Below are 288,358 nucleotides of genomic sequence, written 5' to 3' on the forward strand. Positions count from 1 at the left end.
GCTGCCACAAGGTGTGGTGATGTTGAATGCTGCTTCCCCCACACCATCCACATCTCCACCCCCTGGTGTGGCTATGCCTCCCTGTGTGGCAGGCCTAACCACTTCGGCACCTGATGTGTCAGTGCAAACAGTGCGGCCAACAATCCACCTCTCTCCTTGAAGTGACAGTGCCACACAGTGTGACAGACTATCCACCTCTGGCACCTGAGGTGATAGTGCCACAAAAGTGTGGCAGACAATCCACCTCAGGCACCTGAAGTGACAGTGCTGCAGCCGGTACAGCAACACCCACAGGTGGGGCAGGGCACATATTCGGGGACGAGGATGTGGAAGGGCCTGTGATCAGAACGGCTCAATAGCATTCACTCCCGCCACCTGGCCAGTTTCTGCCTCGTCCCGCACATGGCCTCATGACCTTCCACTGACCCCCGAATCACTCAGATGCACTCACCTTGGACAGCGACATGGACCACTACATCCTGTTTGATGACCAATGACACGGCAACCAGACTGTGGACTGCACCCCTCCTCGCAGTCCTTTCCTTCCATGGATGGACTCTGGCTGGCCCTTCACGGGCCCATATAGTGTGGTGTATTCGACAGTGCCCTGTACCACTCCAGCTGAGGAACACAGTAAATGTGCAATAAACAGTGACACACTGCTGTGTCATGTATGTATATGTGGACGACTGTAGGGACAGAAATTGCCCTTGCAGCAATGATGCTAATCCTGAGGGATGCCAGTCAGAGGGTGCTACATGTCAAATTGGGTCACGGGTCCTGTGGACACCACAACAGGGACACACGCACCAGCCACTTTCTTGTCTGGACATGGACTGATCCACGGCCAGTGCCCACGAGTCATTTGTGCAAGCCCTGCCCTGTTCCGGGGTATGTCAGGCCAGACCACTCCGCTCACGCTCACAAGGGGGAGGCCTCATTGCTACCCGTCGCAGTTGTACTCGCTGGTGGTGTGCAGGTCACTGGTCTAGTTGTCAGCATGTCACAGCCACTCCCTGAGGGCAGGTTTGCACACACACCACACCCACCTGGCACAGGCATCACAGGCCATGTGACCCACAAATATAAGGGGCCAACAACGTCACATACCCCTCTGCTGCTGGGGACTAAATGATGGACCAGAGGCCTTGAGGCCGGCACGGGCCTACCGCCACATGACGCCTACAAGGTTTGGACAGGGTTTGTGGCAGACACTGCATTGTGGCTGGCACACACACCCTGCCACAGGACGAAGACTTAGGGTGCACTGAGTCATTGGCACCTTGAGCTGCTGAGCGGGTGTTCTGCCAGTGATGATGGCCTGTCCTGGCGGTCCGGACTGCTCAGGATTTGTGTGCCTTGCTGGACCGCAATGTAGGCTGTGCCAGTGGCCTGAGTGGGCGTACCACCATTTGGCAACGCTTCCGGGGTCACAGAGTTAGTGGCACCCATTGGGCTGAGCGGCTGTGCAGGCTGCTATGTTGCCTTTTACCCTGGTATGTCCTATGCCATTGTGTGATCAAGTCCCAGCACCAGACATGTGACCTGGTGGCCTGCGCAACGTGGCTGCATGGTGTGGAGGGTGCCATGTCTGCAGTCCACCTGCTTGTGGCTTGCAGCGGCACATGGTGGGACCTTCAGTCTACACGCCAGCGAGCAGTGTCACCCGGGTGTGCATAGGCGGGCATGCTCCGATGGGCGGCGGGAGGGCCTGGTATGCCTCTGACTGTGTGTGCATGTGTGAGTGAGCGACGTTGCATTGTGCAAGTGTGCGTACTGTGCCAATCATGTCCCTGGACTCTGTTTCAGATGATGGTTCTGTCTCAGATGTGTGACCTGGTGTGCTGCTATATGTACCGGCAAGTGGTTGGAGATACACCAGTAACAGCAGGTGAGCAGTGTGGCCTGGGTGCGCTGGGTCGTCTCTCTTTCTCTCCCCCTCTTTTTCTTCTCTCTCTCTCTCCCCCCTCTCTTCTTCTTTCTCTCTCTCCCCCTCTTCTTCTCTCTCCCCGACCTTCTTCTCCTCTCTCTCTCTCTCCCCACTCTTCTCTCTCTCTCTTCTTCTCTCTCTCTATCTGCCCCTTTCATCTTCTCTCTCTCTCCCCCATTCTTCTCTCTCTCTCTCTCTCTCTCTCCCCCTTTCTTCTCTCTCTCTCTCTCTCCCCCTTTCTTCTTCTCTCTAACTCCTTTGCTCTTTCTCTGTCCTTTGATGTGCGCACGACACACCTCCTCATCACGTTTTTTATTTTGCAGGCAGTGAACTAGGGATTGTTTAAAGGGAAGCCGCCATGTGTCTTAATTTAATTTCTGTGTTGTTTAAATAAACTTTTATTGTTTGCTTCAAAAGTGAATGCGTGATGCTCATTTCTGTGAAGACACATGCATGACACCAGTTGGGATTGTGCAACATCAGGCAGATTATTTCGTACAGGTTTAGGTTTGACTAATGTGGCATGTCTTTGCCTGGGGGGTGGCCCGGGGGTGGTCCTGGGGTGGTGGCAGTGCGTGGTGTGGGCCTCTTGGGTGTCCTGCCTGCATAATCAGTTGCTCCATGGCATCTGTTGCCCTTCCGATGAAGCCCTGGAGTGTGCTTCCTATTGTAGTGCAGGCTGCCGTCCGACTTTATACTAGGTCAGCACAGGTGTAATATTCCTGCTGCTAGCACAGCTTATCGTGTGTTTTGCTTTCTTATCGCGGATCTGTCTGGTCATTGTGAATGTTGAGGTGTGGTGTTGTCACAGCTTTGTGCATAGGAGCCCCTACTCTGCTTCTCATTAGCAATATGTGCAGGGGTCCTCTGTGGCGATGTTTTTTGCGGCTGCTATTGCATGAAAAGTGGTGCTGCGGGCTGTTAGCACCTGATTGTGAATGGTGGGGTAAATTTATCACAACTTTGGCTGCAATAAAGTGCAGTTAATTCCGCGATGGCTCCTAGTAAATATGCCCCCAAATCTACAACCTACAGTTAAAAATAGGTGCTGGTACTCAATACACCGGGGACATTGTTGAAAAGTCTGAAAATATTCTCCCCAACTTGTTAAATACTCTGGGAGAATTCATAGCCCAGCGATCAAAAAATTCTTCACACTGGCAATAATATTTTCATCAATTTTGAGTAAGCAATGCTTTTATAGAATTGAATCTCTAAGGTAGAATGGTTTGCTCTCTGAAGTAACCGCAACACAGCTTCTGCTTTTAAATTCATATTTTACTGATATAATGGTTTGTCCCAACTAAGGTGAGTTAAAAACTAGGGGGCATATTCACAAGGAGCCATTGCAGAATCAACTGCACTTTATCGCAGCCAAAGTTAGGCTAAACTTACCCCACCATTCACAAGGTGGTGCTAACAGCCCACAGCACCACTTTCCTGCGATAGCAGGCGCAAAAAACATCACCACAGAAGACCCCCGCAACTATTACTAATGAGACGCAGAGTAGGCGTTCCCATGTCAAAAGCCACAGCAAATTAGACAAACTGTATGTGCCAATTGGCACATACTCAATGTCAATGTTCCCAAACCAGAGCAGTTACCCAAACCCATTTTTGCATATAAAAAAAATAAAACACTGAAAGATCATATAGTGAGATCAAGATTGACAGCCAAGACTACTACCACACAAAGATCTATAACAAATATGAAACAGGTAGTAGGAAATTACATCTGTTCTAACTGCAAATCCTGTGGGTCAGCAATAGAGGGGGAGAGTCTTACCTTCAATAAGCAATTAATTCAACCATCAGACCTAAATAATTGCAAAACCGCGAATGTAATCTATTTGATAATTTGTCCTTGTGAAAAAGGTTATGTAGGACAAACAGGTAAAACCCTCAATGTCAGGCTGACAGAACATAGATCAGCAATAAGAACAAAAAAATTAACAGCACCCATGGTGAGCCACTATGCAGAACATAATCATACACCAGCGAACATGGCATGGTTCATACTTGAAAGGATACATCCAAGAGTAGGCTTGGAACAAGAGAAGATACGCAAAATGAGAGAAGTATATTGGATATTTCTTTTGGGTACTGCAACTAATGGGCTAAATGCAGAAATTCCATGGGAACAAGCAATCCTTTAATAAGAAGTGTCTGAATAAATAAGATAAGAAAAGGTTGCTATTCAAATGGACAGGAGGGAAGGGAACAAATGATATATAAACAAGTATATATGAAATACTACGCAGATTATATGTTTTATCTGACTATTGCCTGCAGATGGCAGCATACCCTTTGGTCTATCAGAAAAGCTCCATGAGACTCTATGATCGTTACTACATAGAGTAATCCGATCGTAGTAATCCCAAATTCACATTAAATATACATCCGTGGTCGCTTATGACCGTGTTTTCAAGCCTTCCATATATCCCATAAATATAGATTAGGAGATCTTTCCTACTCCAGCTCATCCTTAAAATCGAAGCTGAAATCTAGTCCAGATATACCACTATAAGATGGCGGACCTGTTAACTCCTGATTATAGGAATACAAGTCACACAACCCAAAAACACGCAAGTTTTCGCGAGTCCCGAAAAAACGGTACCAACTGGCGCCAAAATATCAGAGTTTAAATAGAGCGAGATCCAAAGGAATTGAGATGCCCGCTACACCCAGATGAGGAACATGTCGTAATGCCCGATCAAGAACGCTTAAGGTATGTGAATAAATCGATAAGATCCAGGCGCCGTAATTTTCAGGACGCTTACGCTTAAATTATACAAGACAGCTCATGTGCCTTTCATTTTGTAAATATAGCCAAAAGATCAGAAGACGAGAGGCACAAAACGAGTTCACCCAGCCCATATAAAGTGACTGCGACATTAACAGCTTGACGAGAAGAACCCTACTCGGAGCTGACTCTCGCATACAGGTAGATCGTTTCTCTGCCTTATATTTAGTAGAGAAAAGAAGTATGTCTTGAAAGCAAAAGCATTATATATATATATTTCTTACAGAAGTATTACAGAGAGGACGTCCAAAAGTTAACAATTCAAAGGCAATCAGCCCCGAACTTTAGTAGAAAATACCTTGGGCAGCCACACTAAAAATCAGGTACTTCTATCCCGCTAAATCCTTATCATAATATAGATGTAGCCAGTACCAACTAGACAATGCTACATATTGGGTGCATTTCTTATCTATAGGGAGCTGTACACTGGCTTTTGAATCACGCTCGTGCGACATATCACTTGTCCAGACCAATGACATCCAAGTCTGAAAAGTTAAGGTATGAAAAAATACAGACCTTTAAATAAAAATAGCAAGGTATGAATTGCCTACATGGATCAAACTAAATAGACCAAATGATAAGCACGTAAGATCATCCCAGGCAAGCGTTGACTGTCCGAGAATTTCCATTCCCCTAGACCCTTCTTTCCCTGACCCCTGGCCTTTGAACGTAAGTCTACCACACATAAGCTACCATCTGCAAGCAAGAAATCAGGTCCCAAATGTCTGAGTGTATAAAGTGTATAGATAAATTTACTGCAAGTTATGCAAAATGTATATAAAATGTTGTAAAATATGTATATAAATGTACAGTTTTTGTAAATAGATACAGAAGAGTATAGATACGGTAACACCTAACCATGCAGGGCCGACCCAGGGCATTGGGGAAATCATAAATAAGAGTGATAGACAGAATCTATGATACAGATAATAATTAGGGAAGTAAATGTCTAGACGTTGAGAATGATCAGTTTGTTGTAAAAAGAGTAAACACTAAAACATTGTCTTTTTATTACCATAGCTACTGTTGATTTAAATAAGAAAAATGCAGAATTCCTGAGGAAGGCGAACGGCTGAAACGCGTTGAAAGGAATACTCTCTGCGTATCGTTGAATATTTAAAAAAATTCTCTGATGTGTAATAATTACAATGTATTATATGTAAAAAGTGTTTGTACAAAAAAAACAAAGAAGTGTGGATATATGTATAATCAATAGAAATGAAATAAGAAAAAAAAAAGAAAAAAAGGAAAAAAAATATAAAAAGATGAAATATAAATAAACATACTGAACAGAGATGATTTGGTAGAATATTGATTTATCCATAAACAACGTCTAGTTTACTCAAAAAGTATAAATGTATATAACCTGGCCAACTCTTTTCAAAAAAAGTTCTTTACCTTGCTAGGGTTTATCCTTTTAGGCAGGGGCCCCACTCTTCCAAAACAAAAAAAGCCACAGCAAAACCACAGCTCAACATTCATGACGACCATACAGATTGGCGATAAAAACACAAAACATGCGATAGGCTGCGTTAGCAGCAGGAATTTTACACCTGCTCTGACCTGGTGCAAAGTCGGACCACGGTCTGCACTATAAAAGGGAGCACAGCCCACAGCCACACCAGAAGACAAACAGATGCCATGGAGTAACTGAACATGCAGCACTGACACCCAAGTGGGCCACAACACCCACTGACACCACACCCATGCCTTCAACATTCCCCCCTTCCGACCCCCAAACCCGGACCAAGAAACTGCCCACCAACACCATGAATCACAAAACAAATATGTTGCCTGAGGTCGCCCAAGCAGGAAAGTCAACATACATGCCTGGCAAGAAAATGGAGAACTAGTCATACAGCAATGCAATCACCAACACAAAACACCATACAAACAAAAATAACTAACAACCATTCGGAAGAGTACTAGCGGGTCCACACTGTAAAATTCATAGGACACAGCCTGGAAGCCGAAATATAACAGAAAAGGGTGTGCCATGCACCCAACGAAGGAAAGAGAGGGAGAGAGCAAGGGAGAGAGATGGAGTGAGACTGCACAAGCAGAGCACTGCCCTGCAGGGCACCTGGCACCATATGCCAACGTGTGTGTGTGTGTGTATGGCCATACGTATGCCATGAGCCCAAGGCTGTGTCCCAATGGCAGCCACAAAGCCACATCACATTCCGAAACTGCAAGTAGTAGTCAGAAAAGCCTCCGGGATGAAAGCTCCATTGTCCCAATGCAGAAGGCGGGAGGACACCTGCAACTCTTACCTTGGTCCAGAACGCGCCTGGAACACCCTTAGAGAGATGTCATGGCAGATGCGGACAACTCCTACACCACGCATTGCGCAAAAGAACTATCTGACTTATCCACACCCCACACACCGAAGCCACTGCCTGAGGTGCCCCCGCATGGGTGGCCTTGACTCACACAGAAACAGCAACCCATGCTGCCCAACATTGCACATACATACAAACCATTGCTCAAAGGCGTGGCATATCCTCCACACAACTGCCGTAGCACAGAAGAGTGCGCGTTCCACTAGACACACCAAGGCAATTGTAGGCCATACCGGGCACATGCACAACCCCGTCACGTGAGACAATATCGTGCACGCATGCTGCATTGACTGGAGGCAGTGCCACTGGCAGTGCAGCTGATCGCTTACAGGCTCAGATTTCAAATAGCCTACATCACATGCCTGGCCTGGTTCCAGTGCTGAACATGCACATTCAAGTGTCCCATGGAGTCTGCCTATCCAACGCAACCGTAGATTAATTGGACTATGACTTGAGTGTGTGCCCCCTGTTGGAACACAAACAGGAATGCACAGGGTCCACTGACATCCTATGTATGTATTGGCAGTTGTGCATGGGAAATTGCACAATTTCTCATGTGCAGTGAACAGATAGATTCAGAAAAGGGGGTGGTGATGAACAGAGTGTCTGAATTAAGCAGACCCCTCTTACCCAGTCCAAAGATCGGGGCTTGGTCCATCACTGTTATTTAGCTCACTGCACCATCCCAGCTCAGAACCTGGCTATATGCAAATCAGTCTGTCCCTGGCCCAGTGCATCATGGGAACAGGGCAGACTAAACTAACAAGCCAATTCTTCACCAGAAAGGAGACAAGCTACCGGGGATCGGTTTCTGGCATTTCAGCCGTCGTCGGCCCGGCTTGCTTGAATCCTGATGGTGCAGTGAGCAAGGGACTCATGTCTGAGTATACCCTGCCACACCTATAGTGGCCAAAAACGATTCAGAAAAGGGGGTGGTGATGAACAGAGTGTCTGAATTAAGCAGACCACTCTTACCCAGTCCAAAGATCAGGGCTTGATCAATCACCGTTATTTAGCTCACTGCACCATCCCAGCTCAGAACCTGTCTATATGCAAATCAGTCTGTCCCTGGCCCAGTGCATCATGGGAACAGGGCAGACTAAACTACCAAGCCAATTCTTCACCAGAAAGGAGACAAGCTACCGGGGACCAGTTTCTGGCATTTCAGCCGTCGTCGGCCAGGCTTGCTTGAATCCTGATGGTGCAGTGAGCAAGGGACTCATGTCTGAGTATACCCTGCCACACCTATAGTGGCCAAAAACGATACAGAAAGGGGGTGGTGATGAACAGAGTGTCTGAATTAAGCAGACCACTCTTACCCAGTCCAAAGATCAGGGCTTGATCCATCACCGTTATTTAGCTCACTGCACCATCCCAGCTCAGAACCTGGCTATATGCAAATCAGTCTGTCCCTGGCCCAGTGCATCATGGGAACAGGGCAGACTAAACCACCAAGCCAAATCTTCACCAGAAAGGAGACAAGCTACCGGGGACCGGTTTCTGGCATTTCAGCCGTCGTCGGCCCGGCTTGCTCGAATCCTGATGGTGCAGTGAGCAAGGGACTCATGTCTGAGTATACCCTGCCACACCTATAGTGGCCAAAAACGATTCAGAAAAGGGGGTGGTGATGAACAGAGTGTCTGAATTAAGCAGACCACTCTTACCGAGTCCAAAGATCAGGGCTTGATCCATCACAGTTATTTAGCTCACTGCACCATTCCAGCTCAGAACCTGGCTATATGCAAATCAGTCTGTCCCTGGCCCAGTGCATCATGGGAACAGGGCAGACTAAACTACCAAGCCAATTCTTCACCAGAAAGGAGACAAGCTACCGGGGACCGGTTTCTGGCATTTCAGCCGTCGTCGGCCCGGCTTGCTTGAATCCGGATGGTGCAGTGAGCAAGGGACTCATGTCTGAGTATACCCTGACACACCTATAGTGGCCAAAAACGATTCAGAAAAGGGGGTGGTGATGAACAGAGTGTCTGAATTAAGCAGACCACTCTTACCTAGTTCAAAGATCAGGGCTTGATCCATCGCCGTTATCTAGCTCACTGCACCATCCCAGCTCAGAACCTGGCTATATGCAAATTAGTCTGTCCCTGGCCCAGTGCATCATGGGAACAGGGCAGACTAAACTACCAAGCCAATTCTTCACCAGAAAGGAGACAAGCTACCGGGGACCGGTTTCTGGCATTTCAGCCGTCGTCGGCCCGGCTTGCTTGAATCCTGATGGTGCAGTGAGCAAGGGACTCATGTCTGAGTATACCCTGACACACCTATAGTGGCCAAAAACGATTCAGAAAAGGGGGTGGTGATGAACAGAGTGTCTGAATTAAGCAGACCACTCTTACCCAGTCCAAAGATCAGGGCTTGATCCATCACCGTTATTTAGCTCACTGCACCATCCCAGCTCAGAACCTGGCTATATGCAAATCAGTCTGTCCTTGGCCCAGTGCATCATGGGAACAGGGCAGACTAAACTACCAAGCCAATTCTTCACCAGAAAGGAGACAAGCTTCCGGGGACCGGTTTCTGGCATTTCAGCCGTCGTCGGCCCGGCTTGCTTGAATCCTGATGGTGCAGTGAGCAAGGGACTCATGTCTGAGTATACCCTGCCACACCTATAGTGGCCAAAAACGATTCAGAAAAGGGGGTGGTGATGAACAGAGTGTCTGAATTAAGCAGACCACTCTTACCCAGTCCAAAGATCAGGGCTTGATCCATCACCGTTATTTAGCTCACTGCACCATCCCAGCTCAGAACCTGGCTATATGCAAATCAGTCTGTCCCTGGCCCAGTGCATCATGGGAACAGGGCAGACTAAACTACCAAGCCAATTCTTCACCAGAAAGGAGACAAGCTACTGGGGACCGGTTTCTGGCATTTCAGCCATCGTCGGCCGGTTTGCTTGAATCCTGATGGTGCAGTGAGCAAAGGACTCATGTCTGAGTATACCCTGCCACACCTATAGTGGCCAAAAACGATTCAGAAAATGGGGTGGTGATGAACAGAGTGTCTGAATTAAGCAGACCACTCTTACCCAGTCCAAAGATCAGGGCTTGCTCCATCACCGTTATTTAGCTCACTGCACCATCCCAGCTCAGAACCTGGCTATATGCAAATCAGTCTGTTGTTGGCCCAGTGCATCATGGGAACAGGGCAGACTAAACTAACAAGCCAATTCTTCACCAGAAAGGAGACAAGCTACCGGGGACCGGTTTCTGGCATTTCAGCCGTCGTCGGCCCGGCTTGCTTGAATCCTGATGGTGCAGTGAGCAAGGGACTTATGTCTGAGTATACCCTGCCACACCTATAGTGGCCAAAAACGATACAGAAAGGGGGTGGTGATGAACAGAGTGTCTGAATTAAGCAGACCACTCTTACCCAGTCCAAAGATCAGGGCTTGATCCATCACCGTTATTTAGCTCACTGCACCATCCCAGCTCAGAACCTGGCTATATGCAAATCAGTCTGTCCCTGGCCCAGTGCATCATGGGAACAGGGCAGACTAAACCACCAAGCCAAATCTTCACCAGAAAGGAGACAAGCTACCGGGGACCGGTTTCTGGCATTTCAGCCGTTGTCGGCCCGGCTTGCTTGAATCCTGATGGTGCAGTGAGCAAGGGACTCATGTCTGAGTATACCCTGCCACACCTATAGTGGCCAAAAACGATTCAGAAAAGGGGGTGGTGATGAACAGAGTGTCTGAATTAAGCAGACCACTCTTACCCAGTCCAAAGATCAGGGCTTGATCCATCACAGTTATTTAGCTCACTGCACCATTCCAGCTCAGAACCTGGCTATATGCAAATCAGTCTGTCCCTGGCCCAGTGCATCATGGGAACAGGGCAGACTAAACTACCAAGCCAATTCTTCACCAGAAAGGAGACAAGCTACTGGGGACCGGTTTCTGGCATTTCAGCCGTCGTCGGCCCGGCTTGATTGAATCCTGATGGTGCAGTGAGCAAGGGACTCATGTCTGAGTATACCCTGCCACACCTATAGTGGCCAAAAACGATTCAGAAAAGGGGGTGGTGATGAACAGAGTGTCTGAATTAAGCAGACCACTCTTACCCAGTCCAAAGATCAGGGCTTGCTCCATCACCGTTATTTAGCTCACTGCACCATCCCAGCTCAGAACCTGGCTATATGCAAATCAGTCTGTCCCAGGCCCAGTGCATCATGGGAACAGGGCAGACTAAACTAACAAGCCAATTCTTCACCAGAAAGGAGACAAGCTACCGGGGACCGGTTTCTGGCATTTCAGCCGTCGTCGGCCCGGCTTGCTTGAATCCTGATGGTGCAGTGAGCAAGGGACTTATGTCTGAGTATACCCTGCCACACCTATAGTGGCCAAAAACGATTCAGAAAAGGGGGTGGTGATGAACAGAGTGTCTGAATTAAGCAGACCACTCTTACCCAGTCCAAAGATCAGGGCTTGATCCATCACCGTTATTTAGCTCACTGCACCATCCCAGCTCAGAACCTGGCTATATGCAAATCAGTCTGTCCCTGGCCCAGTGCATCATGGGAACAGGGCAGATCAAACTACCAAGCCAATTCTTATACTGGGAAGGAAACAAGCTTCCGGGGACCGGTTTCTGGCATTTCAGCCGTCGTCGGCCCGGCTTGCTTGAATCCTGATGGTGCAGTGAGCAAGGGACTCATGTCTGAGTATACCCTGCCACACCTATAGTGGCCAAAAACGATTCAGAAAAGGGGGTGGTGATGAACAGAGTGTCTGAATTAAGCAGACCACTCTTACCCAGTCCAAAGATCAGGGCTTGATCCATCACCATTATTTAGCTCACTGCACCAGCCCAGCTCAGAACCTGGCTATATGCAAATCAGTCTGTCCCTGGTCCAGTGCATCATGGGACGTAGGTCCATTGTCGTAGCAACACAGCTTTGTTTGGCAATGTTGCCAATTCTGACACACTTCTGGGGGATAGCACACACACAGCACTGTGGCACGACATGTGAACACGTTGGACCCTTTCACCTGAGCACTGTCAGCAGAGCAGACAAAAGGTGAACCCCGTGGAAGAGCACCATGCAGATCCCATGGGAAGTGAATTGTGCCCCCTCACATGGGGCAATGGGCAGACGCCAAACAACACATGAATCATCCAACACGGCAAGGTGGGCTGAGAGCGTTGCCATCTGTGATGATTTATGCCCATTTTTAAAAAACAATGTCTAAACCTCGAGTTTCGTAAGCATGTCCCTGTCTGTAGTGGTCGTTGCCTCATCAGTACTGACATGCACATCCCAATAAAGTACATGTCACCCCACTGGTGTCTAACTGTGTGGTGTGTTGATTTGATTGTCCACTCGTGTGCCACAATGAGCATCTTCCCTACACAGGGAGGAACTGACTGATGCATTTGCAAGGATGGTGTGTCCGTTTTGCAAGTTCAACCTCTGTGAGCCAGACATTGTCATGGGATAGGTGCTGGCCAACATATGCACTTATGCGACTATAACAATGTGAGTATGGTGTGCAACCCCTGACCATGTAGAGCACTGTCATACATCATAACGGAATTGGACCGCACAGATGTGTGCTACTCCTGTTGTTTTCTCTTTGTATATTTTGCTGCCATTATTTGGTTATCCTAATAAACTTTTCTTTGAGCTAAAAGATGTGTGTAAGTGGGTTTTTGACATTCAGTTCTGTTGTCACATGTGATGTAGGGCAGCACTCTGGTCACTCCTACCCACAGACCCATTCAATACATGGATGTGGGGCTATAGTGTGTGAAGTAATGAGATTATTTTTGATGTGCAAAGGGGACACAGCTAGTACTCACCTTCAAAGTCATCTAATTTGCCATGTGCCTCAGGGATACACATGCACATAGACATAAGTTACCATGTTGTACCTATATGTGCAATCCCCACATCCAGCCATACTCCCATACATGAGAGAACATAGTAATGACAACTGTGTGATTCCGAATATTTTATTCACATTCAGGTGATTGACGGAGCTGGTGCTGTACATGGCCATCCAATCCCACATCACATGGAAGCCCAGTGGTAGGCCAAACACAGTCCTTTGAGTATTGAGCAGTGATTATGAAGTGGGAGAGTGCATTCCACACAGGATTGCTGTGAAATTGGTCTGCAGTGATGAAATGGCCATCCGTGTCGGGGTCCGGGTGAATGGTGTTGAGTGTTCCACGGTTCAGTAGGAGGTTTTTCCCAGGGCATGCAGCATAGATCATCACCAGGCAGGGACAGGGCACTTGGCGGTGATGGATGCTACTGCCACCTCCTCACACAGTAATTCCCCTCCCCTTCTTTCTCCCCTGATACCGGTTCTGTGTCCAGTGTGTCCGGTGTGTGTGGCAGGGGAATGGCTGCATCACTGTGTGCCACTGAAATAACAGACTGGGAAGGTGATGGGGCAGTATCACCAAGTGCCACAGACACATCAGGGCTCAGAGCTGTGTGTGTCGGAGTTCCAGGTGCTGTCATCTAGAAACGGCTCAGTGCAGCAATGGCAAAATAAAGAACTGCAGGGCATTGAGGTTCCCAGTTAGTACTTGCTGGTGTCTAGTCGTCTAGCCGTGGCAGACAGACTTTCAGCCTGCATCTGCTCCATGGTCTCCATTGACCACTTCATCTGTGCCAACTCTGTGCTTTGATCGCTGGTGCCTGTCTGACCTCACAGACCTTGTATTATGTTCATTGCCCCAGCAAGGTCAGCCAAGGTCTGTGCTGGAGCATGGTGCAAACAGGATTGTACGTGGACCCTGATGGGACTCAGACACCCACGTATGGCATTGAGTTTGGCTGACACGAGTTCGAAGCCCACCTGCAGCTGGTCAACCAACTCCACCTGGCAATGCCACATATGTTGTTGAAACTCCATGAATTGGTCGGGGGGCTGGGAGTTAGCCGTGGTGGTGTGTGTTTGCTGCAGTGTGGTCTGTGCAGGTGGCGGGCTCACCTCAGGGCAACCAGTGCGGAGGCTATCTACGATCCGTTGGAGGGTGTCGGTGCAAATGACCAGGGTGTCCTCTTCATCATCACTGAAGATGTGTCTGGTCTGCTCTGCAGGAGGTGGTGTTTCTCCCTCTGCAATGTGAAAGGGGAGATGCAGGGTTACAGAGCCGTACATGTACATTGGAGATTTGCTGATGTATACATTCTGATTGTATGCCAATGTACACGGCGGCTGTTTTGGTGTAGCTGGCTATCTGATGGCAGTCAGTGTATTTGTTTGACTACATGACGTATGTGTGGTAGTACCAGCGCTTTGTCATCATACAGTGTCAGGTAATGCCAGATATGAGTGGGTCCCCCACCACTCAGCTTGCCTGCCACCACTTGCCTGCTGTCACTAAGCTACGGAGGACTACAGGAGCCACACTTCCCTGCTGTAATTGCACCCAGCAATGTGTCAGCAAAGAGCACCTGGAGGCACTTTAAAATCCATTGCGGGATCCCTCAGCATGGGTCCCGCTTCACTCAGCTTGCCTGCCGCCACTTGCCTGCCACCACTGGGCTACTGAGGACTACAGGAGCCACACTGCCCTGCTGTAATTGTGTCCAGCATCGCATCGGCAAAGAGCGCCTGGAGCCGCTTTAAAATCCTTTGCTGGATCCCATAGTACGGTCCCGCTTCACTCAGCTTGCCTGCCGCCACTGGGCTACAGAGGGCTATAGGAGCCACACTGCCCTGCTGTAATTGCAGCCAGAACAATGTCAGTAAGAGCTCCTGGAGGCACTTTAAAATCCATCACAGGATCCTGCAACAGGACAAGGCAGGGCTGGGCCATATCCCTTTCGCCTGGTTAAAAGGTTAAAAAGAAACAGTAGGAGACCTTATCCATGTATAATACCAGTTTGGTTCACATTATAAACTTGAAATGGGTAAAATGAAGTTATTACAAGAGGGAAGGGAGAAGTCCGGGAATTCCACTAAGAATGCTCCCATTACAAAATATCTAAAGAGTGCGGTGGGTCTTATTAATAACGAAATTATCCATGTAGAGGAACAATTGGCTGCAACTAAAACAGCTCTTGATGCTGCCATAAAGGAGACAAACTTAGAAGGAGGCAAGGAATCCTTAATCCACAAGAATACCGTACAAGTTAGTGGAAAAGACATCACTGTAGTCAATGATATAAATGGATTGAATAACCGCAAATTTCCAAAATTATGTGTTTTAACCTACCCTCTGGAAATTTCTGAATTATCAGATGATTCTTCCCTGTTATCACGACCATTTAAAAAGCTGAAACAACTGGGACCATCTACAAATAGTGTAGTGGAGAAACACACACCAAAGGCAATATTAAAAGCGAAGCCAATACTCAAGTGGAAAAAAAAAGGAAGGGACTTTGGGGATAACAAGAATGGTGGATGACACTGTAAAAGAGAAACCAACAGATTTTGAAGCGTTATACAAGAAATTACATTGCATTGGATTGTATAGAAAGGCGATTAATGCAGGAAATTAAACAGTTACAGAAGGATTTGATATAGTTGACGGACATGGTCACTCAATTTTCATCCTCCCAAACACAAAATAAAACATCTATCATTTCAAATTCACCTAAGAAAGGGCAATATCAAAATGGAACCACAAAAGAGAAGTCAAGTTTGGTTAAAAGATCAAGTATCGTAATGCAAAGATAGATGAGCAATACAACAATACCAAATGATACTCTATGTCCGACTAAAGAAGTAAACTTAGCCAACTTAGACAAGGAAAATCATGTTATAAAACTGCCCATGATCTTACCTTTAGATAAAAAGATTTGTCCTAGATTTTGCGAAAAAAAATTGGGGGTGGTTTTAAATCTTCCACCTGAATCAACGCCATATGTTATTGTCCTAAATAATGTGCCTAAACCGCTGTAAACCCAAAAGGAAACATATGATAATATGAAAAACCAAGAGGTCCATTGGTTCTCAGCAAATACTAATACTAACATTTTATCTCATGAAATAATAATGCTAAGGAAAACTGAGTGGTTGGGCAAATCAAAGAAATTATGCCAGGGAGATTGTATTGTATTAAACTTTCGAAGCAAAAAATTGGTGGAAATCTTAAAGGATCATGGAAAAGGAGATAAACTGTATAATACAAATTCTATAATGGCTGTGCCTTTGGGTTGTTTCTATAGATCTGGTTATAATAATACTAGTGAAAATATGAGATTGAATTCACCAATGCACATACCCCTATGTAACAGATATGCTCCTTTAAGGAGATGTAGTGAAAAAGATTGACATACAATTGTCAATTATTTTGTTGGAAATATAGTCGAGGTAATCAACTGTAGTTGAATGGATGTTGGAAAAATAGATCATACTGTGAAAACAGATCTACAAGAGACGTCACAAGGAACCTCAGGTTATGATCACCATTGTACTATAAGTATTAATATGGAAAATGGTAATCCTAAAGCAAATGTAGAAAAAACTAATTTAACAGAACTCCGCCATATAGAGATAAAGGATGCATCTCAGCAAGATTATAGTAACAACTCCGATAACTTGCTGATAGCTGAATCTGGAATATCGCTGAGTTACATTTTAAAAATTAAGACATGTAACATAGCTGGTATAAAAAGATAAGATCTCTGGTGTTAACTGGCAACAAATGTTGGAGGGTTCTGGGGTTGTATTACTATAAGAAACTTGCCCTGAACCTTTTTGGGTAAATGGATACCAAAGTATTTGCACCAACACAATACCATCAAGAAAGGGAAGGCTGAAGGGAGGTCTGACTACACTAATCCCAGTTGCTTCCCCTTTGACCATTAGGAAAACTTTAATTGAATCACAAAATTACCAGTTTTTATATCTCCATTCCAATGAAAATCAGACTTTTGTTATAATACATTTTTATAACAATATTTTCGACAATACAAGGAGCCCTGTAATTAACCCATTAGAGGAGAATTTGGACCATTTCGTGAAGGGAATTGTTGGGATTTACGTCTTATTTGGGCAGGGGATTTTAATTGTGCTAATTGTGACATTGAAGCTGGTGAGCCATGTGGGTATTGTGACCATTTTATTGACAAGATCCCACATTTCCTTCACAACAGATATGGAGAACCATCAATAGTGCAATACATAAATATGATCTAATAATTTTGGAACTAACTATACCTGATAGTGAAGAAAATATGTATACCTTTGTGGGAACAAGGTCATCTTCAAATATAGAACATATTATAATATCGACGAATGGCAACGATTTGGTTGAAAATGTTTCGATAAACATTAGTATGTTTAGTCACCATCATTCCCTAAGTTTGAAATCTAAGGTAAACTTGTTAACAAAACAAAAGGGTAAGAATGCAGATGTTTATATTGACACCCAAGGAAATAATGGTGTCTCAATAAAATGGACAGGTGTTATTCCATCCTCGTTCATGGAAACCCTCAAAGGAAAAACACAAAAAGAATTAGAAATCGGTCTGGATGATTCCTCTACGCAAACAGCCATTATATCTGCTTTCGCTTTGTGTGGCCTAACTCCAAGATGGTTTACCAATGAATGTACAAGGTTAAATGATTAGCTGAAACTTGTGCTTAAACAATAACCTAGAGATCCCCAAAAAATAAAGGCTGTAAGGAAAGATTATAAAAAGACATTGGAAATATGAAAAAGGGAGATCGGTGAGGAGGCCTGGGAGAAATTAAACCAGGCAGTAGAGCTGAAAGATTCAGCCCTCTTTTGGAAGATAATTAATCATCCATATTTTAAAGATAATAATGTAGTGAGGATCGATACTGTAGTACCACCGGAAGACTGGGTTTTACATTTCAAGAGCATTTTGAACCCAAAAGGTATAGATATGATTGATTGGAAAAAACAAAACTATATTAAGGTAAATCCAGTTAAAACATCACCAATCACGCCAGAGGAAATAAAATTAGCACTACAAAAAAGTGCAAATGGGAAAGCAGCTGGTTCAGATGGGGTGCCAATAGATGTTTTTAATTATGATATGGATTTTTGGGTAAAAATACTAGTAAAAGTTTTTAATGCTTCTTTGGGAGGAGTATTACCAGCCACATGGGTTGAAAGTATCATTGTACCAATTTTTAAAAAAGGGGACAGGGAAAAGGCAAATTGCTACCGCCCAATATCCCTTCTTGATTCCTCTTCTTATACGCAGGCGACGCTGTCCTTATGTCTAGAAATGCAAATGGCCTGCAATGTCTAATGGAAAATTTTGACCAATACATGATTGATATAGACTTACAGCTGAATTTAAATAAAACAATTGTTTTTATTTTTAAACATATTTTTATTGAGACATCAAAACACAAAAAAAGTATAAATAACATAACAGAAACAGTATAAGAATGACTGTGTCTGATGTCCCTTTTTAATACTTTATCTCCCCACCCCCCACCCCAGTGGATCCACCTTCTAAGAACAAATCTATACATTAAATTTAGACACAAAAAACCAAACCATGATACACTCGGGTTGTAGGCTAATCTTTGCTTAGCCAATTAGTTAGCGACAGCCACAATCTTTCGCCTTTTTCCCTTGCCCGCCTCCCTCTTCTTCTATAAACAGAAATCTCCCATTTATATGTAGATAACAGTTTACTCTACCAAACAAATTCTGATGGAGGGTCTGGATCAAGCCATGCCATAGCCACGCACAAGCCGAATATAACCATTGCAATAAACACAAATTTCAAATCGCCTTCTGCCATGACTTCATTAGAAATCCCCAACAGTATAACCTGAGGGTTCAGAGATACTAAATAGCCCATAATAGATTGTAATTGTCGCTCAATTTTAAGCAGTACTTCCGAGAGACTAGAACAAGTGGCAAACATATGAGTGCTGTCTCCCCCCACCAACCCACACCGTGCACAATGTGTCCCTGAAGTGATTGTATTTACGGTATAATTTTTGCGGAGTGATGGTATGCGGGGTATTTGTATGCCGAAAAACGTCATATATTCGACCCCATGAGTGCTATTTTGGCTATTGGATCCTTATACATGCTCTGAACTGCTTTTAAGAAACACTCCCCAATCCCATAGTGTTTCATGACTGCCCATAAAAAAGGCCAAGAGACCCTATCGAATGCATTTTCAGCATCTAATAAAATTAAGGCCATAGGGTCTCCTGTAACCTTGGTATAATCAAATAATGTAATTGTCCTTCGTATATGGTCTATAGTTTCCCGACCGGGGGCGATGCCATGTTGCTGAGGAGAAACCATTTTCTTGATTACAGCAGATAATCTATTTGCTAGAATCTTAGAGTAGATTTTGACATCATTATTTATTAATGTAATGGGCCAATAGGCCCCCAAATCTATAGCCGGCTTCCATTTCTTTAAGAATACAGCTATCTTTGCATACCTCCAGGATACTGGGGGATATTCCCCATCCTGTATCAACTGAAACATTTCCAGCATGATTGATGCCAGCTGGGTTCAGAAACTTTTATAAAATGTCCTGGGTAAATAGTCCAGCCCCACAGCTTTTCCAGATGGTAACAACTCTATGGCATCATAAATTTCTTCTAATTTTATCGGTGCATCCAACATTCTACATTCCTCAGGTGAGAGATAATCCGACTTAACCACTTCAAGATATCTAGTAATTTCACCCTGTACCCGGGATACATCTCTAACGTCTTCGGAGTATAACTTCTGATAAAATTTCTGAAAAGCGTTACTCACCCCGTTGCTGTTGGGTCAGGTTGTTTCATGCTGTATCCAGGCCCCCAATTACTGCCACAGTCTCCACACTGCTGACTGTGGCCACCAATTCCTTCATCTCATCAGTCACCTCCTGTGTCGCAGGACTACCACCTCCAGACGCTCTTGCTGCCTTCCTGTTGGTGGCGAGCTTGTCCTTGGCACTTCATGCCCGCACCTCTTGACCTCCTCTGGTGTCCTCCTCGCCACTTCGACTGCATTGACGTTGTTGATGATGGCCTGCCATATTTCCGTTTGGGTTTCCAGTGCCGCAGTGGAGGTGCCGAACAGTTGTTGGTAGTGTCCTGTGACCTTCGTGACAATGGTCCGGTTTTCCTGCGGACTGAACCCCGTCTTCCTCTTGTCCTTGCCCTTCCCTGAACACAGGGTTCCTTGCTAGTCCTCCGTGGGGCTTGTGGGGTTCGGCTTGTCCTCTGCACTTGGCCCGCATGCATCCATGGTGTTACGCAGTTTGAATTTTATGTTTTTTTTCTCTTTTATAGTGCATTTTCCCACCTGATGCTTGGGATTAGCAGGCCTGTGGCTGGTTTTCTCAGATTTTTGTACCGCAAATGGCCTCATTGCATGTTTTTGGCGTTCGCGTTTTGCATTTTTGCAGTGCAGTGTAGATTTTCACGCTGATTTTTGCCATGTTGTCTGGTGTCTATCGCATGCTACTGCCTTGTTGTGAATTCCACGTTGGCAAGGGGTATTTTCCAGCAATGGGCTGCGAAGTTGAAAGTTGCATTACGCTACTCTTGTGGTAGTCATCACACGTTCTTGTGAACATACCCCTAGATTAAAAGAAGATGTGCAAATCACCTCAATATGGTGGATTGTAAAGTAGGCAAGAAACCAAGGAAGGCTTCACTGAAGAGGGCCAATTTGACCCTAGGAATAAACATTGCTCTAGATGTCTCTGTGATTATATTTAACAAACTCTCCTCGTTAAAGTCCGTAAATGTACTTCAGAATGGCTGGCCAATCATAGCCTAGTGGTGGCAACATCTTTATTGCTCAAGCAACGGAAATTCTTTCACAAATTTTTCTGATTAACAACTGGTGAGGCAGATGTCTTCCAAGTCTCTTTTTCAGCAGCACATCATTTTTAATTTCTGAATATTGGAACTTTATGAAAGAATTTGGGTTAATTTTCTTCAAATATATTGTTAGCATTTGTACATTTCAATGCACTTTGTCCGATGGTGTTGGTGGTTTAAAACATTTGCCATTGAATTAATATATACTATATGATATATTTTTTGGAGGACAACGTCTCTTTGTGCATGATCACCTCCATTGTTGAGGACTGGTGCGGCTTTTTTTTTTACTTTCTACACTAGGACTCTGCTAATCTTGCCCCAGTGCATATGCTCTGACCATTAAAACATATCAAAATAGGCTCTACACCTAACTGGGATATTTAAGTGTACTCAGGGGCTGTAAGTTAAATGCCTCTATAGGATTGCAACATATACTGTGCCATGACTACAGTTACAAGGTAAAACATGACTGCAGGTCTCCCACCAGTAGACTGACTGTGCAGGTATTGAAAAGCAAAGTCCACAATTCAAAATAGCTCTTTTTGACAGGCCCAGTCACTCATTATAAATATTACCAAATTACCCTTAAGTAGGCCTTAAATGCCCATAAGGCAGTGTGCATAATATTCAAATGTAGGACATGTACTAAAATAATGTTAAACATGTCCTTACAGTGACAGTTCTCTATAGGCTATTTTCACTATACAAGATTAGCTGTTCCATAGGAAACTATTGAAAAACCTTACTAAAAGGGAAAAAGTTATCTACACCTACGAATCAGGTAATAGCTTCCTGTCACTGGCAGATGTAGCTCACACCTGGGCCTGCCCCCTTCTATTGCCTAGACATCCAGGGTCCAATACCAGTGAGAGACCATCTGCTCCCAGACCCACTTTTGAGTTACCACAGAGGAGAGGCTGCTAATTTTCCTGGCCACACCTCTAGGGTGGGCACAGAAGCTCTGCATAGGGGAGAAAAGTTCTGCCATGTTGGATTTTGGTAGATATTGACACTCTGGCATATTGTGCAGTCGGACACAAAGGAAATGTGGCAAAAGTGGAAATGGTTATCTGAGGGAACTTTTTTCTATTGTTCAAGAAGGCACACTGTGTCACTCCCACCCACAAGTGAGCACCCAGCATAAATGTGCCATCCCTGGGCAGCCTTTCCCGAAAAGTATTGGACTTGTGGAAGACAGAAGAAGGACTGCACCTGCGGTTGAGCCCTGTGAGGAAAACCGTAAGGGCTGGAAGTGCTCCCACTTGAACCCAGTCAAAGAAGTGGGCTACAAGGGTCAGTTGGCTGTCCTCCTGTTAAACTAAAGAGCTGACACAAACGCTGCAAGAAGCCCACTTTGTTTAATGAGCCCAGCTGACCAGTTTTAACCGGACCTGCCCTGGACCCTGCTGGTGTATTCTGCCAGAGAGATTGCCCAGACACCGAAGTGCTATTCCTGAGGTCCTGAAACACTTTGCTGGTGCTTCAGGGTGTATCCTCCTGCCTAACGTATCAGCCGATCTACAGTGGGCCATATTTTGTCTCAGCTCCCTCTCTGTTCTTCCCTGCAGCAGCAAATCTGATACAGTGGGTGCTAACCTGGCCGTCTTCCGATGACAATGAACCCTCTAGGTCTCTAGACTGCAGTCTTGCCCCACTGAGGAAATATGACTTTCATAAAAGAGTGAAGTCCGAAGGTAAACACCTTCACTGGGCCGAACTCCAAGCAGTATGCAATTGATGTCCACAGCTTCCTTTTTTAAAGACTTTAATGAGATCTCGTTCTTAATCAACCCAACATCAACTAGCTTGACTTTGCATCTAGTATGCAGGCGTGGCCCACTGGAGACTCTACTTCTTGAAAAAAATGTAAGTTCCAAGGTAACTCTTATACTAGGACAAACCTGATGCTCATATCCCACTCACACTTCATGGCAGTTGACCTCAAACCGTAACCTTGTCCTGGCCTAGCGCGATTAGGTGCCCCCAGTTGGTGCTTTACACTATTTGGCACCATGTTCATTTAAAAAGTAAAACATTCACATCCCTGGTAACATTTATTGGGCTTTTGTTGATTTGTGTATAGATATGTTTATTGGTCTTCAATTTAACAGATTTCCCTTGTAATGCAGTAGGTATACATTTAACAATACAATCAGCATAGATATAATGCATCTATACTGGAAGCATATAATAGACAGTTCTTATTATCAAGCAACAGTAATAGTCATATATAGGTAATACATGTCTTATCCTAATTTAATTCTACCATAATTGTTAAGCAAAAGTAAAAAAAGAGGAGAATGAGAAAAGGGAAGTATATTCATGATACATTCTTCTGAGGGTATATTTGATAACATCATGTGATGTCCAAAAGGAAACATAATGCACGTCTCATTACAGATACACCTCCAAACCTCATCAAATTGTTGCAACTGGTCATTGACTTCATGAATCACACACTTACCCACACTTAAGTCAATTTTGCTTTGACTGTCAATTTGGGCCAAACACAAAACGTAATTTGTGAGATCGAATATTATTTCCTGCTTAGCACTTTATCATGCACTTAACATTCCCTGGCTTGCCGACATTAACGATACATTTAGTCAGCCACATTTCCACCCTGTGATTACATCACCACATAATGTGTTGGCTTTACATAAGAATGAAATAAAAACTATACTCTTAGGAGCAAGGTCATAAAATAGGAGGCTTAGCGAAGATACAAAACCTATGGTTGCACAATATATGTCAAATCCCTTTGAGGAATGTTTTCAGTCATACTTGTCTTTGTCCCATAGCCCCTGCATCGTTTTGTTTTAACAAGGCTGCGGCTAGGAATAATCGTATTTATTTTACTTTTAGGGAGATTTATATTGCGCAAACTAGAACCGAAGGTACCAGAGCGCTTTAAATGAGCACCAGTTGCGATACAGAAGGACACATTAACTTTTGTTAAGTACTGGGAGATTAATTGATTGGCCCACAATACCCCAGCTTCAAGGACGATGCCTTAGGCCATTTCCAGTTATAAAACAACGACCCATTGATAGGATTTAATGTCCATGTGATGGCACTTCACAGCAAAGCCCTAGGCATTTTACGCTTTTCTGCAGGTTTTATGACAGACTGCTGAGATAATATTTGAAGCCTTTCTTTGTTCCAGATAACATTAGGGATCAAAAGGCTGCCCTACAATTTGTATACACTACGACTGATCCTCTGTTATGTTTTAGCATTGCCTCATTTATGGGGCGCAGTTTGTATTAGGAAAAGTATTGTTCTTTAAGCTCTCATAAGGTCACATGCACTTTATGTTTTTTTGCATTGTGTTTTAGAAGGATCTGACTAGATAAATGTATGCCTTTACTAAATTGGATTTGTGCTACTGGAAACTGAGTTATAGAGATCGTGGAGGATTCCAACTTAACATTTGACCTGTTTAATTACCATCTTATTTAGGGGGACAATCTGTATGAGAAAAACCCAATCGTATTAGTCATAATGTGGCCTATCTGTATTTATTAATTATGTGGCCTATTTGCATTTCATGATTTTTTTAATACTGTTTTTAAATATTTGATCAGGTGTGGTTGTTTCCTCTTACTGAAATATATTTAGAAAGGTAGTACGCTGAGGTATGTACTGTATCTATTTTGCTGATGAAGTGCCATTTAATGTTTTCTTATTATGAGCGGATTTTAAATTAATTTTAACCTAGCACTTTTTATGGTCTATTGATATTGAATCAAATAAATATTTTGAATCAGATCAAATCACACATTGATGGAAAGACATTGTTACCATCGTTTAAGCCATTCCGCCACCGTGGTGGGGTGTTGGGGGTCGTAAATGATTCAGTATCCAGAGTTTTGACACTCCTAGAGCAGAATCCAACATTCTTTGCGTCATGAAGAATGGCTAGTTCCGGTGGGAATGGCATGGAATGTTCACTCATGTCATTTAGTCAGTCCCTTATAGCTATTCAGTAAGGCTGAAGTGTACGGCAAGACCATACATTTCGCACTGCCTCCCCATGCATAATGGCAACACCAGCACTGTGCATTTGGAGAGAGTTTAGACCTATAAAGTTTGTAAGCAGACCAGTTCTAAGTTTCAGAAGGTTAGTTTATTAACAGTATGTAAAGTAAAATTAATAAATGCACAATAGCAGGTAGCAAATCATCAAATGTAAAGAGTACAAAACACACTATTAATGGCAAATAAGCAAGTTGTTATACAATAGGAAAAAGGTCTATGGCAGGGGCAATAAAAGAAAAGACCATGGAGAAAAGAAACCAGGGACAAGACTTAATGATTATGCACTTAAAGCAAAGTTAAAATAGAGCAAGTAAAAACTGGAGGTTGAGCAACTTCTTGAATGCATGGTACTGGAGCAAAGGATCTCTTAGCACCATCATCCAGAAACACCATAACAGGAGACCATAAGAGTAATCTTTTATGTTTCAAAGACTTGGGAAATACATAGGTAGTGTCAAGTCCATGATTATGACAAACGGAGTGCCACCAAGCTAAATATGAGAACTTGGAGGCATCCTTCCAGTTTTTTGTTATCTGCTAAAAAGCAGTGGCTAATAATAGGTCAATAATTTGTGTTTGGGTTTTTGGTTTGTTCCAGCTATTAGAGAGACTACCTAGAAAAATGTTAACAAAAGTAAGGGGAATGTTGGTCTAAAAAATAGCAGTAATTTGGATCCAAACTGATTCCCAAAATCGCATAACTTGTGGACATGAAAAAAGTAAGTGGTGAAGATTTGCCTGTGGGGATGAACAGGACCAGCTAGCGTGTGAGGTAAGCAGACCAGTTCTAATCATGCAAAATCTTAAAGAAACTAGATTTCTGTATGACCTACCTCATTCATTTGTCATGATAGTGCATTCATTCAGACCATTCTTCTTCACTGTATGATTTCTGAAGGATTGGCTGTCATCTGTCGAATAATGTCGAATAATGTTTCATATACACAAGAGACATAGGGGCAGATTTATGAGGCCCTTGCGCCACGTTTACGCTGCTGTTGCGTCACGCAAGGCGGCGTAAACGTGGCGCATCGCTACGAACGATTTACAACGTGACGCATCTAGGCAGATGCGTCACGTTGTAAAGCCCTGCGCTGCTTGTGGGCGTTCCGGCGCAGGGTGGGCGTTCCGGGGCAGGTGCGCCTTGCAAAAGTGGCTGAGTGAAATCTATGAGATTTCACTCAGTCACTTTTAAGCCAATGCTGCGTCAAAAGCCTGCGCCTGCTTGAAGCAGGCGTAGGTCTTGACGCAGCATTGTTAAAATGGGGCACCCCGAGCCTTGCTGGAGCTGTGTCGCGCTTGCGACGCAACTCCAGCAATGCGCCACATTTCCGGCACAGATGCGTTACGCACGCATCTGTGCCGTTTTTGCACCATGGTGCGCCACATTATAAATGCGGCGCACCATGGCTGGCGGAGCTGTGGCGCACTGTAGCGCATGTTAACTGGCGCATCCCTGGGGATGCGCCAGTTAACATAAATCTGCCCCTAGCTTCCTAAACGTGCCATTTTTTTATGTAATCAAAAGTAGTGAATTGTTTTTAAGTCTTCTCATTCGTTGGTTGTTTGTTAGACAGACATACCTTCAATTGCATGGAGTCCCAAAAGTGTTTCTGTTCAAGTTGGAATTCTTCACGAAGATCTGAGAAGGCCTAAAGAGACTCCTCCACTATAATGTGTTTTAATTTAGAAATGCCATTTTGCAATATAGTGACTTCCCTCCAACCTGGATCCCTGAGTTGTGCCATTGGGGTGCTTTAGAGTGTATGAAGGGATGCTGATGGAGGGCTTTGTGTCTCATTATCACATCTTAACTGTTCCTTCCATTATGGGATTTTGTTTAGCCCCTCGAGAAAGAGTTTTCATGTGAGCAATTTCGGACCCTGTGATTACACCCTGCAGGAGATTTTCCTACAGTACCCGGTCTGGGGTTTCTAACTCCCGAGAGTACGTCGCAAGCTAGTTCTGGTAAATGTTGAGCTGTCTGGTAGTTTTCTAAATTGGGATTGAGGAGGCCTCTAGACTCTATTGTTGCATGTAGTTTCATTTCAGAGTGTTTCCCCCTGCATATATAGAAATTATTTGGTGGTCAATAGAGAGGAGTTGTGCCCCTGATTTTGAATAGGTAACATACTAAAAATGTAATTAAAGAATTGTGTAACAACCATTTTGATAGTCTGAATTTGCTGCAATATGGATAGTTAAAGTTCACCCCTGATGAAGAATTGTATATGCATTTGTGTTATAGTGCCTTAAAGTTACCCCTCAGCATAAGCTGCAGGTTATTGTTAACAGATACACCCAAGTATTTTATGCCACTGGTGACCCAGTGGAATGGGAGTCCAGTGTGCTTACTTCCAGTGGCAGCCCCACACGCTTTGCCACACTCTTTGCCTAGTTGATTTTATATCTGGAGAATATTGATAATTGAGAGATGGTTTCCATGAACACTGGTAATGAAGTAGCAGGGGAAGTCAGTGTCAATAAAATCTCAATTTGTACAGCACAGGTTTGAAATCTCCAATGGGCGTGTCAACGACATTGATGTTATGTGAACGATGTATGGCACTGACTAAGGGATCAAGAGCTAATAAGAACAGTAGTGGAGATTAGGGTCATCATCCCTCTTTGTATGTTGATTTGGGCTGACAGGTGGCCATCACAATTCATAATTGCGGTTTGTTGGTAGGGCCATTGCACCATGTTCCTGGACATCACTCGAGAAAGTTAGCCCCATTCTATTTGGTCTAACACTTTTTCTGTGTCGATGAATAGGGTCATTCTCTGATGCATGCCAAGATAACCAAATAAGTTGTTAGAGTGTGAGCATTTGGTTACAAGAGAAGCACAAATGAACAAATCCCATCTGGTTATTGTGTACCAGGGATCATATTTCTTTTTGCAATCTGGTTGCCAGTATCTTCCATAAATTCCTAATGTCAGTAATAATCAGAAACATTGGACGGCGTTACTTACAATAAAGTCGTTCAGGGATCTATGAAATAAAATCCTTAATAAATTCTGCTGGAAGTCCTCCAGGGTGGATGGATTTCTTAAATAGCTTACCCAGAGAGGAACAATATGGTGTGTTGTGATTTTGGAGAATTCTATTGGTATCCTGTCCTCTCCTAGTACTGTTTAAGTCTGGGCGCAGTTTTCCGCACTCTGTGTTATACAGAGCTCGCGGAGTTCTGAAAAACTCCACTCCGTGCAGCGGAGCAGAGGTTTTTTTCCTTGCTCGTGTTCGCCAACATCAAGTTGGCGAGCGCAAGCGAGGAAAATCCACCTCCCGGCGACACTTTTACTCGTTTGGGATCGTCAACATCAAGTTGGCGATCGCGAGCGAGGAAACCCAACCTCCCGGCGAGTTTTCTCAACGCGGGCGGTCAGATTTCTCATTGCCAGTGGTTGTGTATGCTCGCGACCGCTCATGTTGAGAAACTGTCCGTTTGCGTTGAGAAAGCTGCAGCTCGAGTAAAAATCTACTTGAGCAGAAAAGGGAGCAGCACCCGCTTGCGCTGTGCATCGTGCCGTTTGTGATAATTGCTCAGTGTGGGCAAGCATCTGGCACTGAAAATCATCACGAACAGCATTTATCTAATGCACTCTGCAGCTCGCAGAGCTTCGCATAGCGCAGCAGAGGTTTTTCTGCACTCTGCGAACTTCACCCAGGCTTAGTACTGTTCCTATTGGCACCTTTTTGATGGCATCTGCAAACTCCTTATCTGAGATCTCTTTGTTAAGGCTTCTCAATGTTTATGTGATAACTTAGGTAGATCGAAGGCATCTAACTATTAATGTCAATTGAATCCCAGTGTAGCCATCTTCCAAATGTTGGACTTAGGTATCTGCGGCTGAAGTTCTAGGGTAATTGGAGCATGTTCTGATATGCTTTGGATTCCTAAGCCGCATGTTGTGATCTTAGAAAGAGTGTCAGCTGTTGCCAGAAAGTAATCAGTCCTAATTTCTGGCCCATACAGACAGTATAAACAAGGGTACTATATCTATTGAATGTTTGAGTCACCATAGGTCTATCAATGAGTGGTCTGTCATAGGATCTTGTAGAATGCCTCTATCTGTGGTCTTATGAAAGTCTGGTCAACCAGAATGCTAGAGGAGTGGATCTATTGGTAATGTCTAGTCTTTGGTTGCCTAGTTTTGGTTAATATTCTATTGATTTTAACCAAGAATTCTGCTTTATCGAAGTTGGGAGCATAGACTGATCTCAATACATATGTTTGGTTTTGGCATGTAAAGTTAACAACACCAAACCTGCCTCAAGAGTCATACCTTGTTTTATGTATTTGCAGTGTTTTGCAGTAGAGAATGGTGAATTCAGCTTTTCTATAGGGGAGGGTCCAGAAACTGCGACCACTGTTCCAACCCAACCTCAAAAATGTTTATCAGCCTCAGTTAGTGACAGATGAGCTTCTTGTGATTATGCGGTGACACTTTAACACATTCGTAGTACTGTACCCTTTGCAGGTATTTTTGCACTTTTTTTATCCAACAGACGATTTAAAGACACTTTTAACACAGTGCTTCAAGATTCATTTATTAGATTGATCGACTTTTACTGAAGTCGCTTTTCTAATTGACTAAGCTGTCTAGTCTTTCTTTAGTGGAGAGAGCGTTCGCGACACTCACTTCCGTTTCGAGTCAGAGTTTGTTTCAGTTATTTTCACAAGTGCTTTTAGATAAGTGAACACAACGAAATTCACTTTTAAAGTTACACAGCCACTTCTTTTGCACGGATACACGGGTATGGTATAGCCTCTTTGAGCACACGCGTAATTTTTCGAACGCATCATTGTTGACTAATTCTCACGAGTAAAAGTATTTCTTTTGGCACAGTTTTGCAATGTGGGCTACTTGGTATGAGCAATTCATTTACAATCTTGCCTGACACCTATTATGGCTGTAATTATTGCTATTAGATTATCTCATATGGACCTAATGTCAATGGGTATATTACTTTTTATTTTGTTATAGGGAGAACCCCCTGAAGAAGGGCTGGACCCGAAATGCATCGGGGAATTGTTTTTGTTACTCATGTGAACCAAATAACGGCTGTTTTTAAATGACAGAACACCTAAATGCATTCTTGAAAGAATTCATATAAAACTGATGGATATTTCACTATTGGAATATGAAGCCAAAGTGAAACAATGGAATGGTGATTGTTTAAAGTGAATTTTTTCGCAACGGAATGCTCAGAGGAGTTTGTCCTTCCAGAGGTGAAGGACTTTATTTCACATTAACCATATACACTTCTTGGATAATAGCCACAACAGTTTTTTTCTTCCCCAAAGAAGTCAACACTTTCTTTCTGCAAATATAACATTAACCACAATGAAAAAGTGTGTGTGGAATACATGGTGTGTATACATACAATTTGATTATCAGAAGGTTGAAGTGGGTACTCTATCTGGAAAGAGATGTTCCAGTCAAAAATTTAAATTAACTTAGTGCTAAAAGAACAAGCTCTAAAAGTATGTAATACTATAATGTGTTAGAGAACAAGAAGTTGCAACTTTTTGTGTGTTCAAGCAGTTTCTACTGTCTGAGTTAGCTCTTTATTAACTTTACACTGGTAAGCAACATCCTGCAGCAGCCATGGACTGCTCCATCAAATTACTCAGTAATATTGGCCATTAATGTTGAATAGTGGTTAAAGGGTGACATTGTCATAGAGTGGACCAATGCTGTATGTTCTATTTCAAGTTAGTAAACTATCACCCTTTTATGTGGTCCCAAATCTAGGACTTAAGGGGGGAGATTTATGCTAGGGTGATGTCCAGCTCTATTATCCAGGGAGTCTGGGGGTTTCAGTATTGATTGGTGAAGGATCTGTCTGGATTGTCAAGTACAGGGTGTCTTCACAACAATTGTATGCCCTCCATTTGAATGTCAGTTAGTGGCTGTAGGATACCTTCCAATGTTTGCTGATCATTGTAATCACAGGTCGTGTCATTGATGGTGATCAGCATAATTACTGTATTGAAGAGACCATATCTGATCCATTTATGCTATAGAAGAGGACAGAGAGAGAGGGACTTTTTTTGAGGATGTGCATATCATAGGAGGAATCATCAGAGAATGAGAGGTTTACCCCTTTACAAGTAAAGGGGCTGAAGTGCTTATCCATGTGATGTACTAGCTTAGCATGTTTGTGCTGTAGAAAACACATGATGCTCATTCTGGTGCGGTCCATGGGAGTTTGCTTTCGTTTTCATATTCTGTCCACTCTTTGGAATTTATTGGTTCAAATGAAGTCAACCCCAAAGTGTTATGTAGGAAGTGCGCCCAAAAAACAATGATGTCTTCCCCTTCTTCAGTTTCGGGCATGCCAAAAAGACAAATATTGTCCCTTCTACACCTATCCTCTAGAATCAGCGCAGCTGGTTATTTACTTTATACATCACATGTTCTTGTGAAGCCATTGTTGCCATTGCTTCAAGGCTTGCCACCACTATGGGGGGGGGGGAGGTTGGGATTTGCAGTGATTCAGTATGCAGAGTTTTACCGTGTCTACAGCAGAATCCTCTACCAGGGACTTTTCTCCAGCGATTCCAGAGTTCTGAACCGAGTCAGGAGTTCCAGTACTTTTATTTCCAGGTTGAAATTATTTTGTCAGATCATTTCATTTGAAGCTGAATCCACTGAAGTAATCAATGATTTAATATCCCTGACTTCTTGCATGAGCATTTACAATGTAATAGGCATGGCTGTATGGTTAAGTGGCTGTGATAGCATTCACCCATCTCCCCCAATACTTTTGAGAACAGGAGTTACTGGAATGCCTTTGAGACAGACAATGAAAGTACTTTTAGGCAGTGTTCATTGCACATGTCTATGGTTTTAGTAACCATGTGAAATCAAGAAGTTTGGGCATGCGGTATACTACAGATTATTTCGGATGGGTCCTTGCTTTTTTTTTTGCTTTATTTTTTCATTGTCCATTTTGTATTGACCACTATCAGCAGTGGAAGGTATTGCCTTGCACTCCAGAGATTTGTCGTAGCCTGTCTGCAATTTGAACACTAGTTCTGCTGTAGACAATGTCTGCAATTATATTAGGGGGAAAACGGGTCATAAATTAAACAGCGAGCAGTCCTCTCTATGAACAAATATATGGCATTTTTGGACCACAAATGTTTACTATGGTGGCAGGCGGGAGGCTGGTGACCAGTGTAGGGTAGGTCTTCATGCTGATTCGGAAAGCAGCTTGCCGATTAGGATGGCAACGGAAGCACCAGAACTGCTCTTCTCAGGAGAAGTTAGGTGATGTGGGCACTGAGTTCTCTTTAAATCTGGAAGGGTTCAATGAGGTTTGTAGTAAGTGTGTCGGGTTGTGTGCAGTGCAGGGCTTCAGACAGGGTGGATTCCTTTGAGTTAAGATAGTCTTTGGAATGATCACACTCAGTTCTTAATTGTAAAAATACTAGTGGCAGGGCCCTCATCAGGAGGCCAATGCAGCATGCACCACCTGTTGCCCCTGCCAGGGCTGTCAATGGTATTACTAACACAACTACTAACCATCACACTCCTACAAGTGTGACAATTCAGACTGTTCCAGACTCCCAAAACTATACTCGGCCGAGACCAGAGCACCTACAATTAGTATTTTTGCCTAGGAATTGTCTAAACTCTATTGGAGCAAATGGTGAGATCGTAGCTCTTGCTGCCCACACTGCTCTCACTGCATGACGCCCTGGAGGCATGACCTCTTCCCCAGGGGTCGCTGAGTAGAGAGTCAGCCTGGATTCAGGACTGTGAACGCGTCTATGTATGTGATTTTGGTGTCTCACTCTGGATCGTGTTTTTGGATCCCATTGGGTTAGGTGGCGAGATCTCCTGGACATGAGAGCTTTTCACCCGCCAGATCCTGCTGACTGCAGCCCACTAACATATGCTGACAGACTAGGCTTATAATTGGGAGACTCGCGCTTACATGGTGGGCACCTCACTTGGGGATTTCCTCTCGGAAAGAGGCTGTAGTTACCCTATGCTCTGCAAAAATGGCTGCCACATCTATACCTATGATCACTGGTCTGCTATCTGCCTGTTACTTAACAGGAAAATACATGGATCCTCCCCAGAAGTATAACACAGAGGAAGTGTAAAAGTGAAAAAGGACAAATTGATCTCATAACATATAGAAACTAAAATAGGTCTACTTCTTTGGTGTCCAGCTGACAGAAAGTGTTATAGGACTACCTCTTCAGGTCTGGATAATCTAATAAAAATGGTGCGGCCATCTTGGTATGACTCCCTCACAATGGATTAGCCCCTGGATGTACTTGACAACAATCCATTTACCGCTCCACAAGTATAAAGGTGAGAATTCTACTGCTGACCTAGCCACACATTTACTACACGCTTTTTATGTTGGCTTTAGCCTTACAGATTTGAGCTATCCCCTTTGCAACCCCTCCTCATTTTATCTTCTCTCAACACAATGCTTGCTTCCCCCCTTCGCTCCAATGACCCAACTTCACCTTACACATCACCTTCAATCCATCCAAGCCCATCGCCTCTGCACAACACTTACCCCCTGTAACTGTCCCAATCCCACAACAATGCATACCCAGCCATACCGCCCAAACCCCACTAATAAGCGCCAACCCCACTATGGAGCACACAGGCCTACATACCCATACCATTATTTACCCCCAACCTCTATAAAAAAATCTGCCAAAAGCTCAAAACACAAATTTGTTAAAATCACACCCCTAATTCTCAACAAACAAAGTACACATTACCACAGACATTATCTTTTACACCAAAAGAAGAGCACAATGGAGGTAAGCCTTTCTTGCCCTGTTTGCAATCTCCTCGACCACAAAAAAGGCGTTTGGTTTCACAATCAACATCTACCCCTCCCTAACCTTCAAAGCTGCAGCTACAATCACCATTTATCACAACGGAATCATCCTCATGCAATAATCGGACCGCAGTTTAAACTTGATGGATAACATCTTTACCCATATCAGGGAAACAGTGGAAAAACCCTATCCCCCCTATCAAGTGGCTCACACTCCCAGCACATGTATTAACTACCCTTCTGATTCCCCTCCTAGACACTCTTCTTACTTGACACTATCAGCATATACACCCAATCCCAGCAATACTCCCAACTCCCCTCCCGACTCTCTCGCTGGAGTCTTCCCCATTAGGACAAAACCAGCTTACGCACCCTTCCCTCACCCACCAGCTACTCCTGGAAATTAATTACATCCCCCTAATTCTTACTCTTCCCCTTGCAACATCTACATCCCCATTATGCCAACCACACCTCACATCCCTACCTCTCATACATGTACGTATCCCACCAACCCACCCCCCACTCCGAATAAGCAATGAGGCAGGATGAAACACAATGACCCTGACTGTGCTTTAACACCACTCAACCCACCTGACACAAGCACACCTCCCTCACCTACAATCCAAGCAGTAAGCATGCTATCACCCACACCAGATCCTAGATTGGATCAGATGTTACTCTCTTTACGACAAATCAAAGATGACCTCCAAGTACTACGTGAAATGAATCTTCTCCAACCCATGACCAAAAGATTGAAACAAGAAACCAGGACAAACTTCCCCACTAACCACTTCAAACGCACCCGACAGCTGCACGCACAACCCCGATACAGCAGCACCCTAGGTGGAGATAAGTTCTCTATAGCAATACCTTATTCTACCCGCCCATTCCGAAGGACAAATCCTTTATCAGATACAGACTTTTTCTCCCTACTACGCTCCTATGATCTCCCACATCCCACTCTTAACATAGGGCTCTCAGACAACTTGCACATAAATACTATCTCTTCCAATACCAACAGACTTACAAGACATGATACCAGAGGTATAGTTGAAAACAACCTCAGACAAGTCCTAATTCTGACCGGAACGTGGTTAAATGAATCTTCTATGCCCACATTTGGCATTCTGCTACCTCAAAACCATGATTAAGCATGGGCAGAAAATCCGTTCCGCTCGCGGATTTTGCGGATTTTCGGTAAATTCGCAATCTGCGAACGCTCGCGAATTTACAAAAAATCCGCAAATTCGCACGCAGCGGATTTTTTTTCTTGGTGATACAATTTTGCGGCGTGCGGCGTTCACTTACCGTCATTCAGCGTTTGCCAAGTTGGTTTTTTTTTTTTTTTTGGAAAACCTTTATTTGTAGAAAAAGTACACCGCTATTCAGCCATACATCCCGGAGGCCAGGCAGCATCATGGCAATACTCACATTTGTGCACAAAACTGTACTCAGGAACATTCAGGTTTAATTTTCAAATAGAATAGCTTAGAACAATAAATAAACCAAATATCAAAAAAAGGAAGAACAGGGAGAAAAGAGAGTAGAGAGAAGACAAGAGCGAAAGAAAAGGGACCTAGGCTGAGGACAGGTAACGTACCCTGGGCTCACATCACGGGGAGAGATCGGGGGTCGCACACCCTATTTTCCTAGTAAGTCAATAAGTGACAGCATTTCAGATGGGGAGTAGTAGAACAGGATACTACGCATGGAACCACGGGAAGGGGGCACTATGGGGACAGACGGGCGTCAGGCGTCACCACCTCGGGGGGTACACAGATGTCACCTCGATACGAATTCCACGCTCCCCACACAGACCTCCACATTCTAGGTTTGCCTCTGGCCACATATACAGTTTTCTCGCGAAGCATGCACCAGTCCATGTTGGTTTCCCACAGGCCAATCGTGGGGGGAGCAGGCGAACCCCACCTCTGGGCAATGTCTCTTTTGGCTATCATGTTGCCCAGGGTGACCCAGCGGGTCTGGGCAACGTTGTAGTCATTCGGGCCCCAAATGTTAAGAAGGCAGCGCCGGGCTTCCGCAGGTAAGGTCACACCAGTCACATCTCTCATCACCTCATGCACCCGGTTCCAGAACCTAGCCACCCCAGGACATTCCCAAATGATGTGCATGAAAGTCGCAAGCATTCCACATCCTCTCCGGCACATACCATCCTGCGAGAACCCCATGTGTATAAGCCTAGAACCCGTGACATAGACCCTGTGTAGAATCTTCAGTTGAACAAGTCGAAGCCTCGCCGAGATGGCCACCTCCCTAGGGGAAGAGACCGCTGACTGCCACTCCTCGTCATCCACCTCAATTCCATCATTCACCCAAAGCTCTCTCAGTTTCACCAGCAAGTCAGACCGCACGTTAATAAGTTTTTTATAAGTCAGGGAGATGGCACTGTCCGGCATGTGTCCGTCCAACACTCTATCCACCAGTGGAGACGATTCAGGCACCACCTCCCCCACCGTTATACAGGACGAGAGGGCGTGGCGAAGCTGTGCGTACCTGAAATACTCCGTTGCACCCAGTTGGAACTCGGCCTGTAATACCTCAAAAGATTTGACCACCCCACCGGCCATCACATCTCCCACCTTAGATATACCAATGACATCCCATCTATCAAACCCTTTAGTATGCCACAGTTTTCCTAACAGGTCGGAGTCATATAGTGGAGTCGCCATGGAAATCCTGCCCTGCCAGCCCAGAGTTTTGGTAACCGCCCTCCACAAACGCACCGCCGTCCTGGTGGGGCCCGTCAACTTCCGATCCAGAGACCTTGAATACAACGCTCTATAGTAGTTCCCGTCCTTCATAAGCCATCGGTCCATGGCATAGCCAGGGCTGACTGCTGGGCCGTAGAGGCCATGATTGATCGCTGCCAGCTGGGATGCCCAGTAGTAGCGACGCATGTCCGGTAAGGCGATGCCGCCGTCGTAACACGGTATGGTCAGTTTCGCCAGGGATAGTCGTGGCCTACCGTCCCACAGTAAAGCGCGCTGCAAGTTCTCGATCTTTACAAAATATTTGGCGGGCACCGGATCCTGAGTGTTCTGCAACGCGTAGAGGAACCGCGGCAAGGACATCATTTTAAACAATGCCGCCCTGCCCAGTAAGGAAATCGGCAACTTCTTCCAACCCTCCACATCGCGACGCAATGCGAAGGTGGCCAGCAGGTCAAACACCACTATAAGGGAACGGCAGGGGGAGGTGAGGTACAAGAGGATATCGTCAGCGTAGAGCGATACCCGGTCCTCAAATCCCGGAGACCACGTTATCCCTTCAACATCGGGATGCACCCGGATCAACGCCGCCAATGGCTCAAGCGCCAAAGCGAATAGGAGAGGTGACAGCGGGCATCCCTGTCTGGTGCCTCTGCGTAACGCGAAAGAGGCAGACACTCGGCCGTTCACGGTCACATTAGCCAACGGGGCAGAGTAAAGGAGCTGGACCCAACCGATGTATGCGGGTCCGAGTCCCAGCTTGGCGAGCACGGCCCACAGGTAGTTCCACTCCAGCGAGTCGAATGCCATGGTAGCGTCAAGCGAAGCAAGTACCGTAGGTTCAGTTAGCAGGTGCGCCCGCGCCATTACTGCATGGAGCCTGCAGAGATTGAGGGCCGTGTTGCGGTGTGGTATAAATCCAGACTGGTCCGGGTGGACCAAGTCCGAAATTACCCCCACCAACCGGTCCGCTAGCAGCTTGGCAAGAATTTTGGGTTTGGCGTTCAGCAGGGAGATGGGCCTATAGGAGCGGCATAAGTCACGTGGCTTCCCCTCCTTGTGTATAACCACTATGGTGGCGAGTCTTTGGTCGAGCGGGAGCTCGCCAGCCTCGCGGGCTTCAAGGAACATATCTAGCAGGGGCGCGGCCACTGTATCGGCCTTGAGCTTGTACAATTCCACGGGAATGCCGTTGGGCCCCGGCGCTTTGCCGGAGCGCAGCGACCGGATCGCCAGCGCCACCTCGTCGACCGTTAAATCTCGGTCCATGTCTTCCCACTCGACATCCGAGAGACAGGGAAGCTCGATATCCTCCAAAAAGGAGGTTGAAGCAGATTCCGGTAGGGAAGCCGCGGATGTATAAACCGCCTCAAAGTATTCCGCAAACGACCCGACAATAGCGGCCGGGTCCGTCAAGACCAAACCATCCTCGCCCAATATCTCCGGGACTACGCAAGACGCAAGTTCTCTCCTATCCAGCCACGCCAAAAGTTTGCCGGCCTTGTCCCCAGAATCGTAAATCCTGCCCTGCTGTTCCCTACTCAACGCCTTCGCCGCGTCGGTGGCAGTGGTCTTAAGCTCAGTTTGTTTCAGGGAGAGGGCATGGAGCAGCTCAGGAGTCGGCCCCGAGGCCAGCTGGGAATTCAAGTCAGAGATTTCAGACTCCAACCGTACCATGTCCTCATCTCGCGCTTCTGCAATCAAGGAAAAGGCCTCGCCGCGGAGCACGGTTTTAAAGGCCTCCCAAAGGGAGACAGCTGAGTCAACCGAGCCGGAGTTCTCGGCGAAGTACCTCTCTACTATTTAGCCAGGAGGTCACGAGTCTTTGGATTACGAAAGTACCAGGGGTTGATAGGGGCCACCATCGATGTCGCGATGACATGAAAATCAAAGGACACCCAAACCGGGGAGTGATCCGAAATGCCCCTGGCCATCAGGCGGGTGGTGGAAACTGACTGCGCCTGGGCCGCGGGGGTCAGGACGTAGTCAATTCGGGACAGGCTACCATGGGCACCCGAAAGGAAAGTGTACTGCCGCAGGGCGGGGTGCAGTAGGCGCCAGCAGTCAATCAGCCCCATGGAGCCAAGGAAGTCCGGGAGCCAGGTCTGTGAGGCGCGTAGGTCTCTGGATGGGAAGCGATCCAAGTCCCCCGATACCACTGAATTGAAGTCCCCTCCCAGGATTAACAGGCCATCAGGAAGATTCAAAATGGCGTTACCCAGGTCTTGAAAAGTAGTCACCTGCAGCCCCGGGGGGACATAGACCGAAACCAAAACTAGGGTGCGTCCCTCCCATTTACCCACCACCGCCACATACCGGCCCCTCTCGTCAACAAGTGTAGACTCCACCTCCAGTGGAAGGGACATGCACACCATGATACCCACGCCCCTGGAGCCCGTAGAGAACCCCGAATGGGCCACCATCTTGAACCCCCTCCTGTTCAATGCCTTACACGTATTTCCCACAAGATGGGTTTCCTGCAGGAGAACAACATCTGGCGAACAACGTTTAAGCAGTTGCAGTACAACACCCCGTTTTATTCGATCCCCCAACCCGTTCACGTTCCAACTCAACAAGTTAAGAGATTTACCCCCCATCATCTAGGACGCTCCACCCCATCAACCCCACCCGCAATGGTGCCCGCAAAGCAAATACAGCAGTCCAAGGAGACCTCAGCCAGAACAAAGAGAGAAACAATAAAGAAAGTAGAAAAAGCACACCCCAACTACCCCCCACCCTGCACCCCTGCATTAGACTAATAGCCACCCCAACTAGCAGTGTGCCTGTCGCCCCTTAACTAATCTACAAGAAGCCCCTCAGAGGAGAAAGGAGGCATCCTATCCCCCCCATCACCCTCCATATAACTAACAGAGATATCCAAAGCAAATGCAACAATGTCCACAGTCGGTGCCACTCGCAGCTGCCCCCCCCAGAAAAGTCAGAAGTCTATTCGTTCATTCCTGGGAACCTGCTCCTCCGGTGGCCTCCTCCGTCTGGTCCGCCGGGTCGGTCCGTTGTTGGGATAGGGTATCAAGCCAGTCCCCTGCTGCATCCGGAAGGTCGAAAAACAAAGTTCGATGATTGTGTTCAATGCGAAGCTTGGCAGGATAGAGCATAGAGTAGCGCAACCCCAACTCTCTAAGCCTCCTCTTTACCCCAGCAAAGCTCTGGCGACGTTTCTGTACTGCCTGAGTAAAGTCGGGGAAGAAGTTTACGTCCGAGTTCTGGAAGTGCAGCGGGCCATCGGTCCTCGATGCCTGTAAAATGGCGTCTCGGTCCCTATAATTAAACAGTCTCGCAATGATGGGGCGAGGGGAAGCGCCCAACTTCGGCGGTCCGCCCGGTATTCTGTGGGCCCTCTCCACCGAGAAAAACTTGCTCAGACCCCCCGGTGCTAGATTTTTAACCACAAGTTCCTCGACAAAAAGTTCAGTTGAGTCCTCCTCGGCTTTTTCCGGCACTCCAGTGATGCGAATGTTCTGGCGTCGCGCACGGCCCTCGAGCTCATCCAGCCGGCGTGCCAGCAGTCCGTTAGCCATTTTCAGGTCGCGGACCTCGGTCTGCATATCAGACATATCGTTGACCAGGCTCGATGTTTTAAGGTCTAGCGATTTCACCCGATCGTTAGTCTTGCCAAGATCAGTCCTGATAAGATTCAGCTCGATCTTCAGGGTGTCCACCTTGCCAGACAGCGCCTCATGAAGAGTGTGCATCTCCGTCTTCACCCCAGCAATCGCACCCATCACGTCCCGAAGCGTGAATTCAGAATCATCTGGGGACTCGTCCCTTATCGGGTCCTTAGTTCGGCCCGCCAGTCCCGGTGATCCCTTGGAGTGGGAGAACCGTTCCGGAATGGTAGATTGGGACTGGTTCGGCTTCCTACTAACTCTCTGAGGCTTGCCTTTGTCCGAGTCCCCTTTGCCCGCCATGTTGGCACACCTGGGCAAAGCAGTCCAGAGGGGTGAAGAAGATGTGAGGCTCGCCCACAGTCAGCACGATAGGGTCTCCGAAGGCCACCAAAGGAGGTACCCAGCTCCGAGCTTAGAATCTAGTTGCAGCAGCCGGGTCAAGGAAGCTGAGGCAAGACGTTCCGTGGAGAGTCACCGCTCGTACCCCTCGACGTCCGCCAGTGACGCAGGCAGGGCCACCAAAGTATAATCGAGCTAACTAAGTCCAGAAATGTCGGATTTTCATTCTGAAAACGGGCGCCGCATCAGCACCGGCTCAGCAATGGTTACCCACTATCGTGGGACAGGATGGGTGGCAGGATAATTGCGGAGAGTCGGGAGGTCTTCGGAGCTCCGAGCTCACGCGGCCATCTTGGTTGCCCGCGAAGCTCCTCCCCCCCAAGTTGTTTTTCTTGATATTTTGCGAGTGCTGCGCCATTTTGGATCCTGCTGTGGGATCCCGCGGGAGTTTGGCGACGCATCGCGAGAGTTTACAATTGTAAACATGTAGGTGCGGCGGGCAACAACAATCTCGCACTCGCGAAATGCAACATTTGCAATTCTGCACAAGAAATCCACTAGCAAGCAGAATAGACATTCTGAAAATGACGATTTTTATCAGAATAACTCCTCAGGTTGACATTTGCCTGCAGTTTTTTGGATTTGAGGCCTAGAAATCAACTTTCAGAAGTAAGTTTGTTTGGGGCATTACAGTTGCTGTTCTGCAGAAAAACAAGTTTTGCAAAACTGAAAGTACTCAGCTGGTGCAACAGTTCACTCATCATTAGTAACCATTCCCTGTAGTACTTCCTGAGGGGCCCCTCCAGAGTTCAGTTACCTATGTTTGTTTGGGGCATTACAGTTGCTGTTCCGCAGAAAAACGAGTTTTGCAACACTGAAAGCACTCAGCAGGTGCAAAAGTTCAAACTCATCATTAGTAATAGTAACCATTCCCTGTAGTGCTTCCTGACTGGGGCCCCTCCAGAGTTCAGTTGCTAGTTGCAACAATTCTATGACCCTGCTCTGACCCTCACAGCAGGCTCAAAGAATAGCTACAAGTAGGCCACAAAGGTCCTGGAAAAAAAAATGGACTGCAACAGAAAGCAAATTACAGATAAGGAAGTAGGTGCCAGACTGGAATTTTAAAATAGTGACACATTAATAAATCAACCCCAAATTAATTCATGTCAGTTGAAGCAGGACAGGTGTGCTTGCTTTTCCCCCCCATAATTTACAGTGATGATGAACCAGAGGGTGGCATTGATGTACCAGAGGGTGGCATGGGTGAAACAGAGGGTGGCAGTAGTGAAACAGAGGGTGCTGGGAACCTGTGATGATGAACCAGGCATAGAAACAACATGGTCGCGATCATTGCGAGCCGACAAGTATGTTCGCAATTGCGAACTGGTACAAAACCCTTGCGAACTGGCAGAAACCCTTGCAAACACACAAAAAGAAAAAAATCCGCAAATTCGCGAGAATTTGCGGATTTTGCGGATTGCGAGTTAGCAAATACGCAAATTCGCGAACGTCAGATTCGCAAAATTCGCCCATGCTTAACCATGATATCATCAGACTAGACACAATCGATAAGCCAGGGGGTGATATTGCCTGCATACTTCGGAACAACCTCTCAGTGAACCGATCCAAATCCCCAGGATTCCCCTCCTGTAAATACCTATATTGAGATATCACTAATAATAACAAACCAGTCTGTTCTTTGCACACTCTCTATCATCCACCAGGCAATAACCTCACCTTCATCGAACATTTCATGGAAATTGTCTCTCCCAATTATGGCCAACAAAACACCCAAATATTTCTTGGAGACCTAAATCTCCACTGGAATGACCCTAAGGGCTCAGCGGTCAATAGCCCCAAAGCCTTCCTCTCGGAACTTGACCTCACCCAAAGCTGTTATAGCACCGCACATGATAAAGGCTCAATCCTTGACTAAGTCATCTCTAAGGCTGAATCCATTCAGATCGATATGATCCTACCATGTGATTGGTCGGACCACCACCTTATAACTTTCTTCATCAATGAAGCAGTAAAATTTATATCTGTCCAACCCAAGAGACCTAAAATATGTAAGAGAAATCTGAAAAATATTGATATTGACCTAATCGCAACCTCCAGTACCAACATTAAGTATGGGCGAAATTTGCGAATTCGAATTCGCAATTCGCAAAATCAGCAAATTTGTGCGAATTTGCAGATTTTTGTTTTTTTGTGTGTTCGCGGGGCTTTTTGCATGTTCGCGGGTTGCTTGCACGGCGAAGTTACTCATGCGGTCGTGTATGGGCGCGGCCATCTTGTTTGCATGACGTGATTCAGTTTCTGGGTGCTAGTTGCATGCTCGCCTCATATGCGGCACCCGGTTACGTGTTCACAGGCGTTTTGCGTGCGGCCATCTTGTTTCTCATTCATTGCTATGGTTCTGTGCATGCTTTCTAATCCTCCTTTCATCTGTGCAAACCTTTGTTTCTTTGGACTTTTTTATCTTTTCTACTCTATATCTATCCCTCTTTTTTTCTAGATATATATTTTGTTTTTTTTTCAACTTTACGTTACTTTTAAAGCTACTTTTTAAACTTTTTTTTCTTTACTTTTTCCCTAGTCTTTCCTTTTTTTTCTTTCTGCTGTACAGGACCATGGCAAAGGGAGCCGGGAAGGAGAAGAAGAAGGGGAAGGGTCCTGCACCCCGTACCCGGCTTTCTTGCGGGCTGTTACGAGGGGAGGAAGTGATGGCCAGGGAGATATTCAGCCCGGTGGAGGTGGCCGCAGAGATTTTTTATGTGCAGCGCCACCTCCCCAAGACCGTGGCAGCAGGGGGCAGGCTCGCGTCAGGGTATGACCTCCGGGAGCGTCACCAGCTGTGGGAAACCAGCAAGCGACGCACGGGTAGTCGGACCTCCTTGACCGCGAGCAGGACCTGCTCCACCTGTTTGGTGTGGAGATCCCTGGCCTTGGTGAGTAGCTATTTAATACCTCCTTTGTTTTCTTCTGCTCTGTATTATATTGCTAATATATGTTTTTCTCGAAGAGCAAGATAGCTGCCAATTTGATTACATTGCAGGTAAATTAACGTTTAAATAGCTTATGTGATTGCAGGTGCTTGCCTGCTCAGTGGCATTGCTACTATGCTTACTTGTTTGCAACTTTGTGCTCATTTGGCCTGAATATGTATGAGTGTAGTACTTTACAGAACTGTGTAATGCTAGAGAGACTAGAGACTCAAGTCTAGTCCTTCCTTTGTAATCCTGCTGCCACTAAGAAGAAGAGATAGGGATGGATTGATAGGTTCAGGTTGAGTATATTATGACTTGTTCTTAGTAGTAGTAGTAGGACATTTTTTAGTGCTCTGTAATCATGATGACGGACTGTGTCTGTCACGTCGCGTGCTGCTGAGTGCTGGCAGTTGTAGTAGAACCTTTTTGTTGTTGGTTTAGTTGGTGATTTACATAACTTTCCAAGTAGACGGTCTGCGAATCCAGCAATACTGTACTAGTATCCTCCTAGTTGACCAGATCAGATAGGTCAATACATGTAGTGCAATTGTTGCTAATTTGTTTTCCCAAGATAATTTAGGATTGTGGACAAAGAAATCAAATATTTCCAAAAAACAATCATCCATGTTTGTGTTTATTTCATGATCATCAGCACCTCCCAGGCGCAAGACGACAGCACCACCCCAGACTCCGGCGGAACAGAGTGGGCAGGAGGAACGGTCCACTGCAGGCTCTTCTGCTGGCCGCAGTAAGTAGTTCTGTTTTCAAGATAATTATACTTCCCTAACTCTATTTTTTACAAAATAGACTTTGATATTCTTGTAGACTGTTTCTACATTCTATCCAATCCAATCCAATCCAAGAAATCTTTATTTCGGCCATTAAGACCATAAAAGATGCATAAAAAGACATACAACATTTAAATCTACATTTGATACATGTTATACAGTATTGGGAATAGGGGTTAAACGAGATAGAAATGGGTAAGAGAGATGCATCACAATTATAATAAGTGCATTAAAATGACATAATATAAAAGACTTTGCCATAAGGGCTAAAATTTAGTTTAAGACAGCGGCCGGAACTCTCGTTCTATGTTGGTAAAACCTTAATCAACTTGGACCTAATACGCCACATGGCGAACAGATATTTGGCAACAGCAAAAACAATGTGAGGGGAGGAATCAGATTTCAGTATTCTGTAAGAAGTTGAACAGTTTCTTATTGCCATGTTTCTGCATAAAGGCACCAACCAATACTTCCTTGGAGACCTATAGATGGAACAGAAAAACAGGACATGGATTTCCTCCTCATCACAGGAATTGCAGCCAGGGCATAGTTTGTCCCCTCCATTGGTCCATTTACTCGTGAAGGATTTAAGGGGGAGGGTTCCAAACCGCCACTGTAAAAATAGCTTCCTAGCTGCAACCGGATAAATAAAATCCAAGAAAGATTCAAATTTATAGGTATTTTTGGATTGGGTAAAACAGTGGGTTAAAATACCGATGCTGGGTGCAGTTAGTTGGGTCACGAGATTTTGTTGCTTGCAGGCTTTCACTAAACTTTTCCGGGGGACCTTGATACAGCCAGTTTCGGGGGCCAACCACAGTTCGTTTAAGCCTAGCCGGAACAGTTCTTTTTTCACAAAAGTCAGCCACGGGATCTTGTCATTGACGTTTAGATTCATAACATGCACAAGATCACTCCTGTAGTGGTTAAGCTCCTTAGTTGACCAGAGTCTATGCCAGAATCTTATGGGGTTGAGTTCGGCCTCCTCCCTGATAGATGATAAGCCCAAGTCAAGACGTAGGGGAAGCAAGGGAGTTGCAACAGGGAGGGCCAAGAGGCGCCTCATAAAATTATTCTCAACACGTACCAACTCGTTTGCAGCTTGGTGTCCCCAGAGTTCGCTGCCATATAATGCAGCAGGTTTTGCTTGAGTATTATACATCTCAACTGCAGGGGCTATAGGTTTATATGTTGAAGTGTTGTTAATCTTCAGGATAGCCCCAGACAGTTGAGATAACCTGATTCGCGAACTTGCAATCTGTGGGCTCCAGGATAAGTTCTCTTGGAGGGTTACGCCCAGGTATTGGAATGTTTTTACCCTCTCTAGAACCGTGGAGTTTAGGGAAGGGTTGGGTCTAGTTGTGGAGGAGGGGTTAAAGATCATATACTTAGTCTTCCCGGCGTTGATCTCGAGGCCAAACTGCCTGCAGAAGAGATCAAAGCCATCCAAGGTTCTCTGAATACCCATAGGCGATTTGGAAAGCAGGAGGGTATCGTCCGCAAACATAATTGCCGGTACCCTCCTGCCTGCCAAGACCGGGGCGTCGTTGTCTCCAACATTGGCTAGGTGCGAGATGACACTGTTCATATAAAGGCAAAAGAGGGTTGGGGCAAGCACACACCCCTGCCTGACCCCCCGGGAGACAGGGAACCTTTGAGACAAAACACCACCCCGCCCACAACGTACCTGGGCGAAATTTCCCTGATGGAGTCTAATGATTGCCTGGAGTAGATTAATGGGGACTCCCATCTCCCTCAGGACCTCCCAAAGTTTTTTCCGTGGTACAAGGTCAAAGGCTGACCTCAGGTCTACGAACACCATGTATAGTCTCCCGCCCTCGATGGTCACTGTTTTCCAATAAAGGAGAACGAGGCGGAAGATTTGGTCCATGGTGGACGTATTTTTCCTGAAGCCAGCCTGGAGGGGACTTAAGATTTCATTTTCCTCCATCCAATCCATGAGTTGGTCCAATAAAAGTCGCGAGTAAATCTTCTGGGGGACATCTATCAGGCTGATCGGCCTGTAGTTGGATGGGAGCAGAGGACAGCCCTTCTTGAAGATAGGGACTATCTCTGCCCCCAGCCAAGTACAGGGGACCGCCATTCCACACGCCAACGAGTTGAAAAGGATGAGAAGATAAGGTGCCCAAATATCTGGATGGGACCTAAAAAGGTCACCAGGTAGTTTGTCAAGGCCAGGGGCCTTACCCATTGCTAAACCATCTATTGCCCTGGCCACTTCCCCTAGCGTAAACTCCAGAGTCTCTCCAGGGAGGGAGAGGAGTGTTGCAATGGTGGCGTCAGTGTTTTCTGAATCATCTGCATAAAGTTTCCCAAAGTGGTCTTCCCATATATGTGCAGCTATATTGGGTTCGACCGCAGCTTTGGGCTCCCCTGAACCTGTGGAGACTATGGACCAAAATCTTCTAGTGTCCTTAGCTATTAATGCTGCTGAGAGATCGTGCCATCTATCCCAGTCCCAGTCTGACCTCGCACGGGCCATAGTGTCCTTGTAGAATTGTCGCAAGGCAGACACGCTATTACGGGGGGCACCCTCTTTGACCGCAGCAATAAGATCAGATTTAGCCTTTCTGCAGTCTGAGTTGTACCATGTGGAAGTTCTGGTTTTATGCTTGGGTTTGGGTACCTCTGGATAGAGAACCTCTCCCAGAATTCCCACTAGGTCCTCGTGTATGGAGGGTAAGGTTTTGAATAAGTCCTGAGCACTGGGGCGACTAATTACTTCTTCCAAGGCCTCAAAACTTGGGAGAACAAGGCTGTATATTTTCCCAATATTCTCTTCCGACTTGGAGAATTTCTGCCATCTCACCCTACGCCTGTTGGAAGCTAATACAAGGTTACCCCGTTCATCTCCTTCCCCCGGAGCGAAGAGTCCGGTGGGCTCAGGAAGATAGTGCAGGGTAAGAGAGAGGGCATTATGGTCACTGTCAGTGCGGGGGATTATAATGAAGTCCTCAACCTTTGGCCACAGACTGGTATCAACAAAGATGTAGTCTAATCTTGACTCCTGGTTTGGTCTATTAAATGTGCATTTTGAAGGGGTGTCTGAGGGTGTGCGACCATTGCATGCTCTCAACGCATAGTTGAGAGTCAGCGACATAATTTGAACCGCAAGTGGCGACCAAGCTCTGGGATGGGGGGATTGGCACGGTGGTATACCCCAGTGATCGTCTTCTGCCATGAGGGCCCCTTCCCTCAGGCCCTCTAAGGGTTCAAAATGACAGTTAAGATCGCCACCCAACACCACCTTAAAATCTGTCGACAACTGACTCAAAAAAGATGCAAGGTCTTCTAGTGTAGTAGACTCTGCCGTAGGTCCTACTGGTCGGGAATAAACATTTATTATTGCCAACCTCGGGGCACCTGTCCAGGTTAGCAAAACACACTGGATGTCACGGGAAAGCGTTTCTATACTTTCCGCTACACACCCAGTGTGAGATGCTATCCACACCGCCAGACCACCCGAGGGCCTCCCCCTTCCATTCCAAGTAGCAGGGATTTCGAATACAGCATAACCAGTCTTGTGGACCGGTTCCCTCGCCCATGTCTCTTGGAAGAGGCATATCTTGTTATTATTAATCAGGGAATCCCATTCTTCAGTCTGCATTTTGTTGGAAATCCCTGCGACATTCCATGAAAGTACCCTCAGGGCTCTAGACTTAGTGTGGAGTGTAGGGCCTAGGCCCTCGGAAATAGTTCCACCACTGTATACATGGAGTTTGGAGAGCCGTGTAGGGGGAGATAAGCTTTGTATGCTTCCCGCTAGATGGGTAGAGGTTATACCATAGTCTTCTCCATGTAGTTGCCGGGGAGGATTGCAAGCTTGAGCAGCAAAATTACCATGATGTTCACCAAAGGCCCCCACAGCAGTAGAGTGACCAGGGGAGCACCCCTCGAGTCAATCACAGCAATCAAGGCCAGAGAATGCTTCAAATCTGTTGCTAACTTCCAATGGTGTGAAGGGAAGCAAATGGTCCATCCCCCCCATTTGGGACGAGTGGTCCAAACTCCTATAGTTGGAACCATAGCCCCTCTGAGGGACAGATCCCCACCTGTGAGCATTCTTTTGGATCAAGGGGTCAAGGTGCACGGGAAGATAGTGATTGTTTTGGTTGGAGCCATTGAGGCCAGTCGAGGGCATAGAAGGCCATGGACATGACAGGGGGGCAACTAGGGCTCTAGGGTAAAAATAGGTGAGATCACACGGCATGATGGATTTGCCGTGATTCCCTGGCATCCAACTCAGGATGTGCCTTACAGCTTCCGGGTCCCTGAAGTTGATCACAATCAGGTCGCCATCTATGTCTTTCACCCGCCCCCCCAACCAGGGGAGTCGGCGCACATGCACTATGTCCCCGTTTACATTCCCAGGAAGTGGTCTGTTCTTGGACAGCCAGTACATGGTCTTATTTTTAAGTTGTTGTGGGCCTTCTCGCTTATCAGGCTCAAGGGTGGGAACACCCGTAAGCACCACTACGTAGGGTAGTGATTCCGGAGGCAATTCAACCTGAGGGATCCTGCGTTTTTGGGCTATACTGGGGGGTTCCCTCTCATCATCCGTCTGGATTGGTCTAGGTAACCTATTATTTCCACCCTTGGGAATGGCACCAGTCAGGTGCATGTCAGGTCTAGAATCATTCTTATCCTGCTTCTCTACCATCTTTCTCTGTGCTACTACTATTAACTATTATTTATGAGTCGGTCTGTGTAGGTAGCTAAGCTTGCCTAGTCGGCAAACGGTGTTAAACAAAACTCTGATCCAGCAATAACTCTAGAGGCACTCAGTGCAGTCCTCTGGGTTGCCCTTGCTGTCTATTCCAGTCTTCTTAATGTTAGTGCTTTGACAATTTCCAACAACAAAATGTCAATGTCCACCAAGAATAAGCTAGTAGTTGTCTTTTTGATTTGATAGTAGCACATACCATACCGCTAGTGTTTCAGGGACTATTCTGCACATACAGAAGTATGGACTAGAGAAATAAGACATTGTTGATGATAGGTGCAGTTCGACTTTCCACATATCTCAGTCAGAAGTAACTGTGCGGGACTCGGGAGCCCTCACCTTGTTGGAACTTCAAGTCCTCCTGGTGGTGATGGGGAGTAGTTGGTTCTGTCTGTAATTATAAAAATGTTGCACGTTAAAGAGCAAGCATTCATCAGTTGTGTCAAAAAGAGTTGCATATTAAGGCTAAGCATATAAGTTAACACCCTCCCCAAAACCGTAACTTCTTTTCAGTCCCAATATTTAAAAATTGTTTAACATTTTCTCTTCCATTACCAGATGAAGTAGGGGGTGGCGCATGGCATCTAAAAATATGACATGTTTTTTCTAGGCGTCACATCTGATGCAGCACTTGCCACTACCAGTGCCGGGGCCAGAAGCGCAGAGGGGTCCACTCAAGCGGCAGCGCCACCAGGAGGAGCTGAGGGGGATGGCTCAGCAGTGGCGGACGGTGTTAAGTTATTATTATACTCCTTACTTATTGACATTTTAGAGTAGGCTCGCAAAGGAGTGTATGATGTACTGTACAGTAGAAAGTACACTACTACAAGTACACTGTACTGTTAAGAACAGTTACTGATTTAGAACTACATTTTTTTTAGCCAATCACAGAGAAGTCAGTCACCCTTGACTTAGCAATAGCATTAGCGGCGGTAGTTCTCGAGTAAGCAATGGCCCCCTCTATGTGACTTCAAATCAGCTGGGAAACTTTTATCGTGAAGCTAAGTCATATCAGATCAACTTGAGGGATGTGATTAACAAAAAGGGAAAGAACTTAGGGTCAATGGAAGGACGAGCGAGTCGTAAAATTTATGAATAAAGATTGATACGTGTTTTTGAATGCAGGCAGAGGTGGCTGATAGGAAGGAATCAGATGCATGGCTGCTTTAAGCAAGGATGGTTGGAGGAGAAAATAAAATGACTGCCTGTGTGGGTCAATCAGAAAATTCATGTGTGGTGTGCATTGCAATATATCATTTGGGTGAAACTCAACTGCAAGTCAAGACGGTGGTTTACCAAATAAAATGAAAAGGGTGTTATTTGGTTGTTGAGAAAAAGTAAAGTTGTTATAGTTGAGACATTAAGAAGAATGATAGACGTTTACTTTGGAAGCCTGGATGGTATCTTCTTCCTCATACATAGCAGAGGTGTATGTAGAGCAGACGCTCAGTGCATGAAGAGTGTTACTTTGTTTGAACAGCATGTCCGTGCTAGAGTATCAAAGCAGGGGAAATCCAAATACTACAAGTTGTGATTGTTCTGAAACTCTCCCTTGCCTAAAGTAACAGTACAGTAGTTTACTTTGCAAGCACAGCATATATTGTGTATGTATTGTATAGTGCACAATGATATCAAGTCAAGTCCCTTCCTCCGGCAATTATGGTTACCACACTCACTCCCTATATTCATAATTTTCTTCCTGCTGTGTTAATCATGGGTGGACTATCGCTGTTGTTCACTCAATCTATCAGAATAAAGCACCTAAAGTCATGCATCACATAAGCAAAGAGATCATGTGATCGGCTGGAGACATGATCAGAAATAAATAATCTTCCTTTTCCTTTTGTAGTACTGAAGGCCTGGGGGGGGAGCAGTGCGAACTATAAATTACATTGAGCAGTAGCCCTTGATGTAACCGAGTATGGCCAGTGCCACCCCTATACAAAAGTAAGAGCTTCCCTATCCCCACCTGCATATACAGCTTAAAGTAATGCATGCAAGTCTGCGTCATCATGGCTTGTGTCTCTTTTTCTTGGGTGCAAGCTGACCGAGCTGGCATTATGCCGGCTACCACAAGTTCACGTACAAGTAATTTCTTTCGCAAAAGTAGAGAAAAAAAGTGGAATACTGGTGTACTCTCTGACTCTCTGACTATGTATTGAGTCCATAGTGCTGCCTGGTAGTAGAATTCCTTAAACTCCCACTGTTACAGGCCTACAAAGACGGGCGAAAGATACATGCCAAAATGTTATACTGTGCTTGCAAATTGCTAGTGTTACTGTGAAACAACTTTCTGTTGAATTATTTTGTGTTATTGTTAAAGAGTATTGGATACATTATTTTTCTTTCTTTCTTTATATAGATGCTCCCAAAAGCTCACCAGAGGGGAGCTTGCTGTCCGGGCCAGGGCCTGGAAGATGGAGGCCATTCGTGTTGAATATTGCCGGCTGTGGGCTCGGGAAAATGAGGAGGGAACATCAACAACCTCTTCCAGCACTGCCCCCATGTCCACCAGCCAGCAGCCTCCATCCCAGACCCGTGCTTGGACAGCACCCCGCCGCCGCTCAGCTGCAAAAAAAACCTCAGCAGCTGGCCCCCTCAGAGCCTGGAAGGCACGCGTGCGCCGCCTAACGTTACGAGTGGACTTCCTGGAGCGCAAGGTGGACGACCTAGAAAAAAAAACTCGGGACCTCCGCAAGGACCGCCTGCCCAAACACCGCCCGAAGTGACTGTGTCCCTTGCCCCTTTTTTAAAGACTGTTGGCGGGGTGGGAATCGGGAGTTGGGGATTATTTATTTTTGGACAAATTAAAATGGACAATTGTTTGTGTTAGGGAGGGGTGGGACTAGTTTATTTTTGTTAGGAGAAATACATCATTATTTATTTTACATACTTCAACATAGTGTATGCTTTGATCTTATTTTGTGGGTTGGTGGGCGGGAGTTGCGGCACGTTTGGTTTTCCTCAAACTTACCAGCATGAATTATCTAAAACGTCCAAAAATGTTCAAAAGTGCCACTGACAGAGTTAGTGAATTCAATTGGCCTACTAGTACTTTACTTGTACTATCTCTCCTCCGCATCCTAGCCCATCTTTCTACCTCCCCAAAATGCTTATCTTACCTGTGATTCGTGTTTGAGAATAGAGTTAGGCACAGCGCTGGCTGCATGGCAAATGGCGATTACTCCATCCCGGACCGAAATTCCGTTGTTGTGGTGTTAGTAGGAGTGGTACCACACTAGCAGTAGCAGCATATGAAAAACAAAGTAAATAAATTAGATATTGAGTGGCCTGAGAGGAGTATTAGAAGGAACAGTAGCCTAAGCAATGCTGAAGATAAGTATGGGGAAAAAAGAATTGCATGGATGATTATGGCTACAACAAGAACAGTCCAAAAAGTGGGGTGTGGAAATCGCACACTTGTTGAATGAGATCGGTAGAAGAGTTTGGTGGTGCTTTGAAGTAAAACCCCCTGTGCTGAGGGTTGTAAATGTGCAAGGTTAGCACTGTTTCCCTCTGGAGCATCGTCCCTTTAATGCACTCCGGAGAACACGTTCTTTGAATTTACTTAATAAAAGTTTTTTTTTAAATTGATTCATGCATACTCTTTTTATTCTTTTTCAATAATACTCATATTTCACATTATTAGCTCATAATGCATAAACATGTATGTTTCCTATCAGCCCAAAGCATTTCGGGCATTCGCCCTTCATCAGGGCCTTATCTCTGAAAGCAACCAAGTAAAGCACACATTTAATATATAATAATACTGATGCAGATGATTATTTACTAACGTCATGCATAAAGTGATGTATGTTGGTTTTTACATGCAACAGACTAATTTCAGGCTGGATTTTAGTAGATATGTGAATCTCAGTAAGAGAAAACGATAAAGAAGACTGTTAAACCGAAGAAAAATAAAGAAAAGGAAAAGGTGGTCGAAGAAAGGGTGAAAATGGTTATCGGGACTGAGTACATCTATAAGTGTGGGAAAATAATGTGCACGGTGATTAACAAGAGCGTGTGACTCATGCGCTTATATGTGTGGATACAAGTTAAGCCATTGAATCTAACCTGTTACCGATGTGTATGGGTACACTCAGTACAGTGTAAAAATCATAGCTACCATCTGTAAAAGGTAAAGGCATGAAGGAATTAATGCGATGTAAACGATCTCATTACAGAGGTCAAATATTTTAGGGCGTGAAACGGCTCTAATGCTTACCACGAGCTCATAAAGAAGTGGTGTGTAGTCCTCTCCACACGGGTGTATAATTCCGAAGTGTTAAGCGGCCGATGCCGTAATGTAAATGGCTTAGGCATGTGTGGGGGATTCCAATTGGACCGGTGCGCGGTCATGTGACCTGTAGAATGCATGCTGTATTCCAATAGGCGGAAAAGAGGTCAGATGGTGTGTGAAGTAAACAGTGACCGTGTTTTTTATTTGAACGAAAACTTTATCATGATGCGGTTAGATAGTGAGAACACCGGTTAGGACTAAATGTGTACTAAAAATGCAGAAGGAGAGGAAGGGTGAAAATGGTAAAGGTGAAAGTGGTAATAAAAGGATATAATAGAAACAATCAAAACAATAAAGACAATAAACTTGATTGTGAACACAAATAAATGGGAACAAATTGCAATGTATTTCAGTGACATCCAACTTCAAAGTTCATTTATAAGTGGCAACTAAATTCCAAACGTTCGTTGAGTCCTTTGGGCTGTACCGAAGACAACCGGTGTATCCAATAGAGTTCTCTTCTGAGTAGGTACTTGGCATTGTCTCTTCCAGGTAATATTGGTACCATTTCTAAGATGCAATATCGTAGTTGACTGGGGTTGTGATTATGTTCGTAAAAAGTGGGTGGCCACTGTGGATTTAGTTGATTTTAACCGAATATTACTCTTGTGTTCCACTATTCTTGTTTATATTTTTCTGGCAGTTTTTCCCACGTATATGAGGCCACAAGGGCATTTTAACATGTAAACCAAATTAGTGCTGTCACACGTTCCATTTGTATTGAGTTTGATTTAGGTCCCATGTAGCGGGTGAGTGATTTCATTGCCTTTAATGATAGAATTGCAGTTCCCACAGTTGTGGCACGGCAACGTTCCTCTGAATTCTTTTGTGGGGACATTGATCCTGTAATTTAGTAATTCCTTAATGTTTTTAGTTCTTTCATAGGCGAATCTTGGGTTTAATGAAAATATACCATTGAAGTCTTCCTCCGATGCTAGTAATAGCCAATGTTTTAGAATTACTCTTTTGATGTTTTGACTTCTGGTGGAATATGTGGATACAAATACAGCCCTCTGTTCGTCCTTTGCATGGGATGATCGTAACAGTTGATCTCTGTTTATTTCCTGTGCTCTGTCAATGTCAGGTGCAACGTGTTTTCAGGATACCCTCAATCTTTAAATTTTTTAATTATGATGATTTTCTGTTGTTCGTCGGTTTCTTGAGAAGAAACAATTCGCTTGATTCGGAGTAATTGGGAAAACGGTTGGTGTTTTTTGAGTGATGGTGGATGGAAACTGTGAAAGTGAAGGAGATTGTTTCTGTCAGTTGGTTTCTGGTGTACCCTGGTTTGTAATGTGCCCTGGTTATTGGTAACCAGGACATCCAAGAAAGTTAACTGTGAGTTATTGATGTTGGATGTAAATTGAATCCGATCATTGACGTTGTTGAGGTTTTGAATTGCTGTTTGTAATTCGATGGTTGATCCCTTCCAAAGGATGAAAATATCATCGATGTAGCGTTTAAATTAAGATGAGAGTGTCTTGCCATTCCGTGTTGGTTAGTATGTGCTCTGTTTCAAATTGGTGCATGAAGATATTGTCGTAAGATGGAGCCGCACAATTTCCCATGGATGTACCTGAACATTGAGCATAAAATTGATTTTCCCATTGAAAATAGCTGTGAAACAGCATGAAGTGCATTAGCTCCATCAATAGTGTTTTCGCCGATCAATGTTGGGGACCAGAAGACACCTTGTCCACTGCCTGCCTGGCGGATACTGAATTGCGGGTCGCTGAGCATTAGGTCACCCTTTTTGCCATTGCACAGGGTAAAAGCCGGCCTGTAATTGTTGTTGGAAATATAGGAAGTGATATTAAAACACCAAGGAGAACAAAATATACGGTACGCTGTGTAGTGCAAAAATAACACTTGCAGTTTCACAGTCGACAGTATTACAAAACATACAAGCATCATTTCGAAAGTGCGTACTCTGAGTCTCCTTTTCAAGGATAAATAAGTGTGGGCGAAATTTGCGGATCTTTCCCCTCAAGCTATGTGTAAAGTGTAAACGGTGATTTTAGAACCCTAACCCCCCTTTGTCACCATGGAGTTTGTCGAAACCACTTGCGCCCAGTATTAGACCTTCCCAGCAATGCCCCCAAACCCGCCAACCCACCCGCAAAAAGTAGAACCCCCCGAAACAGGCAAAAAGGAAAAATGGCAAATCTCACACTTAGAATATTTTTGGCCTTCCTTCGATTTAGTCCAAACGCCCCTTTTCCACCATGGAGTTCCTTAAAAACGAATGCAATCAAAATTAGACTGTACCAGCAGTGCTCCCAGACCCCAAAACCCACCCCCAAAAACCTAGAACTCCCCCAAAGAGCCCCCCGAAAACAAGGAACAAGGAAACCACTTGATTCCGATATTAGACCTTCCCAGCTATGCCCCCAGACCCCTGCAGCCACCCGCAAAAAAGCAGAACACCCCCAAACAGGCAAAATGCAAAAATGCAAAAACGGGGACTTAGAAAAATGTATGCTTAGGTCCCAGATCTCTCTGTGCGCGCTCTGCAGCTAGGCCATAACTCCCCTTTTCCACCATGGAATTCCTTAAAAACAAATGCAATCAAAATTAGACTGTGCCAGCAGTGCTCCCAGACCCCAAAACCCACCCCCAAAAACCTAGAACTCCCCCAAAGAGCCCCCCGAAAACAAGGAACAAGGAAACCACTTGATTCCGATATTAGACCTTCCCAGCTATGTCCCCAGACTCCTGCAGCCACCCGCAAAAAAGCAGCACACCCCCAAACAGGCAAAATGCAAAAATGCAAAAACGGGGACTTGGAAAAATTTAGGCTTAGTTCCCAGATCTCTCTGTGCGCGCTCTGCAGCTAGGCCATAACTTTTTCCAAACCACTTGCAACCAAAATTAGGCATGCCCAGCATTGCTCCAAGACCCCCCAACCCCGTCCCAAACATCAGGATCCCCCCAAACAGCCCCACGAAAACAAGAAAGTGAGCGAAAATTCTGAAAACGGAAAAACTTTTTCGCCATGGATTTTGTCCAAACCACTTGATTCCGATATTAGACCTTCCCAGCTATGCCCCCAGATCCCTGCAGCCACCCGCAAAAAAGCAGAAAACCCCCAAACAGGCAAAAAGCAAAAATGGGCCTACCTTCAATTCAGTCCAAATGCGCTGTGCAGCTCGGCCCTAACTCCCCTTTTCCACCATGGATTTTCTGAATAACAAATGCAATCAAAATTAGACTGTGCCAGAAGTGCTCCCAGACCCCAAAACCCACCCCCAATAATCTAGAAGCCCCCAAACAGCCCCCCAAAAACATGCAATACTGGTGTATTCAAAACATGGCAAATTGCGCTGTACACAAAACATTGCTGTTTTTAGCACTTCCACTACTTCGATCCCCTTGAAACTTACCTGGACAGTCACTTGTTCCAGCGATTCACAAGAATCTTAGCTAGGCAGAACAAAATCGAACCACTGCGCTCTTTGAAGAAGAACAAGAAGAAGGTCTACGACTAGTTTTCACTTAGTTTTCACACAAACACACGCCCCCGCAAAACACCCAAAAAGGCCAAAATTCTGCCAATTCTGGACCGAAGAACACCAAACTCCCCTAAAACCTTGCCAACATCATTATGAATGTGCCTGCATCGGGTCCCGAGCCCTACACTCAGCATGAACCATACCAACTTAAACCCAAAAATCCTAGTAAATCGCACTGAACCCTAAACCCTAGATATGCTTGGTCTGTCTGTGTCAAAGAGCCTTGGTATGCTACATGAGGAGGATGCTTCACTCAGTGGTGCCTGCCTTGACCGTCTGCATGGCCCTGCCGCAAGCATGGGCCAAAAATCTGTTCCGCTCAAGAATTTGCGATTTTTCGGTCATTTCACGAGATTTGCGAAATACCGAAAAAAAGCAAATTTTGCAATCATAACAGATGTTTGGCCCAAGCTTGAGGCAGTGCCATGCAGACAGTCAAGGCAGGCACCACTGAGTGAAGCAACCTGATGTAGCATACCTAGGCTCTTTGTCAGACAGACAAAGCATATCTAATTGTATGCATCAAGCCACGTAGCCCCAATTTTATATGAACTGCTGTCTGGATTGGACTCTGCCTGGCATAACAACAACAGTACACTGTCTCGCCCTCGACCACTACATACCACGAATAGGCAGACATGTAGTTCTGCTGTAGTAGTTGTTGTAGACTGGTTTACCTGTTTGCCACTCATGAATTGGCCGTAGTTCTTCAGTAAACCAACGCTGATGATCCATCCATCCCAGTGAGTGACTGTAAAGAAAAAAGATATATTATTTAATCAATCATCATGGTATATTGGCAAGTAAGTCCGCTCCAAGGACATTTTGCATCTTGTGAAATGCAACATAGTGGCCCCTGAATTTGAAGCAAAATTTGAATTAAACAAGGTAAAAAAACAGAGTAGTTGACATGAGTTACAATTACTGTGTAAAAGATTAAATAATAACTAAGACAAGACATATGATTCATCATTTCATGCACAAAAAACAAACAGCAATTGGTTTCTTCAGATCCAGACTGCCATTGCTGTCCACTACATGCCATCTTCTCAATTATTCATTACCCGTTCTACTTTTTGTCCGCATCTTCTTCGGAAAGTGAGGGCCCACAGGGCAGCCTCTCCTGTCAATATCAGAAGTAACTTTGTCAGCAAACAGCAATGCATGTAGTCAGTCAGTAATTTCAGTCCCACTTGAGGGGACTCGTCGTAATCCATCCATCTGCCTTGAGGGAAATGGATAGGGGGAGTCTGGAGGAGCATGATTGAGTTGTGAACTTGTGAACCTCAGGAATGCAGACTGCGGCACCTTCAAATCAATAAGGAATATAAGATGAACACAATGCTGCTGATGGACTTGTTGTGATTAGGTGATTAGAGTTTTGTTGTGATAAAAGTTGCAAAACAAAGAAAGACACACAGGAATAAAAGTGAATAAGGACGAAAAAAGGAAGTCATTTTCAGGTCTCGGTGTCAGGGAAGTAGAGCTCGTCCTCAAACTCCATGAATTGAGACGGGAGTAGGTCAGCCAACAGAGAAGTACTTCCGTCACCTAAGTCAGTGTCCTCTTCTTTCTGCGTGCATTCACGTACTTTGTAATCTGGTGGTATGAAGTGCTGATTCATCTTGATTAGTGTTAACCTCTCCACATTTTTGGCCGAGAGGCGGGTCCTTTTTGAAGTTACAATGGCACCAGCAGCACTGAAAACACATTCAGAAGAAACACTTGCGAGTGGGCAAGACAAATAATTTAGAGCCAGGTTGGTGATAAGTGGCCATATAGGCATTTTCCTGTACCAATACAGCAATGGGTTCTGATTAACAAAGACCTCTGTTGGGTCATCCAGATAGGCCTGCACCATCGACTCAAGGTTCTCCACGGTTGCTCCACTTGCGTGCCATCTGTGGCCTTTGCAGCACTGGAACGAGCAAACCCTTTATTATGAGTTAGCCAATCCGCTTCCGACAATATTATGGCTGGGCCTGGTGCAGGTGAGGATGATGATACGGTTGCTGCTGGTGTCGTTAACGGCTGTGAGGGAAAGTGACTCCCTTCGCCCACAGATTCAAAAGTGGAACTTGTCGCCGGATGGCCTGCTGATTCAGTTGGACTTCTGCCGGCTCCTTGAATTTTCTGCTGATCTTTTTCGAACCAAGTGTCTGACACAGCTAGCCAATGTTTGGACTTTGAAACATCTGCTTCATCAAAAGGAATGAATGCTTTGCTGGCCACTGCCTTTTTGTACCGCGGATCCAAAATAGTGGCACAAATGTAATGTTTATTTTTTATTTATTTATTTAAGCTTATATCGTGCACAGCTACCCACAATGGGTTTCCCGGCGCCAGGGATAGACTATAGAAGAAAGGAGGGTGTATCACCTGACTTGAGGCCACAGCTGACTATTGGCCACGCTTAATAAAAAGCAGAGTTTCAGAGCCTTACGGAAGCGGAGTAGGTTGGTCTCTGCTTTCAGTGCCAGTGGGAGGGAGTTCCAGTATTTAGGGTCCAAAGTAGAAAAGGAGCGGCCTCCCATTTTTGTCAACTTCCATCTTGGCACTGTGAAGTTACCAGTGTCCGATGTCCTTAGTGAGTGCAGGGGTCTGTAGGGTTTTACCAGCCCTTGAATATAGGCTGGGGCGCTGCCCTGCTTGGCCTTGAACATGTAACAGAGTGCCTTGAATTTAACACGTTCAGGGATGCTCAGCCAGTGAAGGTCACGCAAGGCGGCAGTGGCTGAAGTGCGTCTAGGGACGTTCTTTAGCAGGCGCGCAGCCGCATTCTGCACAACCTGCAGCACATGTATAGTGGCTTTGTCTGCGCCCAGGTAAAGAATGTTGCCATAGTCCAGGCGTGATGTTACAAGTGCCTGGACTACGGTTCTGCGGGAGGAGAGGGGGAGCATCCACAGAATCTTATAAAGCCACCGCAGCGTTGAGAAGCAAATGGCTACAACCTTAGTAGCCTGTTGCCTCATAGTTAGCCTGTCGTCAATAATGACACCCAGGTTACGAACTGCAGTAGATGGTGTTGGCGCACTTCCCAGTTCGACGGGCCAATGGCGGGGATCCCAGAGATGTTTGTTCCGACCCAGAATGACCACCTCGGTCTTCTCCCCATTCAGCTTGAGACAGTTTCTCCACATCCAGTCGGCCACATGAGTGAGGCCCAACTTGAGTGCGGAGATATTGTTCTCGTCTCTACCTGATAGGGAGAAGACAATCTGGGTGTCATCTGCGTAGGAGAACAGGGTTAGCCCAGCCTGTTCAACTATGGTTGCCAAGGGTTTAACATAAATATTAAATAATAAAGGGCTAAGGATTGAGCCTTGGGGAACGCCGCGGGTAGATGGGCAGATGGTGAAAGCTGCTTTAGAAGAAAACACTTGAAAGCTTCGGTCGTTGAGGAAAGACACCAACCAGGCCAAGGCCTGGCCTGCCACACCTAGAGATTTCAGAGAGTCAATGAGGATGGAATGCGACACGGTGTCGAAGGCTGCGCTCAAATCCAGCAGGATGAGCGCCATGGTGTTTCCCTGATCGACACCGTGCCTAAGACTCTCTGTTACCCCCATGAGGGCCGTCTCAGTTGAGTGCCTAGGTCGAAAGCCCGACTGAGAAGGATGGAGAAAAGCAGTGTTTTCGACCAGTTTAGAAAGCTGGGAATTTATATGTCTCTCCAGTATCTTCGAGAAGATTGGCAACAGAGATATAGGGCGAAAATTGGCAGGGTTGGAAGAATCTGCACCCAATTTTTTCAGTAAAGGTACAACCATGGCGTGTTTCCAAGGTTGGGGGACATGGGCCTCACTCAGAGAAGCGTTTAGTAATTTGATAAGAATGGGGTGAGTGAGGGGATCTAATTGTTTTAATATTTTGGCCGGGAGAGCGTCCCGTGGGGAGCCCGATCGCACACTATTTAAACAGGAGACAAAGGAAATGGCATCTAAAGGCTGCCAGGTAGTGATTACTGCATCAGTGGCGGTATTCTCCGGTTCCTGGACCATATCAGGGGCGATGGAAGTAGTTCCTGGGAGTGTAGTAAAATGGTTGATGATAAGATCAACTTTATTTATAAAGTAATCTGCTAAGGACTGACACTGGGTGGCATCAAGTGCCGGAGGATGAGGAGTAGAATTTGCACCAGTCCATTTTTTAACAACGGAGAATAGCATCTTTGGGCAATTTTGTGCATCAGTTACTGTTTTTTAGTGTAATCTGCTTTACCAGTTTTACAGCTATTGTGGTACTTTTTCAAGGCTTCTTTATATATGACTTTGCGTGAAGGAGAATAGCTTTGTCTCCATTTACGCTCCAAGGTCTTACATTGTGAGCGGAGGTTTTTAAGTTGTTCCGAGTACCATGGAGCTGGGGGATGGTGTGAAAGTGCGGACTTTGATGTCATCGGTAGCGCCAAATTGACAGCATTGGTTAGTCAAAGTTCAGTGGCGCAATTGAGTGCAGCAACTGGTAGTTCAGCACACGGGAGTGTTTTGATCAACAGCTTATTGAGTTCTGGCATGTTGATCTTCCCCCAATTCGGTCGTTGAGGAAAGACACCAACCAGGCCAAGGCCTGGCCTGCCACACCTAGAGATTTCAGAGAGTCAATGAGGATGGAATGCGACACGGTGTCGAAGGCTGCGCTCAAATCCAGCAGGATGAGCGCCATGGTGTTTCCCTGATCGACACCGTGCCTAAGACTCTCTGTTACCCCCATGAGGGCCGTCTCAGTTGAGTGCCTAGGTCGAAAGCCCGACTGAGAAGGATGGATAAAAGCAGTGTTTTCGACCAGTTTAGAAAGCTGGGAATTTATATGTCTCTCCAGTATCTTCGAGAAGATTGGCAACAGAGATATAGGGCGAAAATTGGCAGGGTTGGAAGAATCTGCACCCAATTTTTTCAGTAAAGGTACAACCATGGCGTGTTTCCAAGGTTGGGGGACATGGGCCTCACTCAGAGAAGCGTTTAGTAATTTGATAAGAATGGGGTGAGTGAGGGGATCTAATTGTTTTAGTATTTTGGCCGGGAGAGCGTCCCGTGGGGAGCCCGATCGCACACTATTTAAACAGGAGACAAAGGAAATGGCATCTAAAGGCTGCCAGGTAGTGATTACTGCATCAGTGGCGGTATTCTCCGGTTCCTGGACCATATCAGGGGCGATGGAAGTAGTTCCTGGGAGTGTAGTAAAATGGTCGATGATAAGATCAACTTTATTTATAAAGTAATCTGCTAAGGACTGACACTGGGTGGCATCAAGTGCCGGAGGATGAGGAGTAGAATTTGCACCAGTCCATTTTTTAACAACGGAGAATAGCATCTTTGGGCAATTTTGTGCATCAGTTACTGTTTTTTAGTGTAATCTGCTTTAGCAGTTTTACAGCTATTGTGGTACTTTTTCAAGGCTTCTTTGTATATGACTTTGCGTGAAGGAGAATAGCTTTGTCTCCATTTACGCTCCAAGGTCTTACATTGTGAGCGGAGGTTTTTAAGTTGTTCCGAGTACCATGGAGCCGGGGGATGGTGTGAAAGTGCGGACTTTGATGTCATCGGTAGCGCCAAATTGACAGCATTGGTTAGCCAAAGTTCAGTGGCGCAATTGAGTGCAGCAACTGGTAGTTCAGCACACAGGAGTGTTTTGATCAACAGCTTATTGAGTTCTGGCATGTTGATCTTCCCCCAATTCCGAACTGGCCTCGTCGTTTCCACCTCAGGTCTTATTGCTGTTTCAGCCATATCTAAGGAGAAGGGGACAGCTAAGTGGTCGGACCAGGCAATTTGTAGGGCTTCACGAGAACAGTCTAAAGACAGATTGGACAGGATCGGGTCCAGTAAATGACCGGCACAATGTGTGGGATCTGCGTTTTGAAGTTGAAGATTAAAAGCTTCCAGGATGGAGAGAAGCTGATTCCTATTAGGGCACTCGTGGTCGTCTAAATGTATATTTAGGTCCCCTAAGATCGTAAAATTCGACGCTTTAAGCATTACTGGAGCTAAGAAATCCGGTAATGATGTTATCCATGAGCTCGCTGTCCCAGGGGGATGGTATACCAATAATCCTGACAGTGTGAATTGGGGGGTAATGGACAGTTTAAATAGGGCTGATTCACAATCTTTTTGAGTGGCATCTACCAATTTACAAGTATATGCATTCTTGTAAATAATTGCAATTCCACCACCCCTGCCAGAAACTCTATCCTGACGAAGAATGGCATAATTGGGGGGAATGGCATCTGCAATATCCGGACCTGAGCAGTCTCTGAGCCACGTCTCGGTCAGGAATATCGCATCAGGTTGATTATCAACAAGAAAGTCATGGATATTGTATCTATGTTGTGGCAAGGATCTGCAATTTATGCTCCAAAATCTTAAAGGGGGGCGTGTGGAAGCTGTCCTGGAGCATACCTGTCTCTTTCGCCTACCTTGATGTTGAAGGGATCTGCATATGGTAGGAGTTTTTAGAGAGAAGCTGCAGCGAGGACAGCTGAACTTATGAGGCGGGAGAGGGTAGATGGAGCAGTTAATATTGGGAGCACCAATGTTGTTCTGTATGTATGTTTTTAAGCCTTTCATTGTTAACTAGGTGGCTTAATAACCTCTCCACCAACTGATATGCGTCTTGCTTTTCAGCAGCATCTTTGAACGTTGAAGACACCGCCTTCAGTTGGTGCTCTAGCATGACCAACAATGGGATAGCTTTACCCAAAGAACAATCCTCCCTGCTGACTTCACGCGAGAAGACCGCAAAAGGACGAAGCATGTCTGTTAGGCTTTTAACTAGCTTCCATTCCTCCAATTTTAGCCTCATGTCTTACATAGTAGAACCCAGTCGAAAGACATACTCATTGATTACCATGCACTGCTCAGACAGACGCTCAAGCATGTAAAAGGTTGAGTTCCAACGTGTTGCCACCTCCTGGATGAGTCCTTTGACTGGCAGTCTACTTTCATGTTGAATGCCCCTCAGCTGCTTCCGGGCCTTAAAAGAAAGGCTGAAATGTGTTCAGATACTTTGGCAGGTGGTCAGTAACTTCCTGACTGTGTTTTTATTTTTCAAGAAATCTTGTACCAGGATGTTAATACTGTGCACCAAACACGGCACTCTGAAATAGTCACCTTGCTTCATGGCCTTAACTATATTACTGCCATTATCTGTGGAAACATAACCATCTATGCGATTTCTTCAATGCAGCCATTCAGAAACCTTACTGTTAAACTCCTCCAAAATGTTTTTTGTAGTATGAGATTTCTCCACGGCAAACATGGCTAATGTTGCATGTTTACGAGTAGCTTGAAAAAGTGTGTCCGGGTCAACACCTGCACTTGACTTGTCTCTAACCCCTGCAAAAGAGACCCAGTGTGCAGTGATGCACATGTAATCAAGGGCTTGGCAACTGGTCCACATGTCAAGTGGATAGTGTGAACAGCACTCTTCTGCAAAGTTGCCCCAATCACCTCCAGCACATATTGATGTAGTGCTGGAAACGCAACTCTGGCAAAATAGGACCGGCTAGGAACCTTCCATTTAGGGGAGACTGTTGCCACTAATTCTAGAAACCCCACCCCTTCCACGAAAGAAAAAGGGAGAAGGTCCAGCTCTAGCATTTTAGCCAGCTTTGCGTTATACAGACGTACCGTTGGGTGGTTGCGTTCAAATGGCGCCTCCGACCAAAGCATGCTTCTAATGGTGGGCTGGACCATTTTACGTGATGATGATGATGATGATGATGCAGACTTCAAACCAGTTAGGCTCATTGATGTACTTTTTTGCAGAAGACCCGCTAGAGACCCACAAATAAGGTGTCCATAGGGTCGAAACGTCGACAGACTTACATAAAGGACCAGTTAACCATGTCCAGCACACCACAGCTAATTAATATAGCGTGTTGGATTGGAGTACCAGCGAAACAGGAATCGGCTTTCCTAATCTTTGTTCTTCACTCCAACATCCCTTTACTCACGTGTAAATAGATCACTAATTGTTATGTCACTGTGTCACATTTATTTCACACTATATCACTTTGTTCACTGATTTGAATTGTTGCGCCGTATTTTGTAAATTATAATGCATATATCAAGGTGTCAGTTAAAGAGAACAAACAAAATCATGAATGAAAAAATAATCCAATAATTAAAAATCATACTGACCCTTTCTTGTGTTTGGTTTTGCACTCTAATGACCTAACTGAGGTAGCATAATAAGTAGGAATGTTATGCTTTGATTACAGTTGAAGATATGCACAAGATTTAAATCAATTGTGTTCATACCCGACGGAACCATTGTTGAAATTATTATTGTATTGCCCAGGTTCTAGGGATACTGGGTTACCCCATAAGAAGTTTCCCTTCAATTTATTCATGGCACCACTCACTAAAATTCTCAACTCCTCTAACGTACAGAATCATATGTACGCAGATGACGCACAACTATATTTAAAGGTCCAATCACTAGAAGACATCAAATTACCCAACTCAGCCCTAGAAAAAACACAGACCTGGCTGGCCAAAAACAATTTAAAACTAAATACCCTCAAAACCGAATTCCTCCTAATCACCCCTCCCCCCCAAGTAACCATAATCCAGGACTGGCTGAAACATATAACTGCACTCAAATGCCAACCTAATATTATCAACTCAGCGAAATCGCTGGGAATAACTCTGGACAGAAACCTAATTATGCAGAAGAACATTAGCTCCGCAACAAAAAGAGCAAACTTCCAGATGAACACCTTTAGAAAACTTAAACCCTTCCTGCCCGCAAAGGATTTCAAACTGGCAGTTCAAGCACTAGTTATCCCAGGAGTGTAATATGGGAGTGTCTTTCTTTGCGGTCTTCCCAGATCCTCGATGGCCCCTCTAGGAGCTTCAATCAATGCAGCAGCATGACTCATTACTGGCTCCATAAGAAACTCTCACATCTACCTGGACCTCAGATCCCTGAATTGGCTACCTTTCGAAGCCAGAATTCAACTAAAAGTCGCATGTCTGACACATAAAGCCATTCGTCACAACACCCCTAACTATCTGGCGCAAACATTTGTGCCTTCATGTGGCAACAGATCTTCCAGAAGTGCTAGTAACCTTTTACTGAAACCACAATGATTCAACAAGAAGAAAACATACAACTGAGCTTTCTCAAGGATGGCATCCAGGATTTGGTATGCACTACCCCCAGAAACCAGACAGAATCCCTTTTCTGCATCTTTCAAAAAAGAAGTGAAATCTCTTCTCTTGTCCAAATGCACATGAGCCATGTGTATTAGCAGATAGATGATTTTGATGTGTATCCCCTTCTGTGCTGATGACGAGCCCAGGCTCATCATGCAGCACGGTGCTCGTGTGCTGGTGACGAGCCTGGGCTCGTCATGAGCCGTGGAACGCTCACACGCGGGGCTAATTTCCCCGCTGTGCTGAGCGTTCCATTGCGCGGGCGTGGTCATGACGAGCCCAGGCTCGTCACCAGCACACGAGCACTGTGCTGCATGACGAGCCTGGGCTCGTCATGAGCACAGCGGCACCGTGCGCGGCCCCCCTACCCCCCACGCTGTGGGGAAATTAGCCCCGCAGCGAAGGGGGTATGGAGCACTTTGTTTATTGACTATTTGCCTGTTTATCTCCTATGTTTACCTTGTAAAGCGTTCTGATACCCGCAAGGGTCTTTTCCGCGCTACATAAAACCTTTAACATAAATAAATAAATAAATATAAGAATGTTTTCAGCAGTAGTTATTAGTCATTTTAATGTGTATTTAACTAATAAGCAACTGTTGCTATGTGTATCTTTAAATGAGACTAATACTGCCACCATGTGGCCAAATATCAGAAGAGCCAGTGCTGAAAATTAAGTGCAGTTTCAGAGCACTGGAAACCACTGGCTCAAGTTAAGTACTGTTTATATTGGGTCCTAGGATATCGGTGGTCACCCTCCCAGTCTATATTGACAAGGCTGAAGCCATCCAGGACAGTTTATTTTAATTTTGTAGGAACAGTTCAGAGTAGAGCAAGTAAAAAAGTAGCCATCTTTTCTGATGCAAAGATCCACCCCGATTTTTTTGTTTCGGTGACAGTCTGTTTTTGAAATATTGTCTATTTTTATAAATTAGAGTGGGGTTTACTGTAATGTCTGTATGGCTTTTTAACTGTTTTAGTACTTAAAATTGCTTTACACATTTTCTTAACTCAAGCCTGTCTGCTCTGTGCCATAGCTACAAGGGGTTGAGCTCAGTTTTGAATTACTGAAACCTTCACTGGACCAAACATAAATAGTTATATTATTACTTGTGGTCTTCTGTGTGTACTACCATCCATTCCAGCTAATAATCCACTTTCTCACACCTTTTTCTTTTGTTTTCTTCATCGATATATGTTTAATTTGTGCTTCTACTTGTCTATCACATTTATTTAATTAGCAATATCTTTTTTATGCTCCATATCTATCAGATGAGTAAAAGGAGACACAGATTGTTGGAGATCCGGCTGACCTCTGACAAGTCCAATCACATGGTAGTGAATTGTAAAGAAGCCATTAAACTTTAGAAGGCTGAATTGAAAATACACACTAGCATTAAGAATATACACTTTACTAGATGTGTCAGTGAAACGTAACAACTTTTTGTTAATAAATATATTTGAAAAAAGACTTATGGAAGCTGTAGTATTGTCAAACTCTGTATTGTTCAAAAACTGGAAATTCTTATATGTATTGATTGACAGCTATCTGCTTCAAAAGTCTTCCTTATCTTCATTTTGAATCAAAGACAAATTGTAATTTATGGGATCATTTGAGGAGATTTACTTCAGGTAAACTAATAGCTTGTGTTAATTTCAACATTGTTTACTGTAAGGAGATGTTTGCTGCTAAGATATTTTCATGCCATTGATGCGGGGACTTCATTGCTATTGTTTGCCTATTTGATGTCCTTTTGTTTCCGCTTGTGATGTATCACTGTTTTATGTTTAGTTTGTGCTTGCCAACCCTATTTACCTCATTAGCAGTATGTTTCCTGTGATTCATATTTTTCAAGTTTATCCCTTTTGATCTTTGAATGGCTGCTTATTAGAGAAAGCTCGGTTGTATGTTTTCTTCTTTAAAATATTGTGGATTGTATCACATAAAGCAAGCACTGTGATCGCTAAGTTTAGACTCTATTTCTCCCACAGTTTTGGACTTACTGGTGTCTTGAGTAGTTGAAGAGAAGGAGCAATGATATTAAATCACCTCAGACAGTGGTAAATGGTTACTTGCCTAAGGGAACATTAAAGTAATGCTGCTTTTGGATAGATATGTAACATTTGTTGACAATTCTAGGTTAGGATACAAAACATTACATGATAACAAACACAAAGCTCCACATCAAAAGATTTAAAACATAACAAGGAATATTACAACGAAATAGGGCACACATTACTTACAATAATATAAACACATTTTTTGTTAATACATCCAAAAACACAGCAACATAAAAAACACATTACCACAACTACAAAATTCCACACCACAAATATGCATAAATGTTCTTGTCACACATTACAACCTCCAGAATCCTTTTTATCATAACACAGTGGTAAACAGTGCAATAACTCAACTTACTACAAATGATATGAAATAGCCCAAGTCAAAAGGGTTTTGTGTTCTGGCAATTTATGTAGTGCTGCACCTCCCAGAGAGGTTTACATTTTCAATTTATAATCTTTATTCGATCTGTTTTTGACATAGATCATAAAAGAATCATTCCATCAATACATCATGCAAAATTTTAAAAGCTATCTAAAAAAATGAAACCATTTAAAATTGTTTAACTTTTTCACGTTTCAACCAGTGGAGCCTACGCAAAGGGTAGGATTTAAAACCATGTAAAGAAACTGCCACAGACTTCGAGTTATAACAGTAATTTAAACCGACATACCCTGGTTCTTCCTCTTTCGTACACACTCCCATAAGAAACAAGCTACAGAGAAGCAGACAAAGGGATCAAAGAGTGCATTTAAGAAATACAAAGCCACCTTGCATTGAGAAAAATTATGACATCTCAGGATTGGGAAGTAAAAACTTCCCTCTCAGTTTTGTAAAATTTACAAAGTAAGACTGCATGTAAATCAGTTTGGATTGAGTGATTATCACAAGGGCAGGGAGGCAAATCAGAGTGTTTAAACTTCCTTAGTGGTAAAGCCAGCATCAGGGGGATGTCATTAAAACGGAAGCACAATAGTATAAATCTATGGTGTGGATCGTTGATACATGAGAGGTATGAAAATCCTTCCCCTAGTCTAGATGGAATAAGATCATATGCACGTAGTGCCTTCTGTTGATGATTCTTTTCCCTCCGTAGAAAGTTGGCCTGCTGTAAAAATAGATAAATAATTTGCTGTTTAGAGGTCTTCCTACAAAGTAAGGGATCCCTGAACAGCTCTCCCTGTCCGAGTGCCGTCAACTCAGCTTCCACGTATCTAAGCCACCCAATTCTGTTATAGGGGTCCAACTTCAAGCAACTACCAAATATACGTTGAGTTAAATTGACCATGGACCTATGCCAAATCAAAAGCCATAACAGAATTGGAGCAAGTCTGATGGAATCCAACAGGTATGGCAGCCCAAATTCAAGCTGTAAAATGTAGTTCAAATGTAACTGGGGCAATGAGACCTGATTTAAAAAAAAGGTATCTTCTATACTTTGTTGATGGTCCGAAAGTGCCATCCAAACACTCCCGCTCCGTATGTTACCATTGACTTTGTTTTAGCACAATAGATATATATATATTTTTGTTAAATAATTTTTATTAAGAAAATGAACACAAAGTTAAAACATTACATAACTCAGAGGATATGAAGCAAGAGATAAAAAAGGATATTAGAATATATTTGAACAAGAATAATTTTAAAAAAAGCATATCATGCAACTATTATAGTAAAACAATAATATAAGAAGAGAAAAATAATGGGGATAAGACATCATAGCATTGTAATAAAATAATGGGTTCTAGAAGAAAAAAGAAAAGAGTGTGCTGTATGTTTTTTTTATATAGAAAAGAGAAAGATTAAAATATCTCTCTTTTCTATATAACGAAGATACACAATAGATATTTTTAATCGTGTCCATGGGACTGGCTCACAGCTTCCTTGCAACTCCCTTAATAGCTTGTAAACTCCTCTCCATACCTGGAGCCCTTGCTGCCACCAAGTTTTTCCAGGTGTGGAATAGGACCCACAAGTATGGAAAGGAGTCCACCACTTCAATTTTCCCAGAGGCCAGCTGGAAATAGGGAGCTTATGCTCCTCTTTTGGCTCCGGCTATGATAACAAGGAATTTAGTTTCATTGACCTAAGATCTAGTGAAGCCATACATGTAGCATGTAAGGTTATAAGAGATTGCAACGCAACCCCTGTCCTGGCAATTAAAACTGCATCATCAGTGTACGTCAATATTGGAAGGGGGTGTTATTAGATGTAGGCATGTCCAGAGGAGAGCCAGTCAGGGCGTCCTCCACTAGATGGAAAAAAGAAAAGGGGCAAGGACACAACCCTGCCTGACTCCCCTCTTGATCTAAAATCAACGTGTACAATCCCCATGTAAGCCAAATGGCACACAGGTGGTGGCATTGGCGTACAGATGGCGAATAAAGCAGATTATCAAGAGATCAACCTCCATCCCCTCTGGGATTGGCCACAGCTTCTGATGGGACACACAGTCGAAGGCTGCCGAGAGGTCCATAAAAGTCATTTAAACTCTTCCCCCCTTTGCATTGGCATATTTATCTATATAGAGGGATAAGTTAAGACATTGATACACCATCCCCTTCCCATTCTGGAACCCGTACTGAGATTGCATCAATATGTTATTCTCTTCAGCCCAGTCCTCCAGTCTAGATAATAGCCTACTCATCAACTTTGAAGTGGTATACAGAAGGGAACTAGGATGGTAGTACTTAGGAATGCCCATATCCCCCTTCTTATAGATGGGGACAATTACACTCTGGTTCCAGGATGGGGGAAGACCCTCTATCGCTACACTGTTTAAAACATTTGTTAACAGAGGGACCCATATGCCGTACTTATGGTGGAAAAGATCTATTTGGATCCCTGCTGGGCCTTGGGCCTTCCCGGGTGCACAAAACCCCAGCCCTCTTCTGACTTCTGCCAACGAAAATATCAATAGTACCCTGTGACAGTCGACAGTAGTCTGTCAGCGGAGATGCCAGTGGGCATTGGAACCAAAAATGCCTTCAAAATAGCTGACCCAAGTGTCCTCATCAACATGAGAGTCCAAACCAGGGTCCTTGGCATCTTTAATATAGGGGGCATTTATAACTCTCCAGAAATCTCGACTGCTGGTCGAAATGGCTACTTGCTCAAAGTCATCCCAGGCCTTCTCCCTAATGACCTTTTCCTCACCTGCTTGTAATGGCTTCATAAGGATTTTATTACCACTGGATCTCTGTGAGTAAGTTTTATTGATATATTGAGATCCTTCCTTGCAGAAGAGCATTCGTGATCAAACCATCCTCTAGTTGAATTTGGAGTTGCAGACTTAGGGCGTGTAAGTACCACTTTTTATTTCAACAAGAGGAACACAACCTGGGTAACTACATGTAAAGGTGGACCTCCCTCAATCAAACACTTTATAATATCATCCTTTACATGAGCTATAAGTTCATTACCCACATTCTGCTTCACAGCCTGTATCCATTTTAACTGATAACCGTTCTTCCTAGTTAGCAATATATTGTCTACTAGCTATTGGCGTTTTCCACCTTACAGGGATAGTTTAGAGACATAAACAAAATAGCGTGATCGCTATAACATGTAAATATGTTGTCTAAGTGGACCGCTTTTCCCCTTAGCCAAGAGGAGACTATAATAAAGTCAATTGTTGACTCCTGACTGCCACACCTAAATGTTTTCCCTGTTTGGCCTGCAATTGAGTTATTTAATATTCCCAGATTCCTCAAAACTCGAAGATTATTTAAGCTATCGCCATACTCATTCTGTATCAAATGCATTAGATTGTTACCCTGAGGGTCCACTAAGCCACACACCTTACACTCTATCTGTTTACAAAGGTGTGTGTTAAAATCCCCCAACCAGATAATATGGGGAGTACTCTTATTTTTATTTTTCTGCAGTTTATCTAACTCCCTATTTAGGTCCTCTACCACTTTCTTGATGATTCTTCTGAATTCATTATTGTAAAAATTTATCAGAATCCAGGGTCCTTTATTTCTATTTTCAATGTATAAAAGCTAAATCTGGATATTTGCTAGGTCAACCTGTTTTACTAGTAAAGGGACAGTGTTTGAAATCAAAGTCAATAGCCTTCTTTGCTCTACCCGAACTAGATGGCACTGCCGGAGTATGGAATGTACGAAATCCAGGGAAAAACACTGGCTCCTAAGCCCATGATTCCTGGAAACAAATAATCTCCAGGAAATTCCAAAGATTCAGCCAGTGATCGTTACCTACTTTTGCGGCAATTCCTGCTACGTTCCAATAAGCTAAGGGGGTCTTATTTCCTTCTACTATATGTTGCGGGGAAGGGGACAATGATATTGTCTGTGGCACTTGTGATGGATCGTCTGGTGTAGATGTTATCCCTATGGACAATGGTGGTCAATCACATGATTCCAGGTCTGAGAGAGGATAAAATCTATTTTGGAGCCTTATCCCCTGGCAATTATTTGAGACATCCATGTGTCTCATGGACGATTGACCCATCCTTGGCATCATACCCTCCCTTAAGATAATAGCCTGTTTAAAAAAGTGCTCCAATGGTGGAGAAATTATCTGAGTAGACCAGAACTGAGACCAATTGAGATTATCCAAGAGTATATAACCCACCTGTGCGGTATTACAATTTATCACAACACAATCTCCTGCAATAGTCTTTGTCCAACTGCCCACCCACCCCACTCTTCTGGCCATAATGATTTTATTGGCCAGATAGTGGCTTATCAGGCCAGAGTTCTTAAGACTGTTTAAAAGCCAATAGAGGGATTCTTCCTTTAACTGTGATGTTGATTCAGACTGATTGTCCCGAAGCAGTGGTATGTTAGCTAAAACCAATGTCAAAGGAGAAGCTTCTGGTGGAAGATGAAGAGCTGGTAACAAGTAGTTGCCTGTAGGTATAGGGCAAGTGTTCCTTGTTGCTGTTACCTGACAAGGTGCTCTTAGTTCATCTCTCACTAGGGGTGCCTGTTATAATATATCCCTTTTGCCCCTGTCTTGTAGGATTCAAGCCTCCCTTTGTACATTTTCATGATCATTTGTTGTGGGACATAGCCACTAACCCGACTTCCATCATTAGTTATGTGTTCCTGCGCTGATAATAATATTGGCTGAGTTTGGACCTTAATAGGAAGAAATTGAGCTGCCTCTGTGGGTACAGACATTTACTCTATGGGGCACACTCAAAGAGTGAGCAGGTGTATTAAATGCTTCCAGGCTGGCTAAACACTGTTCAATCTGCGTTAGCTCGATCAGAATGGGATCCAGAAGTATTGTCTATCTTCTACTTGCTTCCACCCACATTTCTTCATTGAATGGAACTTTTGAGGATTGTGTATTTGAAATTTGGATCGTTTTGGATATAATGTGGCTCGACGCTGGTACTTTAGGGTGTGTACCGCTCGCTTTGGAAACACAGGCAGGTTTTGAGATTGCGCTCGCCATTCGACCTTTTTGCAAGAGGATTCATTATAGTGTCTTGTGATAAAGTAGTAGGAACTGGAAACACTGTATCACTAACAATTAGGTTGGAGGGAGAAATATTTACAGGTGACCGATCCTGTTGACCCGGTGGTAAGGCTGTGGTTCAATGTCTGCACCATCTCTGGTCACTCTGCACCTCCAGTGGGGTTATGGACTACGGCTACCCGAGAGATGTCAATGCACTTAGCAAGCAACAATGATGGGACTGAAGACATAGAAATGCATTAAACAAAGGAAAGACAGTAAAAGTTCAAGTAAACCTAAAAGCATGCACAACAGCATGACTGGTAGAACGTAGGGGAGGGAAGAGGACCGATGAAGTAAAGGTAGGAAGAGAAAAACTCTGAGGAGAAATATGGAGGGGGTAAAGAAATGTGGTAGGGATGTGGAGTAATGTCCGTATTACCTATTTGGCTCAGCAAGAATGCATGTAACCATAAAATTATTAACACTTGAACGGAAGCAAAGGAAGAGAAGGCACACAAATGCTTGTAATAGAGAACCCACTAAGAAACATAGAGGATGATAGAAACATTATTTCCTTGGGTCTGCAAGAGAACATGTCAATTTAAGAGTATAAAACAAATGGCAAAAATAATTAAATTAATAGTAGTGTAGTGGAAATTCTATCAAGAAATCCAAAAAAATATCTTTAAACTATCCTGAGGAAAGAAAAAAATGATTAAGCATTAAGTTAGGTGAATGCCAAATAGCAAAGTTTTCAATGATACAATGTATTTTTGCCACTTTCTCTTCAAGTAATGATTTACCCAAGGATGGAGCTGCCAAAACTGATTTGATTTTAAATTGAAGAGTTTTGTTTTCTGCTTCTTGGATGTTGGCCATTCCCAAAGTGTTTTGTTTATTATGTAGGTATGTAGCTTGTTGCAGACTGAGGGCTTTGAATCTGAGGTAGGCCAGACAGAATGTAATACTTATTTCCAGACATAGCCAGTGTAAATCTTTCAGTAAAGAAGAAAGTGCATTTTGGGGATTTCCAATGAGAAGGGCATTTCTATAGCCTACGGTAGATAGCAATTGCTTCTCAAAGAAGTCAGCTTGTTGTAATAAATGCTTGAGTTGTTTAATGCACACAATGCTACTCTGACCATTTGATCATGTGTTTAATGTGAATTGTCATGGCAGGCGTTGACTTCTTAGGCCAATTTGGGTGAAAACCTTTTGGTTATTCTTTCCAATCGGTTTGGAATTTTGGCTGGTGTTCTTGGTTAATAAGCCTGAATGCCATCCTTTCAGGATTCACTTTGAGGAATGTTGATGACATCCATTTCAGAATGTGTTTATTAAGTCTTAAAGAGTCATGCTGTTGGCAAACAAGGTAATTCATATATGCGGTTGTGACTTTTCGGTATGTAGATGGATGAATCCTCCAAAATCCTTCTTGACACTCCATATAAAAGCTGAACATGGTAGAAATGTGAGGTAGTGGGTTTTGGCCCACCCACTCTCCCAAATGTTTTTAATTAGAATCTCCTGGGGGCATATTACCAACAACTAGCGATAATTATCGCTATGTTGATTTAGCGGCGATATTTTTTTCGCTGAGCTGCGGTGATTTGTATCGCTTAGGAACCTTGCTATTATCAAGGTTTATCTCCTCAGCGATAAAAATCGGCCGAAATGCATGAATATCGCTGAAAAGTCAGCGATATTCATGCATTACCGAGCTAATACTCTTAGCCATGTTATCCACCTACAATTGGATAACATGGCTAAGAACTGCTCAGGGGCAGGTGTTAGCTTTTGGAGATATTCGCGCTTAGCGAGAATATCTCCAAAAGTTGGTAATAGGAGATAACGATGTTAGCGACTGTTTCCAGTCGCTAACATCTTGGCACGCCCACTTTGCATGTCAGGTTCAGGTTTTAAAGTCTTTATTGCGATTTTTACATCATAAAAGACAGCTTATGGCAAAAGAGTATAAAACATCATTAAAAAGTAATACATTAAGACCATCGTGATTACATAGAACATTTCATCGTTAATAAATAATTAAACAATATAATAAAGACCTCATATTTTAAAAATCCATTTAAAAAAAAAAAAACAGTTAGGATCAAGATGCCTGCAAATGTCTGGCTCTGATAACCCATGCCCACCCCAGGTATTTGGCAACACCTACGACTACCGCCTCTGAGGTGGTGGTACGTAGCGCCCACAAAGCCTTAGCACTCCCTTGAACTTTAAGGTGGCGGCAAATAGGCCTAATCCATTTGTTTCTTGGTGCGTGATAGGCAGGGTATGCAAATAAAAAATGACCAGCACTCTCCTTGTGAAGAGTACACCATGGGCAGGAATCAGTTAAAAGGGGGGACCACTTCTTGGTAAAAGACCTTAAAGGCAGAGACCCAACTCGAAACTGATGGTACAGTTTTTTATCAAGTGGCTTGGTTATAACGTCCCAATAATTCTCATAAGAGGGTTCCAGTTTGCGAGACAGGAATCTACCTGTTAAGCTAGTAGCATCTGAACTAATAACAGACTCTTGTCGAACAAAGGCCCAATATAGTGCTTTGAAGTCTTGCTTGGAGGGAAAGATAGTGGACCCTGGGGAGGCCCACAGCTGGTTACAACCCATGTCTTCCAAAATTAGTTTAACTTCGCTCAGCCAGGGTATACTGCTGGACCTCCAAACTGATCATACTTCCTCTAATTCCCTGGCAAAGAGGCTTGAATCTGGGGACGTCCAAATTTTGCATGTCATTAGTGATAAATATCACTGACATGCAAAGCGGGGCCCAAGATGGTCGCTATCTCGTAATTGCTGTCGCTAACTGGTGTTAGCGACAGCTAGGTAATAGGGAGATAAATCCCCTTGATAATATGCCCCCTGGTTTTTTTAATCTCTCCCATGAGTGATACAACAATAGTGAGTCTCACCCACCATATTCTTCTGCTGAAATGGGTTTGACTGATAGCTACTAGTGCCTGCATGTAAAATATGGCCCTCTGTGTTGCCGGTGCAAAAGGTTTTCTGCTGGGCACAGAAGAACATGTATGCACACATGTTGGACTTGGCCTTCTCTACAGTTTCACCCCCAAACGTATTGCCTTCATTCCCCTCCTCCTGTTTTCTGAATGTCATTTGTGTTGGCACTAGGCATGTGAACTTTACCACTGCCAATCGGTTTTATGACTTAACAACTACCGCCTAAACCACGACTTCCTCAACAGCAATATCTAAACAACAAACTGTCCTTAACCACTGCTTTTTAACAACTACCTTCTAAGCTACGATTTTAATCAGATTAAAATGCATATTACCAATTAATGCCATTATCTTTTTTTCAATAAACACGTAACGAGCTCTATTCTTCATGAGCACAATAAAGCAGAGTGAAGCACAATTTTAATCTTTGTATGTAAAAGTAAGGATTACGTAATTGTATTTTTTTTTTATTTGAAAGACATACCTCAAAATACTTAGAAAGACTAGTAATAATATATATTTTTTACGTTTGTCCTACCTGAAAATGCAATTAAATTCCAAAATAAGCAATTCCCACGTCATGCAAGCAAACTCGAAAAATGGAAACGGCATCGAAACACTCTTTTTAACTCCAGTTAAATTGTTTTCAGGAATGACTTTCAAAAGGCATGGATTGCGGAAATTTAATTTTATTTTAAAAATATTGTCATGTCCAAATAATGTGAGGCATTATCAGTTTCTATTTTGTTCAGTTCCGAGAAGAGATGGGGCGGTGAAAAGTGATGTCATGCTCCTTCACTGGCAAATCAAACAGCATAAAATGTGTAGTGAGGTGGGGAGAAGAGACGTGCATAACAATCTTTCTTGTTCCAAAACAAGACGTCAGCCTTCAAAACAACGTGGGTCCAGTTCCGGTCCTCAGTGAAGAGTCGTGGTTCCGTACTGCGTGGTTCCGTACTTCGTGGTTCAGGTCATCGTTGAAGTGTCATGGTTCGTTGTTAAGACTTTGTGGATAAAGTAAGTCGTTGTTAAAAATTCGTTGTAGACAATGTTTCCCCTGCCAGTCAGTGCTAAAATGCACTCTCCTTTAAACATGGTAAAATTGGCTTACACTCAATTAGCACATTTAATTTACTTACACGTTCCCAGTAAAGTGGTACTGCATCTATCCAGGGCCTGTAACTTAAATGCTACTAGTGGATTAAATGCTACTAGTGGACCTGCAGAATGCATTTTGCAAACCATTTAAGTATCCTTAATAAGTGCTAACTTTAGATTAGATCCTCTTTAACGGCAAGGCAGGATTTTAAACCACAATTGTGAAAATGCCACTTTTAAAAAGTTGACATTTACTTGTCTTAACCATGGTGCCTGCAGCCTGTGTCCTGGCTTATATATTGCTGTGTGTATTTGGCAGTTGGCCCTTGTGCATTCCTCCCAGACAGTGAGGCAAAGAGGACTAGATATTGGCAGGGTGGCCCATCCTGCCAGAATGGATGCGGTGGAGGTGTTACCACTCATACACTTAAATTTCGAAGAGCTGCCTCCAGTACACTCACAAAAGAACTTAAAACTAGCCTATTGTCACCTTAAACCACTTGGGGCCTTTGCAGGTGAAGAAAGGGAATTTCCAGAACCAGATGGGGTGATAGCCTAGTTAAGGCCTGCAACATTGGGCTAGCCACTGCTCCCCTGCCTTCAAGCAGGACCGCCCACCTGCCCGCTCCCAACCAAACCCTTCTTCTGCTTCTTCACAGTGAAAGAAGCAGAACCATAAAATGGTATGTTATGCTTCTTGCACTGTGAGACAGCAGTGGGGAGATGCTCCTACAGCCACATGAAGGGGTCGCCCATGTCTATAATACATTACTCAACAGCTCTATCGCAGCTAATTTGCTTGGCTTGGTGGCTATCCTTTCTACTCAGTGGGAAAGAGATGTATTGACTGTTCTGGAAAGGTAACAAAATATCCAGGAATCTTTTGTGATGATTATTAAGATAGTAGAAATGTAATTCCTTACCTCTTCCTGTGGGAGCGGGATGAAATAACTTTTCTAAAAATAAAGACACAGTAGCGAGAATGTGCACCATATCCACCTGATGCCCCATTTACTCAGTTTTCTCTTTAAGTGATGGGTGGTGCAATGTACTGTGTTTGTTGACAGTTTTGTCATATCAGGAAGAATGTATCCATTCGGCATTTTTCAAGAAGGAATCATGAGAGCCTCCCATTGTACGGTTGCATTATACCCCTTCCAGCTGGTATGGTCTCTTCCACAGCACAGTGCTTTGTTGCCAGGTTGTGGTATCTGCCTTTTCTTTTTTCTACCTTGTCAAACCTCGGAAAATCAGTGGTTCCAGACGAGAGCTCAATTTCTTTTCAACAGGTGAAAGGAAAGGGATAGAGGGGTACAGTGGCTATAAGTGTAATTTCTCCCAATAACTTCACTTTTGAAATATTACTCTCCTGAGACTCCCATTTGGCTCCTCCACAGGTCTTGTCTGATCCTTACCTGTGCCTTCTAGAATTACTCCTATGTTGCTATTCCATCTCTCAGATGTGCTGTCTGTTCACTACTTCTGTTGATGTTGTGTTGCAGGGCTCATACTCCTACTTCAATAGGTATGCATGCAAGGTCGGACTGGGATGGAAAAGTGTCCCAGGCATCAAAATAAAAGTGCCCCCATTAGTGAATTAGATGACTAAAAAAGCAGTCAGTCAATATTTGCACATTTGTGCAGTTTTGAACTTGTAAAGACACACTATATAAACGTTTTGCAAGTTATGGAAGACCAGATGGATGGATGCTTGTTGTAGGCAATATTTGTTTTAGTATCAGGGAAATCAGAAGTAAAAGCCTGCCCAGCAAACCATTCAACAAGCCTACAAACAGCCTAAAAACTGTCTCACACACTGACTTGTAATACCAGTCCATCAGGCTGTGTCAGATTGCCCTACAGCCATTCCCACCCAGCCTGCAAACAGCTGGAAGATAAAATAGTGGCCTATATGATGCGGAAGCAGTGAGCAAAATTGATTTCTGTCCACTGCCTCCCCACAACATTGCATCGTAATATTTTAGCTCGTCCATTCCACGATTATTTGTACAGCTAATTATACATTCTCAGACTTACGCCGAACCTCTTTCTGGGGAGTTTGAGTTGAGGGTCTACAATTCTAGAAAAGTTATGGAAAAAAATATGTGAAACAGGTTGCATTGTTATTTGGCAAAAACATATTGCTTATTCGACTACATTCTGCCCAAACAGTTTTCAAACGCTTGATTTTTCACAATTACAGGACCAGGTCATTCCTACACGTGCATTTTCATTCACATAAATGTTTTGCCAGCAGCTTTTGAATTGGCTGTTGTTTTGGACACATGTTTTTTAAAGAACAGATAAAGGTCCAAACTTTGGAAATGTTGTGTGTGTACATTGTTTTCAGGAATATTTAAGCTTGTCAAAATAGCTTTCATTCTTTTTGTCACCTCATTTTAAACAGAGATTTTAAAACATATACATCTTACTTTTGTGCACCTTTTGAATAAAAGACACACTCATCTGTACATCTAGAGTTTACAAATGTATTATTCAAATCTGCCAATAAACAAAGTGCAAGCACACTGCTTTTCTTAAATTGTTTACCCAATTGAGCTATAAATAGAAATACAAAGTAGCAACATTAAAGCAATTGGGAAACATATGATGGACTTCTTTTGTCTAAATATTCAAAATGTCATTTTTTTTCATTTTTGTAACATTTATGGATGACAAAGGTTTTGCGCTTGCGAATTACAAGTATGTATGCTCATCCACAACTGGTGCATATTTCAACACCTGACATTATATTAGTCTTTGCTGCCAACGTAGGGAAGACATGAAACGTCTGAAATATACATATGCCACAGTTAAAAGGTCCTGCCATTCATTGACGCACATTGTCACATCACACACGCTGATTTCTTAATAACTGTCATAGAAACCAGCATATAAAAACCTCTGGCAAATCAATGGATGTTGCATACAAATCAAAGATATAAGTTTCTTAGACGTCAAACCAAGTCGATCTTCTTTTACTTTAGTATTTTCAGCTACAATTCAAAGTGTGAATAGTTCCCATCTCCTTGGGGGAAGGCACTAAAGCACAAGAACACAATGAGAGGATGATTTTCGTTGGAATGGACAAAATGAGTTGTTGCAGAGTACAGCACAATATGATTGTGAACTAGAAGGCACCGAGTGTATCCTTGAGGCGCTGTCGTCAAGTTCTTAGATAAAAGTTCTTTGGAAAAACACTGCACTTTTTGTTTACAGCTCTGAATGATCGCACTGAGTCTGGTCGGTATTTTCTGTGTGCTAACTATCTTTAAATAATTATATTGCTCCAAAAACAATTGTCGTGGAGCAAGAGGGGCGCAGTTTGGTGATTATGGAAAGTGGTCACACTTGAAAAGCTCCATCTTTGACCAAGGGGCAAAAAAAGTTGCTAAATTGCTGTGAATTTGATAGTTATGTTAGAGCACCATTGGCCACATCACAGTAAGTGCCTTATGGAGCAATGGGCTTTTCTGCCGCCATGGACATTGGTATTGCAGAGGCTTGTGTGTGTCATTTAAATGATACGGAAAGTGCTTGCCCACTTTTTGCACCAATGCAATCACAGGGGAGCATCCCTCATTTTCCTGGAGGTGTGAAACCAATCAAATAGGGAAATGCTTTGTCTCTGTATCCCTGCATATTACAGATGTGGGCGCAGAGGCAAAGGAGCTATTGAGAGGCACACTGTCTACATGCCTCCTAGAGGTTGTGCAGTCAGAGAGCCTCAGTGCCCACCGGGCACACCTCAGTAGAGTGGAAAGTGATCCCAGCTTCGGCCTAGTTATCCCCCTGCATGCAGATACAATGATACAGTATGTCTGCATGCAGGGAATCTCTGCCACCCTTCAAATGGAAATGCAAAAACAACAGTTGATGGACAGAATCCAGAACAATGTCATACATTCACCCCAGTACAGAGATCTGGGCTTAAATCCATCGTTTTTTTGCTCACCATGCCATTCCAATTTGAACCCAGCCATATGCAAATCAGTCTTGACCCTTTACCCAATGGGAACAGTCCAGTCCGAACCGCCAAGCCAGGTCCTCCCTGGACTGGAAACAAGCATCCTAGGACCGGTTTCGGGCTTTCAGCCCTCATCAGCCAGGATATATTGATTCCAGTGGCATGAAGAGCACGGGACTCACGTCTGAGCATACCCGTCCCACTTGGGGTGACAAATGCAAAAACAACAGTTGATGGACAGAATGCAGAACAATGTCATACATTCACCCCAGTACAGAAATCTGGGCTTAAATCCATCATTTTTTTCCTCACCATGCCATTCCAGTTTGAACCCAGGCATATGCAAATCAGTCTGTACCCCATGGGAACAGTCCAGTCTGTACTGCCAAGCCAGGTCCTCCCTGGACTGGAAACAAGCATCATAGGACCGGTTTCGGGCTTTCAGCCCTCATCAGCCAGGATAACATGATTCCAGTGGCATGGAGAGCACAGAACTCACTTCTGAGCATACCCGTCCCACTCGGGGTGACAGATGCAAAAACAACATTTGATGGACAGAAAGCAGAACAATGTCATACATTCACCCCAGTACAGAGCTCTGGGCCTAAATCCATTGGTGTTTTGCTCACCATTCCATTCCAGTTTGAACCCAGCCATATGCAAATCAGTCTTGACCCTGTACCCCTTGGGAACAGTCCAGTCCGAACTGCCAAGCCTGGTCCTCCCTGGACTGGAAACAAGCATCCTAGGACCGGTTTCGGGCTTTCAGCCCTCATCAGCCAGGATAGCTTGATTCCAGTAGCATGGATAACTCTTTGCTACTGGATTCAAGATAGCCTGGCTGATGAGGGTTACGAATCCAAAACCGGTCCCAGGATGCTTGTTTCCGGTCCAGGGAAGACATGGCTTTCCAGTTCGGGCTGGACTGTTCCCATGAGGCCCAGGGTCAGACAGATTTGCATATGGACATGTCTGAACTGGGGTGGTGGAGTAAGCTAAAGAATGATGATGGATTAAACCCAGATCAGTTGACTGGGGCGAGTGTTTTATTTGCTCTAGCGCTTCGTCCATCATTCCCTTTGGCATCACCTTTTAAATGCAGGCTGGATTGCATCTTGCACAGGGAAATTCAGACCTGCCGCTCTAAACACCCGGTCTGCCTTTCCCTAATGTGCTGCCCCAGGGGCAGGTGCAAGTTCAACAGTGCACTGAGGGCAGCTCATTTACTGTACCAGGGAGCACTTTCTCCATCTATACTAGGTGTACCCAGATAAAGGTGTGCTGCAGAACAAACTGTGACAGTTCACCCTATATGTAAAGTGGGGCAAGAAACAATGAGAAATTCTGTGATTGCATTAGTTACCTTTTTTCACATTTTCATTACTGTCCTAGGAGGTGGCCATTGTGCATCTTCAATTTGTTACACTGTCAGTTGAACACTTCTTTCTATTTTGGTGATCATTAAAGATGGCTCTGTTCTTTTTTTAAAGGGACTAATTTGGAAGTTGAGCCTTGTGACCATTGGCTGTTTGCTGAATGCATCCCTAGTTTACTGTCAGAGTATTTTTATAAAACAGAAAATGAATGCCTATTTCAGACAAGCTTATGTTAGCATGACTAGGCCATAGCCAACTTGCAACAACATGTACTCCTATTTGCAGTAAGACATGTCCAATTTTATATTATGTTAACAAGCTTTTCTATGTCTATGTGTACGTGTTTGGACCTGACCCTTTTTGCATGGTTATCCCCAGGCACTTTTTGCCTTCTTTCGCCTATTTTTTCTGACCTGCTTTGTTGGTTTCAGGACACTGGGCAGTTTACCACTGCTAAGCAGTGCTAAAGTGTAAATGCTCTGTGCCTAAAAAGTATTGGTGATAGGTTTATCCATGATTGGCATCATTTGATTTACTAATAAATTTCGAGTACAGTGCACCAGGTGTACCCTGGGCCTGTAAATCAAATGCTACTAGTGGGTCTGCAACACTGATTGTGCCACGCACTTGAGTGGCTCTGCAAACATGACACAGGCCTGCCATTGTAGTGTCTGTGAGTGCAGTTTTAAACTGCCATTTTGACCTGGCAAGTGCAGCCGCTTGCCAGGTCCACACCTTCGGGTGCTCCATTGCCCACCTTCTAGACTCCAGTTGTAGACCTTTGATGGGAGGCCCCACTGCAGACAGTGTCTGAAGCCTGAATGTAGGTAGCAGGTGCCTCCCCCATACAGTGACCACTCTTGTGGTTCCTGGATCAAACAACTCCCTAGTGTGCATGTGTACTGTGTAGCACACTAGATCATAATGGCATTAGCTGATTCTGCTGCCGTTGGAATCATTGAGTTGCACATGCACATGAGCACCAGAAAGAAAAGTTGTGGATCTTCAGTTCCCGAAACTTGGTGCTGCAGGGTTGCTCTGCAGCGATTGGACATGTCTCTCATCGCCATCCTTTCTGTACTGTAGTTGGATGTAGCAGAGCCTTCTGCCAAGCTCTGTGGTGGGTGCAGAGCCGGAGTCTGAGGGAACCCTGGTTCATGGGCACGCAGCTGGTGGTAGTGCTGGTCACCAGGTCTCTACCCTGGCAAAAGAAGTGGTGGGCAGTGCCCACAGCACCCCTGTTGTATAGTCGCCCGCCTCACTGTGACTAGCAGCCCAGGCACGTGTGGAGGAGGAGGGCAGGCAGTGGATGTTCCCCATGGTGCACACAGAGGCTAGCGCTGAGGATCCAGAGCATGTACAGCAGTCCAAGGAACCCACTGTCTGCTGAGAGAGTAGTAAGATGTGCCCCTGTCAGGCAGAGGGGGCCCGTGGCCCACCCTGCTCACACAGCTCCACTGGACCTTGCCACAGCAGTGCTGAGAGGTTGGCAGCTAACATCCTTTCCCTTGGCATCTTTTGCCAGTATGTAATATATGTGCATATGTGCACCTCAGCATCCTTCATCTTCCTGAGCCCATCTGTGAACTCCACGCTCCCCTGCCCATGGGGTAAGGATTGCATTGAAATATCTTTTAAGTGTAATTTCCCATTGGGAGTAGAAAGAGATTTGGAGTTTGGGGTCTCTGAACTCACAATTAAAAAATACATCTTTTGGTGAAGTTTGGTTTTTAAAATGCGTTTTTGAAAATGTCACTTTTAGAAATAGGGTATTTTCTTGCTTAAAGAAACTGTGGCTCTGTCTGTCTGTCTGTCTGTAGAATACATGTCTGGATTTGGCTGACAGTTGGGCTTTTGTGCATTCCCTCCAGACAGTCACACAAAGGAAGCAGAGGTGAGATTTTCATTTCCTGATGGCCCATCACCTTAGTGATGGGCCTTCCTGAGCTAGAGTGGTGGGAGGAGTTATCACTGACACCTGAATAGGGATGTGCCTGGCCTCACACAAAGCTATCTCCTCCCCCGTGTAGTGTGTCTGGAGCCAGGTTAGGTTAAAAAGCAGGGTCTTGTGCACTACAAAGACTTTCCTTTGAAGTTTGCCTACTTCAAAGTCAGAAAGGGGTATACGTATTGGGCCTCTAACACCCCTAAAGCAGAACACTTCTGAACTGAGGTCATTCTATCAGGAGGAATAGCTGGAGGCTGTAAGAAGGAATACCACTATGCCTGTTGTTTTTGCTGTGCTGGCCTGCTGCTTCCCACTTCTGTCCTGGGTGTGAAAGGAATAGACTTTGCTTTCTGTATCCTGCTTCCAAGGTTCTCCAAGGGCTTGAGTTGAGCTTGCCTCCTGTTAAGAAGTCTCAGGGTCTTCAAGGACTTTCTGCTGAGAGTTCTGACTTACCAAGTCTAGTTCATGGGTCCTTGGAAGTGTAACCTAGTGAGCTTAAGGAGAAAATCCATGAATCAACTCCCAGTGCCTGTTTTATCAATGCATCACTGCAAAGAATGGACAGCACTGCCTTCCCCAAAGCGTGCTTACCCTTAATGGATCAACCACTGCTTTTCCCTGCAGGCGCTAGCTTACAATCAATGTGTCAGAAAAATCACTACAGTGTGAGTTTTGAGCACCTTGTCGCAAACATCTGTGCCCCCCCCAACTCTGATGCAGCAGCTGCTGTGCGGCTGTGAAATTGATGCAGCACCTACTTGCAGCTGTGGAATTGATCCAACCCAGCTTCACCACTGTTGAATGTATGAACCAGGGAGAAGGTTCAATGTCTTGTTTGTGTTACAGGATTTCTCATATTTTTACTTTGTTACATTGGGAATTTACTCGCAACCAAGAATTAACTGTGCCAAAATCAGGGGGAAGACTCTCAATAGATCACTAGCTGAGACCAGGGAGCAGGCAGGACTTGGTGGGGATATTATTAGGTTCTATGCCATAACTGAGGTCTCCATCTTACCCTAGATTATGGTTCTCATGACATTAACATGGAATGTATGGGGGCTTAATTGCCCCACCAAGAGACAAAAATTAAGGAAAAACATTATCGATCAAAGACACAATGTGGTAGCACTCCAAGAAACCCATCTTAAATGCCCAGATGAACACAGCTTGAAACATAAACATTAAGCAATGATATATAAAGCAGCATGATCTAAACACAAAGGGATGACGCTTTTTTCTTTCATCTTTGTGTTTTACATGAGAGGGCTGCAAAACGGATAGGGTGGATTGATATGTCATGGTAAAAGGTCACATACTCGGTCGTCGTTGTACTGTTGCTACTCTATATGTACCCAACACTAATCAAGCCTTGTTCTTGTCACACATTTCTCTCTACTCTGGGGGACTTCACTGAAGGGGTGATAATCGTCCTTGGAAACTTTAATCTTACCTGGGACTCGGGGATGGATAGTACACACACACACAATGGTTTATCACTGGCAGCTTCCCTAAATCATTGAAAAAGGCTTTTGGAGAACTGGGCCTACTGGATACTTGGCGTACACTGCATCTGAATGACCGAGATTATAACTTCTTCTCACACTCTCACAGAAGCTACTCACACCTAGAGTGTGTATTTGGAAGAAATACGTTATGCCAGGCCTTCAAAATGGCCACATTTTACCCCATAGCACTCTCTGATAATGCACTGGTGTTCTTAAGCTTTGACTGGGAGGCCCACCTGCGAAATATAGGATGTGTTTTTTCCTACGGTCTTTAATTCATGATAGACTACTGCGGGACACTCTGTGAAAGACCATAAATGATTATTTCCAGGATAACAATACAAATAATTCCTCTCTAGTGAATAATGGGGACACTTTTAAGGCGATGATCCAGCAGCATTGCATAGCTCTAGACTCTTCCCAGAGAGACACTGTAGGCAGAGCTTCAGACTGCAGAGCCTTAACAAGGACATCCCTACCTTTCCCCATCAGAAAAAGGTCACAACACTTAGGGGGAACTGAACATGATCTATATTACCCTGGCAGGGCTTACCATTCATCACCACCAATGAACGACAAACTGTGAAAGACAACTAAGGGTGAAGAATGAAAAGGAATGTATAGGAGACATTTGTGGAGAGGGACAAAATTATCACATGTGACACAAAGAATGCCCAGGTCTTGGTAAAGTATTAACAATCCTTATACACTGCGAATAACACAAAGGTGACTAAGCAGTTAGATTATTTACATAGCATGACCCTTCCCAGAAACTCAGATGCTCAAAACACTAGGGAGCCCCATTGCAGTGGAGGATGTACACCACGTGATAGCAAACCTCAAATGTCACAATTCACCCGGGCCAGATGGGCTAACAACTCACTATTACAAAACATACTTGACAGAACTAGTCCTCCATTTAGTTTTGCTGTTCAACTACATGGCCGATACAGACGCGGTCATCGCCTCCATGAGTGTGGTACTGGTATCTCTCATACTCAAACAGGGCAAGGACCAGAGGCAGCGCTGTTCCTATCACCCAATCACCCTGCTGAACCTAGACTCTAAATTGTATTCCAAATTCCTGGCCACCCGACTGGACGATCTACTCTCAGACTTGATTCACCCTGATCAATCTGGATTTATTAAGGCCAGGCAAACACATGACAGCATCAGAAGAGTGTTCCACCTGATCGAAAAAATCTCTAAATGGTCGGTACCAGGCATTCTCTTAGTACTAGACGCTGAGAAGGCCTTCGATTGGGTGGATTGGCCCTTTCTCTTCCACACTCTGAGAGAGTTTGACTTTTGTAAAAAATTCCTGACTCTAAATAAAGCCAACTATTCAGTTCCCACTGCAAGGGTTCTGGACATGGGGTTAGTTCCATGGTGTTTTCCCTTGGTAGGGGAACGCGGCAGAGGTGCCCCATTTCCCCACTGTTGTTTGCCTTAAGCCTAGAGCCACTGGCAGCTATGATATGCCAGAATCTGCAGATCCAGGAAATCCAATTTGTGACTGAGGTGCATAAAATTTCACTCTTTGCAGATTCCATTCTGCTATCCCTAGCAACACCTCTGGTTGCTACCCTAGAGGAACTGTACAGGTTTAAAGGAGTGGCTTGGTTTCACATTAACCTGTCAAAATCACACTTGCTCAACTTAACGGTTTATCTCTCACAGACACAGAAAGGCTAGACAGGTCAATATCTTTCAAATGGGAAACCCACAACATCACTTATTTAGGAATTAAGAATATTCAAAGGCTGACAGATTTATTCTGAACCTAGCACCTGTGGATGATAGGGTGGTGCTCTCGTCCCACCCTAGCACCCACAGGTTAGTTTGCTTTTAGTTTATTTTATTAAAGGGAAGCAAGAGGACCTCTCTCCTACACATGGAACTATCTTTCTGGTTTCCCTCCCACTTGTTCTCCACCTTCAGCAGGTGGGGAGAGCCATTTTTAGTATCTCCCTCACCTGTGTGGAGAACAGGCAGGTGATGCAGTTGCAGGCCATTCACCCTCCATCACCCCCCAGACACAGGGGTGGGAGAAAACAGTCTTCATTACTCCTGGGACTCTGGCATCCCCAGGAGCTGAATCAAGAGCACCATGGCACTTTAACACTTGCCTTCTTTGTCATAGAAGAATGGGGTCCCCAGGACTCCATAAAATTGTGCCAGGTCCTAGGGAATGGAGCCTCAGGGGCTACAAGAGACATTTGCGAGGGGTCCTACGGATGCCCCTTCACCATTGAGTATTGAAAAAGAAATGCTGCACCACTGCTACATTTGTTTTCCATTAAACGGGACAAACATTTTAACCTGCATATCTCTAGCCCAGGTGGGATGGTTTTCCTTATCTTTGGCTTCTTGTGCACCAGGTGGCAGACCCCCAAACACCAGGAGCCTTTTCTTCAGGCCTTCTGGCCTCTATGGAGTACTTTGCATCGTGAGCTGGATTTGTACTGCTACCTGAATCAGACCTTTACTGTGCTTGGCTCCTGGTGCCATTCTCCTGTGCCGTGTAGTTCCTATATACTCTGTACAGGATCTGCACGTTTGGATAACATAAATTGTGGGATTGGTGGCAGACTGTTTCCGTGCACCCCATCAGATATTTTAGACTGTCTGTATCAGCTAGCTCACAGTGCCACTAGAATCTCTGCTTATCCAAGAGAGAATAGTTTTTTGGCAACCTCAGAACATGACAACCCCGATCCCTCAGAATTGTGGAAACAATATACTACTTTTCACTCAGTCACTCGTGCTCACTTAGGGCCTCATTAGGATTGCAGTTAATCCGCATCCTCCGGGCCGGCGGAAGCCACCGCCGGGCCGGAGGATGCGGATTAATCGCTGCGGACAGAACCCCCCCCCCCCCCGCCAGATTAGGATGGCTGGGGGATCTTTTTTCTGTCCGGCGCTTTTCCGCCGCGGTCGCCTTCCAACTGCGACGGAAAAGCTGTACCATGGCAGGCGGTGTCTATCAGACACCGCCAGCCATATTAGGATGGCGGCGGTGCTATGCCTTTCCACTGCGGCATTTCCGCCAATGAAAGGCATACAGACTTTTCTTTGGGGGCCCCCAGGGGTGAAGGGGGGTGGGGGTGCACATGGGGGGTACCTATGGTACCCCCCTGCCTTTGCGTGCACGAAGCGCCAGGCACCACGCGGTGCCTGCAGCTTCGTGCACGCAAAGGTATACATGTTTATTTAACATTGCGGCGTGTGCTGCTTCAAGCACCACCTGCCGCAAGGTTAAATATACAGGATGTGACCGCCAGGGTGGTGGTCACATCCTAATCTGCACGGAGGGACCGCCGCTGCCCCTGCGGAGGGTCCCTCCTACTCTGCGGTGGCGGATGGATGCTGGTCCGTCTGCCATCCTAATGAGGTCCTTAGTTGGTCTCAGAGATACACAGAATAAACATACTGTGAATTTTGTCAATAACAATTTATTGAACAGTTGTTATTCTAGTGTAGAATAGATGAGCTGTAACAACCATTAGACAGTCGCAGAAATACATGATTAGAAGTACTACGAAAGTAAAGGGATAGTACAGTTCTACCATTTTGCAGTAATCTTGAATATATACAAGTACATAAAATACATGATAAAAAGTGCATACTCCTACGAAGCCTCCCTAACTAGATGTACCTAAATTACCTAGCATCTAGTCGGTGTTATGCCAAGAATCCCTCTAGGGTCTAGTCAACCCTATTGCCTAAGAATGAGAGAATATGGGACCTAGACCTGGCCTCGAGTTGGACACCCAATGAGGCATGTTAGACCACTGCAAGCTGATGTGTTTGCAAGCAGGAACCTCAGCGTCTCTGGTCAGTGTCTGCTGGGAAGTCACTGTCTCCTCTATCTTTCTAAGCAAGATGTGATGTATATATACCCATAGGTCTCCCCAGGGGTCCTACGTTGCTGTGTCGGCCTAAAGGATGACTTTGGGCTGAACTTTATACAGAGATATTAAACAGGAGATGGTAGTACTGCTGTGCTTCCAAGAAACCTCATGCATAATGTATGAGATTCAAACTAGGGAAAAACCAGCGTTCTGAAAGTAGTGTCGTATCTAGGTAAAAGGTCAGTTCCTAAGAACCGTCATGTATGTAATGTAGGGAAGAATATAGGTGATAGGTTGCAATGTTTCCTGCGCCTATATGGGGTACCTATATGGAATATAACGTGGGAGCAGCTTACCCAGACTCTCCACAAACAGTGAGACACACTCTACAGGTCCCAGAGCCTCCAGGCATCGTAAAGGGCACCCATTTGACAGCAGAGTGCAGGGAAATTTCATAGAAAACGTCTGGGAGCCATTCAGGGTCTCCAGGCAGGTCATTTCACCCAACTGTTCCTTATGGGGTATAAGGAGGCTAGCACCACTGGCGGTGGAGAGACACATTCTCGTCCAGGGGATCAGCTGGGTCAAAAGTCCTTAGTCCATCCTTGCATGGTTCTAAATCCGGCGGAGCATCCTTTTGTGGTTGTTGCTCCCAGTCCAGGGTCTTCTCAACTAACTCTCTTACTGATGCAGGGTAGTTTTTAAGTGGGGATAGAAAGTTGTATGGGCAAGGCACCACTGGCCAGTCATAAGATGCCACATTACCCTTACTTAAACTCCATATCACCCCAGTCCCAACCCTCCTGTACAGCATTCTGGGGCAATTCAAAATGATGACTTCAAGTTATCACTGGTAAAAGCTCTTATGAGAGCCTAAACTCCTCTTATAGCGGACACAGTTGACTGATCGATTCCCACCAAAACTCCAAAAGCTAGCCCCTCCTGCGTTGGCTCCAGATGTCAGGGCTTCGACCTTTGCTCGAGTGGGCCTGGGCTGTACCAGCCGAAGTGCAATGTGACAACATAATTAACAGATGCAGATTTCCTCCCCATCCCTTTCCTTTCCCAGGAACATTTCCAAGCACTGGCAATTACTATTTTGTGTGCAGAGGTATTTAATCCCTCTGCTGATGATCAGAGTAATTCACTTGGCTCAATAGAGTGGGCGGGGGCAAAAGCCTGTAATCTGATAATGAACTGGGACTGAGAAATATGTCAAATCTTAAATTCTTTGAAGTGTGAATGCGGGTTATTGAGGACTGCAAATGCCACTTTTGGGTGCAATTTTATTCCTAGATTGAGACTTTGCTAGACTCTAAGTGGAGCGGAACTGCTGGTAAAGCAGATTTCTCCTATAATGTATAATACAGTAAAGCACCACAGAGTTTCCAGTAAGCGCGAAAGACTTACACCATAAATGCCTACTGATTATATAAGAAATACCTCCGGTCAGCATCAATATCTGAAGTGTCCCTTCTGTGACAGGCTTCCTGAGTGCAAATAATGGTTTGCGTAGAATGGTAGTCTCATACATGCAGCCGACACACGTGTGCACATGCATGTGCTCACATAAGCACATGTAACCAACCGAGTCCCCTTATCCAAGTTGCACAACAGCGACCGTAGTTTAAAAGGTGAGCCTGGTAGTTAGCATGCTTGGTCCAATTACCATGAATTTACTTTGAGTGAGACTCAAAATCTAAGACTCCCAAAGTAAATAATTTTTTTTAATGGGTGGGAAATTATGAAAATTCTTGGTCATATATATGGGTGGGACCTATTTGCTGCAGGCAGTGTTAGACCTGACATCATTGGCTTGAGTCTCTCCTCCATTTTTTCTGTTTGCCTCCTCTGTTTACGATGTTTTTGCTGGTATATCGCTCTGGGCACTGTGCCACTGCTGATCAGTGCCGCGGTGCAAGTGCTCCCTATGTTAAATTACTGTATCGATTGAATTCCACGTTTGGCTTATTTGGTTTACTGTCAGTCCCTAGTCTAGTGCACGCGGAGTTCCGGGGCTTGTAAATACAAATGCCGCTAGTGGGCTTGCAGCACGTGTTGTGCCACCCACACGAGCGGCCTAGTAAAAGTATGTCTACAGGTCTGTCATTGTTATGTTATGTTATGTTAAAAAAATTAGTAGGGCGCAGCTAACACCATTAGGTTTCTTGGCGCCAGAATGAAGAGAGCAGATGAAGAAGCAACAGAGGACGTTTTATTGGTAGGATTCGGTAAAAAGAAAAGTTTTGAGAGAAGATCTAAATTTGGGGTACAGAGTGGACAGTCTGAGGGGCAGAGGGAGAGAATTCCAAAGAGTGGGGGCCAGATAGGAGAACTTAAGCCCACCGTGTTTCTTCCTCTTGTATCTGGGAATGGATAACAGGGCCAGTTGGGAAGACCGGAGAGTGCGAGGGGGAACATAGGGTTGGAGGAGGGTAGAAATGAAGTGAGGGCCCTGACCAGCAAGGGCTTTGAAAATGGTGCAGCCCAGCTTGAACCTGCAGCGGGCGGCCACCGGGAGCCAATGGAGGCTCTTCAGAAGGGGACGAACATGCTGATATCTTGGGAGAGAGTGTGTCAGGCGGGCAGCCTGATTCTGAATGAGCTGGAGCCGCCTAAGCTGGTAGGCTGGAATGCCAACGTAAAGTGCGTTGGCATAATCAAGCCTCGATATTACTAACGCTAGCAAAGCTAGGGTAAGGGCCTCGAAAGTAAGTAGCCGGGAGATTTTCCTAATTTTCCTCAGTTGGAAATGGCTGGAGGAGACTACCGCGCTGATCTGGGGCGTCATAGAAAGGTCGATGCTGATGACGACTCCCAGACTTTTGGCACAGTTGGCGGGGCGAGGTGGGCTGCCGAGGCTGACCGGCCAGAAGGAGGAGTCCCAGGGGTTGGAAGGGCCCCCGACAAGAACCAGCTCGGTCTTGTCGGGGTTGAGCTTCAGATGGTTTGAGCTCATCCAATTGCTGATAAAGCAGAGGGTGTTTTGGAAGGTAGAAATGGAGTCAGCAGAGGAATCGATGTTAAAAATAAGTTGTATGTCATCAGCGTAGTTGAACGCTGTGACATTGAACTGCCGGAGGGCACGGATGAGTGGGGAGAGATACAAATTAAAAAGGAGGGGGGACAGGGAAGAACCCTGCGGGACACCACAGGTAAGTTTGACCTGGGAAGCAGAGAACTGGGATAGTCTGACAGCTTGATGGCGTTGAGTCAGAAAGGAGCGGACCCAGTCCAGGGCGGTATCCTGGATGCCAGCCTCCCTGACACGGTCGACCAAAATATCATGGTCGACTGTGTCAAAGGCGGCCGACAGATCCAGGAGAACCAGGGCCTGACAGATGTTTCCGTCCGCTCCCCTGCGCAGTTCCTCCATAACAGAAAGAATGACGGCTTCTGTTGAGTGCGCGGGTCTAAATCCAGCCTGCTGGGGGTCCAAGACACCGGAGTCTTCCACAAAGGAACTGAGAATCTGAGTGACGTGCGATTCTAGAACTTTGCTAAGGAAGGGGAGAAGGGAGATTGGGCGATAGTTGCTCATGATGGAGGGGTCTGTCGAGGGTTTCTTCAAAATGGCGACCACCTCAGCCTGTTTAAAGGGACCAGGAACCTCCCCCCTGGTCAACGAGTTGTTCAAAAGAGCGAGGGGGGGGTCCGGGCAAGAGGTGAAGGCTTCTCGGAGGACCGGGGGAGGGCAACAATCGCTGGGAGAGCCAGAGGAAACTTTATGTAGGAGTGACAAAAAGTTATCCTTTGAAATGAGAGGGATGTGAGTGAGAGTGTGGGTGTGAGAGTGACTAGTAACACAAAAGGATGTGGGAGCCGGTGGAGAAGTGGAAATGCTGGTTTTAATTTTGATAATTTTCTCGACAAAAAATAGGTTAAGGGAGTCGCACAGGGATTGGGAAGGGAGGGGGGCTAGGGCAACTCTTTCCGGGTTAGATAGTTCGTCCACTATGGAAAAGATATCTTTAGATTTGTTGGAGGAGTTCATAATTTTGCTAGAAAAGTAGCAGGATTTGGCCGCAGTGATTGATTTCTTGTACTCCTTCAGCCGAAGTGAAAAAAGCTCTTTAGATGCAGGAGAATAATCCCGACGCCAGTGTCTCTCTGCTTGGCGAAGACTAAGTTTAAGTGCGCTAAGCTCAGCGGTAAACCACTTTTGGGCATCATGTCTACGCCTAGTCTTGATGAGTTTTAAAGGTGCCACAGAGTCGGCCGCATTAGTAAGCCAAAGTGTGAGGGTTTTGGACTGGAGGTCGGTGGGAGTGTTGGGTCCAGTGATGGGTGGGGACGAGGAGCTGAGAAGAGCAGTAAATTTGTTGAGGTCATTGCTAGACCTACGTGCAGTCTTGTACTGTCACGATGACTGCGCGAGTACGTCTACTTGCCAGTCCCCCAAACCTTCCCTTAACTTCATATTAGTCACCCCTATGGTAGGCCCGAGGGCAGGGTGCATTGTAAGTATAAGGTAGGACAAGCCTGACGAAGTTGGCATGTCCTAATAGTGAACTACCGCCATATTCGTACTTCACTATCGTAAGGTCGCCTGCTCTCCATTAGTTAGAATGGGCTGCCAGGAATATTAATGGTATGATCCTAGCTGGCTCGGGGAGCATGGTGCAATATCGAGTTTGGTATCCCTAAACTCGGGGTTTGATAACGCATCCGTTTGGGTGGATGGTTTTTGGACTCTGGGTTTGAAAACAGCACTTTTAGAAAGTGACTATTTTCTTGCCTAACTATTTCTGGTTTCTGCTGGTTTGGTGTGTGTGTGACAGGGGCTGGGTGGCTCCAGAGTTCTGAATGAGTCAGTGTGGCGTGAGTGGTACATCTGCATTGAGAGTAGGAGAAGAGTAGCTCTTGATAGCCGGCCCTGCCCGATACAATGCTGGCTCCACCTCCTGCCGAGCGACGGATAGCTCCGCTCCTGCCAGTGACAATACTGGCTCCACCTCCTGCTGGGCATCTGAGGACCCAGCCCTGCACCGTGAATCGGCCAGGTGTCACCACCTGGCTACACCCACCACAGACCCGGAATGAGGGGGAGTTCCCCTGCATGGACAAAGGGATCAAAGCCGAAAAGGGGTATGAGAGAAGGACCCCTGAACCAAGACTTTAGATCAATTTTGACAAGGTACCCTGAACCAAGGACAAGAAGCCAGCTGATCCAAGGACTTGCCTACCCCTTCTGCCAGAGTGCTGTTTGCTGGGGGGAATCCTGCAGTTGCTTCTTTATTTTTGCCAAGGAACCAGGAGAGAGGAGCTGAGTGTGTACTCTCGAACTTTGCCAAGGAAATCTCCAAGGGCTGGAAGAGTGCCAGCCTCCTGTTGAAGTCACAGGGCTAAAGGACTTCACCGTTTGCTAAAGTGCTTGTTGCTGGAACCTGAAAATCCAGCACCTCGGAAAGAATCATGCAATCTCGACGCCGACGGACGCCGCCGAATCCAGCTCGACATCGTGAGTAATGGCTCCAGTGTCCCGCTTCCTCGACGCCGGCCGCGGGGCCCGATCGACGCTAGCAGCGAAGCTGCTGCCGACGCCTCGACCCCGAGCCCTCTCGACGCCGTGAGCGCTGCTCACTCTTGCAACATCATCATCGACATCGACGACTACTGAGGCCTGATCGACACCGAAGACGCGACGCCGGATTGCTCGACGCCGCTGATCATCGTGTGCTTCACTTTTCCAAGGTACTGTGTTGTGGGGGGTCCGTGTGACTCCGTGCTCGACGTAGAACTCCTCGCGGTCGACGCCGAACCTTTAGATTAACTTTCCCTCGACGTTGTGTGACTCCCGTGTGGGTTACATTGTTGCCAAGAACTGTGATCTAAAGAAGAAGACTTGCCTTTTGTCACTAAAGACTTTGTGCTAAGAAGAAACTACGCTTGAACTATTATTTTTCCTTCCAAGAGTATTTATTAAGATTGTGGTATATTTATGTCGTTATTTGATCTTGTGCTAAGCCTTATATAAACCTTTGTATTTTTATAATACTACTGTGTCGTGTCCATTTGTAGTGTCTTCACTTTATTACTGTATGTGGTCGTAAATGCTTAACGCACTGCCTCTGAGATAAGCCTATCTGCTTTGCCAAGCTACCGAGGGGGTGAGCAGGGGTTATCTAAGTGTGTGATCCCCTTGCCCTGACTAGAGGAGGTGAGTCCCTATTTGTTTGAAGTGTATACCTCTGCCAACTTGAGACAGCCAAGTCTTACAGGCAGCATGAACGCATCTACATGGAATGAATAAACACCGATAGTAATATACAAATCATGCGTTGGTTCTCAGCCTAAAAGTACTAGATATCAGTAGGAAACATTTGTTTTGAACCCAGACTGTGTGTTCCCTTCCAACCTGATATTACTCAGCTTCCTGCCCTCAGTGTCCTACTTACACAACTAAACTACCACCTAAACCAACTCAGGGACATTTATCCTTTCTTGCATAAGGAACCTCTATCAACAATAATATAATACTTGTGCTGTATGTGAATGCTGTACATTTTGCATACTCTTCGCTTAATTTCTTAATACTTGTTTTCCTTATTTGTGCATTGCTTAGCTACTTTGGAAATAATGATCTCAATAATGCGAATGCAGGTCCCGAGATCTTTAACTACACAACACGACTATTAGATCCAGCTTTACTTGCAATTGTCCAATTATTTTCACCAAACGTTGAGTTTCCATAGTGTAAGGTTTGTAAAGAGTGCACCGATTGCTTGAGTATCAGCTTCCCCTTCTACTGATCCCTGCTATCAATCATATTTTTGGCAGCGTTTTACTGATTTGAGGAATAGAATATAAATACAACAGTCAAGGCTGAGGTCAATATTGTATCTCCTTCTAACGGTGTGTATTACAATTACAACAGTAAAGTCTAGCACAAAAATGCAGGTAACTATGAATATAATGGTATAATGTGTGTCACCCTCATTTGTTCCAAACATGCTGTTGACAAGCCATAGCAGAGAGCGCACCCTAATAATTTTTTGCCTAGCTCACACAAATCACAGAATATCATTGTCCATAGGGGAATCATTAAACAACATTTATCATTTGGAATATTGTCACAATAGTGATCATCAATACATCCATACAGGGAGATCCTTCATAAGCACAAGGGTATACAAATGGTTATTTTATTCCAAAGATTTTTCAATTTAAATCACACAACTGGCAACAGACATACTACTGGTATTTTTCATTCATTTGCCTGTAGTATACAGAACACCTTTTGCTTACAAATCATATGGAAACCAAAACACCATATTAAGCGAGATCAAACAAAACATTTCATCTGGTTTATGTTCTGTATTATCAGTATATATATATATATATAAGCAAAACGATAGTCTTTCATCGACGTTTCGGTCCCATGTCGGTCTACAAGATCCCCGAGACCATCATCAGGATGATATTTGTTGCACATCCAAATCTAATATAATTCACAATTTACATGCTAAACATCCCTGTATATACAAGAGGTTTTGTCTGCTCCACACTTAAGACAACAATAGTGATCCACTCCCACAGTGTAGTCCCGACATAACTTATAACCTGAAACATGCCACCTCACGTGTGCAAAAAACCCTGTGAATAAACACACAAAAAACAAAAAACACAGAAATACCAATACTTTATCTACACAGATAGTCAATAAAAGGACCCACTCGCTTTTTCAAAATACTTCCAATGAATGTTACACAAGAGACTACCCCTCTAGTCTCTTCAATCCAAAGAGTCTGATAAAAACATGAAATGTCCATATATTAGTGCTCTATATAGCAGACTCCATTCATAGACCAAATAGTGTGTGGGTCATATCCGATACTTACATGTCTTCAATATAAATTAGACATACATTCACCTACATAACAGGAAGCAAAAAAATGTATCTAGTTAGCCCCGTGCCATTGTGAAATAACTCTCAACGCTACTACTTGAAACACCACAAAGTGCTGGTATGTATCATAATAATCACAATCCTCCGACTTTAGCAAAGCGTATATTCACCTATAACATAACATGAAGCCTCATGTTAGTAAAAAACAGGTATAAAGTACAAACCGTAAGACAAACTGTTTAATATAACCTTGCGTAAAGCCATGAAACTTACTTTTACCACAGAACCAGCCGCGCTTGGTCCTCACACGACCGGCTCAAATGACCGAATACGGAGCGTAATTCTCAGCGTGTACATAAAGGAACCACGTGATGACATCACTGTGTTCCGACTGTAGCGGCCAACTTAGAATGTCTAAACCTGCTCTGTAACATATTTGTGAGATATAAATATGGCCGGGATGCCCGTCACCCCCTCCCAACACAATCCCCAAGGATGGGAAGTCGGACGCAGTCTTGAACTTTTGGAAGGCGGGAGGGAGTCACCCTCCCGGCCGTATTTATTAAAATATGAAACAAAATTTTAAACATTAAATAAAAGTTTCATAATCATGTACAATTTTACATTTATTACATTTCGATGAAGACATGTTCTTTGGCTAACCTTAACAGATCTCTAATACAAAGGTTTCCTAGCCGAGTCTAACATCCTGCAAATGCATACATTCTAAATTAAAATTGTACATCCTAGCATTAAGGGCCAACGGCAAGGTCTTAACCGGTGTCAGATCCCTACTACCAAAACTTCCCGCCCTCACGGTGTGAGTGGCGCATGCGCAGAGGACTGTACCCTCATTGCCAACTGTAATTTCCCTTGTCTTGTTGGGGGCCCCCCTTTCCGCTCGACGCCATCTTAAAGGTCATCCGAGCTCCCGTGTGAGGTATCTGTAGGAAGGACAGCGTGGACTCCCCCCCATCGCCACACTCTCTATCCGCCGTCGCGGATATCCGGCCCCCGGGAAATTAGTAGGAGGGGCATATAGCCGCCTCCTCCCCTGGAAGGGGCCTGATTATTTTCTTTATACAATTGGATTCAGTTACAAAGGTCATTACACAAGTTACTGGTTGTACTGTATTCTCACTCTGTCATTGTTGCTCATCTTTATGAAGCAGTGCCGGATAGTCATAATACCAGGCCCTCTTCATTGCATGTTTTACAAGTCTATATGGGTAACTTCTCATAATCAGTTTAGACTGTAAAATCTTAGCTTCTTTAAAATAATCTTCCCTCTTGGTAAAGTTACGTTTGATACGTAAAAACTGCCCAAAAGGGAGATTATCCCTCAAGTTACGAGGATAATGGCTATTATATTTCATTAGCGTGTTCCTAGATGTAGGTTTTGTATATAGACTTATAGACAACATGCCCTCATCATTCTTAATTGTGAGATCCAGAAAGGTAATTGAGCCTTCATTACTTTCTAATGAAAACTGAAAATTCTGATCCTATTGGTTTAACCATTAGTGAAAGCTCTGTAGTTCTTCTTGTGATCCTTCTTAAACTATACAAACATTGTCAATGTAACGTAAATACTTCTTAGGTGAGAGCTAAAAGGATTGTTATTATAGATGACCCTTTCTTCAAAGTCGGCCGCGAAAATATTGGCAGCAAACATAAACTGGAGGTTTAAGATTTATACATCAAGCGAAGACACATTAATGAGAAGAAAAAAACATAAAAACAATAATTACAAAAGAGGAGAAGTTATAGAAGACACAAGTTATTTCATGTAATACGAACAATAACTAAATTATTCCATCCAAAGCCATAGGTCTCCATAGCACTTCTAACTTGGCTAAGGAGTGAATACCCCTTGCCTCTAGGCCATAAGTTTCAAATGTTTGACCATCATTCCTCAACCGAGGGCAGTGCCGCAGAGACCCATGCCCTGGCAATGGCCAGTCTAGCAGAAGCCATCAGGATTGAAAAGAGGCGTGTGACAGCTGAGTTATCCTCTTGTACCCCAACATGATTTTGATATCAATGAGTGAATGGTCCAGCCCTAGTTTAGACTGGAGTAGCTGTTCAACTTTCTGCCAGTAACCCCTCAATTCTGGGCATGCAATAAACATTTGTACCAGATTAGTAGCATATAATCCACATTTAGGACATTTTATCTTATCCCCCGTTATATGGCCCAGAGCCCATTTAGCTTTTTTAGCCGGGGTACAGTACAACGTACAGGTAATGCGTAGTTGCTGAAGTTGCACACTAACAGAATCAACTGAGTCCTTGACATGACCTAAAGCTTGTTTAAACATTCTAAATGAAAATGCTATACCCAGAGTTTGACTCCAGCGCTCGGCTAATTTCTCGCTGCCATCTGATCTGAAACTGTGTAAATGTTCGTACATTAGCCCTATCAAAGATTTAGTTTTCCCTCCATATAAACAGTCCCAAATGCTTGAATGCATTATTTCTGTTACAACAAAATCAGGACCTAGATAATCTCTAATGTGTAGATATTTAAAGAAAAAATGAGCAGGAAGTTTGTAAACTAGACGTACATTTTCAAATGGTTTAATTCCTCTCTCATTATACATTTCACCCAAGCAAGTAATGCAAAACTTCGCTCAAGATTTGCCTGCTTGATCCTGAAACACCTCAGGGAACAGAGGATTTCCCCCCAATGGAACTTTTTCATGGCATGTTGGTAATTTACACCTACCAGACATATCTCTCCAAATATATACAGTATCTCTAGGAGTCTTGAACTTTACTCGTTTGAAGTAGTGTGGGTCCCTTATTTCATATAAGAACATGTCCCTCTGGTTTCCTAAAATGAACTCGAACACTGAGTCCATCTGATCCAAACCAAGCAGGCTACGGAAACTACACGTAAAGGAAGTTCCCAAAAAATTTTAAGATCTGGAAAGTCGAGTCCGCCTTGTTCAAATGGAGATTTCAGCAGCTCGATTGCTCTCCTAGATTTCTTATAACCCCAAATAAAGCTACTAAAATCCCCTTAAGTTTTAAATAAATATATTTGGGACTTTTAAAGGAATAGACTGAAACAAATGTAAAAACTTAGGGGGTATTTAGTTTTGATTAAGTTACATCTGCCTAGCAATCCTTTTTATTTTTTTAAGTATACTTATTAAGGTTTTTTTTTCGCCTATTAAGGGTAAAGAGCACAACACTACAAGCAATACGTTTAAATTCATACAGAAAAAAGAAAACATCAGCAATAAAAAAAAACATACCAGTATATAATACATCTCAATATAGATTCATATTACCCTGCTATGATTCAAGTATACAATATTTCTCCTTAGGTCTAACACGCCCAAAAGAGAGAGAGAAAACTACATGTCCTTGTTCTCATCCTTCCACCTAGTTATTGGTTCCCATATTTTTAATCCCAGCTTCCTCCCGTTCTTTCCTTTTATTGCATAAATTGCTTTTTCCAGATTGTATATCCTCAGTATCCTGGCTAGCCACTGTTGATATGTCGGTGGCAATGGGTCGAGCCATGCTAAAGCAATACATAATCTTAATACGGCCATTGCCACAAAAATAAAATAGCCTCTTTCCCTCTGAGCACCATCCGCATTCACACCCTACATTATTACTGAGGGCGTTAGATTAACTGATATTCTTAATGCACTTTGTGCAAAAGCCTCATTCCCTTTCAATATCGTGGATAGGTGGGGGCATGTTGCAAATACATGTATAATATCAGCATGAAAACTCCCACATCTTGGGCAGTTAATACCCGTTACACCCTCCCATTGCGCAATGTTTGCCGGGGTGTAATATAACCAATACAGTGTTTTATAGTGTTGCGCCTGGAGGGCTGCAGAGCAAAGAACGTTCTGGCCCAACTCTAATGACATTTTAAAACAATCCCTTTCTACCTCCAACTTGTTTTCCCAACTGCCCCCCCATTTCTCCATATCATCCTGTTTCGTTTCTATTAATTCATAGTAAAACCTCTTAACAGTACAGCTAACTCTTCCTGTACCACCTCCATTATGGCATTTTTTTCAAACCCCGCAGGCCACCCCCGTTTTATTTATTAAGAAACTTCTTACTTGGAGATACTTGAAAAAATGTCTTGTATCTACACCATACTTTGCCTCAATCTTGGAAAACTGCAGCAGACCCTAGGTCCCCATGAGGTCTCCAATCTTCGTAATTCCCTTTCTCACCCATACATTAAAGACCGCATCCGAAAAAATATCTTGAGGGAAGGCTGAATTATTTATCATCCTTGTGCATCTATTATTTTTACCTAGACCATATCTCTTGCTGAAAGCCTTCCAAATATTGTATACTGCCATAATCGTCTTAAAACAAGTCCTCTTGAAGTAGCTTGAGTCGAGATGTCTAAGCAAAGCATTTTTTGCCTCTCCACCCAGCAGCAGACCATATATTGCTATGGTTCCTAATTCGTCCTCCCCCTCTGCCTCCGCTCCACCTATCAGACCCACCATATATTGTAAAGCAGCGGCCCAGAAGTAGAGTTTCAAATCTGGTAATGCCCAACCACCTCGTTCTCTTGGGAGTGCCATGAACCGTAATGCTCTCCTAGTCTTTCCTTTGGACCAGATAAATCTGTTAATCATAACTTCTAGATTCTTAAACCAAGTATTATAAAAAAACAACGGGATTGCCCTAAATATATACCAACATTTTGGTAAAACCAGCATCTTTATGATATTGGTTCGACCAACTATCGATAAGTGCAAGTTATGGAGCCTATCTAAATCCCTTCTAACTTTAGTTATGATGGGGGTTATATTTAATTCCACTACCTTATCTAACTCTGAAGTGACTGTAATCCCAAGATATACACCTGCCTGCACCACGCCATGATCCTGACACACTACGTTTTTATTCTTAATTATTTGCGTCTTAGTGGTATTTAAGGAGTACCCTGACACCCTACCAAAATGTTTTGCCTCCAATTCCACATGTCTAATAGCCTCCGTGGGGTTAGATGTAAGCACTGCCACATCATCAGCATATGAGAGTATCTTACACTCCCCCTATGCGTAATTAATGGAGCAATATTCTCATTCATTGCCATCCTCCAAATCAAGGAATCCAAATACATAGCAAACAACAGGGGGGAGTACGGGCACCCGTGCCTTGTTCCCCTCTTGATTTGGACTGGCAGAGTTACTTCTGCTTTTAACCTAACAGATGCTACTGGGTCCCTATACAATGCTCTTATTGCCTTAACGAAACTCTCCCCAAACCCTGCCCTAGTTAAAACACACCATAGATAGTCCCAGGAGACCCGATCGAACGCCTTCTCAGCATCTAAAAGCAATGCCGCCATCGAGCCCCCTGTGACTTCCATGGTGTCAAATAAAGTAATAAGTTTCCGGGTGTGGTGAGTAGTTCCACGCCCTGGTATAAAACCATGTTGATTACTAGCAACTAATGCCCCTTTAACGCTTGCGAATCTTATTGCAAGTGCCTTTGAATAGATCTTTGTGTCGGCATTCATCAGGGTCATAGGTCTGTAAGAGCCGGGCTCGTTAGGTGGCTTCCCCTTCTTTAATATAATACCGATTTCTGCGCCGGCCCAGGAGCCTGGCACAGATGCCTCCGTCTGTGCCGGTTGTATTGTATTTACCATGTCCTTACCCAATACATTTCAGAACACCTTAAAAAACTCCAGTGATATCTGATCTGGTCCCAATGCCTTTCCAGATGGGAGACTCGTGAGAGCCACTTTTATCTGCTCTGAGTCTAAGGGGGTATCCAGTCTTTGTCGTTCTTGCTCTCCTAAACCCACCCTTGGAATATTCTGTAGATAGAGCGCTATTTCCCCTAAGTCCTTCCCTAGCAGCTCATCGTATAACTCCATGTAAAATTGTCTAAGCACTTCCCTAAACCCCTGCGTGTCTGTAACTAAGTTGCCTGAGCTGTCCCTGAGCTGTCCTCTCCCATAGCGGCCTTTTGCCTTGCCCGTACCGCTAACGTTCCCCCCACCGTTTCACTAGCCTCATGGCATTTTTCTCTATTTGCCATATATATTTTGGCCGCTCTATTTGCTATATCCTCTTCTGCTTCCATTCTTTTTTTTGTTTGTTTCAGGGGAGTCATAGTTGGGGCCATATGTATTAACAACTAGCAGGTCCATCCCCAGACCCCTACAGGACGCTATCACATACCTGCCTTCTGTGTCCGCACTGAGCGTCTGTATTTGAATGTTCGTTTTCGGGTTTACCCATGTAATAACTCCCCTTGCATTAGTGGTAAATCCAGCTACTGCTACATGTCCTTCTAGGCCTCTACTGTGTAACATTCTACTCGTGAATGGTAAGTGCGTTTCCTGCAAAAGTGCTATATCTATATTGTCGTCTGAGGTAGCTTAACACCTTTCTAAGCTTTCTGAAGTCGTTCAACCCTCTGACATTCCAGGTAAGGGCGCTCAGCGAGAAAGGCTGTACATTTGACTGTACTCTTGTTACGTCAGCCATAGGGGCGTGTCGTGCAGTGTGGGAGTGTGGCCAGGTTTACAAAAGGTAGCTGTGGCAGCGTGGCACACCCGCGAGTTGGGTGCAACTTGGGCCTGAAGAAGTTTATGGCAAGCACTTTGAGATCTCTGGGGAACAGTACACCATAAATCAACATCAAAACAATAACATTCCCCGTTTCCCTTTAATCCCCCTCCCTCCACCCACAGCAGACCAGCCCCAACACGGCCTAGCATGAGAAAACTGTCCCCCCTCCACCCCCAATGACCCAAGATTTCCCAAGCGGGACTCATTTGTGCGAACAGCGCGAGGGCAGAGGTCGCCAAAATCAGTACAGGTAGCAGTTCCATACTCCATCTCGGCATTGAGAGCCTCTTAGCTCCGTCACCCCTTCAGTGTCTTTGCACACAAGCCCCAGACCGCGAGCCATCGTGCACCGCCCAGGAAATCCCCAACAACATCAATGTGGCACCCCCCTCCCCCCACCCCAGGTTCAATACGTATTTGCCGCTCACGACCAGAGGCCGCGAGCCGTCACATCATCCAAACATTTCAGTGTGCATTTGCATTAAGACAGAAAAATAACTTGGAAAGATCTCACCAGGTCTCGGTGGCACCGCAGCCCCCATATTCCTTCAGGGAGCAGGCTCCATCTGGATCCCTAAGTGCTGGGGGCCTCATCCGACACAGTTCTATTCTCCCTCAGGAGCCGGCTCCCGGCTGATTTCAGGATTCAGCTGGGCTATATCAACGTTTCAAAGGCTCTATTCCTGATCTTCCAAACCGCTGGTTGGTTCTTGTTCTCCATCCCGGCTTTTAGGACCGTTCCTCCATTCCTTAGACCATGTTTTCAGATCCTTCTGCAGTTCCTTTGGGTCGGTGAAAAAATTAGAATGCCCCTGTCGGTTGATGCGTAGCTTTGCCGGATACAGTATAGCGTAGTCCAGCCCTAGGTCTCGGATTTGCTGTTTGTATGGGGCAAAATGACGTCGTTCTTCCTGTACCTTCACCGTGAAGTCAGGGTATAATGAGATTGATGATCCCTCATACTGCAGTTTCCCCTTTTCTCTGGCCAGTCGTAGTGCAGTGTCTCTGTCTCTGTAATTCAGAAGCTTTGCAATGATTGGTCTCGGGGGGCGCCCGGGTGTGGTCGTGGGCCCAGGGTGTGATGCGCCCTTTCCACTATACACATGGGTGAAAAAACATCGTCTCCTAGTAGCGTGATGAGTAATTTCTCTACGAACAGCTCAATTTTTCCAACTTGCGTCGTTTCCGATACGCCCGTAATACGTATATTAGAGCACCGAGAGCGGGCCTCCAAATCTTCTGATTTATCTTGTATGACCTGGAGGAGCTTTCCAATCTGTTTACGATCTTTATCTAGGTCCATTTGGGCCTCTTCCACTTCAGTCAGGCACCTCTCAGACATGTCTAGTCTCTCCGCATGTTTGTCTACTCGCTCAAACATCCGGTCCATGTGATACGTGAGGGAGTCAATTTTCGTACTTATTGCCGCCATGCTGTCCTGATGGCCCTTCTCCATGGTGACTCGGAGCCCCTTGATGTCAGCATAAAACGAGCTCTCCGGGCCTTTGCCCTGCTGTGTAGGTGAGGATTCCTGCGTTTCTGGGGGCCTCGCTCTGCGCTGCTCAAACACAAGCTTGGACTGCGTCTTATCTCCTTTGCCCGTGTTGTCATTTTTAGTGTCTACGATGCAGGTTTCCGCTGTGAGCCTTCTAGTTGCGTTGACCGGCCCAGGTTTTCCGTAGCAGGTCTCCCGTTTGCACACTATTTCTTCATCAACTGGATTCCTTCACTACCCGGCCAGCCGAGTCACTCACGCGTCCCATGAGTCCTGGGCCAATGACCACTGTCTCCTGAAAATCAGGGCTCCCGATCGAGGGTATCGGAGCAACCCCTCCAGGTCGCAGGTCTAGTCGGTGGATGGGGGGGTGGCACGAGCCAGGTCCCCTCCAATTTTGCAGATTGTGCTCAGCTCCTGCGTGGGCCTCAGAGCCGGATCCCGGGGATTAGAAGGGACACCTGCACCTCTGCGCCTCCTGCTCTGTGCAGCTGCCCGTCTACTCAGAGGAGCCCAGCGTGGTGTCGCCCCCTGGAGCTCTCCCGCGACCTCTGCGCCGGCATTCAACTCCCACAGTGATGCTCCCCGGTAGTCCCTGGGCTCACCCGATCTCACAGGTGCATCCCGCAGATGAGCGCAACGCCTGCTCGCAGTTGTGACTCAGCTTCACCAACTGTCAGGTCCGGGCCACGGGTATGTAGGATACGCTGCTGTGCCCCTCACCACGCGCATGTATGGTTCCGGATCTCCCCAGCCGCACCAGGCCTCGTCACATAGTCTGGCGCTATGCGGCACCCCCCTGCGCTATAAAGATCAAGATTTACTCCAGATGGGCCCAGGTCGACCGTGATCCTCAGTGTAGTATCTCCCAAGTGAAGGACGGAGTGGCGCCGCGCTGTAACCGGTCGCTTCTCCCCTTGAGCTTGTTCAGCGCAGCGGGAGCAGGCAGGCGTCGGCAGTCCCCACCACACTTGTGGGGGGGTAGTGTTAGCGGCACCTACTTTGTTTTGCCTTCTCTCTCGGTCCAAACTGAATGTCCGGACCCTCCACGGCGCCGGCCGCCCAGCAGACCGCACGTCGGGTGACGTTCTCTGGGGCGGGTACTAGGCAAGGGCCCAGCTTAGTGGCCTAGACCGCCTCAGCCGCCGCCCGCATTCGTTCCTCCCTCTGGCGGCCCGGAATTGTTCTGCGGCTCTGTTCTCACAGTCAGGTGTTCCCGGGGGCCGGGCAACAGCGTCGCTGCCCTTGATGCTCGGCAGGATCAGGATGAATTAAGGATTATTGGGAGTGACGGCGCGGAGCTCTCTCTTTAGGAGTCCGCCATCGTTGCCGGCAAGCTCCTCCCCCCTTCTGCTTCCATTCTTATCTTCCCTAATTTAATAAGTGCCTGCTCCACTGAAGTACACGTTGCTGCATATTCACTCAACTCCCCCTTAGCTTGGAGTATTGCTCCACGTGTAAATCGCTGCCTTCGTGATGGTGCGCGGTCCATCACGAAGGCAGCGATTTACACGGAAGCACGGAGGAGCAGGGAGGCCGGAATTTCTAAAACAGAGCCCCATTCTGCCTCTTCAATCATAAAGAAGAGTATCCTAAATCGGTAATCATCAAGAACCGAGAATAACATTATGATGAACCTGAAATGAATACAGGATTCTCTCATTTTTGCATCTTCGGTGGCCCCTCCGTGCACATCGAATATTGGTGTATCTACACTTAAGCTCCAGTGAGAGCAGAATCGCTTAGAAATCCTTATAAACCTGCTGAAAGGAATTGATAGATCCAACTGATAAATACTGAAGATATCAAGTCTAGTGTTGTGAATGTCCTGAAGAAGGTGTGAAGAATAACAAAGCACCGAAACGCCGCGTCGACTCTGTTCACTTCTGACCATATTGACTGTTTTATTTTTATTGTATAATGATGTATGAATTGACCACTGAAGGTGGCTTATATTAATTGTTTTTAACAGTTTTTAGATTGTAACCCGCTCGGGAGGTAATACATTTTATGTTTGACCTTTAAAACATTTTCCTCATTTAGTGTTATTAACCCTCAGTAACTTTATCGTCCCTTGTCTACTTTGCCCTGCCTTGCTTTTGATATTATTTCTATATTCTCCTGGTCCTCAGGTTAGATAAAATCCATACTGCATTTCCGTCAGAGATAGGTTTAGGACATCCAACCTATCAATACAAAGACAGGGTTTGCTAACTCCGTTCTGAACCATAGATTGAGCCAAAGGTTATCCATTCCCACCAACCAAACACTCTACCAGAGCCCACCTCCCCCATGCATCTTCCAATTTCTTCCTAGTGGGGGTATCCCTACGTCTTGATAATATTGCCACCCCACTATTTCTAGAACCCTGCTTTGAAAAGGCTAAAACTGAGAACCCCAACTGCTCCAGAAGGTGTATTTGGGATGTCATAATATGCGTCTCCTGTAAAAGTAAAAAATCAACCCTCATATTTTTAAACAAGATGCAGACCTCTTGTCTCTTCTGCTAGCATTCAAACCACGCACATTCCAAGACATTATCCGGGTACCCATCAAAATACGTCTGGTGACTGACCCAACCACTTCCACCTATACATTTTGTTAAAAAAATGTACACTCTGAGGTTGCTTGCTACTAACCACCCATTGCTTTCTTTGTATTTTTCTGTAGTGATCCCTTGTGTTGTGCCCTGTACCTTCCCCTTTACCCCATACCCTCCACTGAAAACCCACCCTGACGTGCCCGCCCCCCTACTGGCAAATAGGTCCATGAAGACCTATGTGTGACAGCTGTGACCCCTGGAAATGCCACCCCCTACTCCTCTCCCTTACCCCCATACCTTCCTCCTTAAAAATACAGACACACCATTTTTCCCCCTTCCCTTATTATTTATTTATTTTTATTTTTTTCCACCTCCCCTTAAATCCTAGAACTGGCCTAATCTTTTTGGGACATCTATTGCTGTGGCTTTCGATTTCGTTGCAACACCAAAGCCACCGTGCCAGCCTGAGCTCTGTTCTCTTTTAGCCATACCAAAAATTCTTGGGCCTTAATCTCGGAGTAGAAAACCTAAACTGACCATTCCTAACCACTTTAAGTAGACTGGGAAACATTAAGTATGCCTCGCATCCTACATTTTGAAATGGAGTTATTAACTCCCTCATCCTCCATCTCCTTTCCACTGTCGTGTGGCAGAAGTCGGGCCTTGCGAAAAATTCTACATCCTTGTAACAATATTTGGCCTGAGGTTTCGTGTTCGCCATAATTTTTTCTCTCAAGAGGTAATTCCCTACATATATCAGTATTGCTCTTGGTTTAGCTGTCATACTACCCTTACTTTGTGCGAAGGGGAATATATGCGCCCGCTGTACTTCAGCTTCCCAATTCCAGCCTGTTATCTCTGGCAGTGCTTCTCTCAGTAACTCAATTACATAAGCCCGCACATCCTGCCCTTCCTTCCCCTCTGCCACACCCAAAAGTCTTATGTTGTTCCTCCATTGTCTGTTCTCAAAATCCTCGAGTTTCCATAATACATCTCATGTAGTCCTCTCTTGATCCTGCTTAAAGTCCTGCCATTTGCTGACTTCATCCTCCAAGTTACTGGTTCTTTCCTCCACCTCTGTAAACCTTCCCGCTAAGTCTGCATATAGCTTGTTCACTTTCAGCAAGGACCCCTGTATCTTCTTACTTTCTTGCCTTGCTCTGAGTCTCTCCGTTCTAGCCTCCACCTGCATCTGTTTCAACATTGAAACATCAGGTCAAACCCCGAGGAATCCTGAAGGAAACCTATGCCAAGTTTTAAGCAGTTTGATAGTTTCATTTTAGAAGTGGTGCGTAATTTAAGTCTATGATACTATTGGCTGTTATCTTTACCCCCAAGTAGGTCACAGTAGTACAAGCCCCGATGACAGAATTTTGAATCCCAGCGGTAGTGAGCACTTGAGTCTTGTTAGCATTCAGTTTGTAACCTGAAACGTTACCATATGTCTCTGCTTCTTCCTTAATACTTATCACGGTCTTGCCTGGAATAATTGCATAGACCGCAATATCATCAGCGTATGCCGTGATCTTAAGTTTGGAAATCCCAGATTCTAGTTGCTTGATATGCATGCAGGATTGCAAAGTACGTAAAAATGGCTCTTTATAGAGGGCAAAACGCAATGGGGACAGGGGAAATCCCTGCCTGGTCCCACACAAGATCCAAAATGGAATAGTTGGCGTGCAGCGGAAGTTGTGTTAATATTTAAAAAGGGGAATAGACTGACACCTTCTAATTATAGACCAATTAGTCTTATGGACACGCTGCAAAAATTATATGCCAAACATCTGCTATTTCGGATCAACGACTGGCTGGACGATTCCAATATAATCTCCAAATTCCAAGCTGGGTTTAGGAGCAAGACCAGCACCATAGACCAAATATTTCGATTCTGTTGTTTGATCTGGAAGTATGTGCATATTAGGAAAGGTCACCTGTACGTAGCTTTCGTTGACCTGAGAGCTGCATTCGATCTTGTCCCGCGCAGCTTGCTCTGGAAAACGTTAAGTGAAGTAGGCCTACCTGGATGCCTCCTGGCTCAAATAGTTGAGTTGCACGCTGGAAACTTTGCAAACATTAGGTGGGGTCCAAATGGTGAGCTGACGCGCAACATTCCTATTGAACGCGGAGTTCGCCAGGGGTGCGTCTTGGCCCCTACCTTGTTCTCTCTGTTTGTTAATGATGTCCCTGATTATCTGAATGGTTGTATTAATGATTCCCCGCAGCTTAATGGAGAAAGGGTGCCTGCGTTGCTCTTCGCAGATGATACCATTCTCATATCAAGAAGGGACTCCAGGCACTCCTTAACTCCTTTAGCTGTTACTGCATGACAAAGGGTTTGGAAATTAATACAGATAAAACTAAATGTATGTCATTAAATCCCAGCAAACCAGACAGAGGGTTCTTGACCTTGAATAGTCAGAAATTAGGTACTGTGGAAAACTTTTCTTATCTGGGTGTTGCACTTGATTCGAAACTAAGTTGGAAAGCCCAAATTGAGAAAAGTAAGATATCATATGCCCACAATGTTAAACCGATTATATGCAAACTGAATGCCAGCACAAGTAAAAGTGTAACCCCTGTTTTAGAATTTTTTAAATTCAAAATTCAATCTGCTGTGTTATATGGAGCAGAGATATGGGGACCTTGGGCAAAAGATAGTTTTCAGAGCCTGGACAACAAATTTATGCGTGCCATCGTAAGGGTCCCAAATAGCACACCTTTAATACCCCTTCAACTTGACCTGAATTTTAGAAGAACAGATTATTTTGCCATTCTAAGACCACTATTATTTTGGGTTAGGTTATGGACCACCCCAGAATTGATAGAATATAGAAATGGCCTACAAGAACTGTTGAATCTTGATTCTTTTATTTCTATCCAGTGGCTTGTGCATATTAAAAAATGGTTTACCCTCTTGGGCTTATATTCAATGTGGGAGACGCCTGAGAACTTGCCGACCTCTTCTAAATTAATAGTCAAGCGAGCCTTCTGGACTCACATGAGTGATAAACCAGTAGATGGAAGTAGAGTTGGGTCCGCAGTTCAGGATTTCCTATCATTCAAGGATGAGTTTTGTTTTGAATCATTCTTGGACGAGATAGAGCCACCCATCGCAAAGTCCCTCTATTTAAAGTTCAGATATGGGATACTTATGCTGAACCATAATACAGAACGATGGTCACAGAAAAAAATTGGGAGAATCGAATGTTAAAAGCGGGTGTTGCCCTATGTGTTTCAATGCCTGTATGGAAAATGAGGTTCATATGTTTTTTATATGTAGTGCGTACATGAATGCTAGAAAGAAATGGCTAAAACCAATGTGTAACCTTCTAGGAACCAGATCCTGTTCTATAGCCTATAGGATCATGAAAAGCAATTCAACCCAGTACATTGTATTTAGCATAAGTAGGTTCCTCTACTCTGTTTACATTATCCGTAAGAAACATGGTCAGGTACTCTGAGCAGGACCCGTGTATATGTTTACAAAACCCTGCCAAAATGAAATATAACTTAAATGGAGATCGTAAAAATCACTTTTAGCAATACTTTTTAATTAATTGTTGTTATGTATGTTGTTACGATTGTTTATTTTTTAAAGTGTATATGTGTCTTTTATGGCCAGACTGGCCGAAATAAAGAAATAAATAACAAATAACAAAATGGAATGGATCGAGACCAAATATAAGACAATTTAGCCTGAGGGTTACAATATAGAGCCTGCACCCAGGACTGAAACTGTGACCCTAAACCAATCTTAACCAATACAGCCCATAGAAATTCCCACCTGACCCGGTCAAAGGCCTTTTCGGCGTCTAGGAGAATCGTTCCAAAGTCAATTTTTTTCCCCTGCGAAATCGAATGCTCCAATAGCCATATTAAAGTGGGCAGTGGTGTCCCTTTCCATAATAAACCCATGCTGTCTTTCGGAAACTAATCCCGGCATAAGTGGAGCCAGACGGCTCGACAAGATTTTTGAAAATATCTTGGCAACCTTATTGATAAGAGAAATTGGCCGATATGATCCTCATTCTGTTGGTGGTTTGTCCTTTTTTTTAAAAAAAAAACACAATCTGTGTTGTATTCCATGACTCCGGTACCTGCCCACTAATAGCCACATATTGTATGACCCTACTAAGGGACAGAAGCAAAATCCTTTTAAAAGATTTATACAATTCTAACGGCAATGAGTCATCTCCAGTCGCCTTCCCCATTGGTAATGCTGATAATGCCAACTCCACTACTTCTATTGAGACTGTCTCATCTGATATAGTAGCTTCCTCAGCATCTGATACTGAAAGACAGCTGTTATCAATATAATATAGTATCTCATCTCGGTTCGGTGCTCACGTAAGTGAATAAAGCTGTTGATAAAACAGCAGAAATTGTTTTAAAATGGCTGAAGTTTCAGAATGCAGAAGCCCATCTGAGCCCTTTATAGTGCTTATCCTGGTTTTAGCCTTCGCCTCTGCTGTCTGAGAAGCCAATATATGTCCTATATGCTCCCCATATTCGTATTTTCTAACCGATGTTTACTATAGCTAACCGCCATTTTATCCCTAAAAAACTTTTTCACTAAGATTTTTGCATCTATTCGTGACAGAAGCAGAGTATCTTTCTTTACTGACTCCACATGCTGTTTCTCGGTGTTACGTAGAATATGTACCAGTGTCTTCATTTCATTTTTACGCTTTTTATTCTGCAGAAATATATATTTTTGTGTAATTCCATGGACATACGCTTTCATTGTGTCCCAAACAATTAATGAGGATGCTGACCCTGTATTTACTCTAAAGAATTCCTCCAGATGCTGAGCCATATTAACCGTCAGCAGGTACCTAGGAAAGGAGAATGGCCAGACTTCCCTCTTCTCAACTTCAGTTCAAAAAGAAAAAATTATGGGGGTTGTGGTGTAAAGTTACCCAAGGTCATATTTCCATATCTGATGTTGTAATTAGACCGTCTGAAACCCAGGCCATGTCTATCCTTTAATAAGACTTATGGGGGGATGAGTAAAATGTATAGCCCGGCATTGTTGGATATATGTGTCTCCATGCATCCTTAACAGATGAAGCCTTGCCATTTGAAATATCGCGGCACAGGTCTAGATTTAAGGCATTTTCCAGTAGAGTCTATACCATAATCTATGATGCAATTAAAATTCCCCATCGTCAATTTTTTCACCCTCCCAATTTAACAATTCTAAATTAAGCTATTCGAAAATAGCAGGATCGTCCGCATCAGGACCATATATTGCGCAGGCCACAAATTTCTTACCCCACAACTTAAGCTGAGCCGATGCCAGGCGCCCCGTTGATCAGACTGACTTTTGATCACTCTGCAATTAAGCCTCTTATCTTTTAAAATGGCCACTCCTTTTATAGATACTGATTGAATGGTACAAATAATAGTATCATACCCTAAGTGCTTTAACATGTTTAGATCTTTATAAGCAAGATGTGTTTCTGTTAGAAAAAACAATTGAGGCTAATACATTTATAGCTCTTCACGGACCAACTGTTGCTTAGTTGCGCTATTGAGACCAGCCACATTCCAGGCCATATATTTACCCCAATTCATGATGGAATTTTTGGCTTTTAAATAGGTCCCCTTTATTACCTCCAGTTTCCCTAGAAGGTAGTAATTATTAGTATTCCGCCTTCTGATCCAAAAAAAGAAAACTGTAAACCTTCCATTTGCCCTAAACCAACAGTGCCCTAATGATGGCTTTTTTTGCCCCATTTTCCCACCCTTTCCACTCCACGCAAAACTCTGACACCTACCCACCACCCTGTCCCAGGGAAAGGACTCCCCCCTTTTACCAGCTGCCGCTGACTGGGCAGCCCTACAGAGCCACAGCCATGGTGGTCATCCCCACACATCTTCATTCTAAATCAGCAATTTTTGAGATAGCGCTTAATTTAGATTATTGCTAATGAAATATATAATGATAATAAAAAAATAGAAACAAAAAACATGATAAGCAGGGCTCATAGACACCATTGAAAGAAAAGAGAAGATAAAAAAAGAGAAATTGGACAATAACAAACCCACTTGGTTAGGAAAAACCCCACACATCGATTAGACTTTTAGTCCATGTCCGAAAATATCGTAAGCCCCTATTCTACACCTTCTCCGCAGCTTCTGCTTGCCACTTGCCCACTGCCTGCCCAATTTTCTTTTCTTCCCTAAAAAGATAGGTATGGCCACCTTTAAGAACTTTTATATGTGCTGGTTCTTGCAGAATGGCCTGAGCACCAAGGGCTTTGATCGGATCTATGAATTGATAAACTTCCAACGCCTATCCATTGTAGCCTTGCTTAGGTCTGATCTTAGAAAGAAAGTAACTGATTCCGCTGAAACTGGAGAGTTAGGTCGGGCTTTCAATGCGACTGCCTGTCTCAGTAAGAAATTTCCTAGATAAATAAAAAATGGACGATGATATTGACCCCCTGTTGTTCCTCTGGACTAATGGTAATCTGTGAGCCCTTTGCAGCTGATCCCAATCCCATTCGGAGTGGTCGGGAAAGGCCTTCTGGAATAGTTGGACTATATAAGCCCTCGGATCCGCCCCTTCCACCCCTTCTGGAATACCAAAAAGCCTAAGATTTTGTTGGCGCTGACGATTTTCCATGTCCTCCAGCTTAGTCTGTAGGCCTGAGATCTGAAACTCATGCTTCTTAGCAAGAACATCTGTAAGTGCCAACAGTTCTTCAGTGTTCGCAACTCTATGCTGCAGCTCTGAAATATCTTGAGTTAGCCTTCCAAGTTTATCTGTCATCTCCTGCAGAGACTGTTGCATTCTGCTATTATCTTCTCAAACCTGCATGTAATGCTGTTGAGCTTCCTGTCTTTGTATATTTAAAGAATGTAATATAAAACAAAGTGATGGTGTCATAGCTTCTTGGCTACCTGTTGCACCATCCCTTAGTTGGGACCCACCTGACTTCCTTCTACAGTATAAACAGCTCCAGAGACTGGAAGTGTAGGTTGCATCCCATCCGGGGACTCCAGCTTGGAGCTATCCGGTACTACTATAGGCAAGGGGTGAGCCTTCATTGGGTTACCCTTGGTAGGGCTAGTGCCCGATAGCTGTAATGCCATGGTCTTGACGCCTCCCTTTGCTTGCACCCATTTCAGTAGAGGGCTATTATCTGAAATGGCTTTCCGGCGTGGAGTTGTCATACTCTGTCCAGCAAGTAATATTTTTGTTTTTATTTTGACCTTCCCTTTCTCTTTCTTACCCATAGGTGATTTACCCATATCAGTAGGAGCCTGTGTGGAGAGTTCTGTTAGTTCTTCAAAATCATTAAATGAGCCCGACTCATTGCCTTCACCTTCTTCCTCTGGAATGCCATCCATAGCAGCAAAAACCTTTGCGCCTAATTCCGCCACCTCATCAACTCTCAGTATATCAGTGGGGTAGTCTCCCAGATTTGTCTGGCTTATATTACCAGATGCATTAAGTGTATTGGAAGACTTAAGTGTATTGGATGGGCTCCTGCCAGATACCTCAGTCATGCACACAGGCTGAGCTAGCGTGAGAGCTGAGGACTCCATCTCCACTCCCATCTCCTGTGTCTATATTGCCATTGTTTAAAGTTCCGACTGCCACTGGGACAGTACCAGCAGTAAAAGTATCGATCGGTAGCGACACTGTCGCAGTCTGGAATCGCTGCAAGACAAACCACAGCAATTTTATTGTCAGTAAAATCTTATCCCGAATTATCAGCAAGGAGCTCCGCTACTGATTGCAGCAAGCGTGATAACGGCTTACCGATGCCCATGCCCGACTTCTCCACCATGCTCGCGCTGTCAGATGTGCCTGCTTCCCCTTCAACGGCATTTCTAACGGCACGGGGGTTCCTCGGGCGGTTTTAGGTGGCGCCATCCTTCTCTTAGCCTCCGGCATTGGAGACACTGCCGGAGCCACTGAGAAGAACAGACACGACCAGTCAAGTGCCGAACGGCCAGCCAGTCTCCCGGAAGGCAGCCGAGACGTCCACAGTAAGCGCCCGATCCTAGCTGTGAAAGGCCGCCACATTAGTTTGTATACCCAATTGAAAAAAGTCTTGAGATTTTAAGTTTCAGCTAGCAATACGTCTATTGTCTGGAATCACTTTAGACGCTTAGAAGCTTATCTCCATTTCTGTCGTAGGTGCAGGGAGAACCTTCAATCGGCTGTGCTCTGCGGCAGCTTCAATCCGCCATCTTGCTCTTCCCCCAGGATGTGGTTTTCGATTCTGGTAAACCTGCTTAATAATATTTTTGATTGTGACCACTCTAATTGATGATACGGCGAACACCTTAGTCAACCTCCTGGACAGTTACAACAAGGAGATATTAATATTGTTGGCAGGGGACTTTAATATGAGGTTGTGCAGAAATAGAGGTCTTTGGCTACTGTGGAATGAAAGAAATGGAGGGGGAAGATTGCTTACATTTCCAGCACTCCTCTTTTGGGGAGGCTGTAACAGGTTGTTGGCTTACAGATGCCTGGCATTTGCCAAAGAATACCTGGCAACATGAGCTTCTTTCTGCCCCACTTATAACAGGGTAATTAATGGAAGTGAGTTTACTTATTTGCTTTGTCCCAGAATTTAGGTAAATTAATACTAGATAATAATGCAACTGCTACCTGTATAAGTGGTCATAGACCTCTTGCTATAGTCTTGAATCTCCAATCTGTCAAGGGTTATTTATTTCTTTATTTGAAAAGTTTTTTAAAGTGCGAACATGACCCGAACCGGGTTCAAAGCACTGTACATTAGAAAAGAGATGATATGGTTAGTCACTAGGCAAGTAAACATCCTAAACAGTTGTAGTGAACAAACCCCAATACAATAAGAGCAAAAACAAACAAGAGGAAACATGTAGCTAGAACATAAGTTGCATCCAGAAAATGTCTCAAACAAAGGAGATAGCCATGATTTCTCTAGGGTATAAACATTAGTTATATGGAGTTCGGGAGGATTGTTCCAGCTGGTTATTGAAGAAAACCTCTTTGACTTTTGAAAGAGGAGGTTGAAGGGTTTGAACAGATATCAGGAGGGAGAGTATTCCGAATTCTTGGGGCCAGACCCAAGAAAGCGCAGTTGTATTTCTTTTCTTTATGAATTTGTGTGGCTTCAGCAGTGCTGGGGCTTCTTATGGACCGAGACATATCAGAAAGTTTGAGCTTATTTGCCAAGTAAGAGGGAGTATTATTGTGGAGCGCTTTGTGCATCAGGCAAGCAATCCTGAACCCAATCCAATCATTGAGCGATAGCCAGTTGAGCTGAATTAAGTTAGGTGTGATGTGATCATGTTTACGCAAACCTGTGACAAGTCTAGCAGCAGAGTTCAGAGTGGCCCTTAGGGGGGTCAGACTAGCTTTGGGCAGCCCAGCCAAGTTCACAATTCCATATTCCACATGGGAGATCACTAGGGACTGGACTGCAAGTTGCAGGCCCACAGGAGGTAGGAACGGCTTGATTTTCCTATGCGTGTTGAGATGGTAGTTGGCTCCCCTAGTTGTTGCGCTGATATGTTATTGCATATTGAGGTGTTTGTCTAGCATGTCTAGCACTGCATGAGGATTGCAGTTGAGGGCCCATCCATTTTTCCAGAACATCACTCAGTTTTCATTTTTGACTGTGTCAAACCCTGAGGATAGATCAAGAAGGACAAGTAGACATGGCACATTTTGGTTGAGTAGACTCTAGGCGTCATCAACAATGTGGATTAGAGCCGTTTCCATACTATGTCCCCTTCTGAAATTAAATTGCATTGCTCAAGCAGCTGGAACTCTTTGATGTGCAGAGTTGCAGGTTTACGCATTTCTCAAGAAGTTTAGCTACAGTCATAATGTTGGAAATTGGGCAGAAATTGTTGGGATCAGATAAGTCTACATTGGGCTTTGGAAAGGGTATGACCTGACCTATCTTTAGGCAATCAGGAATCCTACCCTGTGCGAGAGACTCATGGATAATCATGCGTTAAGTGGCAGATGAGGAATTTGGTACTATCACATTCGAGTGATAAGGGCATCAGGATTAAATGGGACAAACTTTATAAGGTGCACTTTTTTTATAAACCTGGAAGAGAGAACAGCCAAGATGTTTTAGTACTGACCTAAAAGGAGGAGCCCCCAGTGAATATCTCTGATGTTTTCAGTGCTATATGCACAGCTGTGGATAAGGCACTCAGGCTCAAAAAAGCATCTACAAATCCAACACCTGTAGGTATGTTTAACCATACCTGCATATTGGCCCATAAGAATCTGAAATTGATTCTTTCCACTTTAACATGCTCAGGGTGATACACTGAGTGCAAAAAGAATTATAAAGCTACTCTAGTGGCTAGCTGAACGGAGCTAAGGACGGCAGTGTGGGAGGAGCTGGGAAGGGCTGCTAGACTGACAGACTTTGCAGTTTTCTGGAATGTTGTTAATCAGCCCATCTTCTCTAGGTATGAGAAACTATAACTGGATACTGCTATTCCTGTGCAAGCCTGGGTAGACTATTATAGCAGTATTTCTAATCCAGGGAATAGGGAGATCAACACAAATAGTGGAGAGGTAGTAACTGTACTCCAAGCTTAGTGAAACTATTGAAATTCGGGATGTAATTGCTGCTATTAGCCAGAGCCCTGCGGGAAGAGCTCCTGAATCTAATAGACCTGCCCTTTTCAATGTTAATATAGAACTTTGGGCTCCTATTTTAAAAACAAATTTAAACCTTCCATTAAAGGGGAACTCATTCCATCCTGGAGGGAAGCCATAGTTTAAAAAAGGGGACAGACATTCTCCATTCTGTTACCACACATTCTCCCTTCTTAATACCTCTCTTAAAATACTTGGTAGAATCATTGTTGCAAAACCTGGGGAATGGTTGGAGGAAAACCAGGCCATGTCAAGAGTTCAATATGGGTTTCACCCCAGAGTGGGCATAGTCGAGCAATGCCCGAATATCCAGCTGATTATTAGCAAAAAGGTCAAGGATAGGAAGGGTTCCTTTCACCTAGAATTTATGGACCTCTCCTTTGCCTTTGACATGGTTATGAAGCTGATGAAGCGCCGGGACACTCCTTTGGAGTAGCTGAGCGCTATATTAAGACAAACTTTAACATAACATAACATAACAATAATATAGCAAGGCTCTGGGACATCATGCTGAGATGGGAATTGACCATAATTGGTTTAGTTAAAAAGGATGCACACTGGGATTGTCTGGTTAGGGTTAGATATGGAACTGAGGGTGAACTTTTTCCTTTAAATAAATCTTCTTTTAGTGTCAGACAAGGTGTGTGATGGCCACCAAGGCTCATTATATATATATTAATGATTTAGAGTTACATTTGAACAAAGCAGGGAAAAATATGCCCAAAATTAAGTATAGTGTTTTACTGGTTTTTCTGTATGCAGATGATGCTGTTCTAATCTCAAGAGCCACAAACACATTACAACTCCACTTAGATACCAAAAGATCAATGGGGGAATGGATCACTTGTCCTGAGTAACCAGGGTTTGAAAATTTTCATTTAATGTACTGATAAAAAAACTCTCATTCACTTACAGAGGATTGGGGGGGGCGGTATATCTTGATTCTCCGCCTATCTCTTAAAAACGTGACAGCATCATCATAGGGTTAGTCCTTATGCTTCCTCCACCCGGAGGTAAACCACTGGTTAGTGCAGTAGTGATCAGTGATGGTGGATAACAGTGTAGATGAAAGAAATTGGTTAAAAAGCTAGTATACCCAATAAAGAAGAATTTTTAATGATTCTGGGTTCGGGCTTCAATAAAATTTGTTTGGTGCATGGGAAGGGTAATTTTGAGTCTTCCGCACTATGAAATGTCCATAAAAAGGTCGACATGTTTCAGCCCTATTAAATGCCCAAGCGGGTCAGGTAGGCTTTCTTCAGGACCTAGAGAAACTAGTGAAAGAGACCATGTGTTGTCAGGGTCTATTTAGGTCAAGGTGTGTTCACCCGACTCTTTTAAAATCAGATAGTACCTGTAGATTGAAGGAAGGAAACACGACAAACAAACATACAGAGAGAATGTCAGTTGTGCATTCTCCAGAAATTGGTGCTGTGCACGTAAATGGATAGGGAAGTAACAAAAAATTGGCAATTCTTTTACAAATGACAAAATTCTCAATCAGTCCAATTTTAGCAAAGGATCTCTCTTTGTTCTTTAGTGGTTAAGTCACATTTCCTAAGTTGATAAAATAAACTATTTTTAAAGCGATCTAGGTTTATTTGTCTTATCAAGCCTCACTCATGAATGGATACCATCTTATTTAATCCATGGATTATTCCCTGAGTACTGCGAAATATTAGTGTAACTCTAGGACTTGTGCTTATTGATAACAACTTTACTCATAATATATATTCTTGGCGCTGTGCCTCTTTAGGCCCCGACTAAGCTATGCATCTGCGTGTTTTCTGCTTTTAATCTATTATAGTCATGTGTTGAAGGGAAGAACAATAAAACAGCACGCTTGAGTTAAATAGTTGTCGGTACTCGGTGCTTGTCTCTGACCTCATTATTTTCTACCTACGCCCCTTCTCAATTATTAGGCTCATTTGTTTTATGTGCCTTTCTTGCAGCGCATGTCTTATTCAGCTCGTGTTTGCCCCGCGTTAAGCTTGTTAGCTAAGACACTCGGCATGCCGTGCACTTGCCTGCATGTCTTGTCTCCAAACCGCACGTCATGTTGTAGTGTAGAAGCGTATTTAGGGAAATACATATCGTTCCATACATTGCCACAAAATCAAATATGCCTTCATCAATGATTCCTATTTGAAGCAATCTATGGCCCTTTTTATATGCAAATAGCGTTTCTGCCCACATCGCGCACATGTCGAACCCCTCCCCACAAAGCCCCGTTTGGCGTATCTTTTTCATTTAGTATTTGTGCAGCATCGGGCGGCCAGGGGATTTGGTTCCAGCGAAATAATCAACATTGTGCAAAATAATTACAATTAGCTCTTGCAATACGTGACGTTTTTTTGTCCTGTCCTCTCATTGTGATTTTTCTTCTACCTGTTGCGCAGACGTAGCACAACTTGTGCTGACTCTACCTCTGGGGGCCAGGTTGGAGTTAGTTTTTGTTCCCATGGAATGCATTAACATTTTGCGAATCGCTAATTGAAATTTGCAAAATGTCAATGCCTTCCTATTGATTCCTATGGGCCTTTTGGCCCATAGGAATCAATGGGAAATGCGGAATCGTAAATTAGAATTCGCATAATATTTGCGATTCGGTAAAAATTGAAATTTTTACCGAATCGTAAAAATTATACGATTTTCATCATGCATCCCGTTTTGCGATTCCTTATTTGCGATTCCCTAAAAATCAAATAAGGAATCGCAAAACGAGACTTTGATGCATGTGGCCCGATTACTTTTAAAATTGCGAATTCGCAATTAGGGGGTGCAAATTATCACGAGGGTGAACCTCGTGGTAATTTGCGAAAATGTATTAACATGCTAGAAATGGCATTTTAAAACACTGTCATGTTACAGACACACATGTCCTTAGGACATGTGTCTCTGTAACATGCACTTAAAAATGCTTTTCAGGGGTGTAGGGGGGGGTCCTTTGGACCGCCTCCTGCACCCATGGAATGCATTAACATTTTGCGAAACGCTAATTGAAATTCGCAAAATGTCAATGCCTTCCCATTGATTCCTATGGGCCTTTTGGCCCATAGGAATCAATGGGAATTGCGAAATCGCAAATTAGAATTCGCATATTATTTGCGATTCGGTAAAAATTGCGATTTTTACAGAATCGCAAAAATTATGCGATTTACATCATGCATCCCGTTTTGCGATTCCTTATTTGCGATTCCCTAAAAATCGCAAATAAGGAATCGCAAAACCGGACTTTGATGCATGTGGCCCATGGTGTTTAACGTTTATTTTAAATGAAGAATTTAAATATTTAATCCTCGTTTGTGTTGGTTCTATTTATGGTGGGGAAATGATTTATAGGAGTGGAGATGATCAGCTCAACTGATGCAGGTAGTAGCTCAGACTGTGTTCCACATTTTGTTTCAGATATACGGTCACATTCAGACACTGTGGGTAGTCTTTGTAATAATTCTGACATCCCAGATGGGGCTTTATGGTAGTGGGGTGTTGACGTGGCTCTGTGATTATCTGTATGGCATAGGTTGCATAGATGCTTTTACTTGCTTTTTCAGAAAGACTCTTTTTACCGATTGAGGCTTAGCCATGGAATGTTGTCATTGAGCCCAAGGTCATTAGTTCGTAAGCGATGGACCAATCTCTGTTCTTTTACAAATAGTACCTTTTCTGCATTGTTGTTTTTTGTAGCAAGGGTTTCAGGAATGACCCATTTTCAGTCATTTACTGTATGTTTGGCTTCTATGTAGTGATTTCTCCTTTTTGTTGTGTTTCTTTGGCATTTGACATTGCTCTTGTGTTCAACTATTCTTTGTTTGACTTTACCACACGTCATTCCAATGTAACGTAAGTTACATGGGCAGGTCATCATGTAGATTGCGTGGGTTGTATTGCAATTTGTGTGGTACCTAATAGTCCATTTGAAATCTGGAAGGAGTTTTAAGGTTTTAGTTGCTTTGGTCAAATTGCATACAGAACAAGAGCTGCATGGGTAGTGTCCCAACACTGAGGGGTTATTCCATAGTTGAGATGTTGCTTCTCCTTGTTTTGGTGGCGGCGGTCTGGTATGTACCAGGATGTCTTTGAGGTTCCTAGTTCTTTTGTTAGCAAACCTCGGTTTGGGCCAGCTGAGTGATCCTGTTGTAAGGATTCCTCAATTTCTGTTTATTATTTTCTTCACATTATTTGATGCTGCGCTGTAGGTGGTTACGCAAGTTATTAAATCCTTTTCTGGTACCTTTGGGGTTGTGTCTAGAAGGCTTTCTCTGGGTTGATTTATGGTCCTCTTTTTACATTTACTGATAGTCCTCTCCGGGTACTCGCGTTGCCTCAGTTTGGTACACAAGTCTTCCGGTTGTCTCTTGTAGTCTTGTGTGTTGTTACAGTTACGCCTGAGACATAAAAATTGGCTGCAAGGGAGGTTCTCCCTTAATGGTCTGGGGTGAAAGCTCTTGTAGGAGAGCAGACTGTTCTTTGCTGTTGACTTGAAGAATGTCTTGGTCTGTAAGGTTCCATTCTCAGCATAGATGGCTATTTTTTGCGGTGTAGGTGAATCTTAGCCACTCATCCCTGGTATTCAACCATCTGTGGAATTCTTTCAGGCTTGTTATGTCTCCTTCCCATATTACAATGATATCATCAATACATCTTTTTTCAAAACAAGATCCTGTGTTGGTAGGGATTCATAATGGTTTGATATATGGGTCTCTTTGAAGTCACTTATGTATAGCCCAGCATTGCTAGGGGCAAATGTGCTGCCCAAGGAAGTCTAGTGGCATTGCTGGCACATGGTGTTATTGTATACAAAATAGTTCTCGATTAAGGCTAACCTGCAGCAGTCTAAGACAAAATGTCTTGGGGTCTTAAAATCCCACTGTTTGTCAAAAACATTCTCTCCAAGATATCTAGGGTCTTTTGTTGAGGGAGACTCGTGTAAAGACTTTCTACGTCTAGTACCACGAGTAGCATATTTTTCTCTGAGTATGTTTGGTCTGTTAGGAGTTTCAACAGGTCTCTGGTGTCCTTGAGGTATGTCAGGGTGCTCTGTGACAGGGGTTCACAAACCGAGTCTATTCCTGACACAATAGGTTTTCATGGTGGTGGCAAACGGTCTTTGTGAATTTTTGGAAGTGAATAAAAATATGGCATTCTAGGTGTTGTCGTTTGGAGGAATTCAGCCTCATTCTTAGAAATCCAGTCATTCAGTTCTGCTTCATCCACCATGAGTTCAATTGTTTTCTATAACAGTTTTGTTGGATCAGTTTTAATTCTCCTGTAGAATTTCTTGTCTGAAAGTAATTATGTGCATTGTAGGTCGTATCCCTCTTTACTTAGTAGGCTGATGCCTCTGCCTTTGTCCGCAGGCTTGATTACTATGTCGCAATTTTTTCGCAGTTCGTCCAGTGCTTTTTGTTCAGCCTTTGAAATGTTTATGAAGGGTTGTATTGTCTGTTTTGTTAGGTCATCTACTTCCTTCATTACTGCCTGTTCCAAAGTTAATATTTGTGAAGAAGGGTAGAATTCATCAGGTACATTTTGATAAACTCAGTTTGTGCGCTAAACACAAATTAATTTGAATGCTGTTGAGTTGTAAATTTTACTTGTTGTTAATTTCTAACATGAAGTACAGGTTTATTCTTACATGGTTTTGTTTTGACATATTACATTTATTAGTGGCATTTTCTGGGGAGTTTGACTGTAGTTCAACATTGCCTCGTTGCCCCTCTGATAATGTTTCCCAGCAAAACACATTGTCCTTTACTCTTTTTTCTCACCTATATTCCTATGCCAAGCAACATTTCCTGACCCCAAATTTAAGTTTGTCTAAGATCAAATCTCATAGTTAGGGTTTTGTCTTCCTGCAAAAACTGTGTGATATAGACATTTGTGCTGCAGTGGCAAAATGTGTTCACTGTGCCCGAGAACCAGAAATAGATATGAGAAATGTTCATATATCATATTCATCAAGTGCTAGTTGCTTTATACATGTGGCTGCTGAATCGTTAAAGACTCCGTTTTTAAATCGTTTTAATAAGTGCCAGGATTTTGTGTGTCGTTATGGTGTTTAATAAGCCAAATATAGTTCATTTCAATGACTGACTGACTGATGTACTAGTTAGATATCATTATCTACCCTCTTCAATTAGCCTTGATGGCTGTTTTTATCAGCATTGCCAATGGTACAGAGCCCTCTGTTATGTATCTGGTAATGTTTGTCCTTAATGTATTGGTACCTGTACCTTTGGCAAGCATGCATGATAATCCTTAAGGTGATGCAATATGCCCCATGTCTACTGTTGTGTAGGTTAGTGAATTATCTGTTACATAGCTTCCAAGTTTTCAGATTGATGATGTGTGACATTTCCATGGTTTCAGTGCACTTATGGGTGACATTCAACAGCCAAATAATACTTAGAGTGACACTTTCTTACAAGTATATCCAAGCAGGGAGATACATAGAAGGGATTACATATCAGAATGACACCATTTTGAGCAGATAGAAGCTCTAAAATGATCTTGAAATTTCAGCAAAACCACTGAAATGGAAAATTAACGCTTGTTTTACAATGAACACTAAGGGGCTGATTATTGTGCCGGTGGGATGAAAGCCAGCGTGACCTTGGTCCCACTGACATCTATATCCCCAGTCAGGCCAACCCATTACGATGCGGTCAGTGGTATCACATTGCCCCAGTGACTGACCAACAGCTTCCAACGGTCAGTCGGATCATATTCTCCACAATGGAGAGTTGCCTTCTCAGGTGCCACTGTAGGGATTATGATCTAGCTTTCATTTTACATGGTACTGCTGACGTGAAAAGGCTGTTGGAAAAGTGTTATGATCTCCCGGTCCCTTTCCCTCCCCTCCTGGGACATCCCTGCCCACCCCTTTCCCTGCTTCCCCTTGGACTGTCCCTTGAGAGCCTGTCTTAGAATGTTGGTGATGCGCTGTCAGTTTGTGGAGAGTGGATGCCCAATAAAGAAGTTACTGGATTCTTACCACGTTCATTGGTGATTTCTCCTAACACAAGGCTTTATTGGAGCTCCACTATGGGCCTTGGGGGGCCTAAACATCCCTGCATTGTGTGGCAGGCACCACATGGTGCCTGCCACACAGTGATTTTTAAGAATATGCTGCTTGGCATTGGGCCTTTTGCCGGCTGCAGCACAAGCATTAATTCAAAGAGTCATATTACAGACTGCCTCCACGGCGATTGGATCCTAATTTGGAGGTCGGGACTGCCGACTACCTGTCGGCGGGTTTCTTTATTGCAGTGATGCAGGTCAGATACTCATCCAACTGGCATCCTAATCAGGCCCTACATCTCTTCACATTTTGCAGTAGCCTATGTTATATTGTGCGTAATACCATTTTAAAACAATGGGCATATTCACAGTGCGTCCAGTTGCTTGTTGAGACCTCATAGCATGATAATACAGAACCCTCTATCCACCACTTCATCAACAAAGACAAAATTCAGAGATTGCCTCAATCAATTGATATTTCATAGCATGAAAAGAATAAAAATCCCATGGAATGTGGATCTTATCGCCCAATCTCTTTGATCAATGCGGATGCCAAGCTTTTTGCCAAATTATTAGCTTTGAGACTGTCCCCCGTTATGCCGAGAATGGTTAGCAAACATCAGCATGGTTTCGTATCAGGTAGAGATACGACGCAGCATGCAAATACGGCCATCACAGTGCTTGACATGGCCGCAGTTGACTCCACCCCACTCGGTATTATACTACTTGATGCTGAAAAAGCATTTGACCGAGTGGGGTGGGACTACCTGTGGTCAGTTTTGAAAGCAATGGGGTTTAAAAGTAAGTTTATTACCAAGATAAAAGCACTTTATTATTTACCTAGTGCATTAATTGGATACGACTGCCTACTTTCTACTAAATTCCCCATTAGAAGAGGAACTCGGCAGGGTTGCCCTTTATCACCCCTTTTATTTGCCCTCTCTATGGAACCTTTTATCAATGCCATACAGCTTCAAATGATGATAAAACCATTTAAATTCGGGGCAAATTCTCTTAAAATAACAGCATACGCCGATGATTTGGCAATTTATACAAGCGACGTGACCGAATCCATGTTAGGTATAGTAAAAGAGGCAGATGCCTTCGGAAAAGTTTCAGGTTATAAGCTAAACCTAGATAAGACACAAATAATAGCTAATTATAAACCGATAATACCTGTGGTAGGAGTAAGTTATTCTGCTACTTACCTGGGCATCAAGCTAACATCCAATATAAGGGAAATTAATATACTGAACTACGATGCTTTATTAAAAGAAACTGAGGCCCTCCTTAAAAAATGGCATAAGGTACCTTTAAATCTTATTGGGAGAATCAACCTTATTAAAATGAATATCTTGCCCAAATTCCTATACTTATTCAGATGTATACCCTTGAAAATAAACACAGTCTTTTTCAGAAAACTAGATGGTATACTGGGCAGCTTCATTTGGGGCTATAAAAAGAACCGAAGAGCACTTTCCTCTCTGAAACTTCCGTTTATAAAAGGAGGGCTTAATTTCCCAGATTTCCGATCGTATTATATCGCATCATTTTTGGGGCGGATACAGAGCTTATTTAATTCCAATAACCCATACTTTTTTCATCAATTCATGCTGGGGCCAGAATGCTTGCAGTTTTTGGCTAGAAGTAATGATCCAAATTACTTCAAAAGAGTGAGGTTTAAGACTGCAAAGGACATAATTAACATCTGGAGGATACTTATGAATCAGAATAAGCTATCATTTTACCACCCACTCTTAAGTCTTTGGAACAACCCAGGCTTACCTAGTATTTTTTCTGATTCCGGGTGTAAAATATGGGAGAGTCAAGGTATATCGAAACTTGGGGATCTTTATGGTTCCTCAGGCTTTTTGGAGTTTGAAACATTAAGGTTATTGTACAAATTACCAGAACATACTTACTTTAAATACACACAAATTCATGATTTTTTGGTAAGAAAATTAAAAATGAAAGAGATTCTGGATTCGGATTTTTGGCAATGTTTGTACAAGGGAGAAGAAAACCAAACAGTAACCATTAGTGAGGGATACAAATACCTTACCGAAACTAAACCAGACGAGTGTCCAAAAATAGCAGAGAAATGGGCCCTTTGCTTTCCAACAGGTATCACTTCAAAAGAAATATCTTACTCCTTAAAGAAAATTGATACGCTGGTTCATTCTTCGAGCTTAAAACTGCAAGCATATAAAACAATCTGCCAACTTTACTACACTCCTCTGCAAATAAGCAAATGGTCCTTGAATAATGGCTCTAACGATCGAACCAAATGCCCCAAATGCCATTTACAAGCGGCTGATCTAGAACACATGTTGGCTCTATGCCCAGCGCTAGCTTCATTTTGGAATAGTATAGGGAAGATATTGAGATTGAAATTGCTAATTGATGCACCTTTAACTTCTGAAATGATACTGCTAGGTATACAGACTAACCCTACACCTTTTCAAGATCTAATTTTTATTGTGTTGGCATGCGCAAGGCTGGTTTTGGCTAGAGCTTGGATAGCTGAACAAGCACCTAATGTGAATGAATGGTGGTGCTTGGTTAAAGAGATACATCATATGGAGCTATCGTTAGCCAGGAAAAGAGGAGTGAAAGCAATGACTAAAGTAAAGAGAATATGGGGAGACATGTTCTATATACCCGACATTAACTAACCTGATTCGAAGTTGTGTTTAACTCAAAATCAGACAAGATTGTATTTACTTGTGTAAACCCCCTTTATATTTCTTTTGTCTGCCTGAGGATTGATTATCATCTACTAGCAATGGTAAACCGCTTTTTGTAATAATCTTTAAAAATTATTGGAAATTATGTACAACAAAATTATGATTGTTCTGTTTAATCCTGCCTGTGATATCCATTAATAAAAAGGATTTAAAAAAAAAAAAAAAAGCCAAATATAGTTCATTTCAATGACTGACTGACTGATGTACTAGTTAGATATCATTATCTACCCTCTTCAATTAGCCTTGATGGCTGTTTTTATCAGCATTGCCAATGGTACAGAGCCCTCTGTTATGTATCTGGTAATGTTTGTCCTTAATGTATTGGTACCTGTACCTTTGGCAAGCATGCATGATAATCCTTAAGGTGATGCAATATGCCCCATGTCTACTGTTGTGTAGGTTAGTGAATTATCTGTTACATAGCTTCCAAGTTTTCAGATTGATGATGTGTGACATTTCCATGGTTTCAGTGCACTTATGGGTGACATTCAACAGCCAAATAATACTTAGAGTGACACTTTCTTACAAGTATATCCAAGCAGGGAGATACATAGAAGGGATTACATATCAGAATGACACCATTTTGAGCAGATAGAAGCTCTAAAATGATCTTGAAATTTCAGCAAAACCACTGAAATGGAAAATTAACGCTTGTTTTACAATGAACACTAAGGGGCTGATTATTGTGCCGGTGGGATGAAAGCCAGCGTGACCTTGGTCCCACTGACATCTATATCCCCAGTCAGGCCAACCCATTACGATGCGGTCAGTGGTATCACATTGCCCCAGTGACTGACCAACAGCTTCCAACGGTCAGTCGGATCATATTCTCCACAATGGAGAGTTGCCTTCTCAGGTGCCACTGTAGGGATTATGATCTAGCTTTCATTTTACATGGTACTGCTGACGTGAAAAGGCTGTTGGAAAAGTGTTATGATCTCCCGGTCCCTTTCCCTCCCCTCCTGGGACATCCCTGCCCACCCCTTTCCCTGCTTCCCCTTGGACTGTCCCTTGAGAGCCTGTCTTAGAATGTTGGTGATGCGCTGTCAGTTTGTGGAGAGTGGATGCCCAATAAAGAAGTTACTGGATTCTTACCACGTTCATTGGTGATTTCTCCTAACACAAGGCTTTATTGGAGCTCCACTATGGGCCTTGGGGGGCCTAAACATCCCTGCATTGTGTGGCAGGCACCACATGGTGCCTGCCACACAGTGATTTTTAAGAATATGCTGCTTGGCATTGGGCCTTTTGCCGGCTGCAGCACAAGCATTAATTCAAAGAGTCATATTACAGACTGCCTCCACGGCGATTGGATCCTAATTTGGAGGTCGGGACTGCCGACTACCTGTCGGCGGGTTTCTTTATTGCAGTGATGCAGGTCAGATACTCATCCAACTGGCATCCTAATCAGGCCCTACATCTCTTCACATTTTGCAGTAGCCTATGTTATATTGTGCGTAATACCATTTTAAAACAATGGGCATATTCACAGTGCGTCCAGTTGCTTGTTGAGACCTCATAGCATGATAATACAGAACCCTCTATCCACCACTTCATCAACAAAGACAAAATTCAGAGATTGCCTCAATCAATTGATATTTCATAGCATGACTGTAAAATAATGTATTCCCCATCAATTTTGTTTAATTTGCATGTTTTATAATCTTTGTTTTAAGTTGTGTGGTTATTGTGTATGTTGTTTGCTAAAGACCAAGAAAATGGTTATAGAATATTTCTTGTTATATCTGTTTTGTTGTGAAACCTAGGTTCCTTTGGCTGACTCACCTGACTGTCACTGTCTGCAAGTGTTTTGTGAGTGTATTTTCCAGGTCCAAGCTTCATGTTCCTTGGTCAGTCTGGGCAGGAGGAGCTCGTGCTGCAACAGCAGGCAGCAGTTCTAAAGGTATGTCTGAGTCAATGTTGGTCTGGCCTATATGGTAGTCAGAGAGTGCTTGAAGGGCTGGTCTGACAAGTCAGTGTGTGCACTGGTTTTTGATTGTTTGTGGGCCTGTTTGACTGTTTGCTGAGCCGATTGTCAGTGTTTATTTCCCTGATATTAAAACAAACAAAGCCAACAGCAAGCTCAAATCCATGCAGTCTGCTATACCTTTCAAATCACATATAAAGTGAGTCTTTACACGTTGATACCTGCCACAATTAGCAAACATAGGGCCATATTATCAAGACGGGACAATAAAATTATCGCCGCTTTATCAGCAGGAAACTGCTGCTAAAGTGGGATAAGGGGCTTGATAATATGCTCTATAGAATTCCCATGTAAACCCAGTTTAGACATCTAACCTGGGCTTCAATGGGAATTTTCATGGGCATATTATCATGCCCCTTATCGCCACTTTAGCAGAAGTGTCCTGCCGATAAAGCAGCGATAATTGTATCGCCCATTCTTGATAATAAGCCCCATAGTCCACTTTTGTAAGTACCTTATTCAATAACAGGAGACACTTTTATTTTGTTGCTCGGGGCTATTTCTGTTCCAGTCCGACTCTGGTTTAAGCAGACAGAGAGTTACAGGCATCATCTCTCATCACTGTGAAGTGTTAATCTGGTTTCTGCAGGCTGGGAGAGAGAGTACAAAGTAGGGACTCCCCCAGGTGAATGTGTGAAGGAAAAAAAACACACACCGTCAATAGCACAACCTCACACACGTTGTGTGGGAAGATGAGAGGGAAAAGGACCCTTAGTCCTGCAGAGAGCTAGCTGTAAAGAGAAGCTGTCACGACTCTGTACCTCCCAATCACAGGGCTCTCCCTGACACCAGTAACAACATAATGTACCCTCTGGCGCTTCTTTCTCTGACTACTAGTGCATCTCCAGTCAATCTGATGTACTCACTGGTTGTACAATCCCAGTGGCAGCATGGCGCCACTTTTCCTGGCAGGCGCAGCACGTTTTAGGGGAAAACAATCTCTCAAAGTACATATCACTGCCGCCTGACCAAATGACCTTCAGTGGAGAGTTTGGTGTGGAAAACAGCAGAAGGCGCTGGATCCAAATAAGAGTAGACCCAGGCGTTTGCTGGTTGCCTCATTTAAACAAGCATTTGAAATGCAATAGGTCTAGCATTTGCGAGATTTTGAGCTATCGGCACTTTTATTTATATGTTTAAAATCCTGCAATAATAAAAGGCAATGTCATTTACAATACCAATAGGTAAAAGTTTCAAAAATGTTTTGAAAAGGTGTTTTGCAATGTGTTAAAATTGTTCCTGCATGTTATCCCTAAATACCTCATGCCACACTTAAAATTGGGAGCGAAAACAGCAGGAGGTGGTCTGGTTTTTGGGGAGGGAAGTATTACTTTTCGAATCTCGCATTGGACATGGCATGCGCCCTATAGTGCTTGGAAATACAATCATTTAGTTGTAAGATGTGTCTTTTTTTGAGAACTGTGAGTCTTATATGACTGTGAAGACTGTCAATCATGCAAAATAACAGTGCTTTATTCGATCTTTACAATGAAACTCTCTCTTGTGCAAGATCTCGTAACAGAGACATTTTTTGTAAAATTTCGATGTTTTGAGGGCAAACTACATGAACAGAAATCATGGATAATTAGCAAAATGTATGTATTTATTTTTTAACAATTGGCCAGTATAGTAGATTTGATTGAAAACACCTCCCCGGAAACACTGTACTCAGAATAAAAGAAACAAGAGCTTTATCAGCTAGCTTCTTTGGGTAGTTAGAGTCCAAAGTTTGGCACAGGACCCTCTACACATTCAGTAAATAATCATTTAAAGGCAAAATGTGTCAATTTTTGGGAATTTTGAGGCATATGTACAAGCCCCTATCACCATCACAACATCACTTTTAGAAACATTTTGGTTGTGATAGGGGCTTCGCCTTATTTACAAGGCAGCGTTAAGCCACTTAACGTGGCAAGAACCCCTTTCACTCTATGCTTAGCAAGAAAAGAGTGGGCAGTGGGTGTGCGGTGGGCATTCCACCACAACACCCATTGATTTTGACACTGCCCCGATGTGCAGGGGCAGCTGCAAAAGAGGCAGCGCCAAAATTAAGACCAGGGAAAACATGGTCTTAACTTGGAGAAGCAAGGAGAAATGTATTACTTCTCCTCATTTTTGCTTTTTCCATGTGTGCTGCCTTGTGTAGCACACATGGAAAAAGCAAAAAGCCATGGATTGTTTATGTACAGGAATGTTCCCCTTCCTGCACAGAAACAATGTGTAAAAGATGCCATTTTGTGACTTTCATGTGTGCTGCATTAAGCATCAAACATAAAAGTAACACAATGGCATTTTAGGATTGTTTATGTGCCGTAAGGGACACCTTCCTACACATAAAAAATCCTCTCTAAGATGTAGCCCCAGCCCAGGGGTAAACGCAAGGCCGCACTATATCCTTGTAAATATAGTGCAGCCTTATGTTTCAGAAGTGGCAGAGTGAGGTGTAGATCAGGACGGCTAATGCCTCACTCTGCCACTTCCCTTGTCCATATCCCCCCTTGAGTCTTACATGAGTGGTATAATGAGCAAAACAAATCACACATGACATGAAGGTTGCACTTACTTTGGCATGTATCATGTATGTAAACAAACCCAACAGAATTAGGGATGCATCCACATAACCCACTGCTGATCCTTCACAGTAATGCTAAGTAACACAGATCAGCACAACACCGCCATCGGGTCTACTTCTGCATGTCTCAAACCAGGGCTCACACAGTTCTGTAGAGCATCACTGATAAAAGACGGCATCGATATCGTGTCTACTTCATCATGTAACCCACTCTGATTGGTATACACCTGTTACAACGCAACTTTTACAACTACCTACCATTACAACGCAACTTTTACAACGCATACCATTACAACGCATTGCGCTGGGGGGCGCTCTAGGATAGGGAATACGTTTAATTTACTATCCAACACCTTCCCTAGTGTCCACGGGGACTGGAGTTGGAATAGTAAATTATACTTACCACTATCCAGCACCTCTAAGCGCTATGCGTTGTAATGGTATGCGTTGTAATGGTCGCGTTGTAATGGTAGGTAGTTGTAATGGTATGCGTTGTAACGTCATACATCCCTCTGATTAGCACCGTTGTGGAGAGCAACATTGATCAAGCATGGCACTGATACTATGCCCGCTTTAGCATCTTCTTGTGAAGAAAAAGGGAAAAAAACGTCAATGGACCAGCTACACATGCTTCTTGACTGCATTCTTGTCATTATGAATAACTACAGTAAAAATCAGCTGATGTTTTGCACCCCATCCATGCCTCCAGTTTGTAATCCAACACTGCAAACCTCTCCTCTGTGCTTATATTGCAATGCCCTGTGCTCCTTTCTATGGGTGCACACCTCAAATGCTTTCTACAGGCCGGATGAGCTCTGCAACAAAATTACAATTCTGCAACCAAAGAAATAATCTTAAATATAAAAAAAGATACTGAGTGCCTGCTCCTCTCCTGATAATGGAGCCATACACATGCTGCTTCAATGCTCTCCCCAGGCTGCAGAGATGGGCCTGAGCCCTTTGAAACACAAGGGGCACTATCCTGCAGCGGCACTGGATGGAGCTTCAGTCCGGGAAGTGAGTCGCAATGCACCTAAACAACACAGGTAGAGGAAGGCACAGAGACATCCCTCAGGAGATGCTCGATCCGCATGTGCAGACCGTGTGGAAAAAAAAAATATATATGGTTTTTACAAGCGCCTCATTCTGCACTTTTATTATAATAGCAGCCACATCCATTCCTTTGACGACCCACGTCTATAGAAAGTGGTGCGGGCTGCCATTATGTGGAAGTGCAAAACGAAGCGCTTGTAAAAAAAAAAAAGTAGTCCCTAAAGACAATGATAAAGGACTACAGTGGAAGGAAACAGTAGTTGGCCAATGCTCATGACTTACAACAGAAGTGATGTATAGGGTGCACCGGCCAACAAGGGGTTAAGAAATAAGATGGATGGGATTCTGAACTAATAGGAAGCATCACATGTATTTACACTCCTTAGAGTGTTTACAGCAGGTCTTGCAAACAGTGCACACGTGCTCATGGTCGACCTAAAATATTGTGACTCCCCAACCTTTTTTTCCTGCAGATTGAACCCGACAGTGGCACATGTTGTGGTCTATGCCGTGTGGTGGAGAAACAATGTATCTATTCCAGCACTCTATGTCAGGTCACAATAGGAAGTAACTATGCCCCCAGGTCCGCTGTAAATTCCCTGGGCAGGAGGAGTGAAAAACCAGCTCCGCGCACAAGCCTCTTTTATTCAATAGAGCATTTCATGGGATCACTGCCATAATATCGAGGGACAGAATATCGACCATCAAGAATATCATTGAAAAAATATCGACAGACAAATTATCGAGTTTCTATATATAAACAGGCAAGTACAAAAATATCGAGTTTAAAATATCGTTCACTAAAATAACGTTTTTAGAAATATCGTCTTTACTAAAAACAATGTTAAATTAAATTAATATTAAACATTAATTACTAAAATATACTTAAAAATACTTAAAATATAATAATTAAATAATTAATGAAAGTTAAAAAAAAATATTTTTTAATTCATATTTGTTAAAACATATATATATATATAGTACCAAAATATAATTAAATAATAGCCAATATTATTAACGTACAATAACAAAAGTGTAAAAATTACTATTCCCACTCCAAAGAGTGCAAGCGTAGGGAAAGCGTAGGATAGCGTAGAGGTAAAATGTACTATTCCCACTCCAGTGGGTGCAACAGTAGGGAAAGCGTTGGATAGCGTAGGGGTTAAAATTACTATTCTCACGCCAGTGAGTGCAACAGTAGGGAAAGCGTTGGATAGCGTAGGGGTTAAAATTACTTATCCCACTCCAGTGGGTGCAGCAGTAGGGAAAACGTTGGATAGCATAGAGGTAAAATTTACTATTCCCACTCCAGTGGGTGCAACAGTAGGGAAAGCGTTGGATAGCGTAGGGGTAAAAATTACTATTTCCACTCCAGTGGGTGCAACAGTAGGGAAAGCGTTGGATAGCGTAGGGGTTAAATTTACTATTCCCACTCCAGTGGGTGCAACAGTAGGGAAAGCGTTGGATAGCGTAGGGGTTAAAATTACTATTCCCACTCCAAAGAGTGCAACAGTAGGTAAAGCTTTGGATAGCGTAAGGGTTAAAATTACTATTCCCACTCTGGAGAATACAACATTCGGGAAAGTAAATACTTCATATATTATTTAAAAATTTAAAAATAAATATCTATGAATAATTAATTACAAATAATGTACAATTTTATATAATATAATTATGAATATATTAAAATTACTAATTAACAATAATTATTTCAATTGATCACCTATTAATACAAAGTAATTAAAAATTAACAATTAATTATTTAATAATTAAAAATTATTTAACAATTATTTCCAAATAAATACATTTAAATACATTTAAATAAATGTAATTATTTAATTAATTATTATTAAATTACTTCCCACTCTATTCCCCTATAAACCCACAACCCGCTACAGAAAATAAATTATTAAAATTAACATAATTAACAATTAATCAATTAAATTAATTGGAAAATAAAAATTTTAAAATTACCCATAAACACTTAATTAATAATTAATTCTAAATAAATACCAATAAATAATTTTACATATTTAATTAATTATAATTTAATTACTTCCCACCCAATTCCCCTATAAACCCACAACCCGCTACAGAAAATTAATTAGTAAAAATTACATAATTACCAATTAATCAATTAATTAAAATGAATTACCAATAAAAATTTAATTATTTAACAAATATAAATTAATTAACAATTAATTAAAAATTATTATCAATAAATAAATTTACATATTTAATAATTATATTTGAATTACTTCCCACCCTATTCCCCTATAAACCCACAACCCGCTACAGAATCAAATTACGCAATAAATATAAAAACACAATTCATTAATTAAAATCATTTATAACATAAATACACACTTTTCACACATATTATAACATAAAAATACACTATAAAAAATTAGATATTATTAAAAAATCGATATTTTTAACTATCTATATTATATACTTCGATATTTTAATTTTCTATATTTTTAACAGTTGATATTACATCACTTACCTTAAAAACTATTTTTTGTTATCTATATTCTGTCCTGTCGATATTTTGTCCAGTCTATATTTACAACTCGATATTATGTCCAATCGATATTTTGGAATCGATATTATGTCTGTGCACCCATTTCATGATCTCCATTAATGATTAACTAATGCATTTGTATTGTGTGGTGATGTGGCCACTACCACTAACAAGTATTAGTCTAACCTCTGATGCTTGGTACTTGGAAGAACTGCTGTTAATCCTCTTACTAGGCTTTCAAATTCACTCATGTTTGGCAATAAGGATTTACAGATCAGAAAATAATCTATGCATGTTGTGGTATCCTAGGCATTTGAAATGAATGCATAGTCATGATTAGCTGGGTGTTGTCATCCGTTCTAGTAGGAGGTGCACAATATATTATGCTTTCAGATGATTGTGAAGAGCTAGAAGCCTTCTTAGTTCAAAATACTTTATTGAGATTTTATAATACCATTACACAAAGACATACAGAAAATAAGATGAAAAATCTAATATAGTACATACAATATAATAATGCATGTAGAATATAATAGATACACTATTAATCAGAAAACTAGAAATACTAAAAAGAAAGGATGAGGGTAGGAGGGGGAGGGGAACATTCAGTCAAAATAGAGCTACTACATTACATCAATGACTATACTATAGGTAAAATACACAAGAGAAAGAATGATAACAATTTCACTGAGATGTCAAATAAATATCTACAGGAATCCAAAAAGAGTGAAAAGATCTGAGGGCCCATTAGGATGTCGGGCGGATTTGTCTCCGCCAGGGTAGCGGTGGCCACTGCCACCCTGGCGGAGGCAATCCGCCCGACATCCTTCCCTGCATTCCCTCCGCCATATTACGATGGCAGAGGGGACCACAGCGGTGAGAAAGACCGCCCACCTGTTTTCCGCCCCGGTCGCATAGCGGCCGGGCGGAAAAGGGAGAACATGGTGGCAGCCATATTAGAATAGGCATTTGTCAATGCCGCCACGGAAAGGCAAAGGGGTGTGGCACACGGGGGTACCTGTGGTACCCCCCTGCATTTGCATAATCTCAGCGGCAGGTGCCTGCCGCCTTGGTTATGCAAATGTGTGCATTTGTTTTGAACATTGTGTGGGCGGTGCTGTGAGCACCACCCATCCACAATATTAACTTGAGGAATTGAGGAATGCACCCGCCACTGTGGCGGACGCATCCTAATGCCATTGTCGGGACCCCCGCCCTTTAGGCGGGCGGTCCCGATCTCCGTTAGGGTGGCGGGCGGACTGGTTCCGCCCGGCATCCTAATGGACCCCCTAGAGTTATGACTAACCCCAGATAAAGATAAATGAGCACCTCTTCTTGTAAAAAAAAACAAGACCACCAAGCATTAACTGATAACTTTGAAAAAAAATTCCAACAAAAAGTAATAGATTTTACCACAGCTGAAATAAAAAAATTAAGGAGCTTACATTCAAGATCACTTAAATCTTGCACTAAAATAACAGATTTACATATTAACATGTTATATGATATGTCTTCATGAATATTTAGAATCTTTTTAATAATAACCCAAACTTCAGTCCACAAATTTGAAATTAAAGGACAATTGAAAAGCATATGTTGTAATGATCCAGGATGTAAATTACAATGCCAAGATGTATCAGATTGAAGAAGCTTGGCTTTAAATAAACGTAAAATATAAGAATTAGTTTGGTAGAGTGAAAAAGTTAATCATCCAAAAATATTATTAAGCCATATAATTTCCCATGTATCAGTAGATAATGAAAGTGATAGTTCATCTTCCAAAACGTTGTATTCTCATTTATGTTGCTACCTAGAGTATTAGAAAACGTTTTATATAAGATAGAAACCCCATGAGGATTTGATAAAACGGTTTGGATATAAATGGATGAATCAGCTTGAACCTTAGATGGAATAACATGTGAAAAAGAATCTAAAATTGAATTACATAAATATTCATATTTTAGAAAGTCAGACTTAGATAGGCTATACTTTGTAATACTTCAAACGATATACAAGTATTTTGAGAATAAATATCTTTAAGATAAAAAATACCAGCTTTGATCCATGAACACCAAAAAAGAATAGTTCTGTTCAATTAATAGTAGTACTATACATAAAGATAATTCATTCGTACTATACATGGGATATTGAAAAATGAAGTCTAGATTGATGAAAACCATTTTAGTGGATTTGTGGATAATAGACGTATGAAAAAGTTATGATTTGTTAGACATAGTTAACAGAGTGGTAAGTAGGAAAAGGTTTACAATGGATCTCTTAATGTGGAACAAAGTAGGCAGATTTTGTATAAATGAGTGATTAAATCATATGGCACTTTGTTTTAAAATAAAAGCTTTATGATAAAGGTAAAAATATGGGTGACCGAATCCAGCATTACATTTAGACATTTTGAATTTTTTATAAGTAATAAGTAATACGGGGTGCTTTGCTATTCCAAAGAAATTTGGAAAGAAGTGTATCAACATCTTTATAACATTTTATTGGGAATTGAGAAGGAATCATGGCAAGGGTATAAAAGATTTTTGGAGCAATATTCATTTTAATAGATTCCATTCTACCCCACCATGAAAGATGCAATGAAGATCATTTAGACGTTTTAACTTTAATATAATCTAAAACAAAATTACTTTTTAAAGTCATTGTTGATTTTATGGAAGAGAATAAAATACAAAGATATTTGATTTTATTCTTTTGACAAATAATTTCATTCATGGGAATCACATTGTGAGTGCAATAAATGTTTAAAGGAAAACATTATGTTTTGTTTGTATTTAATTTATATCCAGAGACCATAGAATAATTTGATAATATTTCCATAAAGGAGGAAAATGAGGATAATGGGTCACTGATAAATAAAAGGACATCATCGGCATATGCTAAGGTTTTAATAAGAACATCCTTGACATTGATGCCTTGAATATTAACACATGTTCTTATATTAGTAAGGAAGGGTTCAATACCGAGTAAAAACAACTGTGGAGAAAGGGAACACCCCTGAGGTTTACCTCTGTAAAGGGAAAATTGATTTGAAACTTGACCATTAATAAATAGATGAGCAGTAGGAGAAGAATATAAAGCTGAAATCATGCGGATAAAAGTGTCACCAAAATTAAACGATGATAATGTATGACATATAAATTGCCAATGAAGTTTATCAAATGCTTTTTCAGCATCTAAGGCCATAATTCCTGAAGGTACAGTGAAAGTATGACCTTGCTCAATAACATGCAATAAAGTTCTTGTATTATTGGCTGAATATCTACCTTTCAAAAACCCAGATTGATCTGAATGTATGATAGAATCTAATATAGGGGATAATCATGTAGCTAACATTTTAGCATATAATTTACAATCTTGATTAATTAAAGAAATAGGACGAAAATTAGAAACAAGAGTTTGGTCTTTGTCAGGTTTGGGGAGCACAATAATTAAGGCCTCAGTGAAAGAACCAGACATAACACCTGTCGAACTAAACATTGTAAAAAGCTGAAGTAAAAATGGGTAAAGTTGTGACTGAAATTCTTTACAAAACTCTGCTGGTATACCATCAGGACCCGGTGATTTGATTTTTTAAAGAGATTTTATAAAAGATAACATTTCTTCCTTGGTAATGGGTAAATCAAGTCCAATTTTATCTGATTGAGAAATCTTAGGAAAACCACAAGAGGATTGAAAAGAGTCCACCAAAGAATCATCACTAAAATCAGGTTTACTATATAACTTAGAATAAAAATCTAAAAATTAATTAACAATATCTTTATGAGATAAATCAATTTTACCATTGGGGCCATGAATAGATGTGGTTTGAGTTTTATCTTTTTTAATACGTAGATAAACGTTTTCCGGATCTATTTGCATTACAGCTCAATTTTGCCTTGGCTTTGGAGATTTGAAGAACAGCTCTCTTACTAAGGATTGTATTAAATTCATAGCAAAGCTTTTGTAGCTTATCTCTATATTGTGGATCGTTATACGTAATAAAAAGGCGTTCATACTGTGCTATTTGTTTTTCTAATCGTTTAATATTTGCATTAAAGGATTTATTCTCATGGGCCTTAATAGAGATAGTAACCCCTCTAATATAGGTTTAAAAGCATCCCATCTATTAACCATAGAAGTAGAGCCTTCAGGATTAAGTTGAAACTAGTCATGAATGGCGGCTAAATGTTTTGGCTTATTATTTTCATTGAGAGCTAATACCAGAATTCATTCTCCATCTAGATTGTTTAGGAAACATCAAATTTATATTTAACATACAAGAAATCATAGCATGATCAGAAACATCAATATTACCAATCGTAGGATTACTGATAGAATTGATAAGCTGTCTTGTAACTAATATATAATCGATTCTAGAATGTGAGTTGTGAGGGTTTGAAAAGAAAGTCACATTTTTTTCTCTAGGAAAATGGAGGCTCTATTAATCAACTAATTTGGTGGTTTAAAGAAATATTTTTAAAGCATAATAAACCTTCGGAGGATGGAATTTGGTACGAGAAAGACTTTCTAATAATGGATCAGATATAACATTAAAATCACCTGCAACAATTAACGGAGCGTTACCAATTTTCAGCTCTTCAGTTGAAAGATTATTCCAAAAAGAAGGATCATCCGCAGTAGGATCATTTACATTTAATAAAAATATGATAGAATCATAAACCTTAACTTTAGCAATCAAATATCTCCCATCCGTATCTGTTAAGTTTACTCAAAATTTGACTATGAGATTTTTTTGCAAAAAGTATAGCTACTCCAAATTTTTTGCCATTAGCAGGAGAAGAAACAATACTGTCAACCCATTTTTTCTTCATATAATCTAGGATTTTATCTTCCACATGAGTTTCCTGTGAGAAACAAAATTCCGCTTTGCAATTACCTAGATAATCTAAGATTTTGGTACATTTAACTGGATGGCGTAAACCTTTAACATTTAATGAAACTATTTTAACACTAGCCATAGTATAAGAAGAGGAGGAAAAAGAATAAGAAGAGGATAGTAAAAGAAAAGTACATATGATAAAAAGAGAGCAGCTCCTTAGTATGTAAAGGAACAGGAGTGAGCAAAATAAAGAAAAAGAGACAAACAAAGTACATAAATAAGAACACTGAAACACACACACGCTCTACAAGCATGAGAGTAAACGTTGGAGCCCGAAATATGATGCTTTAGTCAAAAATATGTTAGCAAAAAGGGAAACAAAAGGTATACTGGAAATAAGTCAAGTAAAAGGATCATGAGTATCCATTGAATGTTGAAAAATGTCGCAGTTCTTCAGGCCGTTGAAAAGATTTTGAAAAGGAATCTTTGCATATGCGCATTGTTGAAGGGTCAAACAGGCCGTATTTGTAACCAAGACTTTTTAATTTAGGACAAATGTCAGAAAATTCCTTACATATTGCAAAAGTTTCTTTTGCAAAATCTTTTTTCTAACATTGTATTACCGTATTTCTCATGCTGCTTTCCTGATCAGAACCAAATGATGATGACAACACACTTTAAATATCATTTGTCTAGGTTTGGTATGCTGAGGGTTATGATGGGAAGGAATTCTGTGAGCCTTATCAATTTCAAATTTTTCTGGGAACTTGAGATTTAAAAGACCAGGAATTAAGTTCTATAATTATAATCAACAGTAATCTCCTTCCACTTCTTCTGGTAAATAAATATGAGAAGGTTGTATTGCCTTTTGCGATTTTCCATATCCAAAAGATGTGAGCACATAGGAGATATTTTCGCCACAAGTGGGGTAAAAGCATCCGCTTTAACTTTATTATCTTATATTTTAATTGAGTTATCAGAAATTTTCATTCATAAACATGCCATCTCTCTTCGCACATTTTTAATTTATGTTGCAATAGTGTCTGTATAGGCACAAAGTGCTTGAATTTCTTCCAAAATTAAAGAAAGTGAAGGTTCAGATGACTCTTCGATTTTAATGGAGGAGTTGAAACCTGCTGTCTCCTTGTATTGTAGATAGGATTTTAATTCTCCATATTTGTGAATAAATAATTACATTTGAATAAAAATGAAGAATATCTGAGGAAATATATGAAATGAAATGGAGCAATCCACAAAATGACTGGTGCAGAAGCTAAACTGTACAGTGGGTGTGGCTAGGCCTAAGCCAGGCCCTTTCCTGAGGTATACTCCGCCCCCCTGACAGACAGTCGAGGCAATACCTTGAAGCAGTGCTGGGAGCAGGAACCGGGATACTGAAAACACCACTTTCGGCGCAGACAAGAGCTTCAAACCTCCTCACCATGCAGGTATTCACTTATTTAGTGCAGCAACCTCATGTAGCACCAATTTGTGACAGGAAATCGACGTTTATAGCCAAAAAACGGGCAAAAACGAGGCGGAGTTCACTTAGCGGTGGCCATTTTGATTTGCATGCTTGCCCGTCTCGGGCTAGAAGCCTTCTGATATTTTTTGTTTCTATTCAGTAATCTGCCTAGACAGTGATGCATTTCCCATCTTGCAATAAATGTCCTTTTGTGATAGGTCAAAGCTTAAGCAATCAATTCATTTATTTTGGCCAAAAATTACCATAGAAGCACATGCAAATGCAATAAAAGGAAATGCAATAAAAAAGCATCACCCATTTTGAATTTGGCTACTATATACAAAACAAGATTGTTTAAAACCAATGTTCACAAAATGGAACATATAATTCATATCAAGACAGTATATAAAAGATGAGAATTAAATACATTTATGTAAAAATATGTTGGATCAACATTGAATTACAAAGTTGACTGTAAAACGCACATTGCACCCTGTTTTCATCTCGCTGTAAGTTATGAGTTTTACAGCAACCCCGTATGCCTGCCACATATGTTAAAATCAAAACACACCTGCGCTTGTAAATCTCAATGAGCGGAAATATGGGCTATTCCCCCAAAAAGCGGAGACGTTAAAAATTGAGCCGCTTGCATGTGAGAAGCTAGTACTCCTGTTAACCACATGAGTAGTCCAGCTGAGGTTTTCATGATATTTAGCACCACATTCATGAAAAGAATGCACTCTCCCAATAAGTTTAGTCTTAAATCTAAGTGCTCAAGTCTATCTTGGGGCTACAAACAATGACAAAAGTTTTGGACCTATTAGTTTACAGGTTAAGGCTCTCCAGTAATGCCACAAAGCCACCAAGGAGGGCCATAAGTCCATCGAAGTTCTAGCTAACAAAACGGCATTATCAGCATTGCAAAAAACAGGCACCGGTCTGTGCTTAATAGTTGGGAAGTTAACTCCTTGGCCTGGAAATATAGACTTTAACTTGTTTGTGTATCCTATAAAGAGAATTGGTGCCAGCACACACCCCTGATGAACACCTCGCTTAATGCTAAAGGGGTCAGAACATTCACCATTGTCCCCGTATCTCACTGTGGCAGATAAACTAAAATGTATTGCTCTCAGGAACTGTACCAGACCCTTCTCCACTCCCATTGTAATCATAAGATCCCAAAACTTTGATCTGTTAACTCTATCAAATGTGCTAGACAGATCCATAAAAGTGAGATGGATGGAACCTCGCTTAAACAGGTTTTACTTGCTGATTATTAGGTGCAAGTTAAGGCATTACTCAATGATTCCCAGTCCAGGTTGGAAGCCAAACCTGTCCAGAATTATGCATCTCACTATCTTAACAGAGAAATCTCGGAGGGAAATCGGATGATAACCGTCTGAATCCTTCCTTTTCCTTTTTTTAAAACTGGAACAATAATTGCCAACATGTAAGACTCTGGAAGCCTAACCACACAGGAAGAGCTCATAAGAAGGAGTTACCAGAAATCAATATTTTCATTGTACAGGTCCATCAAGACTAGCAGATTTGTTGGCTGGGCTGTGCAGGACAGCTGATATGACTTCTCCCAGGGAGAAAGAGAAATATATAGGAAAATCTGGTTGGGCAGAGTGGTCCCTCTGTGCTTGCTAACCATCAGGTCATATGAAGGTCAAAAATTGCTCACCCAATCCTCTGAAGCAATATTACATTTAATAGCCTGCCTGGGTGCATCAACCAAGGAACAGTTATTGATCACGTTCCAAAAGGACCTATAGTCTTTAAGAGCACATTGCCGACCCAGACTATCCCAGTGCTCCCTCTTCACCTCATCATTCCTCACAGCCAAAGCCCATGTGTATTCCCTCCTGCAATGACCAATTCCTTCCCTGATATTTGATGAAATCCCCATAAAGAAGGTGTAATTTCCTACAGGTCACCCTGCAATCTTTGTTAAACCAAGAGGTGACACCCAGATCATTGGCCTTAACTTTTTTCCTGAGGATCGTTTTCGTGGTAGAGGTTGTCTGATGTTATGTGGGGCTTTGAACTTATGTGATGACCATGATAAAAATCAAGTGGTTCCATGAAGTGCATCCCCATTATTTTTGAGAATTTTATCCTTGTGAAGCCTATCCAATTCCTTCCTTTGAGTACCACAGGGCCAATATAGAAGCAAACACTGTCACAGTGAAAGCAATATTTCAATTCTATCCCTTTCTGTTTTAATTATTACATTTCCAAGCACCATTCAGTAACTCTATAGAATTGTTCTTCCACTGCTGCATCCGTTGTTTAAAAAAAGTTTGGCCATGAATTGAAATAGTTCATCTCTGTTCACATTTACTTCACTTCTTCCAATACTCAGTCAGCTTTCTAGGCATCCTCCCAGTAGATGATCCAATATTTGCTAGTTCCAACATTAGCTGTGGCTTGTCTAGTGTGGTTCCCAGTTTCTCCTGTTCCCATCCATTGTACTGGCATGTAGCTTCCAAAATTAAAAGTCACACACTGCTACTGTAGAAGTCTTTTCATATAAATCAATGTGGACCAGGTAGGTTCTCAGACATACAGTTCATCTATACGGTATTGTTCTTTGAACTTCAGCTTGCTTAGTTTCCCCACCAGTTATGGTAGCTACTTTCTTCATTCGATGCTCTAGCAGGCCTTGTACTGCATTTCTGGTTAAATCTGCTTCCCATGCAAAGGCTTTCAAGGCCATGGACTGAAAGAATGCAGTCCGGATTCATATGGCGTTCTCAGTAAAACAAGCTTTTAAAAAGGGTGTATTTCAAACCTTTTGATCTGGCTATTCTTGAACTAGAAGGCTGCAGTGATAATTGTGGGCCTGAGAGCCTTATCTTCATGCTATGGTGATCATTGGTCAATAGGGTGACAGAGGTTCTGCTTTGCCTTCCTGCCCATGGTGTTTCTTTCCTCACCTCAATTTAGTTGAGATAGTATCTGAAGGAACACATCTACATGTCTACCAATGATTTCCATCTCATTTCATTTCTATCGTTTCCTGCCCTTGGTGAACTACTGATAGGTTTGGTTTCTATCTCTCAATCAATCTGGTCGAGGACCCTGGTGGTGATATTTATGTCTCTCACCTCCACCCCTAACACTCTTACCTCTTTATGATTTCTCTTCTGGTCCTGCGACACTGGGTCTAGTTTATTCTGTGCTGTTCTTTCTCTTCAAAAAAAAGAAAAAAAAAACAATGGATTTGGGCCCAGATCTTTGGACTGGGTTGAGTGTGTGACATTGATCCACATTCAGTCCATCACCTGTTGTGTTTGCATATTCCGCCCTAAGTGCGCTGGGGATGCTCAGACGTGGGTCCCAGGCACTCCACACCACTGGAGTCAAGCTAGCCGGGCTGATGAGAGGTGTTACCTCGAAACCGGTCCGGTCCTCGGATGCTTGATTCCGTTCTGGGAAGATCATGGCTTTTGTAGTTCGGACTGGACTGTTCCCATGGGGCACAGGGTCAGAGCTGATTTGCATATCGCCATTGTCTAACCCGGGGTGGTGTGGAGTGCAAAAGAAACATGGATTTGGGCCCAGATCTTTGGACTGGGTTGAGTGTGTGACATTGATCCACATTCAGTCCATCACCTGTTGTGTTTGCATGTTCTTTCTCTTCAGCGCATCTCTTTGTTTTCCCACTAGTTTATGACCAAGACCCCTTTTTGGGATGTTGTGTTTAGGGCATGAGGACGTGATCTAAACTTTACTGCTGGTATCTGAGTTGTAGTCGGGCGATTCCTGGTGTCACCCTAGGTTAATAATCTGTTCCTTCGCAGCTTTCCGGTCACTGGGTGGTGTCATATCTCAATACAATTTGTGGGGGTGTTGAGTTTGGTTACCTGGTTTCAAAGCTTATTTAGAAGAGTGGCCATCTTGTACTACCTGAATGGGACCCGCCCGCACCAGATTTTCTAACTAGTAGTACGTATTCCCGGTAGGACAGGGCCTTAGTAAACAAACTAAATGCCTACTTTTTATTTCTTTTACTCCTTTATAACTGTAATCAGCAGGAGTTTTGGCAGGTCTCTAATGGAGTCTGTTGCAGTGTAAAGGAGTCAGGCTGAAGTGCCTCAGTTTCCCCAAACAATTTCTAGAGATGTCTCCCCTCGTTATAAGATAAAATGACTATGGATTCATCTTAAATGTTGGGCTGTATGGTGGAATGCAGTCCTGCAGAAACTGTGCGATCAGCTCATCATACATAAATACCCAAACCAAAAAGGAGCCACCTCCATGACACTCTTGCCGGTATTCTCAAAGGTAAACTTAGACCAAAAGTCAACTTTACTACTATTCGGTATTCAAAAAGCTAAAATTAGACCAAAAGTTGTATTTTACATGTAGTTACTTACCTTTGTGAATACCAAAGATAGTGAAGTTAGACTTTGGGTCTAAGTTTCCCCTTTGTCAGTACTGAAAAGTATTAAACTTACCTTAAACTTATCTTTGTGAATTGTGCCCTGTGTTTGTAGCCAACAGTTACAAACCAGAGTGAAATTGTTTGAGGCTGATGGACTGGGCATATGTTTCAGTAGAGGTCCTCACTCTTCCCAGTGAATATTTACTAAGACCTCTGGCTATTTGTAGTTAGACTGGTGATTATGAGAGAGTGGCCGAAGTCCACATCCAGCACCCAGTGTTCATTGAGCAAGGCTAAAGGCATGTGCAGTGGATTAGGGAAATACATGTCTGGTTGCATGGCACTGCTGAATTCCAAGACCTGCCTAGTGTCCATTCTATGTTGTTGATACTGCGGGCTTGGAAACATATTACATCATAAAAAAAAATGTGCAGGTCGCAGAAAATTCGTAATTGAGGATGATCTAAGATTTACTTGGAAGCCCTTAAAAAATATTATCAGGTGATGTTCTGATGCCATGGTATCTATGTACAAAACTTCTAAAATTCACAACATTTAGGACCTGGTTCAGAAAGAGCCTCCACACCCTGTAGTTGTGGGGGGAGTCTCCGCACTCAGGCAGGAATCTCCGCAATGAGAACTCTCATTGAAGAGATTCTGCCCCAGGTACGACTGCAGAGGCCCTTTGTGAATTAGGCCCATAGTAGCCAGACAACTTTCACTCCCACCACCAATGATGCAGTGTTCATGACCTCCATGTCAGATAACATCGCAAGTGGTATTACTGATGTTACTACTTGTTACATATCTCAATGCCAATAACATCCCTGGTAATGGGAGAGCTGAGCACAGGGTCAGGGAATGGCCAGGCAGTGCTTATGAGGAGCCAACCTATTTAGGATCTTCAATGATTGTGGGCCCATCGTCTAGTTACCTATATGTACATGCTCAAGGCAATTCAGTGATACCTTTTGTCACATTACTGCTGGATAACCGCATGCGATCTCAACCTGGTCAACAATTAGATTTTTAAATAATCTGTGGAAAAGTAGCATCACTGGACTGTTTCACACCATGAGGATAAAACTCCTTTAGTAATTTTACTTTGGCATTTTATTTACTCTGATACTATCCCTAAACACTTGCCACATGTACTAAATAAGCCTGCTGCTGCATTAGAGAGCCTGTAACACACAGTCTACAAAATAACAAGGTGTTTTTTGCCGGAGGTATATCACTAAACTGAACATAACCTGCCATAAAATTGAAGGTGAGGGAGGTAATAATCCCTACTGCAAATTTGGGCTGCAAAGAGGGGTCGCAAAATAAATTCCCACATAGTATATAAAATAGCAGGTGTTCATTAGTATCCAGACAATCACAACTCATTGACTACAGAAACGTGATTAGCAATGAGACCCCAGCGCCTTTGAAACTAGATGTAAATATTTCTGATAACTATATGAAGAACCCTGAAAGACTGCATGTGTGAAAGACAAATTGGGGATATGTGGAGAGTTGGGGATTTTTTGTGCTTTGTTGAGAGTCTGCTATTGGTGATTTGGGATGCTGAGATTGCTGTGTGATTATACACTGTATACTTTGGAATGTCTTGTTATTTTTATATTATAATTCCCATTAGAATGTGTTAATGTTCACTTAACTCATTCTTGTCACTTTTGGGGATTTAGTCTTCACAATGTAGCTATTCATGCACCGTGTTCACCATTTTTAAGATGGATATCATTATGTTTGTGTGCAACCAGTGGCGGCTCCTCCGCTGAGGCGGGGAAGAGTCACCCCACTGCTTTACAGCAGGAAACATAAACTGATAATTTGCGTCATTATGATTTTAAGTTTCCTTTTGCTGCTGCAGCTTTCTGAGAGGGGTGGGGGTGCTCCAAGTAGAACTAGAATATAGACGACCGGCGCCTTGAAGTGGACCTTTCTGGCTGTGATCGTGAATGTAGCCTGGTAGTAGGACACATATTTGGGAGTGTGGCGAGGCTTTTTGCTGCGTGTTTAGATCGGTGGTAACAGTGTAGGTTCTGGGTTAGAGACGTCATATTTGCGCTTGTGCGTTTCCATATGCACCCGATTTGGGAATGGCTTTGCGTGTATGTTTAGAGACACGCATCTTTTGGAAAGATCGCGTGGTACCGCCATTTAGTACTCACATATGCGTGTATCGTTTATCTACACTTACTGCCTCGCTGTGCAGGCCATCTTTTATATGTGCTAAGACAATCGCTAAAACAAATACCTAAAGATTTGGAATCTAGTGACGTTGGCGTGGTACATTGTTTGATTCCTCACCTCGTGTGGGAACGGTAGAGATACTACATATATTCGCTCTGGTTTTTCCAAACAGGATCATGCTACTCTGTGCCATTTATAACTTTTGCACAATCCCATCTAGAAGCAATACAAACAATATATGTTGAACACTGCGACAAAATCTTAAAGGTAATAAGGCCGTAGTTATTTTTGTCAAATAGCTGACCTAACTCTCTATATTATTTAACACTAAGGGCATGTATTGCTCCCTTTAGGTCGTGACCTACTAATAATCACGCCAGCAACCAATCACCCAGTCCTTTAAGATAACTAATTTAACAGACCTATGCTATGCTACAACAGAATCTAGAGGTAATATGTTACCCTTTATCGACTACCATTAGAAAGTTAAACGTGAAAGCGTAACCTAAACCATGCCTACCTCTTTTACAGAATTTTGCACCAGCAGATTAAAATTACTCTTCCCTGAACAGCGTATTTTATTGAACTGCACCAAGGAGAGCGGTTTCCTTATTCATTAAGTAGGTAGTAATAAACAGACTAACATTAGGTGGAGGGTTTGTTTACTTACAATTTTATGTTTGATTCAGATCACGCTTGAGGAGAACCTCTTTGTCTCTCTGTTCTTACTTTCTCTTTCCTTATAAGCTAAACTATATATTACCCTGTTCATTTCGGTGTAGCTTGGAAAATCTATGGCGCATCTTTTTAGGCACTGTAACTACTTCGCTCTCAATGTGTCTCACAGTGTCCTTTAACAGACCACGCAAGCCTGGCACGCTAGCTCTTTAGCACTATACAAATGCACATTAAGGAAACTTTTAAGCAAAGGATGCAACTGATAATGCTAAATTAACATGAAACATATTGTATATGTTTTCAAATTTCAGATGTAAAGAATCCCCAATTTTAAATATATGTGTATTAGTCTTTGTCGGCCCTGATGAAGGTGATAAAATTAGGCACCCGATTTGGGAATGGCTTTGCGTGTGTGTTTAGAGACACGGGGCATATTATCAAGGGGGTTTATCTCCGCTTTTTTGGCTTTAAAAGCCAAGAAAGCGGAGATAAAATTATCTCCCTATTACCAAGCTGTCGCTAACACCAGTTAGCGACAGCTAGTAGGAGATAGCGACCATCTTGGGCCCCACTTTGCATGTCAGTGATATTTATCACTAATGAGATGCAAAGTGGGCGTGCCAAGATGTTAGAGACTGAAAACAGTCGCTAACATCGCTATCTCCTATTACCAACTTTTGGAGATATTCGCGCTAAGCGGGAATATCTCCAAAAGCTAACACCTGCCCTGAGCAGTTCTTAGCCATGTTATCCAATGGGAGGTGGATAACATGGCTAAGAGCATTTGCTCGATAATGCATGAATATCGCTGACTTTTCAGCGATATTCATGCATTTCGGCCGTTTTTTATCGCATTTGCGATAAACCTTGTTAATAGCAAGGTTTATCTGCGATAAAAATCGCCGATGTGCGGCGATAATTTTTGTCTCTAAACAGGTTAGAGACAAAAATTATCGCTAGTTGTTGGTAATATGCCCCACGCATCTTTTGGAAAGATAGCGTGGTACCGCCATTTAGTACTCACATATGCGTGTATCGTTTATCTACACTTACTGCCGTGCTGTTAGGCTCACCGAAACGTACGTAGGCCATATACACCTGAGACCACTACACAAAAAGTTAAAAGGAGGAAGGAGCCTATGATTAAGTGACTCATGAACTGGATATAATAAAAGGAAAAGAAGTGGACATCTAGCTTGGGATCTCAGATGTACTGTTGTTCTTTGTTTGTTTTTTATAGCACTTTGTTATAAATTAGGGTATGTAAGATTAGGAATGAATGATGAAGAATGAATGATGGATCTCTAAATATCACTTTACAGTTCTTTTTTGTGGGTTCAAAATTTCTTGTTTTTTGTCAATAATGAATTTCTTGCACTGTAATATTTATCCGTTTTTGTCTTAAAAAATATAAAAAATGTGATAAAAATGTTCTCTTGATCCTATGTTATGTAAAGGAAAATAAATGAAAACTAAAGTACTATATGTCTATGTGAATATCTTTATCCATATTGCATCCTTATTGAAGTAAATTAGATTCATTCTAAGCTTGTAAAACAAATAGGTCAGTACAGAGGTTTTATATTCTAGTTTTTTTGTCTTTACTCCCCCTCTAGACCTAAAATTATTTTGGGAGTACCCTTGCTCAACTTTCGTGGGGCTGCTCCAAGGACAGAGGTGCAGTGGAGAAGTGGTTTGCCCACTGTTGGATTTGGCCCTTTTTGCAGAGTCAGCCCTGATCTTTTTGCCTTCCTCCTAATCTTTTTTGTGGCATTGTGTTGGTGGTTTTAGGACTCTGGGCACGTTATCACGGCTGTCCAGTATAAAGTGCATGTGCTCTCTATGGCAAAACATGGTAAGATTGGTATACACTTGTTTGGCGTATTTAATTTACCTATCAGTCCCTTGTAAAGTGGTATCTCAGATATCAAGGGACATTAAATTAAATGCTTCTGGTGGGCTTGCAGTGCTGCTTCAGCTACCCACCAAAGTAGTCTCTGCTATTGCAGGGCCTGCGCGCGCAATTTACTGCCTCTGTGACGTGGCACATAAAGTGGTTGCCACGTCTGTGACTACGCTTTTACTACATATCAGTAACCCTAAGGTACGCCCTCTGGGCAGGGTGCAATATAGGTAAAAGGTAGGACATGTGCCTTAACTGTGTGGCATGTCCTGGTAGTGACAAACAGCCATTTGATTTCTCACTACTCTGAGGCTGCCCTCTCTCTCATAGGAATACATTGGGGATTTCCTGATAAGTGTTTCAGTGGTAATTCCTGATCTAAGAGGAGTAGCATGATGAACTTTGATATGTTTGGAATAGTGGTAATAAATGCTGTGTAATGTTGTGCGCATATTTATTGTCACTATTTTAGAAATGCCACTTTTAGAAGTTGGCATTTGTGTGTGCTATGTGTCTTTGTGCCTGTCTGTTGTGTATTACATGTCTGGCTCTGTAGTGACAGAGACTGGGGAGATGCAGCGGCTATAGAGCGGCTGGGTGAGTCAGCACTAGGCTGAATGGGCCTGACCTGCATTTGGAGTAGTGGGAGGAGTAGCTCCTGACCCTGAATAGGTCTGTGCCTGCTTTGTACAATGCTGGCTCCGCCCCCCTGTGCTTTGTCTGGGGCCAGGACCTACACTGTCAGTGGGGACTGTTGTGCACCTGTTAAGTGCCCCCAGAACTGGTTGGAACTGTGTTCCAGGCCCTGTGCCAGGGCAGAATAAAGGAAACATGTGGTATAATTATGGGGACTGTAACCCCATGTTTGGGATGTGCTTCCTTGGATCTGAAAGAGAGGGCTGCTGGGCACCAGGAAGAAGCACTACAAATGACTTCAACTCTGCTAGAGGGCCCTGTGAGCTGGCTTGTCTGGGTCCAGCACTGCCCTGGTGATTCCTTGATTTAGCGCTAGGCGAGCTCTCTTGTCTCCAGAGACTGCAGAAACTTGGGAGGAACACTGTTTGCTCCACTCCCTGACCAGTACGAGTGAGGGCGTTGCTGAGGAGCTCCTTGGAGAAGGAGGAGCATCCGGGGTGCATATCAGTGCCCCCCCCCATGCTCAGAGCTATGAGTGGTGAGCACTTTTCAGCGTGTTACTAGAGCATGAGAAGAGGGCTCCAACTGTGCTCAGAACGAGCACTGTGGCCAGAGGTGTGTGGTGGGCACCAGTAAATTCTGCCGGGAGCCTGGCCTTTTGCAGAGACTTCGCTCCATATCCAGGTGCCTGAAAGTGGAAGCCTGGCAGGGGCAAAGCCTGACTGCGGGCGGAGCTTATGAGAGTCATTGCTCCCCAGTGTCGTGGAGTGAGAACGGGGAAGGAGCATGGGCTGTTTGTGGCCCCATCGCACTGCAGACTGCTCTCTACATCGCTGCCGTGCCATTGCTTGCCACCACCAAAGGGAGGCGAGACCTCAAAACAACAGCCGGGAGTCAGGCGAGTCGTGCCTGAACATGGGCAGGTTGCCGTGATAGGAGGAAGCCCACAAGCGGAACTGGAAAGTCAGGCAACATCTTCAGACTGACTGTGGGTGGGGCCTCCCCCATCAGAGGAAGCCAGGCAGAAGCTCCTGATCCTGGTTGTGGGTGGGCCACACCCTGGACAACGGAGGCACATGTGGAGAGAGGAATGATCCCTGCTGGGATCGGAATGGACGGCATGCCAGCACAAGGACGTCCTGGGCCTCTGGGAAAACGGCATCAGTGAAAGCTTGTGAGTGGGGCTTGCTAGAAAGACTGTTGGTACCGCCCTGTGGGTCTCTAGCACAAGGGGACATTAGAGAGTTTCCCTTGGGTGCTGAGGTGGCACCGTCTCCCCCCCTGCATTCCCGGCATGATTGTAGCTGTGCCGCATGATCGGGGGCAGCTGCAGATTTAACGCAGCACCAGGATCAGTCCTCAAAGAAGGAGGCAGGGTTGAGTTGTGATCCCCTTGTTTTCTTGGCATTGCGGGGCAAGCCCAGGACAGGGCCCCCACTGGGGAACATTGGCTTGGGGGACAGTACCCCTGTGGCAGAGGTACTGTAGGCCCCTGTCACTGCTCAGGTGTAGGCCTAAGGAGGGCCTGAAGTACTGCACTGCTGCTACTTATGTTTTTGCTGAGTGTAATGCCAAGTACTGTCCTGATGTTCATGCCTCATGAGATGTGCCCCTTGGCAGGTGTTACTGTAGTGCACCAATGATTATTAGGGCATTTGCCTAATTTGTTTATGCTGAGTGTACTATTGCCAGTTATTACTGGTTGCTTTGCTAACTGTGCATTCTAAAGGTTATGACAGTGGCTTATGACTATGACGATCCTGCCCCCATTCATATCCTCAAACAAGTGGGACCCACTATCTCACACCAGGCCACCGATCTCATCAACGCCTCCCTCAGCCAAGGAGTGGTCCCCCATAGCTGGAAACATGCAGTAGTAAAAGCCATACAGAAAAAAACAGGTCTCGACCCACTTGATCTCTCCAATCTTCGCCCTATCTCCCTACTACCAGGGATAAGTAAGATCACGGAGAAGGTTGTTAATCAACAACTATCGGCTTTCTTAGAAGCCAACAACCTTCTTCGCCCTTCTCAAACTGGGTTCCGTCCTGGGCAGGGGACCGAGACCGCCCTTCTTCAAGTGATGGAGGAAGCCAGATGCATCTTGGATTCAGGGGGAACGGTGCTACTGATCCTCCTGGATCTAAGCGCTGCATTTGATACGGTGGACCACGAGATCCTGATACAGCGACTGTCCAACTTAGGAATAAGAAACACCGCACTTCGCTGGCTCACTTCCTTCCTTAAAAACAGAACCTTTCAGGTCTGTGAAGGTACTGAGCGATCCGATTTTTTCCCCCTCCAGTGTGGGGTCCCCCAGGGCTCTTCATTGAGCCCTACACTATTTAACACCTACATGGCCCCCCTGGATGAAGTGGTCTCCCCATTTGGGATAAAAACCATCACATACGCTGATGACACCCAAATGGTGGTCTCTTTTTCGCTAGAGAGTGCTCAAATCAAAAACCTTCATGACTGCCTTGAAGGGATCTATCAGTGGATGTGTGATTCAAGACTGAAACTGAACAGCTCTAAAACCGAGCTCATGCTACTGGGACCACAAACATCACTCCTCCCCAGCGCAATGTGGCCCTCTTGCCTAGGGACCCTTCCCCAACCCAAGCCGGAGCTCAAAAGTCTGGGTTTCTGGTTAGAACAGGACCTTTCTCTTAAAACCCAGGCAAAAAAAACCGCAGGTACCTGCGTAGGCCTACTTCGCTCAGCCAGGAAAATTCTCCCCCTGCTCCCTGCCCCCTCTCAAAAGCTCCTAATACAAGGGCTGATATCATCGAGGCTAGACTATGGCAATGCCCTTTTCCTGGCAGCCCCTGATGCAACCCTGAACATCTTGCAGAGAACTCAAAATGCCGCTGCTAGGCTCCTGACAGGCACCTCCCGCAGAACATCAGCTAAACCTGCATTGAAGACCCTTCACTGGCTCCCAATCCGTGAAAGGGTCAAATTCAAGGCATTATGTATAACGCACAAAGCTCTACAAGATCAGGGTCCCCCGTTGCATAAAACTAGGCTCTTCCCATATAAACCCAACAGATCTCTGCGTTCCTCCCATGGCAACTTGGCCACAGTACATAAAATTAGGAAAGCCCGTACTGGAGGACGTCGTTTCTCAGTTGCAGCAGCAATACTGTGGAACGCCCTACCCATCCATCTTCGAGCAGAAACGAATCACAACAAATTTCGCAAGCTTCTCAAAACCCACCTGTTCCCACAATAATTTGCCTATTCCCTTCCCGTTTTTTGCTTCCCCCCTCAATGGCGAGTACAATCCCAGCGCTGGGACGCCCCCGGGCAGCCATGCGCTCTAGAAATCCCGTTTTCATTTCATTTCATTCATTTCATTTCATTGGCCCTGTAATGTATATAATCCCCTGTTATGGATATTACAAAGGTTATGTTTGATATAACCTTGTATGGGGATTCTTTTGTGGTGTGCCTAGTGTGTCGTTACTGTGTGTGTGTTACGCAAACACTTTGCACATTGCCTCTGAGATAAGCCTGACTGCTCATTGCAAGCTACCAAGGGGGTGAGTAGGAGTTATCTTCAGTGTGTAGCTCTCTTGCCCTGACAAGAGTGGTGGTTTCAGCCTGGTTTATGTGCATGCCCTAGCCAACCAAAAATCCCATTTCTAATCAATCAATCAATCAATCAATCAATCAATCGATCAGAGTACTTGTAGATGCCGCCACTTGCCCGTGAGCGTCTCAAGGCGCTGAGGGGAGGGGGGGTGCTGCTACTGCTTGAAGAGCCAGGTCTTGAAGAGTCTTCTGAAGGCGAGTAGGACTTGGATCTGAGGAATATGGGTCCTGCTGCAGGAACTAAGCAGGAAGAAGAGGATAAAGAAGTGTTGTTTTAAATAGTTTTTTTCACCTAGATCCCCCTGCCATAGCCCCACCACCGAGTACGGTAGCAGCCATTACTGTGTACAACCAGAGAATTCAACTAAATATAGTAATGCAATGTGTATTGTGGAGGTTTGCAAAGCTAATTGTTATTAAATTGCAGTGTTGGTGGTTGGTTTAATCCTTCATGTATAGATGATGCTTTTACTTAATTCGTTTTGGCTCTTATTACAGGCGGCTCAATAACTGGTGTGTATTTCTGTTACTTCTCTAAATCCCATTATGATGGCAATGGGGAAGTGATATCTGTCCATTTTGCATAGACTTCAGGTGATTATTTACTTTTTAAACATTTCTGTCGCATAGAATCTGGCAAAACAAATTCTATGGGGCTGGCCGTGATGGTAATTTTGCTTTTGTAAGTTCCTTTTGCTACCTTTTGCTGACTATGGCAATGCCCTTTATGTGATACAATCCCAGTACCTACTAAAACTGCAGCAACTGCAGATTGCTGCTGCCAGATTGATACTGGACAACCCTAAATATGAATCAATCTCCCATAGACTGAGAGCCCTCCACTGGCTTCCAGTGGACAAAAGAATCCAATTCAAATCACAGTGTCTTGCTTTTAAGACACTTCAGGGCAAAGGCCCATTATATCTGAGATCACACTTGAAATGGTACATACCAGCCAGAAATCTCAGATCATCTCAGTCAAAACTACTACAAATACCCAAGTATATTTTTACCAACTGATCTTGATGGAATCTTAAAGGAGCATCACTCGGTCCCGCCTATCTCATACGCCCTGCCAAATCCAGCCCCAAGACACCTTCGGGCATAGGCGAGATATACAAATCGACAAATCAAATCAAATCAAATCTGACGTGTGCATTGATAGTTTGACAGGTTCGCTGGGGAGGCAGAAGCTTCCTACTGGGGACAGCAAAAACCTGGAACCTCCTGCCAATATAGAGAAAAAACAGTACCTCACCTATGTCCTTCAGAATACTACTGAAAACTGGGCTTTTTTCCAACTGATCTTGATGGAATCTTAAATGACCATCACTTGGTCCTGCCTATCTCGTACACCCTGCCAAATCCAGCGCCAAGACGCCTTCGGGCATATTCACGCTATAAAAATCGACAAATCAAATCAAATCATATCTGACGTGTTTCTTGATATTTTCGGTATATTTCACAACCATTATGTAAGCTTCCTGATGTGCTCTAAAACTAAGATCACAATTTTCCCAAAATAATTTTTGTGATATTTTATGTAAAGATATGATGTGATAACACTATATGCAGCAGGGCAACAACGCATGATGTTGTTGCATCAGCAGAGAAATAGATTCAGAAAATGCTATTGTGCTTCAAAACGCCACATATTAGAGAAATATATTTACACAATGAAGTTAAGCACAGTTTACAATTCACAACCGTGATGCACAAGCAAACTTTAGGAAATCAGTACAATTTTGCAACTGTCTTTTTACGGTCTAAAGAGGATTTTGTTTTCAACTAAGGAGAAGCAGGCGGATACAAGTAAGTCATTCCAATGTTATCAATTTATACCAGCAATACGCTCCTGCCTTTTTTTATTGCAAAACATATTTTGAAACTCAGTCAGTCAAGGTATGCTTATTTCAGATTGATCACATCCATAAAAACAATAAAACAATAAGAACAGAGCATCTAAAAGAAGCAGAGGCCCCAGAGTGTATTTCAGTTGTAGCTCCTTAGGTAAGTTGACTTTCTCTGAATACCAGCACATTAAATTGTTCTTAATGTGCAGGTGAACAAATTCAGACAACAACCCATTATAAAGATAAACACCCAACAAGGGAATTCATTATTGACACCAAACCATTCTCAGATGGCATAAGGTCAGATAGGCAGTGCAGCTTGACATATTTCAAATAAAATGCAACATGCAAGAGTCACTCAGCAGTACAAAAGATACTAAATAAAACATTAAAAGCAGACTAACATACACAATTAGAAAATAACATATATCATATCAGTTATGTCAGTTTAGCTATTAGTGGTGTGCACCCAATAGAGGCACATCAAATCATTGTTATTAAAATACAGACAAGCAGATACAGAAATCAAAACATTTTCGAGTTTACGGGGCGTGGCATCTGTACCTTACAAGATTGTGGCGGTCCCATGAGGTACTTCGCGCCACGGAGATTAAAATCTATGTATTGCCATCTTCTACCCTTGCCTTTCGGGTCCCAACCCATCTTACAGCTCCTGGATGCTCCACTTCTGGTTTATATTGATGCATTACTGAAAAACAGTTTTTGACTACTCGGGAGCCACAGCGATGAGTTCTAGTCAAACGTGAGCGTCCACCATTTCATGACAGCGCTGCTTGCATTATAATCCTTCCTCACATTTAACCTGCTACATTCACCTCTGAACACTTCAGTCACCTACTCACATGCTGGATGGCATTTTTTAATGCCTGAACTTACATCAGCTGTAATAATTTGCATGTTTCCTCAGAAGTTGCTATTTCTTTAACGTGCTTCCTTTCAAACTTACCACTAAGTCTTCTCAATTGATTAACATAAATATATTCGGACTTTAGCTGTTTTTTTTACTTTGTGGCTATACTGCTGTGAGTTCTCAAGAATATTCATCAGTTTACTTTTCTCTCTCAAGTAAGTAAGTAAGTAAAGTTTATTTATTGATTAATTAAAATCTTTACAAAAGACAATTACTCCGTTAAAATAATAATAAATCATTAAAATTACATTTTTGAGTAATAGTAAATCTTAAAGTTGTGGACATTCTTTAAAAACTACTTAAAAAGCAATTCATTGTTCAGAACTAGGGAAAATATATTATCGTTGTAGATTCAAAATAGCATATTATTCCAATTTTTTCCATACTATTGTTAAAAATTTTGTCAAGGCAGAGTTAATGGATAGATCGTCTGAGCAAAGGCATCGAATCAAAGCTTGTCTACATGTCCTTATCCCTCTCTCGTTAAATAACCTTTTTAGTATTGATAGTCTTTCATTTCTCAGTTCAGGACAGAGACATAAAAAATGTATTATATTTTCCCCACCAGATTTGCACAACCTGCACAGTTTGTTATTATCAAGTTTTTTCCATGGTGGTGCGTGGGCTTCACCCGGCCATGTTCCAAATCGTGCTTTGATGAAAAGCTGTTTGCTTTTCAACGACCATGCCGTGTCCAAGTATTGTTGTGGCCTCTTTTTCGTATAGCCATTTATTATGGACCACGCATGTTTCCTTTTGACAAAGGTAGCTTTGTCACTAATCATTGATAGGTAATCAGTTGTTCTCTCAAGACTCTATTATATTTGTGCTTTCATGTAGCATTTTACTCATGGCCTAAGAGGTATAACTCCTCCCTGAGCTTGTGCTTGTCTATTACTTTGCAAAATATTACTTTACTTTGTAATCTTTTTTGGAATTGTCACAACATGTTGACTAATATTTTGGGCTCACACCTATATTAGGCTACATGGGCAGAAATAGACTTTATCAGCGATCTCATTATTATTCTATGCACTAAGCAAATATGGCTAGTCTACGTCAAAGTCTTCTACCTCTAGCACTAAACCTAAAAGAGCAAAAAGTTACCCTCCCTCGCCTGTCATGTCCTCAAATAATGCACTTCTGGATAATATTCCCGACGAGATACATGGTCTATAGCCTTTTATGTGTGCCACCAATGAAAAACACCAACAAATAGAAGGCCGGTGGATTGCAATGGAAAGTAAACTATTTGATTTAGAGCAGCTTGTTAATACTTGACAATAGGTAGCCGCTAAAATTCCTTTTTTTGAGCAAGAAATTCTCAAACTTAAACTTCATGCGAAAGACCTTGAAAATAGGAACAGGCATAATAATCTCCTCGTATATATTTTGACCTTCTTTTCCGCCTGAAAAAATTCTACCTGATCTTCTAGGTCTTACCAATAATCCACCTCTCAATATCCAGTGAGTTCATCGTCAGGGTCGACCTCAACCTCATTCTTCTTGCCATAGAGGTATTAATAATTCTAGTTCTAGAATTTACAGATCTTTTAAGAGTCGTCAAAACTGCCAAGGAGAAGAGTTGCCTCATTTGGTCTGGTCACAACATTTACATTTCAGAGTATCTTTCCTCAGCAACAAATGCCAGGAAGAAACATTTCCCTGTATCCTCAACTAAACGATTAAATATTCAGTATGGTATCTTGCATCCATGTATCTAACCTTCAAAATCACTTCTAGATCTCTCAATGACCAGGTCAAATTAAAAATATTACTTCTGAATATTTCCTCTACTGACATGGACATTAATGTTCAGCGTTCTTGAGTATTTGGATTTTGCACATCAGTAATAAGTTTCCTCTACATTTCTTAATTGTATGGCTTCTTTTTTATCTTATATCTCTCTTGATGTCTCTGTTTCTCTTGCTTAGGTGATGACTCATCTCATGCTCATTTCCTATACTCTAGCTCTCAGATCTAGATTCCTATCATTGATCTGTCTCTACTCTTCTGTCTATTTTCTATTCTTTTTTTCCATCTTTCATCTTCTTCTACTTCATGTGATTATGTGAGTGTTTAATTTTCTTTTTTTATTCTGTTCACATTACATCTATGTCACAATGTTGTTAACACATGGTGCCTCTTTGTTCTCCTCTTTGTTTTTGCAGCTTGTCATCCATGTTACTGTATCCCTATTTTTACTTCCCCCATGTTTAATGCTTTCTCGTGTAACGTTTCTGGTTTGGGACATCCTGTCAATTGTCGAAAGGTATTTTCTTATTTGTCAAAACTTAACTCACATATTCCTTTTTTACAGGAAACTTACTGTAAGGAAGTTGAATCACTTAAGTTAAAGCAACAATGGGTTAGCTAAGTTGTTTTTTTCTCTTGCTATTAATCTCAATGTACACATTCTATCAACAGAAAGTGACACTAATGGACAATGTGTATTGTTTTATGCCATTATTTCAAATACACAAATTAATTTTGTAAAAATCTACGGCTCTGTTAAATCTAACCCTGAATTCTGGCATAGCATTACAATAAAACTGGCTTACATTGACAATTTCAATATCATTGTTTCTGATGATTATATTTTAATGAATGGTTAGATCTATTCCCAGTTAGGAAATCCAAGTGTACATTTAAACCTGATATATCCCATTAAGCATTCCAATCTGCTACTACCAATCGATATATGGAAAACTTGTAATCCTGATATATATATGAACTTGCATGTCCAGAATTGATTATAGTTTAGTTTCAAAACCCTTACTCCCTTCCATTCAACCATCAGTAATTGGATCTATTTTTATTTCTGATTATGCTGCTGTTTGATGCTATTTGGATCTATCTTTCGATAACTCTAAACGTGAAAGATGGAGATAATATAACTCCCTGTTGGTGGATCAAAAATGTATTGTGGAAGCTAATTCTTTTATTAAAGATTATTTACTTTAACCATTTTACTGACACTTCATAACAACAGGGGGTACTTTTACAGCCTCCTTTAGAGCCTTCACTATTGCTTACTCAGGTACAAAAGCATAAGTTAAATTACCAATACCTTTCAACTCTTCAACATATTAAAATTTTTAAGCATACATACCACAATGTCAAATCCTCCTCCGTTTTGCAGGAACTGATTAAAGCCTAGTTCACACTCTTTAAACTTGCTACTGATAATGCATGTAATATCCTTATGAAAGTTAAATCTAATTTTCATGGTGGTCTAAATAAAGCTGGTAAAATGTCTGCCAATTATTTGCAAATTGTATCGGAACAGAAAAATATTGGTCTTATCTGAAATGAACTTTCTGATGATAATACTGTAATGTCAGACCTAGATATTACCAATGTCTTTTAGACCTGTTATGAATCACTGCATATAGAAGATACCATTCCTACGAAACATGACATCAAATATTTTTTTTTTTGGATGGGCTCCCCAATCCTCCTCAATTCATGATATTTTAACTGCCCCCGAACATGATGTATCTCTCCCAGAGATTATTGAGTTTATTAAGTCTTTAAAGTAAGCCAAAGCTCCAGGTCCAGATGGTTTCTATATTGAACAAATATCTTTTTTCCTTTATTTTTTTCCCCTTAGGAGCATATTATCAAGAACGACATTAAAAACTATCGCCGGTTTAGTGATGATAATGGGCTTGATAATATGCTTTTGTGATTTTCAATAGAAGTCCATGTTCTGGTGTGAACATGGGCTTCATTTGGAATTCTCCAGGGCATATTATCAAGCCAATTATCGCCGCTTTAGCATCAGTTTTCTGCCGCTAAACCGGCAATAATTTTAACTCCGTTCTTGATAATATGCCCCTTTTTTACTTGAGCTTTTTAGAAGCCCTTATTGTCCTTATCCCTAAACCTGACAAGGACCAACCTCTCTGCAAAAATCATCATCAAATTTCGTTAATTAACTATGATTGTAAAATATTTGCCAAAACTCTAGCATCCCAACAGGAAGATGTTATCCCCCTTCTTGTTAAAACTGACCAATCTGGTTTTAAACCATTCTCCCCTTGCCGCCAGATCCCTTGATGCTGAAAAGGCATTTGCCAGTATTAAATGGCAATTTATGTTCACTGCTCTTCATTGGTTTGATTTCGGTCCTAAATGTATTTCATTCATAAAACTATCATACTCTGAATCTTGTGCTAGTGTTTGTGTTATTTTATGCTTTTCCCCTTTTATTACCTTACATAGAGGTCCTATACAAAGTTGTCCTCTTTCTTCCTTGCTCTTCCTTCACTGTTTAGAACCCTTCCTTGAATGTATTAGCTGTAAATTTCTGGTTTTAATCACACTTCTCTTGTAATTATACTTTTTTGCCTTATTCTGATGATATTTTGATGTATATGTAAAATCCCCTCACCTCTTCAAATACCTTTTTGCAATAGATTCTTTTGTTCTCAAGTATTTCTGGTAATGAATAAAAAAATTCCAAAACTGAGATTGTACCATTAAATTATGTATGCTATCACTACATGTTTGCTAATACCAATTTTGACTGGTGCCCAGTATTTCTGATATCCTTACTCATAATTGTAATAGTCTAAAACTTAAAACTCAGAATTTACTTTCTTCCTGGTCTCCTCTTCACGTATCCTGGTGTGGCAGATTAGATACAATCAAAATGATGACTGTACCACATGTCAATTTATTTTCTTTCTATGCTACCTTTCAAAATTACCAATTAAATTTTTTTCCAAATTGATTCCATTTGTTCCAAATTTCTTTGGAATAATAAAAGTCCCCGTATTGCGTTATCTTAACTGGTGCATCCTAAAAATAAAGGTGGTGTATAGTTCCCTGATTTTAAGCTATATCATAGTGCTCTTTTAATTCTACAATTTACTAGGCCAGGGTGGCAAATTCATCTCCGCCCGTGGAGTTATTGTATTTGTGAAATATGGCCACTCTGCAGGAGAATGTGGAGTTCCTGAACTCTGCCTATCAGGCCTGAAGTGGAGTCTTTTAAGTTTGTGCCCACAAGTTTTATTTTGGCACTTGACGGTGAAGGCCAAGAGTCCCAGGCTGCTTGCGTGCACGTGCAACACTTCTCGAACTGCTAGCGAGCTCCCACAATACTTTGTGCTCACCCTCACAGCTTTTGCCCATGATGGTGCCAATCTAGTGCCAATCGCAATTGCAAACAGAGCACTCGAGCAGCTTTTTGCTCTTTATGCAGCTGAGAGGCTTTTGGAGTGGATTTTACTTCTCAAACCGCCTGTTGGATTTTTTTTGGTGTGAGAAACTTTTTTTTTTCAACATGACGGAAGTTCCCCAGAGACTCCAACTTTCTGTTCCTCCCAGTGCTTTGTCCATCTCCATCTCAATTTTCATTGGGATTCAGAGCTGGAAGGATCACTCTCCTTATCTGCTAAATATATACCATTGGTTTTAAGGACTATGTATTTGAGATTTCACCAGTAAGTAGAAAAACTGGTGTATAAGGGTGTTTTTTGTTTGATTGGCGGCATGCGCCTGGATTTCTTTGCTCTTTTGTTTGAGTTTTTTAATTTATTGTGGTGGGTGGCAAGCAGTTTCTTTTTTTTCTTCGTTTTTTCTTAGTCCTCATTCATGAAAACATTTTGTGAAAGTATGAGCTCAGATGAAGTACCAAAGGAGAAGAAATTCTATTTTGGTTCAAGGGCTCTGACCGTTCTTTCCTGGGTTCCTGAGTGAGAGCCTCAGATAAACCAGGCAAACTGAGGTTTGTAGTTGACTTGAATGTTTGTCCTCTTCCCTGCCGTGGTTTTCACCTGTTTCATAATCATTGGACCTTATCGGGACGTTGTCTAGAAAATGTTCTAAACTCAGTCCTTATCTTAAGTTTGAGAAGCACTTAACCTCTGCGCACTGTTGCTTTTGCGGTTTAAAAGTGAGAACACTGCTGTATTATTAACCAAATTTATAAACACTTCACACACTTATGGTTTTGCTCATGCGAGCTTCAAGAAACTTTTATAAGAAAACATTCAACTGAAAATCATCCCTAACATTTTTCAATTCAATTATGATGTATTATTACATTCAATACATTATTGAACATGATACACAAAATCCAAAATTAATTCAAATCTTTAACATTGACGACTTGTCTTTTATGCCCAATGCATTTCAGGCTCTATGAGCTCTTCGTCAGGGGCCTGTGGACTGAATATAATAGTCAATTAATGAACTGATATGTATATATAGAACATCAAACATTCATTTGATACAGGGCTTAAACCTTTTCAAGAAATGAAATCTGCAGGCAACATTGAAACTAATAATACCCAAATACCAACACCACTGTGTGTATAAAAAAGACAAAGGGAGACAAACTCACTGGTCTCGCAGTGAAGCGGGTTCATCCAATCTAAATCATGAGAAATCGAGCAATTACTACCACAAGCTCCATCTGATGTTATCCTCAACTTCTCTACACACCGCTGAAATTAACCATCTTACCTTAAGGTAAACTTTCTATGCTCAAAAACGGCTCTTCTGGTCACTCGCAACTCACCCTCCTCCTGTGGACATATAAACCAAAGTCTCACTCGAGTCTAAGTTCCTTAACCCCTGTACGTTACACTACTGCCTCCAGTTAGCCAGAACACGGCTTGCAAGACGCTCACCTCTATGTTGAAACAAAACTCCGTGTAATGACTCGCTATCCCGTTCGTGCACAACTCCACTTGCTCGACTCTAAACCAGCTCCATGAACCGACCGCTACTACGCTCTTTACAAAGCAACAAAGTAATACTAGAAACTAACAAGGGACTAGTAAACACAAGACCGCGGGCGCCATGTTGGAAGGGTGGTTTCACGGCGTGATGAATGTTAAAATGGGAAAAAGAAATTAAAAAAGGTGAAATAGGAATACATAAAAGAGAACTCTGATGTTGCCAACTTATTGTACAGTTAAACAGAATACTGGCAGATATAGTACGAAATTACAAAGTACATGCATCAATCTCTAGCAGATTCAAGGTGAAAGAGTTTCATATAAAACACGATAAATCAACTTTTTCATTTAATCCCTTCGGTTCCTGTGTATCAAGGTACCTAATCCAATGTATTTCTCATTGGAGGAGGGATCTGGTTAGATCTACCCCCTCGTATGTTTTCACTACTTCCAGTATGGAGAACCTGATTTGGGCTATGCTGTGATTATTCTCATTCCAATGTTTGGCCAAATTACTCTTAACATTTTTGTTTCTTATCGTGCTCTTATGTTCTGATATTCTCGTTTTTAATTTTCTCTCTGTTTTCCCAGTGTAAATTTTCCCGCAGGGACACTTTATGTAATAGATTAGGTTTTTGGAGTTACAATCCCCGTCATAGTGTAGTGTCACTTCCTTTCCTGTTTGTGGGTGATGCAACATCTTGCCTCTATTACATTAGAACAATGAACACAATTTTGGCATTTCTTCATTCCTCTGTGGGTCACTTCTGTTTCTCTTATGGGAGTCATCAAAAGTTCTTTTAGATTTTTTGATCTCTTGTAGGCAAAGATAGGCTTATTGGCAAAAATCCCATTAACATCTGTATCACTCTGTAAAAGTTCCCAGTGTTTGTTTATGATGTTTTTCAATTTCTGTGATGAGGTAGAAAATTTTGATACAAAAACATGTCTATCCATTGTTTTCTTTGGTTTCTGTGTCAAAAGATTATCCCTGCTGTATGTCTCAATCCGATTTCTGGCTTTTAACAAAATTTCATCTGGGTATCCTCTTTCTTTGTATCTTTGATGTTGTAATGTCAGATTGTTTTTCAATTCCTCCTCATGTGAACAGATTCTTTTTATCCGCATGTACTGTGACACAGGTAAATTGTTTTTCAAGTTTTGTGGATGGAAGCTTTGGAATAGTAATGAATTATTCACATCTGTATCTTTTCTGAATACTTTTGTTTTCATTTGCAGATCTTGGATGTTGATCATAACATCTAGAAAAGACAGTTCTTTATCGCTGATGGCGTGTGTAAATTCAATATGCTCTGAACAATGATTCAGTCTTCTGATTTCTGATTCTAAACTTTCCCTTGTTCCAGACCACAATACGAAAATATCATCTATGAACATCCGATATAAAATCGCATGTTCATTCCAAAGACTGTTGCTGTAAACATGGTCAGCCTCAAATTTTGCCATAAAGGTATTGGCATATGCCGGAGCCCCGGCAAATCCCATGGATGTTCCGTTTTGTTGCAGAAAAAACCTGGTGGACCATTGGATGTAACTGTGATTTAAACAAAAATGTAAAAGTTCCAAAATAAAAACTTTCTCTGCCTTAACTGATGGTTTTTGTAACAGGTCCCACTCCATGGCTTCCAAACCGGATTGATAGGGGATAGAAGTGTACAACGACTTCACGTCAAAATCCCCTATGACAGTTTGAGAATCACACAAAGCGCGTGCAAGAATCAATTGCAACTAAGATGCACTTATATGCAGTATCAGAGGAGAAAAGACTAATATTAAGAATCCTGTGTTTCTCCACAGGAGACGTATTAGGAAATACTTCCTCCAGTTGGTCAAATTTCTTGGCAAGCCAATAAGGCATATCTTCCTTATCCTGGGGACTCAGTTTCAGCCCGCCAGGTCCAACTGGATGTGCCACCGCACCAGGGGCCCCACCCTGCATGTGGCGGGAAACATATAGAACCAAGGCCCTTATAACCCCTACAGCAGAGGTATAAAGGGTCCTCAACTCAGCAATGGGAACCGCTGCGGCACGGGGGTGCAGTGTAAATCCAGCCAAAACAGGCCATGAAGCACCTGGGATGGACTAAGGACAAAGGACCCAATCAAACTGCCGTTAAAGAGTGGGAAAGGGCACCAAATTTGGTGCTGCCAAGCAGAAATCAGAATCTCCTGTGTCCTATACGGAGTGTACTCTATAGGCATGACAGTGTGAGTGTAAGTATGAAACATATTGGTATCTGCATTTACAGCAGGAAATGTAACCCATGAGTAGAAAAGCTCAAACGGGGACGGCATAAGCCTGCAAATGATTGCGGACCGCTATCCGGCTATGCTGGGATATGTCAACATTAACCATAAGGATATGGAAAAGAACAAGTACAATGCAAAGACATGTAGCACAACATTGGTAGTAATTCAATAGAAACTGTTTAAAAATATCAAGCTTTAAAAGACCTATTTAACTTTAGGTAGGTTAATCCGTCACCACTGTGAACCGGGAACAATAGTGAAGGTGTCGTGGACTGATATAAGCACTACTCAAGAGTCTCAAATTAAGCCCACTAAGTTGGGCGACCATGATGCAGGGATTCTGCTCCTACGCAGAACTGTGCACAGAGACCCAGGACCTCAGTGAATTGTGGTGGACCAAAACCTCACCTTAAAACCTAGAAACCCTAATCAGCTAGCATCAGTGTCACATTAGCTCTTCGTCCTATAGCAAAGGAACTAATGATTAGACAACTTAGAACATGCGACTTAGGTTATACTCAGCAATAGAGGGAAGCAAGAACACTCTTTCGTTATACTCTCATACCAGTCCACAACAAGAGTAAAAAAGAGACACTGGAAAGGTTAAAATATTTATTTTAACAACGTTCTCTAAGATGCAGTATCTTTGCTAACATAAGCAGACATATGGTTAGAAATAATATGATCAGCATTGTTACAATTCCATAAAACACAAAAGGAGAAATCATATTATAATGATGGTGAAAACAGGTCTTATAGTGCCTAGTATAACACCCTCCCTAGTTAAGAACTATGAGGCATATTAGTAAGAACCTCGTTAAAATTATTGCCGTTTTAGCGGCAGGAAACTGCTGCTAAAACGACGATAAAGGGCATGCTAATATGCATTATAGAATTCAAATTGAAGCCCAGGTTTGATGTCCTGCACATTTTACCTGGGCTACTATTGGAATTCTATAACGCATATTAGCAAGCCCATTATCGCTGTTTTAGCAGCAGTTTCCCGCCGCTAAAACAGCGATAATTTTAACGAGGTTCTTGCTAATATGCCCCTATGTGTTATAAAATACAGAAGGTGCCTAAGGATTGTGTGGAGGACCCCAAACCTCCAAGATCAGCAGGAATGGATCACAGTAGGATCTGCAAAAACTGTATGTCTCTCTGGAAAAACGGGATTCTTCCAAGTGTGTGAAATCATGCTTACAGTGCAATAATAAAGGCGCCAGAATCACGTTGGCTGCAACAGCATGTATGTTATGTCTAAAACGTGAGCCGATCAGCCCGAACAACAGCTACCTTGTTATGATAACCTTGGAGGCTTTAGTACTAACTGTGCAGACTAGGGTCGCAATGTAAGTCTAGGGATGCCGAAAACAAGCCATTCTCATGTGAAGCATTTTACGCAGCCTAACTTGCAACAATAGCTTTAAGCAATGTCGTGTGCAAAAGCAGCAAAAAGGTAAAATGGCGTTTAAACTTCTAATAAGCCTATTCTAACCTAGCAATGTGTGCAACAAGGCCCAGCAATCACTACAAAACCTTTCTCCCTATGTACCTATCATGCCTAAGTCATCCATCATTGTCTTGATGTATCTTCCCTTTTTTAGTGAGTTTGTCAATTTCCCAATGGAAGACTTTGGCTCCTAGTATTATTGCCACTTTGACCTCCAAAAGCTGGCAAAATAGGGCTTGAAGCGGCGTTGTGTCTTGAGTATTTGACCCGGTATACCCCACCAAGGCATACCAAGTACTCTGTATTTTTATATTAGCTATTAGCATTCTCCAGCATCTACCTGTTCCTCCGCCATAGTGGCTTTGATAGATTTATTTATAAACAAGGCCACTCCCTTTGTACAACATGATTCATTAGTGTGTATTGACTCCTCAATCTACTTATGTTTTAGCAAGGTGGCTTTTCATCCTGCATTAAACGAATCTCTTGTAAAATTAAAATATCATAGTTGGCCTGTTTCACATATTGCAGGATTCTTCTCCTTCTGCTGGCTACTCTAAGACTTTTTACATTCCATGCTAGAACATTGAGTTGTAGTTCATCAGTTTAGACATTTAGATATCTTATCTTGCAAAAACTACCTTCATACTTTTCTCATATCTCCACCCCTTTGCCTCTAGTTTTCTGTGATTGAGGACTTTTGTCTTTTTTTGTTTTTTTTCCTACCTGCTCCCCACCCAGTGAAATTCAAGCCAAACTACACCCTTGAGTTAACTCAAGCCACCCTGGAGAATCCTTCCTAGACCAGAATCCGGTGTGTTGTTTGTGATACGAATTGGAGCTCTCTACTTCTTCCGTCATTTATCATTTATGTTTCTGCTGCTGCTCCCTTATCTGCTCATTGAAAATTTCTGCCTCTTTGAGGTCTATGATATTATGCATCTGATTATTCCACATAATTCTCAGCTGAGCTTGACATCTCATTGGATAGTGGCACCTAATGGTCTAATACTTGAATGAGTTTCCCAAACTCCCACTCTCTGTCTTGTGTAATCCTTCAAATATCAGATCTGACTCAAAATGACCAATTCCCTTTAGTGAAATTCTTACTTTTAGGGCCTCAAATAAGACTTTTTCTTTCAAAATATAGGTTTTGAAGTTAATGAAAATTTTCCTTGGATTTTTCCTGTTTAGGTTCTTTAAAAAGGGGTCTTGATGAATTCTCTGTATATCTGCCTCAACTTCAGCAGAGTCTACTGAGAGGATGAATTCCTCGAATAGGCTTATGATGAAACCCTTGATGTTCTCTCCTTCAAGGCCCTCTGGGATATTTAGTACCCTAACATTATTGTGTCTAGCATTGCTCACCAAGCATACCTTTCTCCCCAGTTTTTAGAGCGCTGATTTCACCCTGATTGGCATCCACCTCCTTGTTAAGAGCCTCTAATGAAGCTTCCATCGTACAAATACTATCACTTATGGAGAACATTTTTGCTTCGAGTCTCGCAGGCCTCTTAAATCTTAGCTTGATTTCTCTCAGATATCGCAAACCTGCTTCTAATTTCTGCAGTTATGGTATCCAGAATTTTTCCAAATCTGCTGCTTTTCACTGTCCTTATTTATCCTTGGGTCATCCGTTGTAGCTGAGAAATGTTTGTCCTGGGATTCAGTAGTGGGCGCTACTAAGCATGGGTGGTGAGGCGGGGAGGGTGCCAGGAGGAGAGGGGATTTGGGAATACAAAAAATAAAATTAAATGGACTTACCTGGGTCCCAACCAAGCTGCCACTTGTGCTCTGTCTCCTCCGCACCGCAAGAGGAAGCTCCCAGCTTCCCAAAATCTCCTGTCCAAACACAACACTGCCTTAAGCAGCATTGTGATTGGTATGAGTGACATTGATAGGCAATCAGAGAGGGGCTTGGAGGCTTTGCATGCTCCTCACCAGGCTGTGTGTGCAGCCTAATAGGGAAGATGCAAAGTGCGCATTACGGTTTCCCAAACCATCATGCCTACTTTAGAGTGTGCTTTACACTCCTCCCTCTGCCCCCTGCACTGGCCAGCCCGGCCCACCTGCCCCTCACCTGAGCAGGAAGGAAAAACAATATTGTTTTAGTCTTCCTTTTTACACTGCTAACAGAGCAGTGGGATGTCGCTCCTCCACCTTAGCAGAGGAGCCAAAGCTGCTGGGATTGCATTTGCGGAGTATTTTCAGAATTTTCTCGCAGGACCTGGAATCTATTGTTAATTTCAATATCTGCTAGAAGATCCTCTGCTCCATGTCTGTCAGTCTCTGTTATAGTTATGTTCTTTTTGACCTGGGTAGGCTTATTTAGCTCACCAAGCGCGCGGAAGGGAGGTTTTATTGAGTCGGAACCTTTGGCCTGCACCTTAAAAAAAGTTCTCAATGAGGGGATTATTTCAACTTTTTTATTTACTAAAGCTAGGGGGTACTTTGCTTTAAGCATGATTGGGACTGATAAGGGGTGGAATCGAAATTTTAATTCAGTGTGCTCAACTTCCCTGTTTTCTACTTTCCTGCCTATACACTGTTTACCCCCATGTACCTTGTGCACTTCTCTGGGGTTGCAAGGAACCATCAAATAAGCCAATGTTTTAGTTTCTTAAGGCATGTCTGTTAGGGACGCTTTCAGTATTCATCTGATGCGACCACCCCTCCCCTGCTTGCACTGACTTATTCTTATTCTTTCTACAAGTTGCTGTGAGTGTAGGAGATGTGCGGGATCCCTTACCTCCAGCCCAGTTGACTTGCCCTGGGCGCATGTGGTTTTCAGCACCCTCATTGCGATCAGGCCCTCTGCACCTACAGTTGGAAGTAGGACTTAGAGGGTACTGATTTATGGAATGGTTTAGGGCTGATCAGGGGGCACCCACAGAGAGCTTACCCTGCTCAGTGTGCCCTTGAAACAGATTTGTGCAGAGGCCCACCTGTCGCAGCGTAGCCTCAGGGCCGCCTGCAGCCAACACACCCCTGCATCGGAGTTCAGTGGCATAACAAAGTGCACAGTCCAGCATCAGTCTTACCTGGAGCGCGGTAAACAGCAGCCCCCCGCACACCGCCACAATCAGCCGTGAAAGCAGAGGAAGGCAATGCAGGACATACACTTGCATCAAAACTCTGCCGGATGCCGAAAAAAGAGACCGTTAAGTGCAATTCCGGAGAGAAGCTTCAGTACTAACAGTCGGTAAGCTCAACCAGCCACCATGTTTCCCAGGTGGCCTGCAGTTTTAGTAGGGGCCTAGTTATTTTTTTTGCATCTAACTATTCTTCTTTTTTATAAAGAAAAATGTTGCACAGTTCACTATATCTTTTCTATGTGTGTTAATAAATTTGCAATATTAATTAATTCACTATGTGGCCTTCCGGGCAGTATGCCGAGTACTAGTCATGGGTGCATGAAACAACAGTTTCTGTGTTGTCTGTTGAATTGAAACATCATTTAAGCGATCAATAGCATTGGATTAAATTGCAAAAAATTGTGTTTTGGGGGTATTTCAAGTTTTTTTCCGCAAACTGTATATAGGGGGGAAATTGTTTGTGATGCCTTTGGAGGATGTGCGTAAAATTTCTTAGTCCCGTTCATTTTCGATTTTGGCATTGCTGAATTATTGCCCTATTTTCTGTGTTAAAAATCTATGCCTCCTTTGTCTGGCCAGTGTGTGAGTGTGTTTGCCATATGCCACAATCTTTCTTTGATCCCCATGCCATGTGGCCAGGGGCCATTTTGTATAGTCAGTGTCCATAGGCATGCATGTGTTCTTTGTATTCCAGGCCTCTTGCTTCTTGTTGTGACCATGCATGTGGCTGGTGTAGCCAGCCAGTGTGCTTTTGCTAAAGGCCTGTGTGTCTTCTTGGTTGGGCCCATGCCATCTTGTCAGTTGTCACTGTTGTGACCATGTGGCTGACGTCCATTTTGTATAGGCAGGCAGTGTGCTTTTGCCATAAGCCTGTATAGTTCTTTGCTGTGACCATGCCTCCTTGCTAGCTGTTTCACCATGTGGTCGGTGGCCATTTTGTGTAGGCAGCCAGTGTGTTTTTGCCATAGGCCTGAATTTATTCTTTGTTTTCCAGGCTTTCTGCTTGTTGCTTTGACCATGTGGCTAATGGCCATTTTGCATAGGCAGCCATAGTGATGCTGCCATTGGCTTGCATGTATTCTTTGTTAGTGGCCTGCAGCTAGGCGAGTTGTTGTTGTTTTTTGCATGCAATTTTTCTTATTTTGTACAGGAAAATTGCTGCACAGTTTAGTACAATTTCTCTATGTTTTTTTAATACAAGTGAAATATTCTTTTAATTCACTATGTGGCCTAGCCTGCCAATTCGCCTTCCAGCCAGTAGGCCCAGTACTAGTCATGGGTGCATGAAACAACTGTTTTTGTGGTGTCTGTTTAATTGAAACATCATTTAAGCAATGGATGGCATTGGAATAAAATTTAAAAAATTGTTTTTTGTGGTAGTTCCTGTTTTTTTTCCTGAAAACAGTTTAGCGGTGGGACAAAGCCTTTGGTGGGTGTGTGTTGTTGAAAATATTTTTAGCCCTCAAAATTTTAGTTTTTGATATTGCTCAATTAATGCTGTGTTCCCTGTGTTACCATGCCTCATATGTCTTGCCAGTGTGTGAGTGTGTTTGCCATAGGCCAGCATTTGTCTTTGTTCCCATGACATGTGGCCATGATCCATTTTGTAGAGTGAGTGTCCGTAGGCCAGCAGGTGGTCTTCCCTTTTCATGCCTCCTGCTTGATGTTGTAACCATGTGGCTTGCGGCCATTTTGTGAAGGCAGCTAGTGTGCTTTTGCCTTAGGCCTATAAGTCTTCTCTTTGTTCCCCATGCCCTCTTGCCCTCTTGCTTGTTGTTGTGACCACGTGGCTGCCAGCCATTTTGTGCAGGCAGTCAGTGTGCTTTTGCCATGGGCCTTCATGTCTTCTTTGTTGTGGACATGCCTCCTTGCTCAGTTTTGTAGTTGTTGTTGTTGGCCATGTGGTACTGGCTGGCTCCTTGCTTGCTGTTTCACCATGTGGACAGTGACCTTTTTGTGTAGGCAGCCAGTTTTCTTTTGTCATAGGCCTTCATGTCTTCTTTGTTGTGCCCATGCCTCCTTGCTCAGTGTTGTTGTTGTCGATGAGTTTATGGCACTGGCGGGCAGCCATTTTGTGCATCCAGCCAGTGAGGCCCTGTGCCATAGACTTGCATGTATGGTTGAGATAAAGGTTCAATAAATTATATGCTTGAAGATTTTTTCACTAATATATGAAAAAAAAATATTTTACGTTTTTTAATTTGATTGTGTTTTATTTATTTTGTCTAATTTTTTAAAAACTTTTTTAATGTAAGTTTTTTTGTGTTTTATTTAAATATTTGACTTTTAAACAATTACATTTTTTTCATATTCGATTTTTTTTCCCCATTTTCCTAAGTTCTGGCTCAACCCAAAGTCTTCTATAAGTGCACAACAGCTTTCATTGTCTAAGGATTATTCCATTGTCACCGGCAGCTGCCTCACTGCCACATCTCAACATGATGCACATAAAGAGTTACATCTGAATGTTGTTGTTGTTGTTGCTCTTTCTTATCCTTCGTAAGTGTACACCATGAAAGTTTATGTTGTTGTGGTTTTACGAATGGATAATTACACTGTATTGCTAATTATTTATTATAAATTAAGTAACCCATTAAATGATACTGTTTGTTTGAACTACTAATCGAACTACAACAATGCCACATTTCCCTGATGTTCTTCTTGCTTATTTGCTTTTAGGTGCACAAGAGAAGGGACATCACCCACAGTCCTGCCAGACAGAAGGCCGGGCCATGACATGAAGCATGACATACTACTTAACATGGGCATTTCTTCAGCTTGTTAAACTAAGTGCCAGTGCCAACTAACAGCTTGCAGAAGGCCCCAAAGAAAGGTGCTGCCAAGAAAGTAGCCAGTGGGGAGGAGAAAAAGCTGAATTTGACCACTGGCATGTAGACCCCAACATTTTTTGGCAAACTAGTGCCTGTCACACCAGACTCCGGTAAGCGAGATCAGAGCAGCACTCATGCATCAACAGCACCACCCTCTAACCTAAGCCCAGGACCATGTCTGTCAGGGAGGCATCCACTGCAATCATGTTAACGCCAATGAGTTGTGACTTTAAAATAGATTTGTACCTTTCATAAATTAGTACACAATTGTTTCAGGAAACAGAGCAGAGTGGACGGATGCCACAGCCAGAAATAGTACATTTGCCTTATGCTGGAGCCGAACAGAAGGTTCAGCTTCCTTCGGAGCAAGAAGTTGAACCTCCTCTTTTAAAATTATTGTCTCACAGATCTCCAGCAAGGAAAAGGAAGGGATTTACACAACAAGGTTGAGACATTAGATCTTATTACAGCAAAAACAAACGTTGTCTCACTAGACTCCATTATCCCCGGTGATTGGTCTGACCATTACAGCATACTCACCTCTATCATCATGGAGAAGACTCCGATAAGATGCCAACCAACAAAAACAAAACAATGGAAAAGGGATATCCAAAATATCAACTCTATCGACCTAGCAAACCGATGCAGCACGATCTGATCCCCCAGACATGCATGACAGACGTTCATGACCTTACAGTCTTTTACAATTCCACTATTCTTGAAATACTTTACTCAACTGCTCCCCTTCAACAAAAAAATTTTTCCACCAAAATCTACAAACCTTGGTTCAGCAAGACTCTGAACTTTGACCGGCGCAAGCTAAGATCAGCCGAACAAATTTGGAGATCAAGACCCTCCGTAGAAAACCTAAATCACCTTAGAGCACTAAGCAATACATAAACTAGGAGAATCCTAAAGGCCAAAGTAGACTTTTTTATAACCCAGCTGAACCATGCCATCACCCTCCCCAAAAAACTATCTGAAATAGTCAAACAACAATCGCTCAACACACCAAACTCTACGGAACTCAGAGAGTCGGCTACCCCCAGCGACGAGGTGCTTGCCAATTTCTTCATAGAAAAAACTAAAAACATTGAATGCGACATACAATCTAGGAATGCCCCTCCTCTAACTACCAACCATGAATCTACATTTTACTCCCAGATCAAAGATCAGGTTAGTACACCAATGGGAACCCCAAAGAAAAGTGCCTCATGGCTCACCTTTGCGCCCTACTCTGAAAAACGACATCTATATCACATTTCTTGCGATTAACTCCTCCAATCACTTCACTGATCCTCTACCTCCTTCCCTATTCAAAACGGTAACAAATTCACTTCTCCCCTTATGGACAAAGATTGTAAATGCCTCCCTCAGGCAAGGCACCATACCTGAATGATTCAAAGTAGGTCAGGTAACACCCATACTAAAAACAGTCAACTCCCTCTCCTCTGATTTCAACAACCACCGTCCTATATCGAAAATCCCCACTCTGGCAAAACTACTTGAAAAATGTGTACAAACTCAATTATGCAACCACATCAAGAATTTCAACCTCTTGGTCCAACACCAATCTAGATTCCAGCAGGGTCACAGCACCGAATCAGCACTTACCCATATAACTGATGATATACTAAAAATGCTAGACAAGAATTAATGATTCCTCTTGATACTTCATGACTTATCCTCCGCCTTCGAAATGGTTAAACATGACAACCTTCTGTCCCTTCTGGAACAAAGGATGGGCCTATCTGATACCAATGCTTTACCTCCTTCCTTAACAATAGAACCCAATGAATCAAGATGAAGCAATCACTCTCCCAACCTTCCTTGATCACCCAAGGGGTTCGACAAGGTTCAGCACTTTCACCCATTCTTTTCAATCTTCTCATGGAACCACTAGCAAACGCACTGAATGCTGCAAACATTCTATATCGCCTGTATGTAGACGACACACAACTCTATATGAGAATCTCCTCCCCAGAAGACTTCATCTTTCTCAGCGCTATTCTGCAAAAGACTCAAAATTGGCTCACTGACAACCACCTCATGATCAATACCAAAAAAACAGAATTCCTCCTCATCTCCCCTCCCAAACACACCTAAGATTGAACTTTGGCTAAAGCATATAATCACCTTTGACTGCTATCCCCACATCATTGACTCCACTAAATCCTTGGGAATCACTCCAGACAGTCACTTGAATATGCAGGAGCTAATCAGTAATGCCACCAAAGGAGCTAATCATCAGCTGAGCATCCTATGGAAACTGAAACCCTTCCTTCCACAGGCTGATTTATAAATGGTAGTACAAGCTCTAGTGCTGCCAAGACTGGACTATGGAAGTACCACTCTATGCTGTCTCTCCAAATACAAGTTGGTCCCGTAGATGGCTTCTCTCAATGCTGCAGCCTGGCTCGTCTCTGGAACAAAAAGAAATAACCACATTTCACCGACCATAAAAGAACTGAATTGGCTACCTTATGAGGCAAGAATACAACAAAAGATCGCTTGCATGACCCACAAGGCCCTTCATCACAAAACCCCCAGCTACTTTGCGCAAAAGCTAGTACCTTCAGGAGGGTGCAGAGACTCCCGAAATGTGAGCTCACTATTATTAAAAGCACAATCCTTCCACAAAAAGAGAACGTGTTGCAGAGCCTTCTCTAGTATTGCACTGCAGATTTGGAACTTCTTACATCCAGATTTACATGAATACCCTCCTCCTTCTCCTTCAAAGAAGAAGTGAAATCGCTTCTATTAAATAAAAACATTCCATAAACTTCTAAACCTTATATCACTGTTAGCAACTTTTGTTATCTTATATACTACTGTCTACATCTTTCTATATGGAATGTAGTTTACTGAATGTATGTATATTACCCCCATCCATCTAGCGGTTCCGTACATTGTAATGTAAAGCGTTCTGACACCCTCTAGGGTCATGTTAGCGCTGTATAAAACATTATAAATAAATAAATAAATATATTACTGCACCATCTTCTCCAAGCTCACCTTCTGATGAAGATGATATGGACATGGAGTGGACCCCAGGCAGGGTCCAAGAGACAAAAGGAGAGGCAAGGAAAAAGAAACATTCCTTAAGGGAATGGGATGATGATGAGGATGATGACGACAAGGCAGCCATGGTGGAATGTGACAGAGAGAAGTCTGACTTTGCTTTGCAGGGATTGCTCCAAGGGATGTGGCACAAGGAGCACTGCCACCAGCTCCCATATTTGCCAAGCTCAGTCAAGACCCGCACCAACCCCTTCCTCATGAGGAGTAGGTAGGTAATCGATCACACGCCCACCTACCTCTAGTTCTTCTTCAGGCATTAGCATTGGCAAAAAGTACTCCTCCCAGTATGGGACTTTTTCACAGTTAGGAAAGAGGGGGATTACATTGCCGTATGCAGCATTTGCAGTACTTGTGTTTGTCGAGGTAAGCCTGGCACAAATTATTGTTCTGGAGGCTAAATGACCCATATGAAAAAAACACAGGTGGGAGTAGCACCTTAAAAAATTGTTTCATGTGGTTGTGTGGAGAGCAAGGGAACATCATCTACAAGTTCATTCATGGTCGAAGATGATGATGAGGAAGAAGAGGGTAACATCTTCACGCAAAGCAGCCCTGTTCCCAGCAGTGCACCAGCAGATTCACCAACCTCTGGGACTTCACAATGGCACAAGATTCGGAGTGAGATGGAGACACCCCAGCATAAAGTGACTTAGCCACCACGATGCACATTGTGTTTACTATCGCCATCATTCTCTTGAAAGACACCTATGTCAGTGACCCCAGAAAAGAAGAACATCCAGACTACTATTGCGGGCAAGTTTAGGCAAGAGGGGCCCTACAAGTGAAACCACCCAAACGCACATGTATTCAATGGGAAGCTGAAAGTATTGTTAGCGCTGAACCATATCCCTTTTTTTCAAATATAGGAGAATGCCATTTGGTCTGGTGGCGGCACCGTCAGTTTTTCAGAGGGTAATGTCCTCTATTTTGAAAGGTGTAAAAGGGGTTAAGTACTATCAAGATGACCTACTAATATTTGGTTTGACTCAACAGGTGCATGATGTCAATGTGAGAGTAGTTTTAAAGAAGCTTCAAAATGCTGGACTTACTTTGAAATTTGAAAAATGTAAGTTTTTTTGTCAAAGAAGTCAATTATTTAGGACACTTAATCACTGCCACAGGTATTACTCCCAAGAAGGAATTAGTTGATACTATTTGTAATTTGGCATCTCCAAAAACCAAAGAGGAGGTTGTTTCATTTCTTGGAATGATTGAATAGTATTCCAAATTTGTAAACAACGTAGCAAGCAAATCCTGTAACATGAGACAGTTAATTGGTAAAAATAAAGAGTTTCTATTGTCTCATGAATGTCAAAATTAATTTAATGAGTTAAAAATGCCCCCAGTTTTTAAGCTTTTATCCAGGAAAAGAAACTAAAATTGTAATTGATGCAAGCTCGAAGGGTTTTGGCGCTATTTTAAAGCAAACTAGAGATGGCTAAGAATATGGCAAAGAATAACTCATTGCATGTGCATCAAGGATGTGATGCAAGCTCTAAGGGCCTTGGCGCTATTTTAAAGCAAACTAGATATGGCAAAGAATATCTCATTGCATGTGCATCAAGGAGCTTGCGTGGAGCTGAGATAATTACTCAGTGATTTAAAAGGAGGCGTTGGCTATTTACTGAGCGCTTAATAAGTTTCAAAACTTTGTTTGGGGAACTTGTATTAAAGTATGTTCAGATCACAAACCGTTAAAAGAAATATTTTCAAAAAAAGACTCGATTTCATTTCTTCTCGGATAAGACATTGAGTAATTAGTCTTAAGACTTCAATTTTGTGGTAGAATATATTCCTGGTGTTGATAATATCCCTGCTCATTGCCTGTCTCGTCTGGTTTCCAATGTGGAAGAAGAAGAGTTATTGGATGAAGTTATGGATGAGGAGGTGAGTGTTTGTGAAATAACAACTGGTGTTATAAAAGAGGATGAGTAGAAAGAAGAACTTCAAAAGGATAGTGAACTTATGAAATTTATGAACATGATTCAAACTGAAGTTTTGATTGACAATTCCTTGTCGAAGATATGGCGCATTATTACTGATGATTTGTCTGTTAATAAAGGTATTTTGTTAAAGGGAACTAGGGGGCTCATTAGCAAGGGCGATATCGCCGCTTTAGCGGGACTTTTACCCGATAAAGCGGCAATGTTTGTATCGCCCTATTAGCAAGCTGTCGCTAACAGCAGTTAGCGACAGCTTTTAGGCAATAGCTACTGGTTTGGGGCCCGCCGTGCATGTCAGCGATATTTATTGCTAATGACATGCAAAGTGAATGTACCCGAACTGTTAGCGACTGAAAACAGTCGCTAACACAGCTATCGCCTATTAGCAAGGCAGGCGAAGCGATACAAAAACTTGCGCTAAGAGCGATTATCACTAGAATCTAACGCCTGCTAAAAAGTTGACCTACCTGTATAGTCAATAGGGTGTGGATTATAAAATTAGGCCGTACAAAAGGGGGTGGTGATGGACGGAGCATCTGAATCAATCAAACACTCACACCCAGTCAAAAGATCTGGGTTTAATCCATCACCGTTCTTTAGCCCACTCTGCCACCCCAGTTCAGACATGCCTATATGCAAATCAGTCTGACCCTGTGCCTCATGGGAACAGTCCAGCCCGAACTGCCAAGCCATGTCTTCCCTGGACCGGAAACGAGCTTCAGAGGACCGGTTTCTGGCATTCCAGTCGTCTTCAGCCCGGCTTGCTTGAATCCAGTGGCAAAGTGAGCAAGGGACTCACGTCTGAGCATACCCTGCCACACTTATGGTGGCCAAAAGCGGTACAAAAGGGGGTGGTGATGAACGGAGCATCTGAATCAATCCAATACACAGGGTATGCTCAGACGTGAGTCCCTTGCTCACTTTGCCACTGGAGTCAAGCAAGCCCGGCTGATGACAGACATGTGGATCAGTTGTCAGGTGACAGACTACATTGCATCACTGCACACTGTATCTCTTTTGCGGGTGAAAAGCACATAACATCTGCAGGTCTTGGCCCTGAAGAAAGTTTTAAGAGCATTCAGCAGAATTCTACAGTGGCAATGATCACCATGGAGAAATCATATACAGCTGTAAACATCTTCAATTAATTTATCAGCAAGGTGTATGAATGGCTGCAACCCATAGGGCTCAGAATTAGATTTGTTGAGATGGACAATGGCAGTAACATAGTCAAGGCCATGTCAGTCGGATGTTAATTAGGTTTCCTGTATTTGGCCCATTGCATCAACCTGGTGGTGCAAGACTTCCTCAAAAAGATGACATAGTCAGCAACATACTTACCACCTACAGAAAAATCTGTGCTTATTTCAGCCATTCTTTTACAGCCAGGAAGCAGTTGTGGATTAGTCAGCGTAATAATAGAGCACCACTTAACACCCTGATACAGGAGGAGTCAACACGTTGGAACTCAACGTTTTACATGTTGCAAGTCTGAACAGTACAAACAGATTAATGATTATGTCATTCAAGAAGGAGGGGTTGCAGTTGGGAAAGCTATGACCATGGATGCGGACAAATGGGGCCTAGTCAAATGCCTAACATGGATGCTACTCCCTTTTGAGGTTTTCACACAGGACGTTAGCAAGGAGGATGGTACGATGGTCCAAGATATGCTGTTGTTGCATCTTCTACAGAACCAAGTAAAGAATGTCTCTGAAAGCTTCAGAAGCGCATGACTTGGTTAAGACCATAACTTGGTTTGTAATTGAAGGCTGTAACATGACATCATCGTGTCCAGCTTGTAAGTCAAGGCTACAACATGGCATCATTGTGTCCAAAGAGGTATATCTGTGCCACACTACTTGATTCATGGTACAAAGAAATTCTGCCCACTTTCAGTCTTTCTTCTGCAGGGGATGATTTACAATTCAAGAGGTGCCACCTTCAAATTCCAGAGAGCACAGCCTTGTCTCACAGCAGCCAACAACACCATCAGCCAGAACACGGGCGGCAACAACAGCAAAAGAAGGACCAGACCCAACATCTGCATTGTACTGGTTTCAATTGGCAGGGCTCAAGGCCAGTGTAGAGGCGATGGTAAAACAGGTTGAGCAAGTGGCAGCGCCAATTTCCATCCACAGGATGTTCCAGGAGTATCTGGATAATCCAAACAAGATCTCTTTGTGTCAAAATATATTAATGTATTGTATTGGAAGATGCGCAAATGGCCAGAGCTCAGCAGGCTGTCAATAAAGTATCTGGCTTGTCCTGTTGGCAGTGTATCTGCTGAATGTGGGTTCAGTGCAGCCAGTGCCATTTTCTTGCAGTGAGAAGGACCAGTGTCTCACCTGAAAATGTGGAGAGGTTGACTATGATCAAAATTAACCAACATTTCATACCACACAATTACATCATTCCTGAAACAGAAGCACAGGAAGAGGAGAAGTGTGATTGGTACAACATCGAATTAAAAGAGTTAGCGGACCAACTTCTGGGTAAACCACCTGAGTTTGAGGGCCAACCGTCCTTCCAAGAGTAAGTATTACAGTCCCTCTTCAGACCGTTTTATTCTTTCTCATTGAACTTAGTGGTATCTTAGCAAATAAAATAGCTTGTGGAACATAATTATTTTTGTGTCAGATTTATGCTGCCTCACCTTCTCTTATGTCACAAAGATTGTCGGATTGCAGTTGGACCAGTGTGCATTGAAGAAGCCTCCTCAGTTCCGTGATGACATTGGGGACAATGCCTGCCCCTCACATACCCATTGCCTATCCCTTTTTGCATCACTTAGCAGTAGAAGGTCTGCCCCAGAAGATCGTTTATTATCTACAAGACTGCCTGCCAATACCAAATTCCAATGTGCTGCCTGCATCAGAGATGAATACCTAATAGATACCTACCATCGTACTTGGATTGGAACAGGTAACCATTGCACCAATAAGTGATCAGATTATCAATTGACTGTGACTGATAATTGAGTGGGTACAGAGGAAACCAATACCATATGTATTTTAAATTATGTCCTCTCTGAATTTGTAGGAAACACTCTATCGGTAGCTGGGGATTTTAATTGCACATTTGAGCCTCTTGCCTCCACTCCATTAGATCTGACTGAGGAGTGGGATAGCATTTGGAAACTCCCTCAGCTAGAACGCCCAACCATTAGATGGTCCAAAAGAGGAGGATATGTGCTGGCCCTTATGCTACAGCATGATCTGAGGGCCGCAAATGGCAGGACCAAATTCAACCATAGTGGTGGAATGACTGTTAATAGACCTGGGTATGCAAACAGAATTGATTATTGTCTGGTCGACCTTAGTCTAAGGCCCTTTGTGTCCGATATGAAAGTGGTCAAACGATTCAACAGCGACCACTATACTTTGAGTATTTCTCTATTTAATTATGGAGAGTGTGAATCCATTACCAGGGGTAGGAATTACTTGGGCAAACTATACCCTACTATTAATATAAAAATGATTACATGGGGCTGGGTGGATCAACATTCCTGAGTCCTAGAAATTGTCAAGTCTAAAGTACCTGAGGAGGTGGCGGTGCTGTCTAAACTCCCTTGAATGGATATATTAGCGAAGTTGGGAAACCGGCATAAGGTACTTTCTCTGCAGATCATGGAAATTCTGGGTAAATTGAAAAAGGGAGGAAAGGTCATGATAAACTAGGAAGGAAAAAGCAGGCCTTGGTGGCTGAATGGTACAACTGGGAATGTAGGAAGGCCAAGGGTGAGCTCTTACAGGCAGTGAAATATAAAAAACAATGAGATATGTTGGAATGCGGAGCCAGATATAGGCAGGCATAAGATCATGCTACGAAACAATGGAAAAGTACATTATGGTCCTCCCTTCATAGTGCCTTTCTTGCCAAGGACAAAAAGTCTGTTTGGAAGAAAAAGGCCCTTTGCCTTAATGGAACAAGTTCTACTTCAAAGTTTATTGTACAGTTGGAAGAGTGGGTATCCCAGTTTGAGGGTCTGTATGCTCATGGCAGTAAGGAGGATAAGGCTCATATAGGTTTGAGGGATACTCACCCTTTTTACACTGTACAAGTTTCTGAAATTTCACTATAAGTAACCCATGCAGATCTTAGGTCTGGCATCCCAGTCAGAACTCCTGTACATGATCTAATTCCCAACAATTTATACAGAGAAGACCTAGAAGTCTGTGGCTCCTATATAAATATAATATGTTCTCCAATATGTTTCCAATATGTTTTTATCCATATGGGAATGGAATACCCCTCCTCTTGGAAGTCAGCTGAGATCATACCATGTTTTATGAAAAGGGATGGGGCAAATCTGGGTAGTTACAGACCCATTAGCCTAATAGATTCTGTGCAGAAAGTCTTCAGGAAGCAGATGTGCGCCCAAATCCAGGATTGGATCTCAGAAGAAAATATTCTGTCTGACTTTCAGGCTTGTTTTCGTGACAATATTAGTGCTCTGGATCAGGTCTTTATTTTATTTATATTTTTTGGAATGAAGTATTCATTAAAGGGGGGAGTTGTATGTAGCCTTTGTGGCTGTGTACAGCTTTTGGAAAGGGGCGACCATTCGGTCCCCCCGAACGTATGGTGGAGTACCACGATCCCCTCGGGAAGCCATCTTGGGCGGGAGGCGAGTCTCGGCTGGTATGCCCGAAGCGGCGTAGCCGGGGCGCGCCTTTTTCCCGCCCTAGAATGGGCTGTCCTAGACACTGACGCGGCCGGCCACGCCCTCGGAGGCAGGCGGGGGCGGGTTTACGCCCGCCCTGAAGACGGATAAAAGGAGCGGAAGCCAAGAAAGCATCCTCTTGTTCCTGTGCTCTGAAGCTGCACCTCCCCGCTGCACGTGAGCTCGAGACGGAACGAAGAGCCAATTTTGAGCGTTGTAATCTTTCTTTTGTCTTACAGATATCCCGTCTGAGAATGCCCAAGAAAGTCGGAAAGCGGGTCGGTACCGAGCAGATGCTCCGCATGCTCATGAAGGAGATAGCCGATTTGAAGAAAAAGGTGGAGTCTAAGGACGGGGAGGGAGGACCGAAACGGCCTTTGCAGGGAGCAGTCCCCGGTGGAAGAAGCAAGAGGCCCAGAAGGTGGGCACTTGGGGGAGACACCCCGGTTCCCGATACCCCACGTGAGGAGCCAATCACAGTGCCGAAAGAGGGGAATCCAATCCCTGTGGTGCTCACCCCCGTGAACAGGGAGGATATGCCCCCCGAGTTAGCGGCACAATTGGCAGCGTGGTTGGGAAAAGATAGCGAGGGCGCCACGGCTGACGACGCCCGGGCAGTAATGAGGCAATTGCGGGAATCTAGGGAGGCTGAGAAGGCAACATCTTCTGTTCCCCCACAGGTTCCGGCGGCTGAAAGTGCAGCAGGCCCAAGTTCGGCGACAAACGCAGGGTCTACTTCAGGTAAGCGGCCATTGCCGATTGCGGGGGAGGGGTCTGTACCTTCTCGAAGGGAGAAGATTGCCCAGCATGTTCCACTAGAAATTAAGGAATTGATTTGGGCGGATAAGTATGTAAACATGTTTTCATTGCTTACCGACCATTACGAGATAGAGCATGTGAAGAGCCAAAAGGATCTCATGCATCCGAGTGTTTGGCGCGCAAAAATGGCCGCCTTTAAGGTTGACGAGAACATTGGTACTTGGGGCAGAGCGTGGGGCATATTTACCTCCATCATGGGCGAGCGCAGGCCCGAGTTGCTGACCGAGTTACCTATTTATCAGTCACGTATTATGGAGTATTCTGTGGCATATGGGGGCAATCAGTGGTTCTGCTATGACAATCTTTTTAGAAAAGCTAAGGAACACGACCCATTGTTGACTTGGGATTGTTACGACTCCGTGTCATGGCAAAAAATGGAGAGTACAGGAATGTTGAAGGTACCATTGGTAGGGAGTAACAGAGGGGAATCTTCCCGCCAAAACTCTGGGACACCCTTTCGGACGGGTGCAGGTAACGAGTACCACTCGAAGACGAGTGGCAACACAGGGAAAAGGGGGATCTGTTGGAATTTTAACAGAGGGAAATGTACGAGGCCCCAGGGGTCATGCAAATTCAGACATGAGTGTGGGGGGTGTGGGCAGCCATCCCATCCTGAGTCCTTGTGCAGAGCCAAAATGGCTGATAACGGTGGTAAGGGAGGCACCAAACAGGTCTGATATAGTCCGAGGGGCGCCTTTACCTACCCCGATTGATACCATGGCAATGATTCCTTGGCTCAACGAATACCCGGATCATGCTTCCGCTGGGGTGTTGCGAAACGGGTTCTCATATGGTTTCCGCATCCCAGTGGGGGATTTTCAGGGTGTAGCAAACTGTAAGAATCAACTGTCGGTCTTGCAGCACGCGGCGGTGGTACAGGTAAAGATTGGGAAGGAGGTGACTCGAGGTCGTGTTGCCGGTCCATTCGATTTGCCACCGGTTGCTAACTTTGTTTGTTCCCCCCTAGGGTTGGTCCCCAAGAAGGACCCGGGTGAGTTTTGGCTGATACATAACTTATCAGCCCCACGTGGTCTTTCCGTGAATGACGCGATAGACCCGGAAGTGTGTTCAGTGCGGTACGCATCTTTCGATGAGGCCGTAGCCATGTTGAATCGCCTGGGGCCCGGGGCGCTGATGGCAAAATCAGACATCGAGTCAGCGTTCCGGTTGCTCCCGGTACACCCAGACGATCAGCGTCTTCTTGGTTTCATGTTTCAGGGTCGCTATTACATGGATAGATGTATGCCAATGGGGTGCTCGATTTCATGTGCCTATTTCGAGAAGTTCAGTTGTTTTCTGCAGTGGGTATTCACAAGGAAGACAGGTTTTCAACATGTTATGCACTATCTCGATGACTTTCTGTTTTTGGGGGCAGCCGGGGATCCTGAGTGTGGACAGGCTTTACATGAATTTTGTGTCTTAATGAATCGATTTGGTGTGCCATTGGCGCCAGGTAAGACTGTGGGTCCCTCGACCTTGATCGAGTTTCTGGGGATCGAGCTCGACTCGGTAGAAGGTTGTTTTCGATTACCCAAGGAAAAAGTGTTGAAATTCAGGTTATCCCTTGAGACATGTATTCGTGCAACAAAAGTAAACCTGCATCAATTGCAACAGGTGGTGGGTCAGTTGAATTTTGCCCTAAGAGTGATACCAATGGCGCGCCCCTTTTCCCGCTCGATTGCACAAGCCATGGTCGGCCTGAAGGAAGGACATCACCGCACGAGACTCTCGGCAGAGGTTCGCCAGGACATGCGCATTTGGTTGGCATTTCTGGCGGATTTCAATGGTCGAATTGTCTGGAACAAACCAGCGGTGTCCTCCGAGGAGCTGGGGCTTTGGACAGATTCGGCGGGGAGTATAGGTTTTGGTGCCATATTTGGTACACAATGGTCGGCTCAAAAATGGCCGTCATGGTGGCATGAGTGCGGGTTGATGAGTAACATTGCTTTTCTCGAACTTTTTCCTATTTTGGTGGCCCTGAAAACGTGGCCCGGGGGTTTCCGTGATCACTCTGTGGTGTTCTGGTCTGATAACATGACCGTGGTTGAGTGTATCAATAGTCAGGCAGCACGATGCATATTGATTCTGAGACTGCTCAAGGAAATTGTGTTGTTATGCATGCAACTGAATGTACTGTTTAGGGCAAGACATGTGCCGGGGGTGATGAACCAAGCGGCTGATGCGCTTTCTCGTTTCCGTATGCAGGCCTTCTGGGGTTTTCTGCCCACAGCGGACCCGGTGGCGGCACCCTTTCCCGAAGCTCTCTGGTCTCTCGGTGCCCCGAACTACAAAACCTCGTGGGAGAGAGTTTAGCACCCAGGACGAGGAAGGCATATGAAGGGGCGTTCCGTTCCTATTGGGCCTTTTTGGATACTGCTAGGGGGGAGCTTTGGGGTCAGGAAGAGTTTGTAGTGAAATTTCTGCTCTCTTTACATCAGGCAGGCAAATCAGTAGCTACGGCCCAGAGGCATCGGGCCGCCATTTCCTTTATGGCAAAGGCTCATGGGATCCAGGACCCGACAGCGTCTTTCGTTGTGCAGAAAGCGCTACGTGGGTGGCAACGCCTTGAGGGTCGCAGAGTAGATGAGAGGCACCCGATAGGTTTGGACAGGCTGACCCGGTTATTGTCTGTGCTCCCGGCAACGTGTTCATCCCAGTATGAAGCAGTGTTGTTCCGAGCCGCATTTGCACTAGCATTCCATGGGGCTATGCGGGTAAGCGAATTAGTGGCAAAGAACAAGCGGGATACGATGGGGGGATTGTGCCGGGAGCACATTCAGGTCAGGGGGGAGACGATGACGGTCTCATTTGTTAGGTCCAAATCCGATCAAGGAGCAATCAGGGACTGCGTAATCATTCAGAGGATCCCCGGGTCTTCCATGTGCCCTGTGGTATGCGTAGAGGAATATTTGGCACAGAGGGTTGCAGCATGGGGGGGGGCCTTCTTGAGACACGCTGACGCCACCCCACTGACGAGGTTTCAGTTCCAGAGGGTGCTTGCGATGTCGATTTCGGCCGCGGGCTTGAACCCCGGCGAGTTCGGGACCCATTCCTTTCGGATAGGGGCTGCTACTGAGGCTACAGCCAGGGGTCTGAGTGTGGAACAAGTAAAACGTGTGGGGCGTTGGTCCTCGAACTGTTATAAAAGGTATGTGCGGTTGCACATGTTGTGAAGCTGTAATGATATACTCACGCTTCTTGTTTCTGTTTGATTTTCAGTTACGCAAGCTTACAAAGCGGGGCGGACTGTACAGTCGACCCGACTCCTGGGGACCAGCGGTCAGAAATCACCGTCTGCGAATAAGGAGGTGTGGGTCGTGGGCCACTCATATGTGAGGCGTGCCGCGGACGTATTCAAAGCAGGTGATATGATTCACGTGGCTGGGGAATACGGGTACAGGGTGTCCTTCTACGGAAAGGGCGGGCTCTGTATTGACCAGTTTCAATTCTTTTTTGAGGGTTTGTTAGAGCGGAGAAGGTCACCGCCGTCTATAATCATAGTCCATCTTGGGGGTAACGATCTGGTGGCCACTGTTAGACGACTTCTTCTTGAGGCAATGCTTTCCACAGTAAGTTGGTTGGCAAGAAGAGTTCCAGGGTGCACAATTGCATGGTCCCATATGATCCCACGGAAAGTATGGCGGGGGGCTATTTCGGTTACTGCTCTGAATCATTCAGTAAGGAAGATAAATAACAAAGTGAGTAGATTGTTTCGTTCAAATACACTACATTCTGTTTCGCATGGTTGTATCAAAGGGGACAGTATGTATTTGGGGGACGGGGTTCATTTGTCCCGGGTGGGGAATGAGTTACTCATAGGAGACTTCGTAGCCTGGTTAAGGAGTTTACAGCATGACCTTTAGGTAGGAGTTTTGTGGGGGGTCCGGATAGCCGGTCAACTATCCGGCCTGTGGCGGTAAGGTCATGATCGGTGAGCAGTAATTGGAAGATCCCTATGAGGGGGCGTCACCCATTACGGATGGGAGCGCTCGGGGGAGGTGGCCAATTGGCCCCTCAACGGGGAGGCGGTCCCGTCTAAGGAGAGGCCGCCGGAAGGAAAGGAAAGGTGGTCAAGGCCCCTTCCTGGATAGGAGGGGCTACGGCCCCTCCTGGGGAATTTCCCGGGGCCAGGACATCTGCGACGGCAGATGGGTAAGTTGTGTGGGGTGCGGGAGGGGGTTTACGCTACCTTTTAGACACCTCACACGAGTCCTCGAACGACCGTTAAATGGCGTCGAGTTTATTGGGGCCCCCGTCAAGTACAAAGGGAAATTGGTAGATGCACTTGAGGTACGCCTCTGTGCGGTCGCTCCTCTCACAAGTGAGGGGGGTATTTCTGGTTTAGGGATCTGACACCGGTTACGACCTTGCCGTTGGCCCTTAACGTTAGGATGTACAATTTCAAGTCAAATGTTTTGTAGGATGTTAGTTCGGCTAGGAGAACCTTTGTATTAGAGATCTGTTAAGGTTAGCCAAACATCGTAATGTGGAAATGAAATTGTACATAATATGAAACTGTTATTTTAATGTTTTTATTTTGTTTCATATTTTAATAAATACGGCCGGGAAGGGTAACTCCCTTCCCGCCTTCCAAAAGTTCAAGAACTGTTTCCGGTTTCCCAATTCTTGGGGATTGTGTTGAGAGGGGGTGGCGGGTATCTCAGCCATATGACCTGGTCCCACGATGTAAACTCAGGAAGGTGGTGGCAGAGATAGGGATTCAACCATATCTGTTGGATATTCTGATCCAGCTACATTCAGCGAAGAAAGCCCAAGCTAGGCAGGGAGAAGAGGGACAACTAAATGATCCCTTTCTGATAAATCGTGGAGTCATACACCAGCGTGTTTTAGCACCTACCCAGTTTTTGCGATTGATTAATAAGGTAGTTGGATTTCTTTACAGATATGGGTGTGATGTCCCAATAGGGCCCCTGCCCTTTTCTTTGCTGATGACTGGCTACTAATGTGAAAGTCTCCCCAAGGGCTTCAACAGTTATTAAATGATTTTAAACAATTTTGCAATGTGCATGGTCTGGCGCTAACTGAATAAAAAACAAAGTATATGGTATTTTCCAAAGGTACTTCAAATACACTCGAGGGGTATTCATGTAGGGGACAGCTGTATTAAACTGGCCTCTCAATTTGATCGTTTGGGGATTTGTCTAACCACAACACTGTGTTAGACCCTCCCATATAGAGAAAGCACATCTGTCCTTAATGCAGCACACTTCTAACATAACCGAGATCCACGGAAGCATGGTGTCTAGGAAAGTGGCTCCAGCATTAGAGTAGAATAGATTAGAATATGCTCTTCTATAGCGCATGGCTACCCGGGGGCATCCCAGCGCTGCGGACGTGTGGTAAGGATTAGATGGAATTTTATGGGAAAAGCATGTCTTCAGTTGTCTGCGTAATGAGAGATGGTTAGTCTCCTGATGGATGGGAAGATGCAGGGAGTTCCAGAGCTTGGATGCGTTGTAGGAGAAAAGGTGCCCTCCTGTGCGGGACTTTCTGATTCTGGGGACCTCAGCCAGATGTAGTACATCAGAGCGGAGACTCCTGGTTGCTTTATAAGGTTTGATGAGGTTGTTAAGGATAGGAGGACCTGTGCCCTGCAAATTTTTGTGTGCGATGCACAGAGCTCTAAAGTGTATTCGCTCTTGCATCGGGAGCCAGTGGAGTATTTTTAGGGACGATTTGGCTGAGGAACGATTGTTTGTGCCTGTAAGGATTCTTGCTGCCGAGTTCTGGACTACCTGGAGTTTGTGGATGACTGAGGTGGGGGCTCCTAAATAAAGGGCATTTCCATAATCCAACCTCAATAAAATGAGCGCTTGGATTAGGATTTTTTTTGTGCTCTCAGGTAGGAGGAGCAGTATTTTGCGTGTTGACCTCAACAGGCCGAAACAAATGGTAGCTGTATTTCTGGCTTGGGCTCTAAAAGTGAGCTCATGGTAAAGCCAGAACACAAGACTCTTTTTTCCTTTTTTTGGGATTGGGGCGGGTCCCAAACACGACGGCCACAGGTTAAGTGGGTTCGAAGATTGCTTGGTTACCCAGCAACACGAGCTCCGTCTTGTCGCCATTGAGTTTAAGGTGGGACAGACTCATCCAGTTGGCGACTTCTTTAAGACAGGAACTCAGGGTTGTGGGAGCCTGCTCTGCCTGGTTCAGTGCCACAACAAGCTGCGTATCATCTGCATAGCTGATAAGTTGAAAAGGGTGCAACTATCTCAGTCAATGGGGACATACACGTTAAAAAGTGTGGGGCACAGGGAGGAACCCCTAGGAACTCCGCACTGCAGAGGTAGTGGTGTGAATGGGTGCTACCTTCAAACATTAGTAATATACAATAAAAAACTCCTAGGATCAGCTATGTATGGAGCAGAATTGTTGGGGAGTGTGAACAGTGATTGCCTGATCTGTGCCCTCTGGTAATTACTTAGGAAGTTGGGGTTAGAGAAATATTGGACAAATCGGAGGAGATGTGTTTCATTTCGAAGAGTAGGGTTAAGGTCATCTATTGGGAGTTTATCCTGGTGAAAAATGTGTCAATCCGCATGGGCTCACTTATCTGAGTGTTCGTAGATTTTAAACCCTTTCCCATCTTTGAAGATGTTTTGTAGTATATGGCATAGCTATGCACCCTCTGATGTTTTATGTCCAACTTGTAAAGGAAACCCTAAATCCCTAGTATATTTGCTACTCTTTTGTCCATACTATGCAAACTTGAGGGCTAAGTGTATTATTCCCGTATGGGACCTGCACCACTATTTAGAGGCTCTTAGCGCAGACACTAGTAGAGTCAAGGTCTTTGGCCTAGCATTATTTCTGTTGGCTCTATGGATTTGACGCCCAAAGTTTTCTGTAAAGTACACCTAGTTTATAGTATTTAATAAAATATATTTTTATAATAATATTTTGTATTTTTATATAGTCAGTCAGAAAAAACTTTATTTGGTTTTTGGTTCAAACCATAAAAGTTACATTGTAATAAAAACAGTTTAAGTGACAGTGCATACATTAAGATGACAACCAAAACAGCGATTAAAGTTAGATAAATAGATTAAAAACGCCTGAGGAAACACTCTTTACCCATCCATATAACTCGTAGATTAACAGTAGCTTTTAAAAACCCTACTATAAAAAATGTACAGTCCTCTTTCAGTAATTTCAGGTACAACAGTGCTGGACGAGGCTGTCTAAAATTTATTCTCTTTAAAATAGGAACCAGATAGCGTTTGCGAGGAAATTCATATAGTTTACATAAAAACAGGAAATGCAGCATATCCTGTGGAGACTGTCCATCGCAGCCGCAGGGTGCTAGCTCTTTACCTCTAGTAAAACCCTTGGGTCTGGTGAGAAAAAGGTGAAAAAGGTTCAGCCGAAACCTAGTTAACAGAAATTTCTCATGTGTGGACAAAGACCCCATGAGGTAAGGTTCTGCCCTTGGGGTTGTTAAAGCATTATATACGTCCTCACGCTAGGTTTCAGTACCTCCCTGGCTTCCCTTTCCATGTTCCTTAGTGACAAAAAGGCTACTTTGGTCGCTTGCACATCCTTCTTTATGATACCTTCAGAATTGGTGAATAATTCCTCCCGCCCCAACCCAATGAAGGTTTTTTTATATAACTCAGCCACGGAATACAAGCCATCAAGAGACATAAAATCTCTTAGAATCAGGTGGGTAAGGGAAAGGTCTTTATTCAGCCAACATTTTAGCCCAAAAATCAGGGGTCGCAGGGAAAGTGCATCATTTACATAGGGAACCCCCAGTTCCTCATGGACCGCTAAATTAGATATACCCCAGGGAACACATAGTAAGCGTTTCAAAAAATCTTTTTCTGCTATCTGGAGGGTTTTTACAACATTATATCCCCAAATTTCACTGCCATAAGAAGCTATGGCCAGGCTTTTGGCCTGATACACTTGCAACATAGCTCCTGTAGGCTTCTTCCCTAATTTACATGCAAAATTAAAGATTGCTGAGTTCACCGTAACAAGATCCCCTATTTTTCTGTAATAGGGGACCCCACTTGAGCTTATCGTCAAAGAGAATCCCTAAATAGGAAAATACATGTGTACGGGGGATCTTAGAGTCACCCACTCTAAATTGGAAGTTCTTCTTCCCTGAATGCCCCAATTGCATGACATAAGATTTGGAATTATTATTTGCCAAATCCCTGTCTAACATAAATCTAGAAAAGGCGGATAAAAACGATTGTAACCCCACTTCAGTCCTGGATATGAGAACGGCATCATCCGCATAGAACAGGACGGGGATCCCTCGCAGTCCTACAGTTTAGTAATCAACACCTGTTGCCCTTAATACGCTATCCATTTCATTGAAATAAAAATTAAATAGAAAAGGGGTCAAAATGCAACCCTGCCGGACTACCTTTATGATGTTAAAATCCATTGTGACCTGCAAATCCTGTGAGAACCTAACATTAGCTGTAGTTGACATGTGCAGGTCCTCAATAAAATTAACAACACTATTCTCCACTCCCAATGCCCTCATGGACTGCCAAAGCTTATTCCTGTTAACACAGTCAAATGCTGATGACAGATCCATGAAGGCAAGGTGAATGGCCCCAGAGCAAGCAACAGTATATTTGCTCAATATCAAAAATATATTGAGACACTAAGCAACAGTGGAACGTCCCTGTTGAAACCAATAATGGACTTCCGACAGAATCTTATTGTCCTCTGCCCAGGATGATAGTCTCTGAAGGAGGACCCGTCCCACCACTTTTACCACTAAGTCAATGAGCAAAAGAGGTCTATATTAGTGGGTAAAACAGGAACTATGTTAGAGGTTGCCCAGGACTGGGGACGACCATACTTTGCTGCTGCGTTAAATACTGACTCCAGTATCGGCGCCCAAAAGAAGGGGTCTGACTTGAATACATCTGGGGGGATCCCGTCAGGGCCGGGCGCTTTACCAACGGATAATCCTGTGATGCCTTCCAGGATCTCACCCCTCTCAAATGTTATTTCTGGGTCCTTCATGTCCTGGGCTTCCTACAATTATGCCCAGGCGGGCAATCAAACATAGATTTAAAATGAAGTACCCATTCCTCCTCAGTGATATGTGATTCAAGGTCCCCACCCCTTCATGGTCAAACAGGGGCCTATTCACAACGCTCCATAACTTCGAGCTATTTCTAAGAGTGCTGGAATCGATCAACTCCCTCCATGCTTCATCCTTAAATGCTCCCTTCCGTTTAGCACTGGCTGCCTTATATTCCCTGCGACAAATGGAGATATCCGATTGAATTCTAGGTTTTGATGACAGCACTTCCCGCAACCTCTTGGCTGCTTTAGAGCAATGGGAATCAAACCATCTGGGACCAGACAAAGTTTGACCTCTAGCTGAAGCAGATAATAGCTCAGCCACTTTTTGTGAAAAAGACTCAAATGCGCCGAGGATCTCTTTTGGAGAGGACCGCTCAATTATACATAGGGACAATTCATCAGCACAAGCTATTTTAACCTTATTATAAAATATTTCTGGGGATACCTGAGACCATTTTAGTCTGCGCTTCCCATCTGTTGGTCGCAGTAGGCCCTTCCTTGGAGCATCCCCTGATTGTACTGCCAGTGGGACTGTCATATGGAGTGTAGAGGGGTTATGATCACTAAATTCACTCTCTACAATTTTAAAATTGTTAATAGAAGATTGTAGGGAGGACGAGATTAAAGTAAAGTCAATAAAAGCCCCTCTCCTGTGTCCTTTAAATGTGGGAACGGGAAAGTTAGTGAGCGGGTCAGTTAAGATCATTCTAGTCACCAGATCTAATTCGTTTGTCATGATATTTAGCAGCTCTCCTTGAGCAGTATGTTCAAAATGAAAACCCTTCATATGGGAACACCCAGTTCAGAGATACACAACGTTAGTGGCTCACCACAGGGATGCATATTGAAATCACCAGCGACAAAAAGGCTATGGAGGCTTGAGCCCAGGGATTGTTTTGTAGTTACTCTCAGGGCAGTTATGTTACTAGCCTCAAGTGGGGAGGAGAATGAGTTATAGAAATTGACAATTCCCCAGCTGATTTCCCCCTTTCGTGCCGTTAATACTAAAATTCATGGGTGTGTAGTGGGCATCACCTGCAATTTACAAGCAATAGCCACTGAAATATATGTGACTAAACCTCCCTTTGGCCTCCCAGTCACAATTGGTCTGGCTAGAACAAAAAAGGCCTTATAGGCTTCCAGGAAAAGGTCGCCATCTACCGACCACGTTTCCTGGAGGCTAATTACCGTAAATTGCTTAACATAAGACACCCATCTTGGGTCCTGAAACTTAGCTGCCAACCCCGCTATATTCCAGGATAGAAGATTGTTCCAACCCAACATTAGGGGCCCCACATCTACCTCTCCTAGATCCTGAGGAATTGCGACCGGCTCAGGCCCAGCAAATATTGGGCCCGCAGTCAATCGCATTCCTCCATGCGTGTCAAGGCAGCAAATCTATTGTTTGATGCCCATCTTTGGCCAATACCAAGTTGCCTATCTGCATCCAGCAGAGGTTGGACCAAGGGAATAGACTGGTGGCTAAGAGAGGGCTACCCCATGGCCATCTGCAGCCATGCCCCTATTAAGAGGTGGCCTATAGAAATAGCCCAAAGGTAGTGCCTTGATGGCAGAGCCCGCTAAGGTGGGGGAAACTGCAGTCCCTAGAAAGAATATGGCCTGCAGTGAAGGGGCTGTCAAAATTTATAATAATACAGTCACTAGTCCCGTGTTTACATGAACTCCCAATCCAATTGATACTACGGGCCATGAGTATATTTTTAGATATATGAGCACCCACTGTAGTGTTACATGTAAACCAGTGGTTTATTTTATTTAATAGCTGCCTATAATCTTCACTTTTCCCAATAGGGAGACCAGGGACACTCCCCAAAATCACTACATATAGAGTGCATTCGGGTGGGAGATCAATAGTGGGAAGAATCGTCACCTGAGGAGAACTGCCCTCTGGTCTCTTGTCCCTCTGAGGCATAGGGGGCTCTATTCTTGTAGATGACTGCTGTATAGAGACTGAGGTGTCTATACTGGTGGGCCTCAAACTAATTGAGCTGTTCTTATCTAGTGCCTTGCTATTTGCTGTTAGCCTGACACTGGGGGCTTCCCCTGCTCCTTACGGCCCAGCTCTTACCCCTTCATTAGCTATTTGAGCGTTGGGCATGTTTGTACTTACTATTGGAATATCAGGAGGAGTATGAACCATCAACCTTTCTAATTTAGATATCCTGTCTTCTACTGTACTTATTTTTAAAAATTTTATATAGTTTTTATTCTGACATGGTATTTTAAGTGCTCTCTTATATAGAATGCTATATTTTCTGATACCTTAAAATCTTCCTTACATTGGTAATGTATGTATATATGTATTTGGCTGCGACAAACTTTTTATGATCTTTGTGATCACTAATAAAGTTATGATGATGATAGTGTGGGAGGGTGTTGAACTGTAATACAGGAAATGTATCAATATGAATATTGATTTGCAATGTATAGGGCAAGAGTAATAGGCAATGCTTTTTTCCCTGGAAGGGATTAGCCCTTTCACACATAGCCAGATTTAATTGTAGGGTCCTCTCCTATTTTCTGATTCTTCGGAGACCAGAACAGTCACTTTCGTTAAATAAAAACCTATGCAAAATACTGAAATTCTGTGTCTCAGCTTGTTCTTCCACACTAGAGCAATACACGTCTTTTTTCTTGGGTCATGATAATGATTGGTCTGAGACGGAGTTACTCTGAGTCACTCAGGACTCAGGAAGAGGATGGAAGAACTCAGAGAAGGAGCTGTGGGACTACCTCCTAAACAGCTGTAAGCAAGAAGTTATTGACTTCAGTTCTAAGGTAAACCAAGAGTCTGAGACCTAGTACTCAGCTATGTGGACTAGAGAGAGGTGTTTTTGTTAAATGCTGCTCTGTGTATGTGTGTGTGTTTTGGACTGTGGTAAAAGTAAAACCCCTCATTTTTTTGTTTTTTCGCTCTGCTTCTGAGTCTTCTTGGTACACTCCCCACAAAGCTCACCTCCATTCTGTTCTTCTCCGTTATTCTAAAATAATTTTTTCTCTTTTACAATCCGCAGGCCTTCTTCAAGTCTTCTACATGAATGAAATAGATAAACTGAGCTCAACAACACTTGTGCTTACCTACCGGACCAGTCCAGACAGGCATCACAGAGTGGACATTCCCAAGGAGAATGCAGATGCAGATGTAAACGCCTAACCTAAGCTTGTCCACTCCAGACTTTGAGTCAATTTTTTTTATAACTTAAGGATTTCACAAATAATACTACTAGCCGCCCATTAGTCGAAACGTAGTATCATTACTATTTTAGAATTTTATCACTATCAGGCATTCTTGTTGAGTTACCATGTAGTACTCAAGTGTCAATTCTTTGCAAAAATGTTCTAAAATATAACCCCCTAACTACGTCTTTCAATTTCCTTTTAGTTGCCTATGATGGATAATCAATCATTCAGATTAATCTTACAGTTGGAGTTCACCTGTGTGGAACTGGAAGCGGGACCTTGCCTGTGAAGTTGAGATGCCTTCTCTGGTATTGCTTCATCTATGTTCAGGTAAGACATCTAGTATGGCTAAAACTGAATTAGTTAACTTAGATGACACGAAAAACCATCTCATGTATAACAAACTAGCCTCCCTTAAATTGTACGGCAATGACAGGAGAAAGAGTAGCCAGGGGATTGATATTGACACTAGAATCACGCCCACTGAAAAAACCCACCTCTGTCCCGTGCAACCATCACAACAGTGTAATTGAAAATGTATTTAGCTTATTTGTTATTAAATTGTGACTTTGTAAAACTTGTTATGCATCTTGTCAATTGCATGGTGACCTAACATTAAATGATTTATATTTGTGCTTGGTACCATATTGCCGATCAGTAATTGCAGCAGTTTATGCCAAATGAGTTACAAACTACATTTGAGGCATTTTTGGTCAAGTATTGGACAGAGAGAAAAGCGCATGCAGACTCGAAATGATTGTGCTGCTCGCGTCTATTCCAAAAATAATACTAAATGCTCTAGGAAATGCAGCATTACGCATGTAGAGCATGCATCAGGGTGGTGGCTATTTGGGTGTGGCATTACTATTTAAAGCCACACCCGAGTTCTAGAAGGTGCTTAGCCTTTCGATTGTCATCAAGGAGAGTTGGTTTCTAGGGACGTGGAAACCTTACCTGAAACGGGCGCTGTGGTCCTGAGTTCGGCCTACTGATTTTGGAGTCCAGTTTATCATCGATCCTGGGGACATAAAAGAGGAAGCTAAGTGAATACTTAATTTTTATGGCGCCCTACACAAGAAAGGATAACTTTGGAAAACTTAATAGCTTTTTCAAAGAAGAACACATAATCATTTCTGAAAACTTTTTCTCAAAAGATCAAGGTCTAAGAACTTCTTTCAGCTTATTTGAAATACCTGATTTGAGCATCCATAGAAGAAACAAAGATTTGTGCATTCATTAAAATGACAAAATAGCATTTATGCATTAAGAAGATCAGTTTATGTTTATGTTTTGTTTAGTTTTTAGATCCTAGTGATGGACACAGAATTTGGTGTGCAAAACTGATTTGAAGGTAATTCATCACCGAGTTACAGAGCTAATTGAATGTGTAGTGGTATTGAATGTATTAATTCAAACTGATGATATCTGTGTCTCTAGATCTCTAATCACAGAAGAGGCTTAGGGCCATATGTAGCTAATTTGGAAATACCAATTCCTAAATACCGAATGTTACCGAATCGGTATTTAGAAATCGGTATTTCCGATGTACGTAAAAAATCGGTAAATTTTACTGAATCAGTAAAAGTCGGAACATTTTTACCGATTCCACAATACCGATCAGTATTTACCGATTCGGTAAATACCAAATCAGTAAATACTGATTCGTAAATTTAAAAAAAGAGCAATTGAGGAATCAGCCAATCCTGTGCAGCCACCACCCCTGCCAACCAGAAAGTGGTAACACCCAGGCAGGTGCACTCAATCAGAATCTTCTGGAGAGGCTGGGAGTGTAGAGCAGAGCAACAGAGAATCCACTGGGTGAACTTTTCCAGCAAAACGTGCACAATGGCCAGCCAGGACACAGAAAGAGAAGGAGGAGAAAGGAAGAGGAAACTGAAATTCAGCCAAAAGGAACTGCAGGTACTTGTGGAGGAGGTAGTAAAACAGCATTCCAAGCTTTTTGGGAAGCAGTCCCTGCAAGTGGCTGAATCAGAAAAAAGAAAAATCTGGCAGGGAATCCAGGCACAGGTGAATGCCATAGGAGTGACCCCCGGGACATTGAAGTGCTCAAGAAACGGTGGTATGACATCAGGAGCATCACCAAAAAGAATATGGCGTATCTAAAAAAACAAGCCATCCAGATAGGAGGAGGGAGGAACAGGGCACTGACTGAACTTGAGCAGCTTGTGGAGTCCACCATAGAGCCAGAAAGTGTCTGTGGAATCGGGGATGCTGACAGTTCTGCCAGAGCTGTTACCAAACAAGGTAGCATGCACAGCATTGTGCACCTCCCCTTCTCTATCCTCAATCCCCAATTTGGCTGTGTGAATCCCACTCCAGTACAGGTTTTTGTTAAGACCAGCAATGCATTATGGGAGATGTAGTCAGTGAAACCCCTATCATGACAGTAATCGCACTGAACAAAAAGGTATGTGACACACGGCATGCTGTTGCGACACTCCAGAAGATGGAGTCATCCTCAGAAGACACGAGGGGGGGAACATAAACTGTGACACTGGATGGCAGTAATGCTGGTTTGCTGTCCACCTCTGAGGGACACACACAGGTGTCAGACAGGTATGTGACACACATCAGCGATAAGCAGGCAGAGGACAATGAGATAGTGTGGCAGAAATGAAGATTTCATTTTGCAGTGCAGGGCTGCAGGACCACTGAGCTAATGTACAATTGTTGTTCACAGGCGAGTCATCGCGCAGGACTGCTCAGGTCAAGGGAGAAAGGGCACCCTAGAAGGACAGAACAGAGAAGGCCAGTACAAGTTCAGGGCACACTATACCACCAGAGCCAGCCTCGCCACCACAGCCAGCCTTGACACCACAGCCAGCCCTGCCATCACTGCCTGCCTCGCCACCACTGCCATCATCACCACTACAGCTAGCATCACCACTACTGCTAGCCTCACCAGCAGCAACACCATCTGCAGTGGTTAGACCCAGGAGGCATGCTGTTGTCACACTCCAGAAGATGGAGTCATCCTCAGAAGACACGAGGGGGGAACATAAACTGTGACACTGGATAGCAGTAATGCTGGTTTGCTGTCCACCTCTGAGGGACACACACAACTGTCAGACACCGCGCAAGCATGGGAAAGCAGTCCACCTCCACAGGGTGAGGGTCATGGTGTCTTTGCAGGGCTGGAGGCAAACATGGTGAAGGTGCAGCGCCTACAAGGCAAGGCAATTCAGTTGGTACAGCGACAAATGAAGCACCTCAATAACAACATGGTGAACATTGAGAAGAGCATTACCTCAATGGCTGAAGGCATGAAGAAGAGGGCTGCGGGCATGCAGGACATGTCCCAGTCAGTGATGCTGCTGCGCAGCAGAATGGATGAGAACAGGGTAACACGGCGCATGGAGAGGCAGAAATTGGAACACCATACAAGAGCAGTGAACCGCTTAGCCACTGCCACTTCTCTGCTCTGCTGGAGCTCCATGACCATGCAGGAGGGGTGGGGCACTGCAGCACTGATCTCTCTAGGGGGATGGTAAAGGTAACCACTGCACTTGAGGTCCTGCTGATGAATCAGTCTGCCACTACTGGTGCTGTGGAAGTTGGGTACAGCGAGGACACGACCAGTAGGAGAACCATTCCCCCCCTGCAACAGACACCCAGAGGAGTAGCAGACGGCATGGGGCTGCCACTGGTTCCACAGCCAGTGATGAAAATCAGCTGATGGCATCCAGCACTGTAGTGCATGGCTGCAGACGCTGATGCAGCCCAAACTTTCAGAACAGAATTGGGTGAAGTAGCCCATGACTTCCTTCTATGGATGTCACAAATTAGGCTGCCAAGTTTGGCCGTTTGTGTTGTAGCCTAGTGCCCAGTTATTAAAACTACGTCATTACAAACAACAACTGGCTGTGTCTCCTTGCTTACTTAAAAATTGATGTGCGTGATCTCTGCCCGTCTTTGTCTCCCATCTGTTGCTGGCGCCACTCCTGCTGCGTTGGGCTCTGGCTGTGCAACATCATCATCATTGTCCTCAAAATCAGTTAATGCAACGTATGTACCTTCCTTTGTGGCAAGGTTGTGCAGCATAGCATAAGTTGCAATGATTTTGCAGCAGATAATGGGTGTGTACTACTGACGTGCGCCTCTGCTTTTTTTGGAGGCAGCGGAACTTGCTTTTAAATAGTCCAAGGTGCGCTCCACAACGTTGCGTGTTGATTCATGTGCCACATTGTATCGTCTCTCACTCAGGGTAGATGGGTTTAGGTAGGGAGTGAGGATAAATGACCGCACGGCATATGGGCTATGGCCTAGGTGAGAAAAAGAGTGCCATTAGTTACATACACCAAAACACATTTATCTGCAGTGACTATCAGGGTGTATCACAGTGATTTTTCTAGCAGGTATCCTTCTCCAAATTCTCCCGCAGCCAGACGTGTGTAGATCCCACTGTTATGGAAGATGTATGAGTCGTGGGTGCTCCCAGGAAATTTGGCCACAATGTTGGTGATAATGTTGGCAGCATCGCTGATTACCTGCACATTTATGGAGTGGGTGGACTTTCTGGTCCTGTTGATATACTCAGTGGCTGCAGGTGGGCAGATTGGAATGTGTGTGCCATCAATACACCCTATGACATGCGGGAACTGTGCCAGTCTGTCTTGGTTTTCAGCAGTTCCGCCTGTGTGTTTGGGAAGCTAATGTAGTAATGCATTCTCTGCATCATGGCATCCAGTTCCATACCCAGGAACTTTCTGAAGAAACGGGACAGGCAACTCTGAGATACCCCGCCTACCGCAGCTATCACCCCCTGGTAACTGCCATATGCAAGTAGGTGTACGCTACAGAGCACCTGCACATGTGGTAGTATGTTGTGCGCTCTTGGTGTTGAGTGCTCCAGGAGTGGGTGCAGGTCCCTTATCAAGTCCAGGATGGTGTGGGGGTGTAGCCTGTACCTTTCATGGATCTCAGCCTCAGTCAGTTGGAAGAGTGTGATGTGCTGTCTGTAAATGCGCTCCTCCCATCTCCAGATCCTCACTCCTGCTGCCTGTAGCCGTAGTCGGCTTGCAATCACATAGAAAGCTGCCATAGTGATCACACTGGTGCATTTTGGGATTGCTTCTATAAACTGAAGCTGATTACCACCTGCTTTTAGTCAGTGTTAATTACCGACTCCTAAATACCGAATTTCATGAAATTCTGTATTACCGATTTTTCCTACATCTCTTTTCTTGTTTTTACCGTTTCTTATTTACCGATTCGGTAAATAAGGAATCTGTAATTCCGATTCGGTAATTTTGAAATCGGTGATAATGAATGGATAGTTACTGATTCATAATTACCGAATCCTTCCCTACATCTCAATTGCCTAAATACCGGTCGGTAACAGTGAAATGTATCGAATTTCACTGTTACCGACTGGTTTTGGCCCACCTACATATGGGCCTTAGTGAAGTAAACTACACCGAATAACATCACTGCACTTTTTCACCCATCACATCCAGTACACAAGAATACCAGGATGCTGTGTTTAACATCTTTGGCTCGCAGGTAGGAAAGGTTAATTAGCAAAGGAAATCTTTACGAGTGTGCAAAGGGAGGGAGTAATCCACGAGTATAAATATTAAACATACTAACATACTAAAAGTGAGCTCTTGCTGCCTCACATGTCGACAACCAAGACTCCTCAAGCGTCCAGTAACCCGCCCTCCTCCCTGAATCCTATTGCGTATCCCTAGTGTTTTGCAAAGTGCACTGGCTATAAGGTAGAGTACTGGGAAGTTTGTCCATAACATCTCTGCGAAACGTAACCTTGCGGGCTTAAAGTAAGAACACATGGTTAGTCTCACAGAAGGCTAAGCCCATGACAAACGTTTCACCCAGACGTTTCACCAAGACATAGCCACAGTATTGGCTGAAATTCAGTCTGAAAATGCTGCCTTACACAGGGGCCTTTCAGCATTACAATCCAACATGAAAAAACAAAAAACAATCATTAAGCCTTCTAGTTTTCAAAATATATCTCATTCTTTGGACACTCCTACTCCTCCTACACAAATTCAAGTAGTAACTCCAACTCCAGTCCCTTTGACACCTCCTGAAAGGTGTAATGGGGACAGTAATAAGTTTTCCTTTTTTTTTTAAATCAATGTCATCTACATTTTATGGCAAAGTCACCACCCTTTCCAGCTGATTCCTCCATAATAGCATTAGTATTATCTTACCTAAGGGGAGATGCAGCCTTGTTGTCAGTGCCTTTAATTGAAAGGGATGAGCCGCTTCTATATCATTTCAGACTTTTCAAAGACACTATGAAAAAACTGATTGCAAAACATGTTTTTGTGCAAACAGCAGAAAACGAGCTACTGCATCTGAAACAGGGCTCCTCTGATTTGCTTCATTACATTGCTACGTTTAAACAATTAGTGATAGAAGCAGATTGTCGAGAAGAAAAAAGAGTATCACTCTTTTATAGGGGATTAAGTGAAGAAATAAAAGATATGGTAACACAAATCTTAGATCCAACTGACAATATTAACGAGTTTATTGATTTAGTAGGAAAATTAATCATCTTTTATCAGAACGAAAAGGTGAACGAGGCAAGACAGAACATAAGGTCTTTATGTTAAAAGACAAAACCAGTACTAAAATAGACACTAGTGTAGAAGCAGATATGGAAGAACCAATGCAAATTGGAAGTATTAGAGGACCCCTGACAAAAGAAGAGAAAGACAGGCAAAGGAAATTGAATCAGTGCTTATACTGTGGTTAAACTGGACATTTTGTAAAAGAATGTCCCACTCGTCCAAATAAAAGTGAATCTAAGATCACAGATGTAGTTGTACAACAAGCGGAAAACTAATAAGCTCAACGGAAGACAAGGTCAGTTTGTCGAGTGAATCCTCTAGTTTGACCTCCACCGCTCCTGAAACAGCTTTTTATCACCTTAGTATTCGAGTGAAGCTACAATCACAAAAGGTATTGCTATGAATGGTCAGTGGACACATTTTTAGATTCTGGAGCTACAGGGAATTTTATTGCCACACAGTTTACACTGAAATTAGGGTTAAAAACAGTATCAAAGACTAGACCAGAAATTCTAAGAGCGGTAGACAGAAAATAATTAACTTCAGGGTTAATATATTATTGTACTGAAGATTTTATTAAGGAATGTTTTAACACCCACAGTGAACACATAAAGTTTAATGTAATCGACGCTCCACAATTTCGCCTTATTTTAGGAATACCATGGCTGGTCTAGCACAACCCAATTATAAATTGGATTGAGAAAACAGTGTTGTTTAGATCCGATCATTGTCACCAGTGCTGTTTTCAACACAATGTGACTAAGCATTTAGTTCAAGGATATGACTTCCCATAAGAATCCAAAAGCGTATTGCTCCTGGGAGGTGCACCAGAGGAATATTCAGACTTATCTGATGTGTTCAACAAACAAAAAGCCAACTTGTTACCTCCCCATAGGGATTACGATTGCCGAATACAATAAATTCCTGGAGCCACATTACAGTGTAGTGGCATATACGCACTCACAGAGAATTAAAATACATATCTACAAAACTACCTAGACAAATATCTTGCTAACGGTTTTATCAGACATCGTGGACTTAAGGTAAGAACCTATGGTTAGTCTGACATTAGCATGTAAGTAACTTACTGCTACTATTGTTTATCTAGGTTATTGTAGACAATAAAGGTCACCATAGCAGCATTGCCCCTAATGGTCAAGATAGGTAGAGAAGTATAACTCTATAACTAAGTGCTACAATCTCTCTTACAAGCACATAAGCAGGCTGCGTAAAAGTAGCTGAAGGCAGCAGTGCAAAGTAGGAGTAAAACAAATTACTTCAGGCATAAATTTAGATCAAATAAAATGGTTTCTCCTAATATTTTTTTACATAGAATCCCACCCTCTCCACCCAAACAACATGCCCTCCCCTCTCCTCAAACAAAACTGAACTAAGCCCAAAGTATCAAAACTCAAAACTTTCAAGAAAAAAGTCACTCCAGTCCCAACTCCCTCCCCACCCTCTCCACCCCACCCCAACAAACAAGTCCCTCCCACCAAAACAAAAACAATTCAAAAGATCTAGAAGAGAGTATTATGGATGTTGGCCTAGAGCTGTGGCAGGTTCTGCTCTACTATGGTTAGCTGGCACAAAATTATGTCCAGCCACTGGAGGATTTGGCACAGCAATGGTCTGTTGTCAGTGTGGGAGGGGATAGCAGCAGTTGGCGGGAACCGGCAATGGGATAGCCGGGCGACTTGAGGCTGAGGAGGACTGGCTGCACTGAGGCCCAGCTGAGGTGCGTTTGTTGCCTCCTTCTCTTCTTCCAGACCCATCAGGCGCTGGTACTCTCACTGGATATACCTGGATATGCTCCAGCCTTTGCCACTGCAAATGGGTCGCTGTCTCTTGCCTATTGTGAGGTCAAGCAGGAGTAGCTATATTAAAAAAAACAAAAAAGAAGAATTGTAAATAGTTCTCTGTGCAAACAATTTCTCAGTGCCACAGAAGGAGTACATTGCTGGTCCTCTAGGGCCATTGGAATTTGATGTGATGTGATTATGATTAGGAGTCCACTATTACCATAAAAGAGGCTGACAAAGGGGGCGCAATTGTAAACATGTTGACCAGCGACGACAGAAAGAAGTGCCTCCGCCGACTACAAGACAGACAGTACTACATACTCATACAGGAAGACCCCACCACACGTCTCACGACGCAGAGGAAGGTCACAGTCATAGCTGCTTTAAATCAGGGATGGATTACCAAACATGAGCAGACTTTCTCATCAAGGACAACCTTAGACTGCCCTATTTTTATACCCACCTCAAAATACACAAAGGAACACACCCACCACCTGGAAGACCCCTAGAGTCAGGCATCGGGTTAGTCCTGGAACCCCTTTCAAAATTCTGTGACTACTTCCTAAAGCCTTTGGTAAAAGAGACCCCTTCCTTTGTCCAAGACACAAGAGATGTCTTAAATTTCATTGACGGTACAAAAGGGGGTGGTGATGGACGGAGCATCATTGAGGCCAAGAATACTGAGGGTCTACAGCTGGATTGTCTTGTCTTGTATTCCCGACAAGTAACGCTGGAAGTTATAGAGGAAATCCTTAGATCAAAACACTGGACGTGGACAACCCCTATCAGCTTCATAATGGAGTGCACAGCCATAGCACTCGCAGAAAACTTCTTCCAGTTTGAGGACCGTCTTTACAACCAGATACAAGGGACCTCAATGGGCAGCACAATCGCCCCCAGTCAGGCATGTCTGTACATGTCAAACTTTGAGGCCAAACACATACTAACTGACACAAATCCCTACAAAGAGAATGCCACTTTGTGGCATCATTATATCAATGATTTTCTCATCTTCTGGAAGGGAGAACAAGAGATGATCCTGTCTTATGTTGATTAGGCTAATGGTCTTAACCTGTACCTCAGATTTACAGGGAAGACCTCAGTTCAAGAACTACCCTTTCTGGATCTTAAGATTAGTCTGGTTTCGGATAAACTGCAAACAAGAACCTATAAAAAACAACTGACAACCACATTTCCCTACTGTACAGTAGTTTCCATCCGAGGGCACTTCTGGAAAATTTACCATATGGACAGTTCCTATGCATACAATGCAACTGCAGCAACCTAAATGACTTTACCAACTAGTCCTCTGAGCTTACGGACCATCTAACCAGACGAGAATACCCACTGAGGTCCATAAAGATAGCCCAAAAAAGAGCTTGAAACAGCAGTAAAGAGGCACTTCTAGAAGTACATTGAAAACTTGAATCGAATAACTTGACTTGCGTAACCATGTACACCCCATATTCCAACACTATAAGGAGGATAATAAAAAAGCACTGGAGAATCCTTCAGATGGGCGATTTATTACTCAGTCTCCCGAGATTTGCCTTGAAAAGAACAGTAAATGTAAACATATGCTAATCAACACATGACCTAAAAGGAGGGGGCCCAAACAACAACTACAACTGTGGAATTTGCCCCAGTGGTTAGTCACTACCCCTGTGGGCAGTGTATAATTTGTCATATGACTCGTGCTACAAAATCGGTTATACTAACTGATATTCTCACATGTACACACACTAAATATACTAACTGCAACACACGCAACTGTGTCTACCTCATTACCTGCCCTTGTCATCTCAAGTATATAGGTTTGACTACACGTCCGGTGAAGACCAGAATCATCACAGAGCACAGTAGCAACATCAGGAATAAAAAGACCAACACCAAAATGTGTGCCCACTTTACATCTGATCAGGTAGGTTGCAGTCCTATCAGATGTACGACTGTCTCCCAGGCCACTGGGTATGTGCTGTGATATCCAGCTATGTTTCAATAAATCAAATTATGTTCAATGTTTGCTTCGAAATGTCATTTATTCTTTCAATATCTTCTTAGTTGAATGTTCAAATCACATTAACTTTTCTGTTATCTCATCCTGACAAAACTTTTTTGTTTCGCATCACAACCATTCTTCTTTCCAATGCATTTCGGCGACATTTTCGCCTTCGTCGGGGAAATGTTCTAAAATATAAACATTCCATATATGCCACTTAATATCAAGCAAGGGGAGTGATTCCTAGCCAGCACGGAAACATTATAAAAACTTGGGAAAAATAGAGGTAGTGCACGCCCCAAACCCTAAGCCACTTTACATCTAAGTCACACAGTCACTGACTTACATTGGACCATCCTGGAGTCCCATCTTCATATAGACATAGAAGTCCTATTCAGGAAAGAGCAAAACTGGATTTTCAGACTCTAATACCATGTTACAGGATTGAACAAACTTAAATAATCACAAGATGGCAGTCCTTCGTCCCTTTGTATCTAGTTCAAGTGTAACTCACAAGTCACTCACATAACACAAATACATCAGGTGTCACATGCTAGTCTTAGGTAATACACTACTATCTGTCATTACTACACTACACTACACTAGCCAAACAGAGCGGGCACCGCTGAAGAAACATCCAACAAATGTGTACATTATTTGCATTCATGCGACCTACCCAACATGGCCCCCCTAAGTTCCCACACTAGTTGTTTCTGCCCACTGACAGGAAACAGGTACTCAAGAGACCCGCTCCCAGCTCGACCCAGCATGAGAAACAGAGCCGGGGTAAGAGAAGGGCTAGTTGTCACGCTGCTTCACAGAAAGTATGACACTTGGAAGAAGTAGAGCTTTGTCCTGGTAAGAATAGCACTGACCGAGATATGACTTCCTTTCCTTTTTTGTGTTAAATCCTTTTCCCCTCAAACTGGTCGTGAGTGAACGACATGCTCTGCTAACACTCCCGTCAGCTCAGCCAACCAGTGTGGGGTGAGTACCTTTACCTTGTCCCATATGGACAACAAACACGGCACATAGGAAATACCTGGTTTCATCATTTTCACCCGTTCATTGGAGTTAGGTACGTATGTCAGCATGATGTGCCACACTAAACAACTTATTTGTGTGTTTCACCTTTGTTTTACTCTAGCATCCGCCTCAAACCACTCAATCCCTGGGTGTCGCGACTGCCAGCCTACCGCTAGATGGAAGGGTTAGATCAGGTATAACACACACAACATCCTTCTCTGTTTCGTATAAATCCTTGATTTCACCCAGGTTCCTCCATAGGACCATCACTCCCAGAAGGCTTAGGGGCGCGGTAACGGGAAGACGGAATCAGGTGACCCTTCTCGGACGCCTACGATAAAGCACCGCCTCAGGAAGAGAACAGGGCTTGACAACTTTCCATGAAGCCTAGATGCGGAGGGCATTTCTCACTGAAGATCCCTCCTTCGCTACTCCCCTGTGACGCTGAGGCTCCATCCCTTGGCAGTGTGGCCTTGTAAGCTCGAGTGTTTAACAGTTCCGGAAGTCAGACTCCGGTGCCGATTTGGATCTCCTTCGATGTTACAGGTATTCAGCCGCCATGCCGAGAGTGGTAGACTGCTCCTGAAATGAGCTCTCCTTTTGGAATGATTTCCGGACCCTGCAGCGATGCGGATTGGCTCGCCTTGATGGGTTTTCACGTATTTTCTGATTCTGCCGATATTTGCTTTACCAGGTTCCAGCCTCGGTTGTTCTAAGAGGTGTTCAGAGAAGCTCATGAAAGTAAAAGACATGAACTAATATTTATTTGGTTACGCTTGTGACTTCTATCCCGATTTTTCTTACCGCAGTACACTCGAAGGGTGTTTATTTTTCTTTATCATTTCATTTGTGTCAAATACCCTACGAAGAAACAATTAAGGAACTTTTGGCCTAACTCTAGAAAAGAGCAGCCTGCCTGATTGTTCAGTGTATGAAGTACTTCCCCACAATGACTTGCTTTTATTTGCTGGAGAACCGTGGGATTCTCTCTGTGTCTGTTGATGTTTCCTTGAAGTCATGGGAGCCTGCCATTGATGTGAGTGTGACAGTCCTGTATTTATAGTGTGGGGACCTGGGTGAATGCATCCTGTGGTTCTGACTGTCTTCTTGCTTTTTTCTTACGACGACGACGAGGGCAGGCGCTCTAGACCAGACCTGTGAAGCAACAGGACTTCTTTATTATTTTTGTCCCCTTCCCTTTTCCCTTGGGCGCTCCTTTTTTTCTGCTTTGTCATTATAGCATTGTGGTGGAAGTAGCGTTCAGGGTAAGAGGGAGGCTACTCTTCACTGCATTGTTCCTGCTGGCTGTTTATTACAGGTTATTGGCGTTTATCATACCTAGGGCTGCTGACAACCTCGACACTGGGACATCACTTTTGTCTCCGGGATATTTTAGATTTATGCTAATAGACTTGTAATCCTACCACGTTCCTCTAAATACATTCCAATGAGTCATTGCTATATGTATAGTGAATGGGATCCCCTCACGAAACATTATTATGCACTTGTTGAGTGTTGCTGTCACTGTTTTTTGTTTTTTGACAACAGTGTCCTCTTGTTGCTTTCTCTTTCAGGTCGAACAATACAAGGTAAAAGAGTACCCTGTATCAATCCGCAAAGCTGGTCACTAAAGTACTCTTTGACACTAACAGCACCAGCCCTGCAATAGTGTAAGAGTTTTGGATAATCTCCTATTTCACTGGTCTTGATGAATTGCCTAGAGACCCCTTAGGGGCTAACAATGTCAAGAAAAATGTTGACCCTTTAGTCATAATACAGGCGCCCTAAAGGATCATTGCATCTAGATAGGGTCACCCTGTTTTTAGTTAGGTTAGTAAGTCCCCTGAATACAAATGTATGCCATAGGGCCTTCCTAAGCCTATTTTAGCGCACTGCGCTTCACTTCACAACACTACTCATCTCATTCCACGCACACCCACGCACCTAACGGCTTAATCAAACAGATTTCCACCAAAGAACCCCTTCGTGGGTGCCTGTCGGGTATTGCAGCACCGGGCCGATGAGGAGTACGCCCAAATGATGAAGCATGACACCCCTCGGGTGTTTGAGGGCACTTCCTCCAAAAGGAGGTTATTTCACTGACCTGAACACTTTCACTTCGTTTAAGGTACTGCACACTGTTTTTGGAAGTTATGATTAGGAGAGTCAGAAGGCCACATTTATGTTTTACTATCCATGCCGTGCCTAAAAAGCACTGACTATGTGGCAGAGAAGTATTAAAATGCAGAATAACACTGGAATACAATACACAGTGACTTGAATATTTTTTCTTCTAGAGGTTTTGGGTTGAAAAATAAATTACTTATCTTTAAGGATAGCAGCATTATGCTCCATATGGAGCACAAGTTGTATGTTGTGCTAAAATAATGAAGTCATGCTCATTGCTAGCCAGGGCATCGGGTAGTTTGTTACTGCACTTTGGTCATAGGTGGCAAAAAAGCTATGGGTGGGAAGGGGAGATTGGCAAATCATGGGTGGGATACATCTGGCTCATTTAACAAATACAGCAAGTCAAGGGAGTAGAACAAACAATAAAAACACCCTCACTTAGAACCATAGCTTTGAAAGATTACCCTCCTTAAACCAAGTATGCAAAGTATGTAGGCAATATGCTCCTCAAGAGAAGACCTGCCATGCTTATTCATTGAAACAGTCCAAATATGCAGTCATCCTTTCATTCTAGTTCGCCCATAGTCAACATAATTAAGCTACATTTTCTCTCATGCAATCTGCAGTCTTTCACCAAACTTTCCAATCCATTATGTATCCATTTATTAGCCACCCTTTCTTCAAACCATCCTTTCACACATTGGTCCCTTGCTGCTGGTATACTGTAACTATAAATGAACGAGACAGCAGGAAACTACATTGGGGGGAGGGTTGACGTGGTCCATGATGACCATGGCCACTCTTTCATGAACTAAACTGCATTAGAACATTAGCAGGAAAAATAAAGTCTTCTCAACATACATACAATGTGAAATTTATTTAGAATACTAACTTACTTGGGCCTGCAATCAGAATCTTTACAATAGATGCCCCAAGATTCTACAGTAAGTGGTCCACAACAATCATTAAACTCAACATTAGTGAAATAATAATAGGACCTACTGGGGTCAGCAGAGCCCTCGGCAGAAGCGGTGGTGGTCGGCGCTGGTTGACCAGCTTCTCCCGGACCATCGACAATGTCCCTCTTCTTGCCCTTGAGTGCTGATGTAAGAAATTAGGAAGATAAAAAAAATAGATTAGTGATTCAGTTAACAATCACCACAAAATATTTTATGACAAAGAAACACAGTCACACAGTACTTCTCTAAAACAGATTGACTACTAGTTTTGACTCTATTGTTGAGTTGCCCACACTAATCCTGAAATCCCTTTTCAAAATGTCCTTAACAAAAACCATATTTGGAACTAACGCATTGCAGTGAATGATCTTTGATTCTATAGTTAAGAACCCAACAAAGGAATTTGTTACTGGCACTAGACAGTACACAGATGACATAAGCTTAGATACAGAGCATAGCTCAACATATATCAAATAAAGGGCACTGTGCAAGGGTTACTCTCAACATAGTGTAAGGTGCTAGGTAAAAAAAACAGACTGTAAGGCAAAGTAGATGCAGAAAATAATGTGCAGAACGCCTGGGTGACTGCTACATACATTGTCAAAGCTTTACATCTAACGGACAAAGTCCAACCCAAAACCTTGCAACATCTCCTGCATTTATGTGTCTATGATCAGATTTTAACATTCTTAAACAGAGGTTATGAAGCCCACATAGTTCTGCCCCATACAAAGGTGCAGCCACAGCTTTAATCATGAATCTGCAATGGAGGTGCTATGGGTTTACTATATGAAGCCTAAAGCTCCTTCAAAATTTCATCTGGGGCCGTATTACAGATGACTGCGCCAGCGATAATTGTCGCTGTGAGCCAGTGTATGCGCCCAAAGTCATCACAGAGGATCGGTCACTAATGCGGTTGTGATGCTGGTGCAGACGTTGACCTCTGTGTTTATGTGCGTTTGGGTCTGTGCACATATTGTATTAGTGCACAGACGCAAACGCACATAAACACAGACATACTCTAACGCACAGCGACAATTAGCGCTGGCACAGTCATCTGTAATACGGCCCCTGTTTGCTTGTGTTTAAGGGTTGTTTCTATGGCATAGTAGTTAAATGTTTGATACACAAATACTCACATGCTTCCACCCTTTTGAGTTCCTCTCCAGCCATGAACTTTTTCCCTCTGAATAATTTATGTTTGTTTATTAACAATCATTTAGTGTTAGATACATTGACCTTAAGGCCTCATGCAGGACAAAACTCCTTGAAGTGAGATTGCAGGGTTTGAGCCCTTTAGGTGTTTGGGACACAAGCAAAGAGCCATCAGCGAATAGCAATGTAGATACTTTTGCATTTGCCAGGGACGGGACATCAGTGGTTACAGGACCAAGAAAGTGCACTACCAAATGGTGAATTGGGTAGGGGCAAGAACACAATCCTGGTGGACTCCCTTATTGGCCCCAATTGGGTTCATGAGCTGGCGCAGATCCCCCTAATGAACTCTGGCATAATTGCCCTTATGGAGTCTAACACTATTTTATAGTAAATGAGGCAGCATACCCATCTGTCGTAGAACTTACCAAAGCTTTTGCCAGGGGACCAAGTCAAATGCAGACTCCAAGTCGACGAAAGCCACATATAAGTGACCATAGTCGATTAGGACTGTTTTCCTTACAGAAGTAGGAAACAAAAAACCTGGTTAACACTGCTAATGTTTTCCTTAAAGCCTACATGGAAAGGAGAGAGTATTTCTGCTTCTTCAATCCATATGCAAATTGTCTTATGAACGACCAGACAAAATATTGTCTGGATAGCGTTGATCAGACTTATCCGTCTGTTGTTTGATTAAAGGCTACACTCCACTTTCTTGAAGATGAGTGTCACTGGTGTGCCTTTCCATTAGCTAGACATTCCCTTGTCTATAGCATTATTCAAAGACAACATGTAAACGGCCCATTCGCATTTATCAAAGAGAAAAATGTTACATGGAATGCCATTTGGTCTGAGACCTTCCCCTGCAAGATGGCACATATTGTGGATTCTACATCCTGGAGATCAAAAGATTCCACAGGTTCTGTCTGATCTGTGATAATAAAATTCTTGTCCTCTGTATTTCTGTTGGACAAGTCATCACCCTTCCCGGCTTGAACACTTTTAGCCCAAACTAAGGGAGAATCATTGCCATATTCCTAGATTAAGCTGCAGGGCTGCTTGTATCCACTTTTTGACAAGAAGATCAAGCTGTGGAATAGCCCAACTTTTGTGCTCCTCACCGCCCAGCTTTACAACCTCCCTGTCTAGGGGTTTGAATGTTGCATTGAAATCGCATGCTACAATGATGTGTGCTGGGGGATTCCTAGTTTCTTAATACTTTTCTAACTTCGTATTGTATTTGAGGACTTGCCTCCCTCTCAAATATATATATTGTAAATTTCAACCTTAGGATTTTTAGAAGTGTTTAGACTAAGCCCTAAAATGTTACGGGAATCTATCTCGATTCTTTCACTTTTGAAGTTGAGTGATAGCCTCACCCAAGCTGCTAAACCACCAGAGGACCACCCATTCAAACCTTTTAAAGCTGGGATAAAAAAGTTTAAATAATCAACCTTAAGCACTGGTAAAGTGCACCATATCTCCTGGAATATGCAGATATCAAACCTATCAATAAAGGCCCTCCAATAAGGCCTGCCACATTTTAGGAGGCAATGGCAACCCCATCTGCATCAGATCTACGTGGTCAACCATGCAGACCACTATATTGTCCATAGACTGTGAATGTGGAATTAGTTGAAGTTTAAATCTGGGCAATTTGCTGGCAACAGAGTGGTGGCAAACCTGTCAAATTAGGACTCTTATTAGGGCTTATGGATCTTTATAAAGACTCCCCCGACAGCTATGTAAATCAAAGGAGGGGAAAGGCCCTCATCATTTAGTCAGTGTAGGCATCCCAGGGAGGATCTTGTGTCTGGATGAAAATGTAGCTCATAATTCAGGTTTAGTACATGCATGGCAACCACTCGATATTTGAATTGTATGAAAGAATCATTGGGGATGAGGTTCTTATATCAAGGACCACTCAACTGTCAGCCAGTCTTATGCTTACTAGTGTGATTTCTACAAGTTCAAATTTGGAACGGGAAAAACATTGTCTTTTAGCACTGACAGTATCCTCGCTGATGATAGTCTCAAAGTCCCTAACATGGCGGATCCAATAGATGACCTTGTTTTTAAGGGAATCTTCACACTCGTAGCTCGAGTATGTCTTCAGTTTGTGGTCATTTATCATAGAAAGTGGAGGTGTAGATATGTGGTCCCTCTGGTTGGCAGATACAAGTCAGAATAAAGGTGAAAAATGGCCATAAAGAGGCAACATAAAGGTGAAAAGGAATAGAATGGCAGAATAAAGGTGAGAAACAAGCAGCAAGAGAGAAAATAAAGGTTAGAAATGAGCAGAATGAGGCAAAACAACGGTCAGCAATGAGCATAAAGAGGCAAAAGAGAGGGCAGAAAAATGAGTAGGGAAGGCAAAACAAAGAAAAACAAGCAGGAAATGTAAAACGGAGGGCAAAAACACAAACAGAAAGAGCAAAATAAAGGTGAGAAATGAGCAGAAAAAGGCAGAATAGAGGTCAGAAACCATCAACAAGAGACAAAATATGGGTGAGAAATTAGCTGAAAGAGACATAATGTAGGTCGGAATCGAACAGCAAGCAGCAAAATAAAGGTGAGAAATTAACAGAAAGATACAAAATAAAGGTGAGAAACAAATAGAAAGAGTCAAAATAAAGGTCAGAATCCAGCAGCAAGAGGCACATAAAGGTGAAAAGTGAGCAGCAAGAGGCAAAATAAAGGTTAGCAAGGATCAGAAAGAGGTATAATGCAGGTCAGAAAGGACCAAAAAAGGTAGAATACATGTCGGAAGGGACCGAAAGTGGCAGAATAAAGGTAAAAAATGTATAGAAAGAGGCCAAATAAAGCTGAGAAATGAGCAGTCAAAATAGAGGTCAGAAGCCAGAAGCAAAAGGTAAAATCAAGGTAAGAAATTAGCAGAATGAAGCAAATTAGTGGTCAGAGACCAGCAGCAAGAGGCAAGATAATGGTGAGAAATGAGCAGAAAAGGGTATAATAAAGGTCAGCTAAGAGCAGAAAGAGGCAAAATAAAGGGCAGAAAAAATCTGAAAAAGCAAAAAAGAGCAGAAGGGCGCAAAACAGAGAGCACTCAGACACCCACTGTCAAAGGTTAGTGGTTACATTTAAGAGATAAAATAAAAAAAACTAAGAAGTTCACTGAAAAAATAAAGGTTACAGGGACGTTATACGTAGGCTCAGATTTGCTTTATACAAAACCACTGAAATTCAGGAGTGTAGTTACCTGAGCAAAGCTTGACTTATGCTCCTGCTATACACTTATTATGACCTCACATTACATCACTGGTGACATGGTCAGTAATGACATGACTGATGATATCTCAATTGACATCACTGATGACATCATCTAGTAGGTGTCAGCATTTGTAAGTGTTAATAGGGGTTAAACATATATACTATCCTGCTACAAAAATTAGATCAGTATACTAGTTTTACTACTAATGAGTGATACAATTTTTAACATGTGTAATCTGAAGGGGTTTGTGGCTGTCCTTATCAGTATGTAACTGGGTGGGGGAGGAGCTGTATGGGTGTATGGGCGAGTGAGTGGATTTCTGACTAGGTCTGTAGGTGTGTGAGTAGTTGCTCAGTGGTTGGATGGGTATGTGAATGGGTATCTGAGTTGTTGTATGGGTGTGTAAGTGAGTGTTCGAGTTGTTTTGTGCGTGTGCAAGTGGCTGTATGGGTTGGTGAGTCTTTAAGGGTGTAAAAGTATCTGAGTAAATGTATGTGTAAGTGAGTGTATGTGTGAGTAACTATGTTGGTGAGTGAGCAGATGTGTCAGTCGCTGTCATGGTTTCTGGGTTGCCCCTCCCGTTTACCTGTTGCGTGTGTGTGGATGCCGTCACTCGAGTGGGACGCAGCCTCACTTCCGGCCTCGGCGGGTTAGCGTTCCAGCCTATGGCAGGAAGTAATGTACCGTAGTCAGGGCTTCCGGGTAAGCCCGCTTATCAGACGCGGCTTCCCCCGGTTACAGCGCTTTGGATACCGTCTTCATCCTGTTTCCAGCCCCTGGATTCCTACCTCTCGAGAATCCATCCCAGACGACGTTGGAACGCCTGCCTTGGTAGCTTATCTCCGTTCCTGCCGCGGACACTCCAACAGCGCAGGAGCGCTTATGACATTCTTTCCTTTTGTATATAGCGCAGGAGCGCCAGTATATTCTTTCTCTTGGTTCTAGCGCAGGAGCGCTTCTGGGTTAATTTGGCATCTAGCGCAGGCTCGCTTGGAACTATCTTCCTTTATGAATTGATGGTAGCACTGCTCCTGAGGCTAAATAGGAGGTTAGCTGTTTTCCCACATGAGTGAATGTATGTGAGTGCATGTTGGGTTAGCGGTTTGTTGGTAACCAGTGTTCCCTTGTCTTCCGCCCAGCTGGTGCCCAAGGACTATCCAGAAGGAAGTCCACTACTACCTACCCAAAGCCATCCTGGTCCCAATTATTGGCTACCTTCCTCACTCCCACCCTTATCCTGGTTTTAGTTCCTTATCCAGAATAGGGTAGGGTGGTTGTGGGGGCGATAGCTCATGTCGTCTCTGCGAGAATCCTCCACAAGAATCAGGTACTTGTGGGGAACCTGACAGTCGCTTTATGGGTGAGTGAGAGGCTGTGTGAGTGAATGTTTTGTTAAGTGAGTTGGTGTGTGAGTTGGTGTGTGAGTGGTTGTGTTGGAGAGTGAGTGTCTTTGTGAATAACTGTATGGATGAGTGAGCAGATATGGGAGTGCTTGTATGGATGTGTGAATGAGTATATAAGTAGTTGTGTTTGTGTGAATGCTTCTATGTGTGAGCGACTATGCTGAGAGGCTGTATGGATGGGTGAGTAGGTGTGTGAGCGGCTGTATAAGTAGATGCATCTGTGAATGAGTAGCTGTACCGTTGAGATATAAAATTATATATACATCCATGATTGGCCCACTATGTACTATATAACCGCATATACGTATGAATAACCGCATAGTATTAAATGTATATGTTAGCTCAATGATAGATTCATGTAGGCCCGTTTCGAACTATTGATATAGTCAGGGCCACTTTGTTTCATTTCCCCTCTTTCATGTACTGTTTCCCAGAAGTCACATGGTTTAGCTCATGGTACGAAATCATGCTAAACCACTCAGTCTGCTTCTCTGATCTTTTGTGTATAGCTCAGGGAAACCCAAGGTCACACCTGCCCTTCTTGTGGGATGCGTACATTCTAGCAGAGCCCGTCCCTGTACTCCCCGGATTTAAGATAGATGAGACACTGACCTGCCCCCGGAAAAGCTTCAGCTTAGCTACCAATAATTAGTGGTGCCTTATATGGGTTTTCCTGTTGGCTTACTGACAGCTTGTGTTCTTCCTTCTAGGGTGTTAACATGAATGTGTGAAAACGTATATATGCCTTGTATCATTTGTATTTCGTGAGTCTCCTCTGCGCACCTCCATGGGTCATGTAGACCGAGGCTCCCCTGTCAGGGCTTGTATTTGATTGAATAAACAATTCGACCTTCTCCATTGCCGACTGCCTTATTATTCTTTTATGCTATATGTGGGCTATTGGCAAGTATAGTCCGGCCTCGTAAAATTTTATTCCTTCAGTTGGCGACTCCGCCGGGATTCCGCGATAGGGTCGTCCCCTCCTGTAAGCAGGAGCAGAAGGGACAGGGAGGAGTTCTGGCCGAGTGGGTGGACAAGAAGTATTTTGATCCAAAACACCCGCTAGTGGTTAGACAATTGGAGATTCCGCCCTCGAGCCCAGTATCCCTCCCAGCTGTTGAAGACCCTACGCCGGAGTCCTACGGGGCTTAACCCGAGAGAAGAACAGACTGTGTCGGTCTGTCTAGAAATCGGCAGTGGAGAAGTCGGGATCGGCCTGAGTGCACCAGGTGAGTGAGCCTTTTGATTAGATTTGGAAACGGACACTTGGAAGGAGTGTCCACTTGGAAATAGCAGTCTGCTTTTTTTTGGTGGTTGGGGAAGCCGGTCCACAAGGGAATCAGAAAGGGTCTAACGTTGCGGTGCAGGGGCTGCACGGGCAGACACCTCTTGGATTTGTTCAGTATTGAAAATAATACTTGGTGCCGTGAGGAGCACAGAGTGCTCACTCGGCCAAATTCACTCCAGGGAAGCCCTGGGAGCAGCTGGGTAAGCTAGGGTTCTGGAGCTTCTTGCCCCGAAACACCGGCCCAACCAAAATGCGACCAGTGGTAATCTAGGGAGTGGGTTTGTGGTTGTCCTTCCAAGTGGTTTATTTGTGATTGAATTTCGGGATGGTCTGGAATTCTTTTTGAATTGATTCCCCGAACGAGAGTCAACGGGCTCTGTTCGTATCAGAAGACATGTCATTTGCATTTGAATTTGTATTGAGCTCATTTGTAACCCTGACGCACCATACAGCACTTTATATGGTTAAAGAATAGGAAGAGTCTGAGAGAGTGAATGGTGAAGAGGGTGTGCCCGCATGAAAGGAATGATTGAAACTTATAAATAAGAATTGTGATATCGTTGTTATCAAGCCTTGTCTCAGCAAAATATGTTTTGGGTGCTGCTGTCGGAGAGGTGCTCGGCTGGAAAAAAGACAGCCCGCCCCTCCCAAGGGAAGCCCCAGTTTTGATATGTATGTTAAACATGGTCTTACGCCAATTTTGTTTAATACTTTAAGCAGCAAATATACGAGTGATAATACTGACTTGCAATGGCCTCTAACAGGGTTGTTTGATGTGAAAAAGATTAATTATTTACAAAATAAAATGTTTATGAAGAAAAGTCGCCAATCAATGTTTGACTCCTTGAACCTATGGTTGAAGGAGGCTAAACGATGACGAATAAGGGAAGAGAAACTGCGAAAGATTAAATCTGGGCAAACTGTAACCCAAAAAGCCATAGCTATGATAAAGGAAAGGTGGAAGAAAATATTGCCCAAATGGATAGACAGTTCCGTTTGGAGACAGACAAGAGTTATGTGGCCCGACCGGACACTGGAGATGAGATAGAGGATTTATTAGAAACTCGTCCGCCTCCTCCTTATGCTCCACAGGGTTTATATCCAGCGGTGCCCTTGGCCCGAATAGATCGCCCCGCGGCATTAAGGACCCTATGGGAGCAGCGGCTACAGCCCCACCTGATGGGTCTGTACGGAGTGCACTGCTTCCCCCTCCCTCACTCCGACCAACTACCTCACCCTTGATTTAGTTACAGCCTGACTCAGTCGTCCCTTCTATTTTACACCCAGTATTTCTCTCCCCTCCGTCTCGAAGCGCTATAGATCCTCGAGCTTTGGCTACCTTAGATACTACGTCTAAGCGTCTTGGGTCCGATTCGAGCGACCAACTGATTTTTACTAGATCCTCGTTAGGTATGGAAGAAAGGAAGGCTATAGTAAATCAGGCATCCCAATGGATGTGGAACACTATTTATACAATGGAGGGTATTTGGAGCACTATGAAGGATTTTAAACCCGTTGCCCAGCAACTGGCTTTAAAAAATATGGCGATCCGATTGATTTCGTTATGGGAACAGTGTTTTGAGGAAGGGTTTGCTCCTCAAATCTTGAGAGATATAAGAGATCGAGCCCATAAATTTCAACTGCAGTCTGATGAAGTATATCAAAATGTAGCAATTCTTTTGCAGTATCGAGAACGAATGCATCGGAAATGTGCTGATTGGGAAACACAGAATCCTATGAGAGAGATACATCCTCTTTTCTTTCCAGAATTACCAGAAATTAAGGACAACGGGGGCAATGTAACTAGAGCAAGGGTAGACGCAAGGCTTCAGGAACAATGGGTTTATACCCCTTGGAAACAAAGCGAGGTTCTTACATTAAAAGCCCAGCTCCCTGACCCTCGTAAAATTTGCACTGCTTATTATAAGGAATTGGCCGAGGCTGCCAATTCCGCCATAATGACTATACCAGACATTGAGGTATTTTTTGGCCTGTTGATCCCGGTTGATATTTAGAGACAGATACATGATACGGATCACGTCCCCGAGCTAGGGGGAACATGGGATCAACTAAAGACTTGGGATAAGGAACGAAAGCCTGGAGAAAAACCGCGAGATGAAATTTTAGCAGTACCAGATAAAATTCTTGCATACATGCAAACCCTCCTGCCTCCTACGAAAATAGATTGGGATAAGTTAGCAGCATGTAAACAGAAGAAGGATGAGACTGTGTCGGATTTCTTCACCAAGTTTGAGAAAACATTCATAGATTTTAGTGGGCAGGATTTATCCACCGATGGGGGAATACGACTGTTTGTAAATAGATTTGTGACAAATTTGTTACCAGAGATTATGTCTCGTCTCCAGGCAGCTGAGAGTACGTGGACTACGGCCACCGCGTCTGTGATCCTCAGTATGGATCAGTATTATGAGCATCGAGAGAATGAAAGCCAGGAAAGGACTGAAAAGAAAACTAAAGATTTAAAGACTAAAGTCTTGTTGCAGCAAGTTAGTAGAGGACAGAATGCGGAATGAGGTGGGCACGGTTCCTTCCAAAGGGGATTGACAGGCAGAGGAAAAGGAGGTCCCCCGAACATCGGCCTGAATCAATGCTCGTACTGTAAGCAGGAGGGGCATTGGAGGACGTACTGCCCTTTGTTGATGGAAAGGAACGGCCCCAGTAGGGGACCAGGACGGGGAAATATTGATCGAAATAGCATGCGAAGGGAAGACGAGGGTTCCCGAATGAACTATTTTGATAATCCACAGAATAGGCAGTACTATAATGAAAATTATAGGGACGACAGGTACGATGGACAAGAGACAGCCAAGGACAGAGAGGGGGCCACATTACAGTACCAGTTGACCAAGAGGGGCCTTATTTACAAGGGGAACTGTTGGGTGCATCAGGAAAAATCCTATTGGATACTGGAGCAATGAATAGTTCAGTTGCTCATACAATGGTCCCAGGGGCTGCTCTGTCTGGCCAAAATAATGTATCAGTAGGATTCTCTGGAATACCTGTGGTAAGCCCAGTTTCTAAGCCTTTGCTTTTCACTGTAGGTCCTATTTCTATACAGTCACCCTTTCTGCTGACATCCAATTGTGGTGAGAACCTTTTGGGTTTGGATATTTTAAAGAAATGACATGCTCGGATTTATTGTTCACTGGACGGTGTATATTTGACAATGCAGAAACCTTCTTTGACGGACGCTCAATATTTTGCGAATAATTAGCGTCTTCCCCCTGAGTTCTCTACAATTCCTCAGACTTTGTGGGCAAAAGGAGACACTGATGTTGGTCTGTTAAAGATAGCTTTTGTGTCCATTACCCTGAAACCTAATGCACAGCTGCCTCGCATTCCACAGTATAAAATTTGACCAGAAGGTGAACGGGCCATGTTAAACATTATTCGCGACCTTATTCAAAAGGGGGTAGTAGAAGAAACACCAGCGTACCTTTTGTGCCACTAAGATAACGTCTGCTCTGACCCTTTCCCGACAGGAAAAGGTAGAGAAACAAATGATTCAGAAGGAGGTAACAGACCTCATGCAGATCGATAAAGGGGTATTTGTAGAGTAAAGTAGTTATATTGGCCATAGTAGGCCAAAAGGGCCGTCTGTTGAGATATAAAATTATATATACATCCATGATTGGCCCACTATGTACTATATAACCGCATATACGTATGAATAACCGCATAGTATTAAATGTATATGTTAGCTCAATGATAGATTCATGTAGGCCCGTTTGGACCTATTGATATAGTCAGGGCCACTTTGTTTCGTTTCCCCTCATTCATGTACTGTTTCCCAGAAGTCACATGGTTTAGCTCATGGTACGAAACCATGCTAAACCACTCAGTCTGCTTCTCTGATCTTTTGTGTATAGCTCAGGGAAACCCAAGGTCACACCGGCCCTTCTTGCGGGACGCGTACATTCTAGCAGAGCCCGTCCCTGTACTCCCTGGGTTTGAGATAGACGAGAGGGCACCTCACTGGCCTGCCCCCGGAATAGCTTCAGCTTAGCTACCAATAATTAGTGGTGCCTTATATGGCTTTTCCTATTGGCTTACTGACAACTTGTGTTCTTCCTTCTAGGGTGTTAACATGAATGTGTAAATATATGCGTTGTATCATTTGTATTTCGTGAGTCTCCTCTGCGCACCTCCATGGGTCGTGTAGACCGAGGCTCCCCTGTCAGGGCTTGTATTTGATTGAATAAACGATTCGACCATCTCCATTGCCGACTGCCTTATTATTCTTTTATGCTATATGTGGGCTATTGGTAAGTATAGTCCGGCCTCGTAAAATTTGATTCCTTCATTACGGGTGAGTGTATGGCTGTGTGAGTGGCTGTGTGGGTGATGGTACAAGAGTATATGCATGGCGCAAGGCTGTTTAAAGTAAAGATGTGCAGGTAGAGAGAAGCAGCACCATACTGCGGTAGATATGGCACTGTTGTGTTCTCTCCTCTGACACAACACAGTGCAGCGACTTTGGTTGTTGCATTGTATTTTGTGTAAAATTTGTAAACTTGAACCTAAGTTTTGTTTACGCTATGACGTTTAAAGTCCAGACAATTCATATTGCTTTCAGTTGGGGATCATTTAATATCAGCTATTAAAGTATACAACGATTTGCAGATTATTGTCCCCATAGAGAAGGACCCAGGAGTGACCAGAGACAGATTCAAGCTATGTATGACAAGAATTGCAGCGTGGATGAAAAAGAACTTCCTGCAACTGAACTCAAACAAAACTGAGATCTTACTGTTCGGGAAAGCTGAGTATTTATGGACTGGGGAATGGTGGCCGGCGGAACTCGGAGAAGTTCCCTCCCCCCAAAAATGGGCTAAAAACCTGGGCGTGCTCATGGACTGTAAATTATCCATGAGGAGCATGTGAAAACTCTATCTTGCAAATGCTTCGGATTGATGCGCATGCTAAAGAAGATCTTCCCCTGGATTCCTCTCTCCACCAGAAAGGCTCTGATACAGGCACTTCTAGTTAGTAGAATTGACTACGGAAAATGCCCTGCTGGTGGGGATTAGGGATGAACTATTCTCAAAGCTTCAAGTCATGCAAAACACGGTGGCACACCTAGCTCTGAATAAGCCTGCACGCACTCCCTCTTGTCCAATACTGAGTGAGTTGCATTGGCTTTCCATGAGGAAAAGAGCAGTCTTTAAACTTGTGTGCCTGGTCTTTAAAGCCCTGGTCGGGTTGGGACCAGAATATCTAACGAGAAAACTAATATGGTATACCCCGACCAGGCAGTTAAGATCTAGTGGCCAAAAGTTCCTCCAAACCTGGAGGATTAAAAAGGATAAGATGGGTGGGCGTTCCTTTTTCTATTTGGCCCCCAAATACTGGAATGCACTTCCAGAAGTTCTACGGCTTGTCCCACGTTCACAATCTTTAAGACAAAATTAAAAACCTGGCTTTTTTAGATGAATGATTCTGCATGCCGTTGTCTGCTTCCCGGGCGCAGAGAGATCCCTCTGGGGATTATTTGTGCGCCGTATAAATAGTAAATAAAACAAAACAATGCATACCTCCTGATAGAAAAGATGTTACAGGTGATATCACACTCCTTAAGAATCTTAGAAACTGTGAGAGTGATCAGTAAAACACAGAATTATAATTGGCAGTTAATTCAAATGTTTATTTAGGAAGCCACCACTTTTGTATACCTTTAACAAGCAAATGTGCTCAATGCAAAGTAAAGACATAGAGAGTTTTTTTTTTTACTTCTTTCCCCACATCGTCATTTGCAATGCAGAGCAGTGAAGCAGAAAATGCTCCACCCAGAGGCTCAGTTTAATTTTGGGGGAATATGGTTTCACATCTTGTTGTTTGTATTGGGACTGGAATTTTGACAGTGAGTACAGTCTGTGGGCACTATTGCCAACACTGTTCTTTCTGTTGATGCTACCTCAGAAGGCATGGATGATGGGGCGTTGTTCCCACACCCCTTATAAGCATGAATATTTGCTTGTCATCAAGAAACTGTACATTGGATGCTGTGGTGTGTTATACTGGTCCCATAATTCTGGAGCAGAGTGGTTGGTCTTTCTTTCTTTACCCTTGGGTGGGTGCAGTGCAGACGACGGGGGTCAAACAAAGGAAAGTAATTAGCCATCTGGTATTATGTGACATTTTCATGCAGCAAAGAAATAGTGCACACAGCATCAGGTGGTAGTAAGGGTTTTGAGTTGCCCACCACATAGTGTTAGCCATTTGATATCTTTGGCGAAACCACTACAGTGCTCTGCTATGCAACATCTTGTACTGTCTTGCAAATTATTGCCTTATTTGTCACTGCATTTTGATACAAATTTTATAGGCAAAATAGCCTTGAGATAAGACATGGAAAATTGGCGCATAGGGAAATCCAAACGCATGAAACAGCTTTATCACCAATACATTACAGAATTTGATCAAATGGGCATACACCCCTGCTCTAACCATGCCCAATAGCAAATCCCCAACCAGCATCTTTGAGATGTTGACAGATGATCTGTATTTTCAGGATAATTGGAAGGTTTATCTTCAAAACTGCACCTGAAAGGCCTTCAAAGGGGCTTTGTGATAACAAGAAATTATCACTTGGGACCCATAAAACCCGACAGAGGTCTATGCTAAATTGGTGGACCAAAACCCTTAACAACAATGCACATGTGGACCACTTTTATTTCAGCTCTCCCTTATTAGAGTAAAATCCAGGTTCATCTGTTTCAGAGAGATAGCCTGCGGAGTGAAAATCTGAAATGAAAAAGAGATCCTCTGGAAAGATGTTAGGTTTGTCGTTTTCAGTAAATGTCCCATTCCTTTATGAATTTTGAAGGAAAGTCCAAGATTTACCCAGGCCACACAGATTCAAGAATCGGATATCTGCCAAAAGCTTGACTCAGAGAGAAGCAAAGCATGCCAATCAATGGAACTTGAGTAAGAAGGGACTGCATTGGTGGAGAGTCCTCTTTGTAAATGCCCTGATGTAGAAAGGAAGATCCAAGCACTAAACTTGCAATGGGAATAACAAAGTCCAAAAATCTTCTTGAAGAAACAGATACATTTGTCAGACAAGTTTAGCATAATATTTTGAAGACTTCACAAATGTATTATCCAGCTTCTTCATAGAAATAGTGTAGTCAAAGATACATCACAGAGATTTGTCATCTCCAGACGTCTAGTTCTGTTGCATTAAATTGGATTCTGTTCATAGAGTTCTAGACATTTTGAAGTTTTTATGAGAAGAACCTGGAAGAAGAAACTGTGTCTATTTAAACAGATTCTCTTCCAGCCCATCTGATATCTTCCCTTTATAAACCAAGATTGAGTGGATTTTTCATCATGTATTTAAGAGTTTTAAAAAAAGAGTTTCACCTACACAGTTGTGGAATGTAACACTCAATTATATTGGATGTTGGTGAGAGAAACCAATTAAAAAAGCAAAGAAGATATCAGGACCTCTGAGGGACCCTACACATCACAAGCAAGGTGTCTAAAGTAAATCCATTTCAAATAACCTTGGACCATCTACCACTCAAGAATGTTGTAAAACAGTCTTTGTTTTTCTTCCAGACACTCAGTTCATCTCTTTAATACTCGAAGGCTAAAGAAAGGAAAAAGGAGAGAACTATGGTGCAGAGTAGCAACACTATGGGATCCAATATCTCATCTGAAATATTAGGAAAAGTGTTTGGACTATAAACCATTCAATAAAAGGTTGCAACTGCGTGGTAGCTGTCTTGCTAAAAAGCTTCGAATTTTGTGAAACATTAAAGTAAAGTCAATAATATCCATTATTCTACGTTGAAATGTTTTCATTTAAAAGGGGTGTTATCCTGTAATGTTATTGTGAATATTGAATTCACTCTGTCCTAAATTCACCAAAAACATCAATGGCTCATATAAGATTCTTCAGTACGAATAAAGAGTTTATGATCTCTTACCCAATTGGTTTCAATATTACATCATCAATTGGAATAACCCTGGGATTTAACACCTTCCATCACTGAATATTCTCTAATGCAGTTGAATTACAAATCAGAGTCATCAAGTAAAAGTAAAAAATTGTCAGGAATGTATATTATTAAATGTTATATATTCTACTTATAAAACTATTTTGTAACTTCTTGCACCATCTTGCTTCAATATTCTGGGCTTCACTGATGAGTGTGTTAATGCTAGGTTGAAAGGAGTCTTAAAGTATGCTATGAACTTTGTCTTCTTCAGTGCAATTAGCATTCAAATCATTCTTTGCTCCTTTATGTTATGCTCTTTTGCATCAAGATCCTTTACCTTACTCATAGTGTGCATTTGCCAATTGGCATGCTTGTGAGTATTTTGCTCGCTTGAGAGTTGGGGGGCTGCATTGTAAGGGAAGTGTTATGTTCAAATGTGTGTGTGACGCTGAATTGTGCCTGATAAAACATTTCTGTATTCCATTTTGCTCATTTGTGGGGTAAAGAAAGGTTCTGCTGCATGGCTCTGGAGAACATGCGCCCCTGCCATGTGTTGACCATAACAAGTGGGAACGTTTTGGCCCTCACCTCAGCGCACTTAATGAACATTCTATTTTTTTTACCAATTGAGACCCAGTGGTGGGCTCTGCGGTCTATGCACCTTCCATATTGAGCATCGCTACTGTGAATTCACGAGGCTGAAGAGGATGAACATTAGTGGCGGCTGAATAATTTCTAGTGGTATGGCAGGACGTTTTACTTCTACCTGCTAGGGAGAGCTGTCTACTGGTCTCTTCCAGCTTTTGTAAATTTCCTGGTAGTCCTGTACAACTGGGGCCATGTGCAACATTAATTCCATATGTATGTATCAGTCAGCATGGGTGGAGGATGCATGTAAGGATCATGTGTGAGACAGGTGGCCATAGCTACACTGAAATGGATTTTGTATTTGATGCATCCATGGGGTACCTAAAACGGAGGGGTGTGGAGAGCCCAGGCAGCAGATTTAAATGAAAGGTAATCTTTGTGGTTCAGAGTTTTGGGTATTTTGGAGCGGTGAGAGGGATCAACTTGAAATGTTGCAATTTTTCCTAGAAGTTTGCTGGCCTTTCATTCAGTGGACAAGCTACACCACAGCACATGAGATATTTATGTGGGACAGGCTCTCGTTCTTTTGTACCCATGTTTTGGGTCTCTCCTGACAGGAGACTTGAAGCTCCATTTCTTCTGTCTATTTAAATTTTGTCAGCAAATCAAAAAGGAGAGAGAGGACTAGGTAAGCCAGTCCGGGTCCCCTGGTTATATGTAGAGATATCAATATAGGACTAGCTATGTTGTGTTAGAGGAGACTCAGAAGGTATATCTGTAGGCAAACCCTTAGGTTTGGACATGAAGCCCTCACACACCAACCTAGTTGGTGTCATGCTTCATCATCGGGCCCACCACAGTGACACCGAATGTGTCCCGGGTGTGCTGCGACTCCAGATTACTGAGGAGCAGGTATTCTTACTGAGTGTGCAGTGCTGGTGAGAATGGAGGTGAAAGGTTTAAAAGCTATCCAGGAGGTCCCAGTTCCCGAGGGTAAAGGTAAATTTAATACCTGGGCCCCTGTTAGCAAGATAAAAAGGCTGTGGACGTTGTGGAGTATATTAGGGGCTCCTACGTCCTTGTGGTCTACATGTTTCAGCCAGGCCTTTTGATTAAAACTGGCTTTCCTCAGGACCAAATGAGTATGTGTGAGTGAAAATAAACTATATTAAGTGAAAGTGTATGGTAAAAAAGTGTTGCACTCGCTAAGGTGCCGTACGTGTAAGAGGGGGATTCCCTCTGCTTTACTGTACATAAAACACAAAACAGTACAGACATACAAAGAGAGTCATTGAGAATGGTATTAACCAAAACACAACAATTGCCGGCTTCTGGTGTGCGTGAGCGACCTAGAGCGGCAAAGAACTTAGCCATGAGTGTGCCATGGCTATAGTGAACTATGGCGGTAAATTATTAAACGCAGTGGCAGTGGTGGGCTACACAGCGAAACAGGCATAGCGTGAGGTACAGGTAAGTGTAGTACATAATTCCTCACACTTGCTACTTGCTGTTAAAGCCTCATGGGTCACTTGGCAGGGAGGGAAAGGAGACCCTAAACATTTGTAGAGGATTACAGTTAGGATATCACCTGTGGAGAGAAATTGTTGCTTACCCAGAGCGTTGTGCAGAGATCAAGCTTACTCACGGTATTTCCGATCAGCGGTTCCTGCGACCTATCGTCCTGCTCCAGTGTCCCGAGTGAGCTTTGCCAGAGTCAGGTAAGGGCTTAAATAGCCGGTTTGATTGTTATCACCTGGAGAGGGGAGAGGGCGCGGTCGCGTTTTCTGTTTAGGGCGCAGGCGCTGGGAGCTAGCGGTTTTCACCTAGCGCATGCGCAATGTGAGGTTTCCAGCGCATGCGCGGTAGAGGTGAATGCGAGCGCTATGCAGTCGCGCATGCGCCATGGTACTGGGTTGGCAATGGTATTTAAATTTTGTGACAGGACCGTGGCTGATGAATCTGAGTGATATTAGAAAAAAGGTAGCATTGCCCATAACCATTTTCGGAATTGACTGTTGCAATTCACAGCTATTGTGTGCAACAACAACTTTAGTATAAGTATGGAGCAGAAACTTCCAGCTAGTATGCTACTATTACCCCACTAAAATCCAGGGTCCTACACCCGTGGCAGCTGAGAAACCAGTCTGTGCCCTAGAGTTGGTGTATGCCCCACCAACTTCCTTTGGGAGGTTTGGGGACCTGAGGAAGTTCAGCAGTATGCCAATAGAAGTTGGGTTTGGAGACTGCTTTAATGGAAGAAAGGAGCTAACTGCTGAATAGAAGCACTGATGGTTTGCCTGCACAAAGGAGCTGAGGTTGTGAAAAACTGTGATAGCCACTGCTGACCACAGGTGCGGTCCAGGTAATGTTACTGTATCTTCAACATGTCCTGTCCCATGAAAATGCCTGAGGTCAACAGGACATCCAGAAAAATCATGAATGCTTAAGCCTAAAACACACTACTACTAGGAGCGAGTGCCTAGAGGTGAGAGGCACTCATCAACTTATAAGCAAAGTTTGAAATTGCACCAGACTGAGCTACACCAAAAAGGAAAGCAGCTGCTTTCTTCAACGACGAGGACATGGCTCCTAAGCTTGTTTGAGTTGGGTCTTGTTGTCTGCCCTACTGAAGAACCTAGGCAGCAGGACTCACCTGACTGCTCACAGTGTAACCCCAGCACAGCTCTTGCTCTTGCTCTGCTGGTACTGGTGTAGCGATGTTCACTTGGCCAAGAATGCACTGGTATGTATAAGGCCGACTGCACCCAAAATAAGCTAGGCTGGATAGAAAAATAACAATCCCCAGCCAAAGACAACACACACCGCTTGGAGCAGTCAATCCATCGAGCAAGGAGCAGAAAGCCCAACCTGCACAAATCCTAATCAAGGAAAAAAAGGCAATGTGCCTTTGTGACCGTAAAAGCAGATGAATGATCATGTTATGTTATTTTGTGTTATGGTCTGTTATTTTAAGTTATGTTATGTTACATTATGTTGATTTCTATAGCGCGTGATGGTATTCTGGTGCTTTGCTGGTCAGTGGCTCTTGCTCGAGGGGCCTACTTGAAAAGCCGGGTCTTCAGCTTCTTGCAACATTTAGGAAGCAAAAAGGAGGCCCTAATGTGGAGCAGGAGGTAGTTCAATTGCTTAGGGGCCATGTTAAAGAAAGTACGGCCTCCTGGCTTGTTTTTGTCATATGATTAGTACATGACCCATTGAAAGTCCTGCTGAGCACAGGTACTTGGAGGGTTGGTGGAACTGCGTTGTATGCATGGATGAGGAGCTTGAATTGTGCACTCTGATGTATAGAGAGCCAGTGTAATTCCCTTAGGTGAGATGTGATGTTAGTTCGTGGTGGGAGGTCGAGGACCAGTTTGTTTGCTGGGTTGTGGAATATTTGTGAGTTGATTGATGATTTCTGTGCAGTGTGTGTTTCCATAGTTTTCTGTTGATGAGAGCCTGATTGACGGTTGTGCTTTTAGTAGCCATCTAAAGCCCTGGGATTCTCCTTTGTGAGCCAAAGATCAATGTGCATTACCCTAGACTGTTTATAGAGACCAGTTCGATTTTTATGCAGATTAGAGTGATTACTAAAAACGAATTGTTATATCCCTTACAGTGCCCTCTGATGATTGTGGATAGGAATTGCATTGTGTGTTAGTATTTAAGCACTTGTCTTTTACAAACTGAATTCCTGGCTTGGCAGTATTGGATTGACAGTGATTTAATATTTTTCATATGTGTATAACCCCACACTACGTTATTGAGTAAGCCTTGGACTGATCAAGTTCACTAACCTGAGAGAATGGATGCTCACTTTTCCGCTCAACTTTAAGGTTAAGCACCAGGATGCAAACAGTTAAAGGTTCTGATTGTCACAGACTTAGCTCAGTATCTACTGATTGCCCATAGTCATCATTTAAGGGTAGCCTAAGTAAAGGGTTAAAAAAGACCGGGAGACAAGATCCGGAGTTGTTAGTCTGAAAATGTTGGTTTCATGGGTACAAGGCAACACTTCAATTTCCAGTTCAAAATTGTTTTCTGATTGATCACCCAGTCTAAATGTTGGATGCTGTATATTAGATGCTACTCAGATAGAATACAGACTAGAATAATATGTTTTATCTCTCAACCCTAAAAATTGTTTTTCAAATGCAGGTCCCTGATGAACTATCCTTACAATTTTAACTTCTCTATTAGGAAGATAATTGGTATTTATAGATGACATCCATATTACAGAGTAAACCACCTCCAGCAATGTTCCCCATGCAGGCATTCTAGATAAACCAATCTACGCTATATCTTGATAGCCTCTGCGCATAAACAGAAGCTCAAAACACATTGTAGGAAAATATGTCTGTGTACTTTAGAGTTGGGAGTTGAAAACACCTACACTTCATCTGGAAATTCCAGGCTCCTGTCCTGAGTGGCCCCTTGAGAAGGAGGAGGACCCCAGAGGAACATGGAGCACATCAGAGTAGGATAGCAACAGCAAACTGGCTTCCTCGCCAGTGAGAAACCAGAAAGTGCAGAACAACGGGGAGAGAAGAATGCAATAGAGTAGTTAGAATTGTGCTTAGTCCATTGTTGCATATTACCAAGAGACAAAGAGCAGGATGGCATTCTTATGCTAGGAAAAAATCCAGTAAGTATCTGGCTCTTCCTGGGCCACACAAACAATTCTCTGCTTCAGCAAGGAGGATACTGTTAGAACATGTCTGAAGCTAAGCAAAAATCCAAACAGCATTTGTGTGCTTGCTGGAGCACAGCCAACATTTATGGGATGCAGACACACATACGGCCACATGCATCAAAGTCCGGTTTTGCGATTCCTTATTTGCGATTTTTAGGGAATCGCAAATAAGGAATCGCAAAACGGGATGCATGATTTAAATCACATAATATTTGCCTATCAGTAAAAATCGCAATTTTTACCGAATCGCAAATATTATGCGAATTCTAATTTGTGATTTCGCAATTCCCATTGATTCCTATGGGACAAAAGGCCCATAGGAATCAATGGGAAGGCATTGACATTTTGCGAATTTCAATTAGCGATTCCCAAAATGTTAATGCATTCCATGGGTGCAGGGGGGGTCCTTTGGAACCCCCCCCTGCACCCCTGAAATGTATTTTGAAGTGCATGTTTCACACACACATGTCCTAAGGACATGTGTGTCTGTAACATGACAGTGCTTTAAAATGCCATTTTGTGCATTTTAATAAATTTTCGCAAATTACCACGAGGTTCACCCTCGTGGTAATTTGCAGCCCCTAATTGCGAATTCGCAATTTTAAAAGTAATCATGCATTGCTATCGCATTTTTGGAATTCGCTAAAAATAGCGATTTTTCCAAAAATGTTTGATGCATCCCAAAAACCTATTTAGGAATCGCAAACGGCCGAATTTACCAATTCGCACGCTTGCACTTCCTAAATAGGTTGATGCATGTGGCCGATAATGTTCAGTCCTATCTCCAAGCTAGCCAATAAGGATGACAGAGAACTTGAAACCCAGTAATAGAACCTTTGGATGTGCAGCAGTTAAAAATACATTGTTCTGTTATGTTTTGATTAAGCCCCAAGGTGAAATTCAAAGGTGCAGAGGAGTGTGGCCAAAAGAACAGTACCCTAAAGTGGCATTTAATTTGCAGTTGCTCTCCAAATTTTCAAAATGCAGAGCATCTATTTATTGCCAGTAAGCTTCCTGAAACCATACAAACCCCATTCATGCTTGGTACTACCACACTCAGGAGTCCCAGAGGAACAAAATCGGGAGCCAAGCCATGATATAGTTATTTTGCTCCATGAGGAAGACCAAAAGGAGTTGCCATGTTTTGGGAACACATATGATAAATCTGGCAAGTATTGTGTCCAGAGTCTTATACCTGCTAGCTAGTGAGGGCAAATGAGATCTAACGTGCAACAATACATTTCGTAGGTCACTGGAAATTAGAAAAAAATACAGTTTGCATGCTTTCCATAAAGACCTGAGTTTCGTATCTGTCATCAAATCATCCGTGCTCCCAGTGTAGACTTCATACATTGAGGGCAATACATTTTTGTTTAGTGTTACTAGATTTATCTTTATACATCTTAGAAATACAACAAAGTATTGAGCAAATATCATGGAAAAAAATCTAAAAATGTCTACATTTTTCAGTATATCTTCTGGTAGAAGTGAGCTGTTGATGCAGGGTTTGCACGTAATCCCATCCCTGAATGTACAAAAAGACATGTAGTTTGTATTGATGTATGACCATAAAAGGTAGATGCACTTTGATGGGTGAGAGTGAGCTGTCAAATAAATCAACTATACATGCAATCATTAGTTTCCCCGAAGTGCTCGGAGGTTATCAATGCATTTTTTTCACTTACTCATTGCTAAATTGAATAGTTGTTTGGGTACTGCAGATATTAATGTACACATTATCTAAATCCATAGAAATGTGCACTTTGCTCTCCTTGTACTAAAAAAGGCAAACGGTGATGGGGGCAGCACATGACCCTAAACATAATTAAAGCAATAACTTTAAAAATGTGGGGCATATTTATCAAATATTCATGCAACGCATTGAAGCAAGCCACCTTGCTAACCGATGAAAGGGGAAGGGCAGGAATGTGCTGTATCTGACATAATACGGGCATTCCTGATCTCTAGCTGTGCATGTTGCAAGGGTGCATGCGTTTTAGGCAGGATTGTTCCCGCACAGGAAAGGACACCATCCAGCACAAAAATAATCCTCTGAGGCTTTTACCTCTTTCTAATTGTACTGCAGAATCCAGCACAAGTAAAACGAGGACAAAACAAGGAGAAATAAAGATATGTCTCCTTGTTTTGCCTCCCGTGGGGGAGGCATAGCATTTTGAAGCATTCCCAGGTCCACCATAATGGTAAATCTGAGAATTCACCAATATCCATGGGTGGATGCGTGGGAATACCCACGCTCCACCCATGGAACACCTTCCTGGAGCAGAGAATCTCAAGGCAGCGGCTTGCGCTGACTTCTGTTATTCCACATTTACCAAGCCCCGCAAGGCCACGCAAGGTGGACTCGCATTGCTTGGTAAAATGTCTTTCTAGGTCATGCATGGCCCTTTCATCCCTTTGCGTGGCACATTGGTGATGCAAAAGCATGACAAACATGCCTATTAATTTCTAAGTACACCTGTGTGCATAGACACACAGCTTACATGTGTATGAATATATGCCTTTGTTGGTGTGCATAGTGTACTATACATGTGCTTCATTGTAGTCCCATTCGTAGTCTGTCATTATTTCCTTCCTTTTTAGTTGTAATAGTGACGTTTTCAAGAAGTTTATAATAACAACGGAAAAGGTTGCAAATAAATTTCCAAATATACTAACCTAGAGCCAGTCGACAAAGTATCACCTTCTACGCAAAAGAATACATGGAAGAGACATTTCAGGGAGCTTTGGCGACGTGTGTAGGAATCTGATCTTCACTCAAACACTGCTGAAACTGACAGCTCACAGGATATCCTCCAGGGATTACAGTTTCTGTTTTATCCAGAAAGAGAAGGAGTGGTGATTAGAACTGAATATGCCTTCTTACAGACATGGCTCTTGCCTGAGAGGCAGAAGTGCTGATCAATCAATAACTGTGTCAGGTCCATTTCCATGTTAATACACGGCCCTTGCTTCAGTCTAAAAAGACATCAACACAAATCTTGATGATACAATAATGGGCAGTTCTCAAATAACACATAGTGCACACTATTAACTTCGGGTCAAAAAATAGAAATGAGTGTAAAGAAATATGAACCGGGAGATCAGATACATCCTAAAGAGATTTGACAGACACAATATATCTCAAACCCTTTTAGCAGCTTGACAGACTAGCTGGAGGCAGCTTCCCAGAACATATCAGGACATACACTAATTACAATTGTATTAGCTATACCTTGCTATTTAGCAATTTGACTTATTTTGGGAATTAATGAGAACTCAGATTAGGCACTAGAGTCTGCTAGTTAATTTCCCCCTCATTAAGTGTTTTTGATTTGTATCCTTTTCTCGTCGAGTTTTTCTGTCAGCAATTTTACATCTTGGAAGCACACAGACATATATGTCCCTCAACAGACTTATCACCCTTCTATCTACATCTGTAATATGTCACGCAAAAGTGCCTCTGTGAGAAATAATTGGATTCCCACCTATCATTCCTTACCGCCTGCACAATTATGATAAGTACGTGCCGGGACCAATGTCACCAATCTGTAGCATTATCAAGGTGCCCCAGGTACAACAAGAACGGTACAAAAGATGTTACAATTATCACCGCTTTATCGGCAGGAAACTGTCGCTAAAGCTGCGAAAATGGGCTTGATAATATGCCCTTGTGAATTCCCATAGCAGCCCAGGTTAACACCAGAACCTGGGCTGCTATGGGAATTCACAAGGACATATTATCAAGCCCATTATCACCGCTTTAGCGGCAGTTTCCTCCCGATAAAGCGGCAATAATGTTTTCGCCTGTTCTTGATAATATGGCCCTAAGGGGCATATTTCCAATGAAGTGACAGAGTGAAACGTTATCCTTGTTGGCTTCCTCCACATAAACAATTTTTAAATGCTGTTCTGTAACTCTTATCTGTGGTGCTTAATGCAGCACACATAGAAGTTGCAAAACATCATTTTATTTTTATTTTTCATGTGCAGGAAGGGTCAGCTTCCTGCACATAAACCATCAATGGCAATTTGTTGTTTCTATGTGTGCTGCACAACGCAGCACACATGGAAACAGCAAAAATTAGGAGAAATAAGTGCATTTCGTCTTGTTTCACCTGTTTAAGACCAGGTTTTCCTTGGTCTTAATTTCGCCGCTGCCTCCGATTTATGCCACTCTTGTAAATATGGGGCAGAGTCAAAATCAATGAGTGTTGCTGTGGAGCGCCCACCCTAATACCCATTGCCCTCCTGTTTCATGCTAAGTACAGCATGGAAGGGTGCATTATTTACAAGGCAGCCTTAAGCCACTTTGTAAATGAGGCGAAGTCCCTATCGCCAAAACAACATCACTAAAAGTGACGTTGTGTGGGCGAAAGGGGCTTATAAATTTGCCCCTGAGAGCAGTAGTTTGAATTTTCATTGCAGATGAACCCGTGCTGCCTTTGAAGGACCAGAACCTCCTGTATCTTAAAAACAAAACACTAAACTCCTTTCGCCTGCAGGCGACTCAGGGTCCATCTGTCTGACCCCACTTTCTCTCTATCACTCTTTTTTTTCCAGGATTTCTAGATGCTCACTCACCTGTGATGATGTTCTCAACTAAATGAGATCGAAACACGGTCGACTTTCCTAACTCCTTATTTAATTTTATAAGCAATTACAAAAGCAGTTTAGTGTTTTGTTTTAAAGATGCATGTTGTAATGTTTCTTCACCCACTTGAGTACTTTTCTATCACTTCTCTGTGAGCAATGAATCATGATAATCATCAGAAAAAAGAGAGACATAACAAAAAAACGAGACAATATACTTGTTTGCTTAAACTTGAATGTAAAAATACAAATAAATAAATCATTATAAAGAGCCCACTCTTTTAGATGCCTATGTAGGACTAACTGTCTCAATGAACCATGCATCCTTAATATCCTTCTCTACCCCAGGTTCGTAATAGTCATTAGGTTTCCCTTGTTTTGAAAAAAAAGATTAAATTGCTGGTATACTTGACACTTATGTCTATTTGCCAGTATGCTAACAGAATGAAACCACTGGAAACAGGAATAGTTTTCCAGCAGTTCTAGATTCCATTGACAACCTCATCTCTGCAATAATCGGAAAGCTTCTTTCTCCTTACTGAACTCCAATTTTCGGAAAAACATGTCTTGCAGATTGTCCCATGGTCCCCCGGCACTGCCATAATATTCTGGAAATTATTTATTTTTACTAACCTCAAGCAGCTCATCTTATTATTAGATAAATATACTTCAACAGCACCTCAACTGTGACTGTGTGATGTGCAAAGTGTATATAGCATAATCTAACTTACCTTTGTATGTGACAGAGCCACCTAGTGTCCTCAAGTTTAGGACCTCCATATTGTAATTGGTAGGTTACTTGGAGCAGACTAAAATGAATACTACATGCAGTGAGGGTTACACATCGAGAGCATGGCCAAATTTAAGATAACAGGTGGATGTGTTACAGAGCAGCTCTGGTGCAATCCCACTATCCTGAGATGAAAAGAAATGATGAGGGACCCAAGACAGTACATTGATTCCTGTTGTGCCTGCAGGAGTGGTGACAAACCCCTGATAAGTGGACAAGTCACTTGATCCGGGTGGATTGCAAAGGCATTGTGTAGGAACCAAAACTTCATCAGAGACATGATGACACTGACCACAGAAACAACCGCTGGGACATTCCAGAGAACCTGGAGTTGGAGAACACAAAGGCATGGTGAGGAGTAGTCATTGATCTTTTGCAGTGGCCGACTCTGCAGGAAAGGCTCCTGCTCGAGGGGGTGGATATAGCATCCACCCCGGCTCTGGAACACGCCAATGACTACACCACACAAGCAGCTTAGTAATATACATCTGTATTCCTCGGCATGCAACAGTTAACTGTACTGCATCATAGACTTTATAGACCGCATCCAGACACACCCAAATACCTCTCACCTGATTATGTAAGTTTGTAAAGAGTCCACCTAAGATCGCAAACATCTTACTGCATATAATCATACAGCACTACATTTTCCTCTTTGTTAAATAAAACATACAGACAATAGATATACATTAGAGTTCCTCAATGAGTCATCTAGGAGGTAGCACAAATCTTCCAGATCGAGTCGTATGAGGTGAAGGAGTTGCAATGTTATCTGGAATCATAGCTGTAAATTCAGATGCTTGAAGTGGGCACTCAGGTGGACTTGTTTCACTCATGAGGTCTGAAGCTGTCAAACATCGAGACAGATGTTTGAATTAAGATGAGGCTCTTATAATGGACCTTTCGACACATTTAACAGTCAACATATGTCCTTTACTTGTCATGACTCTCAATGGATCAGCATCAAATGAAGTGTCAGTCCTGCGTCCCTGTTTTTGCTTGACTATGACTTGATCTCCTACTTTGTAAACCGTGTCCCTAGCAAATCCGAGCTTATCTGCATATACCTTTATATTTCTCTAGTGAGGAGGCGTCCGTGACACAAATTTTATCAGTGTCTACTACTTATCTCTTGGTCCATTGTGGGAGCTCTGTCTTAACGGCTGTCCCAAACAGCAAGGTGGCGGGGCTTTCAATTGTTGTAGAATGGGAAGTTCACTGAGAGGTTTAAAGAGCTGGACACAAAGCTGAGATGCGATTGATTACTTCAAACCTGGAGCTCTGAGCCACTTTCTTTAAGGTACTTAAAAACGTTCAACAACACCAGGTGCCTTTACCTGAGAGGTATGATTTTCTGGTGCTTGATATTCAAGCAACTGAGGAAGTACTGAAACTCTCCGCTATTGAAAGATAGATTGCTAATAGATTTGAGAGTGGAGGGAACACTCCGTGCAAAAAAATCATCCAGCCTCTCGATGACTTTGTCATGTTTGGTCAATGATAAATCTTCCACTAGGGAAAAACGTGAATACTCATCAATAACCATGAAATGATAGCCATTGTTTGAAGGTCCAAAGAAATCAACTGCAATTTTCTCCCATGCTTGTTCAGGAAGATCAGACATATTTGGTGGAAGCTGTGTTGTCTTGGGAGATAAACAGTTATGCTGTGACAGCATTCCTGAGAAGTGATCTGTGGGGTTTTCATCCTTCCTCAGCTTATGCACAATAGTGTAATCATACTCTTGTAATCTCACCCCCACCTCTCTAGTGAGGGAGCATCTTGGCTTTGGATTTCCAAAATGGTAAGGAACGCCAGGTGGTCAGTGACGAGTGTGAAATTCTTCCTGTACAGAAACAAATGAAAATGTCAACAGGCCCACATTACAGCGAGGGCTCTCTTTTTCTTGTTAAGAATAGGTACGTTCAGTTTGAGCATAGAACACAATTTATCTCTGAGCATTTCGATGTCCATTGTGTTGAGCAAGGTTTGCACCCAACCCCAGTCTTGTGTCTACAGCAATCACAGTTTGTAACTTTGGACCAAAGTACGCCATTGTAGTTGCATTGTCAATTGTGTATTTGATGTTCTTGAAATTGTTATCACTTTCAGAGAACTAGAGAAATGGAACGTTCTTCTTTGCCAACTCTCCTAATGGGGCACTCACCATGGCAAAATCTTGAATGCATCTAAAGCAATAGCGGGTCATGCTTCATAAAGATCACAGCATGGTTACATCTTGCGGTGGATGGGTTGATGACAATGCTTGTACTTTATCTGAGTCAGCAGTTATCCCCCTTTCAGAAAATATGCACAAAAAATTTAAGTTTCGTTTTGTGAAACTCAAATTTTTTCTGTATTTAACATGAGACCTGTATCTGCGAGCAAGCAACATACTTGCATTAAGATCTTTATCATGTTTCCTGTGACCCCGCACCCTACAAAATCATCACTTTAGTTAAAAGTATGTGTCACAGGTTGAATTACTTGATGAATGACATCCTAAAAGATTCCTGCAGCCCACAACCCATCCAAACTGAGTTTTCTGTATCTGAAAAAAACAACTTGATTTGAAAAAGTAGTAATGTACCTTTAGTTCTCTTCCAGCTTGAGTTGATGGTGCCATTCAGCTGTGTAATCATGTCTGCTATGGGTGGACCTAGATGTCTTGCTCTCTCAATTGTCTTGTTGGCCTTACGCACATAAACATAAATATGCAATGAACCTCCACTGTCCTTTTTTGGCATTACCACTATGGGCGAAACCTATGGCATCAGACCAGTAGAGGGCTTAATGATGCTATGCTTTAATAATGCTTTGAGGAGTGTCTCAGCGGCCTCCTGTAAATGCAAAGCAAATCTGATGATGTCAATGTGCAACAGGACAAATGTCCTCATTAATGTGAATTTGCACCTCCATTATCTCAAGTTTCCCTAGTCCATGAAATAACAGAGGGAATTCACTTACAATTTCAGAATGTGCATTGAGGTTGTTGTTGATGGATACAGTGCCATGAGAAGACATGAACTCAATGAAGTACCTTTGAGAACATGAATTGATGCTTGTACTGCTGTTTTTTAAGCATCCTAGTTGCTACACATTTCTGTTGACATTTCAATTGTGTAGAAGCAGCAAAGGTGTACACATTTATTTTCAATGGCATTAGACGTGGTGTAGAGACAGTTTGTTGTATTTTTCTGCCAGCATCATATTGATTGATTCACCACTGTCTATGATAAAAGATGTAGGGCAGCCATTCACCTTCAGCAAGAACTTCGGGCATCAGCCAAATGTGTGGAGCTGGTTTACATAGGGATCTCTCTTTGACTTGTGTTCTTCTTTGCAAGCAGCCAATCTTAAATGTGCATGTTTTTCTGTGGTCAACATCTCCATTGCACACCCATTGTCTCCACTGTCACTCGATGATGACGCTGAAGAACTTTTGAAAGACTACTTTGATGACGTTAAACTTTGTTTAATCTCTAGTGGAGAAGTGTGGCTCAGGGGTTAGAGGCGGCAGACCTGGAGCTTGAGTTTCGGCCCTGGACCAGGGTTCAATTCCCCGCCTCGGCGGGTCTTGGGCTCAATATTCCCACGGACTCGATAATTCTCGCTCCGGTGCCTTCTCGACTCACGGGTTCACACTCTGCAACTCTGGGCAATAGCTTGCTTAATCTCCACATTGGCCCTTCGCGGCGGGATGCCTGGCTTTCGCCTTGTGGATACCCTTCCAGGGTTATCTCACAGGGGAATACCAGGACGGGTTCCCTAAGCAAGCGCGGAGATGCCCCAGGGTAAGTCCAGCGCTATATAAGTTTCATAAGTTTCATACATTTACTTGCCTCAATTGATTTTGCTTTTGACCTTGTGGGAGTGGCCAGAATGCTTCTGGAACTTTCTGGCATCAATTTTCTTGTCTCGCCATGATGCACTTGGTTTCTCTTTTGCTTTGCAGACCATAACAAAATGTTTTTCTTCTCTCTTGCAACCTTGACATATCTGTCCAATCGCTGGACATCTACCTTTGTTTGAAAATGAGAATCTACATCAGAAACTTCCAGCTTCCATATCAGCAGCCTGTCGATCTGCACATTCCTCAGCACTCGCAGTCATGATTACCTATTTTAGACTGAGCATCTCGCTCAGCATGCGTCGTCCAACTGAACCAGAAAAGCACTCACTGATAACTCTAACATGCATGACTTCATCATTGAACGACCTGAATTTACAATGCTTGATGAGGGTATAACGTCTCTCAACAAACTCATCCATTGTTTCACCACTTTGCTTTCTTGCCTCATTGAAAATGTATCTTTCATAGTCAACATTCGAAATTGGATTGAACTTGGCTTCCAATGTTTCCTTGATTTTACAGAATGATATTTTATCAGCTTATTATATTTTCTTATCACTTCTTTCACACCATCACCTGCAAGGTTCTTTAGGTATTTGATGATATTTTTGTCGTCTACTTTTTCTAGAGCATCTATGAAGTCATCAAAGGTTTTGATTCCTGGAGTACCTCTGGCACTAATACTATGTTTTTTAGCGGTCTCAAATGTTGGTGGTGATTTCAGGTACATGCCTGTGCTGTAATTAGTGCTCTTTTCTGTGTCCATTAGAGAACTTCAATTTCTTGAAGACCTTTTGACTTGCGATGAGTGTTCGCCAGCTGCCTTTTTTCTTGTTTCTGCAGGGGCCAACTGCTTTGTAAACACAACCCCTGAATTTGCGCTTGAGTCGCATCGTTGGATTTTGAGGTTATATAGCTCTTTGTCTTCTTCTTGCTGGTGAAGGACTGGGTTCTGTAAGACCCAGCGGTGCCAGGGCACAACACCTGAAACCTTCGTGGGTAACCTGTTCCGGCGTACAAGTCACAGAGACACGGGACACTTCCTTCGGCGTCAACGATTCAAGGTTTATTTGCTGCAGGGAACACAGAGATCACGACAAGTACACAGCGTGCAACTTGGGGAGACTGCTTCAAATTGGTTCTGTGGATCGCTCCTTTTATACAGTTTTTACCCATAGGATAACATTGAACACAAAAGTTTACAACCCGGTTCCCACAATTATCCCCCAGAGGGGTCGCTTTGGTCACTTTGAAACACATATGATCCGAAACATAAGTGCGGAAACATTTGGCGATTCCCAACTGTAAAAAACCCATCTTCCCACCATTAGCAAATTCCAATCAGCAGTAAAACAGATCGAAATTGGAACAAGGACAGGTGTAGAGGAAGACGGAGACAGTGGGGAGATCGGAAAGGGTGTAAAAGGGGAGGTAACGGGAAACACGAGATGCAGGCATTAAAGGGACGTGCCTAATAAGATGCACGGCTGAGACAATAAGCCCGTGCGGCAAGATGAGCCTCAAGCGGCGTCATCTGCCTTACAGTAGCATCCCCCTCGTCATAAAGACACTTACAAAGAACATGTGGCTTCCGCAAATATCTTGGGAGTCCCAGGGTCGCGAAGCGGACAACGTCCGTTCGCTGGCTACTTGAGGGCAAGAGACAAAATGGATGCCGTATCTAAAATGGAACCCGTGGGTACAGATGAAAAACCCACATAACAAATGAACGGTTTAAGCTAGCACAGCGAAACTGCGCACACTTACTAAACTCTTCATTTGCGGTCCATAGATACCAGACTCGACCATATTCGTATGAGTCAGAAGCACCACTTACAATTGTCACGGAACCTCAGACGCTCCTTTTGCCCTCATGTAGGCAAGCACTAGTCGGAATCATATTCGATATTCATCAGACCATCGAGATGTTGCTGTAGCATAGCTCTGTCCAACTGAGTCCCCTTGGTAACAGATGGTTGTCTCATACACGTTGTAGCACAAAGGCCACATAAGGCAGGACCACACTGCACACAAAGGCAACACGTGAACAGGAACACTACCACAACTCCGATGATCATCAGAATTTTCCAACCCCAAGTCGACATCAGGCCCCAAAACCATCCTAGCAGCGTCCAATCCCCTACATCCACGTGTATGGATTCGGAGATCTTATGCAACCTCGAGATGGCTTGATAGACAGTTGGAGCATTATCTGGAATGAAAATGCAGCAGCTCGAATGGATCACCTTACATACCCCACCGCGATCTGCTAAGATGACATCTAAAACCATACGGTTTTGTAACGTCATAAGTCTCTCCGCCTGAAGTTCTGTGGTGATATTACCAAGGGCACTGGCAGTAATATTAGCTGTCGATTCTACCACTCGAGTCAACTGTCTCAGGTTCCTACTATTAACCATAGGTCCCCAAAACGGGAGGAAACCCTTGAAAAAGTCTCCTGCCTCTTGACCGGCAGTATCCTCTTCGCTAATTACGCCTCGCACAACTCTAGTCTTGTGATAATCGGCATCTACAGTGAACGTCGGAGGCAACAGATTAGCAATGAAGCATGAGCCCATGAAGTCAGCGGGCAACCATGCATATGCACGATCATAACAGATAAAGTATGTACCCTTGGCAGCCAGAAACACAGGGGACGAGGACATCGGCAGAATATAATTTTCAGTGCAAGCACTTGCTCCAAGTCGGGCTTGCGATCTTCGACCACGACCCATAAGACAGAAATTACCAGTGTGGGGTACGACCCATATTGGAGGCGAGCTTTTAAGCTGCTTTTCGCTAGTGAACACACTATATTCACCTCTACTTAGGACTCTATAGGCTTGTACCTCTTCTTCAGGGATAAGCGAGGGATCATAGATATCGCTATCTAAATCCTCTATGGCTATCGACAAAGGCTTCTGATACGAGGTAGGACCAGAGTAGGGGGAACGTGGTTCTCGAATGGGGTGGAAACCCAGTGCGCTTCGAAACATTGTTTGGAATGCTCGAGCTGACCCTTGGGAACTATACGGTAACACCAGATATGGAATTCCCTTATCCGTAGTATGTGGCATCAACCCACACACCCAACAATTAGTAGTGTTAACCACTAACTGATGCTGGTGAAGGAGCTGAATAAAGGAATTGTTGCGGAATTCTACACGTCTAGCCTGCTCGTGCTCCGGTAACATATGAAAGGAATGGGGAGAAGCAGTAGAGGTAAGATTAGGTAAGGAGTAGGAGTAGGTGTAGCAGGTAAGAAGTAAGACATCGTGTAGTACACCCCACCCGCCAATAATGCAGAAGCAGTCAAAAACAATACAAACAATTGCAATATGAAACATTTGGTACGACTGAGTTGCTGCAGCTTGAGTCTGTGCGCCTTAGCTCCCTCCAAACCATTCAGCTTCGAGAATGCCATTCCCTACGACCGTCCGCAACGTTTCTTGACGCACTTCGTTCTGTGTAGCAATAGTCAATCCCTAGGAGTTCCTAGGAACCGACGGCCTTTAACCTAGCGTCAAGACCTACTATCCAGAAGGAAGTACGCGCGCGGCCCTACGGCCTTCAATACACAATATGTATATACAAACACAAAGTCTCTCGGCTGTGGAAGTAAAAAGATACAAGGGAGGAAGCTCAATATATAGATATATATAAAAAATCACAGTGATACGAATGTTCAAAACTGATCACGGGAAACGGGGATAATGCAGTCGTTAATTCAGCAAAACAAAATTTTTATTTGTCCTTAGTGCGGGATCGCAAAGAATATCGGTGTTTCCCGGGACGTGTCTGCTCGTCGAACAAAGGATCCGTTGAAGAGACAGCGTCCTGCTGATCAGTCGATTGTTCTGGTCTTGAGTCTTTTGCTGACAATTGTTCAACAGTGTCTTTCTGCTGCGCTGAGGATTCTCCAACAGGCTGCGCGTCGCTGAAAGGTACAAACGCCGGCAATGTTTCTGTTTCTGTTGACGCAATGCCTTTCCTTACCCACGGGTCTGCCGGTAAAGGGATAGGGACTCGCTTTGTATGGGTGGCATGCACCCAATTTTTACGCCCCTCAAGACGAACGGCAGTCCTCGTGGCCAGGAGCACTTGGTAAGGTCCGGTGAACCTCGGGTCCAGATTATTCTTGCGTGAAAAGTTGCGTGTCACCACCCAGTCTCCAGGCTGGAGCTGGTGGCCTGGACCCTCCGTCTGCGTCGGCAGTGCGTCGTAAACCTGTTGGTGAATTAACCTCAGTTTAGCAGTCAAGTCATGTAAATAGTCAATCAACATTGGATACTCAAGATCAGAAAACATTCCTGGCCTAGGAACCCCCCACACATTCGCAGGACGGCCGAACACTATTTCGTAGGGACTAAGCCCTATTCGGGAGTGTACAGTCGCCCTAATTGACAGTAATGCTAAGGGCAAAGCGTCAGGCCACGAAAGACCAGTCGTAGCCTGAATCTTCGCTAGCTTTAGTTTAAGGGTGCCGTTGTACCCTTCAACCAATCCAGCTGACTGGGGATGATTGGCGCTGTGGAATTTTTGATTTATTCCAAGGCCCTTACACACACTCTTCATCACACTTCCAACAAACTCACTTCCGTTATCTGACCACACGACTCTAGGCATTCCGTACCGAGGAAAATATTCCTTCAGTAAGATTTTCGCAGTAGACAAAGCAGTATTGTCTTTGAGAGGATAGGCCTCAATCCATCGGGAGAATGCGCAAACCACAACTAAAACGTATTTCAGGTTATTGCATCGCTCCATATGGATGAAGTCCAATTGAATCACCTCAAAGGGATACGAAGGGGGAGCAAAACTGTCAGGAGGAGTTGGGGTTCCTTTGCCAGGATTATACATCATACACACCATACAATTCTTCACCAATCGTTCAGCACATTTCGTAATTCCATCATTCTTCCACACAGGCGACAATAATTTACAAATGCCTTTCACGCTAATATGTGCTAACCCATGTTCCATTGTCACAACGGCCAGTACATACGCATCAGGCAACAACCATCTTTTCTGATCCGACAAATCAATCCAACAACCACTCGCATCCAACTTTCCCGTACTTTCTTTCCACTTCGCCTTTTCAGTCTCGGTGGCCTCATTCTGAATTTCTTTCACACTTTCAGTGGTGTCTTCACACATACTCGATTCCGTAGGCCACCTAACCGAACTCGTCACATACATTCGAGTACTAAGGTTCCGGGCAGTCTCCTTAGCAATCTCGTCCGCAAACGCGTTACCACGACCAACATCATCCGTCACCTTACGATGTGCACTACATTTAACAATCGCAACTTGCGTAGGCAAAGTCAATGCATCCAAAAGATCATTCACAAGCTGGCCATGCTGAATCTTCGTACCGTGCGACGTCAAGAAACCTCTCTCTCGCCACAATCGTCCAAAACTATGCGCTACACCAAAAGCGTATTGGCTGTCGGTGTACACATTCACACGTTTACCTTTTGCTAACACACATGCTCTAGTGAGAGCAATCAATTCCGCAGCTTGGGCAGAATTCTGATTCAATCTTGCAGTCTCAACAACAGTATTCAATGTTACAACTGCATAAGCAGTAGTCACATCACCATTCGACAACTTAAAACATGACCCATCCACATACAGAGTGCCATCCGGATCTTCCAATGGGGTGTTTTTAAGGTCCACTCGACCTTTCATTTCCTCTTCAGTCCTCAAGTAGCAGTCATGTTCTGCTACTTCATCTGACTCTGCACTAATTGGTAACAAAGTTGCCGGATTTAAGACATTACAACGTTTTATCTGAATATGGCTTGCCAATAACGTCAACTCGTACCCAGACAACCTCGCACTCGTCAAGTGCTGAGTTTTCGTACGATTTAAAAGAGTATCGACTGCATGCGGAACCATTACCGTAAGCATATTATCCATGACCAATCCTGCTGATTGTCGGATGGAGACCGCAGCTGCCGCTGTTGCTCGTAAACAACTCGGCAATGCTCTAGCTACTGGGTCCAAGGTCGAGGAAAAATATGCACATGGACGCTGCTTACCACCAAAAGGTTGCGTCAAGACACTCAAAGCACAACCTTCTCTCTCGTGAACATATAGTGTAAACGGCTTGCTATAGTCAGGAGTACCCAACACAGGAGCCGAACACAATGAATCGCGTAATTCGGAAAAACTTTTCTGACATTCTTCCGTCCATGGTAAAGGAGTTGGAACATCCTTGCACGTAAGAGCCACCAATGGTTTCGCTAGCAATGAAAAATTAGGAATCCATTGCCTGCAGTATGACGTGATACCTAGAAAGGCACGCACATCTCTTTGGGTTTTTGGCACAGCCATTCGCGCAATCGCTGCAATTCTCTCTGGGGTCAATCTCCTTCCCTCCTTTGACAATAAGTGACCTAGATAGGTTACTTCTTGACAACAATATTGGAGTTTAGAAGGGGACACCTTATGATTTAGCTCACAGAGATGTTGCAGCAATGACACCGTAGCTATTTTACAAATGTCCTGAGTATCGGCAGCCACCAATAAGTCATCGACGTATTGGATCAAGGCTGCACCAACCGGCAACCGAAACGCATCCAATTGACCCTTCAAGGCTTGACTGTAAATCGATGGACTTTCACAGTAGCCCTGAGGAGCGCGTTTGAACCGGAAGCTTCGTCCACCGAGAGAGAAACCGAAAAGGTCCCTGCTCTCTTCGGCAATCGGGATGCTGAAAAACGCGTTTTTCAAATCTATCACCGAAAACCATGACGCAGTAGCTGGAATCAGAGTCAGGAGCGCCGTGATGTCAGGCACAACAGGGAATTGAGGAACCACAATTTTATTCACCTCCCGTAAATCGATAACAAAATGATAAACAGGCGGTTTTGTAGGATCCGTGCGTTTAAGAATAGGCAGTACAGGACTATTGCACACGTTTCCCCGAGTCTCCTCAATAACATCTTTCTCGATTAGATCATAAATGATCGCCAACAGCGCTCGTTCACCATCAAGGGAGATACGATACTGGGGAATACGTGGCAATCGCACATTAGATTTCAACTGAACAACATAAGGGGAGATATCAAGTAGGCCCACGTCATTTGGACCCGTCGCCCACAAAGACGCAGGAAGAGAACTCAATTCCGGTGGAAGCTTATCAAGAGACAAGTACATAGGAGAGACAACCCTCTCTCCTAACGTAAGCTTTATACCCGCAGGAGAGCAATACAAGGTTGCGTACAAACGTTTAAGCAAATCCAGGCCCAAAAGATTCTCGCCACAACCCGTGGTTAAAATCAACGGAGCTTCTAGCTCACGTGGCCCAATTTGAAGGGGCAAAGGGCGTGAAACTGGATTGCTAACGGGGGCGCCAGAGAATCCAACGGAAACATTTGTTAAGCCAGACAAAGGTGCGCCAGGGAGTTTGGAATGCATGATAGAACTTTTCGCTGCACCAGTGTCCAACAGAAAAGGCTCAACGACGCCCGATGTAGCAACTGCGACGTAAGGCCCTCTCTGATCAACCGGAACTGATACCACTCCCTCCCCTTGTCTTTGGCTGTCCTAGTAATTACTGTCGTCAGTTCCCTGATCGACGTAATAATCGTCTACATTGTACTGCGCAGATCGTCCTTGCGATGATCCACGTTGATCAAAACAGTTATTAGAATTAGATGAGTTATCTGAGCGATCATTCTGAGCACCACGACCTCTACCACGTGACGCCTGTTGCGAACCACCACGACCTCCTTTAGACGAATTGCCACTATTACGTTCGTTTAAAACAGGGCAGTTAAATTTAATGTGTCCCTCCTGTCTACAATAAGCACATTGATTGTACCCTAACGATGATCTTTGGGAGGAGGAATCATTACGCGGTTGTGACCGATTCGATTGCGACTGCGATCGATTTTGTTGTGAATTATTCTGATTTGACCGCGGAGGATACGCTTGTTGCAACAACACTTTAGTTTTCAGCTCTTTCGTCTTCTTGTCAGCACGGTCATTCTCTTCTTTCTCTCTATTCTCATAATATTGTGCCGTAGCCAATATCTGAGCTGAGGTGGAAACGGCCCATGCACTCTCCGAATTTCTCAATTTATTGCTCAAGTCAGGCAATAAATTTGAAACAAATTTATCCACAAACAACCTTTGTCCACCCTCAGTACCCATATCCTGACCACTATGGTCAATGAATGCTTCCTCAAACCTCGTAAAGAAGTCGGAAACACTCTCATCTTTCTTTTGCTTACAAGCTGACAATTTGTCCCAGTTTACCCGCATAGCCGGCATAAGAGTCTTCATTAACGTTATTATTCTTTGGGGAAGGGCAGCAATCAACTGTTCAGGTTTAGCTCCACCAGTTTGTAAAGCATCTGCCGCCAAGATGGCCGCCCAATCACCACCTAATTCATTTGCGTGATCTTGCTGGCGAATCTTAGCCCATACCGGTTGCGGTACGACATTGCCAAACAACATGTCGATATCGGCAAGATTCATTATCGTAGCATCTACGAGCTGCGATAATTCTTTGTAATACCCTGCAGGATTTTTGCGAGGGTCAGGCAATGATTGCTTCACCTGTAACACTTCCGATCTTTTCCATGGGAGATGTATCCATACTCTCTGGAAATGCGGCGGAATAATTGGAATAGCAGTAGCATCGCCTGGCATCCACACTGGTGGAACTTCCCGCATAGGATATTGGCCAGACTCATCTGGCTGTTTTTCAATATCTTCAACAAACAATGCATGAGGGATCGGAGCGGGACGAAAAGATAGCAATCGTTCCACAGCACGTCGAACATTGGTATCCACTATCAGTCCATTTGCGAACTGAAGCTGAAGATCAGACAGGGCGGTCAGCACCTCGTCAGGCGCATCGGCCGCTATTTGACCATAAAGGAACTTGCACATTTCATCAAACACGTATCTCTGGGTTGGTATATTAAATTGACAAAACGTTTCGAGGACAACACGTGGTGGATTTCTCTGCGGATTTACCATCCAACCCATCGCCATATTATATAGCGCAACGCGTTCTCTGTTTCCAGGAAGCTGACTTCGTCTCTGGGGACCATCGGAACCAGCGGACCCATGAACAGGTCCGAGCGACTGAAAGAAGCTAGCCGCAAGAGGAGAATTGCGACTACGGGTAGAGGGAGAAGAATAAGACACAGGGCTAACAAGAGAAGGAGTAGAAACAGTAGCGACAGCAGGGGTTAACAAAACAGGAGCAGTAGCGGGAGCAGGAGTATGAGGAAGCGGAGGAGCAGTAGGAATAGAAACAGACAAAGGAGCAGGAACAGTCGGAAGAACGGGTGCATGTTGAGGAACAGGTGGAGGAGGAATAGGTGGAAGAACAGGTACGGCAGGGACCACAGGAGCTGCGGTACCCTGTACGTACGGAGGTGGCGACTTCATAAGATAGGACATTAAAGGATCCTCAACTACCTCTTCCTTCTTGTCCGACTCCGTAGGCAAAGCAGGATAGCATTTATCTATGGTCATACGCTGTAGTCTCTTAAACACTTCCTTATCCTTATCCTCCTTATCACGCTGGAACTGCTCAGCTTTCTTCACTATGGTAGCAACATTATCTCGCTGACTACGTTTATTTTGTCTGATCTCTTTCTGTCGGGCTTCTTTGCGCCACAACCGAAAGGCATCAAACATGGCCGGCCTTGATTTTCGTTCGAACAACTTCATTTCTAGATTATCTAAGATTGACGCCTCGAAGCTACCATGAGGTGGCCAACGAAGGTCGCCGTCCTTCTTTGTATATTTAATCCAATAATCGTTAAAGGTAATCGGGCCTAGCCCATGTTTGCTATATAGATCATAAGTAGGAGTTCCAACCGGAGGTATCGGACACGAGTCCTCCAGTCGGGAATCCGCACCACAAGGTCTGAAACAACTAAACAAAGTACTGCGACCAGGCATCTTGCACACTAGCCGAGTTTCACAAACTTCAAGGGTTACGGGATTTACCAAGTCCCAGCAAAGAACAAAACCCTCGGTCTTTGGCGGCTGCAGTCGTCAAACAACACAACAAAGTACGCTAGCAAAGTGTCACCGACAAAAACACTCACACAGCGTGTACAACAAAAACACTCGCTAAAGTGTCAACAACCAAGAGCTATGGGAGCGACCCACAAATACTTAACTCAAAAATCGATGGCGTCACCAGGAAGGCCCGTCAATCGTCTCGCTATACCAAGGTCTACGCCAGGCACCAAAACAGGTCTACAGTCAGGGCAGCAGTCCGTCGCAGCCGTCCGGAGGCGGGAATCTTCGCGGGAAAAGTCTTCGGGCCACTTATTTCGACAACAGGATCGATGAAGCGGAGTGCACCTTCCCTTGGAGATTTCACACGAAGTTCCTCACGATCGTCGGGCTTGGACCGGTACCACTGATGCAGCCCCACGTTGGGCGCCAACTGAAGGACTGGGTTCTGTAAGACCCAGCGGTGCCAGGGCACAACACCTGAAACCTTCGTGGGTAACCTGTTCCGGCGTACAAGTCACAGAGACACGGGACACTTCCTTCGGCGTCAACGATTCAAGGTTTATTTGCTGCAGGGAACACAGAGATCACGACAAGTACACAGCGTGCAACTTGGGGAGACTGCTTCAAATTGGTTCTGTGGATCGCTCCTTTTATACAGTTTTTACCCATAGGATAACATTGAACACAAAAGTTTACAACCCGGTTCCCACAATTATCCCCCAGAGGGATCGCTTTGGTCACTTTGAAACACATATGATCCGAAACATAAGTGCGGAAACATTTGGCGATTCCCAACTGTAAAAAACCCATCTTCCCACCATTAGCAAATTCCAATCAGCAGTAAAACAGATCGAAATTGGAACAAGGACAGGTGTAGAGGAAGACGGAGACAGTGGGGAGATCGGAAAGGGTGTAAAAGGGGAGGTAACGGGAAACACGAGATGCAGGCATCAAAGGGACGTGCCTAATAAGATGCACGGCTGAGACAATAAGCCCGTGCGGCAAGATGAGCCTCAAGCGGCGTCATCTGCCTTACAGTAGCATCCCCCTCGTCATAAAGACACTTACAAAGAACATGTGGCTTCCGCAAATATCTTGGGAGTCCCAGGGTCGCGAAGCGGACAACGTCCGTTCGCTGGCTACTTGAGGGCAAGAGACAAAATGGATGCCGTATCTAAAATGGAACCCGTGGGTACAGATTAAAAACCCACATAACAAATGAACGGTTTAAGCTAGCACAGCGAAACTGCGCACACTTACTAAACTCTTCATTTGCGGTCCATAGATACCAGACTCGACCATATTCGTATGAGTCAGAAGCACCACTTACAATTGTCACGGAACCTCACTGGTGAGTGGTGCCTATTGCACCTAATTGCCGCTGCCTTTAGCATTTCTTTGTGCCTAGTTGTCTCAGCCTCTAGCAGTTTTTTTTACTTTTCTTTTAGCACTTCTTCTTACCTGGCCATCTCTGCTTTAGCGTTTCTGCTTTGCATTGATGATGGCTTTGTGTTACTCTGTGGTACAGTATCTCTTCTTTCGGCCTGATCAGTAAGCTTTTGGCAGGCTTTCCTACGGTGCTCCTTTGTAGGTCCTTCACCTCCTTTGAAGGCCTTGTACGAGCTACAGCAGCACTTTGATTCCAAATATGCCAATCGCAGCTTGCTTCTTGGGGCACACAATGCATTCACAAGCAGTTTGCTAGAGCTCAGTAAACTCTCAGGCAGAGCAGTCATGTTTCTTTGGGGTACAAATCCCTTATTCATTACCAGTTGCAGCAAATGGCAACACAACACGGAGCTCTGTAATACAAGTCTGTTGGGCCTGACCCTTTTTGCAGGGCCATCCCTGAACTTTTTGACTTCCTCCTGTATTTGTTCTGACCTGTTGTTGGCTGTTTTATGACTCTGGGCACTTTACCACTGATGATCAGTGCTAAAGTGCATATGCTCTCCCTATTGTAAATGTATATATGGATTAGTGACTCCATGATTGGCCGGTTTAGTTTACTTGTCAGACCCTAGTACAGTGCACTGCGGGTGCCCAGGGATTGTAAATCAAATGCTGCTGGTGGGCTTGCAGCATTGGTTGTGCCACCCACGTGAAGCAGCCTGTAAAGTGTGTCTCAGGTCTGCCATTGCAGAGCCTGTGTGCAGTCTCTTACTGCCATGTTGACTGGGCAGGTGCATCCACTTGCCAGTCCCTAAACTTCCCTTTTCTGCATATTAGTTACCCCTATGGTAGGCCCAAGGGCAGGGTGCATTGTAGGTCGAAGGTAGGACATGCCCTGAAGTGAGTGGAATTTCCTGATAGTGAATTACAGCCATTTTTCTTTTTCACTATTGCAAGACTACTTGTTCCCCATAGGACAGAATGGGCAGTTTGATTATAACATCCTATAATCCTAACTGACCCAGTGAACATGGTAGAAATTCAAGTTTATTATGCATGAACTCAGAATGATAAAATACATCTTTTAGTAAAGTTGTTTTTAACATTCTGTGTTGAAAATACCACTTTTAGAAAGTAGGTATTTTCTTGTCTAACCATCCAATCCTGCCCCTGCTAGGTTGTGTATTCCTTGTCTGGAGTTTGAGTGACAGGGGCTGGGGGATTCCAGATGGCAGGGTGAGTCAGCACAGGGTTGAATAGCAAGATCTATATCTACTAGATGGGTGGGAGGGGTTGCTCCTGGGACCTGAATAGGGCTGGGCCTTCCCTCCACAATGCTGGCTCCACTCCTGTGGTGTGTCTGATGTCCCTGGCCTACACTGTGAAAGGAAAGACGGAGTCTTGTCAACAAAGTGCTCCAGGACTGACCAGAACTGGTTTATACCTGGCCAAGGCCTCTCTGCCTTCAGAGAACCAAGAGAAATTGAGGATAAAAAGGGGGACCCAAGCCAGAGAACTTCAGAACTTGCTGGAATCAAGGAACCTGCCAAGAAGAAGAGGTGGACTCCGGGAACCAGGTAGAAATTCAAGTTTAGTATGCCTGAATTCAAAATGATAAAATACATCTTTTAGTGAAGGTGGTTTTAACATTCTGTGTTTGAAAATACCACTTTTAGAAAGTAGGTATTTTCTTGCCTAACTGTCCAAGCCTGCCTCTGCTAGGTTGTGTATTCCTTGTCTGGAGTTTGAGTGACAGGGGCTGGGGGATTCCAGGAGACAGGGTGAGTCAGCACAGGGCTGAATAGAGCTATCTGCATGTAGATGGGTGGGATTAGTTGCACCTGGGACCTGAATAGGGCTGTGCCTGCCTTCCACAATGCTGGCTCCACCTCCTGTGATGCGTCTGATGTCCCTGGCCCACACTGTCAAAGGAAAGAAGAAGTCTTGCCAAAAAAGTGCTCTAGGACTGCACAGAACTCGTTTGGACTGGGTACATGACCCTCTGCCTTCAGAGGACAAAGGATTTGCTAGTATAAATATTGGTAACTAAGAACTTTGGATCACTTTTGGGAAACAAGAAGAACCTCTGCTGAGGAGAGGAACCATGGTAACTGAGGAGGAGACTATCCCTAAGCTGAGTGCTGTTTGGGGGGTTGGCCTGCAGAGGTTGCCTGACTGCCAAAGAAAGGAGAAATGACTTTTTGCTACTTTCAAATCAACTTGTAAAGTATTTCCAAGGGCTTGAGATAGAGCTTGCCTCCTGCTAAAGTCTCAGGGACAACAGACTTCACCAACCAGCGCCCCTGCCTTCCCTTGCTGGGAATTGAAGTGCCTGCTGTTGAGCTAGGCTTTCTGAGAGACTGCGTGTCGCTGGGAGCTGGAAGCGTGACTCAAGACGAAGAAACATGTCGCCACTACAGCTGTTGTCATCGCATCACCGAAGAAGAGTGTCGCCATCGTGGCAGACGCCGTCGCATCACCGGAGAAGAGTGCTGTTGTTGCCGCTATAGCATCACCCGAAGCGCCGCGCATCACCGGAGACGACTGTTGCCATCGCAGCGGACAAAGTCGCATCACCGGAGAAGGGTGTTGCAGGGCCTGTCGCAGCCCAGAAGAATTGTTGAGTCGCGGCATGGCCGTTGGGTGTGCACGCATCATTGTCGCATCAAGAAGAAGATGCCATTTTGTTTCATTGCACTGGATCTTCATCGCATCACTGCGCTGCTGGTAGCATCGCCACTGAAGCAGAGTAAGAAACCGACGTATCACTTCCCCGCGCGGAGAAGAACTAACGTAGGGACCCGAAACATCACCATTCTTGCGTGTAAGGAACAGACGCATCACCTTCCTTCCAACACTTTTGTTGTATAGCGTTACGCATCCAAAGGTACATTGAACTCAAAGTCTCTCATTTAAATCTAAAGAGAACCAAGCTATTTCTACCATTTTTAAAGTCGAGTATTGTGGATTTTTGTTGTTTGTGGTCTTGTGTTAAGTCTATATAAATATATTTCGTTTTATATTACAACTTGTGTGGTGTCCATCTGTAGTGTTGTCACTGGGTTACTGTATGTGTTCACAAATGCTTTACACACTGTCTCTGAGATAAGCCTGTCTGCTCAAGCTAAGCTACCAAGGATGTGAGCAGTGGTTATTTTAAGAGTGTACCCCCTTACCCTGACTAGACGCAACGGTCCCTACTTGGTCAAAGGTACCTACCTCTGCCAACTAGAGATCCCTAAATCTAACATCACGTCTTTCTTCCTCGGCGTCCAACGATTAACTGAATGGTCTGTGTCATTACCTTTAATGACGTCACCCAGACACACTCTAATACCTCCCAAGTTTGTAAGGAGTCCATCAAGGACCACAAGAGTCCTATTGCACATAATCATTTGACACTACAGCTGAGCAGATTCATATGATAATACGTGCTAGAAGTAGGTATTCTATGGGATCTTCAGCACCTTTATAATAATAACCATGCTGGAGTTTAGAAGGTACATATGTAATAAACACACATTTAATTTGTTTTATCTTATTACATTTGCTTTACTTCAAAGACAAGATCCAATGTCAGGCTATATCTTCTACAAATTTCTGTTGATTCTTTGAACCTGAAATAGATTTTTACTTATTTTTTACTGCAAAGCGAGAAGATTTTAGAAAATTAACAATGCAAGAATCTTCCTGATTATGAGTTTGGTGGTGCAAGAGTGGACAACCACACCGGCAGCCCATTCCTGCACTGCCAAACCCAAATGTCCCCGCCGTCCAAATCATGAGTTTCCTCGTGTCTGGCAAGAGATTTTATTGGCAGCCCCATGGCGGCGCCTCTAAAAATGAGCACTGCAATGGGAATGCCCAAAAAAGTTCCTGCACGACATGGACTGTAAAGTCCATGTTGCGCAGGAACTAATGTGCATGCACACAGGGGGGCACATGTTTTGCCTCTCTGCATGCATTCCCATTTAAATGGGCAACAGGGGTGTCAGGACCGCCAGCCTTTTCATTGATTAAAGTCCTCCATGATACCACTGGCAGTCCTGAAACTCGTAATATGCATGGTGGCTCCGCAGCAGGTCCACCATCATATTACTGAGGCCCTGACCATGGCGCCACTGCCAGGGAAAGCAAGTACCCTGGCGGCTACAGTGGTGCAATGGCGATCCGACAGCCCAACTTGTAATAGGTTGGTCGGATCTCCAGTGCAGCGGTGGTTGGACCTCGTGCCCCACAAGTCTGGTCGTACTCGCACATCCAGATTCATAACGAGGCCCTTAGTGATGCATGAATTAAATATTTGGTGAAACTAGATTTACACACATTATCTTTCTGCACTATATGGTTTATCAGTTAAGTTGCACGTCTGCGAAAAATTAGTGACCATTTAATTGGCAAATGTGCTGTCTGTAAATGACAGTGTGATACCACTCAATGCATTAGTAATTCCAGGCGCATACTACATGCTTAACAGTCTCCTGCAGAATGCATTTGCTACACTTTCTTTGTGTGAAGCTTGAATTTTCCACAGTTCCTATCACTTCAGTGATGTAACATGGATGGCAGCACCCCCACTCTCAAAATTCTTCCAGCACTACTGCATATGATGATTCCCCGAAATTTGCACTGAAAGAGAACTAAAGATTTCTCTGATCCTGCGGGTGCCCATTCTCCTGGTGAAACCAGCCAGGTCAGAAACTCACGGAAGTGTACCCAAATGCAGAGAGTAAACCTTCTGGATGCACCATCAATGGAGATGGTTGTCAATATCCACAAAATGTACAGCCAAAGTGAGCTCCACAAAAGAAAACAGAATTGTGGGTGGAGACTTGTGGAAGGCACACACTTTCGATGTGAAGGACCCAGAAGACACTGAAACACTGGAACCTTAAAGATGGGGGGTGCTGGACATTCCTCCACCCTCTGGAACCAAGAAAGGCTGAAGAGCATCCCCCTTGCTGCCTAAACACAAAGAACAGCAGGGAATTAGTGACCCAGGGCAAAAGTCGGCCACAGACACATGGCAATGGGGAAACCAACCCCAATGCTCTGGTACAATAAAGACTACATGGGTCACAGAGGTCAGAGACAGTAACTGGGGGGGTGCATTGTCGGATAAATTGGCTAGTGCACTAAACAAAGAAGATTGTAGTACAAGAGGCAGCTGCAACAGAGCTCACAGTCACAATACAAATCTAATCAAATGACCTGTAGAATCGAAATATTCAAGGGAGATAAAATGGGAGACAGTGAACAGTATTCTCAATACCCACACAACCAAAAGAACAGAAGAGATTACAACACATCTTAAAAACAAGTTAACATGATACTAAAAGAAACACCCACCAGTGGGACACTGAGGCACTGGGAAAAGCAGAACAGGGAATACTTATATTGCCCCACATACAAAAAATGAAAACCAAATCTACAAGGGTCCAAGAAGCAAAAGAACAAATACAAATCATCAAAACAATGAAAATTCACCTGAATGTACACTCACACTGGATCCTCAAATAAAGGTTTGAAAATATACTGTATCCAATTCTGGATATGAGAAGTGCACCCCAACACAGGGTAGCATCAACAGCTCCACTAGACATAGATTCGCTTAGAGTCAACCACAGTATACAAAGTGATGGGTGGGAGACACTCAATACACATTGGCAACCATGTGACCATCCTTTACTGAAATACAAATGCAGGTAATGGAATTAAATGACCAAGGGCCAGATGTACAACCATTTCATTTAGCAAGACTCTATTTCAATTTTTTGTGACTTACAATTTGGGACTCACAAAATGCGATATACTAATGTAACTGAAACACATTAGTGATTCCCAATGGGTTCACAAATACCCTACCTCCTCAATATTCATGAGGTAGGTCACAATTTGTGACCCATATGGACTGGCCAGTAATGAGAGGGATGCTGGTCTGCTAGGGTCAGCAGACCACCATGTCTGTGATTGGTGTTTAAATAAAGCCATTGTTTTTATTGGAGTGCAGCTCAGTATTCTTAAAAGAAAGCTACCTTTTCATTTTCTAAGAGTAGGCAGTGGTCCATGGGACCATTGTCTGCTCTTAAAAAATGTTGATGCCTGCATTCACAATGGGACCCCTTTTCATTGGTGGATGGGTTACCACCTCCTTTACAAAGTCAGTAAAATAGGAATGTTTGGCAACTGCATACTGGCTGGTTGTAAACATTCTTACATGAGACTCGCCATTAGTAAGAGACACCCTAGGCACGCCCCTTCCTAATACCAAACTGAAAACCCTATTTTGTCGACAATAGGTTTACCAACTTGCAAAATAGGATTGGCACATACTAAAAGTCATTTTAGCAGTCGCAAATGGCCCAATTCTCCATTTGCGACTGCTAAAAACTGTACATGTGGCCTAATGGTTGGAAAGAAAAAGGTGGTGTATGCATAGGGGTGCTCAACGTGCAACAAGATATGAGTTTGGGGAGCGTAAGAGTGACCCGGGACTTGGCATAGCCACCCCCCACCTGGACTTCCTCAGACCAATGGAGAGGCATAGATGTATTGCATCAGAGACAGGGATAACATTATAGAAGTGGCTACACAAAATTACCCCTAGAAATGTCAAGGAGCAAGATATGCATATTTCATGATTGCATATTATTAGTACAATACAAATGCAACAGCTTTCTGGAAGTAAAAATATAATTGTGACGAATGGATCGGAAATATAAACGGTTTTGCCCAGCTAAGCTGAGTGTTGAAGTCATTGAAGCCAGAATTATAGTATTCTCAGAATAGGCTGAAGTGTGGAATGTGCTTGAGCACAAACTACATCCATCTATTGGCTCAGTTAGATCAGGAACAGGAGACACTGCCAAATGGAGTAGGAATTGAAGTAATCACTGCCGAACACCATGGCTTAAAAGGAAACAAGCAGCAGATGGAAGGGCCAAGCTAGAGATGGATGTGCTGCAAAGAATAGAGTGCCAAAGGGCAGCATATAGTGAAGGACTCAGAATCAATAATAACAGAAAAACATTTAGACCACACACAGGGTCATCCCCACAACAGCAGATGATATCCTCTGATAAACATGCCAGAGATTGGGCACCTAAAACAAAAAAACTTGAGTCAGGTGGGTACAGCAGAGGTAAAACTAAATAGGGCATAAATTAGCTGGGTCTGCACATAAGACATGGTGGGCCAAATAGACCTGGAGATATCCCCAAAGAACACACACTTTAATCATATTTTACAAATTGTTGATGCTTTATTTATTTATTTAAAAGTTTTGTTATTTATGGTGGTTGAAACCTATAACCGGGGACAGGGAGTTGGGAAATTACATCAACCATGCCTGTATTTTGCATGTTGTATATATAGGGGGTTGGTCCCAGTGGAACCATAATTTTACATAAATTTCAACATCACCTTTTAAATCAATTACAACCAATACTTATTCATTTTAAAAACGTGTAATCGTGTTGAACCTGTAATTTATCATGTTCAACAGACAGCACAATTGCCAATACAGTTGTGCATAGGTGCCCCAAAAAGGGAAGAGGGAAGGAATGGAGCAGCAATTTGCAAAAGTGAGGGTAAGTGAGAGAGGGAGTGCAGTGAACAGTGTATACATCAAAAACATGAAATGCCTGTCCAGCCTTTAACAAGGCTCAATTATTTACAAAACCAGAATGACAGAAAAGACACAATGACTCTATCACTGTCATCTACATTTGGTAAATAAAACGTAGAGCTGTCGACATTTCGACCCAGGGTTAGTGTTGGAAATTCTCTCCTTGCTGAAGGGTCTTCTTTAGGACCGTGAGGGGGCGCCCTTAGTTCACCAGGGCATGGGATGGAAAGAGCTGACCTAGAAGAGCTCGCAGGCTCCAGGGTCAGAGAGGAATATACGTCCGTTCACTGGCTTCATCACTTGGAGATAGTTGGAGCACCTTGAATTATTCATGCATCTTTCTACATTAAAGAAATTAACCAAATCCATTAACATTTGTCTCCAAGAGTCCATCCCTCTGACCCTGGACCACCCCCCTTTATGCACCACATTTTACCCAGGTCCTAGTGACGTGTTTGGGTCTGCCCCATTGTTTTGTAACTGTATTTTGCATGTAGCTAAATTTGAACTGAACCAGAACCAGAAGGCGGACACCCTTGCTAAGACTATACAGAAGCAATCGCCATGTCCCCAGACTTGGGAGGGAGATACCTCGACTTAAGTACAAGCAGAAACAAAAAACCCTAAGGGACTTATTATGAGCTGGCGGTCCACAGATGGCCAGACTCATTGTGACAGTCTCACAACCGCACATTTATGAGTAGGGCGGTTGGACTGCCCGGGACCGCCACAACTACCAGAGAACCGCCATTCCCTGGCTGCTGCGTGGTGGTCCTGAGGCTGCAATATGCTTGGCGGGACAGCCGCTGACCAGCCAAGCATATTACGAGTTTCCACCACAGTTTCATGGCACTGAGTATGCCATAAAAACTGTGGCCTGGTGCCTCACGCCACATGGATGCACACAGGAGGGCACAACATGTGCCCCCCTGTGTTCATGCACCCCAGTACCTGCATGGCATGGACTGCAGCAGACAATACTATGCAGGTACTACCTTTGATGTTCCCACTGCGGTGACTATTTCATAGTCCTCGCCCTGGGAACGTCAAAGAACAGCCCGCCAGACCAGGAGAAAACTCCTGATCCGGCATGCGGTTCATACATTGGTTTGGTGGTGCGGACGCGGGCGGTCCTGCTCCTGCACTGCTAAACTCACAATGAGGCCCCAAGAAATCAGGACAAATCTAAGCACCTACCTTTAGATGCTGAACATGTGTAATTGTATAATCTGGAACATATGTTGGCATATCAACTAAACGATACAGGACCCACACTTTCCTACAGAGCAGAAAGGTACATATAGCATGCTTACAGCAAACACACTTCATCGGGGCAAAGGCCAATGAAATCCAAAATAATAAGGTCACCTACTCAAGAGGCACATTGGTTTGAATAGTACCTGGTGGCCAATACAAAATAAAGGCACATAGATAACAAAAGAAAGTACACAATAGTGGACGGTAACTTGAAAGTTAAACCTCTGACCATACCAATCATATGTGTCCCAAACAATAATCAGTCTTCAGTCAATGAATCACTTACCCCGGATCCACTTAGAAACCATTAAATACTAAACATCTGGGGCAGTGCCTACTACTGTGTTAACAGCACCAACAAAGATAGACCGATCCTCCCTTTCATGGCAAGTTCAGTGAAGCTTGACACAAGCTACAACAATAGCAGCTTCAGTACATATGGAGAGAAATACATTCTAATTACCACAAATACTTCTGTTATTTAGTACTTAGGATACACACTAGGCTGGATATGTTCCTTTGAAGGGCAGGCATGGGACACAAACTAGACAACACTAATTATCTTGGTTGCACAAAATCTTAAAATACCCCCCTCCTTGTGCAGACAGAATCAGGAAGTCCTACAGGATACACCCTTCAGAACCACAATAGGAGAAATGTAAACCACTGTTTTCGAGAAAATGATGCTATGGAGTAAAACATTGCATTAGTAAGGGGTACATCAAAACATATGATAAGAGGCATAGGTATTGGGGCCCTTATTTATGAGGCCTTGCGTCAGTTTTGCGCCGCCGCGTCACTTTTTGTGACGCACCAGCGGCGTACAAAATGCGCCTTGTTGTGCCATATTTAAAAAGTGACGCATCTAGGTAGATGCGTCACTTTTTAAACCCCTGAGCCACATTATACTTGCGTCAGGTATAATGTATGCAGAGGGAGCGTTCCCCCGCAAAAAGCCTCGTAATAGTGACGCATTGAAATCTATGAGATTTCACTGCGTCACTTTTAGGATGCTGTTGCGTCAAAATCTTGCGCCTGCCTCACAGCAGGCGTAAGACTGACGCAAGCCCTTTCCCATGGGGCTTTCCCCATGTGAAAGGACGCATTGCTGGAGTTGCGTCACTTTAGTGACACACTCCAGCAATGCGTCACTTTTGCGCTTACAGATGCGTCAGAAATACTGACGTATCTGTAAGTCCTTGAGACATGATGCGTCATACATTAAATATGACGCATCATTGGTGTCGCAAGGAGTGCGCAGTGAAAAGTGACGCATCGCTGTTTTCACGCAGCGATGCGTTACTTTTCATAAATGAGGCCCTAGGATCACAAATGGTACTAAGCAGACATTGAGAAGGGAAATCATTGCAGAATAACATAATATCTAACAACTAGGACTGGTAATCCTAATCAATCAGTCGTCAGCACACTGACTGGTGGTGTCAAGCATTGAGCACAGCACATTAGCAAAAAGCCTTAGATGTGTAGGTCACAAAAAATACATGACAAAACACGATACCAAAGGGCAAAAAGCAGGCCATATTATCAATACACACAGACACAGGAAACACAGTAATCTTACAATTAGAGATAAATGCTGCATTCGCAAAATAATATAAGAAATTATATACCACCACCCCTTCAACAGAGGCAAGCCATAGTCAGGAATATTTACAGGCCATCCCAATGATACATTTGACATCCAAAAAGACATCTTGTTGAGACAATGAATATAAAATACTTAGAAAATGGGTGCTAATACATCATGACCAAATTTGGCTGTGATCTTGTCAACACACAAAGTTCAACTCAAGATGTTTTTTTACACATCCTTGATGAGACTGCCAGGAGAGATCAGCGCAAGCAATCATCCCCCTGGATATAGAGAAGGCATTTAAAACTGTATTAATGATCTTATTATTTTGGTGTGCTTAAGGTGTGGGGATGGGAGAAGGATCTTGTAAACTGATACAACTTGGGTATGCCAAGTCATTGGCTAGATCTAGATTCAGCACAGGACTCATCATTACAGAACATAGGCCCATAAAGGAGGGGCACAAGAAAATACAGGCCACTGATGCCAATACTGTTTTCCATCACCATGGAACAATAGCATATATAATAGGCAACCGCTGGCATATATAATAAGAAATAGGGATCAATAATGGACTATCCTACCTCCAAGCAGACATCATGTCATTTACTACAGATAGACTCCCACTCTTATACCTTCAGGACGCGGGGTAGCTTACCTGAAATGATAAATGTGCTCATACAATTCTGACACATGTTAGGACTAAAGGTCCACAGATGGAAATCATGCCTTTTCTCAAAAGGCTTCTTGGGGTAAAATCATGGCTCAATAGGGAGCCTCTTAAATAACGTTTTTTTTTCACTTTCTGGTGCACATATAATTGCACCATATGTAGCCTATCATTATGTCAAAAAGAAATCAAATGCTAGCATGATCAAAGAAGAAACGTATTAGAAAATGGTAATATCATTGACTCAAAAAGTATAAACTTAAAAATTTACCGTGCATATATATGTAGTTAGTGCAGTGAGTAAGAGGTACAGTCAAATTCACAGCTTCAATTTGAATTTGGTAGTAGATCCTGTTTGTAATAATCTTGACAACATTTCAACATTGTGAAATTAGTTGTAAGGTAATTTTCCAGACTTGTTAACTTTAAGGGACACATGGAATAAATCAGACAAGGAAGGGTTTGATGAAGTCATAATGGCTAACGTAATTTTATTTCAAGCAAGATTTCATATAATTAAAAGGAGTGTGTATTTAGCGGACCCAGGGTTGAAAGAATGGTGTTAGCAGTCTGGTATGGGAGCATCAACTTAATTGCATGCTGCAAGAAGCACTGAATGAAAGTAAATGGAAGTATGAGCCTTATTGATAAAGACTTGTAAAGTGAGTGAAACATGTTACAGTAATAAATGTTCACATTGTGATCAGTATAATTAGGATTTAATATTAACAATAATGAGGTCAAGTGTGGGAAAATGATCAACTTCAGCTAATTCCTTTGAAAAAAGTGTTATTGATGTGGGATAACTATTGTGAGGCAGAATATCTGGCTGCTGCTTATGACACAGTTGAAGAATTATTTGACTATTCAATCTGAATTGTTTGCTTATATCCCATTCTTCCATGATGACAAGGTCTGGAAATGATCAGAACACTTGAAGCTGTCATCTTCTCACTCTCCCTGGGTTTATGTCTCCATTGAAATAAAAAGTTTGATTGTAAACGTGTGCAAATATATTTTCAAATTAAACCACATGTCACATCTAGTTTTCAACACATATACATGTTTAATAAATCATTTTACAGAAACGTATAATATTTAGTATTAAAAAAATCTGTACGAATACCATCAACAGCAGTATAAACACCACCTCGCAAATCTTACTTTGAAGCAAATTACAACACTACATTACACTTTTTGGTAAAAACAACTTTAGCATTTTCAACATGCAAGCAATATAGCCACCATTTTGAATGGTGGTTACACACTTAACAGTCACAAACAGACTATTACACAATGTAAAATGGTGGCTGCCTGACCACACTGTCAGGATATTTGGAATCAGTTAACTGCTGCAGAAGTTGACCAACTATTGGGTGTGAAACTCCATGATGACTCATCCAAATGATAATGTGTGTGAAAGCAAGTAGGACAGCCAATGGATGTATCCATCGCCGTTGACGATCGTGTACGTCGTGTACATGTACACGCTATTTTAAAAAAAACACTTGACTCCTACCACCACAGAAAGCAAGAGCTCTTCAGCTCTTCAATGTTTCTTGCTGTTTCTGACCTCTGTGAGCCAAGATAACAGAAGGAGCCGGTGATAGGGCCCCAGCCTTCTTGCCAGAGGAGCTGGAGTTGCAGCCAACTGAAGTTCTGTTCCTGTACAGCCAGCTCTATGGCTCCCTAGAGGAACAGGTACATGTTCAGAATGTATTTGTACATCTGTTTAACTGTTGTATTTTAATACACAGGCTAAAATGTCCCTTTGAGGTCCAGAGTGAAGTGCCCTTTTTTTTACATTACATAAAACAATGATGGTGTGGATATGTAAGCACATTATGATTAGAGAAAACTACATTAGTATTTGCTGTGTAAGTCGAGCCCTACATTTTATTTGTTGTGTATTTTGAAATATATCCATGTATATTTATGATTTTCATGTGAAATGTAGAAAATGCACATCATGTAAAAACAGTAAACACATTATATCTTATTTACTACTGTATATAAATATAATTTTGTTTACATTCCAAATTCAAATAATGTTTGCTTTGAGTATTAGCCCACATATCACTAAGCCTCACTCAGGTGTCTCCAACCAGCCGTTTGGGTGCTACCAGTTGCATCCAGACACCTTTGGAGTATTTCACAGCCTTGAGTTATTTTTCAAATGAGCACAAGGTCCTATTTTCGCTTCAGAGGTAAGAGAAGTCTGTGTTCATGTGACATCATGATCATCAGGCCCCAGATAGGAGGGTCTGACAAAGAGCATTGCTCAGCCAGATTTGTGGCCAGTCTGGGGCTGAGTTGCAGACGTGAACAACTGAAGCACTGAGATATTGGACCCTTGCAAAAATGTCCTTGTTACCTCACATTTTGACTTGTGAACAAAAGGATGCTTCTGATTGCTTTTAAATGGAAGAAACATGAAATGTAGGGATATTGATTACACAAACCGTTTACATTTCGCAGGCTCCTAGCCACCTATTCAAATATATCCACTTCATACGTACACATGTTCACACATTCCCAAAGAGCACACTATCACTGGCAGACATGGCAGCCCTTTTTATAGTGCCCATTGTCATGGTATTTAGTTCAAGCCATAGTGTCTGGCTCTATGGACATTAGGATTCAAGTCAATGTAGCTGGGCATGGGGTGTCTGGGTACAATACACAAGTTGTTTAGCCTTCTGTATTTCACAACAATATTCACTGATGAGAAGTAGCTTGTGATTTATATAGGAAAATTGTGTCACCTCCATACAAGCAAACAACTAGTCACAAAACAATTATTTTTCTTTCATTTCTTGTATCTATACAGGTCAACGACCATCAAAAAAAATGAGATATAGAAGGCCATTGCCAAGAAGGTGCTTACCCCGTGGGTCTATGAGCGGTGCAGTATTCACTGTCGGAAGAGGTAGGAGGACCTACGATGCTGGACCAAGAATTCATTATAAGTCTAGCTTTGCAAGTCCTCCCAACATGGGAAACACATGGGCTGCTCTAACCCTGCCTAATGACCCACATACTTGTGGTGACATATCCGGACCTTGATGGGCAGTTGTGAGTCCAAAAGCAGCATCAAGGAAGTAAATTCTAGTGTGAGTTCATCAAGTTAAATAACTTATTTTTGTAGTGTGAGTTCAACACGTTAAATAACACATTTTTGTAACAGCAACTAATTTTGCCATCAACATTAAGGTTGACACATGTCTAACTCGGAAGAAGAGTTCTTGATGTTTTGCACAAGGTGCATGATGATGTGTTTTGTGAATGATTTCTGTTCACTACCAAAGAACAGTTATCAGCAGACACATGCCTGCCTCAACAACAAATATACAAGAGTTTATTTGATGTTTTAAGGGACAGTTGTACCAAACAGGGCCACTAGTTTTATGGCGTCAGGTGTGATACTCCTTCACTATTGTGAATGATGTAAGGTTAGCCCTATTACAGGTGACATAGCATTAAATACACTAATGATACAGTGGATCTTTCAAATGTCACATTGGTAAGTTGGATCTATATACAAACAAGAGTGAATAAGTAAATCAAAATGACTAGTTAATCAATCAATCAGGGGTTTGTATAGCACAGCTACTCACCCGTGAGAGTCTCAAGTCACTTAGGGGAATGGCAGGCTACGGATCTGTGAAGGTTCAGTCGAAGAGACAGGTTTTGTGATACTTCCTTTCAGATTGATCAAAGCACTCTTACCTGTGACCTCTTGATCTCAGGTGCTTTGATAGATTTTGCAGAGACGCTATGGACCAAACTCCCAGAACCCTACCTTACAACCTGTGGTCTTTTTCTGTACACTAGGGTGATGGGTAGAAATTAGGGAGAGAGGCCGGAATCTGACGCTATTTGGTTCTTGTAGCTGACCTGCGAAGCAACAAGAAAATCCTTAGACCTTATCTATTTTTAATCTTTCTTAACCTTTTCTTTTATTTAGTTTTGGCATCAAATTATAAACACCTACCTGCGAACTACTAAACTTGGCTTCGCGTCCTGGAAGTCGTCTTGGGGTGATGTCTTTTGTAGAGATGTCCAAAGGTAGTTGAACTGTCTGCCCTTGAACTTATACCTTGCTTGTAATTAGGTCTGCAATCAACAGAATAAATAATTTGCACTTTCCTTATGTAGGGTTTCACACTAAAATCAACTCTCCTCTAAAATATACTCACATCAAATTCCCCTGTAGTTGTTTCACTCGACTTCTCTCTTTAAAAGATTTCTTAAATACAAATCCTAAAACAACATGTCTAAGAATTTCCTCACGAAAACATATTAAAACATCATGACCTTTCTTTTAGCACTTAAGCAAAGTCCACTTTTAGCCTAAAGAAACAAGTCCCAAAATGATTCAAGTTCGTTTTTTCTTTCAGGAATTATAAGTCCAAGAAGTAATCTTCGCTAGCGTTGGGCGCCTGTCTTTTCCTTGAAAATCATTAATTAGTACTTAGCTTTTTGTAGACAAGCTGGGAAGGTTTTCAGATGAGTCACCGGAGACCGGAGATGCAGTCCTGGAATCTTGTTGGAGCGGAAGACTTCAGACGCGATGCTCTCCCGAGGCTGGATTCTGAAGACTAAGCACCTTCTAGATTCCTGGGTGTGGCTTTTATAGCCCTGCCACACCCCAGGATGTTTCTAGAAGACGTATGCGTCGCCGTTGCCCTTACATTGTGTTGACTTCACACAGCTTGAGAGCTTTCCCTGATAGACGCGCATGCAGTTTTAAACGTGTCACTTTTTGTCTGTGTTCCGATTTTGCCGCTTTTGTCCTGCAATGCTCCTTTTGAGCAACATCACTAATTCTACAACGTGAAATACATGTTATATGTGGTTCACAGCAAGTGGAGCAATTTACAAGTATAAGCATAAGTCTAAAACATAACACACATCATTACATGCCTAACTGGAGTGCTGGTTGCACGGGACAGGGGTGGGTTTTTTCTGGACAGAGAAAGTCTTGAGACACTCCATATATAGGGGTCTCTCTGGAACCTTAAATAAGTACACAAGGCAAGGGTGTGTTGCTAGTACGCTTCATGACAGTACCCTCCCCGTAGAATCCCCCCTAATACCGTGGGAACGGGTTTAGGTTTTTCCGGGTATTTATTGTGAAAGGTTTTTAAACACTGGGGAGAATTGTTTAAATTAGCCAGAGGTTCCCAAGAGCAATCTTCAGGGCCATAACCTTTCCAATCCACAAGATAGAACAACTTGCCTCTTATTCTTTTGGAATCTAGCACAGCTATAACCTCATATTCCGGTACACCATCTACTTCTACCTCAGGAGGTTGACTTAACAATCTAGTCTCTGGATTGAATGGTTTAAGTAGAGAGACATGCAATACAGGATGGATTCGATAAGTAGTTGGCAATTTCAATTTTAGACTGACAGGATTTAAAACTTTCTCAACAGAAAAAGGACCAATGAATCGAGGACGAAAGGCTTTGTTGCATTTTAATTTTAGATTTTTTGTGGACAACCAAACCCTGTCACCGACTGAATAAAGTGGTGGTTTTGTACGGTGTTTGTCCGCAAATTTCTTTTGAGTCTCTTTTGCTTGAAGCAAATGTTGTTGAGCTTTCTTTTGAATCGAATCCAATTGATTGACATAATCAGTGACTGCTGGAGTATCAGTTTCTTTCTTACCTAGGCCTAAGAAATCCTTTGGATGGAAACCATGAACACAAAAAAAAGGAGACATACCAATTGAGGAATAGTCAGAATTGTTGTAAGCGAATTCTGTAGCCCATAAGATATCTGACCATTCCTAATCACAAGTGGCCATCAAACATCGCAAGAATTGTTCAATAGTTTGATTTATGCGTTCTGTCAATCCGTCAGTTTGTGGGTGATAATTAGATGACAAGCGTACTTCCATGTTTAGTGACGTCCCTAATCTTTGCCAAAAACGAGACACACATTGAGACCCCCTGTCCGAGAGTACTACTGAAGGTATACAATGTAGCTTAACTGTGTGAGTTACAAAAATATGAGCTAGCTCAACTGCAGTAGGAAGTTTCTTTAGAGGAACAAAATGTGCGTACCTAGAAAAATTATCCACTACAGTTAAAATGATGGTAAATACAGACCTAGTGCGGGGCAGTTCTACAATAAAGTCAAGGGATACAGTGTGTCATGGCTGAGATGGTATAGGCAAAGGCAAGAGTAACCCATGTGGAGATTGATGGGTTGCTTTGTTTTGACTGCAAATTGCACATGTTTCAACATATTTTTGAACATCTTTGAGCATAGTTGGCCACCAAAATTGTCTTTTAATTAACTGGTACATTTTTGTTACTCCTGGATGAAGAGACAAAACTGAATCATGATAAATTTGTAACACTTTTTCTTGTAAGGATTCAGTAGGAACAAACACCTGGTCATTCATACATAACAAATTATCTTTCCATTGTAATAATGGGTAGTCCTTAAGCCATTCTTCTTTTGATTGATCTTCTAGGACTTTTTCAATATCCAACAAAACTTCAGAATCAATTAGTCCTATTTGAAAGCGTTCTGCCGGAATTATTGGATGAACAGTTTCTTTTTTGACATTTAAATCATCACTTATGCCAATTCTGGATTATGCATCAGCTTTGTTATTTTCTTTACAAGGGCAATAGGTGATGATAAAATCATAATCATTAAAGAACAGAGTCCAACGTAACTGACGAGGAGACAAAGCCTTAGCAGATCTGAGAGACTGCAAATTTCTATGATCAGTATAGATAGTTACTGGATAACGAGCCCCTAGCAAGTAGTGTTGCCATTCTTTGAATACAGCTTTTATGGCCAATAATTCCCTATCTGCTATGGCATAATTTTGTTCAGTGGGGGATAGTTTTTTGGAAAAGTATGCAATTGGATGCATTTGACCGGTATGTTTACTCCTTTGAGACAAAATGCCTCCTATCGCAAATTGGGAAACATCAGCTTCCACTATGAAGGGTTGAGAAGGATCAGGATGCTTTAGAATGGGAGCCGTTATGAATTGCTCTTTTAAATCCTGAAAAGCCAATTCTGTCTCAGAAGACCATTCAAACTTCACATTTTTTCTTAACAATTTCGTGATTGGAGTTACCCTTTGAGAGAAATTGTTTATGAATCGTCTATAAAAATTTGCAAATCCCAAAAAACTTTGGACTTGTTTCACTGAGGTGGGACTTGGCCAATCTGTGATTGCTTGAACCTTTTTTGGGTCCATTTCAATACCTGCCGGACTAAGAATGTACCCCAGAAAGTCTACGGTGGTAACATGAAATAGACTTTTTTCTAATTTTACAAATAAAGAATTTTGTAAAAGCTGTTGTAGAATGGCTCGTACTTGCTTTACATGCTCAGACTTTTCTCTTGAATAGATGAGTATATCATCAATGTAGACGATACAACAGATATCAAGGAAATCTCGTAACACTTCATTTATAAAGAACTGGAATGCGGCTGGAGCATTGCAGAGTCCGAAAGGCATCACTTGGTATTCATACAATCCAAATTTCGTACGAAATGCTGTCTTCCATTCATCTCCCTCTCGGACTCGCACCAAATGATATGCTCCTCGCAAATCCAATTTTGTATAAATAGTGGCATCCTTAATTTGATCCAGAAGTGTGGGTAATAAAGGTAATGGATATCTGTTCTGAACTGTCACGTTGTTAATAGCTCTATAGTCTATGCACGTACACAATTCTCCTCCCTTTTTTGAAATAAAAAAGAGAGGAGAAGAGACCGGAGATTTGGAGTGTCTTATAAATCCGTTTTCCAGATATTCATCAAGATAGTTGCGTAAATGCTCATTTTCTTTTTCGGTTATAGCATAAATGCGACTACAAGGTAATGTTGCCCCAGGAACTAAATCTATCTGACAGTCAAAGTCCCTATGAGGGGGCAAGGTGTTCGCCTTTTTTTGTCAAAGACTTCTACAAGATCTTGATATTCTTCAGGAACCCCAGCAACCATCAAAACACTTTTGGAATTCTTGGGAAAATCGTAGCCTTGTATTAATAATTCAGAACCTGGGTACTGTTGAAAACATTTGGCATGACAGAAATCTGATTTAAATAATATGCTCCTGTTAGTCCAATCAATATATGGGTTGTGAAGCACTAACCAAGGAATGCCCAAAATCAAACCAAATTGAGGAGCGTCAATTATATCAAAAGTTATTTCCTCTATATGTTTCTGAGCACAAGTCATGGTTAATTTCTCAGAATGATGTTGAATTGGTCCATACGTGAGTTCTTTTCCATCTACTGCTCTAACGATTTCTGGAGAACTTTTTACTATCTTTTGTAGTCCTAGCTTATTGAATAGTTGAGTATCGATAAAATTGCCAGTTGCTCCAGAATCAATTAAAGCATCTATAGACCATGATCGATTTTTGTCTTCCAATGATTGAAGAAGGACTCTCATACTAAGGTGACAATGAGTGGCAGTTGGTGTTAAAGAGGCCAAACTGGTATGTACACTCGATAGATTGACCTCATTGTCTACCGAGTTTCCTAGTTTTCCGACTGTTGCATGGCTGCTATCTCGGAAGTTTTTATCTTTGGTCTTACAGGTCGGGTAGGGCAGTCATTAATAAAATGTCCTGATTTCCCACAGTACATGCACTGGTTTAATTTCCTACGTTTCTCCCTCTAATCTTTTGAAAGAGGCCCTCTCACTGTCCCTATTTGCATAGGTTCTACTGGATCTAATCTAGCTGTGGAAGATTCGGTTTTCGAGGTTCCTCTGTCCTTAAAGACCATCATCTTGAATTCTGACTTGCCTTTTTCCCCTTTTCTCTCAGAAATTCTATGATTGAGTTTTACTACTAGATCAATAAAGTCCTCACAATCAGTAGGTGGATCTAGAATTTGTGTAATCATGTCCTTTAAGTCATCACGCAAACCACGATAAAACAAAGAAATTCTTTTTTCTTCAGGCCATTCAGCTTCTATGACTAGTCTATTAAAGGTTGAGATGTAATGTAAAAGATCTGAAGAGCCCTGTTTCAAATTAAGTAGTTCATGATCAGCTGTTTGAACAAATACATGTTTAGCGAACAATTTTTTCATGGATCTTTTAAATCGTCTGTAATCACTTAAAAGTGGATCGTTTCTCTCCACATCTGGTACAGACCATAAAGCAGCATCGCCTCCTAAGTAAGACAAAATAAAAGCCACTTTGGAAGAATCATCAGGAAAGGGCGCGGGTTTCGCCACAAAATGCAATTGACATTGGTTCAAAAATATTGTGAATTTGTTACAATCTCCATAGAATCTCTCTGTTCCCTCCATACAAGGTGTGCATGGTAGGTTGAAAAACTGGGGGTTTTAAATAGGATTTTTTATCTGAAGAGAAAGTCCAAGTTGAGGGGCTGGGAGCTTGTAATCTACCCTGAATTGCTGTTACATCTCTTCTTAAATCTGCATTTTCTGATCTTCAGCTATCTCCTGCAGAGTCACTTGCGAAGTTTCGTCCATGGCGTCTAGGCAAAACTTTTTCTGTGGGCTTAGTCTTCTGTCAGATTGATCAAAGCACTCATACCTGTGACCTCTTGATCTCTTACCTCTAAGGTGCTTTGATAGATTTTGCAGAGACGCTATGGACCAAACTCCCAGAACCCTACCTTACAACCTGTGGTCTTTTTCTGTACACTAGGGTGATGGGTAGAAATTAGGGAGAGAGGCCGGAATCTGACGCTATTTGGTTCTTGTAGTCGACCTGCGAAGCAACAAGAAAATCCTTAGACCTTATCCCTTTTTAATCTTTCTTAACCTTTTCTTTTATTTAGTTTTGGCATCGAATTATAAACTCCTACCTGCGAACTACTAAACTTGGCTTCGCGTCCTGGAAGTCATCTTGGGGTGATGTCTTTTGTAGAGATGTCCAAAGGTAGTTGAACTGTCCGCCCTTGAACTTATACCTTGCTTGTAATTAGGTCTGCAATCAACAGAAGAAATAATTTGCACTTTCCTTATGTAGGGTTTCACACTAAAATCAACTCTCCCCTAAAATATACTCACATCAAATTCCCCTGTAGTCGTTTCACTCGACTTCTCTCTTTAAAAGATTTCTTAAATACAAATCCTAAAACAACATGTCTAAGAATTTCCTCACGAAAACATATTAAAACATCATGACCTTTCTTTTAGCACTTAAGCAAAGTCCACTTTTATCCTAAAGAAACAAGTCCCAAAATGATTCAAGTTCGTTTTTTCTTTCAGGAATTATAAGTCCAAGAAGTAATCTTCGCTAGCGTTAAGCGCCTGTCTTTTCCTTGAAAATCATTAATTAGTACTTAGCTTTTTGTAGACAAGCTGGGAAGGTTTTCAGATGAGACACCGGAGACCGGAGATGCAGCCCTGGAATCTTGTTCGAGCGGAAGACTTCAGACGCGATGCTCTCCCGAGGCTGGATTCTGAAGACTAAGCACCTTCTAGATTCCTGGGTGTGGCTTTTATAGCCCTGCCACACCCCAGGATGTTTCTAGAAGACGTATGCATCACCGTTGCCCTTACATTGTGTTGACTTCACACAGCTTGAGGGCTTTCCCTGATAGACGCGCATGCAGTTTTAAACGTGTCACTTTTTGTCTGTGTTCCGATTTTGCCGCTTTTGTCCTGCAATGCTCAAATTGACCAAAGGTCGTTCCTTTTGAGCAACATCACTAATTCTACAACGTGAAATACATGTTATATGTGGTTCACAGCAAGTGGAGCAATTTACAAGTATAAGCATAAGTCTAAAACATAACACACATTATTACATGCCTAACTGGAGTGCTGGTTGCACGGGACAGGGGTGGGTTTTTTCTAGACAGAGAAAGTCTTGAGACACTCCATATATAAGGGGTCTCACTGGAACCTTAAATAAGTACACAAGGCAAGGGTGTGTTGCTAGTACGCTTCATGACACTTCCTGAATTGGGTTAGCGACGAGGATTGCCTGTTGTTCCAGGTCTTAGTGGCAAGGTAAGAGAAGGATCTTCCTCTAGGTCTTGTCTTGTGGATCTGAGGGATGGAGGCAAGGGCCACCTGGATGGAACAGAGGTGTCTGGCGGGAACGTGAAATGCGAGGCAGTGATACAGATATGTTGGTCCAGCGTTGTGGAGGGCTTCGTAGACATGAGTAAGAATCTTGAAGTTGATTTGTTTGTCGACTGAGAGCCAGTGAAGTTCATAAAGATGTTTGGGGATGTGGCTGTGGCGGGGTGTGCTAAGGACCAGCCTGGCTGCTGCATTCTGAACGTTTTGTATTTTCCTCGGGAGGTTGTAGGTGATGCCGGCATAGAGTGCGTTGCCATAGTGGAGCCTGCTGGTGATGGGTACATGGGTGACAGTCTTTCTTACTTTGTTGGGGATCCATCTGAAAGTCCTACTTAGCAACCATAGTGTGTGGAAGCATGAGAAGGATACATCATTGATCTGGAGGTTCATTGTGAGCGAGGATTCCAGTATGATGCTGAGCTTGCATGTGTGGTCCAGGGGGTGAGTGGGGTTCCTAGTGCGGCCGGCCACCAGGAGTCATCCAAGGCAAAGGGGGTGAGTCCCACGATGAGTACTTCAGGCTTATCTGAGATCAGTTTGAGGCAGCTATCCTTCATCCAGGAGGCAATGGGCTTCATCCCGCTGTGCAAGTTGATTCTGGCGGCTGAGGGTTCATTGGTGAGAGATAGGATCAACTGGGTGTCGTTGGCATAGGAGACAATGTTAAGTCTGTGGTTTCTTATGATGTCAGTGATAGGAGCCATGTAGATGTTGAAGAGGGTGGGGCTTAGAGAGGAGCCCTATGGCACTCCGCAGCTGATCTGTGTAGGTTAGGTTCGCAATGGGGGTAGTCTGACCTATTGAGTTCGGCCAGAGTGGAAGGAGTGGATTCAGTCCAGGGCCATGCCATGGATGCCCGCATCATGGATTCTCATGATTGGGGTGCAGTGAGAGACTGTATTTAAGGCGGTCAAGAGGTCCAGCAGGATCAGGGCTGCCATTTCACTACAGTCGAGGAGGGTGCAGATGTGATCGGTGGTGGTGAGGAATGCAGTCTTGGTGCTGTGATTGCTTCAGAAGCCCGATTGGGAGATGTTCAAGATGTGGTTCACGTCAATTAATACAGAGAGTTAGGCTTTGATGGCCTTCTCTGTGACCTTTGCTGGGAAGGGGAGCAAAGAGATGGGATGGAAGTTTTTGAGGTCTGTCTGGTTTGCGGACAACTTTTTAAGCAGTGGGTTGGTCTCTGCATGTTTCCAGTTTTTGGGAAAGGTGCAGTTTCAATGGAGCAGTTGATGGTTCCACCGAAGTTCGGGGCAATGGAGGTGACTGCTCTGTGAGATATGTGGTGCCGGTAGGGGTCTGATGGGGCTCCTGAGTGGATGCTCCTCTGAGTGTGTCATTCGTAGCGAGCGGGGTCCAGTTGGGCAGCGTGGTGTGGTTGGGTGCAATGGTGTTGGGCTCGTTGGCAGGATCTGGGTTGTCAAATCTGTCGTAGATCAGTCTGATCTTGTGGTGGAAGTAGGTGCTGAGTTTGTTGCAGAGTTTTCGGGAGGAGGGACGTCCATGGTTTTGGTGCTGGGTCTGGCAAACTCCTTGACGTTGGCAAAAAAGTTCTTTACTGTTGTGTGCCTTGGCATGGATTCTGTCTCAAAGGGTTATTTTCTTTTTGAATTTGAGGAGGAGGTGGTGTGTGGTGGTGGTGGTTTAGAAGGCTGCATGTGTTTCTGGGGTTTTGTGGTTCCTCCATCTCTTCTCGAGTCATCTGCAGGTGAGTCTGGACTTGCAGAGGTCGTGTGTGAACCAGCTGGCGTTCTTTGTGTGTGGTTTGCTTGAGACCTTCTTGAGTGGAGCTGGGGCATTTGTGCAGATAGTGATCAATTGGAGGAAGTTGTGAGCTGAGGTGTTGGCATCTGCTGTGGTCGGTGGTGTGATGGTGGTGAGAAAGGCAGTGTGATGTTCCTCAGTGATTTTATTCTAGCTGCGACTGGGGGGCCGTAGGTGCAGTTGTGTAGGGTGGGTGACTTGAAGAAGGTGAAATGCATGCAGTGGTAGTAGGTCTAGAGAAGTTCAGTGGTGTGGTTGTAGCTGATGCTCCTGCTGGTGGTGAAGACGTGGTTGAGCGTTTGCCCTCCTGCGTGGGTTACTGCTATGACTAGCTGCTGCACTCTGATGTTGGTTAGGTTTTCCAGAAGGAATGCAGAGTTGTGGTTGCGTGGTAGTCCAGGTGAAAGTTGAGGTTGCAGAGTAAGATGTAGTTAGTGGAAGAGAGGGCCTGGGGTGCAATGATGTCGATGAGCATTGTGAAAGGTAGTCGGGGACCAGGGTGCCGATAGATGAGGGTTCTGTGGAGGGTGGTGTTGGAATTGCTTTGGATCTGGAAGTGAATGTGCTCCATGGTTGTTGTAGAGTCATCTGAGTAGGTGGTCATATGGAGGGTGTCCTTATGGATGATGGCAATGCCTCCTCCTGGTCGATTGGTGCGGTCCTTGCGGGTGATTTTGTATTGTCGGGGATGGCGGTGGCGATGTCCGGGCCTGAGCTGGTGTTGGTCCAGGTTTATATGAGGAAGGCAATGGCTAGTGCGACAGAGTCAAGGAGTTCTCAGATTTCTGTGGCGTGTTTGTGGAGGGAGCATGTGTTGAGGAGGATGCAGTTGAGCCTGTTGGGTGCCCTGTTGGTCAGTTGAGAGTTGAGAGAAGCTGGTGTGTTGTCATGGGCGAAGGTGTGGATGCAGTTCAGGCATGGTAAGGCTCCTTGGGTCTCCTTCAGAGCCACAAGGTGGCGTTTGGTGTGGTGTCCTGTGTTGAGGGCAAGGAGGGTGCAGGCATCATATCGATGGAGGGTCAGAGAATTAAGGTCCATGGTGCTGGGTGTAGACTAGGCGTGAACGGGCACAGACAGGTTTGCCTTTGGCGTGCCTTTAGCATGCCAGTGGCACCCCCAGATCACGCCTGCTACGCAGCTGCACAGTGGCCATTAGGTAATGCTGCGGGGGCTGGACAGCTAGACAGGAAAAAAGGGAGCAGGAAGGTTTACTGGAGGGGGAGGGCCTACGGGAATCACAGCGGCAGGGGAGAGGGCAGCAAAAAAAGGGAAGAAGAGTAAAAGGAAAGATGCAGAATAAAGGCAAGAAGCAGAATCATGGAAAAAGGCAGAAATAAAAGCAGAATGCAGAAAAAGTAGAAAAAAGAGACGGAGGGGCAGAAGGGCAGCTCAAAAGCACAACAGTGATGCTCTACCACTAGACAACCAGGGATGAGGTACAGGCAGGAGCCTGCGGGTGGAGGCGGACCTTGAACTTTTAGCCAGAGGGTCAGCAGCAGCAATGGGGGCAGCAGCAGCTACCAGGCAGAGCTGCACTGTGAAAGGAGCAAGTCCACTAGAAGTAACATCAGATTAAATGGCTATATTTTATATTCAAATGATATCTCAAATTTGTTTTGATTACAAAATACTACTTCATTCAAGTTAAAAGGGACAGATTTGCATGATGTCTTAATCCTTCACAAGTGTGCATATAGGATAGTCTGTTTCTGAAAAAAAATTGTAAGAGTATTCAATTTTTGGAACAGCACAGACAGGAACCTGTAGGCATTGGTGACAGAGTAACACATACCCAAAACCATTTTTCAATGTCTTTTGTTATTTCCAGATGAAAAATCAATAATGGAGGGAAATTGTATAATTAAAGAGACTTTTGCAGATGGATGATTCCACCACATATTTGAAGGAGTATCCCATTTAGAAAACTCAGAATCAGGCCCATATCATGACTTATTAGGCAAATGTATAAATGCATCAAGGTGTAATATGTTGCAAATTGTAAATTACATTTGAATCTTTGAAGCTAAAATTAAATAGAAATCAGTGCGCTCATTTTTGCTTCAAGTGAAAGCTGGCAAATTTTAAAAGATAATTTCACAATGGTAAAACAAATTTCAATTAACTAAAGTTATTTTGGAGTCAAACGTAAATAAGGTTTTGCTCTGTATTGAAGTGGATTAGAAATGTATCAAGGCCTATGTATTTGACTTAGGCTGTAGAAGTCATTTGTCAATACCACTTCAAAATTAATTTTCTTAATTTCTTCAACAGCATAGCTTTCTACACAGAACGTGATACATTAATAAGCTAGAATCCATATCATATTTTTTAATTTTTTAAAAATGCATGTGTTACTTGAAGTACGTGTTACCATTGTGAAGTGACCAAAGGCAATTGCCTTTCAGTTTATAAAAATATTGGTACAACATTGCAGTATTTCTTGGTGCACATTGAGTCATATTTCACTTTCTGTGAATAATAATAATGCAGGTTTATATCCTTTTTGGTACATAAGTTCACTATTCTAAACAACAAAGCCCAACCATTCAGAGGTGTTAAACAGTTCCTAGTTCCTGCAGAGAAATAGAAATTGATACAAGACAAGGTCATACATGATATAGGAGCTATCATGGGGAATTACAAAACTGTGACCAAATGGTTTCTAAAAATGTTGCCTGCATGCATGAGCTTATGCTAATGTAGAACCAAAGTTTGGGAGCCTTGAAGCAGATAAAATATGAAAACTTGGAAAATGTTTTGTAAACAAAGTTCAAGATCAGTTCTATTTACACAGATGCGATATAATTATTGTAAATCGCATTTCAGCATCATCCAGATCAGGCGGAGCAAACATTGGCCACATAGGTAGGGTAGCAGCTTGCCACTGTGGTTCAGTTGGTGAGACCACTGATACCAAGGGATCCAGTGGCACAGAGGGTAAGGGGACTGCAACAGATGCCAAAGCTCAACATAATCTTCAGAGGCCGCCACAAGTGAGCAGTCCCTAGTGGTGGTGGACCCAACAGGAACTCTACCAACTGTATCCTTGTAAGCCACCCAGAACACCATCCCCACCCTCTCTCTTACTGCCCCAGTTGAACAAACCCACAGCACTAAAAGAGGTGGCGTCTCCTTTGGTGCAGGCACCTTCCCCTATGCCACTGTCCCCCAGGCTGATTGAGGAGGCTATTGACCTCCTACAAAACATCTCTGTAGGCCAGACTGCACTCCGCAAAAACACCCAGGTGCTTAGAGTTACCACATGCAACTAGTGGTAGTATATCTGGAAGGCATACATAGTGCTATTTCTGGCCTACAGAGAGCATTCACAGGACCAGACTCCTCATTGACTGCAGCCTCCCAACTATCCAAACATTGGGCCCCTTTCCCATCCCAATTACCATTTCCCAGCCCTTTGCCAAGCACACTCACTCCTTTGCACACCCCCACTACAACAGACACAAGCAGCACACACACACATAAACACAAACAAAGCAAGAAACACAAGCCCACACCCAAAGAACAAAAAGACATCACAGCCAACACCCACTACAACCACCACACACACCACCATACCCATCACAAACCCACAACCACCACACCCCTTACCACATAAAGAACCCCCACCACATCCACCGCCAGATACAAAACCATCAAACATATCACAACCCCAACTTCCACAGCAACACTCACAACCACACTCATAAACACCATGCCCACCACCACCTTCCCACCCACATTCGGACCCACAACCACCACCACTCCCACAAGCATCACCACACCCACCACCACATCCACAAGCACAATGCCTACCATCAGAAACACAACCACCAGTACAACTGCATGCACCACACAAACCACAGCACTCATAACCTCCACCACATCCACCAGCACAAGCAGCACACCCACCACCACCCCCACAAGAAAGACCACATCCACAAGCACCACAACCACACCAGCCTCCTCAACAGCACATTCATCCAAATGCACACACTTGCATGCAAAACAACACTCACCAAACACAAACTCACACACTCACCTCACCAACATACACCTGCCCAGAAACACACTCCAAAATGTACAAAACATACACCAGAACCACATACAGCTGCACTACTGACATACACATGTACCTCACACACTGCAGCTCCCCACACCTCCAAAACCCAGTTCTCTCCCATCCCTCCTACCCTTTATCCTAGTCCTCATTTCATTACTGCTCTTACTTTCACCCCTTCCTAATGCAAAGCCACCCCCCTCAAACACAAACTCACCTGTCCAGAACCCAAACCCAGCCCGCCCATCACTTCCAAAACTAACCCTCCCAAGCCCAAACACACCCCTCCCAAACTCAAAGCCACCCCTCCAAGAAAGATCATTAGGGTACCTGCTCTGTGCACACTAAATTCAACTTCCTAAGGAGGTTCCGTTCCCCTTGGCAGTTTCCTAGGAGGCAAGTTTGGGGCTACAGCAGTGCAGCTTATGACTTTTTTGATCTTCATGTGTATTGTATTATAGTTTTATCATGGATAAGTATCTCATTTGAGGAATAAACCAATATTTTCATTTCACCAATGTTGTCCTGACATTTTCATTTGCAATGATTCCTATAAATATTTATGACTAAAATGTGAAGTACACATTTATATTTATCATTATGGAAGGAAATGTATTATTATTAAAATATTTATAAAGTGTGAGTGTTCACCCAGGGGACGCCTTGCCACTGTAAACGTTGTTAATAAAAATGCTGAAAATTCTTGCATGCAAAGAAAGATACAGATAAGTGCAATTATGTAGGTCTCGCCTATCTGGGGAAAAGCCTTCGTAAATTTGGACACACAAAGCAGGCTTGCTGTAGAAGATCTTAAGGATCTTAAGAGATTAATAGAAACAATACTATCTTGTGGGAGCTTAGGTCCATGCCCATTAGGAGCTTTATATATACAACACATGGTCTTAAAGTTGCATCTCTCCTTAACTGGCAAATAATTATGGGGCATATTACCAAGCAATAGCGATAATAATTGCTATTGCTTGGTTAGAGACAAAAATTTACCGCTGATAAACCTTGGTATTACCAAGGTTTATCGCAAATGCGCTAAAAATCGGCCGCAATGCATGAATATCGCTGAAAAGTCAGCGATATTCATGCATTACCGAGCTAATGCTCTTAGCCATGTTATCCACCTCCTATTGGATAACATGGCTAAGAACTGCTCAGGGCAGGTGTTAGCTTTTGGAGATATTCGCACTTAGCGCGAATATCTCTAAAAGTTGGTAATAGGAGATAGCGATGTTAGCAACTGTTTCCAGTCGCTAACATCTTGGCACCCCCACTTTGCATGGCATTAGTGATAAATATCACTGACATGCAAAGTGGGGCCCAAGATGGTCGCTATCTCCTACTAGCTGTCGCTAACTGGTGTTAGCGACAGCTAGGTAATAGGGAGATAATTTTATCTCCGCTTTCTTGGCTTTTAAAGCCAAAAAAGCAGAGATAAACCCCCTTGATAATATGCCCCTATGTTTTTTCAGGGTACAACAGAACATTTTAAAGTCTACTTTGCTAAGTGCATACACTGGTTAAAATTGTATGTGATGGTCATTTGAATTTAGGTGCAGGGACTCACCATGACAATGGACACCTGCACCAACAAATAGATGTATTAATACTGATGCTCTTATTTAAACTGGATAAATGATAACAATAAACACATAGGGATTACACCTTAAAAAATTACATTACAATTGAAATTGGATAAAATACTGGAATTGCACTAGAAAAGGGGAAGAATTACATGGATTAACATGTTAACTGATTTAAGTTTGGGACTGACATGGATTTTACAGGTATTTAAAAAATTAAACATTACACCTTGTTCACATTATGTTACATTTCACTTATCCCAATAAGTGGCTTGCCACAGAGCCTGTTTAAATCGGACATTGCTTTCTGGTACGGAACACTAGCAAACCTCTTCAATTATGCCCTGAGAACGGCGCCATAATCCACCCAATTTACAAATCAGGATCACACGCCTTAGCGAACAATTACAGACTCATTGCACTTATGAATAAAGTAAAGGAGGCCCCCTTAACTGTCAACTTTGGGACAGGGGAGATAGCGTAGGAAACTTAAGGACGTCCCACAGGGTTACCAAAAAATGGGTAGGAAATGGAGTAGCAAACTGCAATACGTTCTGCAATACCTTGCAATACCTGAAATATACTTCTATTGATCTTCAGGACATAGAATACAGAATATACGTACAAACTTAGACCTATTATACCACCAGTAGCTGTAAATATAATTGCATACATGCACATAACACATCAAATGTAAAAAACAGATCAAGAGATAATGTTTTAGAAAAAATATATATATATATTTGTCAAATTATTCCCAAAAAGTACATATTCAAAACATCATCATAACAAATCATTAAAAAACATACATATTGCATGCTGTTACATTTATTAAAACATTTTTTAAAAAAAAAAGGGGGACAACTCATAAACATTCAGGTTAAAAGAGTTCAAAAGAACAGGGGTCGACGCGGCGTTTCGGTTACAGTGGGATAGACAACCTTCTTCAGGACCAAGTTCTAGAAGGAAACATATAATTACTAATCATATCAAACCCCAAAAAAATTTTTCAGAATCATTTTCTAAAACAGTACATTTTCTTCCACTATAACATTTGAACAGGTGCTACTAGATTTATAAAAAAGGTGGTTTTAGTCAGGTATTGCTAAAGTGCATTGCGCATTTGTACTTATACCATTTCATTGGTCACTGTGTTAATTATCATAGTGAGAAAAACCTTAATGTGGGTCGGTGGAACTCATATAGTCCACTCTAAAGTTGTTAATGGGAGTGCCAAAATGCTAATATAGGGCACTTTACTGGCGGGTTGCCGTTGTGCAAAGCGAAAGGTTTTTTTAAATTTTTTAAAAAAATATATATAGTACCCCCCGCTTAAGAAATTACCTTAATGGTTATGGTAGCCTCCAACTAAATCCAGGAGGACAATTTGTCGGTTGTATAATCCGGTATGGGAACTGAAAGTAATTCCTGTAATAGTTCTATAGTTCCTCACGGTATCTGTAAATGGTAGTAACATTATATTTTCAATTATAGCACTTTAGGTATTTAGAAAATTTATATGAAAGAATTTAAAAGAAAACTACCTTAAGATTTTATGGGGATAAATCTTATGCGGGTAGTAGGAGCCACCGATAAATATTTCTTAGGTCGCTGAAAATAAAAACTCTTATTACTTCATTGCAAATGGGGAGTGATAACCAATGGTCAACTGGTCTACTGTAATAATTTCACCCCATATTTATACTTACCCAGGTATAGATTACTGGCAGTAGTGGGTGATGCACTTGCTTTTCATTATTTAGCATTCAGTTCGTGCTGGGCTTTGTTCTGACACTGGTTCTTTGGGAAAAGGATAAGATAGATTGTCTATTTTAGGATTCCACTCTGGGTTCATGATTGAATGCAACCCTATCAAATAAATTTCAATAGGCAGACTTCAGGAGTCTAGTTTTATCAAGATTGCCTTTTTGAAAGATTAATTTCACTGTTTATCAGTCATTTGTAATTATATTATTACCTCTGCGCATAGAGCATGTACTACACGCATTTTGTGTGGAGAATGTAATCATCCATATTATTAAAAATACTTGCCAGTGTTTAGTTTAAGGCAAACAAATCAAGGTCACTGTGATCTTAGATAACCTGCAGTGTTATACAACATCTATTTTAGAGTGTTATAATATTATTTAATAAAATAAAAAAATGCTCAAAGTTATTTGATGGAACCAGAATACTTATTAAATAGTCCTAGACTATGCTGAAATGCACCACGATTATCTTACCTCGAGCTTTATATTCGGCCTCCCTAAGCCACGGTAGGGGTAAGACCCTCACGCTACAGGTCAAGACTTATAGGCAACCGAGATCTTAGTCTTATTTTTCGCCACCGCCACATGCAATGACTAGGTTTGCCTTAAATTTAATACCGCCTTTGTCCACAATGGTTAATAAATACAGAACCGATAATTTGAAACTGCACATCTTTGCGGAAATTAATTAACACCCGATTTGTACTGTGCTATTTTTTCGCTACTTTCTTTAAATCACGGCGTAATTTTCAATTTAATTCTCTCGCTGTAATAATTTCCTTAATTTGATTATACTCAGTACAGACCATATCAATATTTATATGCAATGTAGAAACTAGTCCTACTTTTATTCCATCGATACATGCAGCGTTCAATAGGGTAAACAAACGAGGCTATCGCATGACGTGACGCCACGTAACAGTATAGCGTCAAATGACGAGACACCACGTGATGGTATGTCGTCCAATCGGGACCATTAAATCTTACCGCCCAATGAGATTCATCATAACATAAATAGGGACTTCGCTCTGTTGTCGAAGATACTTTCGATTACAAGACTAAGAGAAGAGAAGAGTTACGGCGACGGGAGTAGGAGCAGGGAGGCCGAATATAAAGCTCGAGGTAAGATAATCCAGCCCTCACGCTTGCAACCCGCTCCTCGGGTATCCTGATCGCTTGCAACCCGCTCCTCGTTTTTTGCTAAAACGCTAGTGTTAGTAAAACCTACACAGGTAAAACCACGCTAACCTAACCCTGAGGCACTGGATGATTACATTCTCCACACAAAATGCGTGTAGTACATGCTCTATGCGCAGAGGTAATAATATAATTACAAATGACTGATAAACAGTGAAATTAATCTTTCAAAAAGGCAATCTTGATAAAACTAGACTCCTGAAGTCTGCCTATTGAAATTTATTTGATAGGGTTGCATTCAATCATGAACCCAGAGTGGAATCCTAAAATAGACAATCTATCTTATCCTTTTCCCAAAGAACCAGTGTCAGAACAAAGCCCAGCACGAACTGAATGCTAAATAATGAAAAGCAAGTGCATCACCCACTACTGCCAGTAATCTATACCTGGGTAAGTATAAATATGGGGTGAAATTATTACAGTAGACCAGTTGACCATTGGTTATCACTCCCCATTTGCAATGAAGTAATAAGAGTTTTTATTTTCAGCGACCTAAGAAATATTTATCGGTGGCTCCTACTACCCGCATAAGATTTATCCCCATAAAATCTTAAGGTAGTTTTCTTTTAAATTCTTTCATATAAATTTTCTAAATACCTAAAGTGCTATAATTGAAAATATAATGTTACTACCATTTACAGATACCGTGAGGAACTATAGAACTATTACAGGAATTACTTTCAGTTCCCATACCGGATTATACAACCGACAAATTGTCCTCCTGGATTTAGTTGGAGGCTACCATAACCATTAAGGTAATTTCTTAAGCGGGGGGTACTATATATATTTTTTTTAAAAATTTAAAAAAACCTTTCGCTTTGCACAACGGCAACCCGCCAGTAAAGTGCCCTATATTAGCATTTTGGCACTCCCATTAACAACTTTAGAGTGGACTATATGAGTTCCACCGACCCACATTAAGGTTTTTCTCACTATGATAATTAACACAGTGACCAATGAAATGGTATAAGTACAAATGCGCAATGCACTTTAGCAATACCTGACTAAAACCACCTTTTTTATAAATCTAGTAGCACCTGTTCAAATGTTATAGTGGAAGAAAATGTACTGTTTTAGAAAATGATTCTGAAAAATTTTTTTTGGGTTTGATATGATTAGTAATTATATGTTTCCTTCTAGAACTTGGTCCTGAAGAAGGTTGTCTATCCCACTGTAACCGAAACGCCGCGTCGACCCCTGTTCTTTTGAACTCTTTTAACCTGAATGTTTATGAGTTGTCCCCCTTTTTTTTTTAAAAAATGTTTTAATAAATGTAACAGCATGCAATATGTATGTTTTTTAATGATTTGTTATGATGATGTTTTGAATATGTACTTTTTGGGAATAATTTGACAAATATATATATATATTTTTTCTAAAACATTATCTCTTGATCTGTTTTTTACATTTGATGTGTTATGTGCATGTATGCAATTATATTTACAGCTACTGGTGGTATAATAGGTCTAAGTTTGTACGTATATTCTGTATTCTATGTCCTGAAGATCAATAGAAGTATATTTCAGGTATTGCAAGGTATTGCAGAACGTATTGCAGTTTGCTACTCCATTTCCTACCC

The sequence above is a fragment of the Lissotriton vulgaris genome, chromosome 2_1 (genome assembly GCF_964263255.1).
Source record: "Lissotriton vulgaris chromosome 2_1, aLisVul1.2, whole genome shotgun sequence".
Classification (NCBI taxonomy): domain Eukaryota; kingdom Metazoa; phylum Chordata; class Amphibia; order Caudata; family Salamandridae; genus Lissotriton; species Lissotriton vulgaris.